At 39.4% G+C, this 288,358-nt stretch overlaps 3 protein-coding genes across 7 annotated transcripts in view; all 3 read right to left on the minus strand.

Moving 5' to 3' along the window:
- Positions 1-55,855: 55,855 nt before the first annotated feature.
- On the minus strand, positions 55,856-171,445 carry LOC114654253 (leucine zipper putative tumor suppressor 3). Its single transcript, XM_028804678.2, has 8 exons — positions 171,237-171,445; positions 142,675-142,807; positions 134,323-134,412; positions 101,036-101,590; positions 95,462-96,004; positions 87,042-87,362; positions 83,545-83,775; positions 55,856-60,573 (listed from the first exon to the last, which is right to left on the minus strand). The coding sequence occupies exons 4-8, from the start codon at positions 101,546-101,548 to the stop codon at positions 60,307-60,309; spliced, it is 1,875 nt and encodes a 624-aa protein (XP_028660511.2). The 5' UTR covers positions 101,549-101,590; positions 134,323-134,412; positions 142,675-142,807; positions 171,237-171,445; the 3' UTR covers positions 55,856-60,306.
- Positions 171,446-178,347: 6,902 nt separating this feature from the next.
- LOC114654251 (transmembrane protein 127) lies at positions 178,348-230,273 on the minus strand. Of its 5 annotated transcripts, none has more exons than XR_007935454.1 (5): positions 229,975-230,273; positions 213,720-213,894; positions 213,306-213,527; positions 180,394-180,555; positions 178,348-180,108 (listed from the first exon to the last, which is right to left on the minus strand). XR_007935454.1 is itself a non-coding variant. In XM_051930157.1 (5 exons), exons 3-5 carry the CDS (start codon positions 213,522-213,524, stop codon positions 179,813-179,815), a joined length of 633 nt encoding a protein of 210 aa, XP_051786117.1. In that variant the 5' UTR covers positions 213,525-213,527; positions 213,720-213,894; positions 229,975-230,269; the 3' UTR covers positions 178,348-179,812. The 5 variants fall into 5 exon arrangements, 3 of the variants coding, with proteins under 3 accessions (XP_051786117.1, XP_051786118.1, XP_028660508.1); XM_051930157.1 differs by having other exon boundaries at positions 213,350-213,527; positions 229,975-230,269; XM_051930158.1 differs by lacking the exon at positions 229,975-230,273 and adding an exon at positions 229,703-229,807 and having other exon boundaries at positions 213,350-213,527.
- A 20,384-nt stretch (positions 230,274-250,657) lies between these two features.
- The window catches only part of LOC114654250 (DDRGK domain-containing protein 1), a 92,565-nt gene continuing 54,864 nt past the window's right edge, over positions 250,658-288,358 (minus strand). The window contains exons 7-9 of the mRNA XM_051929446.1: positions 277,976-278,032; positions 267,932-267,980; positions 250,658-251,954 (exon numbers count right to left, since the gene is read on the minus strand). Of these exons, the coding sequence (XP_051785406.1) occupies positions 251,788-251,954; positions 267,932-267,980; positions 277,976-278,032 (273 nt within the window). The 3' untranslated portion in view covers positions 250,658-251,787. The remainder of the gene's footprint in view (positions 251,955-267,931; positions 267,981-277,975; positions 278,033-288,358) is intronic.

Below are 288,358 nucleotides of genomic sequence, written 5' to 3' on the forward strand. Positions count from 1 at the left end.
CACAAAACAACAGGTTATGTCTGTTTTAGGTATTCTGGGCTACTGCAGACAGTGGGTTCTAAATTTTACTGAAAGAGCACAGCCGTTGCAACAATTGGCTAATACTCCTGGCATCCCCCTTTCTGGCCAGGTCCAATGGAATGAACAGGCTGAGAAGGCTCTCTGTGACCTAAAAACTGCTCTTCTATCTGCGCCCGCGCTTGGTTTGCAAAAATGGAGCACCCTCAACCAGTTATGCAGTGGTCCAAGGGGACCGCCTGCTGGAAGCAAATCGAATTTCATCAAGCTTGAGTGCACAAGCAGCTGAACTCGGAGCACTCACTCGAGCGTGTCAGCTGTTCGAAGGCAAGATCGTAACAATTTATACGGATTCCAGGTATGCTTTTGGAGTCTGCCATGATCATGGAGCACTATGGAAACTAAGGGGATTTAAGACCAGTACTGGCAAACCCATCCAACATCAGAAATTGATCGAATCCCTTTTAGAAGCTATAACCAAACCATCGAAGCTAGCTATTGTTAAATGTCAAGCTCACACAGGAAAACAGGATCCTGTTAGCAAAGGAAATGAATTAGCTGACCACTTTGCTAAAGAGGCTGCATATAATAACACACCAATTTCTTTATTCCAACAGAGAAATGACCAGGACCCTGATAATCAAATTATTTCTTTACAGAGTGCAGCCACGGATATCGAAAGGAGAAAATGGTCCAAAGAAGGGTCCCTCTCTGATGGAGTCTGGACTCATAAACACACTAACAAACCTTTTCTCCCAAAAGCCTCTTTCCCAGGAATGGCAAAAATCGGCCATGGCCTCGACCACGCAGGTAGAGATGCCATGGTTCGAGATGTTGAAAAACATTGGGAAACTGTAGGTTTCTCTACATATGCAGAGCAATTTTGCAGACGCTGTGCAATATGTCAAAAGTTTAATGTGGGAAAAGGTACCCAGGTAAGTCCCGCCGTTACCCCTAATCCAATGGGTCCGTTTGAACACCTCCAAATGGATTTCATTGAACTAACCCCGTCTAAAGGGTACCGATATTGTCTTGTGATTGTCGATGTGTTCTCCCGATGGGTAGAGGCTTTCCCTTCAAAACACAACGATGCCAAAACAGTAGCTAAAGCACTAATTAAAGAGATTATTCCAAGATGGGGTATCCCTCAAAAGTTACAAACAGATAATGGCACTCATTTTGTGAACTCCGTTATAAATAAATTAACCACCTGGCTCCAAATTAATGTGCACCATTATTGTAAATACCATCCCCAAAGCGGAGGCATCGTAGAACGATGCAATGGCACTTTAAAAGCTAAACTCGCAAAAATTTGTGAACAAACTAATTTATCATGGCCGGATGCACTACCCTTAGCTTTAATGGGACTAAGGGGACGGACACACCGACAACTGGGACTATCGCCGTTTGAGATTCTGACCGGACGTCCCATGCCCATTGGCATGATTGTAGGAAATGTGAATTTGCATACTGTGGACAATGATCTTCTCTCTAGTCTTGCAGGTCTCCGAACCTCGTTGAAGGAAGTCCACCAGCAGGTTAATCAAGCCTGGAGGACCAGCCCACCTTCTAAGGATTTACCAATTCCCTTGGGCACCTGGATCCTGGTTCGAGATACTCGGAGGAAACACTGGCATCAGCCTAGGTGGAGAGGACCATTCCAAATTCTTCTATCCACACCACATGCCGTGAAAGTTGAAGGACTGCCTGCCTGGATCCACGCATCGCATTGCAAGAAATGGCTATCTTAAAAATACTTTTTCTGTTGACTGTTACCTGCACCCTCTCAGGCTTCCCAAGGATGGGTGGTGATCTCTATCTAAGTACTTTACCGCCTCTATGGAAAGGGCATATATGCTACATGAGGAGCACATGTCTCGTATAGCTTCTTCCATTTTCTCCTCCCCATCCCCTTTTTCCCCCCCCTTCCCCTTCATCAACCATTTCAATTTAATTCTACTACCCACATCATTTTGTTCAAAAAGGGAGGAGTGTAAAAACATAAAATGATGTAATTGAACAAAATGTATGTGTGTAAGTACAGAAAATAGGACAGAATGATCAAACTTGTTTGTGTTTTGCGTACGTGACAAAAAGCATATATACTTTCTGGAAGTTTTCTTTCAATGATGTGACAAGAAAATATACCTTTAGGGTAAAGACTTTACCAATTGGAATAATACAAAATGAGTCAGGATGCTATTTTTATTGCTTACGTGGTCAACGTTCAGGAGACTAGAAAGCTATAAAACAGCAAGGATATCTGCGCTCGAGGCAGATGAAGTGCGGTGTCCTAGGACTGTATTTCTCTGTCATTTTACCCTTGTCTGGTATGTATCAATAAAAGGTTTTTACTAATTTTAATTTCTTCTCTGTCTTCAGTCACAAAAAGTGTCCACACTACATTTTCTGGATTGGCAATATTTTGGTTTACTAATTCTTCAATCATAAAGTTTTGGAACTTATTCCATAAGGTTCGAGCATCTTCAAGCTGTGCCCATCCACATATTATTCTGAACAAATCATAAAAAAAAAATATTGACAATATATGTAAGTCCAAAAAATAATCACATCTCCAGCCCTGTAAGGGCTAGGGACTTGGGACTATCCTTAATTGATTCAGTAGGTGTCTGGCTCTGTACCCCTAAGATCTCTTTCACTAACTTTTGTATGCACAGAAGTTATGTGCAGAAATAGGACAAAAAATATGGTTTTTCAAATGGCCACTATTTTGAAAGTGGGGAACAGGATCACATGGGTGTCAGAGCCTTTATGGTTTTAACCATAGTACTAGGGTGTTGTACCGTGTTAGCCATTATGAATGTAGAGAAAAGCCAAGCAAAATGACACCTTTTATTGGCTAACTAGAAAGATTACAATATGCAAGCTTTCGAGGCAACTCAGGCCCCTTCTTCAGGCACCTGAAGAAGGGGCCTGAGTTGCCTCGAAAGCTTGCATATTGTAATCTTTCTAGTTAGCCAATAAAAGGTGTCATTTTGCTTGGCTTTTCTCTGGTTTTAACCAAAAATATTAAGAAATTATTAGTCAAAATTGTGAAGTAACAATTCCAAAAGATTCTTCTCTTGCCTTTTTATTATATAGATGTCACGGGTGGATTGTGACTAGAGGAATCAGAAATGCATTCAGTGTTCCTCTTTTTTTCCACACTCCTTAGTTTCAATGTGTGCTACAGGGAGAAAAAAACAAAACAATTCAAAGCAATCTGCTGTACAGCAGACACTGCTCATCTCTCGGTCTTTGCTGCCATCTAGCCTATGAACCAGACAATCAATTATTTTTTGAGGTGTTAAACTTTGTTTTTCTAACCCTTGATTTTGACAGAATTGCCTTCTTAGAACCTTTGAGAATCACCTTCTCCTTCATTACTTCGACTGTTGTGCAAAACCACCTTAGAAGATTTGACTGTCTTTCTGGTATCGTTACAAATTTGCCCTTTGTGTTATTTTATACGTAATGACAAGCCCATTTCCAGGAGATCATTTAGCCTGGCTAAATCTTTAGCATGGGAAAGACACTATATAAATAAAATGTATTATTACTTAACAATGTATTCAAAACCATTTCAGTCATGTTGCCGTTTTTATCATTTAATTTTACTTTACAATGTCTGTGTTTCCTATGCTATGGCAGTTTGAAGGTTATTATTATTATTATTATTATTATTATTATTATTATTATTATTATCTGTGTTGTGATGTATAATTTTAAACACTCTTCTTCCAATATTTATGATGGGTCATTGCCGCTGCCCATCCCATTGTATTGTAACGACCCGGAGGGATACGCTCTAAGGCCCAGACCCAAGGATGCTACAGTATACTTACTAAGTATGCCATTTTTTAAAATGTTGTTAATTTCTTGAATTTGTTTAAGGTTTCAGTCAAAATGTATGTTAAAAGCATCTTAATATTGCACCGTTTAGTTAAATGAGCAGGTGTCTTTTGGCTTGCAGGACGAGGGCTGAAACAGCCAAAGAAATTTAGAGATGCATGCAGGAGGAGGATACAGTAAAGTTTCGTTTAGCATGCAATTATGTATTATATATTTTATTGTTTTTAATACCAGTTTTGTGTGTTGTATTGTTTTAAAGCAAAGCATTGTTTTACATTTTTCCCAAAAAATTACATTATAATTAATGTATTATTATTAATGCGCTGTTTTACAAGGTCTATACGATAATATGTACTGCATGTGAATTACATGTATCACCCAATGGATAATACAGGGTGAGCCAAAATGAAGTATCACATTTCTCAAGGTCATTGCGCAAGGTAGAGGCAGCCGAGTGGATTGGGGTGGAGGTCCTTTTATAGGCAATCCCTTGTAGTTTTCACTCGGCCACATGCCTTGGTCCGGTGCGCACCATGCTTTCGCTGTTGATGCGTTCTTCAAAAACAACGAATCCATCATCACTACGCAACACATCCTTCAAACGCACTTCACTATTCCTCCTAACGGTGACGTCCCAAATCGGAAAACAATTCTTCAGTGGGTACCTAAATTTAGACAGACGGGTACAACATTGAACAGAAAATCTCCAGGCCATCTTCGGACTGTGCGAACACCTGAAAACATCCAAGCTGTAAGGGCATCAATTTTGCAGTCTTCTAAACATTCAGCGCGCAAACATGCTTCTACCTTAGGCATTTCCAACACGTCTTTGAGGAGGATTTTGCACAATGACCTTAATATCCATTCATACAAATTGATGGTAGCGCAGGAACTCACTAAGAGAGACTGGGTTAGCCGTAGAGTTGTGCGCAAACGTTCTGCAAACCGTTCATCAAGATCCATCATCATGTGCAGCGACAAGGTACATTTCCATTTGAATGGTTAAGTAAATAAGCAAAGCTTTCGCTATTGGGCTGAAATCAACCCTCGTGCACAGTGGGCGTGTTACAGTTTGGTGCGTGTTTCCAGAATTTGAAATTGTAGGCCCTTATTTTTTTGAGTAGGGGGAGTAGTGGTCACCGTCACTTCAGAATGTTACATTAAAATGGTAGAGAACTTTATGCGGCGCCAACTGGAAGAAATGGATATGGTGGATGATAGATTTCAACAGGCTTGAGCAATAGCTCATATATTGAGAAGATTCATGCAAGTTTTGTGGGTAATGTTTCCAGGGAAGCTGATCTCCCTGCACGGCGATGTCGGGTGGCCTTCACGTTTGCCTGATGTAGCTCTGTGCAATTTCTTCTTGTGGGGCTATCTCACATCGAAGGTATACACACACCGACCTTTAAACCTTGAAGCCCTCAAGGACACTATTCGCCAGAAAATTGCCGCTATTCCCCTTGAAATGGCCGAACGAGTTATGTGAGCATTCAGAAATCGCCTCGAAGAGTGTATCGCTACTGATGGCCACCACCATGAAGACATCATTTTTAAAACACAGTGAAAAAAAATCTATTTTGTGTACACCTTTTCTTCTGTCATAATGAAATTTATTTTATCTCGGTACGTTTTTGTAGAATTAATGTTTGAAATGTGGTACTTCTTTTTGGCTCACCCTGTATAACAAGGCTATTATGAGGGTTGATGCAAATGGGCAGTAAAAATGTACCTTGCCCCCACCATCATTATGAAAAGTACTGTAATCGTTGTACTCACCAGCAAAAACTCTCCTTTTCTGTTGCTACCTGTTACTGGCATGACACTCCTACTAGTTATCACGTCAGCCCTGCAGTCCGGTATATTGTTACATGTTTGATTACAGGACTTTATCACATCATGCCCCTACCAGCATTTCAAATGCCCCCCGTAGTAGAAATGGACATCTTAATTAAAGAAAGAAACTTATTGATAAAACATTTTGAGTCAGTAATCAGGCAGGAGAAAATGTTCTCCATTTGCATTATTTACCGTATTTTGCCTGCAGCACCAAGATGAGGAGGGAGCATCTCTCACAACAGTTTGTTACAGCATTATAACAATGGTCAGAGAAACAAAAGATAGAGTTTAATTTTATGAACTATTGCATTTACATACATTGTCAATCTATGCATACATTTTGCTCTGGCTATTTCATTGGTTTACACCTAGATAACCAATATAAAACGAAAGTCTGTTTTATTATTTTCTGCTTCTACTTACAGTATACCCTTTGGATTGAGCCACCACCCTTGAAATTTCTGTGTTTGTAACAACTGTCCATGCTGGTTGTTCACAGGACATCTGCTGACTTCTTAGTCATCTCTTAATCATTTTTCATTTCACCTTGTGTACAGACATCTTTGTCTGTTTTACTTAATCTTCCCTTAAATATCAAAAACACTGTAGTTGTGTAAGCCACTTCTCCCTACCATGATTCTTTCAGAAAGTTCAGAGCACCCTTCTCAAAAATAAATATTTCTCTGAGTAACTTGCCATTTAAGTATCTACATTATTTTATTCTAGGTTCAGTACATGAACTTTGATGTTGTTGAAGAGTAGTACAGTACAATTGTGCCAGCAAACATACCCATTTTGGCCCAGTATGGGATGAAAACTATGGCCCCATTTAGGACATGAAATCATGGCCACCTGTGGGGTCCAGTGCTAGTGGCCAGCATAGATAATCCACATTAGATCCACCATTTTGTGATTTATTTTTAGCAGTGCACAGTGGGCTCCCATTTGTGGATATATAGGTCCACATTTACTGCTTTTGTGAAGCCCATTGATTTCACATTTTGTATGTTTTAGGGGGATATTACAGCTCGGGTTTCCCATGGGTGGACCTTGTGGTAATTGTTCTTTCTTTCTCCATCCATGTCCCTTGCATTTTGCATCCAAAGTGTAATGGCTGCCTCAACCTGAGACAGTGCTGCTTTGGTGCTTTAAAGAATTGCATCTGCAAAGAAAAAAGAAAGACAGAACATGTTGTGATGGATTGCCGGCTTCACCCCCAGGGCGCCAGGAGGAGCTCTCCCAGCAGCATGGACGTGCCCCAAATTCCACCAGGGCCTCATAGACTATGTAGTTTTTATACACAGCCCTGCTGGATACCTTGGGGACCACTGGGAGTCGCTGTCGGGAGGCCCGTGGACTCATATGTGCCCTATAACCTGGAAGTACGTCCTGGTCACGTGAGCAGGAGAGATGACGTGCTTCCAGGTTAAAGAAAAGGACTTCTACCCTGACCCGGAAGGAATAAGGACTTGTGGGTAATGGAACAGGAACACCTCCGGGTCAGGGAGTATAAAGGACTCTGGGAAAGTCCAGTACACTGAGCTGAGCTGGGAAGTAGGGTGGCTAAGTGTCTGGGAGTGGAGGAAAGAGTATTGTAATTGGTATTGAGTATATGAGTAGTGTGGAGTGGAAGGTGCTTGGTGCACTGTGTTATAAGAAAATAAAGAAGTCTTGGACTTTTACCTGGTGTTTGGAGTGGCACCTGAGGGTTCAAGAGGTGGACACACGCCTCTACTGCTACAATGTAATATTTCAAATTGTCACCCATGCCCTTTTGGAACATCTTTTGTATAATAGTTTGTTAGACCCACATTAGACTCACTTAATATAGTCAGAATTTATGAAAAAAGTAAATTTTCTAGGCATTGTAGTGTTTATTGAAAAATGAAGTGTTTGCATATAACTGCACTGGAGTTGTCTGTGTTACTGACCTATCCCTGGTTTGCCCAACCGAGTGTCCATTTAGTGTCTGCATAGGGTTTCTTCTGTCCAGATCCCTTCCAACAAATCTGTGCAACACTTTTGGCACAAAGGCACTTCAAAATTTTTCTAGTGGTAGACCTGGCATCTCCCCCCCACACCCCCCCCCCCCCCCCCCCCCCCATCAAGGTATTTTGTCTACAGATAGAAAGGAATATGAAACTTACTTGTTTTATGTTATTTAAACAAAATTATACAGTGAAGCCAGGATAGGCAACTGGGACCTTTACTGTTTTCACTTTACATGCTTCCATTGGGATCTCTCATTAGGAAACATAATGTTAATTTTCACTCATATTCAGATGACACCCAGTTATACCTTTCATTTAAATCAGATGAAGTTTCTCCGATGTTGTCTATAATTAGTTGTGTTAGCGAATTAAAGGAGTGGATGAATGAGAACTACTTGTCTTTACAGATAAAACAGAGATGTTAATTGTTGGAGGGAATGACGCTGATCATAACAATATTTTCTCATCATTTAACTCAGTTGGAATCCCAATTAATTTTACTGAATCAGCCCGCAATCTAGGAGTTATCTTTGACTCTAGCATGTCATTTAAAGCGCATATTACAAAGTTGTCCAAAACATGTTTCTTCCATATTAAAAATGTTAGGAAATTAAGGCGCTTTCTAAATAAACAGGATTCTGAGAAATTAATTCATGCATTTATCTCTAGTAGGGTTGACTACTGCAATGCAGTGTTCACTGGATGTTCAAACTGTTCTTTATACAGCCTCCAGTTAATACAAAATGCGGCTGCAAGAATTATTACAAGAACAAGAAAATACAAACACATAACTCCAGTTCTTAAATCCTTACACTGGCTCCCGGTTAAGTTTAGGGCAGATTTCAAAATCCTTCTTTTAACATATAAAGCATTAAATGGCCGAGGTCCAGCTTACTTGTCTGAACTTATCATGACTTACAAACCAGAGTGCACATTAAGATCTCAAGATGCTGGTCTGCTTATGGTTCCAAGGATTAATAAAATAACAATGGGAGGTCGAGCTTTTAGTTACAGGGCCCGTAAACTGTGGAATGGTCTGTCTGCTACTATAAGATATGCCCCTTCGGTTTCAGCTTTTAAATCCCGGCTGAAGACTCACTACTTCAGTGTAGCATATCCTGACTAGAGCTGCTGATTAACTGTACATACTGCATCTCTGTTGTTAGTCATTAGCACTAAAACATAAGTAACATGACAGTTAGAATTGGATACTAACCCTCACCTATTCTGTTTCTCTTCTCGGTACTCAAATGTGGCACTTGGTGCCACGGCCCACCTGCCAAGTTGTTTTGCCTGCCTAAGGTAAAGTCATCCCTGATGGAGGATCGCAGGAATCGTGAGAAAGAGGGGATCATTTCTTCGGATTGGCTGGCCCAACACTGTTTCAGCCGTGGAATGGCCAAATGGGGAAGGCAGCTTGATGGATGAGGTCTCCAGGAGTCTAAAATTATCTAAATCTTATTATGTGATATCATCTACTGTTAAATTCTGCTCCGTACTTCTAAAAAAATTTTTATTTTTTTATTGAGGATTTGTTCTGTTCTGTGTATTGTATTGTATTGACCCCCTTATTTTGACACCCACTGCACTCCCAACCTACCTGGAAAGGTTTTTCTCTTTGAACTGCCTTTCACAAGGTTTCTTCCATTTTTTCCCTACTAGGTTTTTTTTTGGGGAGTTTTTCCTTGTCTTCTTAGAGAGTCAAGGCTGGGGGGCTGTCAAGAGGCAGGGCCTGTTAAAGCCCATTGCTGCACTTCCTCTGTGATTTTGGGCTATACAAAAAAATAAACTGTATCTCCACAATTCTTAGCTGGATAAATTGGTTATAAAGTGGATAGCTGGTTTGATGCACAACTGTAGTCATGTTCATTACAATTAAATGATGACTGTAAAGCCTTTGTTCATTTATCTAGGCATGTATATGGTGTTGTACTAAAAAGTAGTTCATCTGACAGCTGATTAGCAATATCATTGCACTCTTAAAGCCAGGACAAATATTTTTTATTTCTAAGCCAATTCTATACATGAATACAATTGTTAATAATGTTATGTTTTGTTTTGCTTTGTTTTCTGAAAACATGGTAGTATTTGACTGTTTAAAAAACAGTTTGAGTTTTTAAGAAATATCTTTGATTCTGTCAGTCCCACACAGAAATTAAAGCCCTGTAGTTACATATGAAGAACACATCAAAATAAAGAGAAAAATAACTCAGAAATCACATACGATTTCAGTTCAGCAAGAATAGTAAAAGAAGATGTTTGTATCTTTTACTAATCCAGCATTGTTTGAGGTGATTTGTTTAAGAACTGTTGGCCACTCTTACTTTTGAACACTAAGCAAACTGAATTTACTCTCAGAAGGCTAGCTTCTGACAACTTTCAGAGACTACTGCTTGTCATTTTCTCACCTTCATCACTATTGAACTCAGTATCCCTTCAAAATCAACTGGACTTTGACTGCATCCAACTAAAACTGTGAACTCACAATTTCTAACCTCTGACTCAGAAAACAATAAGACAAAAATGCACCCTAAACTCAGAATTACTTCTTGCTTCCCAGCTCTGCTTCATGACAAATGCAACATAAGTCCTGAATAGCTTGTGCAATCAAGCCTGCCTTCACTTTTTTATCCTCATCACTAACAGCATTAGCATGTAAAAAACAGGAAATTTGATAAATAAAATGAGACCATTCAGTCCATCAAGCTCATTTGTTTATCTAATAAATAACTTGTCCCAATACCTCATTCAGGTACACCTTAAAGGTTCTCAAGGTTTCTGCTTCAACTACTTGTCTTAGTTGTTTGTTCCAGATTCCTGCAACTTTCTGCATAAAGAATTGTTTTTTGCCTTCAGTCCTAAATGCACTTCCCCTTAATTTCTACTGGTCTCCCAAGTAAGTGATTTACCATTAAATTGAAAGAATTCTGTTCAGGATTAAACAAGTTCATTTCTCTGAGTTTGTCCAAGTATGACATGTCCTTTAGTCTTGCAATGCACTTAAAACTGTGCAGAGGAGAGCAAGCAAGTGCTGCTAAATCGTTCTTGTAGCATGGTGCCCAGACTTGCACACAATACCCCAGAGATGGACTCTGTAGTAAATTGTATAGTTTAAGCCTAATGTCCTTTGATATGTATTTATAGTTTGTTCCTTAACTGTATTCAACAGTTTTTACAATATAACCTAATTTTAATTTGCCTTTTTAATAGCTTTTGCACATTGCTTAGATGATGTAAATATTGTGTCAATATAAATCCCTAAGTGCTTTTCAGAGGTTGCTTTTTGTAGGACTGTATCCCTACTTATATTTATAATTGACATTCCTTTTGCCCATGTGTAGAATTTGCACTTGTCAACATTAAACTGTATTTTGAAAGTGACAACATCACTTCTTCAGGTAATAATTCTAATCACATCCTCTCTAAAGTCAGAGCTTCTGTCCTTTCTTGGTTTAACAAGCTCTCTCTTTCTTTTTCATCATTTTTAGCTTTATTAAAATAAACATTGTACTTTGTTTTACTTTTGTAAGCATCATTGTCTCACTTCGATTCCCTTCCTAATTATTGGGTGAAAATCTGGTCATTTCCAGATATTTGTGAAATGCAAAAGTACCTAAGCTTACACATATAAATTTAGTTTATAACAGGGTGTTTCTTCCCTAATTATCATTCAGGTTATGTATCTGCGCTCTCCCATCCCTGGATCCCATTAAATCCAGGGTCAGCTTCCCCCATTCAATTCCATTTATTACTTTGGCTCACTGAACCTGGAATCCTGTTGTATTTGGAACTGAGAGGAAAGGTTTTTTGGATCATCTATAAAATGATACATTTCTTATACATATTTTTATATATTTATTCCCCTACAGTCTCTGCCATCCTTATGTACCCAACTCAGGCAGCAAACAGAGATCATTGGCTACACCCTATATTATGCTGCCTGCTTCCTTTATGCTCTTTCACCATATCGCTGTGGCTACACCCTGTAGCAACAGTGGCTTGTACCTGGCCCAGGTTCCCCTAGGCCTGAGGTCGGTAACATATTAAAAATTATGAAGAGAATAAGCAAGGTAGATGCTGGTTGTTACTATATTTTAAAATTAGTTATTAAATATAATGGAAGTAGAAGGATGACCAAATACTCCAACAGAATGATGCAGTTTAACTATTATTTCCATTGCTAAGTTTAATTTATTGACTCAGAACCATTATACTGCACATATGTCAGACAATGGAGTGTTACAGAAAAATAAGTTCTACAGCTTAGCTAATTGGAATGTTATTTACACATGTTTTTAATTTTCAGGACAAGAAGTCACAAGGGTGCTAACCAGTTTCCTATAATCAGACACAATGTCACAAGTGAGAAGACTAGAAGAAGAGCTGTTTACACAGGCTAGTCTAGAAGTGAGGCAAAAGAACAGACTTAACAAGGAAGGAAGAATGATCTGAAATTGAAAGAAATGAAGCATCAAGTGACCAAAATCATCTTAGTCACAAGTCCCAGACCATACTTCTCTGTTCTGTTTTATTCTCCTTTACCCAGAAATATATAAATGCTTCAGTTTCTGCATAGATCAACATGGTAATCAGTGAAACAATGGTGCAAGCCAATTTCCCCTGCATAACAAATAGTGTAAACACATTTACTTTGAGTACTTGATTAGAAACCAATGTCCCCAGAACTCGTAAATTTTCAAAGGAAGCAGACAGTTCTGTATCACCATATTGTGTGTAGATGAGATACTAAATCAAAGCAGTCTGACTATAGCAAAGCAGGTAAATATTTATGTCCTGTAGATAGCCATCAACAATTCTACCTGTAGCAGAATTTTCCAGAAATTCTGCCTTTTGTATAAAAAAACTGGTTTATAGCCCATTACACCAAGCAACACATTGAAATGTCATTTTCTTTAGAATACTGAATTCTAGCCCATTACAAATTCATCATGTCTCATTTTTATCTTTGTATTCTTAGTATGAAAAGATTATAATTCTTCATTTATTAATCATAGTTCTGGATCTGAAGTCCTCAAATTTTTGTAGCAGTCCAGGTATATGGCACAGTCTTGGCTGTCTAATACTTTAAATCAAACTGTACACAATATTGTAAGTGTGGCATCACCCTAATCCCATAACCCTAATTGCAACAATCAGTATGTAGAGTACTCCACACAACATGCACTTTAACCCAACATATTAGTGCTTCAGAATCCTGGTGCAAATCCTTTCATAAGCGAATATGGATGTGTGCCCTACAATGAACTTGCATCCTGTAGAAGACTGCATTCTACCTTGTGCTCACTGCTGCCACACTTGACAGTGGCTATTCCTCATGGCTCTGAAATGATTGAGTGGGTTGGAAAATGGATGGATAAATGCTATGTTTACCAGTATATAAATTAAAAAGACCAGTAACCCTGGAAATGAACCCCTCTGAACTTTAGCTAAGACATCAGCTAATTCAAAGAAAGAAGCTCACACCATCCTTGAACACAAATAATGACAAAGAAGGCAAACAACACAAAAAGAAAAAACAAAATTATGAACAAAGAGGACAACAGGTAAATTGAGACAAACAGTACAAGATGTTGTTTGAGAGTATCGGCAGGTTACCAATAAAAAAATAAATACATCACATTATTCTTAAAAGTAATAGACAAGATTATACAAATATTTGGATAAAAAGAATTAATTAAAAGATCTTTACATTACTAACACTTGAAATTATAATATGCATGTTTTTTACCCAATAATTCCTGTACTGGAAATCCACATTCAGCTTATAAAAGTTCTATATAGTGGCTTTCATAGCGATTACAAATCATTTTACAAAGCAGTTGATGTAATACAAATACATATATATTTAGAAAGTTAAACACATATATATAAATTGGTAACTATATGTTTATAATATGGAAAATTAGAAAGTTTAACGATGAAGAAAACTTTAATAAATAACTTTTCCCAACAGATTTCCATCTAGGGGGTGCTCCATCAGCAAATAACAGCCCTGAAGCTGTCTTCCGAAGCAGTATCCTCTGCAGAACCTTACCGGAAGTGACAGATACAAATAATCCTGAATTTATTTCCTATAAAACACAAAAACTCACAGATAAAAATGTTTTTAGGGAATATATATTATAAATCACAATAAGTTTAACTACTCCTGTCTGTTATTAAACTGACAACAATTTGTTGTTATTAACAATTTATTACAAAGCAGTTTTCAAAACGCTTATGTAGGGATCATTTGTAACATTTGTAACCTCATTAAAAACAAAAATGTTATTAACTTAAAAAATATAAGACCAAATTCAATACCGTTTAGAAGACTGAAAGATACAGATATTCTGCACAAACTGTGAAAAAATCAAAGCAATTGGTGACGTATATCATGAGATTTTAATGTTATTTAGACACCTCCAAGCAAGTGCACTTTGGGTGACAGGTCAATCCGAAGTCTTAAGACCTTACAGGACATTTTTTGGAGCAATGCAATTGCCAATTTTTAAGGTTGTTGACTTCTTAGATAATTATGTATCAATTAATAATTGCACATCTTCCTCCAGATAACTGCAATTTTTAACTTTTTTTCTTGTTTTATGACCAAGACAACATGTAGGATCATTTGTAACCTTAGCACTATAAAATGAAAATAAAAAATAAAAAAAGACATTTTCTGGAAAAAAAATGGTCATTTAGTCGAAGAGCAGATTAACACAAATGCAAACAAAGCAAATCCTGCTCTAAAAAACCAATTTAGTAATTTTTATGAGGCAAAAGAGAGAAGGGTGCAATTATTATACATCTAAACAACTTTATTTGTCATCAAGGGGAGGTTTTTACAGAAATTTAATAAAAAATAAATACATTACATTATGACAAAAAATCAAACTCCCCTATTTAATATTATTTATTGTATCAGTATGCTGCTGCTGGAAAATGTGAATTTCCCATTGGGATTAATAAAGTATCTATCTATCTATCTATCTATCTATCTATCTATCTATCTATCTATCTATCTATCTATCTATCTATCTATCTATCTATCTATCTATCTACTAAATACACATCAGAATGACTAAAAAGAAAGGAAGTAAATAAAACTTCTGACTTAGCAGTCATAGTCCAAGTGAAGCCTTATGCAGACATATTGTTGTTGGTCAAAAAGAACCCCAGTGGCTTTTTGTTACACACTTTTGCTGAATCATTTGTTGACTGAAAGTACTCAGTGTTAATGTGTCAAGGAGAGGATGTGCAGCATTGTTCATAATGACACTCAGCTTTGTTTTAATTCCTTCTTTTGCTACTACCACTGGGAGGGGGTCCAGACTGTGTCCCATAACTGCTCTTTTTAATTAGCTTGTTGATTTGGTGGACCTCTCTTGAAGTGATATTACCAGCCCAGCACACCACAGCATACAAAATTGTACTGACCATCAGAGAATTGTAGAAGATGTGAGGATGTCATTGCCCACATTAAAGGAATGCAGTCCTACAAGAAAAAGAGCCTGCCCTTCCTTTTCTTATATAGTTCCTCAGTGTTACAAGACCAGTCCACCCTGTCATTGATGTAGAGGTTCCTTGGTGTACATTAAAGTCAACCAGTTGCTTGGTTTTGCTGATGTTAAGTTGCAGACAATTTTTTTGCACCAACAAACAAAGTTTTCTACCTGACTCTCATCCCCATTATTGATACATATAGTACCATAAGTGCAGAAACATCTGAGAATTTCTGCAAATGACATGATTTGATGTTATATTTATAGTCTGAGGTGTACAAAGTGAAGAGAAAAGGAGACAGGACTGTTCCTAGTGGTGCTCCAGTGTTGCTCTCATCCTTATCAGAAACACAGTCCTTGAGTCTCACAAGTGGGGTTCTTTCTGAAAGATGGTCCATTATCTAGGACAGTATAGACTCATCCATCTGCATGTCTCTGAGTTACCCCATAACAGGAATGGCTTGATGGTATTGAAGGCGCTAGAGAAATCAAAAAACATAATCCTCACCATACTTACAACTTGTCCATGTGAGAATAAGCCAAATGGAGCAGATAGATAATTGCATCCTTCACTCCAGTCTTTGTCCAAGAGGTAAACTGCAGTGAGTCCAGGTAGTCTTCCACAAGAGGAATCATATAGTCTAGGACCAGCATTTCAAATGTGTTCATGATGTGAGACATAAATGCCACTGGTCTGTAGTCATTAGGTGAAGAGGCACCTGCCTTCTTTGGAAAAGGAACAATTCAAGATGTTTTCCTCAGCAGTGACACTTTGTAATGCCTTAGTGGGAGACTGAAAAGGTAACAGTTAGTCAGCACAGGCTTTAAGAACTCGAGGGATGACTCTGTCTGGTCCCATGGCTATTCCTGTGTGTAACCTCCTCAGTTGTCTCCCTCACTTACTCATCAGTTATGGGCAGCTCATACTAATGATAAGAGATGTACTTGTCACTGGCCATTCCAGCTGAGGGGGCAGGAGTTGTTAATGTAGCAGGGAGGGGAAATCTATTAAAAAATTTGTTTAGAACATTAGATTTGTCCACATCCCTTCTCGCATATAAGTCCACTTCACATATCTAACAACCCAGTAAGGTACTCCTGTTCATATTATTTTAATCTCCAAACTCATATTGTATTTCTAATTCAATTACATTGTTTTTTCTAATTCAAATAAATTATTTTTTTCAAAATGAAATGATTTTACTGATAGAGCAATGTGTTTGAATTATTGCACAGTTTTTTTGATCTGCCCAGAAACTAAGCGGGATAAGACTAGTGAGGCATACATTTGATTGTATTCTAATGAGCCAATATGCAATAGAAAAAAAATACAAAAATAAATGTAAAATAAAAAGGAAAACTAAACTTAAAAAGATCCCAGGCTGAACAAATTTGCACATGTAAAGAACAGATGTGATTTGAAGTTACCGGTAGTAATACTCTGAATTATGCAATACATGAATATAAGCACAAGGTGGCACCAAAGCCCGAATCATTCATGATTTTTAAACAACTGCTAAAAAACTACATTTAGCTGTTTTCGCCCAAACAATTGAATTATGGTATTACGTTAAATTACACTTCTGATCTTCTTAAAGTCACTGCTGGAAATAGCTGGTACTTTTACTAGCCTTAAAGGTATGTTGGGGATCAATAGAGTATGTTTTAGATATTTACTGTACCCGTAAAACAGTAACTTTCAGTATTTGTATATAATAAGAATGAAGCATGTGCCACAGAAGATATCCTGTGTTCAAATGATGCCTGTTTTGTAATATGGAAGTGATTGCCACTATGGTTCAGTTAAGTGTGAGAGAAAACTGGTTATTTGTAGCCAAATGTGGATGGCTATATCTGGTGTTTATCATCATTAGGTCACTCATCCCAGGAACATCAAAATGAAATTGAGAGGTTTCAGCATAAGAAAAGCATATTCTTTGTGTCTAGTTTAAGTCAAGGCCTGGTACCAAATGCTCTCAACATTAGCAATTTTTGGGTCAGCAAATGGTACTTGTTATTCATTTTTAAATTAATCAATTTTTAAATGATCAAAGCACCGTGATGTCCCTACATTGATGTATTAAATGCCAGAAGTCCACATGACTATCATCATCAAGTTCTTCCATGTGAACCCTGAATACAATGAGGACTGATTGAGGTAATTTATGTTAGGTAGAATGCCTAGAGGGGGCTGGGCTCGTGGCCTCGGAACCCTTGCAGATTTTATATTTTTTCTCCAGCCATCTGGAGTTTTTTTTGTTTTTTCTGGCCTCCCTGGCCATCAGACCTTACTTTTATTCAATGTTAATTAGTGTCTTGATGCATGCTCAATAATCCAGGTAAGGAAATTCTAGAAAGTTGATTCAGTTCATCTGGACATAGTTCCTTTCCAGGGAGATACGTTACATCACTCATCCAAGTGACTGGAAGAGTGATGTAACGTATCTCCCTGGAAAAGAACTATGTCCAGATGAACTGAATGTACTTTCTAGAATGTTAATTAGTGTTCCCTAATTCTATTTTCTTATTTATTTTGTCTTTTTTCTCTTTCTTCATCATGTAAAGCACTTAGAGCTACATCATTTGTATGAAAATGTGCTATATAAATACATGTTGTTGTATTAACATTTATTTTTTAAGCACATGTGGATGAATGGTAGACCTTGTGTTGGATTGACCAGGTACTCATTCTTCATGAGTTTACTGCCAAGAATGAGGAGTTCCAGTAGGTCCATGCACTTAGCTTTCCTTGCTACTAAGTGACATCGGTGATGCACACTGGGAAGAACATTTACCATCAAGTTGAGTACCTAGATGGGAATCCAGTGTGACAGGAGGAATAAAAATAAACAGCTTACTGATAAGAATGAAAGGATTTCAAAGACTCCAGGTGAAACAAGTGGAGAAGAGAGCAAGAATGATAAAGGGTTGTGTGAAGATGGAGGAGTCAGAAGAAAGTAGGAAAACTGTCTGTTTTAAAATTAAGATTGTGAAGGGTAGTCAAGTGTATATTTCACATAACAGATATGTTTGAGCAAGACTATGTCTACAGACTATTTGGACCTTACATGCATTCCTTTTTGACTTTATGTTTCAGTGCTGTTGCATCCTTTCAGTTCCATGTATTTGCAGACTGAAACTCGTGCCTGCCTCTCCAGTATTACAATCAGAACAGATACAATCTATATATATAAAATCCCTATGTGCGTCCAGGTGTCCGTGTGTGGGTGTCTTCTGATGAAGTGCGCATGCGCGGGGCACGGTGTGACTCGCGATATTACTGTCAGAGAAAGTTAGAGGCGTTTTACGGAAATACAAACCAGTATTACTGCGAGAGGAAATTAAAGGTACACAATACAGTGACGCATATTACAGCCACATACAAGCCAGTATTACTGTCAGAGGAGATTAAAGGCATATTACCAACGCGCACGCCTGCATTACCGCCAGAGAAAATTAAAGGTATATTACGGACGTACAAGCCAGAGGACGTACAAGACAGTATCCTTCAATAAGGGCGCGCACAGGCATCCTTCAATAAGGGCGCGCACAAAAAGGCGAGCCTCAAAAGGGCGACCTCAATTGGGCAAATAAAGGCGCGCATAAATAAAGATCTGCACCTTTGTTGCTCTTCACATATTCCAGAGCCATTTGAACTAAATCATCTACGAACGCCTTTATTCGCCGTGCTCAATTGAGGTCGCCCTTTTGAAGCTCACCTTTTTGTGCGCGCCCTTATTGAATAGAGCCGTACAAGATAGTATTACTATCACAGAAAATTAAAGACACACAATACACGGCGGCAGCCCACGAAGAACGGTCGGCTCAGCAAGTAAACATCAACAAAAGAAAGGCTGAAAAAGAGAAAAATACGACCAACAAAAAGAATGAGGTCAAAGTCCCTTGCCATTTAATATAGACTGTTCCTACTAATGTTTATGCACTACTGTTCTAGTGCCCGTTATTGTAACGGGCTAAATGACTAGTGGAAGAATAAAATCTGACATATGGCATGATGCCAGAATGAGGAGAAACAGGTTATTCAAGGAAAAACACCTCTAGAAAATAAATGTATTAAATGACAGATACAAAAGAGTTACATGAAATGAAGCAGGTTTTCTTTATCGTGCAATTAGATGGCAATGTCAAGTACAAACATAGCACACTCTTGGTTTTGTTAACACTTTTCTTAAGCTGTTTATTTTAGGTAACTCCTTCTAGACATTTTGATTGGTGTTGTGAAAGAAAAATTAACAGCTAATTAGGGTTAATAGCTGACAAATCTGTTTTGCTATAATGGCAGGTTATTCATACGGGTGTCTATCATAAGACAGGGTACAGTAAACTGACCTAGGACAATATCCAGTTTATTTAGGAACGCATCTATTTGATACAGGAAAAATAACCTTTCCTTCTCTAAAGTCAATCTGACAAGTAAAAAAAAAAAATAAGAACATTAGCATAATAAAATAAAATGCTTAAGTAAAAGATATTATCTTTTTTGATAAATAAGGGGAATGGGGAAGAAGAAGAAATTATAAAAAGCCAATCAAAAAATGGAACTTTGCTCTTCTGCCTTGCAAGGTAGAATCCATGTACTCATCTATGACTGAATAAAAATCTACTTGATTGAACTATTCCTGTCTCCCATGGGGGGGTTCTTCCACAGTTTATTTGGCACCCAAACAAGGACAGGTGGCGGCAGCAGGTTCCGGGTCAAAACTGAGGGGTCCACAGAGGGCCAGAGAGATAGTTACGACTGGTAAGACCAGCTCCGGGAAAAGTTAGGGCTAGCTCGTCCCCAGGGCTGGGAGCCGTGAGCCTCAGTTCCCCTTCTGCTGGTGAACCCGAGTGAAGGTGAAAATTGCAGACAGAAACAAGATCAGTGACTGGTAAGTACAACTGTTTTACCGTCCAGGAAAGGTACTGGGGACGTAACGATAAGAACGCCTCTTGGAATGAGACGGAGTCTTAAGTAGACTCGGAATTAGAAGGGAGAGGTGGAAGTTTAGTAAAAAGGGAAAGTACCTCCTGGTCGGGGAATTGCTAAAGTAAGAGGACACTAAGCAGCATAAAGTATGAATGAATTAGTGAGGAGCTGGGCATGCTGAGTTAGTACACTCCCTGGAACAAGATGGAGTCTTTTTAGAGGCTCGGAATAAGAAAGGGGGTGGGAAGAACAGATAGTTGGTAAGCACCTCATGGTCGGGGAAAGCACCAGTAAGTGGGAGGGCGAGATTCTTCACTCTGATAGTCTGGTTATATTCTTGACTCAAAGGGTTAAGTCTGTCGTGGAAACCATGAGCGTTAACCAGCTTGACTGTTAGTCCGCTAAAAAAGGAAATGACAGACAGCGTTCCGGGAATGGAAGGGATTTGGAGTGAAGCGACATTGGGGAGGTCACAATGGGGAATGTATTAAAAAAACAGGGCGTAAATGAGGAGCCTCTGTTTGGAAGATTATTTTCAGAAAATGTACCAAAGGGAATGAAAGGCGGCTCTCGAAGACGCTACGTAGAACAGGAAATAGGGTTAGATTTAAAAAAGAATGTAAATGGTGAAATTAACACAGCGGGGCCCTTGTGATATGAGTGAAATACAGGAAGTTAGGAAGATTTTATGTAGAAATTCATGAGGGTGCTCTAGTCGAGGGCAATATAGAGTGAAAGTGTTTGATAGATGAGAATTGATCATTAAAGATAGAGCTCTGGAAACGATGCAGAAATGCAATGAGGGACTGCAAAACCAAATGAAAATTATGGCAGAAAAAGAAAATCAGTTCTTGGTAATGTAAGAACCACCCCAAAAGTCCGGACAAAAGAAGGAATAACAAGTAAATGAAATAAATATGAATAAAAAGAAAAAGAATACACTGTACCCTGATTTAGCGACAGAATGCGCTCCCCCTCCCTATGAGAACAGTAGTCCAACACCACCACCTCAAGGGGCTGATGGAGGACACAGTGATGATGAGGAAGAAAAAGACATTAAAGATGAAGAGGATGAGGGAAGTGAAGTAGAACAACAGTGACACCGTGTGACTCGTTCATACATTGCTGCCAAATAAAAACACTTAAATAGCTCCAAGTCCTCACTCACACTTTCACCTTCTTTTGCTGGAAAGGGTCCGTTGTTTCAAGCACCGCTATTAGAAGTGCCCAATGCAAGGTTTAACCCACAACAGCTGGTTAGTGACCAGAATCATTCCAATATGTTGGTATATAGGAATTGGGACTTACAAGAGTTAAAAGAAGTGGTGCAGGAAGTACCGAATCCAAAGAAGTAGGGGGACAGAAGTTTGTGATGGCATTGAAACAATTAGATGATATGTATAAGCCAAATACTGCAGAATGGACTCAAGTCCTTAGGAGAAAGTTGGGACCAGGCTGGAATGACTTTAGGGGGCAATGGAATGAAACCCTAAGTCGGCAGGGAAACGAAGGTGACCAGTTTAATACTCATTGAACAGAGTTACAGGGATGAATAAGTGAAAAATATAAGAAAAGCACTGAATGGTCCTGATTAACACATGCCAAGCAAAAGGAGGGTGAGTCAGTATCGGAATGGGAACATTGCCTCCGAGATTGGATGGAAAATCATTCAGGGTTGCCAAAGGGAAATGAACATGACAAAGCAATGGTTCCCCTATATGTAAAAGGATTGAAACCTGATTTGCAGAAAACTGTATGTTCTACCTGTCTGGGCTGGGAAGGAGCAGATTTTGCTGACGTTACACACCATGCTGAGCATGCTGAAAGAAACACCAAAGATAAAGTTGAAAAAACACACCAAAAGTTGTTGGCAGAACAAGTCCACTTTTACTCAGAGGCAGAGGTCGTGGACACGGTCGCAGTGGCCAAAGAGACACACCCCGATTCCAATCGCGGGGATTGGGACAAAGCCCATCATCTTATGTCTGTCATAACTGTGGCCAACCTGAACATTTTCGCCGTGACTGTCCTCAACGTCAGGGGCAGCAGCTACCACCACCTCTGCCTGCTGATGGTCAGGGTCAATCTTACCCATCGCCTCATATTCCTGCCCAGCATAGTGAATGGCAAGCCTAGGAAATTGCGGGGATGGAGGGAGAATCTCTAGGTCAATTTCCCCTCCTTACTCGGCACCATTTAACTGACCCCTTAATTACTCTTTTAGCGGCTTTACAAAGCATTTGCTTTCTGGTGGATACCAGAGCCACCCGATCCACCATACATCCTTCTCAGGTACTGGGGATCCGCATTACAAAGAACACTGTTACTGTCTTAACAGCCTCAGGGCAGCCACACATTCTCTCTCTGTTCAACCTGTTCCATGTTTTCAAGTGTTTCAAGTGTTTCATTAAACCATCGATTTTTACTCAGCCCTCTATGCCCAGTGAATTTGTTAGGACGAGACATGATGGCCCGCCTGTGACTTTGCATCTCTGTTATGATAAAGGGAGTGGAGGTCACATTAGAACAACACACCACCCTTGTGCTGACCACCACCATTACATCCTCCTATGCTGCCTGGGTTGTTCATGTTTCCTCAAAACAAGAATCTTTACTGTCCTGGGTTCCTTCTGGATTACATTTTTTAAAATCATTTCACCTTACTGCACAATTTTTTGAATTGCATGTTGACGAAGTATGGCTCTCAGACTTTCAAGCCAGCGCCTTTAACAAAGAGACTATTTACCTAACAAACTGTTACATCTCTGCAGAATTGGCTCGAACAGCAGTGTCCCTTTCATCACAACAACTACTTTTCTTTCGGAGTGGTTCCACCCCTCATGTCTCTATTGCTAAATCCGCTCGCTATCAGTGGCATGATGTGGGACCATGGGTATTAGCATGTCAGGAAAGGGAGGACTGGGAGTATATGGGTCCTAATATTTGGTCCACCCCATATGGATCTGTTAAGAAAATTGCAGTAGGACTGGTTGTACCTGTAACCCGATCACTCTGTCATTCATCTTCCACCCCTAAATCTACACCCATGCTGTTTACCCTTCAGATCTCTTGGTTGGACTCGCTCCTCTCATCTCTCTGGGACAAGGAAAAAATGATTTTGGCCGAATAGCTCATGTTGAACCCTTCCATTCACATTGTGCACAATATCCTCTTTCGCCTGAGGCCGAGGCGGGTATTACCATTGTTCATGCTGACTTAGTTAAGTGGGATGCTATTATTCCAATCCAATACTCTCCTGTGAAATCTCCTATTCTTCCAGTTAGAAAAGCGTATGGCTTGTGGCGTTTCTTTCAGGACCTCCGCAGAGTCAATGCTGCTATACACCCTAGGACTCCTATATTTCTCCTTACTCCTATTTTCTCTACAGTCCCGTCCACTGCTATGTGGTTTTCTGTTATTGATCTAGCGAATGCTTTCTTTTCTATTCCTGTTTTCTCTGAATCACAGTTCTGGTTTGCATTCACTTTTAAAGGGAAGTGCTGGACCTGAACTGTGATGCCGCAGGGATATACAGAGGCTCTGTGCGTGTGCGTGTGTATGTGTATGGACAAGCATTAGCAAAAACTTTGGAAGGTTATTGGCCAAAGGAGGGTAGTGTCCTGGGGCCTCATGTATAACGCCGTGCATAGAGTTCGCACTATAACATGATGTAAGCACAAAAGCCGAAATGTTCTTACGCACAGAAAAATCCAGATGCAGGAATCTGTGCGTACGCAAACTTCCACGTTCTTCCGTTACATAAATCCCGATCAGTAACGCTCGTGCACGCGCCTACTGTCCCGCTCCAACTCCTCCCAGAATAAGCTCAGTGTTCTGTGAAAAGACAATTGGGAAAAGCAAGAGGGAAAATGGAAGAATTTCAGCAAATACCAAGTGGAGGCAAGGAAAAACTTACTATTTGTTGGTTTAAACAGTGATATAAACAACAAAAGGAAGCTAAATCGACTAACATAGCGTGTCGGAGAAACTCGAAAGCTCAAGTTCACAAAGTCACACAGTGCCTGAAATAAAAAAGAAGTTGTCAGATATCAAAGTCGCCGTGAAAAGGCGAGATGTAGCTCACCATTTGAGTGTCATATGAAAGCTTATTAGGGTACAGAGTAAAAAAAGGCACACAGTGGGGAAAAAGCATGAAATGTCAACTTCAGTCTCGAAATTTCCACTTTAATTACATAGCTTATTTTGTCATTAAAGTAGAACATCATAAACTTCATCTTAAAATCGTTTAATTAACCAGTTTCTCAAATCACATCGTAATTAAAGTAGCACATTAAATGCTTTGTTTTGTATGTGTTCTTCTATGTGCTCTATGTGTGTGAATCACTACGTGCTTCTTAAACTGGCTTTCTCTTCCTCCGACAGGACACAGAATCCATTACATTTGTGATATTACAGCTCTCTGAATAACTAAAATACTGAGATGTATACGTGATATCATTTTCATGATGATTGGAGTTAAAGCACGTTATTAAACATGGGAACACGGTGGTGCAGTGATTGTGTGCGACCTTCGATGAAATAATTTATTGCAGCAGTACTCAGGGGCGGCTCTAGGCTCATGGCAGCCCTGGGCAGAGAATGAATCGGTGGCCCCTTCGCCCGCCAATGTCAATATGGTATCTTATGCACGGCGGATAGCCATGTCCATTGCAGACACTGAATAGCCGCCTCGTACTCATGACACAAGCGTTTAACTTTTGCCGAAATTTGCCGCTGCGTTTTTAGCTGTGTCGTTATTTTCTCTGTTTTATATTCAATATATATTGGCGTGGCGGCCCCTGGGATTTGGCGGTCCTGTGCAGGTGCACAGTTTACACATGCCTAAGGCCGCCCCTGCAGTACTGTCTCTTTCAAACGTACTAACCTCCAATTCCTGTCCTTCCTTTTCTTTCTCCAAGTAACCGATCGCCACACAATCAGCTCTGTAATAGACGTTAAGCCATCTGTAAGCTTATAACCCCGATTCTTCAAAACTTTTAAGGAACAATGAAATATCTTCGTAGTACGTGTTTAATTATTCTATCATTCACGCCTGTCCCAGTGAAGCATACAGTGCTTTTATCTGTATAATATAATAAACATATTTTGCTGCATTTCATCTTAAAAATGATATCGTCATCATATGTAAGTACGTGCTTTTTAAAGTGGCTCAGGTTGTGCAATATTATAACTGTAGTGCAAGTTTACAGTGAGGTGATTGTATTTATAAGTCCAAACAGTTCTACAAGGAGCACCTGATGAACTGATTGATTGCGTTTAGAGCTCTTGGGATGAAACTCTTTCTGAACTGCGAGGTCCATACAGGAAAGGTTTGAAGCATTTGCAGTGTGAGAAGCAGTTCAAATAGGAAGCATGGCTGAGGCAGCGTGTGCTTGATGCTGTATACTGATAATTCTCTTTCTGATCAGCTGCTCCAAGTGGTGCAGTGAGAGTAATATGGAAAAAGATGATCTGCTGTGGCAACCCCTAACGGGAGCAGCTGAAAGAAGAAGAAGAAGGTGCAGTGAGAGTAACAACGTTAAAGCAGTTATGGTATTTGGAATAGTTTGACCATTCCGTAGACCATTATATTGTTACAGGTTAATTACAATCAGATGCATTAAACTAATAAACAATATGCGGTTAATTTCAGTGTATTTATAAAGCCACGTCAAAGATGTGGATCTGAAAAAGAATGACAAACCACACGGGAACAGTAGCACTGCTTTGACGCTGGGTGCCGCCAGTCTGCAAAACCGAGCGGAGAACTTGCGTACAACAGAGTATGAGGTATCGTGGAAATGTGCATTGCTTTACGCCAAGTTTAGGTTTTATACATCACAATTTGAACGTGGAAACGTTCTTACACAACATTTCTGTGCGTATGCACTGTTTATACATGAGGCCCCTGGTGCAGTATGTAGATGATTTCTTGTTATGCTCTGAGACTCAGGAATAATGCAAAGAAGACACAAAGACTTTGTTGGTCTTCCTAGCTGAAAACGGGCACAAGGTGTCCCGGAAAAAGTTGAAACTGATTAAAAGAAAAGTGAAGTGCCTGGATCATGATTTGACTGCAGGGGAACGTGCATGGTCTAATGATAGGATTGAGGCTATTAGAAATTTACCTCGTCCTGCTACAAGGCGGCAGGTAGGTTATGTCCATTCTTGGAATGTTAGGATATTGCCGGAAATGGGTTCAAGATTTTGCTTGAAAAAGCACAGCCACTCCAAGATCTAGCGACCTCTCCTAATTTGGCCTTGACTGATAAAATTTCATGAATGGAGCAGGCTGAGAAGGCTTTAACTGATATAAAATAAATTTTGATGTATGTGCCTGCGTTAGGACTTCTGGACTACTCTCGTCCTTTCACTCTGTTCGTGGATGAGAAAGGGGAGTATATGACTACAGTACTACCTCAACAACATGGAGACAGACAAAGACTGGTTGCATACTATTCTAAGAAACTGGATCCAGTGGCTGCTGTACTCCCAGCCTGTTTGAAAGCAGTTGTTGCAGCAACAGAGGCCGTATTAGCATGCTCAGATGTTGTTCTCATGAGTCCATTAACGGTTAAGGTACCAAATGCTGTGCATTCCATGTTAGTACAGGTAAGAACATCTCATTTGACAACTGTGCCTGCGGTAGTGAAGTATCAAGCTCACATGGGGAAAATGAAACCAGTGAGTGAGGGAAATGGACAAGCAAACGTGTGGGCAAAAAAAGCTGCCCAGGATCCCACCTCACCACTAACCTCTTTATCCCTACAACAAAAGGAGGAACAAAAGTCACCCAAGGATGCAGTTTTATCTCTACAAACTGTAGCAACAGAAAAGGAGATAAAGTTGTGGCAGAAAGAGGTTGCAGAAAAAGACCCGAAAGAAATTTGGATCCATCCATTAACTAAAAATCCTTTTCTCCCAAAAGCTTCCTTTCCAGTTATTGCAAAGGCTGTGCACAGTCTGGACCATGCTTCCAGAGATGCAATGATGGCACTGGTGCAACAATCCTGGCACTTCCCGGGATTTTTCACTTCTGTTGATCAGTTTTGTAAAAGGTGTGCACTATGCCAAAGATTTAATGTAGGAAAAGGCTTGCAGGTAAGTTTGGCTGTAACACCAAAACCGGAGGGCCCTTTTGAATATCTGCAGATGGATTTTATTGAACTAACTCCATCTCATGGCTATAAATACTGTTTGGTAATCATCAATGTTTTTCTCTCACTGGGTAGAAGCCTTCCCATGTCAGCACCCAGATGCCAAGTCAGTGGCCAAAGAGCTAGTTAAAGAAATCATTCCACGTTGGGGTTTGCCTAAGAAATTACCAATTGATAATGGAACTCACTTTGTAAATACTGAAAATACCAACTGGCAATACTGGCACCAACCCAGGTGGAGAGGACCATTCCAAGTAGTGCTTAGCACCCAACATGCTGCGAAAGTTGAAGGACTTCCCTCTTGAACACACATCTCCCATTGCAAAAAGTGAACTGGAGCAAACTAATTGATTGTTCTACATCATGTATTTCTTTCTTGTACTTTCAGTTTCCATCCATCCATCCATTTTCTAACCCGCGGAATCCGAACACAGGGTCATGGGGGTCTGCTGGAGCCAATCCCAGTCAACACAGGGCACAAGGCAGGAAACAATCCCGGGCGGGGTGCCAACCCACCGCAGGACACTACTTTCAGTTTGGCACATTTTAATCTGTACTCTCCTTACCATCTTCAGGATTATACCTGGTATCAATGGGTTACTCCTTTGTTCTGTACTTCCCTGTGTCCGTTCCCTTATCACCTGTTTTGTGTCACATAAATTTCTTTATTTCATGAATAACTTTGGAAACCCCTTTTAATTCTTTGGATTTTTGCTTATCATTGGCCAAGCTTTCAAAGTAGCAACTTCTTTTTAGTATATGACATGCCTTATGGAAACAGTAGTATTTCAGCAGTGACATTAAGTTTATTGGAGTAACAGAAAATATGCAATATGCATCATAACAAAATTAGACAGGTGCATAAATTTGGGCACCCCAACAGAGATATTACATCAATACTTAGTTGAGCCTCCTTTTGCAAATATAACAGCCTCTGGACGCCTCCTATAGCCTTTGATGAGTGTCTGGATTCTGGATGGAGGTATTTTTGACCATTCTTCCATACAACATCTCTCCAGTTCAGTTAAATTTGATGGCTGCCGAGCATGCAGAGCCTGCTTCAAATCATCCCATAGATTTTCGATGATATTCAAGTCAGGGGACTGTGACAACCATTCCAGAACATTGTACTTCTCCCCCTGCATTTTGAACTGTGTTTTGGGTCATTGTCTTGTTGGAATATCCAACCCCTGCGTAACTTCAACTTTGTGATTGATGCTTGAACATTATCCTGAAGAATTTGTTGAATTCATCCGACCTTCAACTTTAACAAGGGCCCCAGTCTCTGAACTAGCCACACAGCCACACAGCATGATGGAACCTCCACCAAATTTGACAGTAGGTAGCAGGTGTTTTCTTGGAATGCGGTGTTTTTCTTCCACCATGCAAAGCGCTTTTTGTTATGACCAAATAACTCAATTTTTGTCTCATCAGTCCAAAGCACTTTGTTCCAAAATGAATCTGGCTTGTCTAAATGAGCATTTGCATACAACAAGCAACTCTGTTTGTGGCGTGAGTGCAGAAAGGGCTTCTTTCTCATCACCCTGCCATACAGATGTTCTTTGTGCAAATTGTGCTGAATTGTAGAACGATGTACAGATACACCATCTGCAGCAAGATGTTCTTGCAGGTCTTTGGAGGTGATCTGTGGGTTGTCTGTAACCATTCTCACAATCCTGCACATATGCCGCTCCTGTAGTTTTTTTGGCCTGCCAGACCTGGGTTTAACAGCAACTGTGCCTGTGGCCTTCCATTTCCTGATTACAGTACATTCCTTACAGTTGAAATTGACATTTTAAACCTCTGAGATACTGTAGCTTTTTGTAGCCTTCCCTAAACCATGATACTGAACAATCTTTGTTTTCAGATCTTTTGAGAGTTGCTGTGAGGATCCCATGCTGTCACTCTTCAGAGGAGAGTCAAAGGGAAGCACAAAGTGCAGTTGACCATCTTAAATACAGTACCTTTTCTCATGATTGGACACACCTGTCTATGAAGTTCAAGGCTTAACGAGCTGATCCAACCAATTTGGTGTTGCAAGTAATCAGTATTGAGCAGTTACGTGCATTCAAATCAGCAAAATTACAAGGGGACCTAAATTTTTGAACAGCCAATTTTTCACATTTGATTTAATTTCATACAACTAAATACTGCTTCACTAAAAATCTTTGTTCGGAAAGCACCCCAGTACTCAGATGTCCTAGGAAATGAAAGACATACCACTGTTATCTTTTTTGTTGAAAGTAAATTATTATGCAGTCTGAGAGGGGTTCCCAAACTTTTTCATATGACTGTATCTCCGGTCCCTGAGTATACTGATCAGATAGACGACACCCAATGCTTTAACTTTTCCATGGACAGTTAAAAAAAAAAATGGAGGAAATGTGAAAGAAAAATAAACTGCTTGCAAGCTAATTAGGGATAATAGCTGACAAAGCCATTTTGATATAAAGGCAGGTTATTCATACAGGCGCCTGTCATAAGACAGGGTGCAGTAAGCTGACCTAGGAGAATTTCCAGTTTCTTTAGGAACACGTCTATTTGACACAGGAAAAATGACCTTGCCTTCTTTAGGGTCAATCTGACAAGTAAAAAAAAGAAGAACAGATGGCCCATTAGCATAATAAAATAAAATGCTTAAGTAAACGATATTACGTTTTTTGGATAAATAAAGGGAAGGGAGAGGAAGAAGAAATGATAAAAAGCCAATCGAAAAATGGAACTTTGCTCTTCTGCCTTGCAACATAGAATCCATGTACTCATCTGTGACTGAATAAAAATAAAATTGCTTAAACTATTTCTGTCTTCCTCAGGGGGTTCTTCCACAGTGTCTTCCCTGCAATAAGTGTGAGCACGCAGTAGACGATAAAAAGTAGAAAAGGAAAACTGATCAGGAAAAGAATATTTTCCACAAACAATTTAAATTACCATTGTATCCTACATATATGACTCTCAGAGTGTGTTCCATGACACCAGCAGGCTCAGAAGCTGCATGTTTGAAAATATAGGTGAGGTATAACATTTAGATGCCTTCTGGGACTTTGTTAATGGTTTTGAAAGTTGGAGTTTTTTTATTTAATTATTGTTCAAAGACAGAGATATCACATTTTTGCTTACTCATGAACGAGTAATAATAAAATGTAATTTCATGCAGTAGTAAATTAAAATACATTTTTAATATAATATTATATAGTTAAAAAACAAGCCTTAGTTATAGAAGATTATTTGTCCCAAAATAAAATGCAGTCCAACATGTTAACTATTTTGCAATGCAATGCATACATTAAAACCATGCAATAATTTTTTGCATGGTATTATCATTTCATAATTAAAAACATATCATCCAAACAGTCTATTCTTTTTCATCACATCAAATTTGTTGTCAGTTTAAAAGGCAATACAAAAATGTATTGCATTTTAATTTATGTCCACAGATCAAATGTCATAACCAAAAGTAATCCATATTAACTTTTGGGCCAAATTCATCACCCGGAAGTGGTACTTTACCTGAACACATACTTGATTTTTTTTTTATTTATACAGCTGCAGAGTCCGATTTATTCAACTTTACTTTTAGAATAATATTGTTCAATATATTATTAATTTGATTTGCTGTTGATGGTTCCTTAATGTACATAATATAAAAATATAATTATTGTCTTGCGGTTTACTCCTCAAACATCCATCCCCATATCTGAGTATACAAGAAAGTCGAGGGGAGAGCACTCCCAGTTTTTGAAAATAAAACGGCACTGATCGAAAGACTGACTAGGCCATCATACAAGATCAGCGTATTGTTGCTGACCAATTACTTTTGCTTTAGAAACATTGTTTAACACAAAGCGATACAAACAAAGATAGAGAGTCTGACAAGTGATGAAAAACTAAACATGCTAATGGGTTTTTGTATTTATTCCATATTTATTAATTTATGTTTTTTAGTTCATATTCACAACTCAAAATACCTGATATTGTGAAAGTAATCCATTAGCAGAATTATATTTTAAAATATTTGTCTCCCTTTTTTCACTGTTTTTCTCTCTCTCTCTCTCAAAATATTATATTCTTTTTGTTCTTAATATCAGCCTTATCATACATATTGCATACCAGGGATTTTTCCTGCCTTGCAGACAAACCTGCTGCAGTAGGCTCCAGGTTTCCTGCAGTCCTACTCTGGATAAACAAGTTTAGATAATGTATATATTGTTCTTAATCTCAGACGCTGTCTCTGTTGTTTTATGCCTGTCTGTACTCCTATTACCTGCTCTTGTTCTGCTCATTATGGGTTTACTGTCCTTTATGGTGGTCTATTCAAGACTCACTGCCCCTAACATTGATACTACATGCTTGTTGTTCTTTGTTTCCCTCAATACTGCTAGGTGGGGTTTGCACACTCATTCAAGTCTAAGAGCCCTGTTCTTCCTATTTTCATGAGAAAATATTTAAAAAATTATAAAATTGTGTAAAATTGATCATATTCAGTGTCTAGTTTTGATTATGCTTGTTTTTATCAGACAAAAACAAAACCAGATAGTAAACCAGGCAGTGTAGTAAGCTTCCACTAACATTAAGCTCATATCCAAATCTGTTAAGTGTACAATTCTGTCTGATTGTGACACAAAACTAACTCCGTAGGTGCTCCATGCCATAATTACTAAAACTAAAACTGAAACTAATATATATAAAAATAAAATAGAAATGTCTTTGTGAAATAAAAACTAAACTAAAACTAAAAATACACAATGAAGGAAAACTAAAACTAAACTGAATTTCCAAGTAAGGTCAGAAAAAATATAGAAATAAAAACTAATATAAAAAGGCAAAACTATAATAACCTTGCTATATACACAGCTTCAAAGTGCAAACTTAGAGGATGAAGCATTACAAAAGTTGAGTAATAGGCATAAGAATGGGTGGCCAAAGCATAGAAAACAGGTAGATGCGGCACTGCAAATATACTGGCCAATCAGAGACAGTATCAAGATCAGTAATAATGTCTTTATGTTTGGTGACAGAATTATCATCCCTACCAGAATGAGGTTGATGATGCTTGAAAAGTTACACATCGCTCATCAAGGTGCTGTATTCAGCAAACCAAAGGACAAGCACATAAGTACATGTACTGGCCTGGCATGTCCACAGATACAGTATAGAACAAATGATAGGAAAATGCAGTGCTTGTCAATAACATCTCCCAAGAAATCAAAGAGAACCCCTAAAAAGTCATGTCTTACCTGAATTGCCATGGTACAAAGTTGGTGTAGACATCTTCGAGCTACAAGGTCAGTCATTTCTTCTCACAGTGGACAAAACAGCACAAACAGTGATTGCAAAACTGAAAGCTGTGTTTAATGATTAGTGACCACGTTCCTTTTGCAAGTGTCGAGGTACAGCAGTTTCCCAAAGACTGGGATATAACATGGAAGTTCTCCAGCCCTGGATATTCCCAGTCAAATGGTGTGGTGGAGAGAACAATAAAGACAATGAAACTGGTGCTTAAGAAGGCTCTCCAGATGAACATGGATGCACGTCTTAGTCTAAGAAATACACCAGTTACAGGATTAAGTTTCTCACCAGCAGAGTTATTGATGGGCCGTGTTCTCAGAAGCACCCTCCCTGTAACAAGTCCCATGCTGAAACCCAGACACACAAAGAAAATGAAGCAGAGACTAACACAGCAGCAACAAAAACAGAAAACATATTATGACCAACATTTTCTGTCCTTGGTCCAGGAGCAAAAGGCAGTTTAGAAACTCGCAAGGCTGGAAACCAGCAATAGTGGTATGGAAACGTCAAGAACCAAGGTCATATGACACTGTGACTTCAACAGGCCAGAAATATATATGCAACAAATGACATCTTAGGCCATGTAAAAGTGACACTTTTATAGTTGATGAAGAAGAAGAAGACCACTGTAGTACAGAACAGGTGCCAACAAAAGAAGATGCAGGTATACCACCTCCAGAAAGCCACCAAGGGGAAGATCAAATGGACAGACAAGTTTGAGAAAGATCCACTAGAAGTGGCAGGGTTGTAAAAATACCTGAAAGATTTAAAGATTTTGTAATGGGCAACAGTAAAATGTAAGATCCAGCAGTAGGCCAAGTACTGAAGACCTCTGGGCCTCAGGATTACATAAGCACACAGTACTCGGCAGTGAACTGATAAAATGAAAAAATAAATTGTGTGCATGTATACATAGTTGGTTATTTCTAATGCAAAACAGTAAGAAAGAAATGAAAAAGTGATTTTTGTTTTGGAAAAAGGGGGGTATAGTATATTGTGAATTAAGGTTTTAAATAAAGTTGTTATGAACCAGATAACCAACATAAATATATGAACAATAGAGAGAGTAAATAAGTGCTTTAATAAATCAAAAGCTTTTCTGAGTTAACTATCTGCCTTGCACTGAATCATTTACAGAAGCTTCCAGTGCGAATAAAGAATACTACAGGGTGCCTTGGATAATGGACTATCTGTTGAGCAGACTGCCGTTTGTGAGGTTCAAGAACTTTGTCTCTGATATGAATGTCCTCAACACTGGAGCACCACAGGGAACAATCCTTTCTAGTTTTCTCTTTATTCTGTTCACCTCAGACTATAACACCAGGTCATGTCTTTTGCAAATATTCTCAAATGATTCTGCACTTATAACTTAACATCAACAAAACCAAGTAACTAGTAATTAACTTTCACCATACTGAATATTCTCTATAGTTACTATTCAGGAAGTGGAGGAGAAGGTGGTGCATTGCTACAAGAACTTGGGACCCACATCAATGACAGGTCTCATAACACATAGGAACTATGAACAATGTTGCAATTCCTCTCTCTAACACACTAACACTGAGTATGTTTAGCCAAGTAATTATTCAGCAAAAGTACAAGAAGAAACGCTACTGGGGTCCTTCATACCAGCAGTAATATACATGCATGTTGTCTTACTGTGACTGTGACTGCCAAGTTAGAGGTTTTCTTTCTTTTTAGTTATTCTGGTGTGTGTGTGTGTTCAGACAATGATGTGTGTGCATTTATTGATTGATTGATTGATTGAATGAACTTCTAAAAAACATCTATCTATCTATCTATCTATCTATCTATCTATCTATCTATCTATCTATCTATCTATCTATCTATCTATCTATCTATCTATCTATCTATCTATCTATCTATCTATCTATCTTTTGTTCTAGTGGAGGTGATTTTGAAAATTTACCAAAAGAAGGAACTCCATCCTACATAATGTACAAACTTTGTAATAAAGTAGCTCTAGCGCATATATAATAAACTAAAATTTAAACTGAAATTTTTTATTAAAGACTTGGAACTTTCAGCAAGATACTCTGCTAAGACCATTGAAAGGATGTCAGACACAGTCAGAGCCTTGGGACTGGGTTTGTAACAAATAAAACAATGGCTTTATTAATTAAAAATGAGGAACAGCCATTATGTAAGTATAAGTACTATTATGTAAGTACTCTTCTTGGTAGTTTGAGCACCCCTCAGATGTTAAACAGTAAGGCGGACTGGAGCCTGTTCATGGCCCAATCTAAGGATGTCCTGATTCAAACAGTCCATGATTATTTTTTGAATCATAGAATTTGGTCATAATGCGAGCACAGAGCACTGATTCTGAGGTACCCATTGCCATTTTACTAATAGACACATATTGCCTTTCTAAAATAATGTGGCATTCTGACCTTCTAGTGGCTTTTATTAAATCAGTATAAGGTGAGGGTGTCTTCAAAAAACAGGAAAATAATTATTACATCTGTTTTCTCTAAAAACGTTTCCTTAGTATACATAAAATTATGGGATTTCAAGCAATGTGAAAAATATTCTGTGGTATTTACTGTTATTGTTCATAATAACAGTAGTTATTATGACACAGATTATTATTATTAGACACAGAAATCTTAATCTGGTGCTATGGAATATACCATAAATAAGCTGTGGAAAACTTAACTGTAGGATGTGCAAATCTTAGGTAGATGAATCACATCATACGTAAATAAGCATTCTTCAAACAAAACCCACACCACGCTTCACCTTCTGACTATCAAGCAGAGTGTACACTTTTCATAACAACTGCACATTTAGATTTTGGGTGTGATAGAGTTATAATTAATAAACTCATGCAAATTAAAACATGGTTTTTACACAATATTTGGATTTTTTCTCATGCTCTGATTCATATTTTCTTTGACTCATTCTGAGTTGAATATAGCACTCCAAATCATATATGCACTGTCATTGATAAGGGGTTCCAAAGTGCACAAGTCCCAATAAGTTTCAAAAGGACTTCCAAAACTGCCCACTAGAGGGGATATCACCCTCAAATCCCAGCTAGTAATAAGGGAAAATGCAGACTCTTTATAAATAAAATGCTCGCCAACCCCCATGCCTGCGCTACACGCTAGCCTCTTTGTGATTCTGTCGCTTGCGTATGGGGATGTGGTTGTACAATTTAAACAGATTTTTATCCATCCATCCATTCTCCAACCCGCTGAATCCGAACACAGGGTCACGGGGGTCTGCTGGAGCCAATCCCAGCCAACAAAGGGCACAAGGCAGGAACCAATCCTGGGCAGGGTGCCAACCCACCGCAGGACACACACAAACAAACCCACACACCAAGCACACACTAGGGCCAATTTAGAGTCGCCAATCCACCTAACCTGCATGTCTTTGGACTGTGGGAGGAAACCGGAGCGCCCGGAGGAAACCCACGCAGACACGGGGAGAACATGCAAACTCCACGCAGGGAGGACCCGGGAAGCGAACCCGGGTCTCCTAACTGCGAGGCAGCAGCGCTACCACGGCGCCACCGTGCCGCCCCAGATTTTTATTTTCATGGGAATTGTTACATATGCATAATAGAACTATTTTACATTACAGCTAGAAATTAATCATATTAAAAAGAGTAAAATATAATAATTTGAAAGTAAATTATGTCTCATGTGTTAGAGTTATTCATTGATAATATGATTTTGTTCTGCCTGGCTTTGAAATTAACACATACATACTTTTTAAACTTATACTTTTAATGTAAAACTTAAGTAAAAACAATTTTTTGAATCAAATTTTTGGCAATATCGCATTGAATTGTGATTCTGTGTTTGGACTTTCATCGTGACAATGCAACGTATAACTGCCCGTGCCTAAATTTTGTTTCTTTCTCTCTATTAAATAAAATGACTTTTGTCGTTTTGTTTGGCTCTGAGATTTGTTAATTGTCTTTGCAAAAGCTATTCTAATGAGAAACTGTTAACGTTTTAATATGAATGGCATATCAGGATCTCCTTTGTTGTGCAATGTTATCCGCAGAAGATGTACTACATTACCTTTCTTGGATACATCCTTCTTTCTACAGTAATTTGTGCGGTGGAAGACCGGACGGTGTTAACATTTGTAGTTATTCTTCGGGTTATTGCAAGATGATGTTTTAATTTTCCGCACGATTACCACCAACTGTTTCAGCATAGTCTATTGATACGCATTTAACCAATTTGCCGTTTATTTGTTTGACTTCATCGTTTCTCACTGCTAGGATTGCCTGTGTACTCATTTTTTCTGTTGGTAACTCTTCGTGATGAAATTCTTCAATAAGATTTGGACATAATATGTCTTCTTTAATTGCGAACTTAAAGTGAGGAAAATGTTAAAATTTATAAGAGCTGAGAGAGCAGAAAATGTGTCTGTCAAAAGCATTCACACGAATGAGAGGTGAGATTACCGTGTGCGTGGTTGAAAATAGTTGAGAGGAGGGCGTGACTTGAAAAAATCTCATGGCCAAGGTCTCAACTGGTGGGATTTGAAAAAAATCATCCAAAAAGTCTTGTCTGGTCACAGGATTTTTTTATTATAATAGAGAGATACTCTGTCTCACTAAAAAGTTCCAAAGAGTACAAAAAGAATAGATGGGTTGCAAGCAAGGCAATCTCCGATGAACAATGTTCCAAAAAACACAATCCAAAAGCAAAGAAAAAAAAAAAAAGTAAAAAGTCAAAAAAATCTGTCATCGCAATAAACACAACAAAACACAAGTAAACTCAACATTCCCAGTCATGTTCAAAATGAATCACCAGGAACTGTGGGAGACCCTCTGGCTTTATAAGGTGGAGGGAAGTTCCTGGCAGTGATTGGCACATGTACATAAACAAAATCAAAAACAAAGAATAATGCATAAAATTAACATAAATCACAAAATAAAAAAAATTAACAAAAGAGACACAAAACATGAATTTGAACCCCAGCCAGGGGAGAAATCCTGGCTGAGACATCACATGCACTTTATTTATTTATTTTCTATGTCAGTTCAGCTAGGCATATTCCACAGATACTTATATAATTACTTGAATGAAACACTTTAAACAATATTATTTTTTTATTGTCACTTCCTACAAATATGCTGACAATGCTTATTGTTAGCTGATGCTTTAAATGCGAGAACATTTCAGTTCCTTTGTTTGCATTGTCCATTAAACATTACTTTAAATAACAGTCTGTCCTTTATTACTCTATGAACAGTATTTTTGGAAATCCTGTAGTTTCAATAGCTATTAAATCTATCAGAAGTACAGAATCCATCCATTTTCCATTTGTATCCTATTTATCCAGTTCATGATCATGAGTAACATGGCCTGGGAAACTGTACACGGACAAAGGGAAACCTGGCAACCTTCACACAGGCAGTGTGCACACAGTGGTTAGTGCAGCAAACTCACATTCTGTATTTAGCTTCCTGAGTGCACGTTGTATATCCTGTCATTGTCTATGCAGAGTTGACAGTTCTCCCCATTGTTGCATGGGGCTTTCTCCAAGTACTACTCTTTGCCTCCTATATCTGCAATGGCATGCTGGTTTGGTTATAATGGTCCCAGTTTGGTGCAACGAATTGGCAATATTTCTATGTTTATTTCCTGCCGTGTGCAAAGTGCTACTAGTATAGCTTTCTCAGAACCTTTGATTGCATTAAACAGGTTTGGGAATTTATGTGTTCTTAATTATAGGTCTTCAAATAGTCATGTTCTGATGACAATAATGAACATGCCATGTTTTGAAGTATTTGGCATCTACTGACTGTACTGCCAGTGATATTAAAAGTGGCAAGCCATAAAGGCAAGGAAAAAGGACCAGAAGATAAAACTCTAATCAAGAAACTATTAGGGGTCAAAACAGGAAAGATAAAAGATCAGGCAACAAAAAACCAATACGTAACTAAAAATCAAAGTCTTATAAACAAAGCTGAAAGGTAATCAACATAAGCAAATGTGAAAAGATATGAGATAGTTGTGATATCCTTAATCTTGAACAAATCTGACTGACGACTTTAGTGTAAATATTGTTGTGCCAACGACGTCACTCATTGTGACTTCTGGGAAATGCAACAAACAACCGTGTCCAGACAATTGAATAATAAGAATGGTGCTGTCCACTGGAAAACAAATGGCTTTGTGAGAGAACAAAAATATTACAACAAAACAAAAGACTCAAATCAAAGCAAGACTTCAAAATGAAAGTGGAATTAACATAATGTGAAAGGAAAAAAAAGTACAAAAAAGACATGCAAAGGAATTGTAAATTGCCTATGGTGAAATTACACTAATTATTCTCCCAAAATTATTGGTGAATGATTAAAGGTATTAAGAAGTTGCAATTTTAATAGACAGCCTAACACTAGTACTAGCTTTCTGCCTAATGTCAAGTGTCAATGCTTTTCCATTTCCATTTATTTGGTTAGCAGATGGTATTATCCAAAGCAACTTATAATCATTTTAATTGTTATTTATACATAAGAAATAATAATTATAAGAAAGACAAAAAACAAAATTGAAACTCAAATAAGTAGGATGGCTTATGACTTTCTTCATGTGATAATATTCAGTATCTCTTCCACTATTTAATTTATGGTTTGTTGGTGGAGGTCTGCAATGGTGACACTAGTAGAAGCAGAATCTGGTATTAAGAGGAAAGGCAATAGATGTTCCAGTACCAGCATATAAAATACTAGGGGGCTTCGCCCCCTGCTCGCTTCGCTCGCCAACCCCCGTGTTTGGTTTTCCGGATACACACTTTTAAGATTTTTTTTTCTTTGAATTTTTGCTATTTCATTAGTTTCACTTTTATTTCCGAACTTCTGTAAAAACAATATTTGTGATCTTGCCAGTCCCAATATGCAGAATCTTTTTAATTGAGGTCAGGATAGGTTTCTCTGTTTGGAATTTCAGCACAGACAAAACGATCTACATCATCAGCATTTAATAATTTTTTTTTTTACAAAGTAAAAAAGTAAGTAGAGTTCTGCATTGGACTCCTGTCTGTAAAGTCGTGCTATTTTTCTCTCACAGTTCCAAAAGTACATGGGGTTACCAAGGTGATACCCCAGCTTTTGTCTAGGTTTTTGTACAAGGGCTAGACAGAACGTTTTTGACTCCTGTGGTAAATGTAGCTTTTTAAATAAGCAGACAGATAAATATATATACATGAACAAAGTAACCAATAAAAGCATGTGCGGTAAACTCCGTTTTTGAAATTCTCAACATTCTTTATTTGTCACATGCATAGTTAGTTATACAGGACAACACGCAGTGAAATGCATCCTGATCCGCTTATCAAAAACTGTGCAAAGTTAGAAGAATATCAGTTAGATTAACAAAAAGTCATAGATTGAAAGATAACAGTATAGTAGAACATAATAAATACGTAAAATTATGTGAATAAAGTAGAATTAAGTGTTAAGGTGCAATAGTGTAGTAATTATTGTGCAAAACCAAAGTTAGACTGGTGCATAGTTAAATGAAGCAGTTTGTTTATTTGCGCTACTGCGATCTTTACTTTCTTTTTTTATATTTTCTAATTTTCCTACTTTCATATCCTTTAACTTTCTCCACATGTGTATAGTGCCGTTTTTTTGGTTTTTTTTTTGAGCCTTTCTAATTTCACTGGCTTCATAGTCTCTAACCTGCTCTGCATGTGTTTAGTGCCAACGTTTGTAAACGTCTTTATGAAGTTGTACTTTGTCATTTTACTCATTGTCTTTTAATTCTGAGCCATACAGTACAATACATAGAACAGAATAAATCCTCAATACAATATAAAAATAAAAATTCTAGAAGTACGGATTATATTTCACATTAGATGATATCACATAAAATGATTTGGATTTGTTTTAAGTCCTGGGGATTATAGCTGCTGTTGCACTGCCCTTCGACCTCTTTAAAGCCTGTACAGCCGCTGTCCTTTTTGCTACGGCCCTGGGACAATCTCTTGGCACCAAGTCTCATGTTTACGGTCCCCATGAGATGCACCATGGCAAGTCTCCTTGGTCTCGCGGGTCTTTTAAATGTCTTTCGAGATTATCATGTATCGTAGCCTTGCATTTGCTTTCCATTCCAGGATTTCCTTTTATATATAGAGAGATACATTCTTCTCAGAAGTTTTTCAGGCGCCACAGTGGAGAATTAAGGTATCTAACAGGACTATAACACATATCAGTTTAGGTAGGTAGATATAATCACTTTTTCACCATTAAGCATTCATAGAAATCTCAAGTCCTCCTCCTGCATTTTCTGCTCAGTCTAATAAACCAGTCCAACATTAAAATAGTGTCTGAAATATGAGGTGTTAGGCGCTTCTCTGCATTACCCAAAATACTGTACTACCTGAACTTGTGGTAAGTTGCTTTGAGATTTACCAGTTCAAACACCTTATACAAAGGCAACAGAACATTTCTCATTCTTCCTCATATGAAGTCAGGCCATTAAAATGAATTGAATGGCAGCAAATAAATTTGACATCAGTAAAACGTCAAAAATTTAAATTCAACAAAAGGATTCAAGCAGCATAAACCGTTTAAAAAGAGAATTCAATGTTTAGCACACGTTAGTATAGTGCATGCTTGAGTGATATGAGTATTAGGACAGGATTTAGGCTGTTAGGTGATGCTAAGGTTGGAAAGGATTAAAGTCAGGAGCTGGCAGGACATGGTAAAGTCATGGTTCATATAATTTTAAGGAAGACCTACAGTGTTCCTACAAGTGCCTTTTTTTGGGGAGTTTTTTCTTATCTTCTTAAGGAGTAAAGGCTGGAGTGTGGTCAAAAAATGGGGCCTGTTAAAGGCCATTGCGGCCTTTTTTGTGTGCTTTTGAGCTCTACATGTATAATATTATTATTGTACTGATCTGTATTATCAGCCACTAGAGGATGTTCATTTCCTAGGCATGGTGAGACCTTCATTATGTGTACGCAGTGCCTAGATGGTTTTATTTTTAATTTTACAGGTTGCCCTTTTGCACTAGGCTACTTTTATGCTTGATTCCATTTCAGAGTGGACATAAGGTGCATTTTAGTGCTGTCTCAAGTCTACTAGCTGCATGCTGACAGAGATGGGATTAGATTCATACCTAGTGGCATGGATCGTGGACTATCTTAAAGACAGACCTCAGTATGTGCGTCTTGGGAACTGCACGTCTGACATTGTGGTCAGCAACACCAGGAGCGCCACAAGGGACTGTACTTTCTCCGGTCCTGTTCAGCCTATATACATCGGACTTCCAATACAACTCGGAGTCCTGCCATGTGCAAAAGTTCGCTGATGACACTGCTATCGTGGGCTGTATCAGGAATGGGCTGGAGGAGGAGTATAGGGACCTAATCAATGACTTTGTTAAATGGTCCGACTCAAACCACCTACACCTGAACACCAGCAAAACCAAGGAGCTGGTGGTGGATTTTAGGAGGCCCAGACCCCTCATAGACCCAGTGATCATCAAAGGTGACTGTGTGCAGATGGTGCAGACCTATAAATATCTGGGAGTGCAGCTGGATGATAAATTAGACTGGACTGCCAATACTGATGCGCTGTGCAAGAAAGGACAAAGCCGGTTATACTTCCTTAGAAGGCTGGCTTCCTTCAACATCTGCAATAAGATGCTGCAGATGTTCTATCAAACAGTTGTGGCGAGCGCCCTCTTCTACGCAGTGGTGTGCTGGGGAGGCAGCATTAAGAAGGAAAGACGCCTCACGCCTGGGACAAACTGGTGAGGAAGGCAGGCTCTATTGTTGGCATGGAGCGGGACAGTTTAACATCTGTGGCAGAGCGAAGGGCGCTCAGCAGGCTCCTATCAATTATGGAGAATCCACTGCATCCACTAAATAATGTAATCTCCAGACAGAAGAGCAGCTTCAGCGACAGACTGCTGTCACTGTCCTGCTCCACAGACAGATTGAGGAGATCGTTCCTCCCCCAAACTATGCGACTCTTTAATTCCACCAGGGGGGGTAAACGTTAATATTTAACATTATACATAGTTATTGTCTGTTTTTTTTCACCTGTATTATTATCATTCTTTAATTTAATATTATTTATTGTATCAGTATGCTGCTGCTGAAGAATGTGAATTTCCCATTGGGATTAATAAAGTATCTATCTATCTATCTATCTATCTATCTATCTATCTATCTATCTATCTATCTATCTATCTATCTATCTATCTATCTATCTATCTATCTACTATCTATCTATCTATCTATCTATCCTATCTATCTATCTACTAAAGCTTATTCCCCATTTCCATTTTGCAACATTTAAGTAAAGTTCACCTTGCAGAACTGAGGTTTGGGTCACAAGCTGTTACCACTGAATCATGAGTTGCTACCTTTTAAATTGGAAGTGGGTCATGAAGTTGGTTGTAAGTTGGTTGCCCAGTGTGTTTTGAGAGGGTCACTGCTCTGATGATCATGCTTGATCTTCCTCCGGCTCTAACAATTGCACTCAATTCACCAAGGGGGGGTGGGTCACAAAGACACTCATATGGGAAAAAGTGAGTCATAACACCAAAAAGGTTAAGAGAAACTGTACTAGAACAGAGGTGGGCAATGTCAGTCCTGGAGTGCCACAGTGGCTGCAGGATTTTGTTCCAGCCCAACTGCTTAACCAGTCCTTGCAAATCTCAGACCTTATTTAATTTTATGGCTTGTTAGTCTGCGCAATGTAAGGCTCTTAAATCGTAGATTTTTTTCCTTTCCGAGGATATCATCCAAATGATTTGAAGCCTAAAACAGATCATTTTCAGTCTGTCACATTTTTCTATTAAATGTTTTATTGAATCAAACAACGTATGATAAACACACACAAATGTAATTGGAAAAAAAGCTAGCTGGAAAACTACTGGCTGCATTGTCATTTCCATCTTATTCCTAAAAAGGAGCCATTAAAACACTGAATGCAGCAGTTTAAGATTGAATTAAGTGTGGAGAACCTTAACAAGCAAGACCACTAAAATGAAACATCAAAATGTCACTTAAGCAATAAGTGCTTCATCAGCAATAATTGACTTTTCATTAAGAAACTGGGCTGGAACAAAAACCTGCAGCCACTGCGGCTCTCTAGGACCGACATTGCCCACCTCTGTTCTAGAACATATAGAACAAGAAGATTATGTATTATTTTAGATCTGCTTGGAAGCAGGTTTAGATGTAGACACAATACAGAAGATGGTGAACGGTAAAACTGAGGCATTAGTTATTAATTTAAAAATGCATATGTGGCTTCAGGCTTCATTTAGTCCCATAGCAAAATATGTCCACAACAAAAATAAATATATATTATAAAACCAGGGGGGATTGGGGGCAGGTGCCACTGAGCCCCAAGTCACAGAGAGAGTAATATCCAACACAATGCTAGGTTCGAATAGATGATTTCTATTTGACAAAATGCCATCTTTTCATCTTTCTTTTAAAATCAGCCTGGGATCTGCTTCCAGTCTTCTGCTCAAGTTGTCTGAAGCACTTCCAGGTCATGTTAATAAACCAGGGCAGTCACACACACCCCCCAGGCACCGCCCTCTAGCGGTCCCCAAAGACCCCCACAGGGCTGCTTTTCTGGACTACAATCCTTATGCCATCCTGCAGGTGTCTTAAACTGGTTGAACCTTGAGGAACACTGCCAACTGTCATGCGTAGGAATGAACTGCTTCCAGTAAGCTCATTCACCCAGTCCTTCCATTATGGCCCCCTGATGGGGTATAAATCCTTCTTTATCCCAGCCAGGATGTCTGTCCTTCTTTCCTGACACTGAAAATATACATTTGTTAGAGTAGTTAACATTACATGAATCACATTACAGCTTAAATCATCAGTCAGTCAGTCATGTTGCGGCCTGCTTAGTCCTGAGCAGGACCAGTAGAGCCTGTCCCAGCTAGAACTGGGCGCAAGGCAGGAAAAAACCCTGGACAAGGTGCCAGTCCATCACACTTACTCCAATCACACACTAGGGCCAATTCAAGATTGCCAGTTCACGTAACATGCATGTCTTTGGGCTGTGGGAGGAAACCAGAGCACCCAGAGGAAACCCACGCAGACATGGAGAGAACATGCAAACTCCATGCAGGATGTGGGACACAAACTCTGGTCTCCTATCTGCAAGGTAGCAGCATTAACCACTCTACCACCATACCACCACTAGGTATAGTATGTGCAAATGGTTATTTCATTTGCTTTTGAGAAATCTAAACCATAGAGCAGTGAAGTCCCAGAAGCAGTACAAGTGCTTGAATCGCAGAGCGTACCAAATTACAGACTATTTTCATTTTTAAGATTTCTGATCTTGAATTGAATAAGTGAGTAAAAAAAAATAAATAAAATTATATTACCATACAATTCAAACATCCCTTTTCTGGGCCCACATTTTTCTTTAAGAACAGATGAGGGGAAGAGCTTTTTTGGTAATTGATTTAAATAATAATTGAATTACACAAAATATCCTTTCCCTTCTTAGTTATAAAGCAATTTAATTTGTCATTCATCTGTTTACCTACTGTATGTCTTTTCCTTTCTTACGATGACCAATTATGTAGCTGCAGAATGCTGCTGTGAAAAAGTGCACAGGGCCATTGAGAGAAATGGAGGGAGTGTTGTCCAACTGACCTCAGCCAGCTGAAATCTGGTTTTGTTTGTTCCAGAGGACTTTAGACAGCCCACCACCACCGCTTATATCCTCCAGCAACAGTAAGGTGGCATTTTTGCTTTTTCTTGACAACATTTTTAAGGACCACCTTATTCATGTAAAGTTTAATTCACTAGTGTTTTTGCATTGGCAAAATGTAATCAAACAGTAGTTGCTAACATTTTAATTTAAAAAAATGAGCAGTGGTCTAAAGAACAACACAACATTAAAATACCATATGTGTCACTGGCACTACCCAATTGACTGAAGCTTCCGAAAATCAATTTAATTGGATAATATTGTGATGACTGGACAGTTTCTGCCCTTAGACAGAGTTATATTGCCTTGGGTGAAAAAGTAAGAATAATAAAATGGTGAAATGATGAAGATAAATATTATCTTAGTAAATTTTAATATTTTAGTTTCAAGCCAAAGGATAAAGAAGAGCCCGAAACTTAAAAGAAGCCATTTGCTGGCATTCCTTTGAACAGATGAATTCTAAATTTGCTGACACACCTAAAGCACAATCACCTGATGCTTTTCCTCTGTTGATGTTATCTAATTCTTTGTCACAATCCCAATCCACGTGCGTAAGGTTTTTTAAAATGTCTGATTGTGCTTCTGCTATGATTCATTTTTATAAGCAGTTATAATCTGCAGCCTTTTCTTTGTTTATTTATAAGCTACTGTTTGTGGTAAAGTATACAGTATGTTTAAATTAAAAATTGCACCTTTTTTTTAGATATACAGTAAAGTGTACATTACGCTTCTGCATTTTTCATAGGTTGCGGCTGGGGGACTGTTTAAATAAAAATATTATTTAAATAATATTTTGAAAATAAAAATCCCTGTAAACCATTTGTTTAAATGAAATATTTTGAGCACAACAGCAACTTCCATCTGAAATGCTGGTATAACCCTTGATCACTGGTGTCTTTTAGTCCCTCTACACTCCAAGTCATTACCTTAAATCTTCTAATAGCAGCCTGCCTATTATTCCAAGAACCAAGCTTAAAAGAAATGTTGAGGCTGCCTTCTCCAGTTAATGTAAAAATCTGGAATACATTACCAAAAGAGATACACCAGGCGAATACTGCAGAACATTCTAAAAGACTCCTAAAATCTCACTTTTTCAATTCTTCTTTTTTGTAGATTCAATTTAATTCTACTCTTAATACCTTAGATATGTATAGAATTATCATTCTCTTCAGTGAATCTTTTACTTTTCTCTGCGCCCCCACCCCCCCACCTCATCAAAGTTCTGAGCATCCATCCGCCTGTGATGTCAGAATAAAAGCGGACACCCCAACTTGCCACAAGACCAACTGTGTTGAATCCTCCAAGATGAAGCCTAAAAAAAACAATAAAGAACCATTTACGAACATTTAGCAAGAATGACCAGCATGGGCTGAGTGGTCTTTTAGCTTAGGACCCCTGTAGACCCCTTTTGTTTTTTTCTCCAGTTTATTTATCTTAATTATATATCTTTCTTATGTAAAGTGTGCATTATTTATTTATCTTTTGTTTACTATTAATGTAGTATTATCTCAAATGATGTTGAGCTACGTCCTTTGTATGAAAATGTGCTATAGAAAAAAATGTTGTTTAGTCAGTGATTCTTTGCACACCAATATCCAGTGGTTGGACTTTCTCCATCAACACTGTCCCATCCATCCATCCATTATCCAACCCACTATATCCTAACTACAGGGTCACAGGGGTCTGCTGGAGCCAATCCCAGCCAACACAGGGTGCAAGGCTGGAAACAAACCCCGGACGGGGCGCCAGCCCACAGCAGGACACGCACACACAGACACACCAAGTACATACTAGGGACAATTTAGAATTGGCAATGCACCTAACCTGCATATCTTTGGACTGTGGGAGGAAACCGGAGTACCCGGAGGAAACCCACGCAGACACGGGGAGAACATGCAAACTCCACACAGGAAGGACCCGGGAAGCGAACCCAGGTCTCCTAACTGCAAGGCAGCAGCACTATCACTGCGCCACCGTGCCGCCCATCAACACTGTTCAATGTCATTTTTGTTTACTTGCTACCTGTTGCCAACCATCTAGATCTTTTGTTGCCATATTGTGATTTTAGCCAAAATCTCTAGATTTTTTTCATTTGTTTTTCTTTAGTATTTATAATTTCATATACATTCTATGTTCTGTCTTTATTGGAGAATAAACTGTACTAAATTTAACTTTTGTATCGCTCTGCCAATGTTCATTATTTTATCCAGGCCAGACACTCAGCCTGTGAAGAGCCATATTGATGAACATAAAAGGAATACTAGATATTTGTCTCAGGATTCTTGACATTACTTTTTGGGATTTGCACATGTAATTGTTGATTTCAAAATCTCCATTCTTCTCTTCCTCATAGAGGGGAAAATGCAGTTGATTTATAGTTGCAAAGTGAAGCTTTTGGTGTTTGTTTTTAGCTGTAAATCCATTGGGTATGAATCAGTCAAATGATCTGTCTAATTTCTTACATGTTTTAATGTTTTTCAGCTTGTTATAGTCAAGAATTACTGTGGCAGCATGTAGGTAACAAACTTAAGTGTAATATGCACAGATTTGCCAGTGAAGACAAGTGACTGCATGTAGTAGGAGATACAAGAACTAACATGGGAACAGCAAAAACCACCAAGTTCAGCACAGTTCTACAAGAGCTACATGGTGGTGAGCAGTGCTGAAACAAACTCAAGCCAAAGCAGTAAATGAGACCCTACATTAGCAATGAGGAGTGGAATCTAGACTGTGAACGTTTCGAATAAATGTTTATCAGATAAATGCTGAAAAAGATGTAAGTTTGAGAGTATTTAAAAGAACATCTTTGGACAGTATTTTTCTACATTTTTCTACAATCTCCTTAAGCAAGTCACTCTGATAGCTCATTCACCCATTGTTTGCAACTCTGTAGAGATCACACACATTTAATTTTGAGTATGAGATTCTTGTGGCCTTAACGTTCAAAAATGACATTCCTATACTTAATCTATACGGTATCTTATCTCTTGTTTTCATCCATGTCACTTTTCTATAACACCAGGATTATTGTTTGAAATGTATTGTTGGATTTACACTGCCATGAAAAAGTATATGTTCTTCAACATATTTGCATGCAGGTGCTGCATATTCATCATCATTATAAAGACAAAGGTGATCTAATCTAACCAATAACAATGAAAATTATTCTCTGCAATGATTTATGGAAAAAAATTGTATATTTCTATCCTGTCAGCGTATGCTCCCAGCCTCTCTCTTTCTCTCTCCCAGCAGTTAGTGTAGCCTTCTTTTGGCAGCAGAAGACATTTTGCAGGCAGTTCCAGGACTTGTCTATCAGTCTCCTGCATCAATTTGAAGTAATTTCTGTCCACTTGCCCTTAGTGTGTGATGTTTGAGGATTACTCCACATGTACTGCACACTTCAAGTCCTCTCTCAGGTTTTCAGTGTTGTTAACATCTTGGTATAGACTTGGCCATTCCCCAATCCTGTATTTCTTTTATTCTTGATTTGCTTGAGTGTTCTGGACAATTCTCCTGTTTCAAAGTCCACATATGGTTCAGCTTCAGCCTTATGATTGATTACCTGACATTTGCCTCAAGTACTATATCCTGTTGCAATAATGAATTCGTATTTAAACTCTATTATGACAATCTTATGGGGCCCAAGGCAAAAATGCAGTCCAAACCGTAAAGCTTCTGTTTTTCCAAAGGCAGTTTTTGTTTTTTGCCAAACATGATGTCTGCCAAGCAGCTCTACCTGTGTCTAATCTGTGCAGAGCATATTGTTCAAATAGTTCTGCTTTCAGTGTTATTTTTTAAGAGCTGAGACTTCCTTAATCCTCACATTATGTGTAGACAGAAGTTGTCCACTTTCATTTGGCTTGTTGACTCATGAAGTTTGACATTGACTTAGACATGTCTGTAAATCCGTTGATATTAGTATTAACAAAAGAATTAAAAGAATAAAAAAAATCTTTTAGTCTACTGTTGGCCTGAATTTTTTTCCAGTAGGTAGAATTTTTTTCATGTGTAATTGGCCTGAATTTTGTTTCCAGTAGGTAGAATTTTTTTTCATGTGTAAACAATTCTTCAGATGGTGGAGTAATTGAGTAAAAATTGCTTGAATATGGCTTTTAACCCTTCCCAGATTCATAGGGATCAACTGCCTTTCTTTTGAGGTCTCTAGAGAGCTCTTTTAACCTGGACATGATGCAGCCACACACACCTCATTCCATCAGCGCAAACCACACAACTGACTTTTATAAAAGGAGGGGCACTCCAAGTTACTCCCTCTTCATGGTGTAATCATTTGGACACGGAAGTTACTTTTTTTAATTTAACTATGGGTTTTTTCAATATTATTTTTTATTAGATTACCTTTATTTAACAGTGTTGTTGAAACAATGACTAAACATAATTTTATCCAAGAATGTCTAAAAAAGATTGAGCTTTTCATGTGGGGTACTCAGTTTTACACACCACCATATCTTGCATTGTAATTGGTAATGGACTCGCACCCCATCCACGAGTGTTTCCCAACTGTCGTGTCAACCAGTGTGGTCAAGATAGGCCTAGGCCCCCCATGAGCTCGAATGTGTGTGTTCGAGTATAGATGTATGAATGGATGTGTTGTAGGCTGCAGCTTTTCACTTGCCTTGTAAAATATCTATGGAAAACACAATGCAAAATATATTTTCTGCTTAGGGGATGTCAAATGTTGCACTGGGTACTATAAATTAGCAATTTTCCCATGGGGAAAAATAAAGTTCTTTCTTTCTTTCTTTCTTTCTTTCTTTCTTTCTTTCTTTCTTTCTTTCTTTCTTTCTTTCTTTCTTTCTTTCTTTCTTTCTTTCTTTCTTTCTTCCTCAGTATCTGAAAATTTATTAAACACGATTAAGAATAACTTTATATATAAATAAATATATATATAAATATATATATTTATATACATATCATATGTGACAATATGATATTCTCTACAAACTAGGAAGCAGAAACACAGAACCATATTGTTTGTACATTTTTGTTTTTTTATAAAACTTCAGGCAGCTCCACTTATAATAAAGGATGTCAAGGCATGGCCCTGCAAGTCATTTCTTAAGACGGAGCCTGAAACAGATTTGCAAGGGTACATGTTTAATTGAACAATCACAATTTTAAACATAAGTAAAAAGAATAAGTTATAAAAACATAGGCAGTATTTTCTTTTCTTTAAACATGAGAATTAAAAAAATAAAAGTGAACACAAAAGTTGAGATACGATTTTCATTACATGAGCTGCAATGTTATCATCATGAATTATTCACACACCATATCTTTGTATAGTTTCATGTCTCTAAATATATATATATGTGTATATATATATATATATATATATATATATATATATATATATATATATATATATATCAACAAATAATATTTACACCCAAGTACACTTTTTCCATCTGTTTCTATAATTAATACATAGCAGCATATCTGAACACAAAGGAATCAGTTTTTGTACAGTTACAGGATAGGATGCCCTCATCTGAAAAGCCACACCCACTCTGGCTCCAGTCATTGGCCGGCTGATCTAAGCCTAATTAAAGTACAAAGTCTAATTCTTGGCCATCCCCACCTCCACAGACACCCCACACCTGTTTGCATACCCTCAAGGAATTCAGCATTCCCTTAGCTAAGAACAAAATTCCAAATAGTGCAGTTTTTCTCTCCTTTTCATTTTTGTGCTCCTTTCAAAAAACAAGACATTGAGCTTGGCTCCTATAAATCTCAGCAAGCATTTGTCATGTGAGTGGTGCCCCTCCAGAAATCCTGGTTTGCCGCTAACTGCTGAAGTGTAGATAAGAAACTGTGGCTTGAACGGATGTGGCAGGAGCCATCTAGTCATAGCCCTTTCATAAAAACACTCTATGGCTACTTCACCACCACTATAAACATTTTTTTTTCAATTCTCAGTTTACTTTTCCTGAAAACTTGGATACTGGAGGTGCAGCTTGTCTACATGTATGCAGAGCATGTAAATTTCCCAAGTGTTCATTTAGTGTCTATCATCTTTTATCTATTTTTTTTAACTATAATGAAGTACATGCAGCTGAAAGTAAAATCTATAGAATAATGAAAATACCAGCATTGGATGAGAACATTACCATCAAATATTGCAGCCCAGATAAGAACCACAGCAGATGAGGTACTTGACCAATTACAGAGCACTGGTGGAGAATGAGATAGCAGAGCAAAAATCAGCTAATGATTCCAGTGACAAATGAGTTTTATTACTCACAGTAAAAATGATGAGAAATTAATAAGCATAAAGAACAGAGGAAAAGGAACATGTGAGATGTTGCAGGAGCCAATGTGCTTTCCCAAGTGTTCATGTGAGTTTTCTGAAGGTAATCATGTTTCTCCCACATTCCAAATGTGCAGGATAGGTCCAATTTAAAATTGGTATATTGTTAAATAAATGTTTCTCGTAAAGTGTTGACATCTTTCCTTGTCCCTGATGCGAAAAACCTGCAGGCCACCATGACCACTTAATGGAGTGAAGAATGGGTGGATAATATCGAAGCACGGAAAACACATCGACAAATGAAAACTTAATGGAAGATGCACTTTCAAACAGACACTTATTTAAAGAAAATGATAGCACTGAAATGAGAGAAAAGGCAAATTAATGAGAATATTTGTTGGTCTCTTTATCTGCTTTGCAATGCCTGATACTAGTTTTTTTTTTTTAATTATAACAGTCATACAAGAATGTGAGGCTGCATAATCGAGCCTCGGTCACTGTGTGTGTCCAGCCATTGTCCACACCCTATCACCACAGATGCTAATCTTGATCTGGCCACTAACCGCATATAACATGTGAAGATGTTCTTTGTACTAAACAGCTTCCACTGAACAAATGAAATGGCAGACAGTATATACTAATTTTTCTCACTTTTCTTAATTGTTTTTCGCTTTAGACCCTGTGGTTACAGCTTCAAAAGAACATGCCTAACTTGTGCAAGGGTACAGAAAATTTTTAGACAAGTCTATCATATCACTTCTGATAGAGGTACTATTGAAACTGCTTGAATGTAACATGACGCTAACCCTAAACCACCCCTATATTTGTCTCTGACATGGCTGCTTAGGTGGTGTTTTCTGCTAAAAACACCTCTTGTCTGAAATTTCAACTTCAGTGCTGATACAGAAAGAGCACTTCTTATTCTACACCTTCCACAGCTGTTCCCATTCTACTTCAGACAGATTTGTCATTGGCTATCCAACAGTAGGGCTGCAGAGTGGCACATTGAGAAGAGCTGCTGTCTCACGGATTCAGCATCCCGGGTTTGAATCCTGTGCCTTACTGTAGTCTATGTCAAGTTTCACATTCTTCCAATATTTGCATGGGGATTTTCCCCAGCTAATCCAGATGTGTTTGTTAAGTTAATAGGTGCTTCTAAACTTGCCTTGTGTGAGTCCATGAGTGGGCCCTTCCACTGAATGTCATCCCATCTAGGGTTGGTTCCTTCCTTGCACCCAAAGGATATGCTCCAGACACTCATGACACTGAACTGACAGGTCATTTACTCAAGGCATTACTTTTCCATCGCTGACGTCTTTTTAACCTAGGTTTGAGATGATTTAATGAATGACCTATATTGCAACCTCAATTGAACAGTTTTAATTACAATTCATATATTATTGGTTTTCCATTAATTCTGGGGACAGACAGATCCAGGATGAAAGTTGCATATGTCCAACTCAGGTCCTGGAGGACTTCTTTAGTTAGTAATCAGTTACTGCTGTAATGGAACCTATTTCTTTTCATTAATTTTAATAACCCTTATTTGCTTTTTTGCATCTTCTCCAGCCAAGAAAATAATGAGATGCAAAGCGGGCCAACAGCTGACCTTCTAGTTTGACGCCATTTGAAGCTTTATGACCATCACAATACACACAATATATTGAAACGGTATGTTTCAATCAAATAGGTAAAAACAAAAAAATGAAAGTCTAAAAAATGTTCATCTGTTCAGAATCACAAAACATGTTCTCAGTGCTCTCAGAAAAAAAATAAAATCAACAGTTTTGGAAATGTCTAGTGGGGCATACTGAGAGTACTAATGCACCATAGAATTTAGTAACGTGTTTCATTAACAGTGAGAGTTGGCTTCTAATTAAGAAATTGGTAACAGCAAAAATGGTGGACCTCCAGGAAAATAGATTGAGAACCCTGAGTTAGATGGTATCTGTTTGTTTCCTTACATCTGTGATGCAAACACGTCAAAGAATCACCTTCAGGGCTTGTCTGAGGTATTTACTACCCCTCTGGGACGAGAGGGGGTGTTGGCATTAATCATATCCTCTCTCCTTTTCCCTCCACAGCATCGATAAGATGCCCAGTGATGGCAACTGACTGCGCCCCTTCTGGTCTCTGGCATGTAGAGTGCCAAGCTGGCCAAAAGGAGGTGTCATTTAGCTGACCAAGTGAACTTCAAGAAGGAGCTCCCTAACCAAACCTAGACAGACAGACAAGCCTTGTCACTACTAGCCCCAAAGAGGCTATTTTGTTTAATTTATTCTTTCTTCTTGTTACTCATGCCATTGGGTATCCTTTTTGTTCTTTAAAAAGACTCTGAATTAAATGGGGACACCCGGTTTGGCACCCCACCATTTATTCAGTGTAGTTGCCACTCTGTGTGTGACTACACATCTCATTTTCATTTGGCTACCGCTTGACAATTTGACTGCTAAATTCAAGTTGACTCAAAGTAGCCAATCTATAGATGAACACCATCTGTGAGTTATCTTGTAAAACTGGTCTTCACGGGCTGTAGAGCCAAATATGAGGATATTCATGGGTAACACATGAAAATAGATTATAGTTGGCATCTGAAATAAGAATTAGCATGGCATCACAGAACAGAATATTTCACTTTCAATTAGCTTTTTCTTATTAGTCATATTTTAGATTTATTTTTTCACAAAAATAATTTATATATGTAGCACCACAACCATCTAAATACCAGCATATCAACACTATAAATTTGTGATGGAAACTCCAACATTCGATTGCAATGAATTACGCAAGATCAAACTTGTTAGACCCATCCAAGTCATTGTGTTGCTAGCATACACAAAGAATTTTCTATTTCATGTACCAACTATAAGGTAACTGAAATATTTTTTTTAGAGGACTAGGGGGGCTCTACCCTCTGCTTGCTTTGCTTGCCAACCCCCGAGTTGGTCCTGTGGAAATACAATTTAAACTGTTTTTTTTTTTTCATGGGAATTGTTACATATCAGAATGGATGAATAGTAACTTTCTCAAATTAAATAAAGAAAAAACCGAAATCTTAGTGATTGGCAATAATGGATACAATGAGGCTATTAGAAATAAACTGGATGCATTAGGATTAAAAGTCAAATCGGAGGTAAAAAGCTTAGGGGGAACCGTTGATTGTAATCTGAATTTTAAATCGCATATTAATAAAATCACTAGGACAGCATTTTTTCAACTAAGGAACATAGCAAAAGTTAGACCTCTTATATCATCGAAAGATGCAGAGAAATTAGTTCATGCGTTTGTCTTTAGTCGGCTAGATTACTGTAATGCACTCCTCTCAGGACTCCCCAAAAAAGACATCAATCGTTTGCAGTTAGTGCAGAATGCAGCTGCTAGAATCCTTACTAGGAAAAGAAAATCCGAACACATTTCTCCAGTTTTGATGTCACTACACTGGTTACCTGTGTCATTCAGAATTGACTTTAAAATTCTGCTTATGGTTTATAAAGCTTTAAATAATCTCGCCCCGTCTTATATATCGGAATGTCTGACACCTTATATTCCAAATCGCAACCTCAGATCCTCAACTGAGTGTCTCCTTAGAATTCCAAGAGCAAAACTTAAAAGAAGTGGTGAGGCGGCCTTCTGCTGTTATGCACCTAAAATCTGGAATAGCCTGCCAGTAGGAATTCGCCAGGCTAATACAGTGGAGCACTTTAAAAAACTACTGAAAACACATTACTTTAACATGGCCTTCTCATAACTTCACTGTAATTTAATCCTGACACTCTGTATATCCAATTCATTATAATAACTATTCATTCAAAATTTGTACTAACCCCTACTCTCTCTTCTGTTTCCTTTTCCGGTGTCCTATTGGTGGTGGCTTGTGCCACCACCATCTACCCAAAGCACCATGATGTTCCAACAATGATGGATGGATTAAAAGCCAGAAGTCTGTATAACCATCAGCATCAAGTGACTCCGTGAGAACCCTAACTACAAAGAGGACTATTTCATTTATGTTAGGTAGAATGCCCAAAGGGGACTGGGCGGTCTCGTGGCCTGGAACCCCTACAGATTTTATTTTTTTCTCCAGCTTTCTGGAGTTTTTTTTTGTTTTTTCTGTCCACCCTGGCCATCGGACCCTTACTCCTTATTATGTTAACTAAGGTTGTCTTATTTTAATTTCTTTTTTGTCTTTTATTCTTTTTTTCTTCATTATGTAAAGCACTTTGAGCTACTTTTTGTATGAAAATGTGCTATATAAATAAATGTTGTTGTTGTTGTTGTTATACATTACGTTCACTTTTTATTTTAAAACTTCAGTAAAAACAATATTTGGAATGAACTTTTCTTCAAGATCGCATTGAATTTTGATTGCTTGTTTGGTCTTACAGAGTGATAATGCAGCGTATAACTGGCCGTGAGTGAATATCCTTTCTTTGTCTGTTATAAATAAATGGACTTTTTCAAATTTTTGTCCTTGTGATTTGTTAGTTGTCATTGCAAAAGCTATTCTCACGGGAAACTGTACACGTTTTAATACAAATGGCATCATTCAATGAAAATAAGACTTTCTGATAAAACAATCTACGTATGAAAGTGGGAATATCCACAGCCGATGTAGCCGGTGGCATTGTTCTCAAGAAGCTGTGGATTTCTGGCCATTGTGGATTGCATGTCATTGTAAGAAATAAATCTGGCCGACCAATAGTTCTGGAAATTGCCATTGCATCATGATATAACTGTTGCAATGCTCTTGGACTACCTTGATATGATGATGGTAATATTACTGCTTTACCTATTTTGAATTTGCCTGAACTATTGATATTTGGATTTTGAACGTGATCAATGAGACCTTGCATATATTCCATTCTAAGTTTAGCTTGAGTCGATGTAATAAAGAAGAGACGATTTGCTGCGACTTTTACATACGCATTAATAATGTAATGTTGCAATAGACGTTGGGATGATAGAAGTGGGTTAAATACATGGGAACTTATCACTAATTTTGACCCAAAATATTTTGTGGGTGTTATTCGTTTTTCTGAATGCATCTGTTTCATATTGTATGACCATCCTGTTTCGCCATCTGGGAAAAGCAAAGGAAAGAGTAAAGGGTCAGCACGTGGCGATGTATTTGACAGAAATGATGAATCATGCTTTGCCTTTGGATATACACGAATATCTACTCTGTCTTTGGAAATAATTATTGCTGACAATTCGCCACATGTGGGTTTATCATAAATGCCACTGTGATCTTTCGGATTCATATAGAAATCCAAGAAAATTTCTTTGTCCGTGTTTTGCTGATAAATTTCATTTAAAGTGCGATATTTTTGGACGTATAGATTTGTATCCATTATTGGCTGTAGAATTTCTAATACGTCGGATCATTTAACTCTTTCAATTCTATGTTGCATCGCTTCTCCGTGATCATAAAAATACACCTGACCAAAATTGTGTTTTTTTCAAAATTAAACTTGTCATAGCTGTAATTGTTACGGGAACACAGATTATCATAGCGTATGGTCCATTATTATGTAAATCAACGTTTTAAGCATTAAATGATGCAAACGCAAAAGATTATTGTAGATGTGTATATTTTGCCTGTACTGTTGTGGATTTCGCTTTCACCAAACAACAAATCTTTGAATTCTTGCGGAAACGCCTCTTCATTGGGAAGCAGCAATACTTTTCCCTGATGGCAACACGAATGAGACGATCTACAAGTATCCGACTTAACTTTAAAGCCTTACAATATCTACATACTTCCGACATATCACCTATGTCCATATATTTGATCTCTTTTTTGTTTGGTTGTTTCACCTAGTAATAATTTCCGTTTGTTTGTGAGAATGCGATCTGTACTCTTTTTTTTGACACTTTCGAATTTTAGTACTGTCCTATTTTTGAACTTGCTCTGCGTGTGTATCGCACCAAGGTTTTTTTTTTGAGGCTTTCGAATTTCACTGCTTTCATAATCTGTAACCTGCTCTGCATGTGTATGGCACAACATTTTTGAACGTCTTTATGAAGTTCTACTGTGTTTTTTACTCTTTGTCTTTTATTTCTCACCCAGTCTCAATTCCACTTGTTCCGGGCTGATTATTACTTTCCTTGCCTAGGTCACCGTCTCACGGGAACATGGTTCCAATGGATGTCAGTATGATGTGACTTGACCATAATTTGACCGTGTTGTGGGAAGTGAAAGTGTCTCTGCCTCTCTGAAGTGTCTCTCTGTCTCACTTCAGAAGATCACGTCTCGTCACAAGATTTTTTTCTTATAATAGAGAGAAAACATTTTTTACATTGAGTTTTGCTCAATAATGAAATGCATTTAATTAATTAAAATAACAACCTGATTTATATTGGGATCAGTAAAAAATGTACCAGTTTTCACTGTGACAGTCAACATCTTAACAAAAAAAGAAAAACTTAATCTTAATACGGCAAAAAATGATGTTCCATTAGGAGCAATAATTGGTTGCTAATAAGGAAAGTGGCCTGAACAAAAACCTGTAGTAGCTGTGGCCCTCCAGCATCTGGGTTTGACCCATTACAAGCTATAAGTGTCACTTGCATACTGCTTACATCAAGCATAAGCAATGCATATTTGTGTATCTAAGACAAAGAAAATAGGAATGAAATATCTGTGGTGTTAATTACCCTTTTTCTGATATTTTTCATATTCTGTTTTACTATTTATTGTTTTTCCTAGCAGCGTTTTATGATGTACTTCATTCCCCAATATGTCCAGCTTTTGTGAATCTGCTTGTATTCTTTCTCGTTGCTGACTGAAGTAGAACACCTTATACTCATACTGCAATAAGCACTTGCATCTTGTCTATGGTCCAACACCTGTCTGACTCTTTCTAGCACAAAAAAAATATGGCACAAAACAAAATCAAACCAAGTGTTTTAATATGGCCTCATGGGAAACAATGTTTTATCTAAACTCTACTGCATGAAAACACAAGTTGAAACCAATCACCATAACATTACCACAACCTAGTTGAAGGTTAGGTTGTTGACCGGTCCACATACAGAGCAGGAACCTAGCAAGCCATGAAATGCCACAGGTGGTTCCCAGAAACCTTCTGAAAGAAGACAACAGAAAGCCAGGCATAATCTGGTTTCACTCAGATCCAGGCTGTGGTGGCAAAAGCGGCATAAGACACTGCTGACACACATTGCTCTCATAGTGCTGTTACCAAAAGATACTATGCTGATAATCTCTAACAGAGAGGACCAATAATTCATGCCACAATTGATAGAGCTGTTCAGTTAGAGCATGGATAAAACAAACAGCTGAAAGAGATGTTGATTAACTGCCCCATCAGACACCGTTTGAAGGAGGGCCAGATCAAAGAAGACACATTAATATTCTTTTAATCTCATCTTAATACTGGCCCAGTTGGATGTATAAACTCTAGTGCCAGTATAGGCCTATAAAGCCACCTGCAATCAAAACAACAAATTTGCTGCAGATTTTCCAACAATACATAATTTTGCATCAGCTTATGAAGTACAGAATTAAGCAGTGGTGATCATCAATGGGAAGCCTGGCTGGATGCAGGTTTAGAATTCTTAACAGTCATTCAAGCTACTTACAGAACAATGCTTTCAAATAACAGTATTCAATACTTAGGAAAAGATATGGGCAGAGGTAACATTTTTGAATATTTGATGTATATTATTTAGTAGGAAATCAACATATAAGGAGTTTCTAAAACAGATAGTTAACAGTACTTCACAAAAGAAGAGCTCAGTCTTCAAGAAAAGACCTATTATCCAGCAGACATCCAAGTATATTACAGATTGGCTTCTTATAAAGACCACCTCCTGTCAAGCTGACATCAGCATACTGACTAATTTAGAACTAAGCAGAAAACTAACCTTGACCTAGCTGATAAACAAATGTGATCAACCAGGGCTACACTGACCATACTCACACCTGCAATCAGATTCAGCAGGCTGAAATCTTTGGTCAGTCACAGATGACAATGGTGGTTCATTGACCAATCTCAGTCTAGCAGACATCATTAGCCTGTACTCAAGGTAAACCTTGGTCATGAAGATATCAGCTTGCTGACAGACTGATCTTGATTTAGGAGAGACTGGCTTGCTTCTATAATTATTGGACAAGCAGGGATTAGCTTGTTTACCACAAATCAACATGTGACCTGGGTCAGGCAAAATTTTTCACAGCAGCGATATTGGAATGCCCAGCTTTGTTTGCTTCTAATGGCTGGACTCAAATTTGAAGATGTCTGAGGTAAAGAAAAAAAAAATCCAGGAACTCATCCAAAATGTCAATATTGGCTCCTTCACTTATGTCAGTGCACTGATTTTTGGCATTTCACAGCTGTTTCTTTCACTGAATAATCTGCCCCAGCATATGTAACACAGAGGGGCCAGATGCTGCCACAAGCAGGACCTCCAGCTAATTAAGCACTGCCACCTGATGTTTCATTGCATGATCTGCACGGGAAAAAGATTCATTTATATCTCGGTGGATTCAATCCTCTCCAAACGAGATGGGCCAACCCACGTAGCAGTTGACTGTTTCTTCTCCTCAGAGGACACTGTGTTCAGTTTGGAGCTGAGGTCACTAACTGCTGCTCCAAGGCTTGGTTCTTCTGATACATTTCCACATAGTTAGTTGCAGCTGTGCCTGATACTTAAGCCACTTTGTCTTTTTCTCCCTGCCACGTTTGCCTCTCCTCTGCAAAGGTGACAGCCTGTTGTTCCGCTGTTGCCTCTCGAGTCTTAGTTCTCCCTGCAGCCGTTCCATCTGCCTACGCAGCCCTCCCACTTCGGCCCTCTGTTTGTCTCTGTGCTTTGGCCCTCATCACTCTGGCAGTTCAGCAGAGCAGAATCAGGGTGTGAGGAGGGCAGTGCTGGGGGTGTGACAGCTGCTGCAGCACCTTGAGTGGGACTTGAGGCCCCTGTCCCTCCATTTAATCCAGCCAGAGCCTGCTTCAAACCGAGCACCTCAGCTTCAAACACACCCAGCTTTTCACGAAGTACAGAAACCTGTGGAGACAAAATAAATGCTGAGGTCATTTGTTTTCACAAAGTCTTCCTGTCCTTTTACATTTATGAAATTAAAACGGTAATAGCTTCTGCAAAAACAATTATGAGAATTTTATTTTCAACGAGAAAAATTACAAAAGATAAATTTCTGCATATGGTGCATAAGGCAATGGTCAAGAATTGGGTTGTAAAGGCCCCATCACATTACAAGACTTTTCCAGAGGTCGTCAGTCACAGATTTCATTTACATAATCTTAGCAAGTCAGAGGCAGTCATGGTGTGCTCCATGGGTTTGATTTTGCCTTAAGTCATAGTGGTGGGCTTTCAGTAAGTGAGAGTTAAGAGCCAATTAGAGCACATCTGGTTGAACAATGCATATAATACATTAACAAGCAATACGGAATAGAGGTGTGTTGGATCTTGCAAACCAAAGAGTCTTTTCTGTCTGATGTTGCATGTTTATATATATCTTGAGAGAATGAAAAAAAAAGAAAAAAGGACCTGAGACTGAGGCTGAACTTGCTGTACCTGCAAAGCCTGCAGTCGTCTAGTCTGACATCCCCTCTAACTAGAAGTCGATGCAGTGCGACATCGACTTAAGTCACTTGGACTTTGGTATGAATGTTGGTGGCTAGCTTCTTAGACGTTGCCCTCCTAAGATTTTCATATTTTGCAGTTTAAAAAAAAGCATGCAGTGAATGGCAGTTCTGTTGTTGTAAACACCTTGGGAAAAAGTCGGTTTAGGAGAGAATGACCAGGCCAATTGAAACCTAATAGAAAGGCCACAAATACCCCAAATATTGGCTGTTTAAAACAGTGGTGTGTGAAAGTGCATATTTGTATGCCCCAAAGTGTTAGGCCTTCAAATGGATAGGCTACAAATGCCAACCAAGCTGGGTTCCTCTCCTGTCAGCAATGAATAGGAAGATGAGGATAGAGCGGACCCTATGTATGATCCCTAAAATGGAGTAATCTGAAGACTTAAAAAATGTAACCATGTCTGATGAATCTTGATTTATGTGCCATTTACGATGACAGGCTCAGTATTTCCCATAAACAGAAAGCAAATATTGATCTTTCCTGTCTTGTGTAAAAGGTTTAGGCAGATGGTGTCAGTGGAGTTTTCTTGGCACACATTTTCCCTCTTGATACCCAGCATTGATTGAGTGCCATAGCTTACCTAGCTGCCCAGGTGCATCCCCTTTATGACAAACATGCTTGCCTTTTTCAAATAGATGCTGCCAAGCTAAATAATAACCTTATACACCTTTGGGTTGAAATGGAATGTGTGTCCACAAAATCACAAGAGCTGTGTGACACTGTCAACAACATGACCAAATTTCACACAGGAATGCTTTTCAGCACCTTGTTGGATCCATGACCTGAAGAATTTAAGCTGTTCCTGGAGGTCAAAGGGGAATTCTAGCCAGTACTAGATACATATGCCTAAAAAACAGGCACTTAGTGTATAATCTTAATACATAATTCACCTCCCTCCTCCCTCACTCACTCACTCATGTCGTCCAAAGCGAGATGCGCAGTCGCCTTTTGCGCAGCTGCCCGAAAAACCTTACGAGACCGAATCCAACCCCAACATCGCGGCAGGCGGCAGATTTACGGCCACAAAAATTCAAAGAGAAAGGCGACTTCGATTAAGCTCTAGAGGCTCTGAGAGGCAATTTCGACTACAGATCGAGGCCTAATTACGCATTCTGATTCAATTACGCATTCATTCAATACACCCTACCTGTATATCAGGTTTGTGGTGCTTATACTTATTACTATTCCATATTTGTACTGGAACATTCATCATTCAAATTATACTATAGACTTGGAAAATTCATCAACTAACAGTACAAGCCTGTACAGTAATGAGTAAAGCGGACTACAATCATTACAAAACAACTTCTTCGTTACTTATCATTTGTTTTTCATACACTGCTGACACAAACTCATGCCCATTTCATCTTACGTTGTCGAAACGGGCTCTTTGTCTAGTATTGATATAATTATAGATGAATAGTGTACTCAGGAAAGTCATCTCAAATGCCCAGATGAGATATTCTAGACATTTCTTACAAGAAATGGCCACAGGCAACAAACATGCAACAAAAAATATAGCAATAAAATAAACATCCATCTCCATTTTGAGAGAAGAGAAACATATGATTCTAAACAGTTTGAGTAGATAATCAGGACAGAGTTCAATATTGTTGCTTTAATTAAAATAAATAATTTCCATATATTTTTGTCAAATAGAAATACAGGGATCCTAGTGTTGTCTTAAGACAAAGGGGGGATGCAGTTTGTTGTTTTTAAAAAGGAAGATCTACAGATTGGTATTTTAATACACCCATGGCATCCAGACTCTTTTCCTGAATGCTATGCTATCTCATAAAACCCAGCCACAGGGGATGCACACAACCAGTGTGTTTCTTCGTGCCGGTCCAACCAGATAAATGAGGAGGGTTACGTCAAAGAAGGGCATCTGGTGTAAAATTTTGCCAAATCAATATGCGGACAACAATACAAATTTCCATACCGGATCGGTCAAACCCCGGGTTAACAACGACTGCCACCAGTACTGTTAGCCAACAGGGTGCTGGTGGAAATTGGGCTACTCTTGGCTGAAGAAGGAGAAGAAGAGGTGGGGGATGTGTCAGGAGGCAGGAGGAGAGGAGGAAGGTAAATAGAGTGGAACTGAGGGAAGGAAGCTTGAATGTTGGCCAGTATGACTGGTAAGGGGAGAGAGTTAGCCCGATATCATGGAGAGAAGGAAGGTTGATATATTGTGAGTGCAAGAGACTAAATGGAAGGGGAGTAAGGCCAGGTGGATCAGAGGTGGATTCAAATTGTTATATCATGGTTGTGGATGGGAGGAGAATGGGGTAAGGGGTTATTCTGAAGGAGCAGTATGTCAAGAGTGTTTTGGAGGTGAAAAGAGTGTCAGACAGAGTAATGATTATGAAGCTGGAAACTGAAGGTGTGTTGATGAATGTTGTTAGTACAAGGTTGGATGTTTGATGGATGAGGAAGAAGAATTCTGGAGTGAGTTGGATGAGGTGATGGACAGTGTACCCAAGGGACAGAAAGTGGTGATTGGAGTGGATTTCAATGGACATGTTGGTGAAGGGAACAGAGGAGATGAGGAGGTGATGGGTAGGTATGGTGTCAAGAAGAGGAATGAAGAAGGTCATAGGATAGTGGATTTTGCAAGAAAGCATGGGCATGGCTGTGGTGAATACGGATTTTAAGGAGAGAAGGAACACTAGGGTTACGTACAAGAGTGGAAGAAGATGCACACAGGTAGATTACATCCTATGCAGAAGAGTCAATCTGAAGATTGAAAGACTGCAAAGTGGTGGCAGGGGAAAGTGTAGTTAAGCAGCATAGGATGGTGGTCTGCAGAATGACGTTGGAGATCAAGAAGAGGAAGAGAGTGAGGGCAGAGCCAAGGATCAAATGGTGGAAGTTGAAAAAGGAAGACTGCAAAGTTGAGTTTAGGGAGAAGGTGAGACAGGCACTGGGTGGTAGTGAAGAATTACCAGACAGTTGGGAAACTACAGCAGAAGTAGTAAGGGTGACAGCAATAAGGGTGCTTGGCGTGACATCTGGACAGAGGAAGGAGGAAAGGAAACCCTGGTGGTGGAATGTGGAAGTACCGGAGAGTATACAGAGGAAGAGGATGGCAAAAGAAGAAGTGGGATAGTCAGAGAGATGCAGAAAGTAGACAAGAGTACAAGGAGATGAGGCGCAAGGTGAAAGAGAGAGGTGGCCAAGGCTAAAGAAAAGGCGTATGATGAGTTATATGAGAAGTTGGACACTAAGAAGGGAGAAAAGGACCTGTACCGATTGGCTAGACAGAGGGACTGAGCTGGAAAGATGTGCAGCAGGTTAGGGTAATAAAGGATAAAGATGGCAAACGTACTCACAAGCGAGGAGAGTGTGTTGAGCAGATGGAAAGAGTACTTTGAGAGGCTGATGAATGAAGAGAACGAGAAAGAGAAGAGGGTGGATGATGTGGAGATAGTGAATCAGGAAGTGCAACAGATTAGCAAGGAGGAAGTAAAGGACAGCTATGAAAAGGATGAAGAATGGAAAAGCCGTTGGTCCAGATGACATACCCTGTGGAAGCACAGAGGAGTTTAGGAGAAATGGCAGTGGAGGTTTTTAACCAGATTATTTAATGGAATCTTGGAAAGTGAGAGGATGCCCTGAGGAGGGGAGAAGAATGTACTGGTGCCGATATTTAAGAATACGGGGGATGTGCAGAACTGTAGTAACTACAGGGGGATAAAATTGAAGAGCCACAGCATGAAGTTATGGGAAAGAGTAGTGGAAGCCTAGGTTAAGAAGTGAGGTGATGATTAGTGAGCAGCAGTATGGTTTCATGCCAAGAAAGAGCACCACAGATGCGAGGATTCCTCCAAGGGTGTTGCTGGAGAAGTATAGAGAAGGCCAGAAGGAGTTTGTATTGGTCTTTGTGGACCTGGAGAAAGCATATGACAGGGCGCCTTGAGAGTAGTTGTGGTGTTGTATGATGAAGTCGGGAGTGGCAGAGAAGTACGTAAGAGTTATACAGGATATGTACGAGGGAACTGTGGCAGTGGTAAGGTCTGCGGTAGAAGTGGACGAATCTATCAAGGTGGAGGTGGGGATTACTTCAGGGATCAGCTCTGAGCCCCTTTCTTATTTGCAATGGTGATGGACAGGTTGATAGACGAGATTAGACAGGAGTCCCCATGGACTATGACGTTTGCCTTATGACATTGTGATCTGTAGCGATAGTAGGGAGCAGGTTGAGGAGACCCTGGTGAGGTGGAGATATGCTCTAGAGAGGAGAGGAATGAAGTCAGTAGGAACAAGACAGAATACATGTGTGTAATGAGAGGGAGGTCAGTGGAATGGTGAGGATGCAAGGAGTAGAGTTGGCGAAGGTGGAAAGTTTAAATACTTGGGATCAACAGTACAGGAGTAATGAGGATTGTGGAAGAGAGGTGAAAAAGAGAGTGCAGGCAGGGTGGAATGGGTGGAGAATAGTGTTCAGGAGTGATATGTGACAGATGGATATCAGCAAGAGTGAAAGGGAAAGGTCTACAGGATTGTTGTGAGACCAGCTATGTTACTGTATATGGGCTAGAGACGGTGGCACTGACCAGAAAGCAGGAGACAGAGCTGGAGGGTAGCAGAGTTAAAGATGCAAAGATTGGCATTGGGGCTGTGACGAGGGATGGACAGGATTAGGAACGAGTACATTAGAGGATCAGCTCAAGTTGGACGGTTGAGAGACAAAGTCAGAGAGGTGAGATTGCCGTTGGTATGGACTGTTACAGAGGAGAGATGCTGAGTATATTGGGAGAAGGATGCTAAGGATAGAGCTGCCAGGAAGAGGAAAAAGGGGAAGGCCTAGAGAAGGTTTATGGATGTGGTGAGAGAGGACATGCAGATGATGGGTGTAACAGAACAAGATGCAGAGGACAGAAGATATGGAAGAAGATGCTCTGCTGTGAGCGACCCTCACGGGAGCAGCCAAAAGAAAAGAATAAGAAGGAAAGTTATCTCATACACAGTAGCCCATATGAAACATTTCACTGCAAGAAATGGCTCATGGACATCAACAGGTACATTTTTAATCAAATCTCCCCATCCATTTCTTCATCCATTAGTTTAATTACAGGATTACTAGGGGCTGAAGCCCATTCCCAGAAGTACTGTGGATGGTAAATCAGGAAGAAACAGTGGATGGGAACATTAGTGCATTACAGGGCACGCTCCATTTTTGCAACAAAGATACACACCTATTCAAACCAAGTCAATTTATAGCCACAATTATGACAGGCTACCTGGACAAGCCCACTTATTCTTTGACAGGGTCACAAGTGGCCACAGCCTGTAATGGCAGCATGAGGTAAGGCAGAAACTAACCCCGGATAAGGAACCAGTCCATCAACTGGCACAGTCATTGACATAACCAAACATACCTGTACAGTTCCAAGTTAGTGTCACCAGTTAATCTAGCATGCACATGTTAGAGATGAAATCACAGCACATAAAGAAAGCTCTTCTAACATAGTAGGAGAGTGTATACTACATATCAGATTCAGAAGCAAACCCAGGTTCCTTAAGCTTTGATGCTGCAGGGTTAAGCACTACATTAACATGCAACTGAGTAAACTGGTCATTGCTGGTGAAACTACAAACCAGCAAGTCTCCCTTAACTCCAAATTATCAAACACTAATCATGGCACTCCAGTCCATATTAATTCTAGTCAATTATGATCTAATAGCAGTGCAGTGGTTAATGCTGCTGACTCATGGATCCCATGTCGAAGGTTTGAATTTCATGTCCAGCCACTGCCTGTGTGAATTTTGTACATTCTCTCCATATGTGCATTGATTTTTTTTTTCTGGGTGCTCCAGTTTGTCCTCACACAAATCCTAATGACACTTGTTACACTCATTCCAAACTTCAAATTGGTCCTTTTTGTGTATTTTCATACATAGTGAGAAGAAAAGAAGATATACAGTACATACAAGCAGATAAGGAAAATTAAATGTTCCCTTGAGAAGGTAAAACTTTACAAACAATTACAGAAAATATGAACACTACCAAAATTGTATAGAATCATATGAACTCTAATTAAATACAGATAGAATAAATGCAAAATAAACTCAAGAAAAACAAACAAAGATGTGCAAAAAACATTACAAAAAATACCTTGGAAAACACTGTAGATGAATAACACTTTTTTAATGTGGCAGGTAATAAACTGATTGATTGAAAAAATGAAATACATAAGAATGTAAAGAATATTGCTAATGTTCACGTGAATTGCTTTGTTCAATGCTACATAGTGTGCCTTTTCACCTAAGGCCCTGCCACATTAGACAATGTTTCCAGTGATTTTCAGTCATAGCCGTCGTTTATATAACACTGCACAACAAAGTTTTGCTTCTTGAACACTGTTGGGTGTTTTCTTAAAACTTTTTGGGTGCTGATCACGAATATCACATTAAAATTTACCCATCACGTACCATTTCAGTTTTGTCATGATTTTTTTCTTATATTTGTATCCAAACATTTTCGCTCCCATAAATGACTTATCAACAACGATTTGTGCAGTCTGGGCATGTCCAGGTATGGAATCAGGCCAGGTTGGAAGCTGTTCTCTGGAAGTTGACATCCTGGGCATGCCTGGGCAGGTCTGAATGAGCTTGACGCTGTCTCAGCATGCTATAAAAGGTGGCTTGCATACACCGATCCTGCTCATTTGGTTAATATAGATAGTCAGTGTGTATGTATAGTATCAGTATAGTAAAGTATAGTATCTGTAGCAATATAACCAGTAAGTAAGCTTGATGCTATAGATGCGTTGGTGTTGGGCGATATGTCTTGTCAATGTCGTAACAGCCGCGATACATTCTGCTATATCTGTGGCGAATATACGCTTGCGCCTCAGAGACGTTGGATGACTGTTCTTGTGAAGAAAGCTTATCATCTGTATTTCGGCTGCAAAATTGGTGATCAAGACAAGGAATGGGCGCCTCACATTTGCTGTGTGACATGTGTTGTCAGTCTAAGAGCCTGGCTCAGAGGCACTCGAAAGATGATGCCGGTTGCTGTTCCAATGATATGGCGAGAACAGAAAGACCATGTGACAGACGGACTGTTACTTCTGTTTGACTAATGTGTCTGGTTTCTCTGTCAAAAACAAGAAGTCAACTGAATATCCTAATCTGCCTTCAGCAATGAAATCCGTGCCACATGTCGACAGTCTTCCAATTCCAAAACCACCAGAGGATTGGACCTTAGATGAACCAGATGAAGAAACTGCAATGCAGGGTACTGACAGTGACATTGACCCAGATTTTGAACCGTGCTCATCAGGCGATCCCACATCTGATAACACAGTCTGAATTGAACGATTTGGTCAGAGATTTGGGTCTGTCAAAAGCAAAAGCCGAGCTGCTGGGTTTGAGACTGCAGGAATGGTGTTTGCTATCACCAGGTATGAAAATTTCTGAGTTTCAAGGCCGACATCATGATATAACCAAAGTCGACAGTATCTGTTTCTGTTGTGACAGTGAAGGATTGTTCTCGGCCTTGGGTTGTGATCACAACCTGGAAGAGTGGCGTTCTTCATTAATTCTTTCAATGTTAAGCCTGAAAGCAGTTCTGTTACACAATGGCATCGTTTATCCTTCAGTACCTGTTGGCTATGCAGCACACATGAAAGAAACATATAAGAATATGGAACTGTTGCTGAAACACGCCCAGCATAGCAGGTACAACTGGAATATCTGTGGAGATCTTAAAGTCGTTGCTCTGTTACTAGGACTGCAGCTCGACTATACAAAGTACTGTTGTTTCATCTGTGAATGGGACAGCCGTGCCAAAGAGTCGCACTATTCTTGACAGAACCTGGCAACTCTGTAAAAAGTTAGTTCCAGGACAGAAAAATGTGGCACATGAATCGCTTGTCGACCCCGGCAAAGATATTTTTGCCTCCTCTTCACATAAAACTGGGACTCATGAAGAATTTCGTGAAAGCACTGAACAAGGAAGGCAAAGGTTTTCCTTATTTAAGACAGATGTTCCCAAGAATAACTGACACCAAGATCAAAGAGGGCATTTTTGTTGGCCTCCAGATCAGACATGTTATGAGTGACAAGCGGTTTGAAGATCTGTTAGTTGGGGCGGAAAAAATTGCCTGGAAAGCCTTCAAAGACATTGTTGACAATTCTCTGTGCAATTACAGAGCCCCAAACTACATTCAGCTGGTAGACAAACTTCTCAAAGCATACAAGACAATGAAGTGCAACATGTCACTCAAGATTCATTTCCTCCACTCACACTTGGACTTCTTCCCCGCAAATCTCACTGCTGTCAGTGACGAAACAGGTTTCACCAGGACATTGCAAGGATGGAGAAACAATACCAGGGCAACCTGGAATCCATCAATGCTTGCTGACTACTGTTGGACACTGCAACGTGATGCACCAGACATTGAATACAAAAGAAAATCAGGAGCAAAACACATTTAATTCTGTTGAATTTAATACGTTATGCGAAACATAACATGACTAAATACGTTATTGTCAGTAAACATATAAATGCTCTATTGCTCAGAGTTCCTACGTGATGCAGTAAAACCATATTTGTGCTAACCCAGTAAGTACCCTGTCACATTCAGCAAAAACTTTTTCAGGAAGCAAAGACTTTTCAAAAAAAATTGTTATGCAGTGTAATCTTAAGCGAGCTCAGAGGCAGTCGTCACTCTCCTGTGAAGGCAAGTCATTTAATGTGACATATCAAGTGGCTCACTCAAACTAGTCTATGACTCGCTCCAACCAAAATCAAACAAGTCTGATTTGGTCTTTAGTCTTAGGGACAGGCTCTGTGTGAAGAGACAGCTGACAACCAATGAATGCTCATCCAGAAGTACAAATCATATAAGGAATGAGGAATGTGGGTGTTGCGGACGTCACAAACAGAAGAGAAGCTCACCTGTCTGCTGTCTAATGTTTTACATTCCATGTCAGAATAGAAAAAGAAAATAAGGGCAGAGACTCCAGCTAAGCTCTCTGTACCTGTTAACCTTCATACCTGCCATTTCTGTGAGGAAGCACATTATAGAGGACAAGCTCTACTGTGCTGGAAAGTTGACATGTAGTCACTAAATATATTATGTCAATTGATTTTCAGTCATGTAAGACCGAGTATCATGTAAATTAATACGGTCTGTCAATGAGATCAGCAACTGCATTCGGCAACTGTGGCATATCCTACAATTCAAAGGTCGTTATAAGGTAATAAATCAATACTCAATGACTTATTACCTTTTGTCAAGGTTCTAAGTCTTTACTTCTTCCTTTCTCTCCTCTTCCTTACTGACCTTCATTTTTTAAAAAAGGTCTCCTAACCACCACAAGGTAAAATAAACAGGACCCCAAAACAGACCCACCTATATTGTGTCTTAAAGACACAATGTGCCCTTTCACTTCAGAGTTTAGGTGCAAGAAACACAATATTGTGTTATGTAGCCTAGAAGTTTTTAAATGTTTTTAGCCAAGGGACTCCATAATGTTCCGCATAGTAATGGCACCCCACTAATATAAGCCCAATCGCTTTGAAGCTGGACATAATCTTGGTTTCTGCTAACAGCAGTCCCACAGCATGATTTTAAATAATAGCAGATCTATTATTCAAAGCAAATGCTTAAGTATAGCAGATTATTGATATATGAATAATCTGAATATACTGATCAAGCATCATGTGATGGATCCTTTTTTTTTTTTTTGCGTTTCATCTCCAAGAACTGAAATGTTTTGAAGCACCACCACTTTTTATCTTAAGTGGCTAAGGACCAAACCTTTGCTAGGCGCCATTAAAAGTAGATTTCTTTAACACCCTTCCCTAATATTGCATTTGAGAATTTTTACAAGGGATTATTGATCGTTTTTTGCATGGGTCTGTAATTTTTTAATTTTCCATGTATATGCCAAATGCTTTCTGTATTAATTATTTTAATGTAAAAATAGTAGTTGATTTGATGTGGAATAAAAAGCCTTTCAATTTTTTTACATTTGCCTATTTCTCATATTTATTTTTAAGGTAGTACAAACGTTGACTACCTGTGTCTGAAACAAAAGCTTTCAATCTGTTTAATAACACTAAAATTAAATGTTAGATATTATTGTTATTAATAATTGTTAAAATTTGTCTTTTCTCCTCATTGTACAGTATATTCTTTTGAATTAGTCTGTGAATTTCAAAAAACTGTTCTGAAAATGATTACAGGTCAAATTCGTTATAAACGAACTCCCAGGGACCTAAAAAATATTTCATTAAAACGAAAATTTCATTGTAATGACGATTCTGTATTTGTTACTATAGTGCTTTCTTTAACTTGGGCCCAGGCGTTTGCAATCATTTCAATAGCTTATTTTGTGTTCATGTTAATCTCCTCCTGCCTACAAGTTATACTGACGAGAATTTTTCTCAAGTATTTCCTTGCGATAATACACTTTCCTGAAATGCGATTACAGTGTCTGTGGAAGATTGTTTGTCGTTTGCCCGGGGCAGGGCAAAAACAGGCTCAAAGCGCTGCAGTGAAGTGACACAGAAGCAAATCATAAAAGATCGGGGTTGCACTATAAGTCCCTGTCTTGCATCCCAAAACACGAGGCTGAATCTCAGTACTTTAGGAAAACCAACTTTATTCTACTTGAAACTGGAACGGACACTTTTATTTATTGTAGCATGATCTGCCACTCTGCTATACACAGACACAGCAGTCAGGCTGCATCACCATCGATATCTTTTCTGTTTGCTTTGGCGGAGAGACCACAGAATATCTTTGGAGATAGCTGTTGCCCCGGCAACAGATAAACAGTCTTCCATAGAGGCGAAGATCGGACTTTGCGACGCTCTTCGGTGTGTTGTCCCAGTTAGGGGAGGTCTCAAGAGAGTTTATAAACCTCACATTTACCTTGAATGAGTGCCGCATTAATAGGAATGTTTCTTGAACGAGCATCTCTGAACCACATAAAAACTGCTTTTTCGACGTCTTCAAATGCAGCAGTTCACATACGTTTGCAACCCGAGATTTTTTTTCTTTTTCTTGCTTGGGTCTTTCACGAAAGTTGACAGCGTCAATGTGTGAAATTCCGAAATCACTGGCAACGTTCTTTTTTTGCCGCAATCGAGAGCTGCAAAAAATGTAAAGTTTTTTTCTAATATGAACTGTTATCGTTTTCTTTTTCGTGTCTGCCGTTTCTATAGGAGGGTGACAATGAGTTAAATTCCAATGGATGTTTTTTTAAATGTTGACGAGCAATAAGAAAGAGGTACCACTGAAAAACCGCAGGAAACAAAAAGGGCAAAAAAAAATCAGTACGAGGAAAGTTCAAAGAAAGAAAAAAAATTACAGTGTTTCTGTTTGGGGATCATTGTGCACAACTGAGCTGCGGCCACAGAACTAGCTGCTCTGTGTATGATTTATTCAGGGATTTCAAGGTCTTTTGGGCACTTTGTTATAATGAAAGTATCTGCTGAATGTACTTCGTAATAATGAGATTTCTATATACTCGCGTCATATGGGGAAACAGTCGGGACCATAAAAATACTTTGTTGTAATGAAAATTTCGTTATAAAGATATTCGATATAAAGGGATTTGACCTGTATAGAGTAAATAAGTTTATTTAGAAAACTACAAATACTGTGACAATGGAGGACTACACCAGAGAGACACTATGCAAACGGCTCCTGTCAGGTTGTGAAATAGCAATCACGTTACAATGCTCTCTTTTCACAAAATCTGTTGGTTTTGGCACTTTGTTCCCAGGCACTCTCCATCCTGAAATGGACTGCCTGAAAGAGGTATGATGAGACAGAAGAATTTGTGACCTTGGACCCCCACACAAGATTTGACAAGGATGGTGAACACAGAATAGCATAACAAGGTCAAGTGAGTGAGCAGGAGTGCAGACCTCGCTACATGAGCACTGTGAGATGGAGAGGTGGAACTGCAGACTAGCATGGAGACTCAAGTTCATCTACTGTATAACTAACAGTGCCTTTTTAAGGCCCACTGTCTTGCCCCCCCCCTTTGTGTTTCCTCACATATCACCTGACAGCTGCCCACATACCACACTAGCTGAGACTTGCAGTACTAATCTATAACTATAGTGACACAGAACTACTTTCATGTAACAACTGCAGAACATTTTCAGTTAGTTTATGTAAAAACATGTGACAATTTAAAGATAACCTTCAAAACTGGAATTAATTTTTTTGGTCAAGAACATCAGCCATGCCAGGAGTGCCATGACCTCTCAAGCGCTGTCTGGTGGACTCCCAGGGGCCATGGGCCCACAGTTTTAAATTCACAGATGTAGCCTACTGCCTGCAAACTCTTTAAGACAAAATTAGTTATATGTCATATAGATATCTTAAAAGCCAAAGTTATGCAGCTGACATAAATATTATTCAGACCCTTGAATACTGGAAGCTATACATTTTTCACATTTGAAAGAAATGATCTCAATACAGATTCCTTCCTCTTGGCCTCTTCCTGTGCACCACTGAAGTCACTGTCACATTTTCTGGATAAAAACTCTAATCCGATTAGGAATCATTGGTCACACAATCTGTCTGAATGAAAAGTATGAAAAAAAGACACTAATGGACATTTTAAGGAAGTCAAACCTATAATGATTAGCATGCACAGATTATGGAAACAGTGCAAGCTAGGCATGGAGAGGTAAGCAGTTACTGTTGGGGCAGAAATCGCACCAGAAGTTCTCACCTCAATAGAAGGCTCGAGGAGTCAGAGGATAGGCAAACAGAGTAATTAGCTCTATTGTAATAAACAATAACACAGACTTAACCCAATTAAGCCAAACTGATTTGAGCCCTGAAAAAGCAAAAGTTCCAGTTTATATAATCATTTCTTATCATCCTGACCTCACTCAAGACCTCTCATTCGCTGCATATTTGACTCCCTTCTGCAGCTGGCCTCTTTTATGTTTTTATGGAAACCACCAATATTCTCCATGCTTTGTTATTCATCTTCACTTTTTGTTTCGCTTATTTTCTGGCCAGCTTTCAACTTGCAGGTGCTCTCCTCTCCGATCACGGGCTGTCTCTATCTATCGTTCTCCCCCTTTTCTGTTCTCCAGGTTGTTAAGATATTGGTGGTTTCAGCTAAGCTTTAATTAAAAAAGCAATATGGCATGTGCCTTTATTTAACTATTTGCTTGGCATACCTAATTTGTGCTATTGCTTACACTAAGTTTAATACTTATAAGTTTTCATATCTATTTATGAGAAAACATGAATATAATAACTTTTTATTTTCCATAAATTTTACATCGAAAGGGCTTAAGGAGATCAGAGCCTGAGACTAAAGGGGCTCTGATTAATACTGTCCTGTAGAGTAGAAGAAGTTAGTAGAAAGAATTAATCATCTTAGGACCTACCAGGAATTTGTCATAAAACACAATGAAACAGCTGGCACTGTGGTCAGATCAGACTTATACTAAACTTTATCTACAAAATTTGGTAACACCAATAATTTTCATAAATAATTAAGTAAAAAGTAAATAAGTATATAACCTTTAACAGATTAGTAGATCATGTAAATTCCATCCATCCATTTTCTAACCTGCACACAGGGTCACGGGGGTCTGCTGGAGGCAATCCCAGCCAACAGAGGGCAGGAAACAATCCCGGGCACGGGGAGAACATGCAAGCTCCACGCAGGGTGGACCCGGGAAGCGAACCCGGGTCTCCTAACTGCGAGGCAGCAGCGCTACCACCTGTGCCACCCCTTCATGTAAATTGAAATAGTTAAAAATGTCAGATAATGTATATATTGGGAATACTTTACTAAGTCATTACTGAAAGACATCTTTATAAATTATTTAATAATTAGTTATAGACATTTTATGTATGTAATTTAAAGGTTAAACTACGTATCCAATGTAAAGATTTCTAAATGTATATTTGTTACTAGCTTTTGCACAGAGGTTTATTTTTTAATATCCAGAAAGCTGTAAGCCACTGCCGCCTGTTATATTTCAGCCTTTATTTTTGGGGGTGCACATCTTTGTTTTATGTCTTCTTTTGTTTGTATTTTTTTTATTTTTGCTTATTTGCATTACTCTATTTAATTTGATTTTTTCTATGTATGTATGCTTCAGTTACATTCCTTGTGTTTTGTGGGTGGGGCCCCAAGAGGTGGAGCCACCTGCCCATCACTATAGGGGACTGCCCTCAATTCTACAAGGGTGGGGGGCAACCCACAATTCCTTGAAGCTGATTTTTCTGTGTTTTGTGATTTTCTGGACATTCTGAACCTGTGTTCTGCTTTTTTTTCTTTGCCTTGGATTTTGTATTGGGACTTGGTTTGTTTTGGTTTCTCTTTATTGTGTCAGGCAACACATTTTACCTTTAAGTGCTCCAAAGAGCTTAATTTTTGTTACAGAGCAAATTTTGAAAAATAAATCTTTTTATTATAAAAAGATCCAGTGTTTCTTTGCTTGATGGTAACATCCACCTCTAGTGGCCATTTTTGGACGTTTTGGGACTTTGTTCTTTAGGAACTCTTGAGTGTCTTAACACTGTCTTAAATAGCAACAACCTGATGATGTCACTAACTACAACATCTGGCTGCCATGTGGTAGCAAAGGGAGCTGTCAATAACAACAATGTGGCCAAAAGAAAGTACACAAATAGAAGTAACCATGAGTGAGGGGTGGGGGTTGATTTGTTTTCAATCCTATTCTTGTAAAATTGATGTATTTGTATGGAATATTGTGTGATTTCAATAAAATCAATAAGACATTAAAAAAAAAAAAAGAAGTAACCGTGAGTGAAAAGAAAATACAAAATGGTGGTGGTAAAAATATCCATATTACTAAACGAGAATGGTAAACCGGATATGGACGCAGGGACCTGCCCGTGGACGCAAAAGACATAGTGCGCAGGCGCCACACAAAGCCCCCCCCTCCAACCAACGGAAATCGCAGGAAAAGCCACCCTCCACTAACAGAAATAAGAAAAGAGGCGATGCGCCCACAGCACACAAAAAAAAAGGAGTCAGACGCGGGCGCCACACAAAGCCCATAGCACACAAAAAAGAGGAATCACACCCACTCCCCAGAGTAAAACGTCACAGACTACGGAGTACACACACTAACAGAAATAAGAAATGAGACACAAAGCCCCCCTCCACTAACAAAAATAAGAAATGAGGCAACGCATAAGACATTATGCAACGCGCCCATAGCACACAAAAAAAAAGGAGTCAGACGCGGGCGCCACACAAAGCCCATAGCACACAAAAAAGAGGAATCACACCCACGCCCCAGAGTGAAACGGGACCGACTACGGAGTACACACACTAACATAAATAAGAAATGAGACACAAAGCCCCACTCCACTAACAGAAATAAGAAATGAGGCGACGCGCCCATAGCACACAAAAAAGAGGAGTCAGACGCAGGCGCCACACAAAGCCCATAGTACACAAAAAGGAGGAGTCACACACACGACCCAGAGTGAAACGGGACAGACTACGGAGTCCACACGGTGTCACCCATCAAGCCCGAGATTACACCTCAAAAACGAAAGAGCAACCGCAAGCAAACACTTGACATCATGCAGAAACCCCACAGATACGGACAAAACAACATTTTTGAATCACATTATCCCCGCCCCACAGTAAAACGGGACATACTACGGAGTCCACAAAGGTTCACAATTCAAGCCCGAGATGGTACGGAAAAAGAGGAGTCACCCCCCCCGCACCAGAGTAAAACGGGACAGAGTACGGAGTCCACATAGGGTCACACATCAAGCCCGAGATATTACAGAAAGCGAATTGTGGTACGGAAGACGGCAGATACTACGATAGAACCATTCGCCTACAACTCGCATCTGAAATCAACGTACACAGCATTATCCACGCACTTCTAAAAAACCGCACGCGGACACCCGACGTCATACATAAACAACAACAAACCGGACTACACTACATATTGGAATCACATTACAGTTATACAATATTAACAGGACAACCACAGATAATACAGGCGCAACACCTGATGGGTAATAATAAGAACAAATGCACCGCATAATAGTTTGGAAAGAGCTTCGTAGTAACAGTGGGGAGACCCAGAGTGACACGGGCGAACACTCCGTATTAAACATACATCATCCTCACACGTCCAAACTATATAGGATAGGTGAATCACATTACAGTGATGCATTATTAACAGTACGATAAACATCACAGTATCGCAAACAAATGAAAATTATTACTCGAAAAAGGGAAAATATATTCACCACGGACCAGGGGCCTCATGTATAAACGGTGCGTACACACAGAAATGTTGCGTACGAACCTTTCCCACGCTCCAATCGCGATGTATAAAACCTAAACTTGGCGTAAAGCCACGCACATTTCCACGGTAACTCATACCTTGGCGTACGCAATTTCTCCGATCGGTTTTGCAGACTGGCGGCACCCAGCGTCAAAGCAGTGCTACTGTTCCTGTGTGATCACCTTTCTTTCTTAGATCCACATTCCTGACACTGCTTTATAAATACACTGAAACTAACTGCATATTGTTTATTAGTGTAATGCATCTGATTGTAATTAACCTGCAGCAATATAATGGTCCAGGGAATAGCCATAGTATTCCAAATACCATAACTGCTTTAGCGTTGTAACTCTCACTGCATCTTCTTCTTCTTTCAGCTGCTCCCGTTAAGGGTTGCCACAGCAGATCATCTTTTTCCATATTACTCTCACTGCACCACTCGGAGTATTTATATCACTGTATCTGAGAGAGGAATCACAGCAGCAGCTGAAATATCGGTATACAGCATGAAGCAGACGCTGCCTGAGCCTTGGCAAAACGCTTTATAGGGACTTCCCAGTACGGACTTCGCGGTTTAGAAAAGGTTTCATCCCAAGAACTCTAAACGCACTCAATCAGTCCATCAAGTGCTCCTTATATAACTGTTTACTTATAAGTACAATCACCTCACTGTAAACTTGCACTACAGTTATAATATTGCACAACCTGCGCCACTTTATAAAGTGCGTATTTACATATGATGACGGTATTCATTTTTAAGATGAAATGCAGCAAAATATGTTGATTATATTATACAGCTAAAACTTTAACTTCATTTAAATAATCTGTATTGTTAATAATTAAACATGTGAGGACACGGTGCCGCAGCGCTAGCTAGCTCAGGGATTGTTCCTGCATTGCGTTGTATTCTTGCGCTGACGCGACACTGGAAAGATAGACAGATAGAATAATTAAACATGTACTACGAAGATATTTCGATGTTCCTTAAAAGTTTTGAAGAATCGGCGTTCTAAACTTACAGATGGCTTAACGTCTATTACAGACCTGATTGTGTGGCGATTGGTCATTTGGAGAAAGAAAAGTAAGGACAGGAATTGGAGGTTAGTACGTTTGAAAGAGACAGTACTTCTGTAATAAATTATTTCATCGAAGGTCGCACATGGCGCAGCAAGCCTCTTGCGTGAGATATGAACAATCACTGCGCCACCGTGTTCCCATGTTTAATAACATGCTTTCATTCCTATCATCATGAAAATGATATCACATATACATGTCAGTATTTTAATTATTCAGAGAGCTGTAATATCACGAATGTAATGGATTCTGTGTCGGAGAAAGAGAAAGAACGGAAGCACGTAGTGATTCACATACATAGAGCACATAGAAGATCAAATACAGAACAAAGCATTTAACGTGCTACTTGAGAACTACTTTAATGGCAAAATAAACTACGTGAAATTTCGAGATTAAAGTTGACATTTCGTGCTTTTTTTCCAACTGTGTGCCTATTTTTTTTTTCTGTACCCTGATAAGCTTTCATATGACACTCAGACGGTGGGCTACGACTCGACTTTTCACGGCGACTTTGATATGTGATTTCTTTTTTATTTCGGGCACTGTGCGACTTTGTGAAGTTGAGCCTTCGAGTTTCTCCGACACTCTGTCACTCGATCAACTTCCTTTTGTTGATTATACCACTGCTTAAACCAACAAATAGTACGTTTTTCCTTTTCCTCCACTTGGTATTCGCTGAAATTCTTATATTTCCCCCGTGCTTTTCCCATTGTCTTTTCACAGAAGGCTATTTATATTGATTTGCATATTGAAAGAGGCGTAATTCTGGGAGGAGTTGGGGCGGGACAGAAGGTGCGTGCACGTGTGTTACTTTTCACGCCGATCGGGATTTATGTAGTGGAAGAACGTGAAAGTATGCGTGCGCACAGATTCCTGCATCTGGATTTTTCTGTGCGTACGCACAATCCCGCTTTTGTGTTTACGCCATGTTATAGTGTGAGTTCTACGCACGCCGTTATACATGAGGCCCCAGGTGTCATTGAAACAAAAGCAGAATAAAGCGAGATCAGAAATGAAAGACAGAGTAGAAAGCAAAGTAAAACGTCATAAACAGGTTAAACGAGGGGGCCAAACACATGGACAGCAGGTTACAGATAATGAAGACCGGAATTCAAAAGCTTCAAAAACAAAAGCTCGACTGACTGACATACAAACTGAAACGGGAAACACTACGGGGTCCACAGTAGTCCACAATGCACCGCATAATAGTACGGACGGAGCTCCGTATTAACAGTGGGGGGCCCCAGGGTGACACAGGCGAACGCTCTGTATTAAACGTGCGTCATCCTCACACGTGGCTGCCCAGCGGGCACGGGTTCAAAACGCCGGGGGTAGGCGAGCGAAGCGAGCAGGGGGCGGAGCACCCTTGTAAATAAAATAATGATATGAAATAATCATGACCTCAAAATGAAAATATAAACACATAAAAATATTGGAATCTACATGTTCCAAAACCTCATAATCATAATAAAAGTATTATCCAAAGTTTAAAGTGCAAGTGTCACCATACCACAAAGAAACGATTCCACTAACGTGTGGTTAGTGATAGCATTCAGCCGTGGGTCTGCTTCCTATTGACATGGACTGGGCTTTTTTTTCAATTGATGAGGAAATGAATAGAGAATAGTATCAGAAAATATTGTTAGTGTGTTTTAGTTGAAATACTAAAGCTTAGGAGACGGTTAGTATTTCAGTAGAATATCGATTACGATCACTTTCACAAACATTGAAATGGCTCAAGAGAAGAAAGGTAATTGACTTTGAGTTTCCCAGTCAAAGTTCTGATCTCAGCCCCTTTGACAATTTATCATTTGAAAATAGCGGCCCACAAACCTGTTCTAAAAACCTCGCAGAGAAAGAGCAATCTGTCAAAAGGAATGGACTAAAATCACTTATAAATAGTGCACAAAGATAGTAGGCACCTACATCGAAAGATTCAAAACTGTTTTAATGATGCAGGGGTTGCTCATCAGAATAGTACTGCGTTGGGTCTGAATGCTTATGTATCAGAGTGTTTCAGTTTTTAATATGATTTATGATAGCTGCTTGAAAGTAACATGTTTTGTCATTAAATTTTACCATCTGGAGCACATGAGTTTGCAATAAAAATACAGACTGCAGAAAGGTGTCTGGGTATTATTTTAATGCAACATCATAATTTTCTTTCAATTTATTATGCTTTACTATTTTTTACTATGGTTAAGTACTCACTGTAATGTAAAATAGTTAGGTCTGTTATGCATATGTAACAATTCCCATTGGTGAGCGAAGCGAGCAGGGGGCAGAGCCCCCTAGTACAGTGGTTCTCAAGTGGTCTGGCTTTGGGACCCACTTTCACCCCTTTTCAACTTCTCAAATTTATTGAATGAAAAGATGGTGCAGTTTGAACCTGAGATAGTAGAATAGAATATCACAGTATTCCAACACAAAAAACCCGATAAACCTAATGATAAACCAAAATAACCAGCAATTGGCGATGCCAGAGAGGAAAATATTCCCTTTTACACTCAATTAGCTGCTTTTAATTAAAACCAAAACTCTCCAGTACTACTGTTAAAAACTCTTCAGTAACTGTTTTTAACAGACTCGACAATGCTTTCATGCACAAATATGAAATAAAAAGGGGCAACTACTGAGAAGTATTTACAAAAAACCTCAAATTATGTAGTTTTATCAGAGAATCCTCACTCACTGAATCTATGACAACCAACACTGCACTATGGAAAAAATTCAGTTTCTTCATGAGCATTTTTTTTAACAAAGAGAAATAAACAAAGAGTGAAGTTCAAAAGGATTCAAGTATACTAAATTAAACTTTCTTCTGATTACATTATCAGTAGGTAAATGGTGAAATCATTGTGCTTTGAAGAAAATTAAGCAACACTCTCTTCAACCTTAGGTGTAACACTGACATTATAGACCTGAGTTTGGGGGAATTAATGGGAGAACTGGGCATATTTTTTGCTCCTGACAAGAGTCTCAAAGTCTGGAGTTACAGTAGACAAAACAACTCTGAGGTCATGCTCAATGTCCAGTCTGTTTTTGTGTTTTGTCTTCAGCTGAACCAGAGCTGAGAATCCACACTCACAGAGATAGGTAGTGCTGAATGGTAGCAGGATTTTTACTGCTTGAGTGGCAAGACAAGGATACTCGCTCATCACAGTGCTGCACCAGAACTGGGAGAGGCTTACCTCCATGAATTTGTTTTTTAGCGTGTTATCACATGATAGCTCCACCTGCTGACTCTCTTCGTTGCTTGGCAACATGATGTTTTCCATCTCAATTCCAAATGGGTCATGTATCCAGTTCATCATCCCTCTGTTTTTCGGGAAAGTAATCAATAAACCACTCAAGAAGTTTATTCAGCTGTCTCGTTTTCCTCATTACATTTTTTCCTGCCGTGTCCAGTTGCTGTCCCTCATGACAGGCATTGGGGAACATGTTGAGTTGGCTTTTAGAAACATGACTTGCCCACAAGCAGATCTTTTCTTGAAAGCTTTCAATTTATTATACTGTTCAAAAATGTTGTGACCCCTCCCCTGCACAGACACATTTAATGTGTTTAATTGTTCAAACACATCAGCGAGGTAAGCAACGTGTGCAAGCCACACACTGTTGATAAACAGGTCTGCAAGAGGTGAATTGTTCTGGGCAAGAAAAGCTGCGATTTCAGCTCATAGTTCATAAAAACGGGACAGTATCTTTCCCCCTCGAAAGCCAGCGTACCTCGGCATGATACCACACCTGTACATGCTCACTACCAAGATCTTGGCACAGTTTCTGAAAACATCAGGTGTTCCTTGCACTCCGTTTAATGTAGTTTACCACTTGGATGACATCTTTTAATGTTCCATGAAGCACTGGTACCATATCCTTTACTTCCAGAGCCTCCCGATGTAAAAAACAATGGTTCCAAGTTGCATTTGGAGCTTTCTTAAGTATTCTCCTCACGACCCCCAAGTTTTTTCCTGTCATGGAGGCAGCACCATCAGTTGTGATACCAACGCACATGTCCCAGCTTAGGCCCACTGGACACAAACACAAGTCCACAGAGCTGAAAATGTCCTCTGCAGTCGTAGTAGTAGGGAGCTCTCTTGTGCAGAGAAATTGTTCCTGTAAGACCCGTCCCACACATGTCTCACGTAAACAGTAAAACTGCTTTGTTATGTCTGTGGATTCGTCCATTTGTAAGGCAAAATGACCACTTGCCTTAATGGGAGCTGTGGTCTGTTGTTTGATGTCATCTGACATGTCTTCAATTTGCCTACTAATAGTGTCATTTGACAGAGGTATAGTTTTAAGTTTATCCACTGCGGATTGATCCAACACCTCTCTGACCATGTCCATGGCTGCAGGTAAGATGAGCTCCTCTGCAATGGTGTGGGGCTTCTTTAACTTTGCAATATGATGTGCCACCAGGTAAGATGCCTGTTCTTGCTTCAAGCACAAAGAAGTATGACACTTCTGTTATGCTCTCAGGTCTTGAAGTCGTCTTTTGAAGTACTCAACAGGTTTATCTTTGAGATAATGGCGTTTTGCTTCCAAATGCCACTTCAGTTTTGATGGCTTCATGCTTTCACATGCCAACACCTTGCTGCACAAAACACACTGAAGTTTTTGTCATCCTTTGTCGTCAATATAAGAAAATCCAATATATTCTGCGTCGTACCTGCGTTTCGCCATACTCAATTAGCATATAGAAACAAAGTTTGTGGGTCTTCTTCTATGGTGTGAAACTGCAGTTGTCAAGTCACATTACCAGGCATTATCACCACCTACTGTAAAGAAGTGTGAACACTCCCGTTTATTTTTTTCTTAACATTTTTTTGCCTAGGCAAAGGCCCGCAACCCAATTAAAACGGGTTGGGTCACGACCCACCAGTTGAGAATCACTGCCCTAGTATATATATATAGTATACATAGTATATATGTCCTGTCTCTTACTGCAATTAAAAAACAAGAGTCATAGATAATTTGCTACATTTTTTTAGCTTTGACATTATTACCTCAGCTAGTGTTTGCTGCAGCTCTGCTTCACAGCTCTCCAGTGCCACACTCTTGCTGTTGTAAGACTCCTTGAGGCTAAGAATGGCCTCTTCACGTTCCCGAAGCTGAGTTTTTAGTTCCTTCAGCTGACTTCGGAGTGCTACCATCTCCCCAAGCTTCTGATTAACATCTGCTTGTGAGTCCCTTAGCTGCTGTTTCAGGAGCGAGATTTCTCCTGCCTTTTGACAAACCTGTAAAAGAAGAAAGATAACTAAAGGAACTGAAGCTTTTTTATTTGTAGTGAATGAGCCAGAAGTAGTGGGTTAGTGACAGTAAAATGTATGGTGAGACAGAAGAAAAGTGTAACTAGACCAATGGGATAAAAATTAGACACATGCATAAAGTGCAAGAAGTGATATTTTAAATGAGAAGCATGATTTTTACAGGAGAAACTAAGGCACATTTTATCTTGAGCTAGCTCATGAACCTGACTCTAATGGCCTGTGCAGTCCCCAGATCTCAATCCACTACAGCACGCTTAGGGTGATGTGAAATATGAGGTTCACAGAATGAATGTGTGGTCAAAAAATCTGCAGGAACTGAGTGATACTTTCAGGTTAGTATAAGCCTAAAATCCTACTGAATTAATTGCCTTTAAGAATTTAAGGTATTCTGGGTGAAAAGGGTTAAAAATCATGGCCACTGAGTGTACTGTAATTAAATAATGAGAGATTAATAATGTGCTGACATAGGAAAATTATCTCATATGTTCATATGTAAGCTTATAAACATTTCTTACAAGAAAAGGACATGGAAAAATAAATACAGTAAATATATAAAAAGACAGCAATAAAATAAACAATAAAAACATATTTATTCCACTTCAATTTTGAGAAACTTATTTAATACCAATACTTTAAGCAGGTGATTTAAGATTATGTCTAACACTGCTGTTCTTTGAAATGAAAGATCAGCAGATGAGCACTTTAATACTTATATAACTAGTTGTGAAAAAGATAAACGCATCTGTTCAAACAGGAAAATGCTCTGGTACAAATGGACATGAAATTTTGCTTAATTACAAAGCAGCATCAACAGTAAATGATGACTCTATATTATAGGGATGACATATTGAAAAGTTAAAAATCCATTTACTGGTCACCCAAAATAAAGACTGCAAAGGAAAAAATATTGAATATAAAATAATCCTCCTGTAGCAAACTGCAGCAAATATGCACATTACACACTCAGAGCAATGAAAGTTGCAGAAATCAGTAAATTGCTAACAACCTGTTAACTCTAAATTGACCTGGTATGGATGAATGTACCAATATTTCCTGTGTATGACTGATTTCATATCCAGAATTTGTTCTTGCTCTGTGTGCAACCCGGACAAGATAGTTTTTGGATCCCAAAGGGTCTTATGCTTGTGTGTTCGGCAGTAGGAACAGAATTGGGCTCTTTTAAGAATAGTAACCAAAGAAAAAGCAATCAAGGGAAACATTTGCCTGAAGAGAAGCTAAATAAAAGCTTAGAAAACTTAAGAAAATATTTAACTTTGTTAGCGTTCTTAGAATGGTGATTTATTTCACTCTCCATTAAGAACAGCTGAAAGAAGCCTATAGGAAAACATGATTGTAAAGAGGGTCTTTGAGGCTCTGCTCTCATCAGTCATCTTACAAAGGAGCAGATGCTGTAAGCAGGCAGTGGACCAGAACAATGTAACATTGATGTTTTTCTTAAATTGTCATCTTCTGCTCTTTGTCCATTGGCAGGTTTCCAGTTTCTTCCAGGGAAAGCTTATAATTTTTTAGTTTGTAAATCTTTTGTACCAGAAAAAATATGCTGGGTATTGTTAATCTCTTTCTTAAGTCTTACCTCAGGCTGTTCTATAGAAACTTCCACAACTAAGACTCAATTTGGCTAGTTAGGTTTGTACTATGTCTACAGCATTTGCATAGCTGTTTCTTCTGGTTATTTATGCTGTTTTTTATAATAAGCTAAGTACATTTTGTATATAAATAATGATGTAAATAAAAAACATTTATGTTTACAGATCACTGGAGAGTTCACCTTTAAGGCATGGACAGACACCACATGGCATAGACATCACTATTATTGTATACCAGTAACGGCGCACTGCACCAGTGAATACACTTGACTTGAGCATTCATAGTTTCCATACTTTTTCTCTGTACGTTTAGCACTCGTTTGCTCAGAGGTTGATGCTCTTGCTGCTTCTTGAGCAGCTGTTCTTTTCAACACCCTAGCAGCCCACTTCTTCTCTTCTTTCGTCTGCACCTTTTCGCATTAAAACTGATTAAGTCAGTGTTTGTGTTGCAATTACTTAGTACGTTTTCTTTAATTTTTCACTTAAGCTACCACTTAAGTCTTCAATCTGCCTCAAGAATGATTTAAGATATGAAGAGAAAGCGGAAGTGACAGTGATAGGGATGAGAACGGCGCCTGCTGGCCGCTTGTGAGAGTTGATTCTACAATAAAATTAAAATAAAAAGAGGAATAACCTTGGAGGTCAATCGTCATCCTGAACGTGGATAGTAGACATCACATAGTATATGTGTACTAAATTTCAGGTCAATAGGTCGAACGGTTTGCCGCTACAGGTGACTTAAAATCCTGGACAGACAAACGAACAGCCACGGTAGCGTAATATATATAAAAATCTGGCTGACAAATTTACCCAAGTGACTATCAGGATCAGCAATAACAAGAAATATTTACACTATTTTCCTTTTAAATTTGGAGCGGGTTGAACAGTGTCACACAGTATGTCAGGATTGGAAGTTAAATTGGCAACCTTGTGGCTCAAAGTGAGCACAACAAAAAGAAATATTGTAAAATGGTAGTCTATACATACATATGCAACACTTAAAATATACAGTATATGAATTTACAATGTAATAAAGATGAAGAACAGCGTGCTGCCTAAGTGGGTTTTAACCAAACACAGACTGCTGGCGTGCCAGTAGTGTTAGGTGCAAGGCAGAAACAGCCCTGGAGGAAGTGTTAGTTCATACGGGGCACAATGACACACACACTAAAACTTGCTCAAACTAGGCCAATGTAAAGCATCCAATTATCTTTTTGCATGCATCATTGGGATTTGGGAGGAAAACTGGAATACATCTACATTTGTAAGGTAGTGTACTGGCCACTGTGCCATACTGCAACCCTATACAAGAAAATCACCTGCAAAGAAGGCAAATATGATCATCCTGTTCAGGACACAATGATCAATCATCCATACATTTATTAAACATGCTTATCCTGCTTAAACTGATGTTAGGGTGAAAGAAAACAGCACAATTACAGGGTACATACCAGTCATAAACTGGGTGCCAGGCAATTGCAGGGTACACTGACTTAGTCTTACACTCACATAAAACCAAACCAAGGCCCAAAAATGTAATGTGTTTCTTCACCTCTCTAATATCTGTACAAAATTGGGGTCACATATTAGCCTGAGGACCCCACACTTTCCTGCTGTTGTCCTCACCTCCCACTTTGTCTCCTCCAGACGAGGCAGCATATCTGCCTGCTCCTTCTTGTACTCTAGGCACTTTTTTTCCAGCTCCTCCCTCTGCGCCAGCAGGGATGCAACTTCATCTTGCAGGTGATGCTTTTCTTGTTGTAGCCGTGCGCTCTGTAGCTGTAGGGCCTGTTGAGCACGTTGAGCCTTTCGTGACACCTGCTGTAGCTTGTTCGCATAGTTTTGACGCAGCTCCTCCATTTCACGTTCCCAGAGCCTTTGTTTTTCTTCAAAGACTTGTACAATTGCTGCTTCACTCTGGTCCAGGTTTCTTCGCATATGTAGCACCTAACACGCAAATTTTGAGAATTACTAATGACATAAGGCAAACAGTTACACAATGAATTGAAGAATTTTCCACTATTCATTGTATTTAACATAGAATGCTAAAAAGCAAATTTGGCCTCAGGGTATTTATCACAGCAAAAGGCAACTATGTAGTACAAGGGCAGTACAGTAAGAATTCACTAGTGATGGTAAAGGAAATTCAGAGGATGCCAAATGCACAAAATAAAAACACAGGCTTATGTATCGAAAAGTTCTAAAAATACAACTGATGTCAAAATCAAACAAATATTATCAGATCTCAATGACTACTTGACTCATTGAGATTTGAACTAAAGAAATATAACTGATGTCAATATCAAAGAAAACCAACATAAAAAACCTGTAAAATGTTACCCAACTCTTATTATGATCCAGGCAGCAAAGGCAGTAACATGTAACCAGTGACTGTGTTGTTAAAACACAGCAAGGCAATTCAGAAAGATACAGTATATTCAAAATGGGTAGGCATAGGTTAAAGGCAAAAAGATCAACAAAATGTCCAAGCAACACAGATAGAAAGGGAAGGGTTGGGGTATGCAGCAAGCACTAACAGAAAGGTATGAGGTAGGAGGCCAACATGGCTCTTGGACATCACCTAATAGGGTAGCTGCAACAGGGACATTTCCAAGAAAGAGCAGGTTATGTTAATCCCCAAGGCTGATTGAGGTTTTATTGGAATGTCAGCACTTTGATTATCATGCCCTAACTGCTAAAATGTCAGTGTATTCCTAAATCAACTAGATCCTAAAAAATCATGTCAAATGTAACATCACAATGCTGAAAAAACTGAAATAAAGAAAACAAATAAAAAAACAAAGGACAATAAAAAATAACCAGTGAGCAGAAGACAATATTTAAAACAAACAAACAAAGGGATCAGTATGATGACAATAATAGATGGCTTCCCTGTCCAGGGGCCTCATGTATAATGCTTTGCGTAGAATTTACACTACAACATACAAAAGACAAAACTAGAAATGTGGAAATGTACAGAAAATTCAGATACATAAAACTGTATGTAATCAAGGTTCTATAAACGTACAAACAATCCCAATCAACATACACACATGCACAAGCCTACAGCCCTACCCTGACCCCTCCCAGAATTTTGTCTATTTGAATATGCAAATCGATATAAATAGCCCCTTCTGTTCAGTCTCTTGTTAAAAGAAAATGGCAAAAGCATGTGTAAAAAAGAAGAAATTTTTCAGCGAAGGCAAAATGGAGGTCCTGCTTAGTGAAGTGGACACGAGGAAAAATGTACTATAGAAACATACTATTCAGTGGCTTAAGCAGGGGTATAAGCAACAAAAGGAGTGGCACAATGTGGTGGAGGCACTCAAAAGTTCAAGTTCAGAAAGTCGCACAGTACCTGAAATAAAAAAGAAGTGGTCAGATATCAAAGTCGGAGTGAAAAGGTGAGTCGTAGCCCACCATCTGAGTGTCAACACCACTGGAGGAGGTAGTAGAATTCGGGTGCTCACACCATTTGAGCAGCAAGCTGCTGAAATTATTGGTGAGACACTAGTAACTGGCATTTTACTAGTGGCTAAGGGTGAGTTTTTAAGGGTAATTATCCATACTTGTGTAAATAATTTGCTTGTTTAATAAGATACGAATCCAGGTGGTAACGAATCCAGGTGGTAATGGTGCTGCTGTGCTGTGCACATCTGGCGACCATCAGATAGATAGATAGAAGTATCTATCTATCTATCTATCTATCTATCTATCTATCTATCTATCTATCTATCTATCTATCTATCTATCTATCTATCTATCTATCTATCTATCTGGCTATGTACTAATGGACGCTTTCTGAAGTCACAAAATGCAATAGTGGACTCTATAGGAGATATGGCCAATGAAGTAAGGAATATAAATGCTGTACTATGTAATATTGACCTCAAATTAAATGAATTGGTTAAAAAATAAATGCTGCATCTGATTACCTGTTTTTACATTCTGATAATTACAATCAAAAGAGGTTGTGACCATGTCCGATCTGGCTGATCATTTGATGGGTCAGGGTCAGGTTCATCATACCGCCATCTCCTCAGGTACGGGAAAACCACAATTGTGTGCCACATTATGCAGAACACTACATGCTTGCACAAAGCAACACACTTTCTGTGGACTATGGAGCAGCACTTCACCAGTCTTATCCAGGCAGTGCCAATGGCCCTCTATAGCTACTCTATAGTACGTTTTACCACCATTATCATAACATCGCTCTTGTTCAGTCAGTGGTTGAAAAGCCACATATTAAGCAGGAACCCACTGTCACATAAGTAATCATGTTATATGGTTACATCATACAGATAACTTACAATTTTATTCCAAAGGGGTAATAATAAATGTCTTATCTTACCGAAAAAACTATTTTCAGGTTTGCTCCCAACACTTTTATAGCAATGTGCGTGCAGTCAACCGCTGCAATTACTTTTGGAAAACTGGATTTTGCTGTAAATTACGCTATGATTTCAACCACAGCATAAGGAAATGTTATATATCTGGATGACAAGCAGATAATACCATCCCACACAGCTGGCATGGCACAACTCAGTGATGACTGAGAAGTACCCGATCAGTCAGCCAGTTTACGTTGAAAAGCTGCTGAGGTTAAAAACTCAAGGGTGGACAGAATTTGCAAAGAGCAGGTAGAGCACAATTCCTCAAAGTCTGCCATTGTAAAGCCGGCCCCATTTCAGCATACGGCTGCAAGAGGGTAGCTCTTGGAAATCTAAATCAACTTAGAAGCCAGTCGTCACCTTGGGACAAGAAATCAGTATGATCTCTAAATACGTGCTCTCTTCTAATTCTTACATTTGCGATGTCTTCTAACAATGCTAAACCAGCCACTGTAGTTGAAATAGTTTGGCCATTCAGTGCAAAATTATATTGTTACAGATTGATTACAATCAAGTGCCTTAAATATGTAAACAATATGCAATTAATTTCAGTGCATTTGATAAAGCCTGTGTCATGGATGTGAATCTAAAAAAGAAAGGGAAACCACACAGAAACAGTAGCACTGCTTTGACACTGGGTGCCATCCATTTACAAAACCGAGCAGAGATACGGGTACGCATGGTCTGAGGCTGCAGTTAAAATGTGCGTAGTGTTGTGCCAAGTTTAGTTTTTATATATCTTTGCAAAAAACTATTGTTTCCTAAACAATGATGTAATTTATGTATGCAACAGGAAATGAATGTTAAGTTCTAAATGCTGTCATAGCCTAGCAATTTAGTTAAATTAGTGAAGAAGTTATCATTTCTGTCTGTGAAACCCCTTTCACACATGTAGTTTTATTCACAACTAATTTAACAGGAAGAAGTACAATATAAAGCAATTTGAAATGCTTGTGAAAGGGGGACTCTGCCAGCTCTGCTGGAAAAGATAACTGAGCAATATTCTTAAACTTATATATGGAAGGAGTTCTAGGGTGTTGTGCCGTGTTAGCCATTATGAATGTAGTGTGACGTCAAGCAAAATGACACCTTTAATTGGCTAACTAAAAGCATTACAATATGCAAGCTTTCAAGGCAACTCAGGCCCCTTCTTCTATGCAAGATGTAAAGGAGTTTAAATAACAAGCCTAATGTTAATTTCCTCCCTCTCCATGTGATCCTAGGCTTTATCATTGTATTGTTATATATCACTAACTAACTAACACACTTATGGATACATTTAGCATTTTTCAATCAAGTAATTACATTTTAATTGGGTTTTAATTTTTATTATTGCTATTTAATATCAACCAAATAACCACTGTAAAGGCTCTTATGTTTTAGGATCCATGCAAATAAAATTATGCAAGGAGAGCAGTGTCATGCATGGTAAAGCGGAATAAAAATAAAGACTAAAAAAGTAAGAGTTGATGGGAAAATGTGCTTTCACTCACTGATCACACAAAGATGGTGATTCTCCAAAGGAAGCTCAAGTCTTTACCAGGTATCTCATGAGGCTGACAGCAGCAATTAGGCAATGCAGTTTGTGTAAAGAAATTAATGTAACATACCAAGCAAAAGTACAAAATACATAGATATGATTTTCTGTGATATAATGCAATCAGCAATTTTTCATAACTGTACTTTTCATTATTGTATGTGGTGCTTTTTCTTAACTATTTCTACTGGCACTAGATTTGTTGTATTTCTTCTTGTCATTGTATGAGGTTGGGTACACCACAACACAGAGGAGGTGACCTCTAATTTCCAATAAGTCATGCCAAAATTCTCATCAACACAATGTTACTATGACTACCTCAAGGGTAAATTGTTGACCATATTTGTGTGCGCTTTTCTCTACTCATGTTTTATATAGGGAACCATATGTGCTCTCTATAAGCTTTCATTCAATTACATACATATTTAAGGAAATGATCAGCATGAAACAAAAAAAAAGTACTAGTCTAGTCCCTAACTGGCACAACCGGCATCAGATACTTTCCTGCATAGTATTTAAAGTTGCCTCCTAAGGCTGTACTTATAAAGATTTTGGGGGATCTCTTGCCAAGTTCACACTAGTTTTACAGAGGAGACATAACCAATGTAATATTATATGTCAGCACACGGGTTCTCTGAACTCACTAAATATGGCCATGGCCCACAATGTGAACTAGTATATTAATTGTTGTGGTGCTACAACAATGACACAGCCATCTTGAAACCTCAGAAAATTTCAGATTGTTTATCAGAAAAGCAAGAAAGAAAACATGTTCAGTTTGTGAGAAAACAAGCTCAAATGAATATTTAAATTGATGCAATTGGCCTTATTTACAAGTTGGTGCTCAGATGGACCCCAAAGTCCTGTAAATAAACTCTCTGGACACAGAGGAGTGCTGTGATGGGCACTGTGACAATGTTTTCTGTTTTTGTTTTAATACTATGTACTCTGTATAATTTATTTTCTTTGTTATTTACAGAATGACCAAACAGCTGATAATGGAAGTAAATGGAACTGGAGATCCAACAATTATGTGCCCTTAATGGGATAAAAGTGTTGCACATATGTTCATGGGCAAAGCTTTCAGATTGAGCAGTCCATTTGCAGAGTAGCTAGTTAATTATCTATATGTAATATCACAAGGTTCAGAAACCCATGTGTGCCTTTTGGCATAAAGAATGGACTGTCCAAGAGACTTTATTTGAAGAGAGACAACAGACACACTAAAGAGATACTCTTTATTCCATCACAGAAATTCCATAGAACTGAAAGTCACAGATGCCATTCATGCATCAGCTCATTGTGAAAGCCACCCAACAACACTCTTCATCTGACACAGATGTTATGTTTATTTTTACGGAAAGTATTATTTAAGCTTCTGACTTTAAAGCAAGGGTGTATTAGGGCTTCACATGTATCATTTATTCCCTGTCGTAGAACAGTAGGATTCCAATTTGACATTTTCATATATAGTGTTTTCACACATTCAACATTTTTTCAATGCTGTTGTCGACATGAAAAAGCTCTTTTAAGGCTATGTTCACATGGTAGCTAATAATGATTCTATCCAATTTTTTTGAACTGGCCACATTAATTTTGCACAGATCCAACTCTGACTAGCCAATCCTGAATGTGCCCTGCATGCACAAAATGAGTAAAATGATTCCATCAGGCAGATGCAACCCAATAATGCTGGTTGTTGCTGCTCAACTTCACATTATTTCAGTGCAGACTATCTGTGAATTTGTAAGCTCATGAGAACAAGATAGAGAACCAAGAAACGAAAGATCACAGCTGTTGGTTTGAGCATATTTATCACTGCCAGTGTTCGGAAAACAGAAACAATTAACCTAAAGAACTGGTGAGAGTACTGTGGGACAGTTTGGATGCAAAACATTCATTATGAGAGTAGTGTAAATACTTTCTGAATAGTTTTGATTTCATGTCGTTTTTTGCAAATTATACTGTACTTGTCTAAAAATCAGATCTGTGTCACATATGAGTGAAAAAATAATATATATTAAAAAAATACTTTTTAAAAACTAAAATAAAAGGTGGGAGCTTTTGCTAAGATTTTAAGAAGTGTTTTTTTGAATGTTGATTGATGAAAAGCGCCCACGCTTATATTTTACAAGTGATGTATGAGACACTTATTTTTTACTTTTTAGTTCACTTTTTAACTTAATATAAGCGTGGTTTTTAAAAAGTATTTTTTTATATATAAATTATTTTCAACTTTTTAGTCTTGAAAATTTTTCAAATATTCTCAAATGAAATGTTCTAACCGATACTAACACCATCTATTGAATAATATTTCTATCCGTTACTAGCGCCACCTATTGGTGAAATCTTGAACTATTTTTCATGTGAAAATTTCATTTCTTAATTAACATGAATTAATTGATCAATTAGTGAAACTGATTATTGATTCATGTATTGTCATCGGAAGTGAGTAAGTGTGCAAAATTTCAAGTCATTTAGACAATAGGAAGTGGGTTAAATATCAATTACAAGATTTGTAACAACAAACAGATGAAGTTAATATAAGCGTGGTAAAAATAAAATAATAATAATAATAAAAAAAGTGAATTGAAGTGAAGTTGGTTTCAAACCTCAAACCCATTGTTGTATGTGTTGGTTTAACAATGACACTGTTGTTATCAAGAAAACAACAAAAATGACATAATTATGCTATTATTATTTAATACCAATAATAATAAGTACTGTAATTCAATGGATTAAACAATACCAAACTGGATCATAACTATTAATCCTAAACATAACTGCAGTGAAAATATATTGATTTAAAAAAAATAAACAAAGCAAGCCCAGTCCAGTACTGATGGAATCCAGAGAAATCCATGACAATTTCCTGCATTTAAAACTTTTTTCCCTTTGGTCCCTAGACAAATGCTACATGATGGGTGTTCTACTGTATTTCAAACTTGTCCGCCTCTGCGCTAAAGTCAGTACATATTCAAAGAAATGTTTTTTCAGAGATCATATTGCCTCTCTTTGGCCAATTTCTTACAATTAGAAGTAAAACTGCTGTGGCATTAGCATTTAATTATGAATCATTCTGAGACCCCAATGCTCTTATTTACTTATTTCTATTCCAATACAGCATATCCTTATCTCTATGTTATGGGCTGTCAGGTTGCTCAGCACATCTTTGTAAATAAACTTGTGGTAGTCTGCAATGGGAAGAAGTGGATAAGGAGGACAAGAAGACAGAACCTTTTCTATCACACTCTCTGAGATACTCATGTTAAGTGACACACAGTATTCTGCTCCATTTATGATGTTTGGTGATAGCTTTTTTACCAATTCCCTCTTCTACTGATGCTTTAAGCATTGATATTATCGTTGGTAATTGGGCATTGGCTTGTTCTGTTAAATGCTTGATTTAGGCAGTGCTTTAATATTTTATTTTTCTTATCATGATGGATCGCTTCCCTGTCTACTAGCTAATCTATATTATCTAAATTGCAAGTATTTTCACTGCCACTCAGTTAATGCATGTAATGTAATGTTACACAATAATCAGTTTCATTTAGTCTTAAAATGCACAAAATATATTTTTTTCATTTTTCAATTATATATATTTTTATGGCTCACTTTGTGGAAGCCTAGTGAGGAGGCCCTTTGAGTCTGGAAGCTCCCTCTCCTCGCTGGGGCTGCAGGGGCATCTGCTACATCAGTGTCTTCATCACATTCATTTTATTTAGGCCATCTGCTATTAATATTTTCTTAATAAATATTACTTTGGTTTTAAATTTCTGTCCTTTGTTTGCATATCTTGAGAGACAGAAGTAAATACAGGGCACCTGGTGTGGTGATACTTTCTTTCTCACAGGGTTAGCAGGCTGAAGGAGACACCATGAAGCAAAGTAGTCTTTAGGTTCAGGTTATATCCAGAGATACCTGTGTGTTGTTTATGCCAAAGCTAGGAAATACCTATGTGAAGTACTGAGAACTGATGAATCAATCAATTCTTAAGTGGATTGGGTCTATGTGTATGTGTCTTTCTGTGTGTATACATTAAGCTTAAGAGTAGGCTACCCCATCACTAACCCCATAATAACAGACCATGTCAAAGGCTTCTTTACAGATACCTCCTGTTCTTTCTCCCAAAGGCGGTCTTCAAGGTCTTGGATGATGTCATCGCTGGAAGGTGAGTGCTGAAAAGGCAATGCCTCTGTCAGATGGCTTAGCTTATTGAAGGAGGAGCTGCTTTTACCAGATGATGAACGACCGCTGTCAGAGGTGGACAAACCATTGTTGTAGCCTCCAATGCCCACTCCCTTTTCGTAGGTGTTTGTAGTGCCCAGGCGATTTATGTGACTGGTAGAGGCACTAAGTGGGCCTAGTTGGTGTGATTGGGAGCCTGTGTACGTAGGCAGACTAGTGAGTGAATTTCTGCCAGAGTCTGAGAGCCCAGCTCCTGTCCTGCTCCCAGAAGGTCTTTCTCGTCCTGCTGAAGTTCCTGGACTATCCCGGTGGTCAGCTGTCCCACTGATCTTTGCATTTGCAGGTACTTTTCGGCTCTCCACTGCTGTCCCATTAGTCTGGGGAGGGCACACCAGGTTCTGCATGGAATGGAAGTTCTTAGGAACTACTGGCTTGAATGCAGAAGGCCTTACAAGAGCCTCACTACTCTGAAAATAAAGAAAAGAGATCCGTAAGATACAAGCAGACATCATAAAAAAGTTTCAAAATAATATTGATAGACAAGGCAGAAAAGTATAAGATTGTGACAAAAAACGTAGCAGGTCACCCTTAATGAAACACATGGTAAAAAGAGCAACAGAGAAAAAATGACAGAAAGATGAAGTAGTGTCTACAAACAAACAGGAAGGACTACAAACATTGTAGAAAACTATACATGGCATCATAATAATACCATTGCACACATAAAACTATGTTTTAGTTATCTGAATAATTACAGCAGATGCAGACAGAATAACAGACTTAAAGGGAAACAGTCACAGTTATTAGGAGTTGGGCTAGCCATGCATTGTATTACTCATGCCACCGTGTTGATTCTTGGGATGTGAGATCTTTTCCCTAGCTCAGTATCAGGCAAGTAATGTCACTAATCTACTCTTCTCTGGGGATTAATATGAAAATGGCTCCATCGTTCAATGGCATGATTTTTTTAAAGCTTCAACATGAAAGAGTACCTTTCAGTATTAAAAGATATAAAAAAGGTGGCTGGTCCCCTTGAATACTAGTCCTGTGTCTGCCTCATTAGCCATCTCTCCCACACTCTGCATCTGTTCTTTTTGAAAAAAGGACACATTCATTACTGTTTCATGCGTTTTTTCTCTGGATACTCCTGTTTTCTTACAATATCCTATTAAGTTAAAAGGAAACTCTAAATTTGCACCATAACAGAGAAGCATGGGTGTGGGTGTAAGTGTACAAGGCAACTAAGTTAGGCACTCAGTCATGTTTTAATCATAAAAAGCAATCATTCATAGACAAGCTTTACACCGAACTATGCAGCATAATGAAGCTGTACACCAATCTGTTACAAGGAGCACTGCCATGGTTACATAATGGGGCAGTTGTACTATGTACTCGCAGGACTCCTGCACCACAAAAGTGTTTTACAAATACGCATCACACCATTAATAATGCATATCCCCTCAAAACAAACACAGAGGACTCATGGGATAGAATTATGGAATGCCCATGTGGAAGAATAATTTTAGGGTAACATAGCATTCATCTTAAAGAAATAGCATAAATCTTAATACATGTCAGAAACGTGTTCTGGCACACCAGGAAACCAGCTAAAGGTCAAGTGAACAACAAAATGTACACTGAATATAAGAATTGGTTTAGGAATAATACTGAGATGGACAAGTAAATAAAGAATGTGCCAGAAGAAAGGTAGATGTAATATACAAAATGTACTGAAGGATGACTAAGAGAGATGACTAAGAAATCAGCAGATGTTGTATAAACTAGAATGGACAGTTGTTATATGCACAGAAATTTCAAGGTGGTAGCTCATCTCAAAAGGTATAAGAAGAACCAGAATATAATATAATAGACTTTTATTTTATATAAATCATTTGGGTGTAAACCAATGAACCAACCAGTGTAATTGTTTGCATTGATTGACACTGTATGTAAATTCAACCGTTTATTAAATGAACCTTTATTCTTTGTTTCTCTGACCATTCTGACTATGCTGTAACGGAGTGCTTTTGAAGAATGCTCGCCCCAAGGCATTGTGCTGAGGAGTCATTAAAAGATACAATGAATATCTTTTCTCCTGCCTGATTACTGAATTGTCCTGTTAGGGGACATTTCTTTCTTTAATAGGATGTTAAATTTCGACCACACCCATAAGACAAGAATACTATTTATAATAACGTAAATAGAACAGAGGTCTCTAGATGGCTCTCCCTGGTGAATTAAAGACAAGGTCAAGGTAGATTGTATTTGCTCTGAAACTCAACTGGACATGCATGTTACAATTGAATAACTAAGAAAAAAAAATCAGCGAAATCAAAGAATGTTTAAAAAAATACAAAAGAATAATGATTGGGAGTAGGTGTCAGGTCTAAACTGAAATAATTTTATGGGTCTGGTTGATTTTTAAATTCATTAAATGAACTTCAATTTATAAAACCAACATAAAATGAAGAGTGACCATTTTATTAAAATACACATGGAATCTGTTTCACATTTTGTTGAGTTACTCATTCAAATGAAATGGCCTAAACGTTTTCATTCTCCATTGAAATATGATATTGCCTTATTTAACTTTCAAAACAGTGCAGAGGATGAAATAATCATTATAGATTTTGTCAAGTCTTTTTTAGGATACTGATGCACCAAAGCAGTTCAAATTACTTAAATTGTTCTGCTAGCCACTGTAACCATGTGATGCAGTTTAAGATTATACATAATTCAATCTAAAAACAAAATCTTGCCTAGATTTTTTGCTTTCTGTTTAGTATTCTTAAACACTCAACACTGCTGCTCAATAGGTGTGTTGTTTTGGATCTAAAATTACCATAACATCCATAAAAAGTCCATTAACAAATCTAGCCAGCGATTTTAAAATCACCTTCACTAATACAATTCAAGGTCTTAGGCAGTCGGAGCCTATTCCATGCAGGACAAGCTCCAAACCCAGAAAAGGAACCAGTCTGTCACAGGGCCAAGGCCAGTGCAGATATTGTAGCCTTTAAATGATCAGCCACAACAGTAAAACCACCTGTCTAACATTGTGTAGGTCACTCTCATACGGCTATCGAGGCATAGACTCCACAAGACCTCTGAAGGTGTCCTGTGGTATCTGGCACCAAGACGTTAGCAGCAGTTCCTATAAGTCCTATAATTGCAAGGTGGGGCTTCCATGGATTGGACATTCTCTTCTAGCATATCCAACAGATGCTCATTCAGATTGAGATCTGGAGAATCTGGAGGCTATGTCAACATCTTGAGCTCTTTTCCATGCTCCTCACACTATTTCTGAACAATCTTTGCAGTGTGACAAGGTCCATTATCCTGGTGAAAGAGGCCACTGTGAACAGGGAATACTGTTGCCATGAAGAGGTGTACATGGTCAGCAACAATCTTTAGGTAGGTGGAATGTGCCAAAGAAACATCCACACGAATGGCAGGACCTAAGGTTTCAGAGAAGAACATTGCATAGAGCATCACATTACTTCCGCCAGATTGTTTACTTCCCATTGCGCATCCCACTACAATCTCTTCCCCAACTAAACAATGCATACACACACAGCCGTCCACATGGTCTAAAAGAAAACTAATGAGACCATGCCACTATCTTCCATTGCACCATGCTTCAGTTCTAATGTTTACGTGCCCATTATAGGTCCCTTCTCAGGTGAATTGGGGACATCATAGGCACTCTGACCAGTCTGTGGCTACGCAACCCCATATACAGCAAACTGTGATGCAATGTGTGTTCTGACATCTTTCTCTCATAGTCAGCATTACTGTGTTTTCAGCAATTTGTGCTACAGTAGCTCTTCTACAAGATCGGGCCAGACAGTTAACCTTCATTCCCCACACGCATCAATAAGTCTTGGGCACCCATGACCCTGTCGCTGGTTCACCAGTTCTTCTTCCTTGGACCACTTTTGGTAAGTACTAACCACTGCATACTGGTAACATCCCACAAGACCTGCTGTTTTGGAGATGCTCTGACCCAGTCACCTAGCCATCATAATCTGGCCCTTGTCAATGATGCTCAGATCATTGTGCTTAATTCAAACGTAAATGCTTCTAACCCATTACCTTTAAGAATTGACAGTTCACTTGCTGCCTAATATATCCTACCCCTTGACAGGTGCCTTTGTAACAAGATAATTTAATGTTATTCATTTCACCTCTCAGTGATTTTAATGTTGTAGCTGATCAGTGTATATGGATGTTTTGGAGAGTCAAACAAATGAACAAATGCAACACCACAGAAAAAGTCATTCAGGCAAGGCAAGAATATGCAAACTCCACACAGATAATAATCACGCTGGGATTTGACCCCAATGTCCTACAGGTATGAGGACCTAGCGATAACGATTATCCTGCGATCCACGTAAGACACTTCGCTGATAATAAAGTAACCCTTAAGCCTATTTTTGAAAAGCTCAGTTTTGATTCTGATACTTTATAAAAGATAATGTTTGGAAAAAACACGCTGAAAATAACTATGGAATTCATTTCTGAAACATTTTAGCACATACTGTAATATGGAAAATATTTAAAAGCTCAAAAAGCAGGACATAATGGTAACATGTATTACATTAAAACATAACTTTGGATTTGCTGTTAATATTAATAATAATAATAATAAAAAGAAGAAGAGTAGTGATAATGTTATTACTCCCCAACATCTGCTGCTGTCAGAGCAGCCAGGGTGTTCAACATTCATGACTGGAATGCATACAGTAGATAAATTCTGAACTTCACGTGCAGTACAGACTGTGACAAAGCTATATCATTCAGAAGGACCACATACCATGGGTATATACAGAAATGATTAGTTTTGCATGCCCTTTAAGGTCATGACCAACCTCATGATATTTGTACTGCTGCTTCAGCACATCAACAATTCTTTGATGCCACATACATCGGTTAATGAACAATGGAGTGTGTGTGATAAGAGCAGAATTGTTGGCAAGTGGTCAATCTGATGCATCACAGGCAAAGCAAACATTGCCCCTCTGCAAGTTACAGTGGGATGATGTGGATAACTATGCTTCCAGGAAGGCTATTGCAGAGGATAATCAAACATGGTGCACCATAAACTCTTGATAATCTGAATTTTACACCATAGTAATAAGACCACAGAGCAAAGATTAGTTTCTGTTAGCACAAATAGCACCATATGGAATACTCTAGTAAACCTAACGGTTACTATTGCTCAGTGGTACTAGGCTGTTGTACCGTGTTAGCCATTATGATTACATCTTGCCTGAAGAACGGGCCTGAGTTGCCTAGAAAGCTTGGATATTGTAATCTTTTTAGTTAGCCAATAAAAGATGTCATTTTGCTTGACTTTTCACTACTATTGCTCAGTGGACATACAGCACCAATCATTCCTTTATTTAAAGTATATTATTCATAGAACAATCCCAGAAAGCAAGATAACAAGACACAGGACATAGACACACACACAGACAACAATTGTCCAACTCTACCTGTTCAAGCTTGCCAGAAATGGGTAGGATCTTTGGAGGGTTGTCCAGTTTCACTGTGCCAGCTCCTGTGGTGGTAGCAGCTGGGGGTGGCTTGTTTAACCTGGTGTTAGGAGGCTCTCTGTATTGTGGGGGTGGCAAACTGTTGCTACCACTGCTGTTGTTTTTTTCATTGTTGGCAGAAATGTTGCCACAGACATCAACCTTGACCCCTCTCTCCCCACTGCGGCGCAGTTCCCCATTGATATAGAGGGAGTTAGAGATTAACATCTTCTCAGAACTATATGTGCGTTCCTCTCCAGAGTATCTCCGTGTGGAGAAACCATTGGTACGCGTCCCATTTGGGCCGCTACCCCCACTGGGCTGTGTCCTAGTGCCCACACTTTTCATGGCAAACTCCTGTTCTCCTGCCACACCACTGCCAACACTGCCCATGCTGTCTTCTGTTCCCAAACCCTCCTGGCTCTGGAAGGATGACTGATCACTCAACGCCAGCAGGGTACCCAGCTTTGCCATGGTAGTACTGGACAGTCAAATGGCATGAGTCGAGCACAGTTACTGGAATGGGAAAAAAAAACAAAAAATGATGAAATTTATTGTCATCGTTTTCACTGTTTTGTTTACATACTTGACATTCCTCTACTTAATATTTCTGCTATGTTTACTACACTTCATATTTTTTTCCAGAAAACACAGTTTTTAGGAACAATGCACAGGTAGCATCAAGTGTAGGGTTGTAAACACTCAGGGTGCCACTCCATCACAAAATGTATTTGCTCACCCACTTACTCTAACCTACACAATTAACAGTAGGCAATCAACATAACCCAAACATGTTTTTGTGCATTGGACAATCATCATTTTAGGACCGCAGACATGATTTTAAAATAAGCTACAATCTTCCTCATTTACAGACAGGCAGATAAACCCGTGATGAACATTGTGAATTCTGCTCACACGGAGAAGCCTACTGAAACAAATGGAGAATGTGCAAATTTCACTCTAAAGATTACCTGGCTGGAATTTAAATACAGGACACTGGAGCTAAGAGGCACCATCATTAACCACTGCACCACAGTACTGCTCAATGTATTACTATTGTGTCATTAAAATAACAAATATTACAATCATCCTTTCTGGTTAGACTGTCAATACAAAACCTGGCTTTTTGCAATCAAGCATTACAATGGCCACTTTGCTGCTTCAACACACACATATATTAGAGCCAGAAAGTTGGTATGCACTTTGTGTTAATATGAAAGGAAGCTAACCACTATCCAACAGTGTTAGATAGCCTGTTAGCTTGTAGATTGTATTTGGCAAAATAACTGGTAGATATGATCACTATGAAAACACTATATAAATAAAAACTGATTAACTGCATGTTGAAATCTCATGAATGAAATCTCAAAAGCTTGTCATATATTTTGATATAATACAAAGAGGGGTTCAGCCTTCACAATGGGAATGTTTCTTCCCCAAAACATTTAGAATTAATTAATGAACCTTAAGTATTAGACAACAAAGTTATTATATAATGACAAACACACAAAAATGCTTGGTTCAAAATTTCAAATGAAAAAAACAATGAGGTAGAATCTCTAGAGTGGAAAAAGGCAAAGAATAAGAAATGCACTAATACTGCAGTTTATTATTGATACCAATCCTCTCTGCCTTTCTTCAGGTACTTGATTTCTTCTCTCTGTTTCCTCAATTTATCTTGGTCATTTTAATTCAGTGTTGTTGCTGTCCTTTAGGTGCTATGGAATATATAATAGAGGAAAGGCAAACACACAATAGGAACTGAGATTTGAGTAGAAAAAACAGCATGATTTATTCAGTACACAGAGTTTCATGTGTTACAGCAGAGTCATTTTAATATTGGTTATAACCTACCCTTGTTGCAATACACAACTACATTTAATGTCACTCCATGTCCTTTTGACCTAGTGTAACAACTGTTTGAAGTTCATCACTTTTGGTTTAACAAAGGAGACACTAACAGCCTTTAGAGTTCCACAAGCAGAATGTAGATGGGCACCGTCTTGCTGGAAGAACACATCTCTAAATTTATAAAGTACAGGAACAGGTTCATTACAAGCTGGATGATGTCCCTAACATGGGTAGAGCTGGTCAATGCATCCTCCACAAACACCAGACATGTACATGTACTGAGTACTGTACCTGATAGCATCATGATATTTATGTGTGATCTGTGTGTTGCAGGTGTACAAACGATGGACATAACCACTCACCAGATCTCTGCTGGACATGTACATAACCATCACTTGTTCCTAGGTGAAATCTGCATTCATCAGTAAAGACAACAGTCCACCATTTTTTCATCTGATCTGCCAAAGTAACATTTTAGGCCACCACTGTGTGGCGGTGATGAACGAGTAAAAGTCAGTCATGACAGGACAATGTGTTACTGCCGTCCTGCTTCAGAAAGATGATTTGTTATTATGTTTACTGTGAAAAACAGAAAAACTTTCTGAATAATGGAGGTGACCAGGAAAAGAAACACCAAAATTCCAGAAAAAGAGTCAATGCTGAGAGAAAGTGCTATTTTGTGAATATCAAAGTTAAGAAAAAGAAAAAGATTTTGAAACACCAAAAATGAATGCTAACAATAATGCACATAGATTTCTTTTGTGTTATCTGCAAATTTGGATGAAAGATGGCTGCCTGCGCTAACCTTTAAATCTGTTGCATTACCAATGACGTCAGATGTCACATTCTCCGCAAACATACCCCTAGCTAAAGTGAACTATGTTCTGGCAACAGAATTTGCACAATGGCAGCCAGAAAAAGACACAATAAATAACTAAGCATTAGAAAATAATTTTAATGAAAAAATTAGTATCAAAATTTGGTTCGTCAACACCAAAAACCTATCACCAGGTACAAAATAAAATTATATAAGCTACAAAATGTGACTAAAAAATTAAATATGAATGCAAAGCATAAAAATTGCATTTGGACACTTCTGGTGCAACAGTGCCTCTGTAGATGGTTGGTCTGCCATTGTTTCCTTAATAACGCACGGACATATATTGACATGCATATATGTACATTGGGCTGTCTCGGACCACAGTTATAGCTGTATGTACCCTCCTCTTCTCATTGTCACCAAAACAGATGATCTACAGACACTTTCCATCCAACTACTTTTGTAATTTGACAGAAGGAAAATCCTGCTTCAGCAAGGCCCACTATATGATCCCATCCAAACTACTTAAATTGCACATGACATCTACTAGGCATGAAGAACACTTCAGGGAGCACTGAACAGCATGGGTAACAAAAATGATTGTTTTCATAACACTGTAGTCAAGACCTATAGATGGCAGTATTGTACTCAATATCTACCATGGTGTTTTCCACTAATCTTGGGACTTTGATAACAACATCATCTGCCCTCTATCTTCACCATATTGTATAATGATACTCCAAACTGAACTCCTTCATGATGTAATTTCTTCACTTTCCACTAGAGTACATTTATGTTTGTACTGTGAAAGAAGCTGAGGTCACAGTCTTCAGATGTCCACTTATCTTTGCAGTGCAAACAAGCAGGTTGGAGGAAGCTACCTCATGTTACCCCTCAATCATGTATAACTAGTAATAAAAACTTAACCATTAATATGACAAATTAAACTATAGCCTGACACCTATAATAGCCTTAAGAAGTTATTTATTATTTAGATAGATAGATAGATAGATAGATACAACCATTTTATAGTTTAAATAAAGTGAGTATAAATTAAACTGGTGAAACGAATTAGAGAGACAATGCAGAGATCAAGAATTTAACAAATTATGAGAACTAGATTTACTCGCTATTTTTTTCTAACAAGATAGTACAATTGGGTCCATCAATTCCTGTAAAAAAGGAAACATATCAAGGGGTGTATTATTTTATATTCTCAGTTGATCTTTACTTATGCAAACTTGTTTATATTTATTTCCTTGTAATTTCCATTATAATCAGCTACACTTGTAGCTTTATTGTTTGACTGAGTTTCTTGTACTCAACTGTAGTGTCAAATTTACTCTCATGCTCTACCAGTTTGTTTCCTTGTAATTCATTACATACTGAACTACCTCGTTACTTGGAACTCTGGTCCTGTTTTCAGTGTAAGCAAATTGTGATGGACAGCTCTATGAATGGTGAGATATTAAGTTGTGTCCAAGCAAATCTTGCTACCTGACCTTCATTTTACAGATTCTCAAAGAAATGGTTAAAAGAAGAACAGAAACTTTGAGAAAAGGAATATTGAAATTTAAATTGTAATGGTACTTTGTCATTCGACACTTGTTTGGTGACATAAATGATAATGAAACCTAACTGAATAAGTGAATGATAGAGTAGAGTATTGTAGAGTACCACCATTGAACAGAGGGATAGTGCTCAAGCCTAAGGCACAGCACTGTTGAGCAAGACGCCGGAATAAAATGTCAGGACTATAGGCATGTAAAATGAAAGGCATCCAGTATTCTTCATGGATGTCTAGTAGGAACCTGTGCCAGTACTGCAAATTGGAGAAAAAGCATTAATTCATTTAGTGAAATAAGCTAAAAAGTAATATTTTACCTGATTGTGTGAGGCAAATTGGAGATAGATGACTTCAGCTGAATCTTGTAGTTTGGAGAACAATAATGAAAATGGAAAAAAATGGAACTTCTTCCGCTGTTGACAATTATGAAGAAAATTTATGTGAGGAGTAGTGAAGATAGGTGCTGCCTTATGTCCTATGATCAAAGTTCAAAACCTTCAGGCTCACGTGCATATCTTATACTGGCGTACAGGTATTAGTCATCTTATTCATACAAGAAATACCTATAAATTAAGATCTTTTTATTTATGTCTAGCTGGCATACATTGAAAGAATTTATGTTATGTTTAAGTACTCAGTATGAGAAAGAACTGAAAGGACAACCAATTGCTTTCAGATCGTGCCTTTTCTTATTTTTGCCCAAGGCATGTTTTTACCTTCAGAGCTCACTGAAACCTGTATTGAGCAAAACTGATTAAACAGCCACCTGTTGAAGTGAAGCCATTTTTGTCTCTGGCTGACTGGAGATCAAATAACACCAAAAGCCTCCTTTTCCTCCATCCCAAACTCCTGCCATATCACTTTCTTGTGTTTTCAGGCAAGCCGTGGCCGCAAAATGCTTGCTAGTGGGTGGCAGCTCTCTTCCACGCTTTGTGCTTCCTCAATCCATGCTCAGGTGTTTGTAATGCATGCCTTGATATGAACTTGGGTGCATTCTCAGGTCAGCTGTACCCTTCACTTTCACTTCATGTACAATAAGTTCTACAGCTGAGGTTTAGCTTTCTGCCGTGTGTTAGGCTGATGTGTATTGTCACCGAGCTCTGAACTTCTTCTTGCCATTGTGTCCAGTTGTGAGCTGTAACATTCGCCCTCCCATCACATCAAATCTTTTTTAGTTCAGCAGAAATTCAACTCTGTTCCATCTGGGCGTAAGCTGAGCTGCAACTGTTTTCTTCTTTTTATATCCAGGTGACTTTACAGGTGAGATGCACCTCTCTCCATTTGTAGCCTGTTTTGCAGTCTGTTTCAAGGTGGGCCGCGGTGTTCAGCCACTAACTTGCCATTTGTTCCAGCCTGTTTTGCTTACTTTAACTTGCTCTTTGCTCAGGTGAATTTACTTCATTTATGTCGGCCTTTCTTTTTCACTCCTGTCTCTAAAGGTCTCTCAGGCAACCTGCTAATTTTACACACAACAGAGGAGCCAGCCCCAGACTGTAATCTGATTGGTTAGCAGTGCATGATTCTTTGCTACCTGACACCCATTCTTCAATGAACTCTGCACTACAGAAGCTGGCTGCACATGCTCTGTGCAAACAGAAAATTTCACAAAATATTGACTTGTCACTTTGGAACTTAAAGAACATGGCGAAATTTACTAGATTCAGGTACATAAAAGGCAGTTAAAAATAAATGATTGTAATGCAGTAATAAGGGAGTCACGCAGAGTGTAGATATACACCACTTTATATCAAACTCTAACAGTAGCATGGAGACACTGAAGACCAATTTTAGCTTATCTAAAGGAGAGATTTACTCATAGATGTGTGAACCCTGGCCAGGACAATTGCTCAGAGAGCTACAGTCATTTATAAGAAGCCAAAAGAGAGACACCACTTAACCTAATCGAGCATATCCTTCAGATGTGAGGAGAAATTTGCAGTAAGTGAAAATTCCACACAACAATAAAGAAAACTACATACATACAGAGATCAAGCCAGGATTTTAATTCAGATTTCTAAAACTACTTTAAACAGCTACAACAATGTTTGAATTCCCACAACAGATTAAAACTAGATGTGCAGTAAGAAGAATAAAAAATTAATAGTGCTTGGTTGAAAACCAGTTCAAGTTACAAGTCAACATTGTTTCATACATAACAGAATAGTAGTAAGAGTGAGCAGAGAAAAATCAGGTCATTTTAAAGAAGAGAATCTATGAGAAAATACACTATACTTGAAAATAAAATGCAACTGGGGGTAAACTGGCTATAGGAGCCTTTGTAAAATTCTCAAACTCTAAAACAAGATAACTTGATTATAAAAACAGAACAGCACTTTCAGAAACTATTAACAAAGGCAACATGGCAAAGGGTTGACCACTTACATATCTGAGACACAGGCTAACAGCGGAGTTCAAGTAATACAAACTTCAAAAAAAGAAGACCTGTACTGTACACTCAAAAGCTCCATTTGAGTTTAGAATAACTCTTACCAGATTTTAGGTCTGTGGGATTAAAAAATCCCTGAACGCCCAAGGACAAGTCATAACTCATTAAAGAGAAAAACTGAATACAGGTTTAGAAGTCTTAGCCAGAACCTCACGTCAAAACTAACAACATAAAAGCCACCTTATATGGGTTGCCTGACTGGCAAGAAGTGTCAGGGGAAAGGGAAAGTGCTCTACAAGAGCCTTCATTGAAAAAGGAATCCACATTGATGAACCAAGAACTATACCACACAAAACAGATGTTAACAGCAGTTAACCCAGCAACTGCAGGTGATGTCCAGGAATCGCTAGAAAAGGACACCAGATGGCTGACAAAAAAAGCATACATTTTCAAAAATGGCAGACGGCAGTAAAAGGTTCCCACAGAAGCGGTAGAATTGTGCTGCATAATGTTGAATGGTATACTGGTAACTGAAATTTCTGCAACGTCCTTAAAGTAGCATGGGAGACTCAGGAGTGCAGTGTTTCCATTGCCCAAAATATAAGGGAGGTGGGCATTCTGTGACCCCAAAGTAGTCCTAGGAAGTATCCTAAGAGTAATGCTAGGGTTCAGTTTAAAGGTCTGGTGAATGTATAGTGTGCTTTGTCAAGTGCAAAAATGGGCAAACCATCCCATCAGGCAAACATGGGAACACATCCTGCATTTTACAAAGAATTAGTAGGAGCTCTTTCATCTTTTTTGAAATTTTACGCTCATCCATGGGCTACATTTTTTTGATCAGAAAATCTCTACACTTTTATCAGAAGTATATATATAAAGCTATATGTCCCTGGCTGACTGACAGACAAGAAGTTCTTGGCTATTTGCAGACAACCTTAGGAAAAATGATTTTCACTAATGGATCAATTGTATTGCCCTGAAAACCAGAAACTTCACCAAAACATAATTTAATCATACATGAATCAGACAAAAAAATCCAAAGATTTTTTGCATTTACTATAATAGTCTGAAGTACTCCATTAGCATCCATAAATGCATTTGTTCCTATATGTACTATCACTAATAACTGTATTACCCATCCCATGAGAAAAAGAAAATGACCACTTAAATGCGGCTAGTATATGTACATAAGCTAGAATTCTTCTGGTTATTAATCAAACTGAGTAGTAATACATGTACATACTCGTATATGAATTTGTGCAATAGGTAATATTTATTTTTTACATATGAAATGTGTTTTTTTTTTATTTTTAGCCAGAAGTGGTTTACCATTGTAACCAGAAGCTTTCTATCAGTCAGAACAAGATAACAAGAACACCATTACTCTTTGCTACGTAAATCACCATCCTTACTCTGAGCTCAGCCTTCATGAGCCTTTAGATATGTTTAGAAATGTCATACTCCATGTTCCTTATAATTGTTCCCACCCACATTTAAGCCAAATATAACTTCTGGTTGTCTCCAGACATACAGTATGTGGTATATGTTTGACTCGTTGAGACTTCATCACCATCAGTTGGTATCCAGATTTTCCACTAACTGCTGGCATTCTCCATGGTGCCATGATTTGGAGGCCATAAATGAAACATGTGATGTCATCACAACTACATTACAAAAGATAACAGTGCTAACAAAGAAGTGCCTGAATTACAAAAACTTTTGTTAGAAACACGGTGCTCAAATGGTAAGAAAATGAAAAGAAGATAATCTAGTAGGAGGCGGCACGGTGGCGCAGTGGGTAGCGCTGCTGCCTTGCAGTTAGGAGATCTGGGTTCCCAGGTCCTCCCTGCGTGGAGTTTGCATGTTCTCCCCATGTCTGCGTGGGTTTCCTCTGGGCGCTCCGGTTTCCTCCCACAGTCCAAAGACACGCAGGTTAGGTGGAATGGCGATTCTAAATTGTCCCTAGTGTGTGCTTGGTGTGTGGGTGTGTTTGTGTGTGTCCTGCGGTGGGTTGGCACCCTGCTCGGGATTGGTTCCTGCCTTGTGCCCTGTGTTGGCTTGGATTGGCTCCAGCAGAACCCCGTGACCCTGTGTTCGGATTCGACGGGTTGGATAATGGATGGATGGATAATCTAGTAGGAAAGGAATTCATTTGATTTGTAACAAAAATGTAATGATTTGAGGAATGAATACTTCTCAGTGTAACAAGACTACAAAAAAGTTGTCTTTTGCTTAATACACTGTCCCTACATCTTTGCTGCCTGCTAAACTATTGTTCACTAGAGCTGTCTGTGGTTCTAATATCAACTACACAAACAGTGACTGGGCTGGCAGTTTAATTTAGTTTCATGGAACTGTGAGGCAACACCCTTAACACTATGTCAGAGTACTGCGTGGAGTTGGATTCTAAGAGATTAACTTGCATTTTAATTTTTGGTAAAAAAAATCACTTGTTCTTCAAGCAGTCTTACTCTAGCAGAATAGCATGTACTAAATGCTCCTTTAGGGACTCTGCCGCTATTCATTCAAAAGGTTCTTATTTGGATTATGGAGTACCAGTAACAATGACTACTGAAGAACTGCTTTTCAGCATGGATGTCTGATATGAACCGGATCTTTTATAAACTTTTCTGATCTGTAGTTATGCTAACTACATCAAATTCAAGAAGTGGCATATTGCAGAGAGATCGTCTGGGAATGGAGAGGCCTGAAATTATAATTTTATTAATATTCAAGTAGAGGCTTTATCATAATCATAGCACAGATTAATTTGCCACAGGAATCCACGTTCTTAAGCACAGTATTTTTATATGTTAAAAAACTGTGCCTGTTTTTGTGATATAAAATGGTATCTATGTGGGCATCAATCCACACTTGAAAACAAAAGCTTTTGAAACCAAGAATTTTCTCAAGTATTGATGTGTATCTTGAAATTGCACAGATATTATAAAACGGCATATTCAAGTCATTTTCAGAAAAAAATATATACTGTATATATTTTGTTAGGTACTGCCATTTTAAAAGAAGTTTGGCTCTTTGCCTCGTCTTACTGCCTGTCTCACTCAGAAGCATACGTTCACCGACCAGGATGTGATTTCCTATAGCTTATTTCATGGATAGTGCAACTGCTATTTGTTTTGAATATGACCTGAGTGGTTAGGAAAGTCTTTGCCACAATGGGGTGGCCAAGAACCCCTTTCCGACAAGTTTGCCACCAATACGATTTCTCAAAAAACTAATTTCTTCTGTGTTTATAAGATTTTTTTGTACATAATAAAATCAACCAAATAACAATTACGTTTCGTCAAAAAGTAACAGTTTTTCTGAACTGCAGTGGACTATGATTTTGATCATGACTCCTAGAGCTATTCTCGCCAAGTTAAACTCTCCTACTGGTAAGTTCAATGCTTTAACATTTGGCTCTGTTATATCTGTGTTTTAACTTAGTAAAAGCCTTTGTCCAGTGGGAGCTGGATGGTCCTTTGGCCTTGGAACCCATGTAAATTTTGGGGGTTTTTTCTTCCACCTAACTGGAATTTTTTTTTTGTTTGGTTTTTCTGTCCTCCTGGCCATTTGATCTTACTTTGTTTTGTTGTTACTTATTCTTTAGTACTATTGCCTTATCTTAATTGTTTTTCATTTTTTGTAATTTTTTCTTTGTCATCTTGTAAAGCACTTTGATCTACATTGTTGTATGAAAATGTGCTATTTAAATACATATTGTTGTTGGTGGTGTTTTGCTCCCAAATACTAAGCCTTGCTAGCTGCATGCAGTGGAAAGTTAAGCTATTGAAGGGTTAGAATTTGCATGCCTATATTTATTGTTGTATTTATTATATTTTATTAGCTTTTGTTCTTCTGAATGATAACTTCTTTGTAGTGTTTTGTTATTTATTGTAATCGAGCACCCTGCCTCCCCCATACCCAGCAAATTCAAAGCCCCTACTACTAAATTTGTTTGGAGCTGACCCTTGCCTACTGTAAGATTTTCTTCAGAATTTAGGTAAACAAGTTATTATTTACACCCTCTCCCAAACACCCATAAGCATCCAGATTTCCATTCACATTAATCTGAAATGGCCACTTCACCTAACCTGTATGTCTTTAGGGATGTGGAAGGAAAGTTCACACTCACTCAGTGAGAATATGCAAACACCACATGGACAATGACCAGGCATGAGATTCAAACTCAGGACACCAGATCCATGAAGCAACAGTGCTACTGTGCCACCCTACAAAAGAACAAGCATCCCATACAGAATTCAGTCTGGTAGTACATAACAATTTATTACTAATACTGTACAGCGCTATTTTTCACCACACTGAATAACTTCAGACACTTGCTTGATTTTGTGCTACAGTATTTGACTTCTTCATTTACATTAAAACTTTACTCATCATGTTCACTGTGAACACACAAGTGAACAGACTGTTATCTCTACTTCAGGAAAATAGTGTTAGAAGTCTATGATAAAATGTATTACTTCCAATTTCTTTTGTTTCCATAAACCTACCTTGGAAACACAGTTGGCCTGTTTTCCGACACTAAAACCTATGCCGCTTCAAAGTGGATGAATTTCATAAGATTTGGTATTCTTTTGTTTTAAGATTTACTTTACACCTAGGCCCTGTAAACTCAGTTTAAACAACAAAAACAGGTGAAATATTTTTCTTATTTAAACAAATAATGCTTCTTTTAAGAGCACAAATTCCCATGACAATTTTTATTGTGAAAAAATTCTTTCAACATGAAAAATATTAAACTTAGTCTTTAATCAAACCGGTGATGCCGATGTGAATAGGTGTTTCTAATTATGGTTGCAGGGAGTTTTTATTAAGCAGTAGCTTTTACCCACTTCCATTTCATTCTCTTGCATCATTTAAGCTGAAAGTATTTTAACAGGCTGAGATAGCATGTAAAATTTATCTATGAGCCCTTGCGGCAATAATTCTTAATGTCCAGCTGCCATTTAAAAATTTTGAAGTCCCTAAAATGTGTTGGTGGTTCTCTGTAAGAGACAAAACTAACATTTTTTGGAAATTCTACCCTAAAACAAGTTTTCATTTCTTTATAGAATTCTTGTTAAAGAACTTAATTTAAAGTAATTGCTGGGATCCTTCACTCCAATTTCTCTCATAATTTATAAGCATTTCACTAATATCACTTCCTGATCTCTGCTTCTTTCAACTCCTTCATTTTTTTTCATAACTCAAACCTTGAGGTCATGAATTAGTCTAGTTGCTCATGTCTGGACATGACCCAGTGCTGCTAGTGTATGTTTTTTAAATAAATGCATTCACTTATAATGTCCGTCTGTCTGTCCACTTGATAAAATGTAGCTCCCAGTGAAACAATACTGTTGAAATTTACCAAGCTTACTCTTCAAGGAAACTTGTCAGGAATGTTGATTTTTTTTCAGGGAAATATTTCAACTACAGTATGCTATATAATTTTTTGAAATTTCAAATCTCCTATTAAAAAGCATTGAAGGGTTTCCTAACTTGTCTAATTTAAAACAGAGAAGCATTCTGTGCGACTTCAAATACAGATTTGTTTTCTGTTTCTAATTTACCTTGAAAGACACTTCATCTTGTACACTTCATAGATTTTCATCTTTTACTCATCTGACAGCCACTTCTAACAGCAAAGCACATTCTCATAACAAGTTAGCCAAACAACGGGGTAGATGTGCACACAAGCTGAGGCCTATGCCTCTGTTACACTAGCTCAATTCTCATGCTGCTTGACGTAAGAAAACCATAAAAGAAAAAAGTCAAAGCCAATTGTCTAGAAATTAATTTAAGAGGAATGGCATTATATAAGCATTTCTCTGTAAGAATAGAGTGAACACATGTATAATAAGGGGCAGCACGTTAGCGCAGTGGTAGCACTGCTGCCTCGCAGTAAGGAGACCTGGGTTCACTCCCTGGGACCTCCCTGCGTGGAGTTTGCATGTTCTCCCCATGTCTGCGTGGGTTTCCTCTGGGTGCTCCGGTTTCCTCCTACAGTCCAAAGACATGCAGATTAAGTGCACTGGTGATCCTAAATTGTCCCTAGTGTGTGTGTGTGTGTCCTGCGGTGGGCTGGCGCCCTGCCCGGGATTTGTTCCTGCCTTGCACCCTGTGCTGGCTGGGATGGGCTCAAGCAGACCCCCATGACCCTGTGTTAGGATATAGCGGGTGGGAAAATGACTGACTGACTGATGTATAATAAGTATTTACAGTATATGAACACCAACTTAATGATTGCATTATCTGCACATTATAATGACTTAGTATTTCAATCACACTATAATATATAATTTATTGGCAAAGCTCCGAACTTGCTCTCCATTATGCTTTGAAGCAGGCAACAATTTTACCTTGAAACTTAAACAGATTTTAATTCTACAGGTAAACTGAAGTTAGTCATAAAGACTCTTCTCAACCAACAACTAACAATAGGATGTCAATTGATCCCATTGGTACATCACTTGAATTGTAATCTGTTGCCTATGAATGCTATTTAGCCACTACAAGCATATTTGGGCTACGTTTTTAACTATAAGATATTCTAAAGTACTGTTTGTAATGTAGTCTACTAATGCATAAAATTGCATTCTATTATCACTATTATTTTTGTATATGATTCACTGTTACAAAAATATATAATAAACAAAAATGTCATAACTGACTCTTTGAAATAAATAAAAAAATAAAAAATAGTTCAGGTTTCTAATGTAACTGCACACAGAACTCCAGATGAGGTCTCACTAGGGTGTCATATAGATTAGGCATAATTTCCCTTGATTAACATCATATTACCCTTCTTAATGGGTTCTGTACACTGCTTATATTCCATGTCATCAGTTTAAAATACACAATGTTTCGTACAGCATGCTCAGATTATCCCAAGACAACATGTCTAGTTAGAAAATGACTAGAATAATTTTGAGCAAATTGGTCACAATTTTTCAATAACATAGATGAAATTAAGTTAATCAGTTTAGAAAAAGAAATGCATAGGGCAGACCCTCTTTCCAGTTTATAGAGAAAGGACTTGCTGAAAATACTTGTGTGTCTGGTGCACTTGGAGTGAAGGAGGGGTGGTCTTGCCTTTTGCCATGTCGACTGCAATTTATTGTCAGAGCATTTTATGTAAGTGTCCAATGTTGTGTTCGTGGGCTTCTGTGTGTTCAATCTTTCAGTCTGTCTTTCATTCACAGAATGTAAACCATTACTGAGTGAATAATATGTCTTTCTTTTTAGAAAATTGGAAAAATGTAGGCAAGAACAGGCCATTCAGCCCAACAAAGCTCACTAGTCCTATCCACTTAATTCCTCCAGAATAACATCAAGCCTAGTTTAAATGGTCCCTAAAGTCTTACTGTCGAACACATAATACAGTAATCCCTCGCTATATCGCGCTTCGCCTTTCGCGGCTTCACTCCATCGCGGATTTTATATGTAAGCATATTTAAATATATATCGCGGATTTTTCGCTGCTTCGCGGGTTTCTGCGGACAATGGGTCTTTTAATTTCTGGTACATGCTTCCTCAGTTGGTTTGCCCAGTTGATTTCATACAAGGGACGCTATTGGCAGATGGCTGAGAAGCTACCCAACTTACTTTTCTCTTTCTCTCTCTTGCGCTTTCTCTGATCCTGACGTAGGGGGATTGAGCAGGGGGGCTGTTCGCACACCTAGACGATACGGACGCTCGTCTAAAAATGCTGAAAGATTATCTTCAAGTTACTATCTTTTGTGCAGCTGCTTCCTGAAACGACATGCTGCACAGTGCTTTGCATACTTAAAAGCTCGAAGGGCACGTATTGATTTTTGCTTGCTTGTTTTTCTCTGTCTATCTCTCTCTTTCTGTGCTCTTGAAGGAGGGGGTGTGAGCTGCCGCCTTCAACAGCTTTGTGCCGCGGTGCTTCGCATACTTAAAAGCCAAACAGCCCTATTGATTTTCCTCTGCCTTTATGACAGTCTCTGCTCCTGACTCCTTTGAAGAGGAAGATATGTTTGCATTCTTTTAATTGTGAGACGGAACTGTCATCTCTGTCTTGTCATGGAGCACAGTTTAAACTTTTGAAAAAGAGACAAATGTTTGTTTGCAGTGTTTGAATAATGTTCCTGTCTCTCTACAACCTCCTGTGTTTCTGCGCAAATCTGTGACCCAAGCATGACAATATAAAAATAACCATATAAACATATGGTTTCTACTTTGCGGATTTTCTTATTTCGCGGGTGGCTCTGGAACGCAACCCCCGCGATGGAGGAGGGATTACTGTACTTGTTAACTTATTCCACGTGTCTATGGTTCTCTGTGTGAAGAAAAACGTCCTAATATATATAACTTTATATATGATGACTCAGGCACCGCCGAGAGTGGCAGCCTTTTCAGCAGCTCCGTGTACGACTTTATTTTTCTACTTTTATTTTTCTCTTTTTTTATTGATCACTCCTATCACTTTATTTATGTGGATTTGTTCCCTGGACACACTTACTTTTACAACATGGGCATGGATTTTTACACGCCGAGACTCGTCTATTGAAGTACTCAACTTCGAGCACTGAGAACAAATGCCAGTACCGGTGTGGTTCCCTATTTACCCGACGAGGTAAGAAGGCGGTATCATGGCAGCAGAGCCGGCACTAAACTAAAAATGAAGCAGCTTGCAAGAAAGTGGCGTTTTAAACCTTCGTTGCCTTCTGTGATCATGGGAAATGTGAACTCACTATCAAATAAGATCAACGAACTGGCTGCGCTGGTGAAAAATGTAAGAACCTACACAGAATGCAGTTTTTTGTGCTTTTGCGAAACGTGGCTAACTACCACCATCCCAGATGCTAACGTGGAGCTACCCGGGTTTAGCACAGTTAGAGCGGACAGAGATGCAGGTACCTGCGGGAAGCACAAAGGAGGAGGACTCGCTCTCTATGTTAATAAACGGTGGTGTAACTCTGGACATGTTAATGTCAAAATCTCCACTTGCTGTAGGGACATCGAACTGTTGGCTGTAAGTTTGTGTCCCTATTACTTGCCCAGAGAGTTTGGACACGTCATTGTTGTTATTGTTTACATCCCTCCTCGGGCAGACGTGGAGACAGCGAGTGACATCATCCATTCTGCTGTTGCTAAGTTACAAATGCAGCACCCTGAGGTGCTTGTGCTAATCGCTGGAGACTTTAACCATGTGATGCTGGACAAAACATTACCTGCCTTCTCCCAGTATGTGGACTGTAACACCCGGGGAAATAAGACTATTGATTTACTGTACGCAAACATTAAAGACGCATACAGTGCCACCCCGCTGCCTGCGCTTGGGAAAGCAGATCATAACCTAGTTCTGCTTCAGCCTCACTACAAACCAAGAGTGAGGAAGCTACCTACAACCACACGCTCATTCAGGAAGTGGTCCCGAGGCAGAGAAGACTCTGAGAGAATGCTTTGGAACTACAGACTGGGATATCCTGCAGGGATCACATAAGAACATTGAGGAGGTTGTTGACTGCACTACTGACTACATCAACTTCTGTATGGACATTGTAGTTCCAGTAAGAACTGTACGCTGCTATGCTAACAACAAGCCATGGATTACAAGTGACGTCAAGGGCCTTTTGAACCAGAAGAAAAGGGCTTTTAAAGGCGGTGATGAGCATGAGCTCAAGAGCGTGCAGAATGAACTTAAAGTCCAGCTCAGGGCAGCAAAGGAGCAGTACAGGAGAAAGCTGGAGCAGAACCTGCAGAATAACAGCATGAAGGAAGTGTGGGATGGGATGAAGATCATCACTGGCTGCAGCTCGAAGTGAGGTGCCACCATCGAGAGAGACGTGAAGAGAGCAAACCAAATGAACAACTTCTTTAACAGGTTTGACCACCCTAACCCATTCTCACTCTCACCTCGGAGTACTGCACCCTCCACACATCCTTCTGCTGATACCAGCATAGGAGAGACATCCCCATCCACAATTACAACAGCGTAGGTGAGCAGAGAGCTGAGGAGACTTCGTACCAGCAAAGCAGCGGGTCCAGATGGAGTATCGCCACGACTGCTGAAGGTCTGTGCGCTGGAGCTGGGGAGTCCTCTACAGCGCATCTTCAACCTGAGCCTGGAACAGGGGAGAGTCCCGAGGCTTTGGAAAACATCTTGCATCACCCCAGTCCCAAAGGTATCACGTCCTAGTGAGCTGAATGACTTCCGGCCTATTGCTCTGACGTCACATGTGATGAAGACCATGGAGAGGCTGCTGCTTCACCACCTGAGGCCACAGGTTAAAACACGCCCTCAACCCTCTGCAGTTTGCATATCAGGAGAAGGTGGGAGCGGAGGATGCCATCATCTATATGCTACACCGATCCCTCTCCCACTTGGACAGAGGCAGTGGTGCTGTAAGAATTATGTTTCTAGACTTCTCTAGCGCCTTCAACACAATCCAACCTCTGTTCCTTAGGGACAAGCTGACAGAGATGTGAGTAGATTCATACCTGGTGGCATGGATCGTGGACTATTTTAAAGACAGACCTCAGTATGTGCGTCTTGGGAACTGCACGTCTGACATTGTGGTCAGCAACACAGGAGTGCCACAGGGGACTGTACTTTCTCCGGTCCTGTTCAGCCTATATACATCGGACTTCCAATGCAACTCGGAGTCCTGCCACGTGCAAATGTTCGCTGACGACACTGCTATCGTGGGCTGCATCAGGAGTGGGCAGGAGGAAGAGTATAGGGACCTAATCAAGGACTTTGTTAAATGGTGCGACTCAAACCACCTACAACTGAACACCAGCAAAACCAAGGAGCTGGTTGTAGATTTTAGGAGGCCCAGACCCCTCATGGACCCCGTGATCATCAGAGGTGACTGTGTGCAGATGGTGCAGACCTATAAATACCTGGGAGTGCAGCTGGATGATAAATTAGACTGGACTGCCAATACTGATGCTCTGTGTAAGAAAGGACAAAGCCGGTTATAGTTCCTTAGAAGGCTGGCGTCCTTCAACATCTGCAATAAGATGCTGCAGATGTTCTATCAGACGGTTGTGGCGAGCGCCCTCTTCTACGTGGTGGTGTGCTGGGGAGGCAGCATTAAGAAGAAGGACACCTCATGCCTGGACAAACTGGTGAGCAGGGCAGGCTGTATTGTTGGCATGGAGCTGGACAGCTTGAAATCTGTGGTAGAGCGACGGGTGCTTAGGAGGCTCCTATCAATTATGGAAAATCCACTGCATCCACTAAACAGTGTCATCTCCATACAGAAGAGCAGCTTCAGCGACAGACTGCTGTCACTGTCCTGCTCCACTGACAGACTAAGAAGATCGTTCCTCCCCCAAACTATGCGACTCTTCAGTTCCACCTGGGGGGGTAAACGTTAACATTATACAAAGTTATTGTCTGTTTTTACCTGCATTGTTATCAATCTTTAATTTAATATTGTTTTTTTGTATCAGTATGCTGCTGCTGGAGTATGTGAATTTCCCCTTGGGATTAATAAAGTATCTATCTATCTATCTATCTATCTATCTATCTATCTATCTATCTATCTATCTATCTATCTATCTATCTATCTATCTATCTATCTGTCTGTCTGTCTGTCTGTCTGTCTGTCTGTCTGTCTGTCTGTCTGTCTGTCTGTCTGTCTGTCTGTCTGTCTGTCTAATATTTCAGCAAAATTCACCCATAACAAATTTCCAACTGTGTTCCTATGTTCTTGTTGAGCTCATTTCAAAGTAGCAGGCTCAATCAACTATCCAATTCCCTTCATAATTTTAAACACTTCAATCATGTCAGCTCTTAATCTCCTTTTTCTTAAACTGAAAAGGCTCAGCTATTTTAATCTTTCCTCATAACCCACCCCCTACAGTCCTGGAATCAGCCTAGTGAACTTTTTCTAGTGCTTCTATGTCTTTTATGTAGCCTGGAGATCAAAACTGTACACAGTACTCCTGATGAGACCTCACCAGTATATTATAAAGCTTGAGCATAACGTCCTTGGACTTGCACTCAGTACATCATGCTATACAATATAATCTAACATTCTGTTAACCTTCTTACTGACTTCATAACACTGTATGGGTGTTTTTGCTTTTTTTGATTTCATTATTAAGTGGTCAAGATGAGTGAATCTCTCTTCACCAAGAGATGCTCATGAAATCCAGTAATTTTGGGGGGATCCTGCAAATTCTCAGGATGTCCCACAGGACACCTCGATAAACCGAGTCAAACGCTTTATAAAAATTGACAAAGGCTGCAAAGAAACTTTACCAATATTCACGTTTGCCCTTGAGGAGAACTCTCAGTGCCAGGATGCAGTTGATGGTAGACTTCTTATGCGTAAAACCAGACTACTCCAGTCGCTGTTAGGTAAGCAAGTGATCGTGGATCCTTTTGAGGACAACTCTAGCAAGTACCTTACCCTCCAGTGTCTACCTACGAGGATGTGAGCATCCTCTTGGGCACGGCCATCAGTAGTGTGTCTGTCTGTGGGGAAAGTGTTGTCCTCATGAAGACATTTACTTGCTGTACCTCTGCAGTGACACTCATGTCTGATGACTCCTCCTATGAAGTCAGTTCATTGGACTGGGAGAGCATGGGGGGTCATGAGGTCACTGGAAATGGGTGTATGGCGCTCCTGATATCTCTGCAGAAGGACGAAGGTCCAAAGTCTTTAGAGTCCTGGTGCTTCCTGTTTTTCTATATAATTGCGAGACATGGACACTATCCAGTGACCTGAGATGAAGACTGGACTCCTTCAGTACTGTGTCTCTTCCTTGGGTACCACTGATTTGACTTTGTGTCACACAAGCAGTTGCTCATGGAATCCCGAATGAGGCACATTACCTGCATTTTGAGGGAGCGTCAGTTATGGCACTATGGCCATGTGGCGCAATTTCCTAAGGGTAATCTGGCTCGCAGGATCCTTATTGTTGAGGACCCAAGCGACTGGACCAGGGCAAGGGGAGGCCCACATAACACTTGACCGTGGCAGATACATGGTCATTTCAGGAGGGTGGGTCTGGACTGCGTGTCTGCCTGGACGGTTACCAACTGTGATCCCGAGTTGTTGTGTGGTGGGTGCACAAACACGCTGTACCAGTGCATGCTCCCCAACCTGACCTGACCTGATTAAATGGTAATCGCTTGTGAGAAAATTATTGTTTGGGCTCTGTCAGGGAAAATGCCAACACATTTTTATGTTTCCAGATATTCCAAGCAAAAAGAGGCAACATGCCTAATTAAACAAAAATTGGTTTATTTTAGGAGAACAATATTATTCTACAGTTATAAAAAGAGTTACTGCATCCTGGCACTGGAAAACCTTATGACCCTGAACACACTAGAAGACCACTAATGGTGACTTGCTGAACCTTGGGACTTTTGGATTACAGCCATCTTTCACCCTCCAAAATACTGTACATTCTGACATAGCACCAAGAGCACAAAGCTAACAGAGGTAGACAGAGAGGAAGACAGAAAGAGAGAAAGAGCAAGCAAGCATCCTAATCACAGCAGTTGTATACATCCTGCCAAATTCCAATGGGGATTTCTCAACAGGGTCTGATGTGGACTGCATACTAAATCACTATTTAATACAAGCCAGGTATAAAACTATTATTTGTCCTATGATTGGTTTATGTTGCTGTTGTTATTTTGTAAGGAGCTCACCAAAGGGTTAATGAATCCTACATAAATTTGAAAACTTAATTAGTGAAATTAGGGGTGGCCGATCTTTCCAAAAAATCATATCACGATCCACAATCTGAATTGCAATCTATCTTTTTAATGTGGCATATACTTAAGAGAATATCTGGACTCAAACTCATCAAGACCTAAGCAACACTTTATTTTAAATATCAAACAAAGTTGAATTCAATTGTTCTCTCGTTCACTAACTAAGCGGAGTTAAGGAACACACCCCGAAGCTGGCACATGAGTCAGGAGGGTCCACCCCCTCCCCTCATCCCGCTGCATGTTTCCCGGATTCACGCAAAGAAATCGGTACCGCAAGAGAACTATGATACATATCGAAATGAGAGAATTCGCAACATCAACCAGAATGTTCAAGCAAATTATCGAAAAAATCCTGATCTAAATCTGTTAAGTAGTTTTCTTGTGAAAAGCAGACAGACATTGGATTTTATATATTATATATTAGTAAACCTTCAAAATAATGTGCAGTTAAAGTCACAACAGCATTCTCAGCATTTCTGGAGTTTAGTAGAGCCCGATGACTATAAGAATCTTCACCAAGCAGCTCTGAAAATGTTTACATACCTCTGTGAGTCTGCCTTTTCTGACATGAATGTCATGAAACCAACGTTCAGAACAAAACTGACAGATGAACATTTAAATGACACCATAAGAGTGAACCTAAGTGGCTACACTCCACCATACACACCTCTCTTGTTGACTCCATGCAGTGCCAGTCATCTCACTAACTAAAAAACACATCACATATGCAACTGGACATGTGAATACTCTTGTGAAGTGAAACAGTGACATGTAACACAATTCATTTGACAAATGAATAAGTAATATTTGTGTATTTGTAATTGCATTGTTTTGTTTTGACAGCATTCATGTTTTAATTCAATAGTGTGAGATACGGGCAGCACAGTGGCGCAGTGGGTAGCGCTGCTGCCTCGCAGTTGGGAGACCTGGGGACCTGGGTTCGCTTCCCAGGTCCTCCCTGCGTGGAGTTTGCATGTTCTCCCCGTGTCTGCGTGGGTTTCCTCCGGGTGCTCCAGTTTCCTCCCACAGTCCAAAGACATGCAAGTTAGGTGGATTGGTGATTCTAAATTGGCCCTAGTGTGTGCTTGATGTGTGGGTGTGTTTGTGTGTGTCCTGTGGTGGGTTGGCACCCTGCCCAGGATTGGTTCCTGCCTTGTGCCCTGTGTTGGCTGGGATTGGCTCCAGCAGACCCCCGTGACCCTGTGTTCGGATTCAGCGGGTTGGAAAATGGATGGATGAGATACACTAGAAAATGCATACAGACATACAAAATGCACTTGCAGGTGAACTAAATATTTTTTGTGATGTTTTAATGAAAAATATTGAGTTGAGGACACCAACATTTTGTAAATGTTCAGGCAAAACAAGCTTATTCAGTTTGTTTGGGTTGAAATAAGCTATGAGAATAAACATTAGAAAACATGAGTAGCTCTCAGCCATTTTCATTTTGTAAAAGTAGCTCTTAGGGCTGTAAAAGATACTTATTTACCTTATTGCTCCCTTCTATGCACAAATATTGGAAAACACTTTGGTGATATGAAAATGTAATTTTTACCTATCTGAATACTTTTTACTCTTAACAAGGTTCTAATTTTTCCCCATATATCCTTGTTAAAGAACATTTTTTAGAAATAACAGTAAAATGCCTATGCACCATTTTTCTTAATTGATATACTTAAATATACGCAAATAAGAATGTAACAAAGCTGGAGCATCATATTCCATTTGAGCAATATAAACAAGTTATATAAACAATATAAACAAGTTTTATAACATTATCTTGGCTGCTTCTCGTAATTTAATGTCACATGGGACCAGACTCAATTATGGCAGCACTGGGCATAAGGCAGGAATCACCCTTGGACAAGGCACCAGTCCACAGCAGGGCCCAATCATGCACACAACATTCGCAAGAGGTCAGTCAATCTAAGCTGCATGTCTTTGAATACGTCAGAGAAAAATTGAAGTACCTGGAAAAAAACACAGAAACGCAACGAGAATGTGCAAACACATATTGAGCACGTGTAGGATTTGACACCAGGATGGTAGATCTGTGAAGCAGCATTGCTAACCACTAATGAGCATGCCACACAAATAGAAAGTAGTAAGAAGATGGAACTAATTTACCATCCATAGTCATTATTCCTGAACATAACATATTTTAATTGGATCTACTTGTAACTTATTTCTCTGAAGAATTTGTCTGTACCTGATGTAGTGACCCTTGTTCTTACATATTTTCAGTTCACACTCCCCTGTCAGTGTGTCAGCTAACAATTCACCATAACACTAAAATTTGTCTTGTTTTAGATAGATAGATAGATAGATAGATAGATAGATAGATAGATAGATAGATAGATAGATAGATAGATAGATAGATAGATAGATAGATAGATAGATAGATAGATAGATAGATAGATAGATACTTTATTAATCCCGATGGGAAATTCACATTTTTGAATGTAATCTTGGTTGTATTGTAGAATATTGTGATAGTTCACTATATGACTTTTGCCATATAAAACAGATTGATCAAGAATAGCACTTTACAGAGCTGTGTCAAACAAAATGCTGTTTTGCATATTCTCATGAAAAGGATTTTGATCAAATTATTGCATGGTTAAAAGAAGAGCAGTAAACTGTATGAGGACAATTCAAATATTATGTTGAAAAATAATGGTAGATGTAAACTATTGCAATTTGATATGTTGAATTCCTTTTGAAGTCAATGTAGTCATCATCATTTGCTCTATTGATGTGAATGCTATTGTTATGGCCATTGTTTTTTCATTGGTGAAGTAAATAATTGTCCCCTGAACTCTATTGTTACAGCAAGTTTAATGTTTCTATGCCAGCAGGACTAGCAACTAGTTTTCATTGTGCTAGAAGGCAAAATGAAAATAAAATGGATTTCATTTGAATTACATTTCAAGTGTTTTTGTTCTGCTTCCTTATAAACTTTCAGTACTTCACTGAAACATGACCACCCTGTATAAATTTACCATTTAACAATCACTACATGACATATACTGTACATTTAAAAAAGTCATTAGAAATCAATCAGTCCATTTCCCCTCCACCCATCTATCATTATTTTGTGCACCATCTTTTTTGCCCTCACCATTGCAAGGCTCTTGAGAAAAGGAAAGTACAATAGAAAGCATCAATATATAACAATGTAGGTTACATGTTGTGTCATTTTCTCAGCACACTTAATCCTGAGCAGGGTCAAGGTGGGCTGGAGCCTATCCCAACAAGTATAGGGCACAAGGCAGGATCATCCCCTAGACAGGGCACCTGTCCATCACAGGGTGAACATTCGCACACCACACACACATTAGTGCCAGTTAATCAAGGCCAGTCCACCTAACCTGCATGTATTTGGACTGTGAGAGGTAACCGGAGCACCAAGTGCAAACACTCATAGACAAGGGGAGAACATGCAAACTCCAACTTGTGAACTGTGGTCTCCTTACTGTGAGGCGGCAGGCAGCGCTACTCAATACCACTGCATCACCGTTGCCGTCACAATATAGCTTGCATGATAATTGAAATGCAACTGAATTTCATACATATTTGAACTCTTTGTTCATATTGCCACAATATCACCTGTTTCAGCTGATGTTATCTTTACTTAATGAGCAGTGACCAATAAATACAGTATTATATTAAAGCCATAACAATTGTGTGCTACAAAAAAGGACATCCAATCTGTTGATTATATTTTGCACAGCAACTTGTGGGAATAAAACTTATAGCTCTTAGCTTGTTAATCTTTTTCTTTAACTTTCTACACTTTAGGTGTAACAATTTTCTCTGTTTTCATGTTAATTTTGTGTATAGTGACAGAAGGGCGCTATATCAACGCCTGACCCGACACAGACAGACATGGGAGGCACACTGATAAAACAGATAAACGTTTTATTTCTTTTTCTTCGCCTGTGGGCAACGCCTTCCCCGTTCCTACAGGCACAACACGGTTCCACAAACACGGCACAAAAACACAATTCTTTTTCCTTCTTTGTCTCCTCCACTCCTCTCCGGCAAGCTTTGTCTCCCTCCTCCCGACTCTGGCTCCTGGAGTGGTGGCTGCTGGCTCCTTTTATAGCCCACCCAGAAGTGCTCCAGGTGTTTGATGACTGATTTCCGGCTACACTTCTGAGTGTGGCGGAAGAACCGCCCACATGAGCTGAGGAACCACCTCAGCACCCCCTGGTGGCACCCCCGGATCCCAACAGGGTCATAGAGAACTCCATCTCCCATGGAGCCCTGAGGGAATCTGAGGCACCACTGCCACCTGGGGGGCTGCCATCTAGCGTCCCGGGGGAAGCACTGATCAGTCCATGCTTCTTCCCATGGACCATATACAGAAGAGGCATCCCGGGCCCTGACCATACCATACCACAGTATGATCATATTTATTAATAGTTTCATCCAGTGTATTACTTCATTTATTCAACTTTGCCTGATCCAAGATCTACCTCACAGTCCAATATATTCTCCAAACGAGATAATTCAATAACCGACTACAACTTCACAATCTTAACCTGGACCTATATCAAAAACAACAAACCCAAGATTAGCTCCAAAACCCATTGAATGTGTAATAAACAGACACATTTTTTCTGTTTCTTCTTGAATTGTATAATACTATGTGTCCCTAGTCATAAAAATGTAGCAAAGCCTAATCCAATTCAGAGGTTAAAGGAAAAACTAGTCCTGGTGTGGGTGCTATTCATCACAGAACACACACTTTCACTGACTTTCTTATACGGCCGATTTGGAAACACCAAAGTACTTTAATTTTTGCTAAGCGCTGACAGGAAATTTGAAATGGATGCTTCCCTGAGAATGCAGGAATTGGTTACAGTGGAAAATCTCACACTTTACACAATACACAGACAGTGCAGAATATAAAGTGGAGTGAAAAGCTCATACTGCAATTACAAAGTAAGTCACTGTCCTGGAATCACAGCAGAATCAGTCTGAACAGGTGGAGTTAATGAAGGGCTGCGTCAGTATGCATCTGAGAAGGGGAAAAAAGTTCAAGGTGCTAGAAAAGAAAGAAGTTAAAGATGCAATGTTTCAGTTGTATAGCCAGGTGCATAACGAAAGAGGAAAGGGCAGGTAACATATAGAGAAGGGGAAGGAGGGAACAAAGGCAGGGTTGTATCTCTTACTTTTTTTCCTGTTCAGCATGGAAATAACCTTTAACCTTTCTAGGTGTGTTCATATATAATATAAGAACTACGACAACAGCCATGTCTCTGTCCTATCTATCCACATGAAACAACTCCTAGGCAGATTTTGCTGAAATATGGCATACTTATTATTGAATTAAATTTGTTAAGACAGATCAATTTTTGTTGTGATACCTGAAACAAATCATGCTGTACAATGTTTTAAAAATTTCAAAATCTCCCTTTGAAGAGCATTGGCAAATCTGAAAACTCTGCTTTCTTAAAACAAAGTAACATTCTATGAGGCTTCAACCATAAAGTAATTTACTGATTCAATTTAACCTTCACAGTGGTTATATCTTTTACTGGTCTGGAGCCACTCGGATCTCCAACACCAGACATGTGTAAGCATCACATATGGCAATACACTTCTTCTGCTGCTTAACTGTAAAAGTACATACGTAAGACAGAATCGACTGAACTACTATTATCTGCAGATTTTTATTGTAAAGAACTGATGTTATCAATCTACAGTTTAAAGGTTTTTGAAATACAACGTAATGTCACAGGAAAAGTGAAGCTACTCTAAGTGACTTAAACACAGCATGTGTTTAGAATGAAAACTACAGAACTACTGTGGGCAGAAGAATAGAGCTGCTAGGTGTGCAACAAGGTCTGCACAGTCATATATATGTTCTATAGAGCAGAAAAGGCTGATTGTGTCGCAGATAGCAAGGACAGGGCAGGATTACAGTTTGCGCATGCTGAAAGAATTGCTTAGTAAAAACTTTACAACAGATTGAGCTATGGTTATGGGTTTATCTGTAACTGAAGAGGTGCTTTTGTTTTGTATGTACCTTCAGACTGGATTTAAAATCTTAAAGATAATTTTCACCATTGGTATTCTCTTTATACAATAAATCAGTTCTTAGTTATTTACAGAATTCCAATGAATTATTGGGTTTTAACTAATATTAATAACTAGATGGGTAACTTATTTCAGTTGCTTTTCTCCTTTCAAACTGTAATGTTGATAGTGTTTTTATGAAAGTATTGGTCATTAGTATTAAAGGTTATTTTTCTTTTAGTAATTATTGGGTACTACAATATTGGGTATACTTTAAAATGTTATGTTTTAAGAAAATTGAATAATACAGTAGTTAGTCACAGACCCTCCACCACTAACACACATCAATCAATGTTATTTTTACACAATATGACCTGGAATCTGCTGTGTATGAAAGCTATTGAGCCACCACAGGCCTATTTAGGCTACATTTTTAAATACATGACATTGTAGAGTACTGCTAAAAAGTATACATTTAATGTAGTTTACCAACACGTGTAACTGCACTCTGTTATCACTGTTATTTTTGAAAATGACTCATTGCTACAAAAAAAATTTAATAAACAAAATGTGATAGCTGACTTTTACATAAAGTAACTAAAAATATGTGAAATGCTCCAACTTTCATTTACCTGAATATTGTCATGCACTCATTTTCTAACTTGTTAGTTTTTGTAGATGTACAGATATGATCTTATATGTACAGTCTGTTTTATTTAAAAACTAAAAGCACAGCTTCTAATAAATAACTTTTAATTCACCACGGTTTTAATATTTTTAAGAGTATTAAGCCTAAATTTTAACTTCATAAGGCAACAGCGGATGGAATAAATAAGCTTTAATTTCATTCTTAAGAAATGACTTACACATTCTGGATGTCTCGATGTCTAGAAAAGAATACACTGGCTCAGCTGTAGAACATATGTTTTCATATACTGTAGGCACTGGAGGAAAAATTATTTACTCAGGATTTATACAATTTAAAACTGCCCATCCAGACATTCATCCATTGCTCTGTTCAACTAAAAGCACAAGCCCTGCATAGAAGCACAAGATACAAGGCAGAAATTAATCCTAGACAGGGCACCAGTCCACCACAGGGCACAGTTACACACTTAAGTCACATTGGGCAGTTTAAACAGTAACATGTCCCCAGGATGCAGGAGGACAATGTTGCCTAATATGCTTTTGCCTAAGTGTTGCTTTAATACTTAATATGTCCCAGAAGCAAACCTTGTGGACAAATTTTAATTTAGAAAACTATGACCATGGACTTTTAGGTTGGGTGTAGCTTTTTATGGGTTGAAAAGGAGAGCTAATCTGTATGTCTTAGTAATAATTCTGCAGCACTGAATCAAACAATTAACAATTGTCATCACCATTCCATTAATTTCTTCACTTTTAGAACATATCTGGCAGGTGTCCATCTTCACTAAACTAGACATGTGTGGCATGGACAGTTTGATAAGTATCAAAGAGCAGGATGAATGGAAAATAACCCTTAAAGTAATACTCCACTTGCACCACTAAAAATAGCTGAGCATTTTAGAATACTGAAATGCATTTTGAGAAATCTCGAAAAATTAATTTGGATTGCCATACTTCTCTGAGTATTCATAGAACAGACATAAAAATGGAGGGCGATAAATTACATGAGTGAATCATTATACGAAAATCTGCTGCTTACAAATCCCTCCATCCTAATAACCTTCCGGTGTTATTAGACACCCAACTGAATGCATGCCTGGAAGTGACAAACAAGTGCTGCATACATTTAATATGTCACACACGTGCGAGTAGGAGACAGCTAAAGGGCCTGAGTAAATGAAATACTACACTAGCCCAGGGGGTGGTAGAGTGTGCTGACTGTCTCTCTCGGTTTCTTGCAGACCATTCCCAGGAAATCTCGCCAGGTCCCGGTACCTCTGATGATGTCACTTCCGGTTCAGGCATAGATGACATAATTTCCTTCCCCAGCCCTTAAAACCGCCATCTTACCTCCAATTATTCAGTTCTATTTTGGACTCAGTCGTTTGAACATCTCTGTTCAAACTTTTGCAAACTTTTTGCAGCCAGGATATAATATATGGGTGGCTGCTCCAAACTTTTATAATGTCATTCGGGGGTCAGGAGTAATTTGGTGCAGGCTCCGCTTCTTAAATACGAAACCGGGCTAGTATTTTCTCAAAGGAAGAATATGGATGAGATTTACAGATGTGCGCTGGTTCCTATGGAGGAAACAAAGGGGGCTCATTATGTTCTCTCGGAGGAGAGAGCTGAGCTGCCCATTGGGATTATGATCCCAGATAAATATGGGCTTTCCCCAAACCTGCAGGTAAAAATCCTAAAAAACTGGGAGTTAGATCCTGGCTGATCTACCCGGGAGCAGGCAGAAACTCTTTGGGAGCAAACAGCCCATTGGCTACGACCATTTGAGCTGACGGCGCTTCAAATAGTGCAGCAGGTTGCCCGCTTTCCTTTGTTAAAAGGACTACCCAAAAATGTTGACTGCTGGCCTGGGGAGAATTCCACACCATGGAGGAGCTTATAAAGCTCCTAGAAAAATCTGAGTCAGACTCACAATCTGAGGGAGCAGAACGGTCCTCTAGTGTTCCAAAGTTCCCGGACCTCGGGGTATACAAACTGCTGGGGAATGAGGAGGGATGCAGGTAGAAGAGGAAAGGCGGTTTATGTGCACTTGTCAACCCCCTAATTCTAACACATACGGGAGTGGTAATAGTTAATTGATATAAAGTCAAAGCACTCCTCGTTACTGGCAGCAAAATTTCCATTGTTGCTTGCTGATATGTATTACAGCGACAGTGGATAAAAATAACGACCAGTATTACCTGCGTACAAGGGGAAACCCATAAATATAAAACCACCCAATGTTTCATTAGCTATGGAGGATCGCTGAAAAAAATTCCCGTGGCGGTCCTCCTGTGTCCAACTTTCGCTGTGATTCTGGGGCGGGACTGGTCAGACAATAAAAGCAGTGTACCAATTACTACTCCCAAACAAAACTTAGGCCTGGATATAGACGGGGATGACTCGACTCCAGCTGTCTCCACGCCGTGTGAACAAGCCAGAGGAGAGAGATACGGAAGTCCAAGAGATAGACGGGGAGATTCCTGGGCTGTCGCAGGCTAACACGTCATCACCCCGTGCCTCGACGAGCCGGGAGGAGATCAAACCAGACCCTCTCTCTGAAATGCACTTTCGGTTCAGAGAAACGTCGGCTTCTTTCATAAGGGAGCAGTGGAATGATGATTCCCTGAAACATGCAAAAAATGCATCAGTATTTGTCAATGGCCAACACGCTCATCAGCCCATGCCACAGGGTCCTCACTTTGTGATAGAAAACGACCTCGTCGAATAGCTGAGCATGAGGGGGAGGTGAGAAAACTGTTGTTAATCCCATGAATTTACCGGCGGCAAGTCTACGAATTAGCACATGCCCCCCTCCTAGGAGGCCATTTGGGCACTGAAAAAACATTAGAGCGGATTAAGCTCCGATTTTTTTGGCTGGGAATTAATGAGAAAGTTCGCCGTTTTTGCGTCTCTTGTCCAGACTGTCAATTACGGCAAATTCCTAGAAGGGACCGAGCTCCTTTCGTTCCCCTTCCCCTGATTGATATTCCCTTTGAGAGAATTGGGGTCGATATTGTAGGACCCTTAGAGCCCTCAGCCCAAGGACATAAATATATATTAGTCCTCGTTGATTATGCTACTCAATATCCTGAGGCTGTTCCCCTGCACTCAGCCACGTCGAAAGCAATCATAAGGGAACTTGTAGGGGTCTTTGTGCGTGTTGGCATCCCTAAAGAGGTCCTTACGGATCAAGGGACGCCATTCACCTTGGAGACGTTCAGGGAAGTTGCCAAGTTACTTAAAATAAAGCACTTAAAGACAGCGATGTTTCATCCTCAAACCAATGGTCTAGTGGAGAGATTTAATCAGACTCTCAAGCAAATGCTTTGCAAGGGGATCAGCTCCCCCCCCCCTCGTACTCTTTGCATATCAGGAAGTCCCACAAGCCTCTACGGGGTTTTCACCTTTTGAATTATTATATGGACGACAACCACAGGGGATTCCTGGATATTTTGAAAGAAGGATGGGAAGGAGAGGCCTTTCCCTCTACCAATATATTGGAGTATATAGCGCAGTTACGCGATCGATTTGAAAAAATTCGACCTGTTCTAAAAAGTCACTTGGAAAAAGCGGAAGCAGCACAGGCCTGTTATTATGATCGTGGTACGACACACTGAGAATTCCACCCGGGAGATCGTGTCATGGTCTTGGTTCCCACCTCCCATTCTAAATTACTTGCTCATTGGCAAGGACCTTATGAAATTAATGAGAGGAAAGGACTCGTCGATTATTTGGTGAAACAACCCAATCGTCGACCGAGCGAGCGGATGTATCATGTGAACTTGCTGAAGCCATGGAAGGAAAGGGATCCTGATCCCACCTCTGCTCAGCCCAGCTCATTCTTTGCTCACACAATCAACCTTAATTTTGGTACAGAGTTAAGCTCCAAACAGAGACAGGAGCTTGAAACAGCTATCCTGTCCATACTGGAGGTGGTGAGTGAAAAACACGGAAGGACCTCTCTGATTGTGCATGATATACTGACAGCGCCTGGGGTTATCATTAGAGAGTGGCCTTATCGACTTCCCGAGGCAAAGAAAATAGATGTGGAGGTTGAAATCAAGTGTATGTTGGAACTAGGAGTAATACAGGAAAGTTATAGTCCCTGGTCCAGTCCAGTCGTCTTGGTTAATAAGCCTAATGGGAGTTGGAGGTTTTGCCATAACTTCCGTCGGCTTAATCAAGTATCCCAATTTGATGCTAATCTGATGCCCCGAGTGGACGACCTCCTCGAAAGGCTTGGCCAAGCTAAGTTTTGACCACACTTGACATGACTAAGGGGTACTGGCAAATTCCTTTAACGGACTCCACGAAGGTTAAGACCGCGTTTAGTACCCCTAGCGGACACTGGTGTACTTCCATTTGGGTTACACAGGGCGCATGCAACTTTTCAGCATCTGTTGGATAGAGTGCTCTGCCCCCATATATGCGTACAGTGCTGCCTATCTGGATGACATCGTCATCTATTCCAACATATGGAAGGGCCACGTACAGCAGGTCACTGCGGTGTTACGGACGCTAGGAAAAACTGGGCTTCGAATTAATCCAAAGAAATGTTTCTTCGGATTGAAGGAAGCTAAATATTTGGGCTACCTGGTGGGTTGGGGTACCGTAAAACCGCAGTGTTCGAAGATAGAAGCCATAATGCGATGGCCCCATCCACGAATCAAGTGGCAAGTCCAAGTCTTTCTCAGACTAGCCGGGTGCTACCGCTGGTTTGTACCCCGGTTTTCTTAGAGAGTGGCGCCCTTGACTGACTTAACAAAGAAGTGGGCTCCTAACAATGTGGTATGGGATGATACGACGGAGGCTGCATTTAGTGACTTAAAACAGACCCTTACGTCTACACCAATTTTTAATGCTCCTGATTTCTCTCTTCCTTTCATTCTCCAGGCTGACACTTCGGACACAGGTCTCGGTGCCATGTTGAGCCAAAACGTCGATGGTGTAGAACACCCCATCATGTACCTCAGCTGGAAACTGTTGGATCGAGAGACCAGGTATGTGGCAGTGGAATGGGAGGCACTTGCGATTAAATGGGCGATTACCCAGTTGAGGTACTACCTCTTGGGTCGGGAATTCACTCTTGTGACGGATCATACACCCTTACAGTGGATGGCACTACACAAAGAGTCGAATCCTCGGGTCACCAGGTGGTTTCTTGACCTTCAACCGTATAAGTATTCACTTATTCATTGTAAGGGTTCTCTTCATTCCAACGCCAATGCCCTTTCTCGTTCTCACGACCTCTCGGTGCAGGTCGCCCAACCCGGTGGGTCTGGGCTAAGGTCGGGGGCCTTGTCATACATGTGCGAGTGGGAGACAGCTAAAGGGCCTGAGTAAATGTTATACTACACCAGACCAGGGGGTAGTAGAGTGTGCTGACTGTCTCACTCAGTTTCATGCAGACCATTCCCGGGAAATCTCGCCAGGTCCTGGAACCTCTGATGACGGCACTTCCGGTTCCGGCATAGATGACATCATTTCCTTCCCCAGCCCTTAAAACCACCATTTTACCTCCAAGTATTCAGTTCTATTTTGGACTCAGTCATGTGAATATCTCTGTTCAAACTTTTGCAAAATTTTTGCAGCCAGGATATAATATACGAGTGGCTGCCCCAAACTTTTATAATGTCTAAAGTTTTGTCCTTGTCACAAATAAAACTTTTTATTGAAAACATATGATCAAATGATCTGACAAATAAAAGCCATATATATATATTCAATATTTTTAAACCAGGCTTTAGCTTTTAAAAAAAGTCTTCTGAAAACCTAGAAAATAACCAAAAGTATTATACGCAGCTTTATTTTACCAATCATATTATAGGTTAACATCCTAAATATTATTTACAGCAGGCTGCATATAATATTTATTACTAGTATAATTACAAAAAATGGAACAGCTAAATATAAAGTAAAAACAACCCAATTATCATTACTTACATAATTATCCCAATGGGAACATCTTTTTAGTTTTAAAAAGTCTATTAAAGTCCAGTGGGAAAAAAGATTGTGATTAACAGGTTCAACTTGATCACCAAAGTGTTCCGCTGTTTATGCTTCAGCTGGACAACAATTTAAAGGCCATTTTTACAAAGGAAGTTTGCATTAAAAATAGAAGGGACCCTGACTGTGTGCTAAGCAGTGGCAGGCTGCTCTTCAGCATTACATCAGAATTATTGGAGAATCAGTTAAGTGTGTTTTTGTTTAAGAGTTTCCATTGTGTAAACCTTACCAGATGATGCTCTTCTTCTGTTGACAAAGACATACCCTAGAACTCGACTCAGTGGGAACTTTTTATTCATTCTTGACCCTCTGGGTTCACCTGTGACAAATGATCACACAAAATCATGAGTCTAATTTCCACAAATTCAGGATGTCTTCATTCTTCACTCTTTCACAGATAAAACTTGAATTCTCTACATTTCAAATTTACTGAAAAAAATCACAGGACTAAAAATCCGGTTTTTTTAGCAAGAACCGGAATTCAATTTAGCAGAACATTAAAGACACAGTTATAGCAGTTGTTTGGATTGGGACATGTTTATCTTTTATGAGACTGACAATGTCCTATATACAACAGACTGGTAGTTAGTGACATATCCATTCTGAGTGTCTCAGTTTGGCCTGTTTGACTATTAAATAAATCACTGTTGACTGCTGCATAGAGATTAAAAAGTAGTGTGTAAATTTCACACATAGTGGTATTTATAGAAATTTTTTGAGATGTGTCATTAAGTTAAGAAAAGAAGGTAAAGGAGTTTCACAATTGTTTGTTCATTTCCCCATAAGGGAATGTCATTTCACTTTGATACCAACCACTAGTAATGAACAAAACAATCTGCATGAAAATTAATTTGCAGTGAAATTCAGTGCTTTGCTTTACAAAAAAAATGTAAAAATAAATTGTGTTTCACTGCCAGCAGAATTCATGCCATTCACACAAGCAAAAATGAGTTTAATTTCTGTCTGGAAGCATTTTCATGCATTAATTCTACAAGTGTCTGTCTATCTTTTAGTATTTAAATAAAAGTCTCTAGTGCAAAAAAAAGAAAAAATCATTAAATGCTTTCCCTGTCACATGCAACCATTATCGTTGAGCCGCCAAAAGTGTGTTGTAGCTGATTTGGTAGTATGTACTAATGTCAATTATAATGACAGCCTTGGCAATCACAACCCTAAAGATGCATTGGCAAGAAGAAAAACTTGCATCACAAGAGAGCATTAAGCACATATCCTCATCCAGGATAATATTACTGCTAGGTAATGGTAAGGGTTTGGTAGTGGTGGTGACTTTCTATGTACAGTACTCAGTTTTATTGAGAAGACAACACAGTAAAGTGCTTGATGGTGTTCTGTGGTGGTATCATTGTACAGAAAATGTGCAGCATTGTCTCATTTTTTGAAAAACAAACTGCACCTTCTCGGTGATGATGCACATGAATGTGAATGTGGCTTAAAGAAGCATTATTCCTTGTTTTCCACCCAGAACGACCTTTAAAACCCCCAAAAGCTCTTTACTGATTTTTGCTTTTTGCAATTGCTAAATCAATTTCAAAACTAATTTTAGCATCCGCCTGTTTCACTTACCACTACTAACCACTTTGTGTGTCTTCTTCTGGTTTCTGTGGAATAAATCAGGAACAATTCAGGTTTAATGAATCACAGATCCACCTATATAAAGGGTATGAAACTACTGTTTAGGTAACAAGACTTGCCTCAAGCAAAATATTAAGTGCTTCTTTTTCATGCCATAAATAATACTGCTGAATATGTGTTGCTATATTTGTATACCGAAATAAATAGTAGATTAATGTGATTCACCATAGGAGATTGTAATTATCAGCCTTCTTCAGACATAGTTACCAATTAGTAAGACTATCATAGACAACCACCACTGACTTCCATTAAGATTCTTTGTTTATTACAAATACTAATTTTGCTCATCCAAAGACTGTGTCAAATTATAAAGATATGGTCATACTTAAATGGTAATTGAACTCAACTAGGAGTTCTCACCACCTCCAGTTCCCTTACCACACAGGAATATCTATTGTAGTGCTTCAAGTAAGATACAAGTTAACTTTCACTTGTTGTTTGAGTCGGTGATGGCAGCTGGTCTATTGTTACAGAGTAACAGAAGTACAATAAAGTAACAAAAGAAACACATGTCTGTGTTAAGTTGTGGCTAAATATGACACTCCAGCAATATGTACAAGGTGGGGACCTACAAATTCAAAGAATTGTTAAAAAAAAAAAAACTTAATTATACATGTTATGGCAATTCCTTTTTAGTCATTGTGAAAATAGTTCGAATGAGATCCAATACACTTATCCCAGCACTTCTTCCATTCTTGGAAACATTTCCTATACTCCTCTTTTGTTACTGTGTCTAGAAACCCTTGTGACTTTTTCATGGATTTCTTATATGGTAGCAAATCATCTTCTCTTCAGTTTCAATTTTAATTTCAGGAACAAAGAACAAAAAAAGTGTCCAACACACTAGTTATGAAGCAATAACCACATTGTTTCTGGTCGAAAACTCTTTCAACAACAAGGTGTCATGGTGCAGTGGTGTGTGCAGGTGTGTTGTCATGGTGCAAAATGTAGCTTTGTTCTGGACGTTTTTTTCCTGACTGGCAGAGGCCTCAGCAGTTTAGTGTAATATTGCTGATTAACAAGCTGTTCATAAGTTAAAAACTTTATTAACAAATCTGTTTATACTGAAAACACAAAAATAATTTTTTTTTACATTTATATAGCAGTTTTCTCAGTACTCAAAGTGCTCTCCACGCAGGGAGGACCCGGGACTTGAACCCATGATCTACTTACTGCGAGGCAGCAACACTACCACTGTACCACCTGCGTGGATATGGTTTTAATGTTCAATGCCCTGACATGCTTTTTTCAACTTGTACAAAATTAAAATCGCCAAAGCCATCTGCTTGAGTGTAGAGTAAGAAATATGCATCTCAATCAACTTAGCTCATTGCCACTTGGCAGACTGATTAATAAGACAGTAGGCATACAATATGTAGTGGCACAGTTGAAAACTACACCCTACTACTCCTATGCTACTGACTGATTCTGGGAATTTTTGGGTCCCTCCCTTGTATTCATACACTTGTTTAAAATTAACGCAGGGAAGCATGAAGATTGCTCATTCACTTGTCAGGTGCTTTTTACAGAGTTCAGGCATGTGCAGCTGTCACCTATATTAAGTGCTGTACAACACTTCTGATCATTGGAAACTCCACTTTTCATCTTCATTTTACAGTCTATCACTCAGTCCACTATGAGAAATGTAAACTGGAAAATGGCAGCTGGACAGAGCATTTGATGTCTCAAGTGGCTGGGGAGACAAAGTCATTGCAGGTCTTATAAAGGCTGAGGAATATCTCCATGGCTGCAGTGTAAAAAGGCCCGATCCCCTTAGGTTCCACATGCAAACAACAAGAAACACAATAAAGGATTCTGACATAATATAAAGAAAATAACAAAAAATAAAAAAAAATTAATAAAGAATAATAAAATACCATAAAATTATTAGGAAAAAAATATATTAACCAAGATTCCAAGAGAAATCAAGGAAAATAACATCAACAGCCATTATGTGTTTAGATTTTTCTTTTGTTTTAAACACCAATTATCACAGCTTTTTATTCTACAAAGTATTATGGACTGAAAGACATTGTTCTTAGGTGATATTGTGGTCTAAGATGGAACTAAGGATGTTTCTAAAAAGATCAGTTGAAAAAAGAACCAGGAACAAGAAGAGACGAGTATGAGCAGGCAGGGCTTCATTACTAAAGGTGAAAATAATAAACTGAACAAAACCAGTGTGCAAGACAAACATCAGGACAGGTCAGCTCAGGATTCTGGGACACGCGGTTCAGTGTAACGCTCCGGAAATAACCCTCTATCTGCCGCAGCCAGGTGTTATGTGGGCATCACCTTGGCCTGGCCCAGCCACTTGGGTCCTCAACAATAAGGATTCTGCAAGCTGAATCACCCTCAGGGAATCGTGCCACAAGGCCATAGTGCTGTAACTGACACTCCCTCACAATGCAGGTAATGTGTGTCATTCGGGTCTCCATGAGCAACTGATCATTCAACACAAAGTCAAACTAACGGTACCCAAGGACTCTCCGAAGAGACACAGTGCCAAAGGAGTCCAGTCTTCCTCTCAGGTCACTGGATAGCATCCATGTCTCACAACCATATAGCAAGACAGAAAGCACCAGGACTCTAAAGACTTGGACCTTCGTCCCTTTGCATTGATATCAGGAGCACCACACATCCTTTTGCAGTGACCTCATGACCCCCAATGTTCTCCCAATCCGTCTACTGACTTTATAGGAAGAGTCACCAGAGACATGGATGTCACTGTCGAGGTAAGTAAACCTCTCGACAAAGTCGACACTCTCTCTGCAGACAGACACACTGCTGATGCTGCGACCAAGAGGTCATTAAAGGCCTGGATCTTGGTTTCTATCCAGGACACTCGCAATCTCAGACACTCAGACTCCTCGCTCAGTCTCTCAAGAGCCCTGATCAGTGCCTCCATTGACTCCACGAAGATCACAGCATCGTCAGTAAAGTCAAGATCAGTGAATCTTTCTTCACCAACAGATGCCCCACAGCTGTTGGACCCTAAAACCTTGCCCAACACCCAGTCCAGGAAAGCACTGAACAGACTAGGAGCAAGAATTCACCCCTGACGAAACCCAGAATCAACTGGGAAAAACACAGCGGTTTTGTCTCCACTCTGCACAGCACTCACAGTACCAATGTACAGGCCGGCCATGATATCCAGCAACCTCAAGGGGATCCCGCGAACCCTCAGGATGTTCCACAGGGAAGCTCAATCAACTCAAACACTTTACAAAAACTGACAAACGCTGCAAAGAAACTCTGCCGATATTCGTGTTTGCGCTCCATGAGAATCCTCAGTGCCAGGATGCGGTCAATGGTAGACTTCTTAGGTGTAAAACCAGACTGTTCCGGTCGCTGGTAGGTGAGCAAGTGCTCACGGATCCTACTGAGGACGACCCTAGCAAGAACCTTACCCAGCATCGAGAGCATTGTTATCCCCCTGTAGTTGCCGCAACCCAGGCGTAATGCTCCAATTCTTCTGTAAGCAGGACGTGGGTCACTAGACCACAGATGGTATGTCACTTGCTCACAGATTCCTCTAACAAACGCCTCCGTATCTGCCCTCACAGCCCTCGCAGCCATCCTTTTCAGTTCCTGGTACAGACCATAGTTGCCATCAAGCCATGTGCTATGACTCCTCTCGATGATATCCAGAATGCCCTGCGAGATGAAACACCGCCTTCTGGGAACACCAACACAACCCTCAGCAATCTTCAGGGTCTTGTCATGGAAGGTCTCCCAAATCACATTAGGATCGGCACAAACATCAGAACATCAAAAGTGCCAGAAACAAAAGTCAAATCCATTACTTTTCAGAAGGAACTCTAACCACAAAAGAAATGGGAGGTATTATTTGTTTTAGATTGTGAAGAATCTAAACACTGACATTTGCAACAGGCCATGTCAGTATGTGAGTGGTGCTGTGAATTTGGATGCTGTGATACAGTGCATCCAGAAAGTATTCACAGCGCATCACTTTTTCCACATTTTGTTATGTTACAGCCTTATTCCAAAATGGATTAAATTCATTTTTTTCCTCAGAATTCTACACACAACACCCCATAATGACAATGTGAAAAAAGTTTACTTGAGGTTTTTGCAAATTTATTAAAAATAAAAAAATGGAGAAATCACATGTACATAAGTATTCACAGCCTTTGCTCAATACTTTGTCGATGCACCTTTGGCAGCAATTACAGCCTCAAGTCTTTTTGAATATGATGCCACAAGCTTGGCACACCTATCCTTGGCCAGTTTCGCCCAATCCTCTTTGCAGCACTTCTCAAGCTCCATCAGGTTGGATGGGAAGCGTTGGTGCACAGCCATTTTAAGATCTCTCCAGAGATCTCAATCGGATTCAAGTCTGGGCTCTGGCTGAGTTGTCCTAAAGCCCCTCCTTTGATATCTTGGCTGTGTGCTTAGGGTCGTTGTCCTGCTGAAAGATGAACTGTCACCCCAGTCTGAGGTCAAGAGCACTCTGGAGCAGGTTTTCATCCAGGATGTCTCTGTACATTGCTGCAGTCATCTTTCCCTTTATCCTGACAAGTCTCCCAGTCCCTGCCACTGAAAAACATCCCCACAGCATGATGCTGCCACCACCATGCTGTAGGGATGGTATTGGCCTGGAGATGAGCGGTGCCTGGTTTCCTCCAAACGTGACGCCTGGCATTCACACCAAAGAGTTCAATCTTTGTCTCATCAGACCAGAGAATTTTCTTTCTCATGGTCTGAGAGTCCTTCAGGTGCCTTTTGGCAAACTCCAGGCGGGCTGCCATGTGCCTTTTACTAAGGAGTGGCTTCCGTCTGGCCACTCTACCATACAGGCCTGATTGGTGGATTGCTGCAGAGATGGTTGTCCTTCTGGAAGGTTCTCCTCTCTCCACAGAGGACCTCTAGAGCTCTGACAGAGTGATCATCGGGTTCTTGGTCACCTCCCTGACTAAGGCCCTTCTCCCCCGATCGTTCAGTTTAGATGGCCGGCCAGCTCTAGGAAGAGTCCTGGTGGTTTCGAACTTCTTCCACTTACGGATGATGGAGGCCATTGTGCTCATTGGGACCTTCAAAGCAGCAGAAATTTTTCTGTAACCTTCCCCAGATTTCTGCCTCAAGACAATCCTGTCTCAGAGGTCTACAGACAATTCCTTTGACTTCATGCTTGGTTTGTGCTCTGACATGAACTGTCAATTGTGGGACCTTATATAGACAGGTGTGTGCCTTTCCAAATCATGTCCAATCAACTGAATTTACCACAGGTGGACTCCAATTAAGCTGCAGAAACATCTCAAGGATGATCAGGGGAAACAGGATGCACCTGAACTCAATTTTGAGCTTCATGTCAAAGGCTGTGAATACTTATGTACATGTGCTTTCTCAATTTTTTTATTTTAATAAATTTGCAAAAATCTCAAGTAAACTTTTTTCACGTTGTCATTATGGGGTGTTGTGTGTAGAATTCTGAGGAAAAAAATGAATTTAATCCATTTTGGAATAAGGCTGTAACATAACAAAAAGTGGTAAAAATTGATGGGCTGTGAATGCTTTCCGGATGCACTGTATGTGTGATGCCAGTGACAATTATAAAAAATGTAGCAAAATTTTCAAAATGTAAACTTAGCAATGATAATTATTATCTCTTAAGTGAATCATAACATATTGTATACTTCTTACTGTGCTCAATAATTTGTTTTAATGTGTGAAAATGCTTGATGCCAAAACTTACTCATTTTCCTGGAAATTACATACAGTATAGTGTCCTACATACAGTAGTTCTATGCTAGAAGCAATACTATTTTCTCTATATATCATTACTGTTTGGGAAGGTCACTCAAAATTGAATTTATTTAAATGTGATGGTACTTCACTGTATCAACAAATCAAACCTAAAGATAGGTATCCTATTTAGTCAATTAACTGAATTAACTAGCTAAATATAAAATTGAAAGTTCAAAAATACAAAATAAAATAATAATAGTAATAATAAAGAAATGTGAAAATAAAGAAATTAAATATTTGAAGAATAAATAAGACAAAAGGATACTCAAAATAAGAAATGAAGCAATTAACAAAAGAGCTGAAATAAAAATAAAGAAAGATAATCAACCAAAGTACTCATACAATACAAAATTAAATTTTCCTCATCGTCAAAGATGAAGCTAAAATACCAAAAACTGAAAAATCCACAACAGAGAACCACAAAAGACAGCTAATTTTAGTATAAAGTAGTGGGCACAAAAGAGGGGTCAACGAATATAGAAGTTAAACTTACTAAAGTACCAGAGGTGACATGCAAGTGTTTTATAGAACTCTCAGGTAACTACAACCCAACTAACCACAGTAGCTCAGAATCTCAATTACCAATAAGTCATCAATCTGAAGACAACTGACACAACTCAGGGAAACAGAATGAGCTAAAAATGAATCAAAACAGAGGACAATTGTAGGGAAGCAAGGGCATACGAAAAATATAAGAAAAATGTAAACAGGGTTAGGTGCTGTTGCATTTCCAACAACTATGATCAACTTTTGCCATCTGTAACACAGAGTGAAAATGAGCTGGTTTCACACTATGTTGGATACTAAAAAGTAAGCTCACCTGTTTGTTTTAGACGGAATGTAGCAATGTCATGTCTTCCTTGCATTTTACTCAAATTACTTGATATAAAGACTACATTTAATTAAAAATGTTGTTTGAAGAATTATGAATAGAACTAAAAATGAAATCCTATAAATTCCTATTTCGCTGACATTCCAATTATCCAAATACTACTGTGCATATCCTGATTACTGTACATAACCACTGATTATACCAATAATCATTGAAATAACAATTTTTTTGTAGGAATGGCAACAAAATCTAATATAATCTGGGAATCTAACTCTGAGGAAGCAACTGTAAGCATAGTGGTTATGAACGAATAGATCAGTGACCCACCATGACCATGAGCAGTGATCCTGTCCACAGTACTGCATGACCAGGATTCAAACGTCATTCACTCAACAGGCAACAAAGCGTAAGGCATCATGGCAGATCCCATGTTGAAGCTTCAGAATCATGTGGGGCAGTCCTGAGAATTGCAAAATGAAAAAAAGTTTTTCAGTTTGGGTACAACAATTATAGCATTTTGAATAAATGGAAATAACAAAAACTACAGTATAAGTAGTATCATAGCAGGAGCCTAATAGATCTTTTACAACCTGGATGCATACAATTGTAAAATTACAATATTGGCAATTTATAATGAAATCACAGTTATCCCTAAATTCTTAGAAGGGTTCTATTTAATGAAACAAGGAATAGGATAAATCATTAAATGTTTCGGCGCTACAGTCCTAGTGCTCAAGACTTTAATAGAAGTAATAATGCCTTTCAACATCTCCTGCACAGAGCTAATTGGGGGGATGGCTTTACTCTTCAATCACAGTATAAATATTATGCACAGTCATTCACACAACCAATTAGTTAATTATTAGAGAGAAAGGCAAGGTTTTACTGATTGTTTGTTTGACAACCTTTGAGTAGATTGTTTTCATACCCAAAGGCAAGACAATCCCAGGGACATCTGAGGCAACTCGGGCACCTCTTCTGTAAGAGTTTCAGAGTAACCAGTTTTCTGATGAGACATGGGAACATTTTATAAGAAATGCTTTAAAAGATTAAATTCTCTTTTGTTTGAAAAGATTTTGACTAATTCATGTATTTCTGCCCTCTTCTGCATAGTTACCCTGGGCTGTATTGGAGGGCTCAGGCACGACTCCCACTTCCATTTTAACATTTTAGTAATATTAGTATGAAGTCTTAATAGTACTTCATTAATATTCCAAAAGTTACTGATGCTGTTCCAATGTATTCCTATGCCTAATTAATAGGATGATCCAAAGAGCACAGATAATGCATGAAATGACTTTGCTACAATGCTTAGCATTTCCGTTTGTTTGGGGTTATTGTTATTTACCTCTATGAATCTTTTTATTTCTTTAAAGTTTGCTCCTAAAATATTGTTTGACTTGTTTCTTAATGGGCTGTGAGTTTCTTCCTGTAAACATGTACAAAATGTCTGCAATTCATGATTATATCAAATGTATTTTGTGGTATTACTCACTGAAGAACACAGATGAGATGGGCAATAAATTGGTCTTATAATTAGTATCGACTGACAGTAGCTTAAAACATTAGAAATCAGAGGATTTTGCACTTTCTTTTTAAAAGATATGTCTAATGTAAAGTCTAGAACATGCATCACGTGAAGGGAAACTTAGGCATCTCTGTGTGAAGTTGAACACCACATCCACAAGTGAATACACATATCCATGGGTTTTGTGGGATTCAGAATGCCGAATTTATTTTGGTGGTACAACAAAAATGTACATTCAAAGACTGGCCTTTGGGGCTAAAAAGGACAATTCCCCGGGAGCATTATATCAGTGCGCCATGCTTTTAGGCCAGAAACATTGAGACTGATCAAGCGAGTGAGGGAATGAGAGAGAAAGAGAGTGAAAGAGAGAGAGCTTTGACGTTACTGGGCCACACTGCACCCTCAATGCACCTGTCCACTCACACGATCTTATTAACTTCCTGGCTGCCCTATGCCTCCACAATCTAAACAAAGCGAAAAATTGTGAAGCATGAAACATAAATGGGAAAAATGAAAAAGAATAATTTTAAAAACTCCAACTGGTGGAGAGGGGGCAATGTGTATGAAATTAGCAATTTATGAGCAAGGTACTACAGGAAGGACATAGTAGCGAAGTAGTCAGCATGGCAGTCTTAGGAGTAGATGCAAACCAAGATTTATCAAAATAATCAAAACAACAGAAGTTTTAAATGATTTATTAGGCAGCAATTACAGTGGGTGCGGGGAAAAGTTGAAAGTTTTAGTGCAGAGAGTTATTGTAAGGTGGTACACATGACAACATAATAGTTGATTTTTTTTCATTTATTAATGTGGTCAAAATTCCCAAATTGTCTCATCTGCTATTCAACCATCACCAAAACTTTCAAACATATACAGTATGGGGTGGAGTTAACACTAGTTAGTAGCCAGTGAGCACAGGTTTAGCTATGTATACAACTAAGAGTACAGTAGGTGGTATGGAAGAAAATCATTATAATGACATAATTATAAATTCTGACCATTTCAGTAGATACCAGAATAATGTATTTGTATATACTTTTCAGACTGAACCATTTCCTTTTTAACAAATAAATGGCATTTAAAATTCATATTCATGTTGGTCCTAGAGCACTTTCTGAAATAGCAATGAAATTGGGCAATCAGTATAAGAAACATCAGTATAAGGAAAGGCACATGAAATGCCAAATGAAAAGGCTGTTGTGTGTGCTTTTGTTTACAATTTAATGCATCAGTTAATGCTACACAGCTGAGTCAATGCAGAGTGGGCACACCCATTTATGGGACAGCAAAGGCGGTGTATTTTAAATGACTTAAGAGGCAAGTAAATAAGCAGAGAAAATATGTTTCCTTCTAAATAGAAAAAAAATCAGTTATGAATGCCTGTTACCTTGTAATGGAGAGCAAAAAATAAAGTTAATCTAACTGCTTTTATTGACTAAGGAGCGGTGGAAAACATATTGATTTTTCTTTGGCTGAGAATTCCAAAATTGATTTAATTAAGTGTAAAGTGCCTATTAGAGTGCAAAATTTAGAAGAAAAAGCAGTTGGTAAAGGTGATCCTGAATAGCCAACTAAATCAAGGATTTTGAAATTGGGGTCTTCATGACACTGCATTAGAACAAACAAACAGGTTCATGAGGAAGGATGGATTTTGGACTTTTACTGTGAAGAAGAAAAGTACTTTTTACTTGATTTCTAGAAATACTAAATAATTTTGAGATTTCCATTGGAGCATAAGTACATTTTTCTTATTTACAGTAAAAATTGGGAGACAGTTCAGGAGAAGAAAGTCTTTGCAAACCTTTTGAAGAAATCACTATTTGTTGTCCACAGTAAAATGTGTGTCAAGGAGTGATAGTAATGACACTTCAGACATCATAAAGGTTTGGGGCAGCCACCCGTATATTATTTCCCAGCTGCAAAAGTTTAGTATTATTTGTTCACAAGACAGAATCCAAAAGAGAACTGATTATTTGGAGGTAAGATGTAGGTTTTAAGGGCAGGGAAAGGAAATGATGTCATCTAGTCCAGAGCCGGAAGTGACATCATCAGAGGCGCCGGAACCTGGTGAGCTTTCCTGGGAATGGTCTGCAAGAGACTGAGAGAGACAGTCAGCACACCCTGCCACCCCCTGGTTGGGTGTAGTATTACAGTTCCCCAGGCCCTTTAGCTGTCTCCTAAACGCACGTGTGTGACAAGGCCCCCCCCCTTAGCCCAGACCCACCGGGTTGGGCGACCTGCACTGAGAGGTCGTGAGAACGAGAAAGGGTATCAGCGTTGGAGTGAAGAGAGCCCTTACGATGAATAAGCGAATACTTAAATGGTTGAAGTTCAAGAAACCACCTGGTGACCCGAGGATTCGACTCTTTGTGTAGGGCCATCCACTGTAAGGGTGCATATTCCGTCACAATAGTAAATTCCCGACCGAAGAGTTAGTACCACAACTGTGTAATTGCCCATTTAATCGCAAACGCTTCCCGCTCCACTGCCGCATATTTGGTCTCTCGATCCAACAGTTTCCGGCTGAGGTACATAACGAGGTGTTCTACACCATCAATGTTTTGGCTCAACACGGCACCAAGACCTGTGTCCGAAGTGTCGGTATGAAGAATGAAAGGAAGAGAGAAATCAGGAGCTTTCAAAATTGGTGTAGACGTAAGAGCCTGTTTTAAGTCACTAAATGCAGCCTCCGTCGTATCATCCCAAATCACATTGTTAGGAGCCCTCTTCTTTGTTAAGTCAGTCAAGGGCGCCGCTCTTTCTGATAACCGGGGAACAAACCGGCAGTAGTACCCGGCTAGTCCGAGAAAGGCTTGGGCCTGCTGCTTGGTCTGTGGACAGGGCCATTGTATTATGGCTTCTATCTTTGAACACTGTGGTTTGACGGTACCCAGATATCCCAGGTAGCCCAAATATTTAGCTTCCTTCAATCCGAAGAAACATTTCTTTGGATTAATTTTAATTTCCTAGCATCCGTAACACTGCAGTAACCTGCTGTATGTGGTTCTTCCATGTTCTGGAATAGATGACGATGTCATCCAGATAGGCAGCACTATATGCATTATAGGGGTGCAGCACTCTATCCACCAGACGCTGAAAAGTTGCAGGTCCCCCATGTAACCCAAATGGAAGGACACGATACTGCCAGTGTCCGCTAGGAGTACTAAACATGGTCTTAACCTTCGCGGAGTCCATTAAAGGAATTTGCCAGTACCCTTTAGTCATGTCAAGTGTGGTCAAAAACTTAGCTTGGCCAAGCCTCTGAGGAGGTCGTCCACTCGGTTCATTGGATAAGCATCAAATTGGGATACTTGATTAAGCCGACGGAAGTCATTGCAAAACCTCCAACTCCCATCAGGCTTATTAACCAATACAATTGGTCTGGACCAAGGACTATAACTTTCCTCTATTACTCCTAGTTCCAGCATTCGCTTGATTTCAAGTTCCACCTCTATCTTCTTTGCCTCGGGAAGTCGAAAGGGGCTCTCTCTAACAATAACCCCAGGCGCTGTCACTATGTCATGCGCAATCAGAGAGGTCTTTCCGAGTTTTTCACTCGCCACCTCCGGTATGGACAGGATAGCTGCTTCCAGCTCCCGTCTCTGGTTAGAGTTTAACTCTGTACCAAAATTAAGGTTGATGGTGTGAGCAACGAATGAGCTGGACTGAGCAGAGGTGGGATCAGAATCCCTTTCCTTCCAGGGCTTCAGCAAGTTCACATCATAGACCTGCTCGCTCGGTCGACGATTGGGCTGTTTCACCAAATAATTGACAAGTCCTTTCCTCTCCTTAATTTCATAAGGCCCTTGCCAGTGGGCAAGTAATTTTGAGTGGGAGGTGGGAACTAAGACCATGACACGATAATTGACGAGTCCTTTCCTCTCCTTAATTTCATAAGGCCCTTGCCAGTGGGCAAGTAATTTTGAGTGGGAGGTGGGAACTAAGACCATGACACGATCTCCCGGGTGGAACTCTCAGAGGGTCGTACCATGGTCATAATAACGGGCCTGTGCTGCTTGCGCTTTTTCTAAGTGACTTTTTAGAACAGGTCTAATTTTCCCAAATCGATCGCGTAACTGCGCGATATACTCCAATATATTGGTACAGGGAAGGGCCTCTCCTTCCCATCCTTCTTTCAAAATATCCAATAATCCCCGAGGTTGTCGTCCATATAATAATTCAAAAGGCGAAAACCCCGTAGACGCTTGTGGAACTTCCCGATAGGCAAAGAGTACGAGGGGGAGGAGCTGATCCCAGTTCCTCCCGTCCTCGCTGACCACCTTGCGAAGCATTTGCTTGAGAGTATGATTAAATCTCTCCACCAGACCGTCGGTTTGAGCATGATACACCGCGGTCTTTAAGTGGTTTATTTTAAGTAACTTGGCAACTTCCTTGAACATCTCCAAGGTGAACGGCGTCCTTTGATTTGTAAGGTCCTCTTTAGGTATGCCGACACGCGCAAAGTTCCCATGCGATTATTTTCGACGTGGCTGAGTGCAGGGGAACAGCCTCAGGATAACGAGTAGCATAATAAATGAGGAATAATATATATTTATGTCTTCAGGCTGAGGGCTCTAAAGGTCCTACAATGTCAACCCCAATTCTCTCAAAGGGAACATCAATTAAGGGAAGGGAAACGAGAGGAGCACGGTCCCTCCTAGGAATTTGCTGTAATTGACAATCTGGACAAGAGAAGCAAAAATGGCAAACCTCCTCATTAATTCCCAGCCAAATAAATCGGAGCTTAATCCGCTCTGTTTTTTCGGTGCCCAAATGGCCTCCTAGGAGGTGGGCGTGTGCTAATTCACAGACTTGCCGCTGGTAAGTTCATGGTGTTCACAACAGCTTTCTCACCTCCCCCTCATGCTCAGCTATTCGATATAATAGGTCGTTTTCTATCACAAAGTGAGGACCCTGTGGCATGGGCTGATGAGTGCATTGGCCATTGACAAGTACTGCTGCATTTTTAGCATGTTTCAAGGAGTCATCATTCCACTGCTTCCTTATGAAAGAAGCCGGCGTTTCTCTGAACTGAAAGTGTATTTCAGAGTGAGGGTCCGGTCTGACCTCAAGGTGCGGGGATTCCTTCCGGCTCGTCGAGGCACGGGTTGATGACGTGTCTACCTCTTGGCCTTCTGTATCTCTCTCCGCCGCCTGTTTACACGGTATGGAGACAGCCGGAGACGAGTCATCCCCATCTATAGCTAGGCCCAAGGTTTTTTCAGGAGTAGCAATTGATACACTGCTTTTATTATCCGACCAGTCCCACCCGAGAATCACAGCGAAAGGTGGATGCTGGAGGACCGCCAAGGTAATTTTTTTCAGCAATCCTCCATAGCTAATGAAACATCGGGCGGTTTTATATTTACGGGTTTTCCCATGTACACATGTATACTGGTCGTTGTTTTTATCCACTGTGGCGGTATTACATATCGGCGAGCAACAATGGAAATGTTACTACCGGTATCAAGGAGTGCTTCTACTTTATATCCATTAACTATTACTACTCCCGTATGTGTTAGCATTAGGGGGTTGACAAGTGCACATAAACAGCCTCTTCCCGTCCACCTGTATCCCTCCTCGTTCCCCAGCAGTTTATCCGCCCTGGAGTCCGGGAACTTTGGTACAGGCTCCGGTTTATATGAAAAAGACCTAGTTTGTGTGATGTAATCCCCACGGAATCCACTACAGGACTGTTCTGCTCCCTCAGATTGTGAGGCCGATTTAGATTTTTCCAGGAGCTTTATAAGCTCCATCATGTTGTGAAATTCTCCCCAGGCCGGCTGGGCAACATTTTTGGGGAGTCCTTTTAATAACAAAAAACAGGTCACCTGCTGCACTATTTGAAAAGGTGTTAATTCAAATGGCTTTAGCCAATGGGATGTTTGCTCCCAGAGAGCTTCTGCCTGCTCCTGGGTAGATCGCTCTGGATCTAACTCCCAGTTTTTTAATATTGTTGCCTGCTGGCCTGGGGAAAGCCCATTTTTATCTGGGATCTTAACCCAATGGGCGGTTCAGCTCTCTCCTCCGAAAGAACATAATGAGCCCCCTTCGTTTCCTCCATAGGAACCAGCGCACGTCTGTAAATCTCATCCATATTCTTCCTTTGAGAAAATACTAGCCCGGTTTCGTATTTAGGAAGCAGAGCCTACACCAAGTTACTCCTGACCCCCGAATGAACTCCCCACCAGGAAACTTGGCCCCAGTATTTTCTCACCTGATTACTTCTTTGGTCCTGTCCCGTTTTCTTTTGGGAACCACCATCCTGCCGACTACGCCATTGTGATAGTAATGACACTTCAGACATCATAAAGGTTTGGGGCAGCCACCCGTATATTATTTCCCAGCTGCAAAAGTTTAGTATTATTTGTTCACAAGACAGAGTCCAAAACAGAACTGATTACTTGGAGGTAAGATGGCGGTTTTAAGGGCTGGGAAAGGAAATGATGTCATCTAGTCCGGGGCCGGAAGTGACGTCATCAGAGGCGCCAGAGCCAGAAGTGATGTCATCAGAGGCGCCGGTGCCGGAAGTGCTGACATCAGAGGCGTCGGAACCTGGTGAGATTTCCCGGGAATGATCTGCAAGAAACTGAGAGAGACAGTCAGCACACTCTCCCACCCCCTGGTTGGGTGTAGTATTACAGTTTCCCAGGCCCTTTAGCTGTCTCCTAAATGCACGTGTGTGACACAAGTGTTTATATGTTCTTATTAACTTGGTTAAACACTCTATTATAAAGATCCTAGCAAGTTATTAGATTTCAACCTATTTAATCTAAGCCGTACTTCTCTCTTTACAATTTCCAAATCAATAAAAATCTCTTTAGTAGTCCCAATTACTTTTGGAAGATTATCGACTTCTTCACACATATACAATTTCAGAAAAATGTTCATACAAAGCATTGGCTGTTTCACAGTGAGCATATTCTAGCTCGCCTTTACTATTCCTAATACCCTTCACCTCTTCCTTGACTATTCTTTTACTACTAAAACGTTGAAAGAATCCCTTTGGGTCTCTCTTTTCTGCAATATTTGTCCCAGCTGTTTTTAGCCTTCCTAATATCTCTTTTAACTGTTGCTCTCATGCACCCTACAGTTAGCACTGGAGTTACTAATATTATTCGCCATATACAACTGTTTTATCCTTTGTTACTTTTTTTAGCTTCCTATGGCTCCCCACTCACTATGAAAAGCACTTTGAGTAGTGAGAAAAAGTTCTATATACCGGTAAATGTAAAAAAAAACTTTTTTATTAATCAAACACAGAGTTTTCTTCAATTTCCTACTGCTTCTAAATTTTGTGATAAACTTGTCCTGAATTGTATTTTAAACACTTTTAAACCTGATCCTCATCTCCTCCAATGCCTTCACACATAAAACGTATTCCAATTCCTTATTTAGGATTTTCTGCATCTGCTCACAATTTGCCCTATTAGAATTAAACTTCACTGTCTTAATTTTTAACATGCACTATGCAAAAACTCTTTGAAATGTATTATGCTATGGTACCTGTGACCTAATGGTCCAATATATGCTTCAATTCTATCCTGATTATTACAAAAAACTAAGTCCAGAAGAGACGCCAATGCCCCCATCCCCCAGTGGTCTAACTCACCATGTTAAAACAGTCACTGATTTTGTCTAAAGACTTATGTTCTTGTGCTCTGTTATTTGTAAGGCTAGCTCACTTCATACTTGGGTAATTAAAGTTCTCAGTGATTAGGTTGAGGTTTAGGTTTAGGTTTCTTTATTTAGTCATGTTTACACAGGAAAACATGAAATTTGCCTTCTCAGTTGCATCTAATAACAGGTAACAGACAGAATGAAATAAAACAGACAAATAGAAATAAGAAAGGTTAAGGTAAAGCAGTTAGATAAAACATATTTATACAAAAAAAAAAAAAAAAGGTAACAGGATATATATCAAAACCTTAAACATTATCTCTGATATTTCTTATTGAAAAGTCGTATGGCACTAGGAAGAAAGGAGTTTCTGGAGCGATTTGTGTGGGTTTTCAAAGCAACTATCCTTCCTGATTTACTGAAGTTTAGTTCTACATGTAATGGATGTCTGTCATCAGTTGAGATGATTTCCAGTTTCTTTAGCATTGCCCTCTGACACACACTAGTCAAATCATCTACATCAGCCCCAATAACTTTAGCTGCATACTTCGTAATCTGCTGGAGATTTTTTGAGTTTTGGTTTGTGAGACTATTAAACCAGGCAATGAAACTGAAAGTGATCACGGACTGGATCATACTACAATAGAAGGACTACATGAGGTCCTTGTCTACTTTAAATAGTTTGAGTTTATGGAGGAGAAATAAGCGCTGGTTGCATTTAGAAAATAATTTTTTTTTTATTATTATAATATCCCTCTCAAAACTTATCATTTTAATATTATTAAAATGTGCATGTATTATGGGGTCTATAACACACTCCTAATATAAGGTGTCAATCCCTAAATACTAAGCTATAGTTCACCATCTAAATGAAGAAGCTACCATACTACATTCAAACTCCTGCTTTACATAAATAGCAACTCCTCTTCGTTTTTGGATTTGCCTGTCTTTCCAAAGTAATGTGTACCTATCTGTTACACTCCTGCTCATCTCAGGTTCCTGTTATTCCTATTAAATATCAATTATGTGCAGCTACATATAAATCCAAGCCACTTATTTTCTTCTTAATACTCTTAGCATTAAGGCAAGCAGATTTAAATGTACTACTTACTTTAAGTTGACTTTTTAACAGTGGACCAGAATTTTCAATGTTATCTTGTACAGGTGTTTTATATTACTGTCTGTTCCTTTATGTGAAGTTCTAAACTTTGCCCACGCTAAACACTCTGATCCACAACTGTCTATTTAAACAATCTTCAACCAACCCACTTACACACCTCCCCAGTACCCTGGTGCCTCTTCAGTTTGAACTTAACCCTTCACAACGAAACTGACCCTATCTGTATCAGAAGGAGTCCCAATGTTCCACAAACCTTTGCCCCACTGTTCTACATTAAAATGCGAGTCATGCCTTATGCCTTATAATCTCCTCAGTCTTTCCTGCACTGGAGTGTGGCATGGTCATAACTTCAAAGAAGACCACCTTGTCAGTTCTTTAAATTTGGATTGCAGAACTGGCAGCCTCCCGTTGTGTACAATATGTCATGTGCTCCAACACGAACAATGACGGTTGGATCCATACTCGCTCCAGGCAAGAGCCTGTCCAACCTCCCAGGGAGGTGTCCTAGAAGGCAACACATAGTACAAGATTCTCTGTCTCTGGAGAAAATCTACATCTGAATTCCCTAGATGATTGAATCACCCACTAAGACTACTTCTCTCTTTCTGGGGGTACTGGTTTTGAGGTGACCCATTGGGACACTCTATCCCTACCGATCACCTCAGAGTCATCAGAACTGTCCACTGTCCAACTCAACAAGCCTCTGACAAAGGTTAGGAACTTCCAACTCAGATTGATGTACCAGATAGTATGGACCACTTGTCTTCCACCCATTTACATTTGACCACCACCCACCTGTTTCTACCTCTCTGATCTGTCTCCTCTTGAGACACTTTGTAGGTGCACACAACCTCCCTAATGGATACATGGACAAGATCTGCCAATTCTTTGAAATATTTGAAATGACAAAGATCTCTTTTGGCTTGACTGGTTAAGTGAGTTGTGTTTCTACACTGCAGGGAAAACCTGGGGGTCTAGTGAGTATGCAGTGGGAAGGGAGCAGTGAGTGAGTGAAAATAAGACTATGCAATAGTTCAACATCACACACATGGAACATGGAGAATGTTTTTGCCTCTCATATTTCAAAAAAGACATAACAGATTGGCTACTAGTCCACAACCAGATCTTCACTGCATGCAGTTCAGTAAAGCAGACATTAATATGAGGCATTGGCCTGATATGAATGAGTGCAATAGACTGGCACTCTGTTCTAAGTTGATGCCTCCTTCTACCAAGTGCTACTGGCATAAGCACCAGCTGCTTGCTATCCTGGACTAGTTAATCACGTTAGAAAAAGGACAGATGGAAGAATGGATGGGTGATAAAATTATTTTGAATTACAAAATGAGTAAGGATAGAGGATGATGCGAGCTGCTACTTCTAAATAAGTTCAACAGGTGCAACATGGGACAAAAATGACAACTAGTTAAGAGTAAGTTTCATATAGATAGTAGAAATATTTCTTCACATACAAAACTGTAAAAGAAATGAAGAGAGATACTAAATATACTTAAATAAAGATACATAAATGGTGAAGCATCTGGCAGACCCTAATACCTTGACTTAAAGCATGAGGTGAACTGGTGCTGATGAGATATGGTTGGCTGAATAAGGTTCATGTTCTCAAATAAATGATGACTTCCTAAACATTAAACTTGTATGAAGAATATTAACAGTACTAACAATATGAACACCAGAGAATACAGTTTGTGATTAACTATCATGAACTCATAGTTAAATCTCCCCAGTATACCTTCTAGTTACTTTTTAGCCAATTTGAAACAAAGTTTATGATTTTGTTCACAATTAATTGGCTTTCTAGCTACCCTATAGAATGTCACAGACAGTCAGAATGGAACTAAAATGGAAACCAGCCTTGGTTAAGACACATTTTAGTCTCGCTCACTCACTCACAATCACTTACACTGAGACAACTTAGAGTTGCCAATCACCTAATCAGCATACAGTATCTATGGCCTGTGGCAGAAAACTTATGAGAATACACCAAAAACACACAGATGGTCCTCCAAGGCTGGAACTGGACTAGGGCCCAAGCAATGAAAGCAGCCATGCTACTGTGTGCACTGTCACCCTGGCCACTATAAAAGCAATATACAAAAAGTATGCATAATTAATGTATTGTTACATTGATGAAGTAATCTCCAATTTGTATGTACACTTTAGCTACCTTTACTTTGTCTCTTTTTTTTTCCATCTTTAACTTATTTATTGTTGTTGCAATACCTACATGTTCAAATCAAGACCATTCACTGGCAGAGTAACCCCTGACAGTGTCATTTGTGAGGATATTTGTGAAAGATCATATTGATAGTTTAAAGTACTACATTAAATTATTATGTAGTAAATTATAAAGTAAAATTTTAAAAACACTGCATAAAATTAGTTTATTCAGCAGTTTGAATGTCATTATAACCTTGATTCATTTTTTTATTTTTCTAACTAACACCAATTCATTTTCAACCCCATATAGCCCAGTCTGAGATCACAGAGGACCAAAGTCTATTGCAGAAACATCAGGAAAAAGGCAGAAGGAAACCCTGAATGGTGGACTGGTCCATCACAAAGGTACTCTCTCACACACAGCCACACATAACTCCTGGGTTAAGTTGCAACACAGCACGTCTGTCAAATTTTGTTTTTCAGTCTAAGGTCATTTTTATTAAAAATGTAACAGAAGGAACATTCCTGTTCCTAAGTGCAACATATACATTTACTAAATTTTTGCATGCTTTGAGGGACTAAGAGCAGCAATACTGCTCAGCAGTCTGAAAGCATATTACATGAAATTAACAATAACATGAAAGTGGACAGGAATATTTTACATGGATCTTTAACCATGTTACCAATCTACATTTTGCACAGGAATTATTAATTGAATCATGGTTAACAAATGTGTTATTTTTTTATTTAATTCTTTTAATTAATTAATTTGTGTATGTATGTATGTATTTATTTATTTATTTTGTGGATGCTCATCTTTAACCACAAAATCCACTACACTCAAAGTAAGCATTACATGATCGGATATGCTAGTATTATATTTAAAACAGATGAATTCTTCAAACAAAGTTTACTGAATATAGTTATATTTAAAGTAGTATTATTAGTACAGTAGTGTTGTCACATGTACATACAGTAGTACAGTGAAATTTTTCTTGCATATTTGACCAACATCCAACAAGTCTCCACTTTCCAGCACAATGATAAGCAAGCACACATTGAAGATACAACTTTATCTATACAGTATACGTAAAATGATAAGGGTTGTCTGTCTCTCATGCAAAACCTTGTGAACCACTGGGCCTTGAACTTTGATCCTCGCATTGATCAAGAGTTTATGATGCAATATATGTAACACAACCGAAGAAATTTAAGGTGCAGGCTGCCACAGCCATGTAATTGAGCTTTCTGTTCTAATCATGGCAAGTTGTGGCTGATAGGAAAAGAATGATAGGAGAATACATCATACACACTGTTAGGAAATGAAAGAGGGGGCAGCATACTCACCAGAATGGCGTGGGGTGATTTATTTCATAAGAGGCTCATGATCCACCCTTCTTTGAGGAGTGGAAGTCCGAGTGTTTCCTAGTTTTATTTAATAGATACCACATCCAACAAAGTTCCAGAACAAATGGAAAAGGGAACTTAGAGGTAAAACCAACAAAGTGATTACAACTTTTTCAAAAAAAAATATCCCACATTCTGTCTGAGGGTTGGAAGAAGACCAGGGGCATCATGCATAATGCCGTGCGTAGAATTCACACTAAAACATGGCGTACAGACTAAAGTGGAAATGTGCATACACACAAAAAATTCAGATGCATGAATCTATGCGTATGCCAACTTCCACGTTCTTCCGCTCCATAAATCCCAATCAGCATGAAAAGTAACACATGTGCACGCGCCTGCTGCCACTCCCCAACTCCTCCCAGAAGTACACCTCTGTGGATATGCAAATCAATACAAATAGCCCTTAAGCTGAGTGTTCTGTGAAAAAGACAATGGCAAAAGCACGGGGGGGAAATAGAAGAATTTCAGCGAATACCAAGTGGAGGCAAAGAAAAACGTACTATTTGTTGGTTTAAACAATGGTATAAACAACAAAAGGAAATTGATTCGAGTGACAGAGTGGCAGAGAAATTCGAAAGTTCAAGTTCACAAAGTCACACAGTGCCCGAAAAAAAAAGAAGTGGTCATATTGTAAGATTAAGTTTATGACACTCTACTTTAATGACAAAATAAACTAAATGATTAAGTGGAAATTTCAAGATTTAAGTTGACATTTTGAGCTTTTTTCCCACTGTATCCCTGTTATTTTCTTTTCTCTGTACCTTAATAAGCTTCCATATGACACTCAGACAGTGGGCTACAACACTTTGATATCTGACCACTTTCTGTAAAGTTCTAATTTCCTTGTGGACAAATACAGTACATCTATCTATCTATCTATCTATCTATCTATCTATCTATCTATCTATCTATCTATCTATCTATCTATCTATCTATCTATCTATCTATCTATCTGATCAGAAATCAAAGTCAGAGGGATAACTGAAAGTTCAGAAACCAGAAATTCAAAAGAGAGATTCACACAACATTTGTTTGAGTGTTTTGTCCAAATCACAGATATGAATGAATTAGTATTTAACAGGTCATGCTAATGATGTAAGACGTGGCATCATCCAAAACCATGTTACACGGCAACCGGGAGCAACGTATCAGTAACGGGAATGATAACATGGTAGCACCCATATGCAAAAAATAAAAATACATAAATTGTCGCAGCATTGTGAAATAAATAATCACTATGATCAGGAACATTATACTTCAAAGGTAACTGCACAGAAATGTATCCAACATAAAGAAAGCTACTCTCCCATGTATACTTTTGCTTAGGAGAATTATTTCTAAAAGAAATAAATTCTCATGGTGGCGCAGTGGTAGCACTGCTGCCTCACAATAAGGAGTTCTGGGTTTGCTTCCCGGGTCCTACCTGCATGGAGTTTGCATGTTCTCCACATGTCTGCTGGGTTTCCTCCGGGCGCTCCGGTTTCCTCCCACAGTCCAAAGACATGCAGGTTAGATGCATTGGTGATCCTAAATTGTCCCTAGTGTGTGCTTGGTGTGTGAGTGTGTGTGTGTGTGTGTGTGTGCCCTGCGGTGGGCTGGCACCCTGCCCGGGATTTGTTCCTGCCTTGAGCCCTGTGCTGGCTGGGATTGGCTCCAGCAGACCCCCGTGACCCAGTGTTGGGATATAGCAGGTTGGACAATGACTGACTGTTAAATTCTCAAGTTGAACATCTCATGATATGCCCAGTATTATGTGATCTAATAAATTTTCATTTTGAACTGTAATGACCACAAAACGTCACATGTGAAGCAAATTTTACAATATTACCATAAAATATTCGAAAAAAAAGGTTGCATTACAACATTAGAAATTTTCCCCTCCGGTTTAACACATTTCCCTCTGCTTGCCTACTATACTGTAATCACATAACTCTTCTCTGAGAAAATCTTTTAGGGTACTCTGTGTAAGTTTCAAGTACTGTACTTGCTTTCATATTTGGTGCACTGTTTATCAAAACATTATGCTGATCCAAAACCACAACATCACAATACATGATATTTGCAGGAATACTGTCTTTAGGGCTTGATACCAGTATGACAAATTTCTTTTAACTGCAATATTCAAGTGTTAAGGAATCTCACTTAGTACATCATTACAAAGGTTTGCCTTTGCATGTAACTTTAACTTCTATTAAGACATGTTTCCAAGTACTGAAATTGTCTTCTCACATTGCAAAGATATGCATGTTAGTATGACTGGCAACACAAAAACGGTCCTACTTGAGCGAATGTGGGTGTACACATGAGTGTGCCCTGTGACTGAATGGTGCGCCATCCAAGGCTGCTTTCTGTCTTGCACTAAATACTGCCAAGGTAAACAGCATCTTCCTGCAATCCTGAACTGAATAAAGCAAAATTAATGAAAGGATGACTAGACAGGCATCAAACACTTTGCAGTGGGTATACTATATGTCAGCGGACACAATTTACTGATACATATTAGGGTTTTATTTTTATTATTTTCTTCTTTCTGCCATTGTAATTTCTTCTGTTTTTGTATTGCATTTCAATGACGACATAGCTCCATCATTTCAAATGTTAGCTGTTCTGTGTTGTAAATCTTTATTATCATTCTTGGTTTTATTCCTTACAGAACATTTTGTGTAGATCTTTTTTGGATTTGGAACATTTAATTTTATTATTATTATTTTTCATTATCTTGCTATTGATGTCACCACAGTACCATTGTGTATTTACATTCCTTCCAGGAATTTTCATTGTTAGCAACACTATTCATTGCCAGAACTGTTGACAATGACTTTTAAATTTAAAAAATATTTTAAGATGTTGTCACACCAGCAAAAGTGTCCAAGTTCCTGTATAAAAAAATCAAAGAATCTGAACATCATGACAGTTTATTTAGGGAAATGGCATTAAGCCAGTAAGGACTTCTTAGGCATGTTTTTCTGACATTCAAGTGTTGTCTTTTTTTGGGGCATTTTGGGCTTTTTTAGGGTAGACTTGGCCTGTTTAAATTACTCTTTCTCATCCTGCCATTTTCAATTAAATTCCTACTTTAACATCTCAATTATTTGTCATTTGGGGTTTGATCTTTCATAAGGTGTCCACATCATGTCATATGTTGCTATGACTTATGGTCACATTTGCACATTTGAGTACTATGGTATTTATCAACTTTCTTATTGTCTCAACTTTTTCTTTCAAATACATGGGGCCTCATGTATAAACGGTGCGTACGCACAGAAATGTTGCGTAAGAACGTTTCCACATTCAAATCGCGATGTATAAAACCTACACTTGGCTTAAAGCCACGCACTTTTCCACGGTACCTCATACCCTGCCGTACGCAAGTTCTCCGCTCGGTTTTGCAGACTGGCAGCACCCAGTGTCAAAGCAGTGCTACTGTTCCTGTGTGGTTACTCTTCCTTAGATCCACATCCACGACGGCGACTTTATCAAATACACTGAAATTAACCGCATATCGTTCATAAATTTAATGCATCTGATTGTAATTAACCTGTAATAATATAATGGTCCACAGAATGGTCAAACTATTCTAAATACCATAACTGCTTTAGCGTTGTTACTCTCACTGCACCTTCTTCTTCTTCTGTCAGCTGCTCCCGTTAGGGGTTGCCACAGCGGATCATCTTTTTCCATATTACTCTCACTGCACCACTCGGAGTATTTATATCACTGTATCTGCGTGTGAATCACAAATCTACAGTACAGCGATTGGAAAGAGAATTATCGGTATACAGCATCAAGCACTCGCTGCCTCAGCTATTCACTATTTGAACTGCTCTCATCCGACCAACGCTTCACATCCTTTCCTGTTCTGACCTCGCGGTTCACAAACAGTTTCATCCCAAGAACTCTACACGCACTCAATCAGTCCATCAAGTGCTCCTTGTAGAACTGTTTGTACTTGCAAGTTACCGTGAGGTAATTGTACTTATGATACAGTTATAATATTGCACAACCTGAGCCACTTTATAAAGCGTGTATTTACATATGATGACGATATAATTTTTAAGATGAATTGCAGCAAAATATGTTGATTATATTATACAGATAAAACTTTAACTTTAACTACATGGTGCCGCAGCACTAGCGAGCTTGAGCTTCGTTCACGGTTTGTTCCTGCCTCGCGCTGTATTCATGCTGTGGCTGGTGCGACACTAGAAGGATAGATGGATAGAATAATTAAACATTACAAAGATATTTTGATGTTCCTTAAAAGTTTTGAAGAGTTGGCGTTCTAAGCTTACAGATGGCTTAACGTCTATTACAGAGCTGATTGTGTGGCGATTGGGTATTTGGAGAAAGAAAAGGAAGGACAGGAATTGGGGGTTAGTACCTTTGAAAAAGACAGTACTTCTGTAATAAAGCATTTCATTGAAGGTCACGCATGGCGCAGCAAGCATCTTGCTGTAAGACATAAACAGTCACTGCGCCACAATGTTCCCATGTTTAATAACATGCTTTAACTCATATCATCATGAAAATGATATCACATATACTTCTCAGTATTTTAATAATTCAGAGAGCTGTAATATTACGAACGTAATGGATTCTGTGTCCTGTCGGAGGAAGAGCACGTAGTGATTCAGGCACATAGAGCACATATAAGATCAAATACACAACAAAGCATTTAATGTGCTACTTTAGTTACGATGGGATTTGAGAAACTAGTAAATTAAACGAGTTTAAGATGAAGTTTATGATGTTCTACTTTAATGACAAAATAAACTATGTGATTAAAGTGGAAATTTTGAGATTAAAGTTGACATTTCATGCATTTTTCACACTGTGTGCCTTTTTTTTCACTGTACCCTAATAAGCTTTCATATGACACTCAGACGGTGGGCTACGAGTCACCTTTTCACGCCGACTTTGATATGTGACAACTTTTTTATTTCGGGCACTGTGCGACTTTGTGAACTTGAGCTTTTGAGTTTCTCTGACATGCTATGTCACTCGATCAACTTCCTTTTGTTACTTATATCACTGTTTAAACCAACAAATAGTACGTTTTTCTTTGCCTCTACTTGGTATTCGCTGAAATTCTTCTATTTTTCCTCGTACTTTTGCCATTGCCTTTTCATAGAACGCTGGGCTTAAGGGCTATTTATATTGATTTGCATATTCAGAGAGGCGTAATTCTGGGAGGAGTTGGGGCAGGACAGCAGGAGCGTGCACGAGCGTTTATTTCCACACTGAGCGGGATTTATGTAGCGGAAGAACGTGGAAGTTGGCGAACGCACAGATTCCTGCATCTGGATTTTTCTGTGCGTAAGCACATTTCGGCTTTTGTACTTACGTCATGTTATAGTGCGAATTCTACGCACGGAGTTATGCATGAGGCCCCTGACCTGTGCTGAGCTTGAGAAGATTATTTTCTCTACAATTTCATTTTTAAGGCTGTTATTGACTGTTGGGTTTGACTTTTGTTTTTCTTACCATACCTAGCTTGTCTAGAACATTTGTTTTGGCTACTGATTTCTTACGTATTTGCTGTTTGACCCTGCTGTGTCCACAGTACTCTTCCTCACCCATTAAAAGATGTCCACCTCACTCAAATAAATATACTGGCTGTTTTGGTCCAGGTTAATGAAAAGATTGAATCAGCCACAACAGCAGCCACTTTTTAAATCAAAGTGAACCAACATTTCAGAAGATATTTTAACTTTTTGTAGAATTGCTACTGTACAAATGACCTTAGTCATGTTCTGTTTTTCATAAGTCAGTGGAGAACCAAACTTAAGACCATTTGCTTGAGCTGCTTAAGAAAACAATGAAATGTTTTGAAAGTACTCTTTTTAAACCCTCCATGTGATGCGTGTTGAACCACTGCAACCTGATTTTCACATTACGTGTGCTACCATTAAGTCAAAAAAGTATGAAATATACCAGAAGTAGAAAAAGTGACTGTGAAAACCAGGAACACACTAGGGTCAAAAGAAGAAAATCAATAAATCAAAACACTGAAGCTCAATATGTAACTTAGAAACAAAGTCAAAGGTACTCATCACCAAAATGTCCTTTAAAGCTAGTTGCCATCCACATACTTGGTTGCTGTTTGTTGTGTGTCTGTGAAGATGCGGGTTCGCTCCAGGTCCCCATGCAGCTTCAGGGAGCTCTTGAACCCGACACCGTCGGTAATGTCACTGATGAGCTTGGCAGTGAGGCACAACAAATGGAGCAAAGGGATGGTGTAAAAAAAAAAGGGCCAAGAGCTTCTATTTAAAACAGCAAACAAAAACAACAGTGTCCAAATAAATAACTGCAGTGTCTCCAAAATCTTTAAAATAAATAATCCATTAAAACAGAAGTGAAATAGTGAAGGTTAAAAAAACAATAAATTAATCCTTTAAAACGAGGTTGAAACAATGGCATGAAGCAGTCTCTTTTAAAAATCCACAACACGGTACCTTCTTTCTACTTGGCGGCTCCCCTGCTTCTCCCATCGGGCTTCGCAACAGGGGAGTCACCCTACCTGCAGGTGCAGCTGCCTTCCACTCTGGTCTGGTAGCCCTCCGATCCCTGGCTACATCGGGCTCCAATCTGGACCAAGACTTGGGTTATTTCCCCAGTGGCCAGGGCGCTCATGCTGGGGCTAAACCAGCCCAAAGTCTCCACGACTGCCGCTGCTTTTCGACGGCCAGTCGTCTTCAACATCGGTCACTCCAGCTCCTTGATCGCTCATCTGGAGCAACCGCTTCCTTCAGCCCCACTGAGTGTTGGCCAAACACTCTTCTCGGGGACTCACCTCCCAGCTGCCTGCCTTTGCTCCACTGAGCCTGCTCTCTCTCTCTCTCACACAGGCTATCCTCTCCATGCTTCTGCCGCCTTCTTCCCTGCAACCTCCGTCTCCTCACTCCTCACCTGTGCACTTAAGTGAGAATCGCCCGCATCACAAATTCCCCGGGAACCGCTCAGCCCACACCACCACGCCCCCTCGCTAAGCCGCGAGTGCGGCGATTATTTATTTAAAACTGGCCCTTTTGACATGAGCTGTGGACCCGCTATACCACAGTGTCGTCATCGTTTACGCCAGTGGTCTGACGTCACACATTGCCTCTTTTAGTCATCAGGTAGAAATATGTGATGTATCTATCAACAAAAATGGTGGCACCCATGCTAGAAAACAATGCATAAAATGGCAGCATGGTGATACTGAATATATAATCAGAAAAATGACAAATGTTTTATAATCACATAAACAAAAAAAAGCCACAGAAATTGAATCGACACACTTCAAAGTCATAACAGAAACAATCTGAGATACAGTACATCTCAGCAAACTTGGTTTACAAACAAAAAAATAATAAAGTCAGAAGAAACAGTATCAAAAGGATTAGTTAACCAGCAACTACAATGCTTGTCCTTCAAAGATTAAGTCAAGCAAATTCCACCTACTGTATGTTCTCCATTCACGTGTGGTGTTTCACTATTCAGCTCCCTCACTTCGGAAACATACATGACCTCTTGCTTCTTCAACCCTCCAGTGTCATGCTGCTTGCACATGCTCTGGGAGTTTCCCAAGTTACCATCTGTTATGTTTCACCTTTCCACTTTGTGGTGTTCACATGACTTTCTGAGATAAATGCAAGGTTTCTGCTTATTCAACTCTTTGAGGGCTGAATATTTTTTCCAAAAAACAGTTTCTGAAAAGCAATGGTTTCACACAGAAATCAACATAAAACGTCTGTTGCTGCATGCTGAGGCAGCCAGTTTGACAAGAATGTGCGGCAGGCTTGCTGCCAAGCTGTCTTCACGTGGCTGAGGCATTGCCATCTAGTTTCTACCTCTTATCATTGTTAAGTGTCACTCCTCCCTGGCGAACATTGCCGTAGGCGTATCAGCTACATCAACCCGTTCAGCACCATGATTAGCTAGGGACCAGTCAACTGAAGCTGGAACCTCACATTCGTTTTCGATCACTTGTATCAAAATCGCAGTCCGACAAGTCACAGTTCAATTCAGCGATAACAGGCAAAATGTCGTCCATGCAGTAGTTTTCTTTATGCATTCACTTTGATCTCTCGCTAGATGTCAGTGCTATTTTTGCTGTTGTTTGCACCTGGCTACTCACACAAGCGCAGGAAATCTCGGTCAAACCAATGAAGCTAACTTTCCTTCTAGCAACGAGAGTCCAGCTAACAGTTGGTTTTGTCACAGCTTACAGACGATTACCATCGTCAATCCTCCTTTTGACAAAAGTCACCATCAGCCCTGAAAGAGTTAATACCCAGTCTGCAGAAAAAGCAAATAAAGATAAGCTGTAAATATTCAATGAAACCAAAGTATAAACACATGAAAAGTGTATTGTGTCACTCCTAATGCAATTTGACCACAAAAATGCCATTCCTAACTGACCAATTAATTTTTTTATAATATTGACCAATGTGAAAGAAAGGTCAACTTGGAGATTTCAAGTAGCATTGTTTTGTCTGAATTGTCTGACTCACAGTTCCCACTTCGAAGAGCATTCACATGAAATTTCTGACTGAGAAACTTATATTTGCCATCTGTCCAATAGCATATACTGTAAACATGGCTTCAGTCTACCAGTCTTAAGTTCAACACACAGCTCCACCATCCCACTGATGCTTTGCTTAACTGTCCTTCTGACTCTACACTCAGAGGTCTAATTATCTGCACCCTATCATTTTTTTTCTTTAAAGAGTAAAGTGACAAGTTACACAATTGACAAGTCCATGGCACCTAAATGTTCAAGGACTCTAGGTAATCTCTCATAAGCTATAATGTTGTACATTATAAATCTAAAAATATCTATTAATTATACAATTTTTGAAATCACTGTTTCCAATGCCAGTGACCTACAGTATGCCTGCAGAGCAAAGTTCAATCCAATCCTGAGTAGAACTCAGTTATACTTCCTTCTATGAGACAAGTGCAGTAACATCCATCCACGCAACACACATTTGAGATATCGGAGGAAACCAAAGTACCTGGAGAAAACCCATCTAAACTCAAGGAGAACAAGCAAACTTACAGGATATAATCTACTGAACTATCATGACACCCTCATGAGGAATCCTCAGTTTATGTTAGCTCTGTACCAAATTTGCAAGCATTTTTATCCTTGCATTTCTCCACTTTTATCTCAGTTTCTGTTCTACTTTTTGGTTTTATAATCTCGACCCCTCACCCTCACCACAGTTCTCTATTGTTGTCACCACATCCTTCCCAATTCTGAATCATCTTCTGGCTGTTCATGCATTATTTTTCTAAAACAGCATCCTTTTCTTAATTTTTTCTATTTTTGTCAACTCTCCCTGCATTCTGAGCCTCCTTAAACCGTTCTTTCCGGAAATATACATGGCCTTCTCTGACTGCAGGTGCTTTACCCTGTATCTGCCCCTATGTCTCCCAAGTCTTCCAATCTGTGACCCTCTGCCTCAGTTGCTATAATCACCACCCAGGCCTACTTGTGATGTGACTTCTCTATCACCTTCCTTCTGTGTTCCCTCAAGAGATGACTTGAACCCTGGGATTAATCCTTTTATCAGTGACTCTTCATAGTTTTCTATTTTTGCCCTGTCTTCCATGTCTCCACGCAACCCCCATCTATACATCCCTATGAGACACCAGTTACTGGTTCTATTGTTGTCATTGATTTTAATAATTACCATATTTATATATGAAAGTAATTTTGATAGTTCATCAGCAACTTCAGGCTATATCTAATTCATATTTCAACCTTATAATCCACTCTAAATTTGCTTAAGGATAATATTAATGCAGTACCGCGATTAGGAAGCTAATGGAAGAAATTGTTGAAGATTAAAAAAAAAAACTCATAGCAGTATACAATAGAAGCAGAAGTTCCTTTTAAAAGCAATGTCATCAACCAAACAAAAGCACACTACAGCAGAAAAGCACGATGGGGTCTCTGACAGGCTTCCTGCTACTCTACCGCACGGCTGACTTACTCTTAACTTTGGAGCCTTCTTTTCTAATTTGCTATTTAACATTATTATCACTTACATCATTAATCATTACAGCTACACCTGACAAAGAATCACACGCCTGACACTTTCCAATAGTGTGAGCACAAGGCACAGATGACTCTTTTAAAAGAATGCCGGCTTCCTGACAGACTAACATCAGCCAAATCTTCCAAAGGCTCTGACCACATTACCTCTGTGTGTAATGGACAAAAGTTCTACGAGGTTTTAACTCCTTTAGTAGATTACACAGTTGCCTCAGAGCCTGAGCAGACATTAAGAGACACAGTACGCCAGGGGAGATGGTTCTGCTCAGATGACCCAGAAAGGCCTGAAAAATACTTTTATGAAATTCTGTAGGATATAAGCCAAAGTAATTCTGTAGGATATAAGCCAAAGTAAATTTAGTGCCTGTATGCAACAGTAGTCTGTAGCATTCTGCACTATCAAGTTGGCTCAGGAACAGTACCTGTGCAGGCAAGTGTACCTAATCCATATTATTAACCGAGAATGGTAAACCGGATGGCATGGACGCAGGTACACGGCGATGGGACCATGAGACGTACTGCGCAGGCGCGTACAGCGCGCGTCTCATAGACCGCACGCGAAGTCGTATCCACCGTGAACGAAGGAGTCAAGGCCCAAAAACGAAAGAGCTCAACTGACGTGAATGAGAAATGAAGCAACAACGCGCCCATAGCTAACGACTAACGACTCAGCCATACAAAAAAGAGGATTCTGCGCTGCAGCCCAGATTCAAACGGAAGAGGCTACGGCGGCCCCACAGGTCCACAATGATAGTACGGAAGGCGCAGGCGTCACCGCCATATTGTGAGTGGCACTACTACGGAAGGCGCAGGCGTCACCGCCATATTGTGAGTGGCACTACTGCGGAGTGAAGTTAGGAATAATGTGCTACTTGGGATTGTACAAACCGCTGAACGCTTTACACCAAATTCAAACACAATACAGCTCAACGATACAAACACGAGCCCACCTAGATAAGATCAATGAACGCAGGCGCCTACAACGCACGTCTGAAACTGCGGAAGCAAAGCAGGCACAGGTTCAAAACGAATGAGTTCGACTGACGGATATACAAACACAAGCCCGGCTGGATAAGATCAATGAACGAAGGCGCCTACAACGCGCGTCTGAAATGCCGCAAGCAAAGCGGGCACGGCTCCAAGACGAACGAGCTCGACTAATGTATTTCAGGATACCCAACGCCGGGGGTAGGCGAGCGAAGCGAGCACGGGGCGGAGCCCCCCTTGTGAGTTAATAAAAGAACATTGACTAAGCTTCTACAAATATAATAAATAGTACAATCCTGGCCAAAAGTTTTGAGAATGACAAAAGTATTGATTTCCACAAAGTTTGCTGCTTCATTGTTTTTAGGTCTTTTTGTCAGATGTTTCTATGGTATACTGAAGTATAATTACAAGCATTTCATAAGTTTCAAAGGCTTTTATTGACAATTACATTAAGTTAATACAAAGAGTCAATATTTGCAGTGTTGGTCCTTCTTTTTCAAGACCTCTGCAATTCGCCCTGGCATGCTGTCAGTCTACTTCTGGGCCAAATCCTGACTGATGGCAGCCCATTCTTGCATAATCAATGCTTGGAGTTTGTCAGAATTTGTGGGTTTTTGTTTGTCCACCTGCCTCTTGGGGATTGACCACAAGTTCTCAATGGGATTAAGGTCTGGGGAGTTTCCTGGTCATGGACCCAAAATTTTAAAGTTTTGTTCCCCAAGCCACTTAATTATCACTTTTGCCTTATGGCACAGTGCTCCATCATGCTGGAAAAGGCATTGTTCATAACCAAACTATTCTTGGATTGGTGGGAGAAGTTGCTCTCGGAGGATGTTTTGGTATCATTTCTTTATTTCTTCATATTTCTTTATGAAGTCCGATGCTTGAACCAGCAGCATTTGTTATCTTGTAAGTCCAGTGTGTTTGATTGTCTGCTGACAGTTTAACAATTTTCTGTCATCAAGAGGATGCACAGCCAGTTTGCTTGAGTATAGTGTCACAGAAAGGAACAAGTGCCCTGCAGATCCTGTGGTGCATTAGCACTCACCTGAGGATTTAACAAGAACTGTTGTGGGGTTCAGAGGTAGAGTGACCTCTCAACAGTGAGTGATAGTAACACACCTATTTTGGGAAATTCACCTTGCTGTTAAAGGTAAGTATGGTCTTGTCAAAATGATGAGAGGCTTTCTGTACGTTCACTGGTATATATGATTACAAGCGATTAGGGAAGTGACAGGTATTTAATGGTAAACATGTCAAATGTGATACAACACCAATATCCTGACATTCATTCTCCCTCTAGAAGACCTATCTTGTATTCACTGTTAGCCTCCTATCTCTCTTGCAAAGAAACGGAAAACTTGGACTTGTGTCAAATTTCATTTTGATCCTTGATGCTCCTCCTAACACTGAATCACATGGAAAGCAGTAGCACCTGACTGAGCACTGCAGCTGACTTCAGAAAATGAGGTCCTTCTCACAATCTATGTGAATCATATTATTCATGACAATCATGGTAACAGCATCTGACTCCTCAAGGGATTATCACACCTCAGTCTGAACTAGCAGTCATCTGTAATCAGATCTAAAAGGAAGGTATGCTGGAGAGCTTGCCAAGAGTGACATCATGTGGAACTTATTTAAAATACATATCAAGTTGTAGTTTTTAAATTCAGTCCTAAATACATACCCCAAACATATCAAGGTAAAAACATTACATGCAGAGAGAAGAAACACAATAATGCAGTTAAAGTTCAAATTACATTCTATTTACTAGTTAAGGCACTTGACAGAGGCCACTGAAAATTTCTAGTTGCACCTTTCTGTCTACAGTAAAATGAGCCCAGGATGCACGTGCAGGCTTCTCATTACAAGAACTTCTTGTCATACTCTCCAGATTGCTCCACTATTCCAACATCTGGCAATGTGGCATAGTAGGCAAGTAGTGTGGCAAAATGGCTAGGATACTAGACTCTCAACTGCAAGGATGCCAACTGCTGTCACTCTTCCAGTTTACTGTGTGGTTCAAACCAGTTCATTTAATCTTGCAGGGGTCTACAAACTGACGTAAATAAGTATAATGTAGTTCACATCTGGGGAAGATGCCCTATAAACAATGATAACTAAAGCATGTCCTTTTATAAATCCACCAAGACCCTGGAATCCATTGCTCTATGCATATCTGCATTGTGACATCTTTATTCTGCAGTACAGAGAAGACAGGACACACTAAAGGGTCCAGCAATCACAAAACTCCATGCTTAACCTGAAGCTCAGCTCATACTTAAAACAGTTGCTAAAAGCTTCGCTAAGCACCCCTGTGGACATTAACCAGTCCCAGCTGTAATAAGTAGATAAAGAAAAACCATTAATGTTCAGCTCAAATGTCTGAAGTCCTGCCAGTTACTCAGTCTTTACTTTCCTGGGGTCACACTTACATATCAAGTCAAGAAATGCAGTAAAATTTCAAAGCATTGAAAACTATTTTTTACAGAATCAACCATCCAACTACAGCACTGAAATGTCAGAAACATCACCCTAACATTTAACTATCACTCCAAAATAGTTATTAAAGCTGATATAAAATATATTACAATGAACTGGCATCAAACATTGAATACCTCATATTTGAGTCCACTCCTGCTATTGGAGATAGGCTGCTTTCTCAATTCAAGGCAGCTTCTCATCTACTGATGAGATCCTGCATAAGTATGAAAACAGTACGTGATCGAGGATCTCTCGGCAAATTTAGGCTACAGTCCACTTCAGAGTCAAGCGACCGGACCTTGGCCAGAGTTCAGCATCGTGCAATCCTTACTTGACTGCTCTGTTCACAACGCTCCATTCTGAAACGGTTACCGTACGTCGGGTTACCTCACTACAATACCGAGCCTCTCAGATGGACATTGGACTGCGCACGCTTGAGAAATGCACGCCCCAACCTATCTGCTGTGGCTAATGTTGGGGGTAGGACTGTAACGGTTGAGCCAGGAGATAACACTGTACGCCCCTCACTCACACAACGGTGACCGGTTTATACAAATGCATCACCCCGACACTGGAGCTTCCGAAGAAGGTGCCTCGCCCCGCTCTAGGGGTACGCCCTCTGTTCCAAATTATGACACCCCCATCCTCATCAAAATAATCACGTTCACGCTGTTGATCGCCCCTTCCCCCTAAAACCGTGGCTAGCGGTGTAGATTGGATTGCACGCGCCTCACCCGGTGCTAATACTCACGCTAGACACCGTGTGTACGAACCAGATCTTGGGCTCGAATTCAAACGCCGAGCCACGCGCAGCTCACCCCAGTGCTGGATATCGCGATGTAGACGCCTCGGCGAGTTAGTGGGTCTCTCGTGGAGACCCCTCACTCCGGTGCGCAGCGCTCAGGGGTTCTTCATTGCACACGCGCCTTCTCTCCACACACGATTACATCATCGCTCTGGAGCTGCACTGAATTTCACCTTCTGCTAAACCTATGAGGGGCGGGGGAGATTTGGGGGCGGCTCTTGACTCGAGCTCCCGGGGAATTTGTGACACAAGGTGTACACGCATTCCTCACGCGTGCACCGAGTATGGGGCTCGTCCCCGTGCCTCCCTAGAGAGGGACGTGACACGTAGCTCGACACTTCATTACAGCAACGTGCCACTAACACTGCTCCCCTTCGCCACACGAAACGATTTCAAGGTTAAAAGAAGACTCGAATTGCTGATCTCTGCGTGAAAATGAAGACGACTGGGGTCACCAACTACAATGATTCGCTTCCACGAGCGTGACTGTGCCGCGTGGGATGCACTACAGAGTGTTAGATATGGTTCAGATCGTTAACAAAAACAGAGAGAGCAGCCTTTTCGTCCATTAATGTAAAAGGTACACTCTGATCTACTGCCAAAAATATAACCACTCCTCCCTCTCCCCACACACACCACCCCAGCCTTCTAACTGGAAAACAGCGGGACCGCGTAGTTCGTGGATATGGCGCGCGGAATCACTTACTCTCCGCTGCAGCGGGCCGGTTGCCCTGATGCCAGCTCAGTGTCCGTGGCTGCCAGCTTCGGAGATGGGTATTTCTTACTATCGATCCCTATGTATGTTTTGTAAATACACCCCCGTCTGTCTATCAGATCTGGACCTCTCCTCCACACAGCGATCAGCTGGCACTCACGCCCACCTCCGCACCGCCCAACTCCGCACTTACGCTGGCACACGAGGGATCAACTGTCGCACAGGCACGCGCGGAAAACACGCCCCCTTTCAGCCCCACCTCTCATTCATGCTTTGTTCACAGTGACGTCATATGGAACGGTTGATCCGCACAGACGATCTGATGGAGATGATGGACCACAGTACCAGCAGATAGTCGAACGAAAGCAGTGGGACTTCCTAGTCCTGGTGTCTGCGGTGCCTGAGCTGATTTTAGTGATTTTAGCAACAAGAGTTGCTTTATAAGTGATATTTAGCTGCCGAGATTAAATTAAGGGGACATTGCCCACGTGAATGTGAATGTAAAAAAATAGATTACTGGGAACAATACCACTGATAGGCATGGGTAACAAACAAGGTTATAATCTAAAATACCAGGTATAGATTAAATTCCAGAGGTAATCTGTACTTGTAACGTCATGGGAATAGCAGAGTTTTTTTAATTGATTTTAATTAAAAGCAAAGAACAACTTATACAATCAAATCAAACTTACCAAACCAAAATTCAGCCCCACCCAAAAGAAAGAGAGAGACAACCAACAAAGCAAATCATTAAAAACAGCAATGGCTAAGTATAAGTAATAAAGAACATTGGCAGACTGGGTGAGGAGTCAATCTTGAGAAGCAGGGCCATAGCTGAGGGGGCCCTGGTTTGTACTGATGGCATGCAGAGTCATACACATTGCTTAAGTAGAAGAACTATTTTGGTCTAAAAATTACAATCTTATTAACATATATTAGATGAAATCAGAAGAAAGAAGTTTCGACTCATTAAGTATGAGTAATTGGGGGCAAGAGAAAGCACAGTCAACTAGAAATTTGTATGCAGGCTTGCTCTGTGGTTTATGAGCATTAATAGGTTTAAAATATATAAAAAAGATAAAAATATAAAATTATATGCAAACAAACAATATCTAATAAATGTGTTGTTATATTTTCACAATACAAACAGAAGGAAAATGTTATCCCCCCAAAATAATGAATTGATGGAAAAAATATTTGAAGATGTAATTCCAATAATTCCCCAAATATTCCTAAAATCTCTTATTTGTCATGTGGCAAGCTAGTAAATGGCTTTGAGTAAGAACACAAATACAACTGCTCACTCTATCAAACTATAGTACAAAACCACCCCAGAAAGGTACTGTATTTGACCATCACTGTCTGTAGCACTTGTCATCCTACAAAACAGCGGAGATATAAAAGTCATATCTAGAGCACTACAAAAAATGTTTGCATTCCAACTGTTTAATAGATTACCACTTTCCAGCAGTAATATGGCTATAGTTCTTTTCAAAAACTTAATATTAATGTACAGCAAGGCTCCTTAATTCCTCAGTTACATCATTCAGGGCCGTAGTGTTTAACTAAGTTCTTAATTAAAATCTCTTGCTTTAGTAGTAAATAAACATGTTTAATTGGGCTTTTTTTAGTTTACACACTTGTTATGATTCAGAACCCTTATTTGCCTATTTTAGTTTTAAACAGCTGCATTTAGATTTTAAATGTTGCTTTTTTCTTAACCAGCTATCAATTGATAATGAGGTGCAAATGACAAAGAAACCACCAGCTCTCTAGCTACCATGCTTCCATTTAGACCTGTGCATATTCATCGTGAGGCATTTGTGTTAAAAATGTTTTAAAGTAAATAAGAGAAGGAAAGGATCAAACCTGGATAATGTCCTCAGAAACATCTACAACATGAGAAAGATTTGTCTTGGAAGGGTGAAAGCACTAACATGCCATATAATTAAATATTAAGTTTGATTATCAGCTAGGTCTGACTTCTAATTATGAAGCTGATTGGAACGTAATTGAGGACGGCTGATGTACAGCATGGTGAATTTTCAAAGCTAGCCATGTATAAAAGTAAAAACTTTAAAGCATGCTTTACTAAAAATAATTTAAAATAATGTATTTCATATCAGAACACTACCTTGATAGCAACTAAAAACATTTAAACTTTCAGCTCATATCTTTCACGGTGTTAGCTTAACTATATTCCACCACACTATGTTGTACTGCACTGCTAATCAGATTGTAAAAGCAAGGAGTTAAGCACAAATACACCATGAAGATGAATTCATAAGACGGGTTCAGAACTCTCCTACATGCTGGTAGTTGTACAACTGTAAATGTCTCAACACAATCGTGTAAAATTACACGCAGCTACTCTCACAAACAAGGTGCCAGCATAGCAACAAAGAAACGCAGTGACTGAATTGACTATGGTAGTAGCTACCAGTGGACCTACATGTTTTATGCTGATACTAACATTTTTACGTTTTGATCAAGGTTTAAAGTTGGAGGAAAAAGAAAAAAGAAAAAACGAAGTTCATAACAGCTTATAACAAGCAGTTATGACAGGAATGTAGGGCAAGAGATGGAACAAAGGAAAAACTGGGTTTTTGATGAAAGTGATTAAGTGCATTGGTCGACACATGAAGTGAATAGAATCATTTTTGTACCAGGCAGATATTAAACAATGCACAATTATGAGTTACTAATAAAGTACAAAAAGACAGAGGAAGGGGGTAAGGCCTGCTGCACTAATTTTATTTCGATGTAGTCAATGTTTTTGCCTTACCCTGAATGTTGTCTGACGACTTTCTCAATGCTTTCATTCACTGCTCCATTCTGCAGTCTCAAGAGTAATTTTTTGCAAGGATATTGTTATGCAGATGGCGCAATAGACCTGGATATAAGAGTAAATCTTCAATCTCTCCCAGGGTACCTTCTGTGTGGCATTTGCAGTTTCTTGCTGCATTCATGAGGGTATGCCGTGGGCCTTATTTTTCTCCCACAATTCAGAGACTTCTTAGATATGTAGAATTTTTCATTTTTTCCTTTGTATTTTCTATGTGTACAGAACGTATGTAAAACATACCTTATTTTTAAGAATTTACAAGTACTAAAAGGTTATATTGTAGATTAGGTTTATAATGCTTACCAGTCACGTGCCTCTTTTCATCACAGAGAAAGCACGCACGCTTTTTCTCTCAGTCAGTAAACACCACAGCACACAGCAGCTCTCTGCAGCAGCACCGAGTTTTTCTTACACCTTCTCCATTCACAAATACTAGCAGCACCAATAACTTGAAGTGTTGCTATGGCAATGGCTTTTCTCCAATCAGCAATTCAAGTAAAGGTCAAGTGCCTAACATCTCTTAAATCTGTAGGACGGAGTGGATTAGTGGAGGCCACTGTGTTTTAAGTTTCAATATTTTAAAAACACAACAGTAAAGTTTGGGGAAAAGGAATTATATAAAGGGATTTTAATAAGATTGGACCAAATCATAGTGTTAAATACAGTAAATTATCTAATAACTGTCAAGAGAAGTCTTCATCTTGACTCCTTAAACAGTTTCCCCAGGCAGATATTAAACAGGACGAACAGATCAAGAGGTAGAGGCAAGAGGCTGGATGACTGGCTCAGAAGGTAACCATAATGCACACTGATCAGTAAAATGTAATTTGTCAGACAGCAATCATAAATTAGTGGAGGAGACTTGTTTAAGATTATAAAGGCAGGTCAGATGGCACAAGATTGAGAGTCAGCCATCCAAGACATGAAGTGAGGCATCCTGCATTATTGTATTATATGTAATTTCTCTGTGGTGACAACAGTCTGATTAACATAATGGTATTTTTGTTTCTGTTATTTACCTGTTTCTGTTATTTATCTAATGACTTTAATCAAATGATCCATCAATAACAGTACATTCATTAATTATATGCCAATTCCCAAGTTAAGGTATACATTTTAGCTCTCCATAGCAGTTTTGGGTCCAAACATTCACAAGATATTGATCATTTGGCCAAGAGCTCCAACAATATACAGTAAATGGGGAAACTGGTCAGAATTGGTTATTTTAGTCAACAAAGTGATGAGAAATCAAAACTGTGCCCATTCCAGTTCAGTTCCAGAGGTTAAAACTCTATCCCAAAAAGTTTGTGAAATGTGTGCATATTACTGTCTTGATCGGTAGTACAAATGGGTAGGCTTGGCTTGCTGTTAACAATTTGAACAATTTTCAAAGGAATGCACTACAGAGTGAAAAATATTCTAAAAAAGTAGTACATTGACCTTTAGTTAACATAGAGTCAACTCCAGAAATATTGGTACCCTTCATGAAAAATTACAAAAATTTATATATACATATTGCCACACATACATTGAGTAATACTTTGTAATTAAACAATTGGGTAACTCATGGTTTTATTGTCAAACACACATTAGGAACAAAATAAAGTTTTCCTTTAGTCACACAAATTTTCATGATAAAGCAGATTCCAAAATATTGGCACCCCAGATGTCAGTATTTGGTGGAGCTTCCCCTGGCAAGAATGACAGGCTATTTGTCCTCTTTCTGTATTATTTAACAAGGCTGGTGGTGAACACTTGTGGAGAGAGCTTGGACTACTCTTCCATGCAGAATATTTCCAGCTCATGGAGATTCTTCGGTTTTCTCTTGTGAACTGCTCTCTTCAATTGAGACCACAGGATTTTAAATTGGGTTCAGATCTGGAAAGTGAGAGGGCTATTACAAAACCTTGATTCTGTGTTTCTACAACCAGTTGTTTGTTGATTTTGATGTGTGCTTCAGATCATTGTCTTGTTGGAAGACCCAATCACGGCCCAATTTCAGCCTTCTCACAGAGGCAAACAGATTTTTGGCTAAATATTCTAGTATTTAAAGGAATTCATTATGCCACTGACCTTAACAAAAGCCCCTGGACCACTGGCAACAAAACAGCCCCAAAGCATCAAAGACCCAACACCATATTTTATCATGGGTATGAAGTGCCCTGCTTTGTATGCAGTTCCCTTTTTTTGCCAAACATGACAATGGTGTGCATGGCCAATAAGCTCCATTTTTGTCTCATCTGACCACTACACACGATCTTGAACGTTGCTTGGCATAGTTGAGATTCTGGGATTTGTGCCTTGGACTCAGGGGAGGCTTCTTTTGTCCACTTGTCCATAAAGTTTCTGGTCATGGGGATGTCGGCTAACAGCTGGCTTTGAAACAGTGAAGCCTCAAAATTCAACTAAACTTTGCAGTTGTGAAACTGTGATCTTTGGGCTCCTCTTTGTCTCCCTTAGTACTGTGTGTGTGTGTTTGGTGTGGGGCAATATGTAAATGCATCACCTCCTTCTGGCAAATTTTCAATAGTTCCATGCTTTTTAAACTTACTAGGGGGCTTAGCCCCCTGCTCGCTTTGCTCGCCAACCCCCTGCCTGTGCTACACGCTAGCCTCTTTGCGGTTCTGTCACGCGCATATGGGTATGCGGTTGAACAATTTAAACAGATTTTTATTTTCATGGGAATTGTTACATATGCATAATAGAACTATTTTACATTACAGCAAGTAATTAACCATATTAAAAAAAAGAGTAAAACGTAATAATTTGAAAGTAAATTATGTTTCATGTTGCGTTAGAGTTATTTGTTTAGTAATATGATTTCATTCTGTTTGGCTTTGAAATTAACAAGCAAATACTTCTTAAACTTACACTTTTACTGTAAAAACAATTTTTTGAATTAAATTTTCATCAAAACCACATTGAATTTTGATTCTGTGTTTAGACTTTTATCGTGACAACGCAACGTCTGTGATTGAATTATGTTTCTTTCTCTCTATTAAATAAAATGATTTTTTCGAATGTTTGGCTCTGAGATTTGTTAATTGTCTTTGCAAAAGCTATTCTAACGGGAAACTGTTAAAGTTTTAGTACGAATGGCGTATCAAGATCTCCTTTGTTGTGTAATGTTATCCACGGAAGATGTACTACATTGCCTTTCTTGGATACAATTTTCTTTCTACAGTAATTTGTGTGGTGGAAGACGGTTGTAGATATTCTTCGGAATATTGTAAGATGATGTTTTCATCTTCCGCACGATCATCACCAACTGTTTCAGCATAGTCTATTGATACGCATTTAACCAATTTGCTGTGTAACCGATTGTCATTTTTGGCGTTAATTCGTTTGACTTTATTGTTTCTCGGTGCTAGGATTGCCAGTGTACTCATTTTTTCTGTTGATAACCCTTCGTGATCAAATTCTTCAATAAGATTTGGACATAATGCGTCTTATTTGGGAACTTAAAATGATGAAAACGTTAACATTTATAAGAGCTGAGAGAGCAGAAACTGTGTCTGTCAAAAGCATTCACACGAATGAGAGGTGAGATTACTGTGTGCGTGGTTGAAAATGTTTGAGAGGAGGGCGTGACTTAAAAAAACCTCATGGCCAAGGTCTCAATTTGCGGGACTTGAAAAAATCTTCCAAAAAAGTCTTGTCGCGTAGCAGGATTTTTTTTATATAATAGAGAGATTTATTATGGGCCTGATTGTGCTTACTGGTAATTTCAATTTAATACCTACTTTTTGTAGCCATTCCCTAATCTATGCAGCTCAACAACTTTTTTTCTCATTTGAGTTGAGAGCTCTTTGGTTTTACCAATATTGATGGATGACAAAAGGATTTTTACCTGTGTGTTACTTCATATTTATACCTCAGTGAAACAGGAAATGGCCACAGACAAACGTTCCTAGATACTAAAAGCAACATCAAGAAACATTTTTCCCCAAATATGCAAATTTATGTAGTCCTATTTATAGTTTCTTCAAGAGTACCAATAATTTTGCCGCATACATTTTTGACAAGGTAAGCTACAGGTATAACAACACTTTTGCAGGAACTGTTTCTATTAAATAAATAGTAAACAATTTCTCCAAACATATGAGGAATTTTAGAATCATTGTATGTATTATCTATATTAATGTTTTTGTTCACTTTCTTGAGGGGCAACAATATTTCTGGCGTTGACTATATATACACAACCCATATGATGAGAGATTTACAGATAAACTTCTCAAATAATGTTAATAAAATACCTTCTTTAGAAACCAAATTTTTATTAACATCAAATTAAAAGAAAAAAATCAAACAAAACAGAACATAAAGGCACATAAAATTCGGATTAAGCTAAAGTAATGTCTTTGTGGTTAATTTTTTAAAGACTGCAGAGAAGGAAATCAATAAAAACATTTTAATAATCCCAAACAAAGATATCACACCTTTGCTATTAACTGAAGGCCTTTACACAAAAAACATGACAATATGAAAATCATGCAACAACCATTTTAATGACTTTCCATACACTCACACTTTACTTTTAATATTCCTATTTTTTTTTAAAAATGTTCAGTATGATTTATATAAGACAGCCAAGTGAACTTGAGTAATATGAATGATATTTCAAAACAGATCAACCTATTACCATCTTAAACCTTACTTAATATAATTTTTTATTTTTAAATATGCTAACCTGCCACGATTTAATCCCTTGGCTCAATAGGATGGAAAAAGTTAATGTTTTAAAAGAAAGATTTGTCCCTCTGTTTAGCAAACAGAGTGCTTACTATTCAACTTAGAAGCCCATACCTGTAAGGCCTGAAAGATTTCAATTAATTTAAAGAGGTGACTGCAGATTACAGTCCCCCTGGGAAACAATTTACAGTGTATCAGTATTACTTTATTTTTAAACACCATTGTAAATCACAAAAGTTAAGCTATTTAAAATTCTTCACCTTTGTTTAACATTAGTTTTCCTTATATTCGTGTTTCCTTCAGTATAATCAACTAAAGGAATTTTTCTTCCTTGGGATTGAGCAAATAAAATTCTTCTTTTTGCACAAATCAGTTAAGGGTTAATTTAGCATGACAAGGGAGGTCAAGGTATGCTTCTGGTAACTTCATCACATTAGTTATTCAATAACAAAGTATACTATTATTGTTCCTTTTATAAAAATGTACAGTAACATATCACTTTCTTTTGCATCGCAGAAGACCTGAGGAGCAGAAGCAGTGAAAATATTCTCTGTTTATTTCATAAGGGGAAATTAGTTATTTTAATACTTTTGAATCTATGTCAGTAAGGCATAAAGCATACAGTAAGTTAAATTCTCCATATTTGATGCTTGCTATTTAATATGAATTTATAAGAGCTTATATTGTTTTTTAGTTCATCTCTCTATGATCCTGTTGAACACAATAATACTTTGATGCTGAATATTGTAAAATGTGCTATGCTCTAAGGTAGCATTTTCTGTAGTATGGTTTAATATCAAGATGAATTCTTAACAAGTAAATTCACAATTTCAAAATTTCATTCTCATTCTCTCTCAAGAGCATTAAATATAAACCACATTTAAACATAAAGGAACATTATCACATAATTACCTGAGAAAAATAATTTCTATAAAATAAATTGAATCAAAACATATCTGCAAAAGTTTCTCAAACTCTCTGCAACTGGTGCTCTCAGGATAGGAATACAAAATTTGGAGAGGCATCAGTGCTATGAATTTGTATAGGCCACTTCACTTCCTGTCCTTTGCAAGCTGGTCGAGCTGCACTGTCCCCCACTTTCTTCAATCACCTGGTAACCCTCCAGTTGTGCCTGCTGTGTATCCTCATGTCGAAGACTGAAGCCCATCGCCAAGCAGGAAAAGGCAAGTGCAAACAGAGAAATATAATAGCTCTCCCCGAATATGACTATAAAACCCTTGGTTGAGAGGTCAGTCTTCCTGATATTGCATGTGATAACATAAAAACAGGCTCCTCCAACAGAGACCACACACAAGCACAGCAGCACTGCAACAGAAACAAATTGTTTTTAAGTCATGCAAAAAACAAACACTACACCATGTACAGTGCAGGTGACCAACAATATTTTCTTAAGTATTCTTAACTCAGATTATACCAATAGAGGAGAAATACTGACTCCAATACCACCTCTGCCCAATCTCCAACAGCTTTTTTACCACCACAAACAGGGATATGTTTCACAAATAAATAGCAAGTATTTATCTCATCATCCTACACACTGCCCTACTGAGTTGACCTATGATTAATAATTACTAGCTGTGCATACAGTACCCATGAAAATGTGCAGTGAACGGGACAGTCCAGGACAAGCTTTTTTGCCACCCAGCAAGTCCAGCAGGAAGACTCCACTTGATGTAAGTACACCAATGTAGCAGGAAGATGCCAGTAAAAACAGCAGGATCAAGCCAGTCTTTTGCAGTGTCCTCAATGAGTCTAGAAAATTGAGGAACAACACTGTGGGTCTTTAAGAACAAAACAAAAAAACTCTAGCAGAAATACAGTAGAAAGATGTTTATAAAATTAAAATGTAAGACAGAATCCTAAGACAGTAATAAAAGAGAAAGGTAGGTGAAAATAAGATTGGTTTCAAAGCCAGTTAAATAAAATACAAAAGGCAATTTTTAAATTCACTTTGTAATAAACAGTAAAACAATATATGAGAAATGCATAACATCCAGAAACGGAGGTCTAAAAATAAATATAAAAAAGTTCATGCACCATAAGAGACCAAATACCAAACAATGGTGTTCTGCTGTTGGAGTTCATGCCACACAAGTCAACCATCACTGGAGACACCCATTAGTCTATCAAACAGAAATGTCATTGGAAACTGTCTGCAGGAGTGTTGCTGCTTCACAACACACCATCCCACAAATCCCCAAAATCAAGGGCTTTCTTTAGGGAATGTGGTTTCAAAGACCTTAACCATTACCTATACAGTCCAGACCTGGTCCCCAGTGATTATTGTCCCTTGTGAAATCCGAAGATTTTTTTTTTTTTTAATTTTATTTATTAATTTTATTGTAATCATTCCATACAAATAGATCAATTTATACAAAAAAGAATTAAAGACAAATCAAACCCCACCCTTGAGAAGGAGAGCATGGCCAAAGGAGAATTGCTTAGGGCTTTTTAATAGGGCAAAAATAAAAAAAAAAAAAGGAAAAAATATATATAGGTAAATAAATAATGGAGAAGGGAAAGAAATGCGGAAATAATTATTTCTTCTTATTCTAAAATATTATTGATTAGATTCTGCCAGATTTTGAAAAAATTCTGTACAGATCCTCTAACTGAGAATTAGATTTTTTCCATTTTCAAATATTGAAATCCGAAAAATTTTCTACATGGACAGCATTTTTCCAATGATAATGACCTCAAGGAGGCAGCAACAGGTTGACTAGGGGACTAAAATTAATCCTTTTATTCTGATGGATTAAATCAATGGAGGCAAAGTGAACCAAGGGGGATTATACTGAAAAGTAAAAAGGGGAGTTTTACCATTACAGTTTATTTTCATAACCATGTAGATAAATTATTGAACACCGCTTATACGCTCTCCTCTCACCTTAAGTATTCTTTTTTTAATAGTTAATTAAAATAGTTTTATTATGACCAACACTCACTGGTGCAAATGATGGCAAAGTAGCTGCCCAGCTGTTTACAACTTTTTAATTAGCATATCATGATAAACATGCTGCTGGTTAAATAATCTTAACAACAGAGAGAACTACAATGAAGTCCAATATTAGGAAATAATGTAAAATGACTACACATAAACATCACTCTGAATTCACAGAGAAAATAAACCTATATTACTGGTAAGTTGTGCAATTGGAGGCTGAGCAAAGTTATCCGATTAAACAAGAAGCTCAGTTAACAACAGGAAATAGGTTTGAAATAAACATTTCAGCCATAGCAGCATTCCAGTAACAACGCTGCCAGCTTTTGCTCTGTAACATTAAAGTGAAAACTCAAAACAGGTTTAAAAACAATGAAGGTAACATTGTAGAGCGGCTCAATACCAAAACCTTAATCTAATCATGAATGGCAGCAGAAAACTGATATTCACCAGCAGTCCCTGTACAGTTTGAATGAGACTGAACAATTCTGAAATGAACAGAAAAAAAAAACGAACAGAAAAAAAAAACCTGCAGTCTCTGCATGGCTGTACTTTCTACCATTGATTAAACATGACTGATACTGTATGGTATCAGGTATCATTTATTTTCCTCTTCCGTTAATTAATTTAGAAAAACATTCAGGTCAGGTCAGGTCAGGTCAAGTTCGGGAGCATGCACTGGTAGAGCGCGTTGCCACACCTACAACACAACGTAGCACCTCAGAATCCTGGTTGGCAACTCCCCAGGAAGACACGTGGTCCAGTCCCACCCCCCAGAAATGACCATTTACGTAGGCGTCCCATTGGCCTGATTCAGCCTCTTGGGTCCTCAACAATGAGGATCCCGTGAACTGGATAAACCTCAGGGAATTGTGCCATACTGCCATAACTGATGCTCCCTCACAATGCAGGTAATGTGCCTCATTTAGTTCTCTGTGAGCAACCACTCATTCGACACAAAATCAAACCAGTGGTACCCAAGGATTCTCCAAAGAGACACAGTATGGAAGGAGTCTAGTCTTCGTCTCAGGTCCATGGACAGCGTTCATGTCTTGCAACCATGGCCCCGGAAAGAGCCATCTATCTGTAACAGCCAGATATTATGTCGGCATCCCCTTGGCCTGGTCCAGCTGCTCAAGTCCTCAACAATAAGTATCCTGTGAGCCTGATCATCCTCTGGGATTTGCGCCACATGGCCGTAGTGCAGTAACTGACGCTCCCTCACAATGTAGGTAATGTGCCTCATTTGGGACTCCATGAGCGGCCGCTCATTCGACACAAAGTCAAACCAGCAGTACCCAAGGATTCTTCGAAAGAGACACAGTACCTAAGGAGTGCAGTCTTCATCTCAGGTCACCAGATGGCGTCCATGTCTTGCAACCATATAGCAAAATAGGAAGTACCAGGATTTTAAGACTTGGACCCTCGTCCTTTTGCAAAGATATTGGGAGCACCACACCCCCCATTCCAGCGACCCTATGATCCCCCGTGCTCTCCTAATCCGTCTACTGACTTCATAGGAAGAGTCACCAGAGACATGAAAATCGCTGCTGAGGTAAACCTCTCAACATGGTCGTCACTCTCTCCACAGACAGACACACTGCTGATGGCTGTGCCCAAGAGGTCATTAAAGGCCTGGATCTTGGTTTTTATCCAGGACATTCGCAAGTCTAGACACTCAGACTCCTTGCTCAGTCTCTCGAGCTTCCCGATCAGAGCCACTATTGACTCTGCGAAAAACATTCTTAGGTATTTTTTACATTTTGACATTAGTTTTTTTTTTTATCACAAATATTAAACATAAAACATTTAAAAGCCCAAAGAGGGAGGAGGAGAGAGAGTATTTCTTTATAGTCACTATATCTATCTATCTTAACAATACTGTACATAAGAATTCTGTAATGGACAACAGACATGGACTGGTGTCTTGATCGAGACTGGGCATGATTCATTTCCTGGCCAGGGGGCCAATGTAATTAAGAATCAGGGGAGACACTGTACTTGGAGCAGTGGCTTCCCCAGTATGCTACATGGCACCACACTCAGATTGGGATTCCCACATTGACACCTGCAGGGCATAAGTCAGGAAGCATGGCAGAAAATAGAAAGTGAAATGTGAGAACTCAATGAAGTCACAGGTATCTGCTTCAACTAAATGTACAGCCACTTTCTATGACTAATAAAATGAAGCAAAATACTGCTTTATATTAATTGAATCGAAAATAACAGTTTACAGTTATTATTTCAATCAAAAACATATTGTTATTTTCATTTCATAATCCAAATGATTAGTGTCTTACACCAGCCCATTGTAAATAAGTATGGATAGATGACAGAGTATACTGTGGATTGCTATGGTACTTACGGTGGGTTTGTGCCATATGCCAAACCACTACCAAAACAGACTCCAACCCTCTACAACTGAATGCTAGAATAAAATGAATGAATGAAAAGATGGATATCTAGGTGACCTTTGTTTATAATATAGACCTTGTTTCTCTATCTTCCATAAAAGCAGTGACAGACAGTAACTCTTCGGTTAGTGGGAATATTAGAAAGATAACAGCAGAGCAAACAGTACTATTGCTAAACATTTGCAGACAAATCAAAATCAGGATCAAATCTTGACCTTGACTTCTGTCTGAGAAGAATTTCCATATTTTAACTATGTTAGAAAGAGTTTTCCCAAGGCACTCAGATTTCCTATCATAAAATCCTAAAATGAACATTACGCTGTAATAAACAAGTTTGTAATATATACCGGTAGATAGGTGTACACTAGAAACATAAAGAAAAATAGTGTTATAAACTCCATATACATTATTCATATCATTTTGGTTGATAGATATTCTAGATATAGGGGTCTCAAATAACATTCTTGGACATTTTCTGCAGAAATTCATCCATCCATCCATTATCCAACCCGCTATATCCTAACTACAGGGTCACGGGGTAACTGCTGGAGCCAATCCCAGCCAACACAGGGCGCAAGGCAGGAAACAAACCCCGGGCAAGGCGTCAGCCCAATGCACATTTTAATTTTTACCCATCTCTTACTTAGAGGCAAGTTATTTTTCATAGTAATAGAATTCTAGTCATTCTATTTAAACCCATAAATTACCAATAGGGCACGTTATACTACTGCAGAAAGCCTCTATGAAATTATGATTTATGCTTATTGGATACACATCTTTAAGGTTAGTCTATAACCCTTTTGTTGTTTCATCTTTAGTCAACTGACTTTTAAAATTGTATTTATTTTTTCTATTACACCAGTTCATTGGATCCAAAATAAAGTAGGTGGTCAAATATAATACATAAGAAGAGATCATGATTATTCTCTAATTAAAAAAAGTATTTTCGACAAAAACCAGCAGTCTGGAACTTTTCTTCTACCAACTACAATAGAGTTGTTTAATCACAATCTGAGTGGTTTATATGTTCTTATTGTAGATAATTTGGTAATAAGATGTCAATTTTGATATTTTATTCATTTTTATATATAGACTTAACTGTTTTCTAGTAGCTCTATTCTGCCTAAAAAATCAGTAAATGTGCATTATCATTACATCTATTGGTACAAAAAATGTATTTCAAGCCTGCTTCTTTGGTATCATTGATTTTTCAACAAAAACAGCTTTTAAAACAGAAGATAATTTGCAATGAAAAATACACGTAACACACAATGAATCAATTTTTCCCCTGTACTTTGCTTTATTATTTAAAAAGAGTCCATTGGAGAGAAAACATGTTTTTACTTAAAAGTAAGGACATTTTAGCCAATTTTGATACACCTTGCATCCAATGCATTCATGAACCTTAGAAAGCTGATGGGATATTTGGGACACATGCACATTTGCAGACTTGTTATACATGCAAATGTCTTCTGTGTTCCAGTCTGGGAAATCACCTTTAAGTATGGAAGGGAATAGAATTTTGATGCAAGGTTCCTATATCAAATCTGGAAGCAAGTACTAGGAGTGATCAAAAACCTTTGATCCTGACCTGTTAACAGTCTGTAGCTGACCTGATATCCTTCATCATTGCTAAAGCATGGCCTTTGCATTGGAGGAAGAAGTGGTAGTTACACAAGCCTCTTCTGAAGAATAGAGCTGTGTTTGGCATCTCTCCGAATTCCACAAGCATTGTCATGGAACAGATGGGTGATGTTTGACAGCTTTCCATGCCACTTTCCCCACCACCAAAGCAAATCAGCATAATACTGACCAGGGGCCTCATGCATAACGCAGTGCGTAGAACTCACACTATAACATGGCGTAAGCACAAAAGCGGGAATGTGCATACGCACAGAAAAATCCAGATGTAGGAATCTGTACGTACGCAAACTTCCACGTTCTTCCGCTACATAAATCCCGATCAGCGTGAAAAGTAACGCACATGCACGCGCCTTCTGTCCCGCCCCAACTCCTCCCAGAATTACGCCTCTTTGAATATGCAAATCAATATAAATAGCCTTCTGTGAAAAGACAATGGGAAAAGCACGGCGGAAAATATAAGAATTTCAGCGAATACCAAGTGGAGGCAAAGGAAAAACGTACTATTTGTTGGTTTAAACAGTGGTATAATCAACAAAAGGAAGTTGATCGAGTGACAGAGTGTCGGAGAAACTCGAAAGCTCAAGTTCACAAAGTCGCACAGTGCCCGAAATAAAAAAGAAATCACATATCAAAGTCACCGTGAAAAGGCGAGTCGTAGCCCACCGTCTGAGTGTCACATAAAAGCTTATTAGGGTACAGACAAAAAAAATAGGCACACAGTGGGAAAAAAGCACGAAATGTCAACTTTAATCTCGAAATTTCCTTTAACCACGTAGTTTATTTTGCCATTGAAGTAGAACATCATAAACTTCATCTTAAAATCATTTAATTTACTAGTTTCTCAAATCTCATTGTAACTAAAGTAGCACATTAAATGCTTTGTTCTGTATTTGATCTTCTATGTGCTCTGTGTGTGAATCACTACCTGCTTCTTAAACAGGCTTTCTCTTTCTCTGACAGGACACATAATCCATTACATTCGTGATATTACAGCTCTCTGAATAATTAAAATACTGAGATGTATACGTGATATCTTTTTCATGATGATAGGAATGAAAGCATGTTATTAAACATGGGAACACGGTGGCGCAGTGCTTGTTCATGTCTCACGCAAGAGGCTTGCTGCGCCATGCGCGACCTTCGATGAAATAATTTATTACAGAAGTACTGTCTCTTTCAAACGTACTAAACCTCCAATTCCTGTCCTTACTTTTATTTCTCCAAATACCCAATCGCCACACAATCAGCTCTGTAACAGACGTGAAGCCATTTGTAAGCTTCAAAACGCCAATTCTTCAAAACTTTTAAGGAACATTGAAATATCTTCGTAGTACATGTTTTAATTATTCTATCTGTCTATCCTTCCAGTGTCGCGTCAGCACCAGCAAGAATACAATGCAATGCAGGAACAATCTCTGAACTAGCTAGCGCTGCGGTACCGTGTCCTCACATGTTTAATTATTAACAATTCAGATTATTTAAATGAAGTTAAAGTTTTATCTGTATAATACAATCAACATATTTTGCTGCATTTCATCTTAAAAATTATATCATCATCATATGTAAATACGCGCTTTATAAAGTGGCGCAGGTTGTGCAATCTTATAACTGTAGTGCAAGTTTACAGTGAGGTAATTGTACTTATAAGTACAAACAGTTCTAAAAGGAGCACTTGATGGACTGATTGAGTGCGTTTATAGTTCTTGGGATGAAACTTTTTCTAAACCGCGAAGTCTGTACAGGAAAGTCTCTGAAAGGTTTTGCCATGGCTCAGGCAGCGTCTGCTTCATGCTGTATACCGATAATTCTCTTTCCAATTAGCTGCTTCTGTGATTCCCCACTCAGATACAGTGATATAAATACTCCGAGTGGTGTAGTGAGAGTAATATGGAAAAAGATGATCTGCTGTGGCAACCCTTAACGGGAGCAGCTGAAAGAAGAAGAAGATGCATTGAAAGTAACAACGCTAAAGCAGTTATGGTATTTGGAATACTATGGCTATTCCCTGGACCATTATATTGCTGCAGGTTAATTACAATCAGATGCATTACATTAATTAACAACATGCAGTTAGTTTCAGTGTATTTATAAAGCCACGTCAGGAATGTGGATCTAAGAAAGAAAGGGTAACCACACAGGAACAGTAGCACTGCTTTGACGCTGGGTGCCGCCAGTCTGCAAAACCGAGCGGAGAAATTGCGTACGCCAGGTTATGAGATACCGTGGAAATGTGCGTGGCTTTACGCCAAGTTTAGGTTTTATACATCGCAATTTGAGCGTGGAAACGTTCGTACGCAACATTTCTGTGCGTACGCACCGTTTATACATGAGGCCCCAGGTGTTTTGAGTCTTTTAATCAATTTAAACTGTACAGTACTCTCAACAGTCAGAGAAAAATGGTGCACATTACCTTGCCACCACTGGTTTGGATCTTGAATTTCTTTGGTGCTTAATAATCATCATGCCAACATCATTTTAATTGTGGTATGGACTCTGCGGAATTGTGATGCATTCAAATTAAATTTTTCTTAAAATTCTCACACTCGATTTTTATTACTCAAGATTCTCCCTTAAACATTGGATGTGGTGAAGCTCATGTTTAATTAATCATGAAAAATGAGCTCATCTGGCCCATAACTAATTCTTGTTCCTTCCTATGCACTAGGAAAGCTGATAAAGTTAACTCGGTATATTATTGATAAATAGATTTCTTCTGTTCAGGGCATATACTGTAAATAACACTGCCTCACAAAGACCAATTGTATTGTGAAAGAACTCAACTATCCTACACTGTTACTTATCTTCATATCATAAGGCTATACAATAGCTGCTTATACTGGAAAATGTATGATTGCACCTGATATGTGTTCTTTCATATATCATTTGGTATTTATTGTGTATCACCTGCATTACATTACTGTCACTAGTCTGGGAGACAAAGAGACAAGAATCTCATTGCATAATATATGTGACTTTGAACATGAGCTGGTTTTGTTCAATGTGATTGCAGGTGTTTCGATAAGCACATGTTTTTAAACATTTTCCCATTTCATACTGTAGCATCTCTGTTTGGAACTGTTACTAGAGACCAAGATAACATCTAGTATGCATTCTGCAAATCTGTTTGTTAGCATTGTTTGTAATTAGGTGTTGTAAGAGATGGCCGGCAGCACAACCCGGCCAGGATGCCCCTGAAGTGGAAGGATGGGGGAAGGCAGCTGCATTGGGACACTGCCTCCCCCAGAACACTAGTTGGCAGCTTCCCTGCAGCACAGCAGTGCCCCGGATTCCCGCAGGGCATCATGGGATCTAGAGTTCAGTTTCACAGCCCTACTGGGTACCTTGGGTGTCCCCAGGAGACACTGCAGGACGACTGGGGAGTTCCTACTGTCTACAAAGCCTGGAAGTACTAAAAAGTCACGGGGACAGAAGCACAGAAGTACTTCCAGGCTGAAGAAAATACAAATTCTCCATCTGACCTGGAAGTGCTGAAGAGTCACATGGACGGAAGGACAGAAGCACTTCCGGGTTAAGGACTATTTAAAGGACTGTTGTGAACCCAGCAAGCGAGCCTAAGTCGGGAGGAGGTGGACAACGCATGCTGGGAGGTGTGATTATTGTTGAGTATTGTGTTTATTGTGGCTGTGGTGCTTTGGAGGCACTGTGCAGGAAGAAAATAATTTAAAAATATCTTCTTGGTGCTTTTACCGTGTCCTGCGTGTCTGTCTGTTGGGTTTAAGGGGCAACAGTAACCCCTAGCGTCCACATTGTTGTATCAATAATTTGAGGTATCCAAGGCTTTTCTTAATGTTTTCTTTTTCTCTTACTTAAACATGCATTACTCAAATAGAATTAACTTTAGCAGTGTTGTTGCCATCTGCATGCTGTAGATTTCTGAACGTTTTGGGGCCACTCTGGTGATATTAGAATAAATTTTGCACATTCTTTCCTTGATTTGTATACAGCTGGAATTGATAACACATGAATTCTTCTCATGTTATGCAGAAAGTGTTGTCAGTAAATGCTTAATTGTTTGGTATCTATGAACAGAAGAGAGGGTTTCTTTTTCATTTTCATATTTTTCAAAAAGGTCCATCTTTGTTGCACCGTAGTCCTGCAATTTTTCCTGTAATAAGTCTTGATTATGCAACCAATTTAGTGACCATCTGTCAATTTCTTTTGTATTCCCTGAATATATGGCATCACTAGGCAGATGTTTTGCCTTATGCACCATATCTATGGACTTGCAGAGAGAAAGTACAGAGACTCAGAGTTGTGCCATATAGTGAGTTAAGAATCTTACCGCTATGGTGGTACTCATCTCCATCTGGATTGTTCTCCTATTTAGCCTCCTAGCACAATGGTGCAACAAATACCTCCAGGTATTGTATGTGAATTGATTTTATCCCCTTTTTTCTCGCTCCTGCAGGAACTGTGTGACCCAATCTCAAACACATGCATCTGCTGCATTTGTCTTTACGGTCTCATATATTGTTCCTATCTGTAAGTAGTGTACTGTATACTGTATCAGAAAGCTGTTCCTTTTTGTGAGATTTATAGTTTTGAGATGTTAAATTTTCAGTCATGGATGGCACACATATTGAGTGTAATTAAAGCAATATTCCACTGCAGTGACTGGTGTGTCCTTCATTGAATTAGTATTTGTTCAACTAATGCTAATATCACTGTAACAGTCGAGACTCGCTAAATGACAGCCAGCCTGATGTCACACACCTAGAAGTGCACCACTGCAAACAAGAAGCAGTCCTATTTGTAGAGCAAGAGGGTAAGAATTCACTCTGTATGGCTACATAGCGCCTTTTGTCACAATATGTAGTTATCAGAGTTTCCTCTCCTTTCAGAAATGTTGAGGACTTCTGTAGATTGCATTTCCAGTTGTTGAAATGCAGGCATAGTTTGTGCAACTGTGTAAATTGTTACAGGAAGAATTGGTAAAAGAAACTACAGAAACGAAGAACTAAAATACTTGTATTTTTCTAGAAACACTTTTCTTACCAACCTAAAGCATATGTTAATAGAGTGTGTCTGCTAGAGTCTTTCTTTCATGTGGTGCATGAAATGTAGCAGACAAGGATTTCTAAATTTATAGTATTTATAATTTGTTAGCTATGGCATAGGCTGCCTACATTCAGATTCCTCAGTAAGTGCCCATTACTGCAATATAATAATAACAATTAATGATAAGCCAAGCAGACAGAAGGGCGAACAACTCTGAATGCTGAAAGGCTTCAGCTACATCAGTGTTAGACCTAGTAGTGTGTTCATAATTAAATAACAGCTTAAATAACTAAAACATCACAAAAATGGAACGAAAATTACGATGATGAAAAACTTAAAAATGAAGATATAAATAATTAAAATGTCTCCATTGTGGCAGACGCCTGGAGGATGAAAGCTCAACCTTATAGGGACCCATGGTCACTGCCAGGGGGCACCTGGATGGTTCAGAAGCAATGGTATGCAGCACTTCCGCCACACCAAGAAGTGCTGCCGGACCAGGATGCAGGTACACCCGGAGTGCTTCTGGGTACCCATGCAGCACTTCCGCCATACCAGGAAGTGCTGCAGGAAGGTCATCAGGGAGCACCTGGAGCACACCAGGGTGCATTATAAAAGGGGCAACCTCACTCCATTCAGGGAGCTGGAGTCGGGAGGCAGCGGATGGAGCTTGAGAGTGGAGGAGTGAGGGTGGCTGAGAAGAAAGAAAGAAAAGACTGTGAGCAATAGTGCTGGTGGGTTGTGCACTGTGTGTGAGGTGCAAAGGACTGTGCAGTGAAGAAATAAAAGCATGTTTGGACATCTGTGTGTCCTGGTGTCTGCCTGTAGTTGGGCTGATCTATCACACTATGTAACATGCAGAAATGCTTGCTACATTCCAATAAAATTTATGAAAACCTAGTTTTGTCATTTGTTTTCTGATACATACAAAGTGGGAAATGACAGCCTGCTTACTTAAGGTAGGAGTCCAATTGAGAACTGAATTTAGCTGGTATGAAACCTGCAGCCACAGAGATCTCCATGACTGATCACGGGAATCACTGATGTAGATGACTGCCTCCTAACATGTTGTTCTAGAATATCAAGAGGTTACACAAAGAATTATAAAAATTATCTGGGTTACAGTTTAATAATGCTCCTAAGGTTCTGCTAAAACCCCTCATGTAATCAAGTTTTATCATTCTGAATAAAGAAGGCAACAAAACTCCAATCAGTTGCAGGAACTCATAAAAGCAAGCTATAAAAGAATATAAATAAATGGTATTCACATACAGTGCATCTGGAAAGTATTCACACAACACCCCATAATGACAACATGAAAAAGGTTTACTTGAGATTTTTGCAAATTTATTAAAAATAAAAAAATTGAGAAAGCACATGTACATAAGTATTCACAGCCTTTGCCATGAATCTCAAAATTGAGCTCAGGTGCATCCTGTTTACCCTGATCATCCTTGAGATGTTTCTACAGCTTAATTGGAGTCCACCTGTGGTAAATTCAGTTGATTGGACATGATTTGGAAAGGCACACACCTGTCTATATAAGATCCCACAGTTGACAGTTCATGTCAGAGCACAAACCCAGCATGAAGTCAAAGGAATTGTCTGTAGACCTCCGAGACAGGATTGTCTCGATGCACAAATCTGGGGAAGGTTACAGAAAAATTTCTGCTGCTTTGAAGGTCCCAATGAGCACAGTGGCCTCCATCATTCGTAAGTGGAAGAAGTTCGAAACCACCAGGACTCTTCCTAGAGCTGGCTGGCCATCTAAACTGAGCGACTGGGGGAGAAGGGCCTTAGTCAGGGAGGTAACCTAGAACCCGATGGTCACTCTGTCAGAGCTCCAGAGGTCCTCTGTGGAGAGAGGAGAACCTTCCAGAAGGACAACCATCTCTGCAGCAATCCACCAATCAGGCCTGTATGGTAGAGTGGCCAGACGGAAGCCACTCCTTAGTAAAAGGCACATGGCAGCCTGCCTGGAGTTTGCCAAAAGGCACCTGAAGGACTCTCAGACCATGAGAAAGAAAATTCTCTAGTCTGATGAGACAAAAATTGAATTCTTTGGTGTGAATGCCAGGCGTCACGTTTGGAGGAAACCAGGCACCGCTCATCACCAGGCCAATACCATCCCTACAGTGAAGCATGGTGGTGGCAGCATCATGCTGTGGGGATGTTTTTCAGCAGCAGGGACTGGGAGACTTGTCAGGATAAAGGGAAAGATGACTGCAGCAATGTACAGAGACATCCTGGATGAAAACCTGCTCCAGAGCGCTCTTGACCTCAGACTGGGGTGACGGTTCATCTTTCAGCAGGACAACGACCCTAAGCACACAGCCAAGATATCAAAGGAATGGCTTCAGTACAACTCTGTGAATGTCCTTGAGTGGCCCAGCCAGAGCCCAGACTTGAATCCGATTGAACATCTCTGGAGAGATCTTAAAATGGCTGTGCACCGACACTTCCCATTCAACCTGATGGAGCTTGAGAGGTGCTGCAAAGAGGAATGGGCGAAACTGGCTAAGGATAGGTGTGCCAAGCTTGTGGCATCATATTCAAAAAGACTTGAGGCTGTAATTGCTGCCAAAGGTGCATCGACAAAGTATTGAGCAAAGGCTGTGAATACTTATGTACATGCGATTTCTCAGTTTTTTTATTTTTAATAAATTTGTAAAAACCTCAAGTAAACTTTTTTCACGTTGTCATTATGGGGTGTTGTGTGTAGAATTCTGAGGAAAAAAATGAATTTAATCCATTTTGGAATAAGGCTGTAACATAACAAAATATGGAAAAAGTGATGCGCTGTGAATACTTTCCGGATGCACTGTATGAAAGGAAGATGTTGGAAAGCATCTAATAAAAATATATTGTCATGCACTAATGTTTAATTTTTTTTTTAAAAGATAGGAACCAGGTAGTGTGCCTAATGCAAAGTTTAGTCCAAGGTTGTAAAAAATAAATCTTAATTGCAAAAAATCTTCCTCGATGCTCTTGTTGGCAATAGTTAAGGGAAAAGCAAAACAAACATTCCAGAGACCTTTTTAGCTGCACTTCAGAGCAAATGAAAAATGAATTAGGTCATAAGTTGAAAAAATACACTGGTTCTGATTACAAATTTCAAGTAACAACCCAATGTCACTGTGGCTCAGCCTAGGACACATATGGTTTACAAGAAGCTAACTACAGCAGAAGCACGTCCTGGTCACTAATGTGTTTCTTTGCATAGCACCATGATGCTCGAGTAACATATTAGTGATAGACTACTGTAACTACTATCATTATGAACCAAAAACTACAAAACAATTATTTCTTACAATTAAATGATCTACATAATTACTTTCTGCATCCAGGTAGAAATGATGTCTAATTAACAATAAGATACACTTTTCTTGCCAGTGCAATAATAAACTCACAAAAAAGCAGGGTGTGGTGCCTGTGCAATATTCCATATAAATGGATGCTATCAGAACCCAAGCACCCTCTTAGAGCACATAGCACTGGAACAAAAAAATTTGATCTCGGGGAAGACATTCAGCTTTGAAAAGACTATTTAATACAAAATGTGGGGCACAAAACATAGACTGGATATAATGGGCAGCAAGCTCCTTTCTAAACACCTTAATTGCCTGGCAGTGACCACAAAACCAATGTATCCGAAAGGAAAAAATGTGCAGGTGATACTGGCACTTTACCAGCAAAAAGAGCAGTGACAGATAGCAAGGGCTCAAGCAGTGCATTTCAAATTATGCTAGACACAGTTAATTATACAATTTTGAAGTCCAAATTCAAAATGATGAAAGTTATTAATAATTCATATGAACTTCAGGTGTAGGAAATTTTCAGGGTGAAAGTACAGTATTAGGCAAGGACAAGTATACAAGAGAAATTCATGCAACATCCACATAAGGAAGACAAAAAGGGCTGCATTATTTGAATTTGGCAGTGTATGAAGCACTGCAGTATGAATGAAACTTTTATCAAATTTCATAATCAATATTTTCTCTCATTTCACCAATTACTAACCATTAATCTTTAAAAAGTGATGCTCTGCTAAACACATAGAAATCTATGCAAGTTTAAATTTTCCAGAAAAGGTTTTATTTATTTATTGTGTTTAAGAGTTAGTTTTAAGATTAATTGAAGACATGACATAAAAGTGTCTCTATATAACAGAAAAGCAGTTTATGAATTTTTGATTTGGCACGTGTGTATGAACACACCTACCACTGGACAGATGTTTCGACTATGCTCCAGCTGCCTCTTGTTATACACATTAAATTCACCAAGATCCTGTTCATGGGAGTGGGTGCATTCGCAGCTGTAGTACTTCATATGTTCCCAAGAATGGACACTATGTCTTTTCCAGTCATTAGCAGCTGTAGTACATCATATTTTGTCAAGAAATGACACTATGTCTTTACCAGTGAGTACTGATGTCTACATTGCAATGGTTAGCTTTTTGGTAAGGCTATGAGTTGTATGTCTAGCTAGAAAATCATATGCCTGTCCATCCATCCATCCATCCATCCATTTTCCAACCCGCTGAATTCGAACACAGGGTCACGGGGGTCCGCTGGAGCCAATCCCAGCCAACACAGGACACAAGGCAGGAACCAATCCCGGGCAGGGTGTCAACCCACTGCAGGACACATACAAACACACCCACACACCAAGTACACACTAGGGCCAATTTATAGTATCACAAATATCATCTGTTAAGTCTTCATCTGAGAGGTGACATTTATTGTTATACACCACTTGATTGTAAGTTCTTCTTCTTTTTTCGGCTGCTCCTGTTAAGGGCTGCCACAGCGTATCACCTTTTTCCATCTCTTCCTGTCCTCTGCATCTTGCTCTGTTACCCCCCACCATCTTCATGTCTTCACTGACCACATCCATAAACCTTCTCTTAGGCCTTCCTGTTTTCCTCTTACCTAGCAGCTCCATCCTTCACATTCTTTTCCCAATATACCCAGCATCTCTCCTCTGCACATGTACAAACCAAAGCATATCTCGTCTCTCTAGCTTTGTCTCCAAACCATCCAACCTGAGCTGAATCTCTGTTGTACTCATTTCTAATCCTGTCCATCCTTGTCACACTCAATGCAAATCTTAAATCCCTGCCACCTCTATCTCTGTTTCCTGTTTGTTGGTTACTGCCACCGTCTCCAACCCATATACTGTAATAATAGCTGGTCTCACTACCATCCCTTTCACTCTTGCTGATTACCCGTCTGTCACAAATTACTCCACTCTTCTCCACCCATTACACCCTGCCTGCACTCTCCCCGTTACTCTTTACTGTTGATCACAAGTATTTAAACTCATCCACCTTCGCCAACTCTACTCCCTGCATCATCACCATTCCACTGACTTCCCTCTCATTTACATACATGTATTCTGTCTTGTTCCTACTGTTCTTCATTCCTCTACTCTCTAGAGCATATCTCCACCTCTCCAGGGTCTCCTCAACCTGCACCCTACTCTCACCACAGATTACAATGTCATCAGCAAACATTGTAGCTGAATCCGAACACAGGGTCACGTGGGTCTGCTGGAGCCAAATCCCAGCTGTAATCCCACCTCCACACTGAATGCATTCGTCACTCCTACCGCAGAGCTCACTACCGTCACACTTCCTTCATACATATCCTGTACAACTCTCACATACTTCTCTGCCAGTCCCAACTTCCTCATACAATACCACAACTCCTCTCAAGGCACCCTGTCATATGCTTTCTCCAGGTCCACAAAGACACAATGCAACTCCTTCTGGCCTTCTCTATACTTCTCCATCAACACCCTAAGAGCAAACATTGCATCTGTGGTGCTCTTTCCTGGCATGAAACCATAATGCTGCTCACTAATTATCATCTCTCTTCTTAATCTAGCTTCCACTACTCTTTCCCATAACCTCATGATGTGGCTCATCAATTTTATCCCCCTGTAGTTACTACAGCTCTGCACATCTTCTTTATTCTTAAAAATCGGTACCAGTACACTTCATCTCCACTCCTCTGGCATCCTTTCACTTTCCAAGATTGCATTAAACAATCTGATTAAAAACTCCTCTACCATCTCTCCTAAACACCTCCATGCTTCCACAGGTATGTCATCTGGACTAACAACCTTTCCATTCTTCAGCCTCTTCAGAGCTGTAATTGCTTCCTCCTTGCTAATCTGTTGCACTTCCTGGTTTACTATCTCCACATCATCCAACCTTCTCTCTCTCTCCCATTCTTTTCATTCATCCGCCTCTCAAAGTACTCTTTCCATCTGCTCAACACACTCTCCTCGATTGTGAGTATGTTTCCATCTTTATCCTTTATCATCCATACCTGCTGCACATCTTTGCCAGCTGGGTCCCTCTGTCTAGCCAGTCGGTACAGGTCCTTTTCTCCCTCTTTAGTGTCCAACCTCTCATACAACTCATCATAAGCTTTTTCTTTAGTCTTTGCTACCTCTCTCTTCACCTTACTCCTTATCGCCTTTTACTCTTGTCTATTTTCTGCATTTCTCTGATTATCCCATTTTTTCTTCACCAACCTCTTCCTCTGTATACTCTCCTGTACTTCCCTATTCCACCACCGGGTTTCCTTTTCCTCTGTCCATATGTCACGCCAAGCACCCTTCTAGCTGTAACCCTTACTACTTCTGCTGTAGTTGCCCAGCTATCTGGTAACTCTTCACTGCCACCCAGTGCCTGTCCAACCTCCTCCCTGAACCCAAACTTGCAGTCTTCCTTTTACAACTTCCACCATTTGATCCTTAGCTCTGCCTTCACTCTCCTCTTCTTGATCTCCAATATCATCCTATTGACCACCATCCCATGCTGCCTAACTAAACTTTCCCCTGCCACCACTTTGCAGTCTTTAAACTCCTTCAGATTGAGCCTCCTGCATAGGATATAATCTATCTGTGTGCATCTTCCTCCATTCTTGTACGTCACCCTATGTTCCTCCCTCTTCTCATTCAAATTCACCACTGCCATGTCCATCCTTTTCGCAAAATCCACTATCATCTGACCTCTTCCACTTTCTGAATTCTAAAAAAAAATACAGATAATCCTTAATTGTTTTTTTCTGTGGATTAAGTAGCAAATAAACAGTGATCTTGTATTTCTCTCAATATACAGACTGCCAATTCATGTAAACTGAACTAAAGGATAAGTTCAGTATTTTTGAGGTCAAAGTTATTTCTTCACAATCATAGTACGTATTAATTTACCAACTGAAACTGTGTTCTGAACTGAAATGTTTTATATACATTTTAAAAATACCTTTGTCTGTTCTTCCAGTTTATAATGAGGCTTTAGTGTACTATGGTCCAAAAGTAAAAGAAAACATCCTAAAAATGACCGAACATGTCCATTATGAAGCAGCAAAGGGTGCTATTTAAGAAAAGATTCCTTCTGAGTATACAAGGCATCCTTGTGATAACGGAAGAAGACTGGAAATAATTATCCATCCATCCATCCATTATCCAACCCACTATATCTTAACTACAGGGTCACGGGGGTCTGCTAGAGCCAATCCCAGCCAACACAGGGTGCAAGGCAAGAAACAAACCCTGGGCAGGGCACGCACACGCACGCACACACACACACACACACACACAAACCAAGCACACACTAGGGACAATTCAGAATCACACCTAACCTGCATGTCTTCGGACAGTGGGAGGAAACTGGAGTACCCGGAGGAAACCCACGCAGACACAGGGAGTACATGTAAACTCTAACTGCAAGGCAGCAGTGCTACCCACTGCTCCACCGTGCCGCCCGGAAATAATTATTTTATCACAAATTCTTGGTTTTAGTTTCTAGAGGTAAGGATACACTTCTTACTTGTTTGTCCATATGCAGCCATCGTGACAACCAAATGCTGCCCCACCCACCAACTTTATTACATTCTGTTATAATTTTACATAGCCTACACAGCTGGATGAGCACCAAGTGGGTGTGTAGTGAAAATAGCATATATGAGCTTCATTGTACTTTGCACACATAACAGTACATGGATGAATAGTACTGAACTGATTACAACTGCATTGTATTTTTTAATAAAAGCCTTAGATTTTTGAAACTGCCAAACCACTTCTTCCGTGGCTGTCTTACAACAAAATGAAAAAAAGGCACAGTGTGTGATAGTGCAGACTGAAGTGGTACAAATCAAATGTGAATTTTTTTAATACATGATGAGTCACTCTTGCGCTGACAAGGTAAAAAAAAAATAACTGAGAACAATGTTTTTGAGTCAATTGAGAATTGAGTAAATTCTCATACACAGAAGCCAATCAATCCATAAATACACGCTGAGAACATGCAGACTCCATGTAGAACCTGGCAGCTCTGCACTAGCACTCTGCCTATGTTAAAACATCTGTACTGAACTTACAAAACTCCAACCCAATTAAACTTACGTGATCTTCCTTCTGGTTTTGTGTGTGCTGTTAGATATACTGTATATGATAATGAAAAGAAGGCAGTGAGGGTTGGGTTTGCTGTGTGTGTTTGCTGTCAGAGCAAGAGCTTCTGCGACCATTTAAATCAGTAACTTAGCCCCTGAAAAAGAAAATGTCCCACTTCAAGCCCTAGTAATGTTCCTGCTCAATATTTTCTCTCACTGAATCACGTGTGCTTTAACAATCCAGTGGCAGCAGTGAAAGTATGTACATGATTGCATGACTTTTTTCAGTTATAATTGCCTAGTTGTCTACAGAACTAAGACAGCAGTTCACATCTGGGCATCAACATTTAATGTTAATAATGGCACTTGACTTTCTGAAATGAATCCACTCCCCAGGCCTTGAAGGGTGCCACTTTGTTGCAGAGTAAGATGAACTTAGCAAAGTGAGGCATACCGCCTGAATCTCAAAACAACAATTGGTCTTTTTACCTCCTTAAAATGACATGGAAGCACTGTTTTCAAGTATGTGTGCAATCTAAAGATGTGGATCAATAACAGATAACATTTTTTGGCTTAAAAAATGAAAAGTACTCAGTAAATTTTACAGCTTTTCGTCACATTGGGACTTCAGTACACTTTATCACCATGGTAAAGTGCAAGAAAAAGCTAGTCAGTTTTTTTTTTAATTTATAAAATTTGCTTCACTTTAGAATCCAATTTAATGTTGCAAACATATATACAATGAAAATGCTGATGCAATGACTATGCAAAATAGGAGATGATTTAAAGTGCAGCAAAGCAACATCCATTGTATGAGGAAGTAACTAGAATAACTACTCAAACTGTGAGCCACCCAGTCTCACTGAAATTGCACAGGTGGTGAACCAGCTGAGGGTTGGGGAAGGCTGCAGGGATCTGTGGTATCTGGGGTGAACTTCTTCAGGTTGGTGATAAAGCTGTCCTCCTTGGATTGCAAGCAATCTTTGATTCCATTTGGGAGATGGGTGTCATTCCTACTGACTGGAAAACAAGACTTGTTGTCCCTATCTGGAAAGGGAGGGGTGATCACCTGGATTACAGTAACTACAGGGGGATAACACTGCTCTTGACGCCAGGTATGGTCCTTGCTAGGGTGTTGTGGTGTGAAATTTGATAAATATTTTGTATGTCTTTATTTGTAAGTCAGGCAAAGCATATGAAATATTAGTGTTTTAATCACTAGAACAGCAATGCCTTGATGTTTAAAGACCCCCTCCAGTCTTTAGGAATGACTTGGGAATTTATGGCAGAGTTGGGGGAAGTGCCTCAAACTAGTGTGGCAAGTGATTCTCTGCAGGCCAAACTACCTAGCTGGCAAGCTTCACTCAACAAATGGTTTTTGGGTGTAGGTGTGAAAATAAGACAGTAACTGGGGGATGTGTAGTACCAGAATTCTAAAGATGGCTGTTTGATTTTGAATCAGAAGCCATTCTGTACCACAACGCCCTATTGACCGTAGGATCTGGACAGAGAATGAATACATTTGCTTTCTCTGCTCCTTCCTCCCTCTCACACCATCATGATGAAGGAGCATCTCACACACCATGGACTGAAAAGAAGAACCCACTGAGAAGCACAGCTCAGCAGCCATATTGAGACAGGCATGTGACCCGTCCTAAAGAAAGCTAGAAAATGATGACTTAATTAGAGACATTTAAAGTAACTGCAAGTCTGTGTGCTGTCTGAAACTACATACAGTATTAGCATTATCATGTTGTATGGTTGCCAGTGTTCACTTATACTTCACTTATTCTTATTATTTATTAATATTATCAATAATACATTATTTAAAGTGTAATTTAACTCCTGCTTGTCTTTTACTCTGTGTAATTGCCTGAGGTTATAGATGTAGAAGGGAAGTGGGGAGAAGTTAAAAAGTACAATTCATTATAAACAGTGCTAAGTCTATGGGATCACACAGTAAAGTAGAGTAATATAGAACTCTACCAAGACAAAACATTGGGTCATCCTCAATAGTGATCACTTGTCACCTACCAGCGACCAGAAAAGTCTGGATTTACGCTTAATAAGTCTACCATCGATCGTATCCTGGCACTGAGGGATCTCATGGAGCGCAAATGCAAATATTGGTAGAGTTTCTTTGCAGCCTTTGTCAGTTTTCGTAAAGCGTTCAACTCAGTTGATGAAGGTGACAGTGGGATTTCCTGAGACTTCGTGGGATTCCCCTCAAAGTTGCTGGATATCATGGCAAGCCTGTACACTGGTACTGTGAGTGTTGTGCTGAGTGGAGGCAGAACCTCAGCGTTTTTCCCAGTTTATTCTGGAGTTCGTCAGGGGTGTGTACTTATTCCTACTCTGTTCAATGCTTGCATGGATTGGGTGCATGGTAGGGATGTGGGGTCCAGTGGCTATGAGGCATCTGTTGATAAAGAAAGATTCACTGATCTTGACTTTGCAGACAATGCTGTGATCTTCACAGTGTCCATGAGGCTCTGATTGGGGATCCCGAAAGACTTAACGAGGAGTAAGAGTGCCTGGGCTTGCAAGTGACCTGGATAGATCCAGGCCTTTAATGACATATTGGGCACAGCCATTAGCAGGGTGTCTGCAGAGAAAGTGTCAGCCTTGTCAAGAGTTTTACTTACCTTGGTAGCAACATTCATGTCTCTGGTGAATCCTCCTATGAAGTCAGTAGACGTATTGGGAGAGCATGGGGGGTCATGAGGTCACCGGAAAGACAAGTGTGATGTTCCCTATATCTTTGCAAAAGGATAAAGGTCCAAGTCTTTAGAGCCCTGGTGCTTCTGGTTTTGCTATATGGTTGCAAGACATGAACGCTATCCACGGACCTGAGATGAAGACTAGACTCCTTCCATACTGTGTCTCTTTGTAGAATTCTTGGGTACCACTGGTTTGACTTTGTGTCAAATGAGTGGTTGCTCACAGAGAACTAAATGAGGCACATTACCTGCATTGTGAGGGAGCATCAGTTATGGCAGTATGGCACAATTCCCTGAGGTTTATCCAGTTCACGGGATCCTCATTGTTGAGGACCCAAGAGGCTGAATCAGGCCAATGGGACGCCTACGTAACACCTGGCAGATAGATGGTCATTTCTGGGGGGTGGGACTGGACCACGTGTCTTCCTGGGGAGTTGCCAACCAGGATTCTGAGGTGCTACGTTGTGTTGTAGGTGTGGCAACGCGCTCTACCAGTGCATTCTCCCGAACTTGACCTGACCTGACCTGAATGTTTTTCTAAATTAATTAAAGGAAGAGGAAAATAAATGATACCTGATACCATACAGTATCAGTCATGTTTAATCAATGGTAGAAAGTACAGCCATGCAGAGAGTGCAGGTTTTTTTTTCTGTTCGTTTTTTTTTTCTGTTCATTTCAGAATTGTTCAGTCTCATTCAAACTGTACAGGGACTTCTGGTGAATATCAGTTTTCTGCTGCCATTCATGATTAGATTAAGGTTTTGGTATTGAGCCGCTCTACAATGTTACCTTCATTGTTTTTAAACCTGTTTTGAGTCTTATTATTTTATGCAGATTTACAGTGTAACATAATTTTCTTTTATAGTATTTGTTAATGTGTTTTGTGGAGTTTTGATCTATTCATTTTCTGGAGCCACTTTTGTGTTTATAGAGGTGCAGTGTACCACGTCTATTCTGGCAGCATCAAGCCAAGATAAGAACAAACCCCAGATGAGAAGTTAGCTCATCATGGGGCACACTAACTCACACTCACAAATTTACTGAAGCTAAGAATGATTGCCTTAAACTTTTTCTTATGCCCTTAAACTTATATATACTTTTCAAATACCTAATTAAAGATTTACCTTCAATATTGCTTTGTCTTCAGTATCTTTCCCTATCAAAAACAACAACCTAATAAAAAGTTCATCTTTCCAAAGATTGATGTGCTTAATCTAGGAAAAGAGAAACACATACAGGTAAACTCTGTTAAAATTTTCTGTGACTTCAAAATGCATTTCTTTCCACTGGTTTGACTTTGTGTCGAATGAGTGGTTGCTCACAGAGAACTAAATGAGGCACATTACCTGCATTGTGAGGGAGCATCAGTTATGGCAGTATGGCACAATTCCCTGAGGTTTATCCAGTTCACGGGATCCTCATTGTTGAGGACCCGAGAGGCTGAATCAGGCCAATGGGATGCCTACGTAACACCTGGCAGATAGATGGTCATTTCTGGGGGGTGGGACAGGACCACGTGTCTGCCTGAGGGGTTGCCAACCAGGATCCGAGCTGTTTCAAAGTGTGGTGAGTACAGCAACGCGCTGCACCAGTACATGCTCCCCATCCTGACCCTGACCTGAGGTCAAGCTTTTAGTCACAGGGCCCCAAAGCTGTGGAATGATCTGCCTGCTACTATAAGAGATGCTCCTTCAGTCTTAGCATTCATATCGCGGCTGATGAATCACTACTTCAGTTTAGCATACACAGATTAGAGCTGCTGAATAACTGTGCATACTGCATATCTGTTGTTAGTCATTAGCACTAAAACATAAGTAATATGATATATATAATTTGTTACTAACCCTCACCTATTCTGTTTATCTTCTTAGTACTACTCCCAAGTTGTTTGTGTGCATAAGGAAAAGTCAGAGGAGCACTGGAATCATCAGGCAGAAGGGTCCTTTCATCACATTGGCCAGCCCAGCACTGACTCAGCTATGGAATGGCCAGCAGGGAGAGGAAACTTGATGGCAGAGGTGTTAAGGACTGAACAAATCTGAATCCTATTAAGTGATATAATCTACTCTTGCATTTTGATCTGTACTTATAAAATTACTATTGTACAATTATATTGTACTGAGGATTACTTGTGTTCTGCTCTGTGCATTGTATTGTATTTACCCCATTTTTTGACACCCACTACACGCCTAACTTACCTGGAAAGGAGAATCTCCCTGAATTGCCTTTCCCAAGATTTCTTCCATTCTTCCCTACAAGGATTTTTTTGGGAGTTTTTTCTTGTCTTCTTAGAGAGTTAAGGCTGGGGGGGTAGGTGCTCAGTGGGGGACTGTCAAAAAACTGGGCTTGTTAAAGCCCATTGTGGCACTCCTTGTGTAATTTTGGGTTATAGAAAAAAAAATTGTCTTGTCTTGTCTTGTCTTGTATTGTATTGTATTGCATTGTAATTTTTAAAAAAATTATTTAAATGATTGGGTTTGCTTGTTTGGAAAAATAACACCACCTGAACTCTGTGCAACATATGCTTGATGATTCTAATATATACTTTTGACAGGTTTGAATTGACCTAACGTGTGTGATGTGAATGAGTAGGCAATTGGATGGGTATGTCCAGCAGTAAGTAAATGTATCTGCTAAAGTGTTTGTGGAGGTATGTGTGCATGGGGAGAAGGGGGTGAGGGGGGGTTATGAGCCCATGTCAAATTTATTCCATGATCCTTGCTCTGGAACTATGAGACCGCAGTGTTAACAAGTGTGCCACCACATGACCCTTTGACACAGTAGTAAGAAAATAAACACATATTAAAACAAAACTGACAAATACAAGGTTAGAACATACACAGAAAATTCAAAATCAATGGGAATGTAGAATTAGCAGAAATTCCATAAACAGAATTAACTTTTAATTCAGAATTATTGAATATTTATAGTTATTGAAATACAAACAAAGAAAACAGCTTTTAAATGTCATATTAATCGTTATTATCAATACAGCTTAGCTATTTATCTATCTATCTATCTATCTATTTAATCTTCAAAAAGGACATAAAGATTCACTTTGTATGTTCACTTAGGCAGTGTGGCCAAATAGCTAAAGCATTAGACTGTAAATCACACAACTAATCATTCAGTTTCGACCTCTAACTTCAAGAAAAATCTGCCAAAGTATGCTTTAGTTGTAAAAAGTACATAAATACCTTGGGACAACATTCACTATAGTAAGCAACTACATGTATATTAATTAAAGGTAGATTTGTCAAGATGCCTAGATTTAATTTTATTATTCTGACAAATATGTTCTGAACTTTTTCTGATAAGGAAGACAGAAGTTTAGAGGTAAAGTATTCATACTTGCTAATCATGGCAACATGTTGTATACTGATTAACACATGCAAGTAAAAATTGCATTGTACTCTGAACATGTGACAATAATGACCCTATAAACTTATACTCTACTATGTTCACTTGCCCTTTTACTTAATTGAATGGTCAATCAATCTTTTAGGTAAACAGATACCAGTATGTTTAGGCAGAGATCTGAGGTAACGTGAGCAAGACTTAAAATTTAAGTAACTTTGAGTAGGGTATGACAGTAAGTACCAGAAGTTACAACAAAAGACCATCAGGAAAAGGAACCTTAACACAACATTCACATATAACAAAGTTATCAGTGTATCAAGAAAGGACCACCAACCCAATAACATCCAGGAGGGGGAGTAACACAAATTATGTGGGAAAATAAATGAACACCACTCAGGCGATTAAGAGCCGAGTACAATATTTAGCATATAGCATGGTGTAGTGGCTAAGGTCCTAAAGCCCAGGTATCAGTTAACTCTTGGCTCTGCTAATTTTTATGACCCTGAGCAGGTTACTTAACCCAACTGTACTCCAAATGTTTAAAAAGAAGTGAATATGGATGGTGCGCAGCATGTTCCTCTTTTGTCAGTAAACTGTGAGAATGCACAAGTACTGTATGTTAAGGGAATAAAATTATTACAGAAGGACTTGAAAAATGTTATATGGTTTTGATGAATTCTGGTGTCAGTTGATTCATTTTGAACAAGGAACCAAAATTTGTTAAAAGCCTTATGAGCTCATGGAGCTATCCAAATGGGTGTTAAAAAAGAAGGCTCGCAGTAGCCGTATTATAGTCTTTACAGCATTTCTATAGCACCGAATGGGTCTCTGTTATTTCAACACTACAGGAAATCAGAATTTTGCTGCCAAATACACAGATCCCTGCAACAAAGTTTCCATCAATGTGGGCTTTTCAGCTGGAAAATGCTCAGTATTAAAAGGTTAAATAAATTTTGAACTGTCTGTGAGCATATGACAGTTAATTTACCTTAATGCTCTCTACACCAATGATTAGATATTAATCCATTTTAGGATAACATGTAGTAAGATATTTGGAGTAAACATACTCGACCAGTTTAGTATGCAACAGCAAGAATCCCTTTGATGCACTGTGACACCCCAAGTAGTGGGAATTGTAGGACACCAGCCTACACTCTAGGTGTCTAGTATGTGGGACCGAGCGTGACCAGGATGATGCTGTAAGACAGGGAGACACAGACACAATAGGGTCGGGATTTTGCAAAAATAAAGTGGTTTTATTTAAAGGTGAACTTAAAGAAAAACAAAAATAATGTCCTGCTGCAAATATATATCAATACACAGTCCAATACCTCAAAGGACACACAAAACTGTTGTTATAAATCAGAGCCCAAAAACGAGGACTATTTACAGTATTTACAGTGCTGACTGAAAGTCCCAAACGAAAAAGAAAAATGCACACAAATTAATGAAACCCATTGTCACACATGTGCGAGTAGGGGGACGTTGTATGGACCAAGCAAAGGTAATTTCACGCCAGGCCAGGGGTGGCAGGAGCACTAAACCTTCTCCTGTTATATCTACAGACCAGCTGCTTCTGTGCTGATGATGCCGGTCCTGGCGGGTTCTGGCACCCAGAAGAATGTCACTTCTGGTTCCAGCGCCCAGAAGAATGTCACTGCCAGCGCACGGTCAACATACCTCTCATCCTATGCCACCTGGTCCCCAGTTTGTACTAAATAATAATTTATTATATCACTTAGCAGAACATGAGGGTATGTTAAGGTGACAGTTGCTAATTCCCCATAACTACTGGCAGAAGGTCTGTAAATTGCCATTCTAAATTACTGGCCCATTGGCAGGGTCCTTATGAAATTAAGGAAAGAAAGGAACTGGTGGGTTATTTGGTGAACCTAATTTATCTTTCACACTTAATTATAGTATCATATCTATTTCATTTTTAGATATAAATGTATATGTACTAAATAACTCATTTCAATTTTCTTTATACCGGAAACCTACTGATCGTAATACTTTACTACATGCTTCTGTTTTCACCCCAGACCCTTGATCAATAATTTACCCGTATCTCAATTTTTTCCTTTACTCGGAACAAATCAATTTTATTAATCACGCTAGGGATATGAAAGTTTGCTTTTTACACATAGGATACTCTGAATCCTGCATCAAGAGTGCATTTAAATGTGCTTTTCACACTAATACTACTTACATCAGAGAAGAAATCTTCAGGTAATAAAAGGACAATGTGTACTCATACATATTCATACTATGCTAATCAGATTAGATGTATTATTTTGAAACATTGGCATATACTGTATTAAGATTACACCCTAGTTTGTCTGATCCACCTCTTTTTGCCTTCTCTCTTGGTCGACATCTTCATAATAATCTTGTGAAATATCAGCATGCGGCGGTCACTAGTCCTTCTATTACTCCAGGAAATTATCGCTGTTTAAATGGTGCAAATGCTTTTAACGGTAGTCTTATTACCATCCCACAAGGAGACATCAATCTCACACATAGATCTAATTGCAATTCAAAAGGTGTCATTTATCTATTGTTTTGTCCCTGTTTCTTGCTATACATAGGTAAAACCCTCTATTCTATCCATTATAATAATGCAGAACATAAAAGCAACATCAGGACCAAATCTTTAAAGCATCCCATATCTAGACATTTCATTACCACAAATTACAAACTCTCAGACCCTAAGTTTACTGTTCTCGAAATAGTAAAATCACACCCCCATAGGGGTAATTTGAGAATCTGTTGCTACACAGGTAAGCACATTGGATTTTTCAATTAAAGAGCTTACACCCCCTTTGGTCTCAATGAGTCATTTGACTGGGAGTGTATTCTGTGATATACTCCTGAGTGTCTACATCCTCTTGCTTTCATTTCTGGTCAGATAGATTCAGATTTCTGTGTTATGTGGAGTGTGTGAGGTACACAAGTTTTCATTATTTCCACTTTGTAACATATGCTGTCTCTCTAGTTTAATTTTACTGATTTTGCATTGTTGTTGGTTTTTCTTCCAGCTAGTTACAAGCCCCTTACTTCATTTTCTTTTATATTTACTTATTGACATACTGGTGAGGTGAGCTTCGCCCTTGCTAAGTAGTTTCTTTCTAAAGTGGTTATACATTAGTGTTAATTAATTTATGGTTATGTTTATCATTTATACAGCGTTTGTTTTTGGTCAATTGATTGATGGATGATCAGTCAAATGGGTTGTTGGTGGTTAATGCTCATATGGCAATTTTCACTTTTTCAATGTTTTATTTTACATATAATTTTTTTTTTTATTTCACTTCATTATTGCTTTGCTGTGCCCTGAAAAAGAGGCTCTTCCTCACAATGCTTTGGCCAGTTCTACACCTTGCATCACATCAATTACTATTTATGTTTGCCTTTCTAGGCTTCATGATATATATATATATAATTATTGTAAATGACAAGGGCTGATAGTTTTTTTTTTTTCATTTTGTCCACACTGTTTTTTGTTTTTTTTTTTCTGTTTCGTTTCTGTTGTTTGCTGTTGATTATACTCTCTTTATATATATTTTTTATTGTAATTTTTTGTTTGCTTTTGTACAGTAATTACAATATTTTCTTATATGTTCTGTTGGCAAATGTACAACATATATTTTTGTTGTGTTTGCAAATTTTGTTGTATTACACGCGGGATATTAAATTTGAGTTCATAACTAGTTTGTGGGAACATTCTATTTTTCCATATGTTGATTGCATTGTGTTTTACTTTTTGTAAAAGTTTTTGTTGTATGCACTATACTTTATTCTATAATAACTGCCTTTACATATTTAAAATTTAGAGTGAGACTAGAATTATAGATTTTTACATTTTTTTCTTTTTTCCTTTACATGTATATGCATTTAAAATACATATAGAAACCTATTTTGGGTTCTGGTTACTTTATCTCTTCGATGTGGTGCCGTCCAGACTGCTGAAAGATGTCTTTCCTGTGATTCGATATGATGTCTTAAAGATCATAACTAGTAGTCTATCTTCGGCTACAGTTCCTTGTGCTTTCAAACACGCAGTTGTACATCCAATCGTGAAAAAACCTGATCTTGACCCTGCCGTCTTCTCCAATCTTCGTCCAATTTCCAAACTACCTTTCCTGTCAAAATTACTCGAAAAAGTAGTTTATGAGCAATTAATTCACCACCTACAGGACCATCAGGTAATGGACCTTTTTCAGTCAGGCTTTAGGCCCCAACACAGCACAGAAACCGCGCATTTACGTGTCCTAAATGATGTCCTTTTGGCATTGGATTCAGGACTCTACGTGATTATGGTTCTTCTCGATTTATCTGCTGCCTTCGACACAATCGACCACGACATCATGATCTCCCGACTCGAATCCTGGGTTGGTGTATCTGGCTTAGCCCTCGACTGGTTCAGGTCATATTTCTGCAACAGGACTCTTAGAGTCATGCTAGATGATTTTTCATCTGAATCAATCCCACTCCCATGTGGTGTCCCCCAGGGTTCCATTTTGGGGCCACTACTTTTTTCAATTTACATCCTGCCTTTAAGTGCAATTTTTAGAAAACATGCAATCTCGTATCACCTATATGCTGATGACTGCCAAATTTATTTCTCCCTCAAGTCAACTGACTCCACTAAACCTCTTCTCAACTGCTTATCTGACATTAAGGACTGGCTGGCTGTAAACTTCCTTCACCTGAACGATTCAAAAACCGAGGTCATTGTTTTTAGTCCCGACCGCAAACAGACCCTACCCCTTGACCTCGACTTTCTTCCCATTCCAGTAACTTCGTCTGTTTCCAATCTTGGAATCAAAATGGATATGGTCCTGAAAATGGATGCTCAAGTCAACAGCACAGTAAAATCCTGCTTTTTCCATCTCAGGCGAATTGCCAAACTCTTACCAATTCTGCCTTACCACCTCCTGGAATCAGTAATCCATGCATTCATTACGTCCCGGCTCGACTATTCTAATTCCTGCCTATATGGTATTAGTAAAGCCACTCTTTCGAGACTCCAATTGGTTCAAAATGCAGCTGCAAGACTTTTAACTGGAAGCAGCAGAAGCCAACACATTACACCGATTTTAAAAACCCTACACTGGCTGCCGGTTAGCTTCAGAATTGATTTTAAGATACTCCTCTTAACCTATAAGGCACTAAATGGTCTAGCCCCTGCCTACTTGAGTGTCTTGCTCCATCGTCACAATCCCCCTCGTGTTCTTAGATCCGCAGATCAGCTGCTCCTAACCGTTCCCAAGGCACATTTTAAAGCTCGTGGTGAAAGGGCTTTTTCTGTCTGTGCACCCAAGCTCTGGAACTCCTTACCTTTAGTGGTTAGGCAAGCCACTTCAGTCACCACATTCAAATCACACCTAAAAACGCACTTCTTCACATTGGCTTTTAATTCTTAACCTGTCTTATTCCCACTTGCTTTTTGCTATTTCTCTGTTTTATTGGGTCCCCTGACCTGTTTTTTTTAGTGTCTCTGTTTTAATTCTCTCTTAATGTTTGTTTTTAATATTTTGCTTTTTAGTCTTGCTTGTTTTAACTGTACAGCGCTTCGGTCAGTTGTAATGCTGTGTTTTTAAGTGCTTAACAAATAAAAATGGTATGGTATGGTATGATTATTTGGTGAAACAACCAAATTGCCGGCCTCCCAAATGGATTTACCATGTCAATCTGTTGAAACTGTGGAAGGAAAGGGGAATTGACCCTTACTCTGTTCAACCCTGTTCTTTCTTTGTGCACAAAAGTGCCCTTAATTTCGGAACCAATTTGACAACCAGCCAACAACATTAGCTCGAAGCAGCCACCTCGTCTGTCTCAGAAGTGGTAGATGAGAAAGCCAGTAGGACCTTTCTGATTACGCATGACATCATTACAGAGCCAGGGTTAGTCATCTGAGAGCGCCCATACCGCCTCCTGGAAGCAAAACGTGTAAAAGTGGAGCATGAGATCAACCGAATACTAGACCTTGGTGTAACACAGGAAAGTTTCAGTCTGCGGTCTAGTCCAATCACTTCAATCCTTAAGCCTGACGCCATTTGGCGCTTCTGCAATGACTTCTGTCGACTTAATCAAGTCTCCCAGTTTGATGCTTATCCGATGCCGCGCATGGATGAACTCCTTGAGCGGCCTAACAAGACACAAACAGTACTCTTTTTACCGTATATTTACCTCAGAATAGCATATGCCACAAAGAGAGGCCTGTGCATTGTAGCATGCAAGTTGAAGTGACAGAATATGAGAGAAGCATGACACAAGGATGATTTCAAAATGTTTTAGCTATAGATTAGAATGAAAAATACAGTCAGGTCCATAAGTGACATAATTTTGGCTCTGTATCTCACCACAATAGATTTGAAATTAAGCATTCATTATGTGATTGAAGAGTAGAATTTCAGCTTTACTTTAAGGAGTTTACCAAAAATACTGCATAAGCCATTTAGGAACGACAGCCATTTTCCTGCATAGCCCCAACCATTTCCAGGGGCTCATAAGTATATGGACATTTGACTGACAAGCTGTTCCACAGCTAGGTGGGAGCAGATCCCTCATTATTTCATTAACTATTAAGCAGGTAAGATGTGTTGAATTGATTCTGAGTTTGAGATTTGCATTTAGAAGAAAGCTGCCACTGTGAACTCTCAATATGAGGTCCACAGAGCTGTCCATGCAAGTAAAGACAGTCCATCATTAGGCAGAGAAAATAAAACAAGCCCTTTAGACCATTTGGAACATTCTTAAAAGAAGGAACACACTGGTGAACTCCACAACACCAAAGGGTCTGAAAAACCAAAGAAGACAATAGTGCTGGATGATTACAGAATTCTGTCCTTGGTGAAGAAGAACCTCTTCATAACATTTAGCCAAACAAAGAACACTCTCTCAGAGGTAGAGCTATCATTGCCAAAGTCTATAATCAAGAGAAGACTTCATGAAAGTAAAGACAGAGGATTTACCACAAGGTGCAAATCACTGGTAAACCTCAAGCATAGGAAGGACAGATTAGACTTTGCCAGAACATATATTTAAAAGCTTGTCCAGTTCTGGAACAATTTTCTTTGGAAAAAGGAAGCTAAGATCAATATATACCAGAATGCTGGAAAGAGAAGACTATGAAGAAGAGAAGAAATGGCTCATTATCCAATGAATACCACATCATCTTTGAAACATGGTGGAGACAGTTTTATGGCCTGATCATGAATGGCTGCGAATGGAAGTCAGTCACTACTGTACTGTTTATTGATGATAAGACTGCTGCCAGAAGTATCAGAATGAATTCTGAAGTGCATAGGGCTATACTATCTGCTCAGATTTAGCCAAATGCTGCAAAACTGATTGGATGACGCTTCACAATGCAGATGGACAATGAGAGGAAACACACTGCAAAAGCATACTAAGTGCTTTTCAAGGCAAAAAAGTTGAATATTATTCAATGCCCAAGCCAATCAACTCACCTTAAACCAATCTGATATGCATTTCACTTGCTAAAGACAAAACTGATGGCAGAAAGTCCAATGAACAAGAGGCAACTGAAGACAGCTGCAGTAAAGGCCTCGCAAAGTATTACTAGGGTAGAAACCCAACACTTGGAAATGGCCATGGGTTCCAGACTGTAAAGGATTTTCAACCAAATATTGAAAATGATCATTATATTTATGATTATGTTAGCTTGCCCAAATACTTTTGAGCCCCTTAAAATAGGAGGACCAAATATAAAAATGTCTGTTTTTTACTAAACAGCTCTTACAATATTTTTGTTAAACCACTTGAATCAAAGCTGAAAGTCTACACTTCAATCAAATCTTGATTGCTTTGTTTCAAATCTATTTTGGTGGTGAATAGAGCCAAAATTAGTAAACTTCTTTCACTGTCCAAATACTTATGGACCTGACTGTATATAACAATATAACAATGATAACAATGACCAGAGAAAGATAGTTTCGGTGGAAAATATAAATACAAAATGTATATTAAATACCTAGAAGAAGACTTGATGTCATGAAGTTCTAGGAAATAGTTTACCTTGATCAGTAATATTGTGGGCGAGAGTCCAGGTATAAACTACTCCATAGATATGTACATCCTGGGAGTCACTTGCATTGTAGACTTCAATCCAGTTAGGATCCGAGATACAGAAACACAATGACACCAAAGAGAAGCACTGAGAGACAGCTGATGAAGGTAGGCTGAGCTCCATAACCTGGCAATGAAGACAAATACGCTATGAAAGTTCACTATTGTATTTTTCAACAGCAGCCGAGAAGTAAAATGAAATTTCATTATTTTAAAACAACCCACTGCAGAGAGATGCAGCTGAAAATCTTATAACCATTAGGCTAACAAAAAGGAGCAAGCACATGTAAGCTAGTCAGTATCTATTAAAGTCCCATACCTTTACTTTAACTTGGCACACCAGCTGGGATTTTAATAATCAACTGAAGACACACAGGGTAGCTTCTTAAACATTTTATCTCACATCATGCCCTCATCTCAAAAGGAAAAGGATTGTCTTCCAATACCTTGTGCCATTTGACGTGACAGAAGCTGTGTTATTTCAGACCTACAATCTTGTACAAGAATGAAAATATTTGCATAGTCACTTAAACTGAGTGTAAAAAAATCTTAACAATGCACAGTAATTATGTGGCACATTTTAAATACATACCTGCAGTATTGAATGCATTATCAACAGGAATATTCAGACAAGAATAATCTGAAATTCCTCAAATAAGGCATTGTACCAGTGATTGATGCATATTTTTAGTTATAGTATTTTTTGAACAACCTGGAGAAATTCTGTTCTGTTTACCTTGGGTATACAACAGTTATACAACATAGTCTTTAGCATAATTTTTAATCAAGGTCACTTTCTGCAATTTCAATCAATTGCCTGCTTGATGACAATTCTCTATTTTCTTCAATAAGTCTATAGATTCAGCAATGACCAGTAGAGAACTATCTTACAAAGATGTTATTATTTTGACTATTAAAGCACAAGAACACATACAACTTGCAATCTGTAACTGAAAAAAATTATACTACATATTAAAGACCCACTTTTCCCTGCTGCTTTAACAAAATAAATACAATAATTTCCTTGTTGTTCACATATAGACTGACTATATCACAAGAAAATGTTGTAATGGCATAAAAATATCTTAAAGGTTTAGTAATATGGTATATAATGCTTGTTTTACCCAAACTATGTTACAGACTTACTATTCTTCCATGACTGTACAGCCATACACAGTATAACAATATCAACACCAAATTTTCTGAGGACACCATAACGATCAAGGTAATTAGCAACAATGATGAAACTGCACAGAGGACTGGTGTAGTAACAACAATCTCACATAAGACTTTACATATAACCAATTACTTAACAAGAACCCATAGAACTCAGATCATACTGAAAGTGGCACAAAAACACAACCACTTTCTTAGGAACGTCAAAAAATAGAGGATGAGCAAAAGGTTAACTCTAAAATGTTTATAATTAGCACCGCCAAAGGACAACACTGGTAGCACCACTATGTGGTGTACTAACATAAACAGAAAAACAAATGCAATCATTTAAGAGATATGCATAAAAAACAAGATTTATTCCAAACTGCATGCAAACAAAAAATGTTTTTGACCACTGAGAAGGATTACAGTCACTAAAACAGTTTTGACCTTTACAGTCTGTCAGATATTGCTGTAGCATCTGAGGCTAAAACAGCACATTCATGAACAGTGAACAGTTTATCCTGAGGCTGAATTCACTGCAAATAATTAGTAATCTGATCACATAACTATTACAAACTATACAAAAAAAATCTATCACTGCACATTAACATTTGCTATCCTCTTTATTACATTATCCCTGTCCCCCATTTTGTATACATTTGCTTTTCATTTTACTTTCAGAATGAAACAGAAAGTAAAATTTCTATGCCAATAAAAACCTAAACCTGGTAAATTAAAATAATTCTTTTCTCTTAACTTTCTACTGATTTTGAACAAAACAGGTTCACAGGAATGTTCATTTTCACTTTACGAAGTATAATCTTTAATCTATTGCTGAAAGTCACCCAAAAAAATCCTTTTAATACTTCAGATAAAAAGTTGTTGAAAAGTAAATAAAAAAATCTACAAAATTTTTGAATGAAGCATTTTTCAATATATCTGTTCTTGGTTGTCTGTTATTTTAGGATTACTGCAAAGAAATCTGCCTATGGTACTGCAATTTCATTTCTTGGAAAAATGTTTCAAATAAAAATGGTCAGGGATAAAAATGTGTTCAGTATTTGATTGGAATGTCTGTAAAATCTACAAATCATCATCATGAATACCCATGTTTATTCTGGTATACTTAATTAACATTTTTAGCACATTTACATTTGTCAAATGAGAAGAAGTTCTGTTGCAGAAATTCTCTGTCAAAAAGTCTAACCAGAAGAATGGAAAGCCTTAAATGACCCCGGGCCAGATTTTTTAAATTTTTATTAAGCCCCATAGAACTCCTCATAATCATTTTAACATCAGCAAGTGAGGAAATGTGGTTGCATTAATAAAATTTCCTGTTTATTTCATCACTGATGGTTAATAACAGAGGTATTAATAGCAATCTGCCATGGGCTGGTATCCTTCTTTCAGACAATATAGCTATCATTCCTGTTGATCAATACAATAGTTGTTCCCTGAAAATAATAATTGATCAGGTAAAGAAATAAAATAAAAGCAAATTCAACCCACTTAAGAATTTTCTCAATACTGTCCAAACACAATATCTGTCACTGCAATGCAGGGGTGCACAATTATGACAAAATTAAAAGTTGATGATAATTGCCTTTGATACTACAATTGCAATTATTACCTTTAATTACCAGTACACTGAAATATACACCTTCTCTTGCCAACTGCATATGCTGTATTCTGTTTACACACAGTACATTAGACACACCACTTCTCAAAGAACCGCATAAAAATTATTAATATGAAATTGTTAAATGCTATATTAGGTGAAAATTAAAGATTTTGTGTTTAATAATGTTTATTTTTTATTCTTTACAATAAAGATACAGCACACTTATTATAACATTTATGTTGCTGTTTTAATACAGTAAATTACTGATATACAAATACTTATAAAATAAACTTTGTGTAACACATACTGTAGCTCTTTATTATTTTTTCAAAATAAATGTTACTCCTAAAAATTCAGACGTCACCACCACTCACCATTCAAAAATATAAAATGTGGGAAAATGTCAAAAATGGAAATGTTAAAATGTTGCCAGTGTATGTAATATCAAAGCAGAAGACAAAATCTTAATTACTGTAAAGTAAAATTAATAAGAAACAAAATCTGATAGTTCTGTTATACATGTATGTCAATACATTAAATGTAAAAAACGTGAATATACAGCAAGGTCAACAAATATTTAGATAGTAACACATTGTTACATCCTGCTACCAGACTCAGTCCTTGAGCAGTTGTGTCCCTGTTCTCGAGGAAAGGCAGTCAGTAATTTTCTTAAAGAAGCAGTATTGCAAGTATACTGCAAGTACTTGTAACTGCTTCTCAGCGTATATTCCTCCTTAATATAAAGAACCGTCATGTTAAGGTACGCGTCCATAGTTCTACTCAACCACAAATCGCTTGTAGTTGCATAAAGCACCACTTGCTTCACGATACGTTTTGATTTTTGTCCTACATGTGGGTAAAACGTATAGGAACTGTAACTTCCAACGAATATTTACAGGAGGGAATGATTTCTCTTACTCTGAGTACTGATCATTTTTAAAAGCTTTGTTATGCATAGACCTTAATCAGAATTTATTGTTTTTTTGATAAATAAAATGCGAGGGCTACTGCTATCTGATTTTGCTTCCAATAGCCTGCTGCATACTGGCATTCGTTACATCAGAAACAGGAAATGTTTATATGGTTTATATGGACTAAGGTTATCAAAAGTAATAAAAAAAAATCAATAAGTATCGATTTTAACATTTTAAAATTATTTCAATAGTCATCATTCATGGTATCGATTCTGCAGGATACGTTACGAATTTGCTGCTCCGTTTCCACCCACTTTAATACCGTATGGCAAGTTCAGCGACTTCGGAGCTCCTCTGTGTACACAGCATGCAATCAGTACCATAACTTAAAAAACTGCGCCACTCGGATGACTGCAGCCTAGACGGCTGCCAATGTCACTTGATGAGTTGACCGGCTCTGCATAAAGGAGTGACACGCAAGATATACAAAGAATTTCGCGAGATGTCTTCTTGTTCAATTACGGAAACGTTAATAATTATAAACAAATAAACTGTTGCGTTTGAATGATGTGACGTTAATTGTTTCTACAAGTTAAAACATTTTTTGTAGTTTAGTTAAACTTTTAACGCAATAAGACGAGGTCTGGAATTATGTTTAACTGTGGGTCAGTTATTTTCTGTGCTGTTCTTTCAGGGACAATAGTCTTTAGCACAAGGGCTACTTCGCTCCCTCGATTTTTAAACTGTCACATTCCCTACATAATTTAAGGCGCTAACACTTTTCAGTGCTTAGCTGCATAAACAGTGGTGTGACTCCTTCGTGTGCTCATATACTTCCAGCAGGGTTCTATTCAATAAGGACGCGCACAAAAAGGCGAGCTTCAAAAGGGTGACCTCAATTGGGCTCAGCGAATAAAGGCAAACGCAACAAAATTATTACAGAAAATTTATTAGATAAAGGCAATGATTGAACGTATAAAAAGGCGAAAGCAAGAATATTAAAACATTCGCTCAATTGAGGTCGCCCTTTTGAAGCTCGCCTTTTTGTGCGCGCCCTTATTGAAGGATACCTCCAGCAGTGCTTTAGTTAGTACGTCAGGGCTCATTTAGATAGGTACAGTCATATGAAAAAGTTTGGGAACCCCTCTTAATTCTTTCGATTTTTGTTTATCATTGGCTGAGCTTTCAAAGTAGCAACTTCCTTTTAATATATGACATGCCTTATGGAAACAGTAGTATTTCAGCAGTGACATTACGTTTATTGGATTAACAGAAAATATGCAATGTGCATCATAACAAAATTAGACAGGTGCATACACTTGGGCACCCCAACAGAGACATTACATCAATACTTAGTTGAGCCTCCTTTTGCAAATATAACAGCCTCTAGATGCCTCCTATACCCTTTGATGAGTGTCTGGATTCTGGATGGAGGTATTTTTGACCATTCTTCCATACAAAATCTCAACAGTTCAGTTAAATTTGATGGCTGCAGGGCATGGACAGCCTGCTTCAAATCATCCCATAGATTTTCGATGATATTCAAGTCAGGGCACTGTGGTGGCCATTCCAGAACATTGTACTTCTCCCTCTGCATGAATGCCTTTGTAGATTTCGAACTGTGTTTTGGGTCATTGTCTTGTTGGAATATCCAACCCCTGCGTAACTTCAACTTTGTGACTGATGCTTGAACATTATCCTGAAGAATTTGTTGATATTGAGTTGAATTCGTCCGACCCTCAACTTTAACAAGGGCCCCAGTCCCTGAACTAGCCACAGAGCCCCACAGCATGGTGGAACCTCCACCAAATTTGACAGTAGGTAGCAGGTGTTTTTTTGGAATGCGGTGTTCTTCTTCCGTCATGCAAAGGGCTTTTTGTTATGACCAAATAACTACATTTTTGTCTCATCAGTCCGAAGCACTTTGTTCCAAAATGAATCTGGCTTGTGTAAATGAGCATTTGCATACAATAAGCGACTCAGTTTGTGGCATGAGTGCAGAAAGGGCTTCTTTCTCATCACCCTGCCATACAGATGTTCTTTGTGCAAATTGCACTGAATTGTAGAACAATGTACAGATACACCATCTGCAGCAAGATGTTCTTGCAGGTCTTTGGAGGTGATCTGTGGGTTGTCTGTAACCATTCTCACAATCCTGCACATATGCCGCTCCTGTATTTTTCTTGGCCTGCTAGACCTGGGTTTAACAGCAACTGTGCCTGTGGCCTTCCATTTCCTGATTACATTCCTTAAAGTTGAAACTGACAGTTTAAACCTCTGAGATAGCTTTTTGTAGCCTTCCCCTAAACCATGATACTGAACAATCTTTGTTTTCAGATCTTTTGAGAGTTGCTTTGAGGATCCCATGCTGTCACTCTTCAGAGGAGAGTCAAAGGGAAGCACAACTTGCAATTGACCACCTTAAATACCTTTTCTCATGATTGGACACACCTGTCTATGAAGTTCAAGGCTTAACGAGCTAATCCAACCAATTTGGTGCTGCAAGTAATCAGTATTGAGCAGTTACATGCATTCAAATCAGCAAAATTTGGGTACCCAAATTTTTGCAAAGCCAGTTTTTCACATTTGATTTAATTTCATACTGCTTCACTCAAAATCGTTGTTCAGAAAACACCCCAGTACTCAGATGTTCCTAGGAAATGAAAGACCTACCACTGTTATTTTTTTTGTTGAAAGTAAATTATTATGCAGGCTGACAGGGGTTCCCAAACTTTTTCATAGGACTGTATATAGATAGATAGAACTTTATACAGTGCATCCGGAAAGTATTCACAGCGCATCACTTTTTCCACATTTTGTTATGTTACAGCCTTATTCCAAAATGAATCAAATTCATTTTTTTCCTCAGAATTCTACACACAACACCCCATAATGACATCGTGAAAAAAGTTTACTTGAGATTTTTGCAAATTTATTAAAAATAAAAAAATTGAGAAAGCATGTGTACGTAAGTATTCACAGCCTTTGCCATGAAGCTCAAAATTGAGCTCAGGTGCATCCTGTTTCACCTGATCATCCTTGAGATGTTTCTGCAGCTTAATTGGAGTCCACCTGTGGTAAATTCAGTTGATTTGACATGATTTGGAAATGCACACACCTGTCTATATAAGGTCCTACAGTTGACAGTTCATGTCAGATCACAAACCAAGCATGAATTCAAAGGAACTGTCTCGAGGCACAAATCTGGGGAAGGTTACAGAAAAATTTCTGCTGCTTTGAAGGTCCCAATGAGCACAGTGGCCTCCATCATCCGTAAGTGGAAGAAGTTCGAAACCACCAGGACTCTTCCTAGAGCTGGCCAGCCATCTAAACTGAGCGATCGGGGGAGAATGGCCTTAGTCAGGCAGGTGACCAAGAACCCAATGGTCACTCTGCCAGAGCTCCAGAGGTCTTCTGTGGAGAGAGGAGAACCTTCCAGAAGAACAACCATCTCTGCAGCAATCCATCAATCAGGCCTGTATGGTAGAGTGGCCAGACGGAAGCCACTCCTTAGTAAAAGGCACATGGCAGCCCGCCTGGAGTTTGCCAAAAGGCACCTGAAGGACTCTCAGACCATGAGAAAGAAAATTCTCTGGTCTGATGAGACAAAGATTGAACTCTTTGGTGTCAATGCCAGGCCTCACGTTTGGAGGAAACCAAGCACCGCTCATCACCAGGCCAATACCATCCTTACAGTGAAGCTTGGTGGTGGCAGCATCATGCTGTGGGGATGTTTTTCAGCAGCAGGGACTGGGAGAATAGTCAGGATAAAGGGAACGATGACTGCAGCAATGTACAGAGACATCCTGGATGAAAACCTGCTCCAGAGCACTCTTGACCTCAGACTGGGGTGACGGTTCATCTTTCAGCAGGACAACGACCCTAAGCACACAGCCAAGATATCAAAGGAGTGGCTTCAGGACATCTCTGTTAATGTCCTTAAGTGGCCCAGCCAGAGCCCAGACTTGAATCCGATTGAACATCTCTGGAGAGATCTTAAAATGGCTGTGCACCGACACTTCCCATCCAACCTGATGGAGCTTGAGAGGTGCTGCAAAGAGGAATGGGCGAAACTGGCCAAGGATAGGTGTGCCAAGCTTGTGGCATCATATTCAAAAAGACTTGAGGCTGTAATTGCTGCCAAAGGTGCATCGACAAAGTATTGAGCAAAGGCTGTGAATACTTATGTACATGTGATTTCTCAGTTTATTTTTAATAAATTTGCAAAAACCTCAAGTAAACTTTTTTCACATTGTCATTATGGGGTGTTGTGTGTAGAATTCTGAGGGAAAAAATGAATTTAATCCATTTTGGAATAAGGCTGTAACATAACAAAATGTGGAAAAAGTGATGCGCTGTGAATACTTTCCGGATGCACTGTATGTGAACCTTTGCTTTCAGTGTCTGGTGTGACCCCCCTTTGCAGCAATAACTGCAACTAAATGTTTCCGGTAACTGTTGATCAGTCCTGCACACCTGCTTGGAGGAATTTGTGTGCTTGGGGTTGTTGTCTTGCTGCATGACCCACCTTCTCGAGATTCAGTTCATGGACAGATGTCCTGACATTTTCCTTTAGAATTCTCTGATATAATTCAGAATTCATTGTTCCATCAATGAAGGCAAGCCATCCTGGCCCAGATGCAGTAAAGCAAGCCCAAACCATGATACTACCACCACCATGTTTCACAGACGGGATAAGTTTCTTATGCTGGAATGCAGTGTTTTCGTTTCTCCAAACATAACGCTTTTCATTTAAAACAAAAAGTTCTATTTTGATCTCATCCATCCACAAAACATTCTTCCAATAGCTTTCTAGTTTGACCACGTGATCTTTAGCAAACTGCAGATGAGCAGCAATATTTTTTTTGGAGAGCAGTGGCTTTCTCCTTGCAACCCTGTCATGCACACCATTGTTGTTCAGTGTTCTCCTGATGGTGGACTCATGAACATGAATATTAGCCAATGTGAGAGAGGCCTTCAGTTGCTTAGAAGTTACCCTGGGGTCCTTTGTGACCTCGCCGACTATTACACGCCTGGCTCTTGGAGTGATCTTTGTTGGTCGACCACTCCTGGGGAGGGTAAAAATGGTCTTGAATTTCCTCCATTTGTACACAATCTGTCTGACTATGGATTGGTGGAGTCCATAGCCTGATGAGCATCAACAACTCTTTTTCTGAGGTCCTCAGAAATCTCCTTTGTTCGTGCCATGATACACTTCCACAAACATGTGTTGTGAAGAGCAGACTTTCATAGATCCCTGTTCTTTAAATAACACAGGGTGCCCACTCACACCTGATTGTCATCCCATTGATTGAAAACACCTGACTCGAATTTCACCTTCAAACTAACTGCTAATCCTAGAGGTTCACATACTTTTGCCACTCACAAATATGTAATATTCGATCATTTTCCTCAATAAATAAATGACCAAGTATAATATTTTTGTCTCATTTGTTTAACTGGTTTCTCTTGATCTACTTTTAGGACTTGAGTGAAAATGTGTGAATATGTGAATATTTATGCAAAAATATAGAAAATTGTAAAGGGTTCACAAACTTTCAAGCACAACTGTATATACATACATATATATATTCATTCATATACATATATATATATACACACACATATATATAAGACATATATAAGACCATATTAATGTTGTTTAATGCTTATTTTAAATATTTGATATTGTTTAAAAAAAGACTGCAATATTTATTAAATTAAAATTTAATGACATTTTTAACAGTATTTGTTTTCATCAATGTAAAAAAACTGCTGACTGGATTTAAACTCTTTTACTCCTTATTGTTTACAGAACTTTAATCTGACCTTTTACAAAAGATTGCACTACCTGAAGTACAGTATCTGCTTTAATAATTACAATTTCAAGTATGTGTTTTCATGAATGTAACGATTTAGTGTGTTACAGATAATTGCAACTGCAATATAAACTGCTCAAAAAAAATAAAGGAAAACTTTGAAAACACATCAGATGTCAATGGGAAAAAAAACACGCTGGATATCTAAACTGATATAGACTTAGTAATGTGTTAGGAACAAAATGATGCCAGATCGTTTGATGGAAATGAAAAAATTATTAGAATTCAAAGACACCCTGAAAATCAAAGTGAAAAAATGATGCAGCAGGCTAGTCCATTTTGCAGAAATTTCATTGCAGCAAGTCAAAATCGTACTCAGTAGTTTGTATGACCCCCACATGCTTGTATGCATGCCTGACATCGTTGGGGCATGCTCCTAATGAGATGATGGATGGTATCCTGGGGGATCTCCTCCCAAATCTGGACCAAGGCATCACTGAGCTCCTGGACAGTCTGAGGTGGAACCTGGCAGCGTCAGATTGACCGAAGCATAATGTCCCAGAGGTTCTATTGGACTTAGGTCAGGCGAGTGTGGGGGCCAGTCAATGGTATCAATTCCGTCATCCTCCAGGAACTGCCTGCATATTCTCGCCACATGAGGCTGGGCATTGTCGTGCACCAGGAGGAACCCAGGAGCCACTGCACCAGCACAGGGTCTGACAATGGGTCCAAGGATTTTATCCTGATATCTAATGGCAGTCAAGGTGCCGTTGTCTAGCCTGTAGAGGTCTGTGCGTCCCTCCATGGATATGCCTCCTCAGACCATCACTGACCCACCACCAAACCAGTCATGCTGAACGATGTTACAGGCTGCATAACGTTCTCCATGGCTTCTCCAGACCCTTTCACGTCTGTCACATGGGCTCAGGGTCAACCTACTCTCATTTGTGAAAAGCACAGGGCACCAGTAGTGGTCCTGCCAATTCTGGTATTCTATGACAAATGCCAATCGAGCGCCATGGTGCCGGGCAGTGAGCATAGGGCCAACTAGAGGACATCAGGCCCTCAGACAACACTCATGAAGTCTGTTTCTGATTGTTTGGTCAGAGACATTCACACCAGTGACCTGCTGGAATCATTTTGTAGGTCTCTGGCAGTGCTCATCCTGTTCCTCCTTGCCTAAAGGAGCAGATACCGGTCCTGCTGATGGGTTAAGCACCTTCTACGGCACTGTCCAGCTCTCCTAGAGTAACTGCCTGTCTCCTCCATTCCCTTGAGACTGTGCTGGTAGACACAGCAAACCTTCTGGCAATGGCATGTATTGATGTGACATCCTGGAGAAGTTAGACTACCAGTGCAACCTCTGTAGGGTCCAGGTCTCACCTCTTGCTACCAGTGGTGACACTGACCATAGCCAAATGCAAAACCAGTTGAAACACAGTCAGAAAAGATGAGGAGGGAAAAATGTCAGTGGCCTCCACCTGTTAAGCCATTCCTGTTTTGGGGGTCATCTCACTGTTGCCCCTCTAGTGCACCTGTTGTTAATTTCATTAACACCAAAGCAGCTGAAACTGATTAACAACCCCCTCTGCTACTTAACTGACCAGATCAATATCCCAGAAGTTTCATTGACTTGATGCTATACAGTACTCTGATTAAAAAAATGTTCCTTTAATTTTTTAAGCAGTATATATGAAAAATGCACAGTTGACTGACTGACTCACTTATTCACTCATCAACAAAAACATTATTTCCCATTTACACAAAAATGTGAAATTTGGCAGGATGGTACATCTAGGGTAGTACAGTAGGTATCCACTATGAAAGGACATTTTGATATATGAATATTTAGGGATAACCCCTGCCCCCATACTAAAACTGAACACCCCAAAAATTCCAAAATGCTTTGATGGATTTGGTAGAAATTTGGTGACAATGTAGAAAAACGAAAGTTAGCCAATACACATTTTTTTATTTGTTGACATTCGTAGTTAATAATGATCTAGAGAGCGGGATATTCCTTGTTTTGCCACAGTACTGGTAGTGTTTGCACAGAGAAATGTGGTGTGCCGCTTTATGTAAATGAAAGAAATGGGGTGTGCCGCTTTATGTAAATAAAGTCTGCATGTAGAAATGAAGTTAAATAGTAAAGTTCAGTGAAGCTCAATGAAGACGTTTAGCAGGTGAGTGCCAAGCACGGAGACTGTTAACATAGTCAATTTCGCACATATGATGCAGTAATAAAGATATTTAATATAAATTACCACCCTTGTCCTTCATCTAATCTGCAACCTTATGCAAATGACAAAATGGGGACAACTTCCATCTGCCAAATTGCTGCTCCAGATGATTCCATTTGCACTTACAAAGTTTAAATAAAAACACTGATGAAAGCAACATGTCATTCAACCACTTTGGGGTAACAATTTTAAGGTCTCACTAGTGTTTATCTTACAGAAGTGTTTTTCAAACTTTATGACCTTGGGTCCCAGTTTTACCTTTTTAAGTTCCTTAAAAACCCAGAGACAGCATTTGAAGAATGTTGCGCCGCCCCCCCATTAATCAATTACAATTAGAAGAGCAGGAGGAAGGGAGACCCCTTGGTGAAATCAGTGCAGTTAGAAACAGTGAAAAATATTGTGCAGCATTGTCAATCGCTTTGGTGGAAAGGGGTTGTGTCGTATGTGACAATACATCCAAGTTAAAGAATGATTAAACTACTTTTTTTTTTTAAACCAGTGCATAGCCTTGTGTTTTTTAAAAAGCCAACACAGCTGTCCACCTGCATCTAATCATTAATTTCACAATGACAATCAACAATCAGCATTAAGCACTTTTTGAAGTAAAAAAAAAAAAAAACATTATAAATTGACTGATGGAGAAGCAAACCACAACCGAACAAAATGAAAAGCAATTCATTCTATAGCTGATGGAGATGCTGTTTTATAAATGTAACAAGATGAGGATGGTGCTTTTGAGTGAGTAAAAGTAATGAGTAACCATTCTTTTTTTGTTGAAAGACATTTATTTAAATGCTATGTACTGTATGCTGAGTTAGTACTAATTTTAGGGTTTGATGCTAATAGAGAATCAAGACTTTTAGGAGTTTTTAGTTTTAAATGAATCAGCTATGAAGCCACCTTTTTAACATTACCAAATATCTCTTTAATACAGAGTTCTGCTGCAGTCTCTTTCACACCAAACCATCAAGGACTATATGTAGCATGTTCAGCAGTAAGCAGCTCAAGTGACTTAATAATTTGAACCCCTTGTTTAAAAAATACAAATACGGTATACAGAAAAGTACTGTTACATAATACTTTTGATACCCAGCAGCACTATAACTGATGCCCATTGACACAGAAAATTTCCCTGCTGAATTTGGATAACATAGCTAGTTACTTAAATGTCTTAATTTTTTTGGAAGCTTCTACAAACAGAGAAGAGATATATATGCATTTTTTAAAAGATGCTGTTTGGAATTAGACTCCTAAAACTGCACTTAGCATTTAGCATGTAGTTAGTCCTGTGATGGAAGTGCCTCCGATTTACCAGGGCAGTCATGCTTGGTGAATGTCTGTGCTTGATTAGAACAGTCATTTGCCATTTAGAGAGCAGTTTATAACAAAGACAGCTCACTCTATGAGAGATGGGGAGTACTAATAGAATGCACTAATCATCACCTTCCACGATTAGTAAATCAAGGCAGTCATAGTTGCAATCATGATTAATTTGTACCACTTCCAATGAAAGCACTAAGAGTCTTGAATTAGAAAAACAACCTTCTGAGTTCAAGTCCACATTTTATAGTTGATTATGCAGGTCATGGCGAATGCCTCTACTGGGCATGCCATCAGCTACCTTTCAAGTGAATGTGCTGTAGCATGTATGGAGGATAAACATTAATTAGATTATGCAACAAATGGACATTCAGATGCAGTTCTGGTATATGGAAATAAATATTTTTTTTAGAAATTCTGGCATCTTTCTCCCTATTCCAGTGTAGACCATGAAGGCTCACTGATACGGCTATACTATACTATTCTGATTATTAATTTTAGTGCTGGGATATTTTCATTCAAACTGAGCTTGAATAGATCAGAAAAACATGTTAATTTATATCGAATTTAGTTGGTTAAATGACCAAGTATATATTCAATGGTCTATTTCCTAATGTAAGAAAAAATAGACTTTTTTCAAAGCAAAATACTGCTATGCATTAAATTCCAGTGGTTATCTATTACAACAGCCATTGCTTGACTCTCCTTTTCAATTTTCATTGCCATAATATATGTGCAAATTTGTTATTTTTATATGTGAAAAATTCTATTTCATTTACTTACTTAGAATAAAACCCACCTTCAAGGGAATCCATCTGTGTGGTACTTAGCAAATGATGGCTTAAATAACTAAAGTATTTCAAAACAGGAAGAGTGTGAAACCTAAAGTAGCAATATTGTTCGTCCTAATGTATGTAACACAGAAATAAAAGATCTAGAAACCATGCTGGGAAATTTTGAATTGACAAAACAACAGATGTGAATCAATATTACATTTGACTTGCACATTTTTTGCAGATAAAAAAACTGACACTTCTGAAATTCTGCTGTAATATGTATAATGTATATTTAAAACCTAATTAAATAAATTGCAACAATCTATCAAAATTACCAACACACCATTTCTACTGCATAATATTGTCAGAAACACAGTCCAGAAGCAGAATGTTTTTAGCAATATACTTCAGCCAGAACAGAAAATTAAAGAAGAAAAATGGACATTGTATGATCTATCATGATGTTTCTTGTCATGATATGTTGATATATTGAGTGACAGATGACAGTATAAGAGAGAGCTGCTAGACAGATTAACTTTGTTTACTTATAAAGTACTTCGTTCATGAACAATGGTGATACAGATGTGTCAGTGAAGTAATAGGAGTTTGACAGGCTCTAATGTATCATCCTATGGACACCCGATCATTCTGCATACAAAGCAAAACTATATGCTTGCTTGCAAATACCAAAGAGAAGGGAGTTTTCCATGTTGTTCATTAATATTTTCCTCCAGGTAAATGGGCTCTTACACTTAATTCTTGAATGATTTTATGTTAGAGGAGAAATAACAAGCCTTGATATGTCAAATTTTCAATTGAGTAAATTAATTTTTAATTACAATCATAAGACTCTCTAAGTCACTGTTTCTTTGGGAAATTACACAGCATTGTCAGCCTCCACAGCATACACAGAGAGAGAGCGGACCTAAAAAGGCTGAGCGTACAAAAGATTCACCTCTGTAACATAACATTTCAGGGAGATGTCAGAAATTATGTAGTATGGGTAATAAGGCCAAATTTAAAGACTTGCCCCCTTGGTGAAAACATTTTAACATAAGTTTGAACTCTAAATTGTTACTGTCAAGGGTGCAACATTCATTCAACTGTATTTTCTTTTCTTGGTGCTACTAATCTAGGAGTGTTAGGTTCAACTGTACAACCAAATTCAAGGCCCAATGGAATTTGAACACAGGTAAGTTAAGGGACATTTATCAGTGACACCGTGAATTACTGTTGAGGGCTTTTCACCAAAAATGTACAATGCTGTACCTAGTTGGTGTGTTACAGTTATACATCTGCCATTTCCAATAGATTCTTTCTACTGTTTAACATTCTGAGTGGTTTATATCCATACATTTACTAATCCTACACAAGGTAACAAGGAGAGAAAAGCCTTTTCCATCAGCCATGTTTCCAGCTGGTCCCAATCATGAATACAGAATACACTACACCTTATCAACTGTGAGCCAGACCTTAATTAAACAAATTTTTTTTGATCACTTAACCACTTTAAAAACTACAAATAAATAACTAAAGAACTGCAAAATGTGGTCTTTGAATTACAACAAACTGCTCTCTAATACCTTTTGGCATTTCAGTTCCATTTCAGTTCCTCCTTTCTACTACACCAACAACATTGATGATCAAGAAGAAAAATGGAGAGAAAAACACTGAGAAAATGTGCCAGGTCCTCAAGATAATAATTCCCAGCAAGTACAAATAACTTAATACATTTCCCAGTATATCACATACGTCAGCCATAGTGTTACAGAATTCAGAAGTGAACCAGTTAAACAAACCAGTGCTAGAGGGTTCATTATCACCATATTCTGATGAATTGTTACTGTAGTTTCCTCAAGTTCAACGGGCAAACTAGCTTTGTGTGTTACTCTACTAAAGGGTGATCAGCATGTCATGTTTGATTCAAATGAAGTCAAACTGCCACACGCAGGGCCGGATTTTCCTATAGGCTAACTAGGCTTCAGCCTAGGGCCTCAAGATCAAGAGGAGCCTACATTCAAATTGTTAGCAAAATTTTATTATCTCTCATGTAATTTACAAACTTAAAAATGGAAGGTGAAAGAGCCTCATAAGTGGAATAGCCTAGGGCCTCTTTTCATATAAATCCGGCCCTGGCCACACGGTTTACTACAGTTTTATAGTAAGCTAAGCCAATGTACAGAAGTTTTTACTTATTTATTTTTACGAAACAAATACCAGTAATCGGCAGCAACCTATCAGCATTTATGTTGTGGTGGAGTGGAATGAGGTACTAGCAGACAAAAATCTGCGCTGTCATGCATTAACAAGCAATTCGGACAAAGCATGCTTATTAAATTCCTTAAAAGTAAACACACAATGCAGGAAAGGGTAAACAGTAGCAAAATCATAGAATGGGGTCAATAAGTGGCAGAAGCTGTCATAAAATTGGTTACGATTAAAAAGAATACATACTCAGGCAATTGACTAATGTTATCACTGGTAACAGAAAAGTAATGAATAAAGCCGATGACCAACAGCGTTGCTAAGTATGGAAGACAACTGGAAAAAACACAATCATAATCGTCTAAAGAGCCGATTATTTATTAATGGTTATCTAGATAGATAGATACTTTATTAATCCCAAGGGGAAATTCACAAATCTAAAACGAATGACTAAAATTCAGTAATCAAAACACTTCAAATAATGACTACTGGAATCAATGTTCACCTACAACTGACTGTACCTGATTCAAGGAAAGCTCCACTCGCAGGTCTTGGGATGCAAACTGTCTTTCTGACACCTATTGTTGATATCTCACTCGCTGTAGGGTCTGTTTTTCAGAACGGACCGGATATTGCTGAACACACAGTAAATTGCTTCTAAGAAATGTAACCCTATCACAACATATACGATCAGTATTGTAGAAGATCACAGAATAAAATATACAGAGTAAAACGAGTGAGATGAAAGAGAGAAGAAAAGATGGAAAGGCGTACGTTCTCTATAACTTCCGTCACCTTTATCTACATATTAAACACAGTCACGGAATCTGCAAGTTCAAACGCACACAATAACGATCCAATCAAATTGTTTAGTTTTGTCACATGACGCCGATTTTACGAGCAACATGGCTGCTATTTTATGAGTTTTCAGCGCGCACAATAATAAATCCGATTGGAAACAGAGTAGCTGATTACGTTCCTTTGATAATAATATAAATCTCTGTTAAAAAAAATTTCAAAGAATGTGTTTTGCAGTTGCAAGAAGTAATACTATTGTATCAGCAGCCTGCTAAATGAAAAAGAGAATCTGACTTAATGGTAAAATATGGCAAAACACGTGACAAAGCATGCAATCTGTAGACCAGCTATAACATTTGCAATCTAAATTACTTGAAATATTTTAACGACGAAGGCCGCAGTAATTTGCACGCAAACCATTCGAGCAAAGGGGAAAACTAGTATGTCTAAATGCATACTTGCAGTATAATACTTGCAGAATAAATACTAGTAGTAGTCACAATTAAATGACATCGTTCCTGATTCCTTCAAAGAATACCGTGTTTTACTTAGGTATATCAACGATTTTTAGGGCTATGTTTTTTTAATGTACGTAGCCTGTTAACGTTTTAGATAAAAGTCTGATTTTGAAAGTTAAATGTGGTCTTTAAAACTTTTTTATTTTCTAATTCATTTGCATTGTTTGTAGTAGCTGTCCTGCGGTGGGTTGGCACCCTGCCCAGGATTGGTTCCCTGCCTTGTGCCCTGTGTTGGCTGGGATTGGCTCCAGCAGACCCCCGTGACCCTGTGTTCGGATTCAACGGGTTGGAAAATGGATGGATGGATGGATGTTTGTAGTAGCAGAACTGACTACTGGTAGTGCTTTATGTTCATTCACTTGCCACTTTCGAGTTAATTTATAAAAGGCAGCAAAGATCTAAAGTAGAAATTAGCAGTGTAATTCCGGTTAATGAAATTTAGTTTAAAATCCTCCTTCCCATACATAAAGCTGTATATTGCCTAGTCCAGGGCTATTCAATTACACATTTAGTTGGGCCAGATTTTCAAATCAAGAAATGTAGCTGGGTCAGACATTTTCAGCAGCCATTAAGCAACAGGTAATAACAAATTTTAAACCAACACAAACGAATGGATTGAAAAATAAGTCATGTTTATTCATTGTTTCCCTTTTAAATTTGGTCACATTTGCATCAGGCACATCAAAAATTGCATATAAAACAATTAAAAAGCTCTAACTGAACAGAATCCAAGGTAGTAGCAATACTTTTTTTCCACATTTTAAAAACACAAAAATAAACATTTTGGTCATATCTGACCTAGACACATCTCAAAGTGCATACAATCAAAAAAAGTGCACAGTATTAGCAATAACATTTGTTTCCCTTTTGAAATAAAATTTAAATTTTGGTAATATATGACACAGGCACATCACAAAGTGCATTTCACAGAATAGAAAAGAATTATCAATGCTATTAAAGCTATCAGTGCACAAACCCATAAAAAGTGATAACAGTAATAAACACACATTAATATAACATCTACTGCACACAGGAAACATAGGTTCTTTTTAAATCACCACGTGTAATTAACTGCGTTTTTTGCAAACAAACGGGCTCTCATTGGAGTAACAATTAGATTAATTTGCGAAAGCCACATTCACACTCACTTGATGAAACTGGAATACAACTAAGACTATGCATACACTTGATTATAGAATCATTTAATATGTAGTCAATAACATAACCAGCTGTTTGTGGCCGAGATGCTAGTACAAATCACTGTATCATAGACTACTACCACCACTTCTAGACACACATCAACACACTGCATTGTGGATTGAATGTTTGCTAGGCTGCATGAAGCCCACAGGCAGCCATTTGAATAGTCTAGTCGCCTAGTCGCTTCTTGCCTTACTGAATGTATTTACAATGCAATTTCAAGGTGAAAGCTGCTGTAAAATTCAAAGGATAAACAAAAATACTGTAAAATATAAAGTCTTCAACAACAAGACTCCTGAAAACTATTAAATGGTCTATTCTCCAAAAATAGGCAGAGTTTAGTCAATCTTATCATTCATTCATTCAAGGCAAATACATTTTTTTTTCTTTTTATCAAAGCATACCCTACAAATGACATCACACCTGTCGTCTTGAGCATTCCTCCACTTCCTGGTTTATGTGTCTCTGCTGATCAAGTGAGGAGAGAGCTGGGAAAACTGCATAAACAAGGCTTCAGGGCTAGACGGAATCAACCCCAGGGTGCTGAAAACATGTGACAGTCATCTCAGCGGGTTCCTTCAATACTTACTGTTCCTTTCCCTGAATTTGCAGAAGGTTCCCCAGCTGTGGTAAATATCCTGTGGTCCCATTTCCAAAGAAAGGGTATTCCAGTGATCCCAATGACTTCAGACCAGTTGCTGTCACTTCATACAGTCATATGAAAAAGTTTGGGAACCCCTCTCAGCCTGTATAATAATTTACTTTCAACAAAAAAGATAACAGTGGTATGTCTTTCATTTCTTAGGAACATCTAAGTACTGGGATGTTTTCTGAACAAAGATTTTTAGTGAAGCAGTATTTAGTTGTATGAAATTAAATCAAATGTGAAAAACTGCCTGTGCAAAAATTTGAGTACTCTTGTAATTTTGCTGATTTGAATGCATGTAACTGCTCAATACTGATTATTTGCAACACCAGATTGGTTAGATTAGCTCAGTAAACCTTGAACTTCATAGACAGGTGTGTCCAATCATGAGAAAAGGTATTTAAGGTGGTCAATTGCAAGTTGTGCTTCCCTTTGACTCTCCTCTGAAGAGTGACAGCATGGGATCCTCAAAGCAACTCGCAAAAGATCTGAAAACAAAGATTCTTTAGTATCATGGTTTAGGGGAAGGATACAAAAAGCTATCTCAGAGGTTTAAAAAGTCAGTTTCAACTTTAAGGAATGTAACGGTTGCTGTTAAACCCAGGTCTGGCAGGCCAAGAAAAATACAGGAGCAGCATATGTGCAGGATTGTGAGAATGGTTACAGACAACCCACAGATCACCTCCAAAGACCTGCAAGAACATCTTGCTGCAGATGGTGTATCTGTACATCGTTCTACAATTCAGCGCAATTTGCACAAAGAACATCTGTATGGCAGGGTGATGAGAAAGAAGCCCTTTCTGCACTCACACCACAAACAGAGTCGCTTGTTGTATGCAAATGCTCATTCAGACAAGCCAGATTCATTTTGGAACAAAGTGTTTTGGACTGATGAGACAAAAATTTAATTATTTGGTCATAACAAAAAGCGCTTTGCATGACGGAAGAAGAACACCGCATTCTATGAAAAATACCTGCTACCTACTGTCAAATTTGGTGGAGGTTCCATCATGCTGTGGGGCTGTGTGGCTAGTTCAGGGACTGGGGCCCTTCTTAAAGTCGAGGGTCGGATGAATTCAACCCAATATCAACAAATTCTTCAGGATAATGTTCAAGCATCAGTCACAAAGTTGAAGTTACGCAGGGGTTGAATATTCCAACAAGACAATGACCCAAAACACAGTTCGAAATCTACAAAGGCATTCATGCAGAGGGAGAAGTACAATGTTCTGGAATGGCCACCACAGTGCCCTGACTTGAATATCATCGAAAATCTATGGGATGATTTGAAGCAGGCTGTCCATGCCCTGCAGCCATCAAATTTAACTGAACTGTTGAGATTTTGTATGGAAGAATGGTCAAAAATACCTCCATCCAGAGTCCAGACACTCATCAAAGGCTATAGGAGGCATCTAGAGGCTGTTATATTTGCAAAAGGAGGCTCAACTAAGTATTGATGTAATAGCTCTGTTGAGGTGCCCAAGTGTATGCACCTGTCTAATTTTGTTATGATGCATATTGCATATTTTCTGTTAATCCAATAAATTTAATATCACTGCTGAAATACTACTGTTTCCATAAGGCATGTCATATATTAAAAGGAAGTTGCTACTTTGAAAGCTCAGCCAATGATAAACAAAAATCGAAAGAATTAAGAGGGGTTCCCAAACTTTTTCATATGACTGTACCTATCTAAATGAGCCCTGACGTACTAACTACACGCTCTAAAGCACTGCTGGAAGTATATGACCACACGAAGGAGTTGCACCACTGTTTATGCAGCTAAGCACTGAAAAGTTATAGCACCTTAAATTATATAGGGAATGTGATGAAGTATAATTTTAAAATCGCCGTAATAAAATAAAGGTGACACCCTAGGGCAATACAATTCGCGGTGACAGTTTAAAAATCGAGGGAGCGAAGGAGCCCTTGTGCTAAAGACTATTGTCCATGAATGAACAGCACAGAATATAACTGACCTACAGTTAAAAATAATTCCTGACCTCGTCTTTTTGCGTTAAAAGTTTAACTAAACTACAAAAAATGTTTTAACTTGTAGAAACAATTAATGTCACATTCTTCAAACGCAACAGTTTATGGGATTATAATTATTAATATTTCCGTAATTGAACAAGAAGACATCTCGCGAAATTCTTTGTATTTCTTGCGTGTCAGTCCTTTATGCAGAGCCGGTCAACTCATCAAGTGACATTGGCAGCCATCTAGGCCGCAGTCATCCGAGTGGCGCAGTTTTGTAAGTTATGGTAGGAGGCGTCTAGAGGATGTTATATTTGCAAAAGGAGGCTCAACTAAATATTGATGTAATATCTCTGTTGGGTTGCCCAAATTTATGCACCTAATTTTGTTATGATACATATTGCATATTTTCTGTTAATCCAATAAACTTAATGTCACTGCTGAAATACTACTGTTTCCATAAGGCATGTCATATATTAAAAGGAAGTTGCTACTTTGAAAGCTCACCAATGATAAACAAAAATCCTAAGAATTAAGAGGGGTTCCCAAACTTTTTCATATGACTGTAAATCGTGAACACCTTTGAGAGACTGGGTCTAAAACAGTTATGACCCCTTGCTTCAGAACATCTGGATCATTTGCAGTTTGCCTATCAGACACATATACCGTAGGTGTGGAGGATGCTCCATAGAGCCTACTCCCACTTGAGACATAGCCGACACCAAAGTCAGGATAATGATCTTTGATTTTTCCACTGCCTTCAACACCATTCTGCCTCATCGACTCGGGGAAAAGCCCAAGGCTTTGCATTTTTATGCTCCCACATTCTCTGGAATCATGGATTACCTGATCAAAAGACAACAGTTTTTGAGGCTGTGGAACCGTGTGTCAGAAATGGTGGTGTGTAATACTGGAGCACCTCAGGGAACTGCCCTGTCTCCCTTCCTGTTCACCCTCTACGATACAGACTACCAGTAAAATACCAGTGCTTGCCATCTTTGTAAATTTTGAGATGACTCCTCCAATATAGGCTACATTAAAAATGGAGACGAGTCAGAAGACAGGAAGGTTGTGGAGGACTTAGCCTTGTGGTTTGGAGACAAAAACCTGCCGCTAAACATCAGTAAGACAAAAGAGCTGGTGGTGGACACCTCTGAGACCAGTCACCATCCAGGGGGAGGACATGGATCTGGTGTAGAGCTATAAGTACCTGGGAGTTCAAATAAGCAGCTGGACTGGTCTGACAATACAGTGGCACTGTACAAGAGGGCCAGATCAGACTGTACTTCCTAAGGAGACTCTGGTCTTTTCAGAAATGCAGCATGCTGCCGGAAATGTTCTTTCAGTGCATAGTAGCCAGTGTATTGTTATACATTGCATTCTCCGGAAGTAACTTGAGATGAAAAGAAGCACGATGCCTGAAAAAAAAAACATCAGGAAAGCCTCACAGGGCAAAATCTGGACACATTGGAAGCTGTTGTGGAAAATAGGATGATGGCAAAATCGGATGCCATCATGAAAAATATCCTCCAGGAAACACACTCTTGGAGCACTCTTGGTGCTCTTGGAGCACCAATTCTGTTCATAAATTATATGGACAGAATTTCTAGGCGCAGCCAAGGCGGGGAGGGGGTCTTGTTCGGTGACCTCAGAATCTCGTCTCTGCTATTTGCGGATGACGTGGTTCTGTTGGCTTCATTGGACAGTGACCTCCAGCTCTCACTGGAGTGGTTCGCAGCCGAGTGCGAAGCAGCGGGGATGAGAGTCAGCACCTCTAAATCCGAGGCCATGGTTCTCAGCCGGAAAAGGGTGGAATGCTCTCTCCGGGTTGGGAGCACAGTACTTCCTCAAGTGGAGGAGTTCAAGTATCTCGGGGTCTTGTTCACGAGTAAGGGAAAAATGGAGCAGGAGGTTGACAGACTGACAGTAATGCGGGCTCTGCAACGGTCCGTCGTGGTGAAGAGAGAGCTGAGCCAAAAGGCGAGGCTGTCGATTTACAAGACGATCTACGTTCCTACCCTCACCTATGGCCACGAACTTTGGGTAGTGACCGAAAGAGCAAGATCGCGGATACAAGCGGCCGAAATGAGTTTTCGCCGCAGGGTGGCTGGACTTTCCCTTAGAGATAGGGTGTGGAGTTCAGTTATCCGGGAGAGACTCGGAGTAGAGTCGCTGCTCCGCCGCATTGAGAGGAGTCAGTTGAGGTGGTTCGGGCATCTGGTTAGGATGCCCCCTGGACGCCTCCCTGGGGGGTGTTCCGGGCATGCTCCACTGGGAGAAGGCCACGGGGCAGACCCAGGACACGCTGGAGGGATTATATCTCCTGGCTGGCCCTGGAGCGCCTCGGGGTCCTCCCAGAGGAGCTGGAGGAGGTGGCCGGGGAGAGGGAGGTCTGGGCTTCCCTGCTTAGGCTGCTGCCCCCGCGACCCAACCTCGGATAAGCAGTGGATAACACAAGGCAACAAAAAAAAAATTTGTTTTGTTCCTGGCAAGACAATGTTATTTTCGTGTTGCTTGGGTCAAAAGCAACTAGTAACAATCATCCATTGAGTCAAAAAAACATTGGTTTTGTCACTTCTGTCCAACACTTTGTATATAGTCACGGCCATAAGTTTAGCATCACTGCAGCAAAACCTTGTTTGACTCACTGCTAATAATTCTGTCGTTCAATGACATTAAGTTATGGTGCCAAACTGTTGTATATATAAAGTCTAAACATACACCATTGTAATTGCTGTAACATCAATCGGATATATCGCTAGATGTCGTTGACATGGCTGCCAGATGGCAGCACCTGTATAGCAGCAGCAATTTGCTGTTTACCAAACCTGAAGTATGTAACACCTTACGGGGACTGCTGCGGCGCGTTGATTCCTGACATGGTATCTACTTAACGGATTACTGTACAGAAAGTTGAGAGTATTTGGACGACTTTTCCAACTGACGCTGCTGCTGTGTAAGGGTATACAGCTGCTCACCCTTTAGTTGCAGCACAGGTGCCAGGCATATCACTACTGAAAATCGAGCGTTAGAACAGATTAGATATATTTTATATTTCTAGAGTGAGTACTAAACTAATGAGTATTTTACTCAAGCATGGCATCGAGAGGTTGTAAATATCCAGTGGGCTCTTTTTGTTATATTTGCGGTGAGTTTATCAAAACGCGTGCAAAAAACACTCATTGACTACATCTGCAAGAATGAATGCAGCATATAAAGAATACTTTGGTATGCCAGTTGGAGATCAAGATATGTCTTGGGCTCCACACTTTAGTTGCGACTGCTGCAAGAAGACTCTTGAAGGTTGGTTCCGGTGAGAGAAGAGAAGCATGAAGTTCGCGATACCGAGAATTTGGCGAGAACCAACAGATCGCCTGAAGAACTGCTATTTTTGCATGGTAGATCCATCAAAACGACGTTCTGGGAAAAATGCATCTGCTGTGTTCTATCCTGACATCCCTTCTTCGATCGCCCCAGTTCCACATTCCTCTGACCTTCCCATTCCAGCACCACCTCAGAACATGCAGGTGTCTACAGAAGACACCAGCTCAGACAGCGACACTGATGCAGCTGACGTTTCTCACGCTGCTGATGAAAGCACTCCATACTTTCCTAACCAGAACGACCTCAATGACTTGGTGAGAGACCTTGGTCTCACTAAAGCTAAAGCCGAACTTCTGACATCCCAACTGAAACAGTGGAACTTGTTAGACAAAAGCGTGCAAGTTACAGGTCAGAGAAAATGACATCAAGCATTTTCCGTTTTTTTCACCCTTCAAGATAACCTCTGCCATGATGTGACAGGTCTATTTGATGCAATTGGGATATCATGTAACCCACAGGATTGGCACCTCTTTATCGACAGTTCTTCCAGGAGCCTAAAAGCAGTTCTTCTCCACAATGGGAATCAGCCCGGTGGCTCACTCAGCACAGCTTAAGGAGGAATACAATAGCGTCAAACTGCTGCTGCATGCTTTGAACTATGAACAGTATGGTTGGGAGGTCATTGGTGATTTTAAAATGGTAGCATTCTTAATGGGTCTTCAGGGTGGTTTCACCAAGTTTCCATGCTACCTTTGTGTTTGGAACAGCAGAGACACCAAAGAACACTACCATCGTCGAGATTAGCCAGAGAGGAGCAACTTCACCATCGGAATTAACAACGTCAAATGGGAGCCTCTGGTGGATCCTAAGAAGGTTCTTATGCTGCCCTTGCACATCAAGTTTGGGCTAATGAAACAATTTGTCACAGCTCTCGGTAAAGAGTCTGCAGCTATGAAATACCTAGAAGAATTCTTTCCCAAGCTGTCTGACGCTAAAGTAAAAGCTGGTATCTTTGTTGGACCACAGATAAAGAAAATCATGGAGTGTCAGCAATTTCCCAGCACTCTTACAGAGGTCCAAAAGGCAGCTTGGAGCAGCTTCATCGCAGTAATACGGGAATTCCTCGGAAATCATAAGGCCGAGAATTATGTGGATCTGGTAGACACACTAGTAAGGAACTATCAGGCTATGGTGTGTAGGATGTCGCTAAAGGTGCACATCCTGGATGCTCATCTACAAAATTTTAAGGAGAACATGGGAGCGTACTCAGAGGAACAAGGAGAAAGATTCCACCAAGATCTCAAGGAATTCGAGCGTCGATACCAAGGACAATACAACGAGAATATGATGGGGGACTACATCTGGGGTCTTGTTCGTGACAGTAACTTAGTTTACAATCGTCAGTTTAAAAGGACATGTAATTTTTAAGTTTAATTGGACTATATGGACACAAGTCAGAAGATTTTGTAAAAAATTTGAAGTCTCTTGCAAAGGCTGTTAATGTTATCTAATGCATGTTCTGAACTATTGATGTCCTGACCACAAAAATCAAGGTTATTTTGAAATGAAAGTTATTTTCTATCATTTGGATATATAAGCTAACAGGAAGTAATAGTTATTTCACAGACACAAAAACTGTGTTACATGGTGTAATGGATGGATGGATGGAGCACTTTTAACCCCAGGCTATTTCCACCACAGTATGTTAAGAAGCACCTCTAGGGGTCTTATCTTCTCACCTCTATCAGGCAATTCAATGCTTCCTCTCAATGTAGTCTAAGTTCATTTTGAAATATCTGCACAATATACACTTATTTTATTAATTTATTGCTTGAATGTCTGACTGTATTATTTATCCTGTTGAGTATGTATCCAATTGGAATTCTTTTACAATTAAATGTTAAATATTTTACCTATATAAATAAATAAGATAAATATCATAGCTATATTTGTTTTATACTTTACCTTTGATTTTGATAAGTTAATTAAATTAGTTTTTTGATTATGAACATTTAAAAAAAATTGTAACCCCAACATGTTAGCTATGATGTTGCAAAACAAATGACATTTAGTTCATTAATGAAAAAATAAAAATCACAAAGAGAGCCACAAAATAAATATAGGATGTTTATGGTAGATAAAAATAAAATTGCTTACTTATCTTATATATAATTTAATAGATAGTCAATTTTAATCAAAACATAATCACGGAATACGTTCAAAGTAGTGGAAAAACGATGGGAAAAGCGAAGCCTTTTTTAAGGTTTTTTGACTGATTAATTTTTGTTTTGTGGTATAGTAATACGTTTTTACATGCAGAATTTTTGACAACGTAAAAAAGTCAATTAAATTAATATAATTATTAGGTTGATTTAATTCTATTACCACTACAAAAATAATTCAAGATGAAAAAATAGTTAAAAAAAAACAAACATTAAACAGCAAACAAATAATAGTACGGATTTTTGATGATAAAACTGTTGGTTGCTTTTACAGAGCACACCAGAAATGTTCAGAGCGTGAACTGGATGATAACATACATACATAACTGCAAGATTGTTACAGTCTGCTTTATATATAAGATATATCTATATCTATATATATATATATATATATACTGTATATACAATATATATATATATATATATATATATATATATATATATATATATATATATATATATATATATAAATATATATATATATATATATATAGTGGCTCAAGTTACAAAGACAGAATGAGTCCCAAAAATAGTTGGGATGCCAACCAGGCCAACTCTATTTAATTTCAAAAGCAACAGGCGCACAGTGGCACTCAAACATAAAGAATGCTGGCAGTCACCTCCATTTCACCCTCTGGTGGTCATTCCGAGTGTCAACTGGATGATAACATTAATACAAGACCGCAAGATTATCCCCCACCCTACCCAGAAGGGTGTGGGTTAGGGTTGATTTCACCCTACAATATTTTTAGTCGACCAATGAGAAACATGTGTACCCAAGTTTCATGAAAATCGCTCCAGCCATTCGGAAGTGATGCTGGAACATACATACACACACACACATACATTGACTTGTATATATATATATATATATATTTTGCAGTTGGAGATCCACAAAGGGAGAAGAAACGAATCACGTATCATAAAATAGTTTTATTCCTGAGCTTTCAACCCCTATCAGGGGTCTTTTTACAATCGACGTAAATCAGAACCCCCACCCCACCTGGCATTCACTCCCATATCACCATAATGTGTCAGAAGGCACGGCACGCACCCTGACCAAGTGGGACATCAAAAGAGCACATAAACCCACCAACAATCTGCGCATGGTCCTGTTTAATGCTAAAAACAAGAAATCGACAGCCGAAACACGAAACGCAGTTTATAGTATTCCATGCAATTCTTGCTCAGCTGTATACATAGGACAAACGTCAAAAAAAATCTCAACACGTGTACAGGAACATCGCAACGCCGTCAGAAGAAAGGACGCACTATCTTTGATATATGCACATACTAAATCGACAGGACACACATTCAACTGGGACAACGTAAAAGTAAAATTTAAGGCCAGTACTAAAAGCGCCAGAGAGTTGGCCGAGTCTTGGCTATCAGATGAAAACGCCATCAACAGACACTTGGACATAAACCCAGCATATGCCAACTTAAGAAGGACATATGCACTTTAATTAAACGATACATCCCCCCCCCCCCCTTGATCATACTGACTTAGTCAAAGCCACCCCCCCAACCCCCCCAATACTGAATGTGTTGCTATATATTGCCTTTGATTCTTGTAAGTCTAAGCATTATCCTCTGATGAAGACCCCTGATAGGGGTTGAAAGCTCAGGAATAAAACTATTTTATGATACGTGATTCGTTTTTTCTCCCTTTGTGGACCTCCAACTGCAAATATGCAAACCGTATCACAGACCTTCTCTTCCATATATATATATATATATATATATATATATACAGATTGATTGATTGCCTGACTGTATTATTTGTCCTGTTGAGACATTTATCCTCCATTTTTTAAGTTTCTGTTAATGTATAAATTGGAATTTCCCAATGGGATTACTAAAATTTATCTAATCTATATGTGAAAAGGTAAGTACATCCCATGAAATGTATCGTGAGAAATGGAAAGTCCTGCCGTTGTCTGTTCCAGCCTTCAGTTCTTTTGAATCTCTTGTATGTGAATTAAATGGATCTATTCCTGCTATTATTGCAACTGTTTACCGACCCCCTAAACCAAATAATGACTTTCTGGACGACTTTGCTGTTTTCCTTACACACTTATCTACTGTTTCATCAAACACAATACTTCTGGGGGATTTCAATATACATATGGATAATATCAATGCCCCTATTACTAGAGACTTTACATCCTGCCTTGAGAGTTTTGGATTCCAGCAGCATACTGATGTTCCCACTCATTCCAAAGGACATATCTTAGACTCTGGAGTTACCCCACTTAATTGTACTGCGGATGAATTCCCCATAACTGATCATTTTCTTATTTCATTCAATGTTAAACTTGCACTTTCCAACACTAAGCTTTCCCATCTCATGTCTTTCCGTAATATTAAGAATATTAACTTAGACTCTCTTTCCTCTAGTATTGATTCCCTTATGGACATTCATAATTTATCCACTCCTGAAGAACTAGTCTTACACTATAACACTGGACTTAATGGTATTCTTAACTCTGTCGCTCCATTAAAAACTAGATCTGTTTCTTTCTCCATTTCTGCTCCCTGGTTCACGCCTGAACTTCGGCTTTTGAAAGGCAAAGGCAGGCAACTTGAACGGTTATATAAAAAAACTGGACTCTTTGTTTACAGAGAGATGTACAAAAACCATATACTTTATTACAAGGACTGTATTGCCCAAACTAAATCTAACTATTATATTCACATTATGTCTTCCAATGAAGGAAACACCAAGTCATTGTTTTCACTACTTAACAATATCACACAACCCCCGGATCCTTTACCTTGTCACCTTTACTCAACTGAATTTTGCAATTCCCTTATGTCAGCGTTTCTCAACATTTAAGTATTTGCGACCAGAGTTTTCATGACAGTTTTAATCGTGCCCACCTAACGTTTTCTTGAAAGGAGCCCACTAATACCAATTTGTTCTTTTTTAATTAATGATTCATCATAGATGCATATTTTATTATACCTACTTAACTTTTATCAACATTTATCTAACTCTATATTTATTTTTCTAGTATCAGAATGTAGTTTAAGTTAATTTGTTTTGGTTTCAATAGATGTATTTTTCATATTTTTGATTCTTGTTTTCTTTTTTTCACATCTTCGGGCCCCCCACAGATTGAGAACCACTGTTTTATGTCCTTTTTTAATGAAAAAATCCAGACGATTCATCAGTCTCTCGGTACAGATTCCTCCAGTACCTCATTTGAATTTTACCCACCAACTCACTCATTTTCCTCTTTTCAGCTTCCTACTTTCTCAGAAATCTCAGTTCTTGTCTGAAAGTCTAAGCCATCCACCTGTCAATTGGACCCCCTCCCTACAGTTCTGGTCAAAGCCTGCCTCCCCTCTCTGGTCCCTCTTATTTCTGTTATAATCCACTCTTCTCTCACTACTAGCACTGTTCCGTCATCTTTTAAAACTGCTGCAATAACCCCAATATTGAAAAAACCTGGTGCCTATCTGACTAATTTCAGCAATTTTCGTCCTATTTCTAATCTACCCTTCATTTCCAAAATTCTTGAAAAAATAGTGGCTATTCAACTTCATTCTCATTTATCTCAAAATAATCTGGATGAACAGTTCCAGTCTGGTTTTTGTCCCTTCCACAGTACAGAAACGGCACTTATAAAAATTACTAATGACCTCCTTAAGGCAGCTGATTCTGGTTTAATTACTATTCTCATCCTCCTTGATCTGAGTGCAGCCTTTGACACTATTTGTCACACTACTCTTCTCAATAGATTATCTTCGATTGGCATTACCCACACTCCACTAGATTGGTTCAGATCCTACCTCTCAGGCCACACTCAGTTTCTTCAGCTTAAAACTTTAACATCCCAACCCACAGCTGTTACTTCAGGTGTGCCCCAGGGTTCTGTCCTGGAGCCCCTCTTTTTCATTATTTACCTCCTTCCCCTTGGTAATATCTTTCGTAAATATAACATTAGCTTCCACTGTTATGCTGATGACACCCAGCTCTATCTCACTAGCAAACTTGCTGCTTCCTTTCCACCCTCCTCACTTACTGATTACATAGCAGAAATCAAATATTGTTTTTCTTCAAATGTTCTTAAATAGTGACAAAACTGAGGTTCTCCTCATTGGTACAAAATCAACATTATCCAAAACTGATCATTTTTCATTTGTTATTGATAATTCCTCTGTCTCCCCTTCCCCACAGGTTAAGAGTCTGGGTGTCATCCTTGACAGTACTTTATCCTTTCAGTCCCACATCAATAACATCTCCCAGTTTGCATATTTCTACTTGCGTAACATTAATCGTATTCTCCCCTCCCTCACTCCCCACACCACTGCTATCCTTGTTCATGGCCTTGTCACTTCTCGTTTGGATTATTGCAATTCCCTTTTCTTTGGTCTTTCTCGCAAATCTCTTTATAAGCTTCAGCTGGTCCAGAATTCAGCTGCCCGTATCATTACTAGAACCCCCTCAGTTCACCATATCACTCCCGTTTTGCAGCAGCTTCATTGGCTTCCAGTTCAGTTCCAAATTCAATTTAAAATTCTTCTGTTAACTTTTAAGGCTATCCACAACCTTGCCCCTCCATATCTGTCTGACCTCCTCCATGTTGCCATTCCCTCCCATACCATCCTCTTCCTCCATCCACTTGACTCTCCCCTTCGTCTGTCTTACCACTATGGGGAGCAGAGCATTCAGTTGCCCTGCTCCCAAGCTTTGGAACTCACTACCATCTTGAGCTTAGAAATATTGCATCATTCTCACTTTTCAAATCTAAACTTAAAACTCATTTGTTTAAGACTGCTTTTTCTCTTTGATTACAATTGCTCTGTTTGATTTTAACTTCCTTGAGTGTTTAGAAAGGCGCCTACAAATAAATAAAATGTATTATTATTATTATTAAATATTTTTGATACCAATGCGCCCATACAGTATTAAGATTTGATGTTCATTTAAATGGTATCTTAGAAGGAAAAAAAATGACAATTTGACTGCAATAATTTATTCAATGAAAAACTAACAAATGTGCCACTTCGAAGTACACCCTTGGCTCTAATAGCTGGTATTACCATCTTTGGCAGAAACAGCCTCAAGTAGGTGTTTCCTATAACTGCCTACCAGTCTCTGACATTGACCTGAAGAATTTTTTCACCAGTTCTCCATGTGTATTTTTTTTCAGCTGTGTGATATTTGAGGGGAGTCTTGCATACACTGACTGTTTTAAAGCCCCCACAGTTATCTCAATGGGTTTCAGCTCCAGGCTTTTGTTTGGCTATTCTAGAACCCTCCACGTCCTTCTTTGGTGGATTGTATGTTTAGGGTAATTTTCATGTTGCAAGGTCGAGCTAGATTCTTCTGAGAGATGGTCTCAACAATATCCTCAAACACCCTCTGGTATAATGAAGAATTCATAAAGGATTCTATGATTGTGATGAGCTGCACAGGTCCTGACAACTCAAATCATCTCTTAAGATCAAAGAGGAACTAGAGAATAATGAAAGAAATACACTATGTTGATGTACAGACTCAATACAGACTATAACCGGCCAAGCAAATTGTGTTATAATAATAATAATGCATTTTATCTATAGAGCACTTTACATTAGCAGTAAATCTCAAAGTGCTACATAAAAAGTTTAAACAAAGGCAAAGCAAAATAAAAACAGAGATAAAACAACAATAATTATAGCATTGTTTTTTAAAACAGCCCACAATCTGCTGTTTTTAGACTCTCTGGTAGGGCATTTCAGAGCCGTGAAGCAGCGGCTGCAAAGGCTCGGTCACCCATTGTATGAAGTTTGGACACAGGGGGGCGAAGGCGGTAGGTATTTGCAAAACGGAGGTTTCTTGCAGTGGATTGTAGTATAAGGAGTTCCTTGAGATATTGTGGAACATTTCCATGGATACACTGGTGAGTAAACAAACAGTTTGTATTCGATACAGAGATGGACAAGGAGCCAATGAAGTGACCGAAGGATTGGTGAAATGTGTTCATATTTCCTCACCCTCATCAGGATTCTTGCAGCACTATTTTGAATTTGTTGTAGCTTTTGAAGGCTCTTGCTGGGTATCCCGATGAGGAGTGCATTACAATAGTCCAGTCTGGATGAGACAAAGGCATGAACCAGCTTTTCAGCATCACAGAGGGAGAGGTAGGGATGGAGTTTGGCTGTTTCAGAGATGAAGGAATTTTACAAAGGTGATGGACATGTGTGGGCGGCACGGTGGCGCAGTGGTAGCGCTGCTGCCTCGCAGTTAGGAGACCCAGGTTCGCTTCCCGGGTCCTCCCTGCGTGGAGTTTGCATGTTCTCCCCGTGTCTGCGTGGGTTTCCTCCCACAGTCCAAAGACATGCGGGTTAGGTGGATTGGTGATTCTAAATTGGCCCTAGTGTGTGCTTGGTGTGTGGGTGTGTTTGTGTGTGTCCTGCAGTGGGTTGGCACCCTGCCCAGGATTGGTTCCCTGCCTTGTGCCCCGTGTTGGCTGGGATTGGCTCCAGCAGACCCCCGTGACCCTTTGTTTGGATTCAGCGGGTTGGAAAATGGATGGATGGATGATGGACATGTGTATCAAATGACAGATGGGAGTCTAACTTGACACCCAGATTTGTAACAGAAGGGTAGAGGGTAATGGTACAGTCAGAAAAGGACATACAATTTACAGAGAAACGAAGTTGAAGGGGGGGGTGCCAATTAAAAGAGCTTCAGTTTTGGTGCTGTTCAGCTTGAGGAAGTTCTTGGACATCCATCCATCCATTTTCCAACCTACTGAATTCGAACACAGGGTCACGGGGTTCTGCCAGAGCCAATCCCAGCCAACACAGGGCACAAGGCAGGAATCAATTCCGGTGCCAACCCACCGCAGGACCCACAAACCAAGCACACACTAGGGCCAATTTAGAATCACCAATCCACCTAACCTGCATGTCTTTGGACTGTGGGAGGAAACGGAGCGCCCGGAGGAAACTCACGCAGACACGGGGAGAACATGCAAATTCCACGCAGGGAGGTCCCGGGAAGCGAACCTGGGTCTCCTAACTGCGAGGCAGCAGCACTACCACTGCGCCACCGTGCCACCCAGTTCTTGGACAACCAGGCCTCAATCTCATCCAAGCAAGAGGAAAGAGTTGATGGAGGTGTAAGAGAAGTTGAATCCAGTCTCACATAGAGCTGCGAATCATCGGCATAGCAATGGAATGAAACTCCATGCTTGCGGATGATGTGACCCAGGGGTAGCATATAGATATTTAAGAGGGTCGGCCCAAGGACTGATCCTTGTGGGACTCCCGAAGTGACAGTATGGGTATGAGATTTTGCATCCTCCAAGGCCACATACTCATCCCTATCTGTAAGATAGGACTCGAACCACTCCAAAGCAACGCCAGAAAGTCCAATTATATAGTGAAGATGATGAAGGAGAATATTATAATTACCATGTGAAATGCAGCTGTGAGGTCCCGGAGGATAAGGAGTGATGGAGAGCCCTGGTAGGAGCCATCAGGAGGTCACTGATGACTCTGACCAGGGCTGTCTCTGTACTGTGAGAAGCTCGGAAACCAGATTGAAATTTTTCAAACAGATTGAATTTTTTGAGGTGATCCTGAAGCTGAACCAAAACAACATTTTCCAAAACCTTAGACAAAAATGGAAGGTTGGAGATTGGACGATAGTTTGCTATCACTTCAGGATCCAAAGAGGATTTTTTAAAATGAGTTCTAATTTTTGTGGTTTTCAAGGCCAGTGGGACTAAGCCGCTCTGGACAGAGTGATTAATGATGTAAGCAATAAGAGGGCTTATATCTGATACATTACCTTTTACCAGAGGAATAGGAAAAGGGTCCAATGAACATGTTGAAGGCCTCATCCTCTGTATGATGCCCTCAACTTCTTTAACTGTGGTACAGAGGAACTGGGAAAGGCAGCCAATTGGCTTTGATGTAGAAACATCCAGCAATGGAGGGCTGGAGGCAGACAATGAGGAGCGGATGATGTCCACCTTAGAGGTGAAATATTAAATAAAATTATTGCACTGCTCTTCTGTTAAATTATTACAGGCATAGGTGTGAGGATTGAGTAAATGATTTATCACGGGAAAAAAGTTGTTTCGATTTTCCAGGACTGTTGTTGATTACATTTGAATAGTATTGAGATCTGGCAGTGGTCAGTGCCCTGGAGTAGTTTTTTTGGTGTTCCCGATAAGCTAATTTGTGGACTGTTAAACTGGTTGCAACAAAACACTGCTCGAGGGCTCGGCCAGCTGCTTTCATCTGTCGAAGCTCACTTGTAAACCACAGGGCAGATTTTACAAAAGAGACCACTCGTGATTTAACTGGGGCATGGGTCTCAAGGATGTTGTGGAGCCCATTGTTGTAATAATCGACTAATTCACTGACAGAAGAAAGTTGGGGAGCAATGGAGAAGTTCTTAATGTCAGCATCAGTCAAATTAATTTTTTTCAGGTTCCTGAAGCGGATATAAAGCTGTGGTTTAGAGCAGGGGTGGGCAGATTCAGTCCTGGAGGGCCGCAGTGGCTGCAGGTTTTTGCTCCAACCCAATTGCTTAATAAGAAGCCCTTATTGCTCAAGTAACACTTCAGCTTCACTTTAATTGTCTCGCTCGTTAAGATTTTGAACCCTTATTGCTTATTTTAGTCTTACACAGCTGTATTCTTGGTTTTTAATTGCTCCTAATTAGCAATACCATGCAAATGACAAAAGAGACCAGCATTTCTCCATTTAGCTTGTTTTCATTTACACCTGTGTGTATTTATCGTGCACTATTTGGTTTCATTAAATACTTGGAAGGAAAGTGAAGAGAAAAAAGTGAAGCACTGAGAATTACTCATCTGTTTTAGACTTCAAATCATTTGGATGATATCCTTAGAAAGGAAAATAAATCTAGGATATGAGAATGACCTGACATGGCAGAGTTAAAGCACTAGCAAGCCATGAAATTAAATAATTGACAAGGATTGGTTTTTAATTAAGCAACTGGGTTGGAACAAAAACCTGCAACCACTGCGGCCCTCCAGGACTGAATCTGCCCACCCCTGGTTTAGAGTATAGTAAATTTTTGGGTAAATCCATTGAGACAATTTTGTGATCGGAAACACCCAGATCAAGTACTTGGAGGTCAGAGATGAGGACTGAGTCAGTAATGACTAAATTGAGGGTATGTTGATTGCAGCAGAAGATGGAAAGACCTCTTAATGAACATTCTTTCTCTTACATACTACAAAATATATTTAAATAATCCATCTGAATAAATTCCCAAAGACAAAAGCAGCAGTCATAATCTGAAATGAACATTCTTGACAACTTGACGTTTTAATTAATAATTACTTAAGTTTAAGATGACTGGCTAAAGGTTTTACTTACAAAACTTTACTTATATTCGTCTCAATTTTCTTTCAGCTATTTTCTCTGCACAATCCTTGTGTTTGGCTTATGTTGCTATAAAGGTGATCTTTGGAAGTACAGAATACCAGAACTTCAGTTGATTTTTGTAAAACATTTTAATGCGTGGCGCACATCAATCTGGCAGGTTCATTGTTAGGCAATCTGTCTATGTTTTCTAGTTTTGTATGTTTGGGGATACACTAAAAGCACAAATAATCAGACATTACTCTATTTTGGCATTTTAGTCTATATCCAGTTTTCTTACTTTCTGGAAATATGTATTTGTCATCACTGTTAAAAGTAAATAAAAACTACAAAACTGAAAAAATCAAATTCTGGAAAATTGTTACCCCTGTATCATATAGTACAATTATATAATTAAAGAGTACAGGCTCATCCTGTTAGTATTAAAATTTAAACCATCTGTTGTTAGGAATCCACCTGCATACACACATCATTTAAATTTAATCTCTCTGTTGCTCTGGGTAAGATCAACCCATTGGTAATTGCGCAGAAAGCAATAATGATGAGCTTCCCCAAAAGAGGCACAGAGTTGTTGATAAGAGAAATAAATGACATATAAAACTAACACACAAGCCTCAAAAAAAATACCAAAAAGAAGGAGAATTCTTCAGAGAAACAAGTCACAAATCCAAAAAACAACTCTCAGGAAAATGCAGTGACATTAAGCGAGATACTCTTGTACTCTACCGATCTGCATTTGACAAATATTGCATGAAATCCCATCTTGAGTTTCAAAAAGTTTGTAGAACCACCTGAAGGAATGTGTAAAAGAGTCAGGTAACTTAATACAAAACTCAAGCTATTTAACTTTAATGAAAATGCTATGTGTGGAGATGGAGGAAATAAAGGTCATTTTGTTGCAGTATATTCTGTTTTTTTTTTTTTCGCCATCAGTAGGGTATGGTATGATAGACTTGTAAAAACTGAGGATAAAGAGAGAGGAAAACAGACTCGTAATGGAAAAAACCTTGAACACGGTAGTAGAGGTGTCTCAGCTTTATAAAAATATACTGGAAAAACACTACAAATTGTGCGCCAAATATACCAAAAAAAGACATTTGTATATTCAGATACAGACTGCCTATTTTATTTTTTTTTTTAATTAATTTTTATCAAATTTCCAACAAATTTGTTACCTTTTAGAACAGTTAATAGAATCATCCATTGTACTGAAATGTTCTTTCCAGAGCTGGTTTCAGTATGGCACCTATACTGAAGGAACAGGGCTCAGCTTGTGCTCCTGAATCATATTCATAACACAACAACAAAGGCAGATAACTGCAGACAAACTCAAGTTAACATGAATTAAATAAGAGGGTAACAATAATGTAAACAATCTTTGATATCAGCACTGAAGGACGTGTTTTCAACGTCGTATACAAAGACAAATAAATATCTTAAATACACTCCAGCAAAAACATTCAGGTAAACTGTTTTTTATTAAGATTCCAAAATAGAACATATTCTCTTCAAATTACATTGTCATATAAAAATGGATCCTTACTACAATAAATGGAAAATTAAACTATTTCAAGGATTTTGTATGCTTTTAAAAATATGGACAAACTCTTTTCTTGGTATTTGTGCCAGAGGACATGCTTTGTTAAAATGTTTACAAAGTAAATGGATATTTACGCATTAGAATATTCATTCACTCAATGATATCTTGTAGAAATTACCCATTTCTGAAAACCCTGATATGCTCATTGTTAATCTGGCCCAACTGCTTCACAGTTTAACACACTGCTAGGGAGATATGCAGTCCCTGGATGCTTGGGAATCAATCACATCTCAAGATTCGATAAGAAAAAAATCACCTCTAAATTTATATTACAAAATTGGCTAGACCATTAACAAGAGATATCTTACATGAAGAAAAATCCAAGTCACCCAGAATTCTTTTTCAGCAACACTGTTATCACACATTTACATAACACATTCAATAATAATGCTGCTGCAGTATTGCTAAACATAGCACTGGATACTGTGCATACAAATCATTTTCAACATATAGAAAACTACAGTGATTTTTTAGTTTTCAACAGGCTATATTGAAAATAAATAAGGTTCATGTTTGAGAGGAAGTTACAGAACATTGTTAACAAACCACAAAATAATAGGACAAGGAAAATAAATCTTCAATGGTAAGTGCAAATGAAGGTCTTCTTTGGGACGATGAGAGTTTGTTTTGGGATCACAGGGTGACCTGCTTTCTAAGATTAATTTGAGTTGCACATAACAGAAATTTTAGACTGAGAGACTAACTCCAGTTTCAACCTTTAGATTGATAAGTGAATTGCTTGCCTGTGCAAGCTCAGCAATGGACACTCTGCCGCGCTTTTTGATATATTCTGCAATGGCACACATCTCCTCCTGAGTAATGTAGATGAATTTTCCTCTATCATCAATAACACCTGTGAGTGGGGATAAAAATAGGGAAAGAAAGAAAGAAATCAAAAACATGAAAATCGCAAGTTAACATGTCTGGTCTTGCCCAAAAAAATAGTTACATATGAAAATATCTACAGAAGGTTTCAGAATTAACTATATCTTGTATTGCAATCTCAGATTCACCCTTTTCATATAGAATGTTTAATACTTTTTAATAGCAAAGTGAAGAAGTTAGCAAAATACCTGCGCTTCGCAGTGGCGAAATACTGCCTTAAAATATTAATTAAGAAGAAAAGTAAACCTTTTTAAACTGAGGGAAAATATATCAATAATTATCTGTTAAGGATCTCTTTGTATACCATGTTGTCAGTTCGGCCCTCCGGTTGTAATATGACCAAGCTGTGCGCTGAGCTTACTCTTGAGCATGCAACGTATAGTTGGCCATGAGAAAAGCAATCTTGCCTCAAATCAATGGCAACCTTTTGTAGGGTCTGTCCCTGACACTTATTAATTGTCAATGTGAAGCAGAGCCTTACTGGAAATTGGAGGCGTTTAAACTGAAATGGGTTTCATCAATAGCTTCGCATCCAGCTTTTGAGAGTTTAAACATTCATAAACATCAAAGTGTCCACTACTCAAATCGTCACCTGTGAATCTAAGATGTTTAAGAGGCATTGGCGGTTGTCCAAAGGTGTAAAATATTTGACCATTTCGGTACAATTGAAAGCAACAAACGAACAAATCAGCGGCAGCTATCAACTCACATGCAGAACCATAGGTGAAGGGCTTAAGCATTTCACTCTTATAGTGCTCCTGTGTAGTATAATTATCTCCTGTACCGTCATCAGTCCACACCTTGAACCTGTCCCAGTCATTCAATACATAAGACACAATCTTCCTCTGGATATCAAGAGTGAGCCTGACATAGCCATGCAATATGTAACACAGAGTATGGAAAAGGCGCCACCTCCGGGCATGGAAACCACTCTGTAAGTGACAGTTATTTGATCGATGGTGATCACTTCGATAGACATGTTAATGGGGGTACGGTTGGAACGATAAAGGAAATGTGTACCTGAACAATGCAAACTATGTCTAAAATACCTACACAATAACTATAATAGTAATAAACGAACAATAAAACAGCGGAGAAGCCGTGGATTAAATAAAAAGGCTGCAGTTTTCAGCAGGGAGACGTGAACACCGTGGCGAAGCAAGGAAGGGAATGAAGAGACCAGAGCGACGGACGGCCTATTAGCGCACTGCATTTGTGCTTCCTTTTCATCGTCCTGGACGAAATAAAGTTGCAAAAGTTTGTGTTCCTCAGTTGGCATAGGTTAAAAGACTGCCAATCAAGTGATACACTTGTCCCTGGACTTTAAATGAAGGCATAAAATTTCCCTCAACGATTTGGTTAGCACCAAATGACGTCATTTGAAATGCGCTGTTGTACTTTCGACTGTTGTTCAAGAAATGCTCACTTTGAGGATGTTCGCCATTTAACAGGCCTTCAAGAAGGTCAGGAAGCTTATGTAAAGGAGTGAGAGAGACTTTACCACCGTTACAGCACAAACCAGGAGACTCGCATTTCCACCTATGAGCTTGTAGAAGAAGAATGTTCTCCTCAGCACCATGTATTTTGTGTGTTTAGTAAATTAGAATTTTTATAATAACTATTTTTCCAACTTGCCAGTGAGAGACGCTTTGGCTTATGAACTAACAAAAATATGTTATTCCAGGGTTCAGGAGAAATAGTGTCCACATGAATAAAATGTAAGCTGTTTCTTGTTTTCCCTTTCTCAGAGTGAATGTTTCAGGGACAAGGTCACAAGGCTGCAGAAAGTACATGTAGTTTATGCAAAGGCGTCTCTCCTGTGCATAGCTTCCAAAACACAGATAATGCTTAGCTCAACAGACATATTGTTTAACTTTACTGTTTTGATAAGGATGTTCTTTCTGTCTTATTAATCATGAGATGCTGAAGTATAAAAAACCCCTCCTGGCTTTTGATCAGGGTTCAATTGAGCTTTGCGGCAATAAGTTATACTCTTTTGAATCTCTACTTACTGCGACTCCGAATGAATAAATAAAAAGAATTGAGAAAATATTATCTGTCTGCTTTTCAGTGTGCCTTTTTCGTCCACAAGCTTGACAATACTCACAGTCAACATCCATGGATCCAATATGTACTGTTTTGTTGTTTTCGTATGAGCCGCTTTTCATTATTGGGATCGTACCTAGAAACAGAAGCTCTATTAACTTGTGGATTTGCCTGCGAGTATTTAGGGACAGCGTGTCTATGAACTTGTGGATTTTTCTGCGAGTATTTGGCGGCAGCGTCACGAAGTTGTTTCCGTCTAGCTGCATCAGAAAATGTACAATGACGTCTGACACGCCTCCATTTTACTGTTTTCTCACAGCTTCCGAAATAAGTACGTACATCAGTTTCGGTTAGCGCAGGGAGGACGCCTACCAAATTTTGTGAAGATGGGGCCATAAATACGAAAGTTTAACATGGCAGACGTTGTCGACCGTTATGACCGTCATGCATAGAATTTCGAAATGAAACTTAACTGTTGTAAGTAAGCTGTAAGGAATGAGCCTGCCAAATTTCAGCCTTCTGCCTACACGGGAAGTTGGAGAATTAGTGATGAGTGAGTCAGTGAGGGCTTTGCCTTTTATTAGTATAGATTAATATTCATATGTAATTATAAACCTGCACTGCATGGCAGACAGACAATGAGGAAAAGATATCATTCAATTTGTGAAAAGAACTTTTAAAAAAATATCTAAGTTAAATATGATGCCAGGTTGCTTTACTCACTTTTTTGTATATCCTATCAGAGAAGTGTTAATGCATATAAACACTGCAGAATGCTCCTGAGGACAGGACTTGAGGCATTTCCACAGTTGTAGTAGTTGTGGCAATTGTATGCCAGGATCTTGATCAAATGCCAGTTAGTTAAATTTGAAAAGTTCAGAAATATTGTATTTCAACAGCAACCTAATCTGAATCCTCAATAATGAATCTAAAGGACAATACAGTGCATCCGGAAAGTATTCAGAGTGCATCACTTTTTCCACATTTTGTTATGTTACAACCTTATTCCAAAATGGATTAAATTCATTTTTTTCCTCAGAATTCTACACACAACACCCCATAATGACAATGTGAAAAAAGTTTACTTGAGGTTTTTGCAAATTTATTAAAAATAAACTGAGAAATCACATGTACATAAGTATTCACAGCCTTTGCTCAATACTTTGTCGATGCACCTTTGGCAGCAATTACAGCCTCAAGTCTTTTTGAATATGATGCCACAAGCTTGGCACACCTACCCTTGGCCAGTTTCGCCCATTCCTCTTTGCAGCACCTCTCAAGCTCCATCAGGATGGATGGGAAGCGTCGGTGCACAGCCATTTTAAGATCTCTCCAGAGATGTTCAATCGGATTCAAATCTGGGCTCTGGCTGGGCCACTCAAGGACATTCACAGAGTTGTCCTGAAGCCACTCCTTTGATATCTTGGCTGTGTGCTTAGGGTCGTTGTCCTGCTGAAAGATGAACCTTCACCCCAGTCTGAGGTCAAGAGCACTCTGGAGCAGGTTTTCATCCAGGATGTCTCTGTACATTGCTGCAGTCATCTTTCCCTTTATCCCAACTAGTCTCCCAGTCCCTGCTGCTGAAAAACATCCCCACAGCATGATGCTGCCACCACCATGCTTCACTATAGGGATGGTATTGACCTGGTGATGAGCGGTGACTGGTTTCCTCCAAATGGGACGCCTGGCATTCACACCAAAGAGTTCAATCTTTGTCTCATCAGACCAGAGAATTTTCTTTCTCATGGTCTGAGAGTCCTTCAGGTGCCTTTTGGCAAACTCCAGGCAGGCTGCCATGTGCCTTTTACTAAGGAGTGGCTTCCGTCTGGCCACTCTACCATACAGGCCTGATTGGTAGATTGCTGCAGAGATGGTTGTCCTTCTGGAAGGTTCTCCTCTCTCCACAGAGGACCTCTGGAGCTCTGACAGAGTGACCATCGGGTTCTTGGTCACCTCCCTGACTAAGGCCCTTCTCCCCCGATCGCTCAGTTTAAGATGGCCGGCCAGCTCTAGGAAGAGTCCTGGTGGTTTCGAACTTCTTCCACTTATGGATGATGGAGGCCACTGTGCTCAGTGGGACCTTCAAAGCAGCAGAAATTTTTCTGTAACCTTCCCCTGATTTGTGTCTCGAGACAATCCTGTCTCGGAGGTCTACAGACAATTCCTTTCACTTCATGCTTGGTTTGTGCTCTGACATAAACTGTCAACTGTGGGACCTTATATAAACAGGTGTGTGCCTTTTCAAATCATGTTCAATCAACTGAATTTACCACAGGTGGACTCCAATTAAGCTGCAGAAACATCTCAAGGATGATCAGGGGAAACAGGATGCACCTGAGCTCAATTTTGAGCTTCATGGCAAAGGCTGTGAATACTTATGTACATGTGCCTTCTCAATTTTTTTATTTTTGATAAATTTGCAAAAATCTCAAGTAAACTTTTTTTCACGTTGTCATTATGGGGTGTTGTGTGTAGAATTCTGAGGAAAAAAATGAATTTAATCCATTTTGGAATAAGGCTGTAACATAAAAAAATGTGGAAAAACTGATGCGCTGTCAATACTTTCCGGATGCACTGTACGTAATAAAACCCTGCTTCAAAGTAGTTTGCGCTTGGTTTTTCAGTTTACTGGTCATACTACTAAAACCTGTTTTTTAAATGTTGTATATTTATGGCTCACTACATCTTTTTCATTGTAGCTCAGCAAAGTACATTAAATAATCCAACAAGTAATTTTTTTCTTTTATTATTGTTTCAGTTTAAATTTCTGTCATCTAAAACTTACTGTAACATCCTTATGCCAGGATGCCAGGTGGGAGGGGCTACTTAGATACCTATTTCCCCAACCCTGACTCATCCCCAACCCTCATCCCTTACCCCTTACCCCCACCCTCACCAATATCAAATGTTAGTTAAGATTTTTGGAAGATGTAAAGTGAAAAGCAAAAAGAAAAACAGCTGGTTTCAGAAACAAACAGCAGGACCATAACATGAGGAAAAGGCCTAAAGATAATTCTTTATTTAATATCTCCAGTCAGTTCTAAAAATCAGGAAGTGCAATTTGTATGAGGTGCAGTATTATCCATTAAGAAATATATCCTTGTACAAAAGCTGTTGTAATTTCCTCCAACATGTTTTGGCTTCTGGTGAAAAAAAGACTGAAAAGTATGCTGTTAACTACAATTAACTTTAATTTAATTTATACAACTGAACTACCGCTGGGGCGGCACGGTGGCGCAGTGGGTAGCGCTGCTGCCTTGCAGTTGGGAGACCTGGGGACCTGGGTTCGCTTCCCGGGTCCTCCCTGCATGAAGTTTGCATGTTCTCCCCGTGTCTGCGTGGGTTTCCTCCGGGCGCTCCGGTTTCCTCCCACAGTCCGAAGACATGCAGGTTAGGTGGATTGGCGATTCTAAATTGGCCCTGGTGTGTGGGTGTGTTTGTGTGTGTCCTGCGGTGGGTTGGCACCCTGCCCAGGATTGGTTCCTGCCTTGTGCCCTGTGTTGGCTGGGATTGGCTCCAGCAGACCCCCGTGACCCTGTGTTCGGATTCAGCGGGTTGGATAATGGATGGCACTACTGTTGAAAAAATGCACTTTAAAAATAAACACATTGTCTATATTCATTTTCAGGCTTTACTTCATCTTTTAATTATTTTTTGCATTTTTAATGCAAGTCTTATTTAATGATACATAATAAAAATATTTTCCAGTACAGCAAACATATTTCAGAATAAACACTTTATTGAATTTAGTATATGCAGTCAAAAGAGCTAAAAATGTATATGGACTATACAAACACAAATCTCTCATTATAAAAGACTGAGCAGAATTAGAGGAAGCATCAAAAAAAAAAAAAAAATTGGAGGCAGTATTGAGTAAGGACAAGTGACCTGACATACTATTTTCATTAGTCTGAAAAAGAAATGCAAAGAAATATCACAATGTACTCTGTGTACACATGAAACAAATTGTACAATGTTGAAAAATTTTAACAACCAAATAATGATGGATTTGTTTATTATTTCTAAGGCCAGTATATGTTTGCTCCTTGCCTTTTGCCCTGTGCTGCTGGGACAGGTGCCGGTTGTGAATGCAATCAAGCAGGTTTTAAAATTGTGTACATTTTTTTAATGTTATTTTGAGAAGATTTAACTTTATGTCCTGTACTTTTTTTTCACCTTGTTACAGGAAAATGTTAAATGTGTGGGAGGTCCATATTGAACTCAAAGTCATACTGGACAAGAAAGGCAAAGCTCATTCAAAAAGTTTGGAAAAACACAAAACATCATGTGCCGTGAATTTCTGACAAAATAGGATTTCTTCTGTATTTATTTGCTGAATTCTTTAAAAGGATACATTTATGAGACACACCGCTGTTCACTTAGGCAGCCCTTCTATTGCTTCAACTAGAGAAATGAATTCTACTTTATTCCCACCTTGATGAGGCATGATGTAATTTGCAGTGCAGAGAAAAGTTTACATTTTGTGCATTTACCAAGGCTATCAGTTTTGGCTTTCTCTCTCTGGCAATAAGTCATAATTCCCCAATAAAATAAATGGCCTGTCTTTATTTACTGTGGTTTATGTGTGTGTGCAGTGAACTCTTGGTTTTCCAAAGGTTATATGAAAAAATGATAAAAACTAAAAACAAAAATATACACTTTCTACACGTTATACTGTAAGTAGTCAATATCTTTTTATATCAGAGACTGGAAGTCACTCGCCAGTAGCCTGAGTTACACATTCTTACTAAAGCTAACAAGTTTGAAGTGCCAATCATCTTCGTCAGATACTTTGAAGTCTTATTTCTTCACAAAGACAGAATTACTTGTATGTGTTTAATTTTCAGGAGATACGGTTAAGCATGACTCACCTTGCAGCTTGTAAATGGTATAAGGCTAAGACAAAGATCTTTAAGGGGTGGATAAATTGTGGTGTGCAGAATGATGGAAGTCTCTGTAGAAATTTGGACTAGTTCTGCTACAGTTCTCCTTTTGATCATTCTCCTGATGCTACTACCATTGGTTGCAAGAAGTAGACATTTGATTTTGTAAGTTCGTTGCAAGGTTTGCATCCTATACACTGTAGAATAAAATGGGCAATACCCATTCTGCTAGGCTTTAGTGGCATACCAGTCCTGTTAATAAAGCACATTTAACAGTGATACAGGCATACAGCTGCACAAACACCCAAAATGCATTCCAAACTAAGAGGCTGAACTGTAGTTTGTACCAGGATCTGCCTGGACTTCATCTGATAATAAAGGTGTATCAAAGATAAACTGACATCTCTCCAGAGGGCCCTTTGCAGACTTCTTGAGCCAGAAGGCACAAAATGGACTCCAAGCAAGTACAAAGACCTATAATTGAACAAAGAACAACTGGGAAGGACAGAACAACTTGCATATTAAAAGACACTGATTTTGTAAGTGAAAGTGGCTTTAATTCAATAAGGAGAAGGGTCAACCTTCCTTTATAAACTAGATGCATTCTACAGGATTGGCAGAGAATGGAAAGTTAAAAGAAGTTTAGAATTCTCTTGGGACATCCTGTCTGGGATTCTCTCAGGGAGGGGGAACTCCAAAATGACTGAAAACCTCTGAAATCTGCTCTCTGAACTTAAAAGTTGATGAGGCGTTCTCTGTTCGAGGTGCTGAGACCTGACATCCTCTTTCTCTTTGTGGATCTAAAATGGACAAACTCTCTGTGAAACCAAGCTCTGGGCCAGTAGGATGAAAAGCAGCCATCACTTTAAGAAGGGAATTTCATCATCTAATCTCTTGTGCCAGAAAGAGTAATGCTTTTTCCTAAGTTGCCAACGACACAGCAGAGAGTGTAACTGAGGAAAGCAAGCTGAGAAAGCAGCATCAAAGAACACCTCAAACAGAGGAGATTGCAGCAAAGAGAAAGAGTGCACTCCAATGCATGAAGAATTCCCCACTTGAAACCGGATCAACAACAAAGCACCAACTCCATACAAAATCGGACATCATCTTTGTGGACTTCCTCTGCACTAAGAGGAGGCACAGGCAGCGATCACCGCACAGAATACATTCACTTCATGATATTCCTGCTCTCTGAAAATTTAGAATGCTAAGATAAATACTTGATATCATTTTCATGATGAAATGCATTAAAGCAAGTATTAAACATGCACGGTAGTGCTGCTTCCTCGCATTAAGGGGTCCCCAGGTATACGTTCAGTGTAGAGAACTTTATGGCAGGTGTGACGAGCCTCCAAAAAACTGGATATATGAATGGGTATCGCACAGGTTTAACTTAAATATTGTGTAAATGCTGGGTTCGTGATCTGGTGGTCGGAGACACAAACACAGAAGAGCGGACTTTCTTTACTGCATGCGTGCTGTCTCTGTCTGACGTACCAAACCCCCAGTTCCTATTCTTCCTTTTTCTTTCTCCACATAACCAATCACCACACGATAAATGTCTTTGTGAAATTAAAACTAGTTTTAAACTTAGACCACGGAGTGTTCAGAACTTAAAAAAAATCTTCGTTATACATGTTTAATTATGCCATCCATTCAGGGTTGCAAGCATTGTGTGCGAGGCAGGAGGAAATCCTGAACGGGGCACCAGCACATCGCAGGGTGAATACGAGCAATACATACACTAGCAGGGTCAATATAGCGAACAAAACCCCACATCCTACAAGACTCTGAAAGGAAACTGAAGCCCGCAAAGTAAACCCACCAGAAAAAAATGTAAATTCAAGGCAGGGAACACCAGGGACACCCTTGCTGCAAGGCAGCAGTGCAACCTCCACCCCACCGTGCCCCCACATGATTAATAAATGCTTTAATGCATTTCATCATGAAAATGATATCAAGTATTTACCTTAGCATTCTAAATGTTCAGGGAGCAGGAATATCATGAAATTAATGTATTCTGTGTGGTGATCGCTGCCTGCGCCTCCTCTTCATGCAAGAGGAAATCAGTTTAAGAAGCACGTAGCAATTAACATGGCTCGGGGAACAGTTCACACAAACCATTTAATGTGCTACATAACTTACGACGGGGGTTTGAGAATATCTACTAAATTAAATATTCATTTTAAAATTAAGTTTAGTTTACGATGTTCTACTTTAATGACAAATTACAAGAATAAAGTCAACATGTCGACTTTAATCTTGACATAAACGGCGAGAATAAAGTAGAAATGTCGAGAACAAAGTCAACATGTCGACTTTATTCTCGTCATAAGCGTCGAGATTAAAGTAAAAATGTCAAGAATAAATTCAACATGTCGTCACACTATTACACAGTACTGAAAAAAAAAATAAAACAAGTACAACTTGGCTTGCAGTATTATCCGGTAGTATAGAAACCGTATTCACACATTTGAACATAATGTTCCACATCCAGCCTTTTAAAACCAAAGTATCTCCAGACAACAGACACGGCTCCTTTTTTCGGCAAAAGTTCTTCTGTGTCATCATGTTCAACTTTATCGTCTGCCACAGCTTCAGTATGTCTGTCCATTTTCACCGTTCAATACCTCCACTAACACATGTACTCTGTTGCATGCATGTTTAGCGGTGCAGCAGTGAAAAAGGTCCCCCCTTAAACAGTTTTCCGCTGTGCCACGTTCTGAATGTTGTTTAAGCTATTTAAAGCTATAAGAAAAATCCGTATCATAACAAAAATAAAAAACGTTTTTTGGTATGAACCGGTATACCGCCCAGCACTAATATACTGTGTATATCTCACAAAAGTAAGTACACCCCTTACATTTTTGTAAATATTTTATTATATCTTTTCATGGGACAACACTGAAGATATGACACTTTGATACAATGAAAAGTAGTCAGTGTACAGCTTGTGTAACAGTGTAAATTTGCTGTCCCCTCAAAATAACTCAACACACAGCCATTAATATCTAAACCGCTGGCAACAAAAGTGAGTACACTCCTAAGTGAAAAATGTCCAAATTGTGCACAAGGTGTCAATATTTTGTGTGGCCACCATTATTTTTCAGCACTGCCTTAACTCTTTTGGGCATGGAGTTCACTAGAGCTTCACAGGTTGCCCCTGGAATCCTCGTCCACTCCTCCATGATGACATCACGGAGCTGGTGGATGTTAGAGACCTTGTGCTCCTCCACCTTCCGTTTGAGGATGCCCCACAGATGCCTCAATAGGGTTTAGGTCTGGAGACATGCTTGGCCAGTCTAGCACCTTTACCCTCAGGTTCTTTAGCAAGGCAGTGGTCGTCTTGGAGGTGTGTTTGGGGTCGTTATGTTGGAATACTGCCCTGCGGCCCAGTTTCCGAAAGGGAGGGCATCATGCTCTGCTTCAGTATGTCACAGTACATGTTGGCATTCATGGTTCCCTCAATGAACTGTAGCTCCCCAGTGCCGGCAGCACTCATGCAGCCCCAAACCATGACACTCCCACCACCATACTTGACTGTAGGCAAGACACACTTGTCTTTGTACTCCTCATCTGGTTGCCGCCACACACGCTTGACACCATTTGAACCAAATAAGTTTATCTTGGTCTCATCAGACCACAGGACATGGTTCCAGTAATCCAGTTTGCCTTCAGCAAACTGTTTGTGGGCTTTCTTGTGCATCATCTTTAGAAGAGGCTTCCTTCTGGGGTGACAGCCATGCAGACCAATTTGATGCAGTGAACGGCGTATGGTCTGAGCACTGACAAGCTGACCCCCCCCCCACCCCTTCAACCTCTGCAGCAATGTTGGCAGCACTCATACATCTATTTTCAAAAGATAACCTCTGGATATGACGCTGAGCACGTGCACTCAACTTCTCTGGTCGACCATGGCGAGGCCTATTCTGAGTGGAACCTGTCCTGTTAAACCTGTGTATGGTCTTGGCCACCGTGCTGCAGCTCAGTTTCAGGGTGTTGGCAATCTTCTTATAGCCTAGGCTATCTTTATGTAGAGCAACAATTTTTTTTTTCAGATCCTCAGAGAGTTCTTTGCCATGAGGTGCCATGTTGAACTTCCAGTGACCAGTATGAGAGAGTGTGAGAGCGATAACACCAAATTTAACACACCAGCTCCCCATTCACACCTGAGACCTTGTAACACTAACAAGTCACATGACACTGGGGAGGGAAAATGGCTAATTGGGCACAATTTGGACATTTTTCACTTAGGGGTGTACTCATTTGTTGCCAGCTGTTTAGATATTAATGGCTGTGTGTTGAGATATTTTGAGGGGGCAGCAAATTTACACTGTTATACAAGCTGTACAGGGACTACTTTTCGTTGTATCAAAGTGTCATATCTTCAGTGTTGTCCCATGAATGATAATAAAAAGTAAAATATTTACAAAAATGTGAGGGGTGTACTCTGGAGATATCCATATTACTAACTGAGAATGGTAAACCGGATTTGGACGCAGGGACCTGCCCGTGGACGCAGGAGACATAGTACGCAGGTGCCACACAAAGCCCCCCTCCCCAGAGTGAAACGGGAGAGATTACGAACCGTCTGACATGCCGCAAAGCAGGATAAAGCGAGGTCAGAAATAAAAGACAGGGTAGGAAACAAAGTAAAACGTCATAAAGAGGTTAAAGAACAGGGCCAAACACATGGAGAGCAGGTTACAGATGATGAAAACTGGAATGCAATAGCTTAAAAAAAACCTAGGCACGAAACACATACACAGCAAGATACAGAATATAAAAGCAGAAAAAACGACAGTTAAACATCCACACCACACAGCAGAGGCAGACCCAGAAGGTGCAGGCGCCAACATTGCGCGTCGGAAGGCGCGGGAAAGTACGAAAGGCAAAGGCGCCTACACAGCATGGTAAAACCCGACATAATATGGAAGGCTCAGGCGTTGCCGCCATATTGTGAGTGGCACTACTGCGTAGTGAAGGCGCAGGCGTCACCGCAATATTGTACGTGGCACTACTGCGGAGTGAAGTTAGGAATAATGTCCTGCTTGGGATCGTACAAAACGCCGAACGCGACCCACCGTCTGAAACTGCGGAGGCAAAGCAGGCACGGATTCAAACCGAACGAGCTCGACTGACGGATAAACGCCTACAACGCGCGTCTCAAACCGCAGAAGCAGGGCAAGCACGGATTCAAAACAACGCAAGCTCCTACAACGCGCGTCTGAAACTACGGCTGCCCAGCGGGCACGGGTTCAAAACGCCGGGGGTAGGCGAGCGAAGCGAGCAGGGGGCGAAGCCCCCTTGTATGTATATATATATATATATATATATATATATATATATATATGGTTGCAATAGTTTACTGTCAAAAAATAAATGCAAAGAGTACACGACACGTGTTTCGCCCTCATTCTGGGCTCATCAGGTGTACACACTCCACTGCACTCCCTCTCGGGAATCGAACCTCGGACGTCAGCGTCAGAGGCGATGCCCCTAACGTTGCGCCACGGCGTGTGGTTCGTTTTATTTGACAGCATGTAGTTAGGGGTAATTACATTCACGGCATTCTAAGTCTGTGTCACAATCTGTTAGTGTGGGTGGTTACCTACCAGGTAACGCTTTGTGGTTGGCCAGCAATCTGCTAACATCCGCCACGGTGCCCTCAGTTTGTGAAGAGCAGATCATAGAATGGTTGCAATAGTTTACTGTCAAAAAATAAATGCAAAGAGTACACGACACGTGTTTCGCCCTCATTCTGGGCTCATCAGGTGTACACACTCCACTGCACTCCCTCTCTGACGCTGACGTCCGAGGTTCGATTCCCGAGAGGGAGTGCAGTGGAGTGTGTACACCTGATGAGCCCAGAATGAGGGCGAAACACGTGTCGTGTACTCTTTGCATTTATTTTTTGACAGTAAACTATTGCAACCATTCTATGATCTGCTCTTCACAAACTGAGGGCACCGTGACGGATGTTAGCAGATTGCTGGCCAACCACAAAGCGTTACCTGGTAGGTAACCACCCACACTAACAGATTGTGACACAGACTTTGAATGCCGTGAATGTAATTACCCCGATCTATATGCTGTCAAATAAAACGAACCACACGCCATGGCGCAACGTTAGGGGCATCGCCTCGGACGCTGACGTCCGAGGTTCGATTCCCAAGAGGGAGTGCAGTGGAGTGTGTACACCTGATGAGCCCAGAATGAGGGCGAAACACGTGTCGTGTACTCTTTGCAATTATTTTTTGACAGTAAACTATTGAAACCATTCTATGATCTGCTCTTCACAAACTGAGGGCACCGTGGCGGATGTTAGCAGATTGCTGGCCAACCACAAAGCGTTACCTGGTAGGTAACCACCCACACTAACAGATTGTGACACAGACTTCGAATGCCGTGAATATATATATATATATATATATATATATATACACACACACACACACACACACACACACACACACACACACAGAGAGAGAGAGAGAGAGAGAGAGAGAGAGAGAGAGAGAGAATAATTATTGTGTTTATTAATAAATTGTTTTATTCTGTTGCTTATAGTGTACCTCAGTTAACTTTATATAACAGTAAAGGCTGGTGCACCCCTCCTACAAAAGAGATTGGTATGGCAAATAAAGTACAAGCCTTGTCAAATTATTTACTAACTCGTATTGCTGAAGACAAAACTGATAAATAACCAACCTAAAATTCACTCAATTCCTACATTTAAATTAGCTGTTCCTGGGTGGACAAGATAAATTTCTTTTTCAAATCCTACATTACACAATTAATACTAAGAGGGATTACTTGTTTAACTATTGTTTAACTTTGTACAAAAAGCTTACATGGACACACTTAGACCTCCTTTAAAGTCATAACCACATAACTAGTAAGTTGGCAATAATTAAGAACAGATTTTGTTTGGACCATGGTACACATCCTGGTAAAGTTTTATTGTTGCAATCTCATTTGACAAAACCTTTAGGTGTCTCATACAATTAAGATTTTGTCATAGCTCATAACATGCTTGACATTCTATTTCACTGTGTGAGGAAGCTGGCTCCTTAAACAAGTACATTAATTACTGTAGGACAGGACATCTGGGTTGTTTTGTCTATTTTTAAAAGGGACATTTATTTTAGCAATTAAAGGGTTACATACCATGCCTTGCTATAGAGTATATCCATACACGTTTAATACATCTATCCAATGTTACTTCGATTGCATAAGACTGTTCTTTTACACATTGAGGCTCACGTTTGAAATAAAGTAGTTGTGAACTGGATTTGTCTCCAGACTCTTGTTAATTTCTGTTGTGAGTGCTGCCCCTGCACCAAGTTACTTACCTGAGAGACAACAACTTCTATGATGAAAGATACCCTCTACTGGGTTTACTTTAGGTGTTTAAGAGGGAAAAAATCTTTACTAACCAAGGGGCAGTGTCAGTCTGCACTGTGTTGTTTTTAAATGAAACAACAGATGGGCAAAAAAAGGAAGACTGAAAAGTTTACATACACGTAGTACATGCAATTATCAGATAATACAATCAATTATGAATGTTGTAAGTTCAATTTTGAAAGAGAAAAATCATGTCCCTTAGTTCTGATGGGTATTAAATCTTCATATGTGTAATATTACTTTACTTAATGTATTATTTTAAAAATCTCAGAGAATTATGGTCATTAGAGCTAAAAGAAAATTCAGCACTTGTTCAGTGCAAACAGGGCTTGGCTCTATGCTGTGTCCTACAGCAGTACCCTCAGAAACCTCTTCCCCTTGCAGCATGCCTAAACCTCACCAGATTGTCAAAGACGGATCTCTGCTTAACAGTAAGGCCTTAAAAAAAGAATATAAATCATTTCTGAGAATAAAATGCAGGGTAGATCGCTGTAGGAAAGTCATGCTTGTATTGTATACCATACTTATATCAATAATGAAGGAGCTTAGGAATGCTGTTGACAATTGTAACATACAGAATTACATTATGTCCTTTAATTACAGCTAGTGTTGATCAGGGCAAAGTGTTTTTTGCAGCAAATATGCTATACTCACCAGGGATCTTGTTTGCCAAATATTTTCCTGGAAAATTTGCCATGTGGCTGGCTTGGATGAACATTTTTTTTCAATTGCCCCATGAAGCTTTGCAAGTCTAGCGTGACATTACAGAGCTGTAGCAGCGCAATTAGTCACACGATACATTGACAAATCAAAACAAACTTTAAAGAAACCCTCCACCTCCCATTCCCCAGTCAGAAAACACATAACATCCTGTGAAATAATAATAATAACACAAGATTTGTTACTATTTATATGACATTTTTGTTGTCTGGATGGAAGAAAAAAAAATGATGTGTCTTCAACTTTAGATAAATACTATATGGCATGGCCAACCAGTGCCCTGAAGATTATTACAGTAAGAGTTACACTTTTTTCTTTTTTTAATTATTGCTAGTTTGTGGCCATTTGTTGCATTTTGTTCTTGATCATCATTCATTCTATGCCTTTTATTCTTTAAGGCAGCATGGCGCAGCTTATGGCACACTGCGGACTCACAGCTCAAGTCACATCTTTAGCCACAATAATCGGTTCAGCATAGTTGGCAGATGTTTCCCTAGCCCACAGAGACACTTAAAAGACCATTGCACCATTACAATCCACTGAAAACAAGTTCAGTTCATCCTTCGACCTAAAATTTTTTTTAATGAATCAAATTAAAATACAAAAATGATCAGAATTTTTTAATGATATAATGTTTAAAAAAAGACAGAAAATGTCAACAGAAAATAGTTTTGTTTTAGGAATGTGTTTCACTTGAAACCTCCAAATAATGTTAACACTTATAAAAACATCTGAAAACGCCTGTTCTAAAATAACACGGGGCACTTAAAGCAATTTGTTTTCTAATTTGGAAAAGGTATACATTTTTCAAGGTGATGGTCAAACCAATGTATGACTGATGCCAGTATTTATCATGAAGGATTTTTTGTAATGATACAAGTCACATTACCTGTCAAGGTACCATTAACAATCAGGTCCTGAAGTCTTGCAATGGCATCCTGTAGAAGACAAACAGTACAAAATAAATGAAAAGCAAGGTCAAGTGTGGTTACTGCAGTCAAGAAAAAGGGACCCACTGATTAATCAACTTTTAATTAATATACTTTTGCTTGTTGTAGAGGTTTCTGCCAGAATAGATTAACTTCATTACAATTGCAGTTCTAGCTTTTCCAATTGGTAGAGAGGAGAGGTGGAAATTTGTCTGTTAACTGTAGTTTATTCTTGTATGGTACATTAAAACATTTCCTTTCTACATTCAAAATCACTGGTAAATAATAACATTCTCAAACCCACTTATACCTGTTAAAGGATTGTGATGGTTTTGAAACCACACTGTTAACAGTAGGTGCAAAATAGGAAAGAGCCCTGGATTAAGTACCAATCCACTGCACAGTCTACTAATACACCTAAAGTGTGCATGTGTGGGGATGTGAAATGAAAACCAGAGTACCTGGAGGACTATCTATCAACTTAGACCTGTTGAGAACCTGTAAACGTCACACAGACAATGTGCATGCAAAGAAACTTCAAGCTAAGATGCTCAGTACTTAAGATAATAGCATTAAACATTGTGCCACCATGCAGCCCATCATCAGTATATACTGTATATTCCAGAAAGTCAACGTATACTGGGGTTGTTATTGTAAAGGAGGCAGGTATTACAATGCAAATTTATCAAATCTGGAAGAAATTTATTCACAGGTGAGTAAACCTTCTGTGTCTTCACCCACACAGCACATACCAAATAATTTCTTACAGTGTTGAAATATTCCTGACACAAACAGGACTGCCTTCATAAAGTAGGATTGTACCATAATGCCACCTGCAAACTGACTGTTTTAATGATTTCTCTTGTGTAGTTTATCTATTAAACTGATGTCATAGCCATCAAGAAAACTATCTTGGGCACCAGATGTTTAATTAATGTTGTTGCTATGGATTCATATTTTTGTTAAGACTTTTTTTTTTTTTTAAACACAAAGCAACAAATCACTCTTATGAAGGCCTACCATGAAAGATATCTTTTATGAAATTCTGCAACTGTGATAATAAAGAATCCATTCTGTTTCAAAACAAATAAAGAAACTGCATAATAATGAATCATGATGGAGGCAAAAACAAGCTCATCACCACTAGAAAAAACAGCTTAATTGTTACACTGTTGTACATGAAGAATCTATCTTTGGGTGCTGAAGCTTGACAAGAGGGAGCTTTGAAATGTTTCTAATTAATGATGTAATATTTTTATGCAGAAGACTGAGAAAATCATTGGTGATAACTTTTTGGTATTACTTCAGCTGCAGCAGCAGCCTGAATATACATTGTGGTATAAATGAGAGATTCTGTTTTTGATGTGAAAGGGTGTTTTCTTGAGCAGTATTCGATGTGGTGTGTTTTAGTTTGATTGTGTGTTGCAGCTGGTTCTCGTTTAACCTATCTGTCAAGTTAATATTTTGCACCTTGGTAATGTACATATGTTTGCATAATACCTTTAATGGTTTAGGCATTACAGTGTTGTGAATGTGGTCTTCTCTACTTGGATTATTCTCTTTCTTTCCAGCTGCAAATGTGATAAAACATTCTGTATGTCTAAAGGTGTTTGACACACTGGTTTTACCATTGCTATATCTGTTTAACATTTCACAAAGAGGTGTGAGTTCCAGGCAGCACGGTGGCGCAATGGGTAGTGCTGCTGCCTCGCAATTTGGAGACCCGGGTTCATTTCCCGGGTCCTCCCTGCGTGGAGTTTGCATGTTCTCCCCGTGTCTGCATGGGTTTCCTCTGGGTACTCCGGTTTCCTCCCACAGTCCAAAGACATGCAGGTTAGGTGCATTGGCCGTTCTAAATTGTCCCTAGTGCGTGCTTGGGGTGTGTGTGTGTGAGCGTCTGCCCTGCGGTGGGCTGGCACCCTGCCCGGGGTTTGTTTCCTGCCTTGTGCCCTGTGTTGGCTGGGATTGGCTCCAGCAGACCCCCATGACCCTGTAGTTAGGATATAGCAGGTTGGATAATGGTTGGTTGGTTGGTTGGTGTGAGTTCCACAGCCTTGCTAACATGTTTTTTTTTCCCCATTTATCATTACTGGTACCTTCGTGTGGATTGCCTTCCCTCATTCCTCAGGGGTTGTATCTGACCATTATTTGGCAAGATATAATCCTCCTCATATGTTAGTAAGTTAGTGGAAAATACTGCTTCAACTACATTTTCAAGCATTGTTGCAGATCTATATGTCTCATACTCTATATTATGAAAGCAATATGCATGTGTTGATATTGGACTGTGCGATGGCATTACTGTGCCATTGCTAGCTTGTGCTCCAAAAAAACAACAGTGAGAGGCACTGGAAGTGAGGCATTGCAGGACTTTATGCTTGCTATGAAAGCTCCCCATGCTTGTGTAACATTTGTGCGTTCCTGCCCATTCATGTGCAAATAAAGAATCCCTTTAATCTCTTTATTACTATGAGTTCTGCATGTGGCTTAACTAAAAATGGCTTGCCCTGTCCTGCCAAGCATCAAAAATGCAGTTGTGTCCAGGTACACAGCACCAGCAGGTACCTGATGTAGATGTCTGTGGACTCTCAGGGAAAAGCAAGACATTTTCAAATAGTAGTTTCAATGGAGAGCAACGCACCAGTCAATTGTATATAGTGTTCCAGAAGAGTCAATTTCAAAATAAGGTAATTAAAAATGAACAGGTAACTGCACTAGTAATATTAAATAAATATAAATTTAGTCATACATATAAACTTTCTCAAACCAACTAAATGAGATTCAGGGGACACCAAACAAGAAAATACTACAAACACATGTTTGAGTTCCTAATGTCCTTTCAGATGTATGACTGCCAGGAAGTGAATTTAATGCAAATTTCATCCAAGATGTTAAAAAAAAGTATTCATGAAAAATATGATTAACCTCTAAGATAATACGATATTTCTAGACTTTATCATTCCACAATATGTGAAAAGCAAGACTGACATCATAACAATAACTACATTATACTATACTTGCTTATGCATACAATGCTGTAATATTTTGGGTTTTGACACTGAGGTTTATTGCTCAAAAAAGAATATCATTTGCTGTGGAGAGATTCTGGCAGACAACCAAAAGAGTTACTTTTTATTATGTAACTAGACAAAAAGCCCGTTTCGACGAGTTTGTGTCAGCAGTGTATGAAGAACAAATGATAAGTAAGAAATAAATAAGAAAGTGATGTAAGTAATGATAATTAAGTAAGAGGTTTGGGATATATATGACTTTATCACGGCGAAAAATATTGTACACTTAAAAAATACATGCTATCTATGACAATGTTTTTTGTTTGTATACTGGAGGCCTGTCAGTATGCAACTAAAGTTGTAAAATCTCTCTGTAGAGTACATTTTTTGAAGACACTCTCACTGTTTGGTATAGAACTGAAAATTTTTGCAGCCGTTGGCACCAAGTTGCGAAAATAAGCAGTTCTGAAAGGGCGAGGATGCAAAGGGCAATAAAATCATTCCAGATGGGGTGGTGAACATTCAGTGCTTGGTGCGAATAGGCCAGCAGCGTTTTATTTTACTCAGATCTTAGCAGAAGCACAACAATGCGTACCGCGCCACCTGTGGAGATTTGTATGCGGCTTAGAATGTGTACCTCGCTTCTCACACATCAACATCTGTGGACGACGGTAGTGTAATGATCGTGATGGATGTGGAGTCGTTCCTGCCGCTGAAAGTACTTAATAATAATATGTTCTTACGTATTATTTTGAGTGTGAGGGTTGGCTGTGATCGGGGCTAATATCCTACGCCTCGGTGGAAGGATTTGGGATTTCAGAATAATAATCCCGAAATGCGTAGGCTAAATCCACCGCCTGCTGCAATGTTGGGGTTGGATTTCGGTCTTGTAAGGTTTTTCGGGCAGCTGCGCAAAAGGCGACTGCGCATTCGCCTTCGGACGGACATGAGTGAGTGAGTGAGGAGGCAGGCGAATTATGTATTAAGATTTAATTCTGTTCAGACTCCAGAAAGGTTTTATGATAAATATTGTACATTACATTAGTCGTTTAAAAAAAACATTGCAAATAGAAAAAATGCTAAATTGATTTCAGTAATATTAAATGAATATGCCCCTCCTCGAACCGCCACCTTATTGTGGTGGAGGGGTTTGTGTGTCCCAATGATCCTAGGAGCTCTGTTGTCTGGGGCTTTATGCCCCTGGTAGGGTCACCCAAGGCAAACTGGTCTTAGGTGAGGGATGAGACAAAGTGCGGTTCAAAAGATCTTCTATGATGAATAAAAAATTTGGACGGCGTTTTCCCTCGCCCGGACACGGGTCACCGCGGCCCCCCTCTGGAGCCAGGCCTGGAGGTGGGGCTCGATGGCGAGCGCCTGGTGGCCGGGCTTGCACCCATGGGGCTCGGCCGGGCACAGCCCGAAGAGGCAACGTGGGTCCCCCTTCCCATGGGCTCACCACCTATGGGAGGGACCAAGGAGGTCGGGTGCAGTGTGAGTTGAGTGGTGGCCGAATGCGGGGACCTTGGCAGTCTGATCCTCGGCTACAGAAGCTGGCTCTTGGGATGTGGAATGTCAGCTCTCTGAAGGGGAAGGAGCCTGAGCTAGTGCGCGAGGTTGAGAGGTTCTGGCTTGATATAGTCGGGCTCACCTCGACGCACAGCTTGGACTCGGGAACCAATCTCCTTGAGAGGGGCTGGAGTCTCTACCACTCTGGACTTGCCCCCGGTGAGAGGCTCTGAGCGGGTGTGGGCACACTTATTGCCCCCCCCGACTTGGAGCCTGTACATTGGGGTTTACCCTGGTGAACGAGAGGGCAGCCTCCCTCCGCATTCGGGTAGGGGGACGGGTCCTAACTGTTGTTTGTGCGTATGCACCGAACAGCAGTTCGGAGTACCCACCCTTTTTGGAGTCCCTGGAGGGGGTGCTAGAAGGCATACCTTCTGGGGACTCCCTCGTACTGCTGGGAGACTTCATTGCTCACGTGGGCAATAACAGTGAGACCTGGAAGAGCATGATTGGGAGGAATGGCCCCCCCAATCTGAACCCGAGTGGTGTTTTGTTATTGGACTTCTGTGCTCGTCACGGATTGTCCATAATGAACACCATGTTCAAGCATAGGCGTGTTCATATGTGCACTTGGCACCAGGACACCCTAGGCCTCAGTTCGTTGATCGACTTTGTGGTCGTGTTGTCGGACTTGCGGCCACATGTCTTGGACACTAGGGTGAAGAGAGGGGCGGAGCTGTCAACTGATCACCACATGGTGGTGAGTTGGCTTCGATGGTGGGGGAGGATGCCGGTCAGGTCTGGTAGGCCCAAACGTGTTGTGAGGGTCTGCTGGGAACGTCTGGCAGAGCCCCCGTCAGAAGTAGCTTCAACTCCCACCTCCGGCAGAACTTCGACCACCTCCTGAGGGAGGTGGGGGACATTGAGTCCGAATGGGCCATGTTCCGTGCCTCTATTGTTGAGGCGGCTGACTGGAGCTGTGGCCGTAAGGTGATCGGTGCCTGTCGTGGCGGCAATCCCTGAACCCGTTGGTGGACACCGGCAGTGTGGGATGCTGTCAAGCTGAAAAGTCCTACCGTCCCTTTTGTCCTGTGGGACTCTGGAGGCAGCTAATAGGTACCGGCAGACCAAGCGGAATGGGGATGGTGCGCTGCTGACCTCGACTCGGGATGTTGTGGGTTGGTGGGGGGAGTACTTCAAAGACCTCCTCAATCCCACTAACATGCCTTCCAATGAGGAAGCACTGCCTGGGGACTCTGAGGTGGGCTCCCCCATCTCTGAGACTGAGGTCACCGAGGTGGTCAAAAAAAACTACTTGGTGGCAGGGCCCCGGGGGTGGATGAGATATGCCGGAGTTCCTCAAGGCTCTGGATGTTGTAGGACTGTCTTGGTTGACACATCTCTGCAACATCGCATGGACATCAGGGACAGTGCCTCTGGATTGGCAGATCGGGGTGGTGGTCCCCCTCTTTAAGAAGGGGGACCGGAGGGTGTGTTCCAACTACAGAGGGATCACACTCCTCAGCCTCCTTGGAAAAGTCTATTCGAGGGTTCTGGAGAGGAGGGTCCAACGGATAGTCGAACCTCGGATTCAGGAGGAACATTGTGGTTTTTGTCCTGGTCGCGGAACAGTGACCAGCTCTACACCCTTAGCAGAGTCCTGGAGGGTGCATGGGAGTTCACCCAACCAGTCTACATGTGTTTTGTGGACTTGGAAAAGGCGTTCAACCGTGTCCCTCGGGGAATCCTGTGGGGGGTGCTCCGGGAGTATGGGGTACGGACCCCCCTGATAAGGGCTGTTCGGTCCCTGTACAACCGGTGTCAGAGCTTGGTGCGCATTGCCGGCAGTAAGTCGAACCCGTTTCCAGGGAGAGTTGGACTCCGCCAGGGCTGCCCTTTGTCACCAATTCTGTTCATAACTTTTATGGACAGAATTTCTAGGCGCAGCCAGGGTGGTGAGGGGGTCCGGTTTGGTGGACTCAGGATTGGGTCAGTGTTTTTGCAGATGATGTTGTCCTGTTTGCTTCATCAGGCCGTGATCTTCAGCTCTCTCTGGATCGGTTCGCAGCTGAGTGTGAAGCGACTGGGATGGGAATCAGCACCTCCAAATCCGAGACCATGGTCCTCAGCCGGAAAAGGGTGGAATGCCCTCTCAGGGTTGGGAGCAAGATCCTGCCTCAAGTGGAGGAGTTCAAGTATCTCGGGGTCTTGTTCACGAGTGAGGGAAGAATGGAGCGTGAGATCGACAGGCGGATCGGTGCAGCATCCGCAGTGATGCGGGCTCTGCATCGATCTGTCGTGGTGAAAAAGGAGCTGAGCCGTAAGGCAAACCTCTCAATTTACCAGTCAATCTATGTTCCTACCCTCACCTATGGTCATGAGCTATGGGTAGTGACCAAAAGAACGAGATCGCGAATACAAGCAGATGAAATGAGTTTCCTCCGCAGGGTGTCTGGGCTCTCCCTTAAAGATATGGTGAGAAGCTCAGTCATCCGGGAGGGGCTCAGAGTACAGCCGCTGCTCCTCCGCATCGAGAGGAGTCAGATGAGGTGGCTCGGGCATCTGATCAGGATGCCTCCTGGACGCCTCCCTGGTGAGGTGTTCCGGGCACATCCAACCGGGAGGAGGCCTCAGGGGAAGAATTTTTCTCGTGGTGAAGAAACATTTTCTATTTGCTTGTGAGATTTCTCACAGAAATGCAGGCGACACAAAAAGTTTACTGTAACTTGGTTTGTCAGAAGGAAACCACGCACCAGGGGCGTGAAAAGTTGTTTCTCGGGAACACTAAATGATGAGCTATCTTGCATGGCTGGCCTTCTTTTAAAATGGCTGAAACTCATAATACTGGTGTCTTTTTTTTTTTTTTTTTTTTTTACAAAAATGACATACATAAACTTCTATATAATGTATGTGCAATCACAAAACATGGATCAATACGCAACTGTCTTAGCTTAAAAAATGGATGCCTTTATTAAGTCTTTAAGCTTTTCCTCCATGCTTCATAGACTGCAATGTAAAGCACCTATGAGTGCAAGGTATTTTTTGTTTTTAATTTATAAAAACCAAATACGTTTAGAACACAATTTCACATGGCAAATGCATGCATAGAATGTTTTTGAATAAATAACTTTGACTTGAAATATAGGAAACTTACCCTTTAATACTGATAATTGTAAAAGTACTTAAAAATTGTAAAAAAGACATTAGTTATAAAACAACAAGAAATGTTGAACACATACCTAAGACACAAACTTTTTCCATGTTTTAGTACTAACGACAAAATGTTTACATGAAGTGCATAATATGTGAAGACTGAAGTCCAAATATCAAATAAGCACTTTCACAAAAGATACAAGTATAACAGAACAAACGCGCTTTTTTTCCAAGACTATAACCGAAGAAAAAGAAATCAGGTTAGTGTGGCTTGTTATCCTGACTTCTTGGGTAGTATAGCAGTTAGAGCACGCGAGCGACTCTCCATGCTCATGTTTAGATTTGGACGGTGTATGTGCCCAAAAAGAAGTCTAACTGCATTCTTGCTCATTGCTCACGTATTAAAGTGTCAGCAGGCACTTTTCGTGGAATTACATGTGTAATTTGTGAAGATGCCCTTGTCGATCAAGCAGAGGAAGCTCTGCAGTCTAGTTGTGACTTTATGCTGTAGGAAGATAAGTAAATAAATCAAGGTAAATAACATTTGACCTGGCTTTTATATAAGTAACATATAAATGCTTCTTATGTAAAGACCATCACAAAACATAATCACAAACAGGAGTTTGCACGATATGTTGGCGAGCTCTATAAGCCATGCTGTTTCTTTGAAGGACAGGTGTGGGGCAGACTGATTGGCAGGATGACGGCGGAGTCTGTCCTGTATCCAAACGGTGCCAACTTTCGCCTTTATGCCTGGTGCAGCTGTGTTGTTCTTATATGTGAGTGGACGTTTCTTGCGGGAAGGGCTTCTATTCTCTTTCTCCGATCTGTGTTCACCTCTGTTATTGCTCGTCTTTATTTGAAAACAGTAGTGTCAGCTCAGTGCAAGTGTGAACACAACTGAGAGCATAAAACTGAATTAAAAAAATGCTAACCTTTACAAGTAGCATACACTTACAGCGGCTGTTACAGACTCAAATGAAATGTATGTTTTTACTGTATAATAGTAACAATAAGAGCAGCTCACTATGCAAAATGTTTATTTTGGGACACGTTAAGACTCGAACCTAGGACCTTCAGAATAGGAGTCCACGGCTCTAACCTCTGTACTACCCAAGAAGTCAGGATAACAAGCCACACTAACCTGATTTCTTTTTTCTTCGGTTGAAATCTTGAAAACAAGCGCGTTTGTTCGGTTATAATTGTATCTTTTGTGAAAGTGCTTATTTGATATTTGGACTTCAGTCTTCACACATTATACACTTCATGTCAAAATTTTGTCTTTTAGGTATGTGTTCAACATTTCTGTCATCCTACACTTACATAGATCTTTGTAGACACGGAACACATATGAAATGCATGTGTTCCAAATAACAATATATTTTTTTAGCCTAGGTACCTGACTCCCTGATAAACAAGGCTTTAGTTGGGAGAGGTTTTTGCAGTTTCTCTGGCGGTGGGGGGGATGGTATAGCAGGCTGCTTGCTGCTTGGGATTATCGAGACATTTACAAGACAAAAGTGGCAGAATGGAGAGGTGCGAGTGGATTTAAGGTAAGCCGGATTTACGAGTTTTTTCGTGAACTTTGGTAATTCTAGTGTTAAAGCTGTGAGCTACATCACACAAAACACAAACAGTACCTATGACTCTATCTTAAACTGAAAAACAGGCTAAGAACTAAGTAACTCTGGCACTGGAGTGCTTCTTTCAACAAAGTTCTAACTCATGCCCTTTCTAAATACTAATGATAAACAAATATATTTTATTATTTTTAAATGTAACTACATTAAACAATATTAACATAGCCTGAACCTGAATATGAGGTATTCAATAAGTAATAGCCTCTCTTGTATTTACCCCAAAAGGTGATACTTTCAGGTTAATTACCTGAAAGTAACCAGTTTAGGGAAAACTGTAATTAACTGCATTAATAATAGTTGCTGATAAAAGGGTCAGAAATTATTTCCCTCTTATTTAACCTCCTCTGCATCCCCATCGACTACAATATTTTTAATACAGGAAAGATCAAGATCTACCAAAATCCACATCTAAGATGTCGTCCATCATTAATACAAACTAAAAACATTTTAAAATACTACTGTATGTAAGCAGTACATTTAGAATTGAACAGGAACTTTATGAAAAGAAGAAGTAGTATTTATAATTGTGTACTACTTTTTTGTGCATCTCTTACCAGATGTTGAACAATTGTTTACTTAAAAACCTGTATTACATTAAGTCATAATCAATTCCAACTGTACCATATCATTACTCCACACATACACAGAGTGAAAAGTTTGCTAAGAACAATCATTGAGCAACAGTGACACTTACCTGTGTTCTCAAGCCAAAATGAGAAGCTAGATCTTCCAGCAAAACAACTTTATTTCCCTGGAAAAAATTATATAAGGAATGAAAAGTTTATATGCAAGAAAAGCAATCCAAAACAATGAAAAAACAATGAATATAATTACAATTAGTGCAGAAGAAAGTGGAACAGACAAATAAAATATATGTATTAAAGATCTGTGACCTATTTTTCTGTTAATATGACAGGTAAAAAGTATTCATGGATTATTTATAATTTTTATAAACTAAGGCCAAACTGGTTTTCAATCAACATTATTGAACCTTAAAGGCAATCTCATTCAGATCAAAATAACATATTTCCTTCCTTAATGTATGAAAAAGTATAATTGATAAACATTACTTTGCTAATCTGCCTTGGCATTTCTTTTAACACTAGAATTACCAGAGTCTACGAAAAAACTCGTAGATCCGGCCCACCTTAAAACCGTTCTCACCTCTCTTTTGTCTTCTAAATGTGCCGATTAAGAGGAGCAGCAAGCAGCCGGCTATTCCATCCCCCACCGTCGCAGAACGTTCACTAAGTTTTCCCAGCTCATGGCTTGTTTGATTATCTGGGAGTGACTGAACTGCTGGAGTTTTAGAATAGAAATAATAGATCGCTATTTGGAATACTTGCATTTCATGCGTGTTCCATTTCTACAGTAATCTGTGTAAACACATTGCTAAAACAGAAACTTTTTCATATTTTAGTAATAAATGTTACAAAATGTAGAATGTGTAAAGCCCGAGTTCCTAAGATCAAATAAACACTTCCACAAAAGCTTCACACCATATAACAGTTTCCGTGGCGTAGCGTGCTAAGATTTGGTTCTCAGACGAGTAGCTTTTCTTTGCCTCACAAACATGAGTTCAATTCCCCGCTGGGATAAAGTGTTATTCTTTTTTTTGTTTTTAACCTCAAACGGACATAAAATTTGTAAATTGGTATGCACTGTCAGTTAATGAGATCGTTATATTTTCATGTGGGATGCACCTTTTAAAATATTTTTTTAACAATTGAGACTGCAATTAACATGAACAACTGTCCTTATAACTTATTTTTTTCAAGATCCATAACACACAGACAGACAGAGCACTGCGTAATACAGAGACAGACAGGCAGAGATATACAAACAAACAGGGAAGGCACATGTACTGAAAGAAAAAGCACTGAATAAGCTCACCCGCTCTGACATCACCCCTCCCCCGATCTGGCTCTCTAAGTAACAGTGCAAGTACAGACGCAAACCAAGTGTGATCAAGAGTACTGGTTCGATCCCCACTCACTTCTATATTTGCCGTTTTCAGTAGTAGTTTTTTTTTTTTTTTTTTTTTTTTTTTTTTTTTTTTTTTTTTTTTTTTTTTTTTTTTACAGTAACACACATGCACTTGATTTGTGTCTGTACTTGCGCTGTTACTTAGAGAGTCAGATCGGGGGGAGGGGTGATGTTAGAGGGTGAGCTTATTCAGTGCTTTTTCTTTCAGTACATGTGCCTTCCCTGTTTGTTTGTATATCTCTGCCTGTCTGTCTCTGTATTACGCAGTGCTCTGTCTGTCTGTGTGTTATGGATCTTGAAAAAAATAAGTTATAAGGACGGTTTGCTGACTTGGAGCACCACTGCCTTACTGTGCCACAGAGACGCGAGTTCGATTCCCAGCTTTGAAGAAAGTGTTTTTTTTTTCCTCAAACGGACATTGAATTTATAAATTGGTATGCACTGTAAATCGTTAACTTTAAAATGTCAATCGCGGTTATTTCTGTTGATTAATTCATGCTTTTTTACTTAGAGTCAGAACAGGAGCTTTTTCAGCTTATTCAGCTTCTGATCTGACTCAGACAGCGCCAGTATAACTTCACACCCAACCTGACGCTGTTCGTTTTCAAATAATATTGCATTACTTCGACGATGTTTTCTGATTGGTACTATTCGCGTCATAAAATGATTTCTTCAAAACGTCACATATATTTGTCTCTTTCTTTATTTAAAATGTGCGTTGTAGCACTCAGCAACTGGCCACCTGCATGTTCTTGCGCACACTAAACAAGACAGCGCTATATGCAATCATCAGATTCAAATGTTAAGTTATATAGCACAGAATGGAAATCAGCAGTTCTTAGCATTCCACCACGCAAGCTGTCATATCAACCGCCTACTGTAACTTGCTTTCTTTCTTCTTCGGTTATAGTCTTGAATAAAAGTGCACTTGTTTTGTTATACTTTTACATCAACATATGTTCCTGTGTTTGAGCTACATGGGCATGCTCAAAAAATAAACGTATAATGCCACGAAAAGTGCATGCAGACACTTCAGTTCGCAAGCATTGGTACGACAATGCAGTCACAAGTACACTGCAGAGCTTTAGCGCATCTTTATGTGAAAAACATATCAGATGGGGAGTGTCTGATGATTGCATATAGCGCTGAAGTTACTGCTCTTTACTATGCTTTCCTCTGCATGTCCTGGAGTACAAAAGAAACAGCATACAGCAACATGTGGGGACTGGCAATACTGGGGGAAAAAAACACGCGGTCGTATGTATCGTGATACACTGCAGAACTATAGCGCGTCTTTATGTAAAAACAGCAGTGTCAGGTGGGGGGCGGTAGGGATGGATCCTGAACGCGACTGAGACAATGAAAAGTGAATTTTAAAAAAATAAAGCTAACCTTTACAAATATCATAAATTATACCAGCTGTTACAGACTGAAATCAAATGTATCTTTTTATTCTAAAATAGTGAAAATAAGAAAACTTCTCAAATGGGAGTTGTGCGGGATCGAACTCATGACCTTCTGATTTCCAATCAGCGACTGATACTGTTACGCCACGGAAGCAGTGATAGTTAATTCATCTCAATGTCTCACACTAAGGCGGGTTTTTTTGGCGGTGGCTTTTTTTTGTATCTTTTGTGAAAGTGTTTCTTTGATATTTGGACTTCAGGCTTCATACATTATATAGTTTATGCCTACATTTTGTCAATTGCTACTAGAATATATAACACGTTTCTGTTTTAACAATGTGTTTACACAGATTACTGTAGAAATGCAACACATATGAAATGCGTGTGTTTCAAATAACAATCTTATTATTTCTACTCTAAAACTCCACTTCACTCCCAGGTAATCAATCAAGGCAAGAGCTGGGAAAAGCCTGTTTACGTTCTAAGTCGTTGGGGGGATGGAATAGCCAGCTGCTGGCAGCATGTCTATCAGTACATTTAGATGACAAAAGACGCTGGCGGAGAGGTGAGAAAGGTTTTAAGAAGCGATTTAAGGTGGGCCGGATATACGAGTTTTTTCGTAGGCTCTGGTAATTCTAGTGTTAATTAAATAGTCCGCTTTTAAATTACCTTACATATGAATGTGCTACAGTGGTGCTGGTAAGCTTGTGAATCATTTACAATTTTTCTGTTTCTGCATAAATAAGACCTATAATGTGATTAGATTTTTGCGTTAGTGCTAAAAGTAGACAAAGAGATCCCAACTGATAAAATGACACAAAAACATTTTACTTACTCATTTATGTATTGAGGAAAATGATCCAATGTTAATCATGTGTGAAAAAGTATGTGTGCAGCAATAATTTCAACTAAATACTTCCAGTAACTCTTGATTAGCCCTGCACATTGGCTTGGAGGAATATTAGTCAATGCTCACTTGTAGAACTGTTCCAACTCAGGGATGTTGATGGACTTCCTTGAATAAACATCTTGTTTCAGGTACTTCCACAGCACTTCTAAAGGATTAAGGACTTTGACTCTACCAAGACATGACATTTCTTCTGCTTTTAACTATTCTTTGGTAAAATAACTTCTGCTTAGTGTAGTCATCTTGCTACATGACCTTCTTTCTCTTAAGCTACAGTTCATGGGACGATTACCCTGACATTTTCCTATTGAACTTACTGATACAATTCAGATTTCATAGCACCATTAAAGATGGCAAGCCATTCTAGTCAAGCACTATGTTTCACAAATGGGACAAAGTTCTTATACAAGAATGAATTTTTAGTTTTCACCAAACATAATGCTTCTCATTCAAGGGAAAAACTTCTATTTTACATTCATCTTGTAGCAACCGCAAAATACGGGATGCGACTACTACACTTCACAACCCGACCGGGGGGTGGACGATGTTTGAAGGCACAATAGCATAACCATATTCCGGCCTTCGTCCCCTCTTGCCACAATACCCTTCTAAATAATTTACATAAAATAAAGCGCAACAGGAAATGGGACAGAAAAAATATATTAACAGTTGTTGTTTACATTAACTTGCCCGGTGCCTGAGTGCACATTAGTGAACCCCTTCCCCAGACGCCCTCCCTAGCCCCCAAATCCTAACCCCCGGTTTGACACAGACAATAAAAAGAAAAAAGTAAATAATAAGAAAACTGTTCGAGAATGCAAAAGAAAGATTTAGCTTAGTCCACCATATAAGAAAACAAGCACCCTGCAGTTCAGTTCCTCCTGTAAGGCAAGTGGAAGCACAACAGTCCTTTGGCGAAAGGCTTCTCCGCGGAACTATCACGAAGAATGAAACTCAGGTATCCGACTCACCAGACAGGAGCACCTGGAGAACACCAGACCCTGGCCTCTTCTCGGGGATTCGTCACTTGAATATTTCTTCAGGGTGGCCACCCATGAATAGCAGACGTCCCTGCGTGAAGTATGATCCTGAAGAACTTCTTGGAGCGTGGATAGTCAATGTGCTGCCTTCAGCCTTATCCTTCCTTTTTTCCTCTCCTCTCCTTGATCCACCATTCCCCTTAAAAAGAAAAAGTTTCCCGCCGAAAATCCTTGCCCCTCACGGTTGTCATGGGAACCTCACGCCAGCAACAGGCAGCTGGAAAATTTACTCGGGTGGGATCCTTCCAGACCAGGGTGTCGCCAAAGTTGCCTGAAGGGCTATTTAAAACACCCTCCCAGCCAACATTATAAAGTGACGAACAATCCAGAAGGCTAACACGACTGTCCGTTATGTAGCCTTGCTACAATCTGTCCATTGAACATTGTCCCAATGGCCTACTGGCTTATCCACGAGAGCTTCAGCAAACATTACATGGGTAGCAATATTGTCCTTGCGACCCTGCCACATACACCATTGTTGTTAAAGTGTTCTCTTGATGGTGAACTCATGAACAAAGACCTTAGCCAATGCAAGATAGGCCTTAAGAACCTTAGATGTTACCATTGTGTTCTTTGTGACCTCATGGAATATTATACAATGGAGGGTAACAGTGGTGCTGCATTATCTTCATTTGTACACAATATGTCTGACAGTGGAGTCTAAGCTCTTTAGAAATGTCTTTCTAACCTCTTCCAGGCTGATGAACAACAACGGTTTTGTTTTGAAGGTTCTCAGAAATCTCCTTTGATTGAGGCATTACATACTTCGACAAACCTTTGTAGTGAAGATTAAACTTTGATATTGAAGACTCAAATTTATGCTACTTGAATTGGACAGGGGGGCTTTCCACACTCCCACTGGATTGTTATCTCATTGAGTGAAACATCTGCCTGTTATTTCCTCTTCAAGTGAACTAATAATCCTAGAGGTTCATATAGTTTTTCAAACAAATATTTAACACTGTATCAATGAACAAGTACAATGTTTTGTGTCAATATTTAAATTGGTTATCTGTATCTGGTTTGAGGACTTGTGTAAAATTCTCATCACGTTTTAGGTTATATTGATGCAAAAACAGAGAAAATTCTTTGTTAACTTTTTAGCACCATTGTGCATATACAGGTATATCTAACAGACATAACTACTGATACCAATGGTTTTGAAGAAGAGATAGGAAAAAGATGGCAACTAGCCATGCTGCAATTATTGGTAAAATACATATGCATTTTAAACTTACTGGTCTTTCTAATGAAAAATATGAAGTCATTTTAGTGCCTATTAGAAATCCTAACATTTGTCTGATGTTGCATAATGTTATCCTATTTTAGCTTAGCCTTTACAAATACATTACAATGGAAACGTTTTTTGCATGCAAAGTGTTACTTTGAAATCAGAAGCAAATTTTATAATACCTCAGATAAGTACTAGGAGGTAAGTACTGACTTTCACGTAGACGGCTTACAGACGTTTTTATTATAATTAAATGCTCTGAATTTGATCTTACTAATTTTCACACTTTCATGATTAGCTTACCTTGTAATTATGAATCCAGCATTAAAGCATTAGTCTATTTCGAAGAGTATAATTAGAACCAAAACATAACCATTTTTTTCACACAATGATTAAAGCTTAGATGTATTTTCATAAAGTAATAATAGAGTAATAAAAACAATAAAAGATTCAAGGTGCTGGTGTACTAAAAAAAAAAAAAAAACACTTCAAGTCTGATATGTGTGCTCAGTATATAATGTATACTGTATGTAGGTTTTGTATTAAAATTGGAAAAATAGTATATGACCCAGTATAAGTTCCCTCTGTAAATTTTACAGACTGAATCAAATTCTGGGTCACAGAGTCCAGGTTTACTTTGGCAGAACTGGGAGCAAGGTAGAAACCATCTACACTGGGCGCCAGTCCACCAAAGGGCACACTCATGTAGAAACCTACAGGGATAATTTAAAATTTACTAATTAACCTAACATGCACACACACTTGTCTGAAAGTGGGAGAATGTCTGGAGTATCCAGAAAACAACCTGCACAGACAAAGGCAGACTGAAAAATTCACATATACAATGGATTGGTTAGTATTCAAACCCAGTATCTACAAGGTGTCTAATTCCTACATGGTGTGCCTACAATGGATGCAAATATCCTTAAATTAAAGTTTGCAATGCACACATTAATCATGTCTGAATTGTTTGATTTGTAATTTTAAACTGTGGAGCCAAGGGGTAAATCAGGGAAAAATGTATCTCTGTCGCAAACATTATGGAGGGCACTGTACACGAGAAATGGGTCTAAAATTACCACCATGGAGCACACAGTTGAACTTTCTTGCGAACAGTGACAACTTTTCCACCTATTCCATGGCAACCTGCCAAACCATCCCAATGAAACCTTTACCCCGACCCAAAACCACCCACCCTTTAAAAGCAACACTTCTCCCAGTCATTCTTCAGTGCAGTTGATCTTTATCCAATGCAACTGATCTTTTAAATTCACTTTGATGTCACACAGGAGAGCCCATATCTGGTCAGTGCAGTCAGTCCTGTAACTCCATGCCAAAGGTGGTGCAGGCATCAGTGCTATCTGGTGTTAGTTAATCTTCATGGTTAAAGGGTGATTATGAATTATGAAAAGCAGATATAGCAACTCTGAAATTAAACTCTTAGTATTTCTCATATAAATGCCTTTTGTAAAAGAAAATAAAACAACAGATGACTGCTAATCTGAAGTAATCCATTATTAGATTTAATGTTAACAAACAGGTCCTTGGCTCAAAACACTTTTTGAGCACCACTGATCTAAACAGCTGTAGTTGTGTATTTTTTTTGTCCGTATCCAACATATTCTTCTTCTTCTTTTGGCTGCTCCCGTTTGGGGTTGCCACAGCGGATCAACTTCTTCCATATCTTCCTGTCCTCTGCATCTTGTTCTGTTTCATCCATCACCTGCATGTCATCTCTCACCACATCCATAAACCTTCTCTTAGGCCTTCCTCTTTTCCTCTTTCCTGGCAGCTCTATCCTTAGCATCCTTCTCCCAATATACTCAGCATCTCTCCTCTGCACATGTCCAAACCATCATAATGTCACCTCTCTGACTTCGTCTCCCAACCGTCCAACTTCAGCTGGCCCTCTAATGTACTCCTTTCTAATCCTATCCATCCTCGTCACACCCAGTGCAAATCTTAACATCTTTAACTCTGCTACCTCCAGCTCTGTCTCTTGCTTTCTGGTCAGTATAATGAAATTAAAATCTGTCAAAAACAGCAGAGTGTGCATTCATAGAAAATTGAGAAAGCATGCAGAAATGTGCCCTGCTATAAGCCATATAGTAGTGCTACATGCTATTATTAGTCAGCCAGCAACATTTGTGCAATGTGGATAACAACATATATGCATGTCTCAGACAGACAGACAGACAGACGGATAGATGGATGGCAGATACTTTATTAATCCCAAGGAGAAATTCACATACTCCAGCACCTTACTGATACAAAAAACAATATTACAATAGATATGATGTACCATTTAATGAAATCACTACTTCTGTTTCTGTTATACGAGTTGAAGAGAAACCTTTTCTACACTATTCTCCTTCTGTAGATTACAACTGCTCCATGCACATGTTCATGAAAAACTTTCATTAAAAAAAAAAAAAATACAGTCCCGAAAAAAGGATATCCACCAAAAATGCCCACACTAGCAGTTGGCCAGTAAGTGAACTGTTACATTAGCAGATGTTCCTGTCACATTTACAACACAAATCTTTTCTTCAGAAGAAGAATACAAGAACAGAATGTTTCTGCATTTTTTGCTTAAAAAAATGTACGACCACTAATAAAATTATGGTTCTAAAAAGTCTACATCGGCTTATAATTCAGTCATCATATTTAAATGCTGAAAAATTGTTTTTGTTCTTTTTTCGTTTTTTCCCCTCCTCGAACCATCACCTTATCGTGTAGGAGGGGTTTGCGTGTCCCAATGATCCTAGGAGCTCTGTTGTCCGGGACTTTATGCCCCTGGTAGGGTCACCCAAGGCAAACTGGCCCTAGGTGACGGATGAGACAAAGAGCGGTTCAGTAAACCTCCTATGAAGAACAAAAAATTTGGATGGCGTCTTCCCTCACCCGGACGTGGGTCACCGCGGCCCCCCTCTGGAGCCAGGCCTGGAGGTTGGGCTCGATGGCGAGCGCCTGGTGTCCGGGCCTGCACCCATGGGGCTCGGCCGGGCATAGCTCGAAGAGGCAACGTGGGTCCCCCTTCCCATGGGCTCACCACCTGTAGGAGGGGCCAAGGAGGTCGGGTGCAGTGTGAGTTGGGTGGTGGCCGAAGGCAGGGACCTTGGCAGTCCAATCCTCGGCTACAGAAGCTAGCTCTTGGGATGTGGAATGTCACCTCTCTGAAGGGGAAGGAGCCTGAGCTAGTGCGCAAGGTGGAGAGGTTCCAGCTAGATACAGTCGGGTTCACCTCAACACACAGTTTGGACTCTGGAACCAATCTCCTTGAGAGGGGCTGGACTCTCTACCACTCTGGAGTTGCCCTCAGTGAGAGGCGCCGAGCGGGTGTGGGTATACTTATTGCCCCCCGACTTGGAGCCTGTTCATTGGGGTTTACCCCAGTGGACGAGAGGGGAACGGGTCCTGACTGTTGTTTGTGCGTATGCGCCAAACAGCAGTTTGGAGTACCCACCCTTTTTGGAGTCCCTGGAGGGGGTGCTAGAGGGCATACCTTCTGGGGACTCCCTCGTTCTGCTGGGAGACTTCAATGCTCACATGGGCAATGACAGTGAGACCTGGAAGGACGTGATTGGGAGGAATGGCTCCCCCATCTGAACCCGAGCAGTGTTTTGTTATTGGACTTCTGTGCTCATCATGGATTGTCCATAACGAACACCATGTTCAAGCACAGGGGTGTTCATATGTGCACTTGGCACCAGGACACCCTAGGCCTCAGTTCAATGATCGACTTCGTGGTCGTGTCGTCGGACTTGCGGCCACATGTCTTGGACACTTGGGTGAAGAGAGGGGCGGAGCGGTCAACTGATCACCACCTGGTGGTGAGTTGGCTTCGATGGTGAGGGAGGATGCCGGTTAGGCCTGGTAGGCCCAAACGTGTTGTGAGGGTCTGCTGGGAACATCTGGCAGAGTCCACTGTCAGAAGTAGCTTCAGCTCCCACCTCCGGCAGAGGGAGGTGGGGGACATTGAGTCCGAATGGGCCATGTTCCATGCCTCTATTGTTGAGGCGGCTGACCGGAGCTGTGGCCGTAAGGTGGTTGGTGCCTGTCGTGGCAGCAATCCCTGAACCCATTGGTGGACACCGGCGGTGAGGGATACCGTCATGCTGAAGGAGTCCTGTGGGACTCTGGAGGCAGCTAATAGGTACCGGCAGGCCAAGTGGAATGCAGCTTCGCTGGTTGCTGAGGCAAAAACTCGGGCGTGGGAGGAGTTTGGGGAGGCCGTGGATAACGACTTTCGGACGGCTTCGAGGAGATTCTGGTCCACCATCCGGAGTCACAGGAGGGGGAAGCAGTGCAGTGTCAACACTGTATATGGTGGGGATGGTGCGCTGCTGACCTCGACTTGGGACGTTGTGGGTCTGTGGGGTAAGTACTTCAAAGACCTCCTCAATCCCATTAACATGCCTTCCAATGAGGAAGCAGAACCTGGGGAGTCGGAGGTGGGCTCCCCCATCTCTGGGACTGAGGTCACCGAGGTGGTCAAAAAACTCCT

This window comes from Erpetoichthys calabaricus, chromosome 7 (assembly GCF_900747795.2).
Source record: "Erpetoichthys calabaricus chromosome 7, fErpCal1.3, whole genome shotgun sequence".
NCBI classification, from domain to species: domain Eukaryota; kingdom Metazoa; phylum Chordata; class Cladistia; order Polypteriformes; family Polypteridae; genus Erpetoichthys; species Erpetoichthys calabaricus.

Bases quoted from the DNA above. Each gene is read 5' to 3' on its own strand.
- LOC114654251 (XM_028804675.2), bottom strand. From the start codon at position 213,524: ATGGAGCTCAGCCTACCTTCATCAGCTGTCTCTCAGTGCTTCTCTTTG. The intron at 180,556-213,349 runs GTAAACTATTTC...TCAATTTTCTAG, and splicing joins CCACAATATTACTGATCAAG to ACTCATTGAGGACACTGCAA. The intron at 180,109-180,393 runs GTACTGTATGCA...TTTCTGTTGCAG, and splicing joins TTCACTGCACATTTTCATGG to TGCTGCTGTGCTTGTGTGTG.
- LOC114654253 (XM_028804678.2), bottom strand. From the start codon at position 101,548: ATGGCAAAGCTGGGTACCCTGCTGGCGTTGAGTGATCAGTCATCCTTC. The intron at 83,776-87,041 runs GTGAGGACAACA...CTTCTTTTACAG, and splicing joins TGGAGGAGACAAAGTGGGAG to GTTTGTCAAAAGGCAGGAGA. The intron at 60,574-83,544 runs GTAATAATGTCA...TTGTCTCCACAG, and splicing joins TGCAGCAAACACTAGCTGAG to GTTTCTGTACTTCGTGAAAA.